General features: G+C 33.0%; 4 protein-coding genes and 3 long non-coding RNA genes across 21 annotated transcripts; 3 read left to right on the top strand and 4 right to left on the bottom strand.

Moving 5' to 3' along the window:
- Positions 1-12,850: 12,850 nt before the first annotated feature.
- On the top strand, positions 12,851-61,042 carry Atx-1 (Ataxin 1). 2 transcript variants are annotated; one of them, XM_070650236.1, is made up of 5 exons: positions 12,851-13,626; positions 55,776-56,285; positions 56,351-56,845; positions 56,934-57,159; positions 57,229-61,042. In XM_070650236.1, the coding sequence occupies exons 2-5, from the start codon at positions 55,858-55,860 to the stop codon at positions 57,883-57,885; spliced, it is 1,806 nt and encodes a 601-aa protein (XP_070506337.1). In that variant the 5' UTR covers positions 12,851-13,626; positions 55,776-55,857; the 3' UTR covers positions 57,886-61,042. The 2 variants fall into 2 exon arrangements, with proteins under 2 accessions (XP_070506337.1, XP_070506338.1); XM_070650237.1 differs by lacking the exon at positions 12,851-13,626 and adding an exon at positions 44,178-44,559.
- A 4,427-nt stretch (positions 61,043-65,469) lies between these two features.
- On the bottom strand, positions 65,470-68,035 carry LOC139098218 (uncharacterized). Its single transcript, XM_070650348.1, has 4 exons — positions 68,014-68,035; positions 67,881-67,942; positions 66,657-67,822; positions 65,470-65,807 (listed from the first exon to the last, which is right to left on the bottom strand). The coding sequence occupies exons 1-4, from the start codon at positions 68,026-68,028 to the stop codon at positions 65,707-65,709; spliced, it is 1,344 nt and encodes a 447-aa protein (XP_070506449.1). The 5' UTR covers positions 68,029-68,035; the 3' UTR covers positions 65,470-65,706.
- Positions 68,036-68,201: 166 nt separating this feature from the next.
- Positions 68,202-69,468, bottom strand: LOC139098252 (uncharacterized). The gene is made up of 2 exons (XM_070650384.1): positions 69,327-69,468; positions 68,202-69,242 (listed from the first exon to the last, which is right to left on the bottom strand). The coding sequence occupies exons 1-2, from the start codon at positions 69,339-69,341 to the stop codon at positions 68,322-68,324; spliced, it is 936 nt and encodes a 311-aa protein (XP_070506485.1). The 5' UTR covers positions 69,342-69,468; the 3' UTR covers positions 68,202-68,321.
- A 5,793-nt stretch (positions 69,469-75,261) lies between these two features.
- On the bottom strand, positions 75,262-75,955 carry LOC139098391 (uncharacterized). The gene is made up of 3 exons (XR_011545186.1): positions 75,852-75,955; positions 75,560-75,785; positions 75,262-75,493 (listed from the first exon to the last, which is right to left on the bottom strand). It is a non-coding gene; the product is annotated as an uncharacterized lncRNA (long non-coding RNA).
- A 1,449-nt stretch (positions 75,956-77,404) lies between these two features.
- On the top strand, positions 77,405-128,312 carry LOC139098021 (uncharacterized). The gene is made up of 3 exons (XR_011545139.1): positions 77,405-78,202; positions 126,439-126,455; positions 128,014-128,312. It is a non-coding gene; the product is annotated as an uncharacterized lncRNA (long non-coding RNA).
- An 8,511-nt stretch (positions 128,313-136,823) lies between these two features.
- LOC139098019 (uncharacterized) lies at positions 136,824-147,719 on the bottom strand. 8 transcript variants are annotated; one of them, XR_011545132.1, is made up of 6 exons: positions 146,727-147,719; positions 142,598-144,960; positions 142,305-142,391; positions 140,533-142,226; positions 137,714-139,089; positions 136,824-136,934 (listed from the first exon to the last, which is right to left on the bottom strand). It is a non-coding gene; the product is annotated as an uncharacterized lncRNA (long non-coding RNA). The 8 variants fall into 8 exon arrangements; XR_011545137.1 differs by having other exon boundaries at positions 142,598-142,680; XR_011545138.1 differs by having other exon boundaries at positions 142,598-142,680; positions 146,731-147,719.
- Positions 147,720-149,586: 1,867 nt separating this feature from the next.
- Positions 149,587-240,934, top strand: LOC139098018 (3',5'-cyclic-AMP phosphodiesterase-like). Of its 7 annotated transcripts, none has more exons than XM_070650124.1 (12): positions 149,587-149,897; positions 161,544-162,581; positions 219,489-219,665; positions 219,804-219,959; positions 221,747-221,930; positions 222,158-222,251; positions 222,429-222,727; positions 230,720-230,984; positions 232,237-232,351; positions 232,413-232,531; positions 232,719-233,113; positions 235,164-240,934. In XM_070650124.1, exons 2-12 carry the CDS (start codon positions 161,734-161,736, stop codon positions 235,281-235,283), a joined length of 2,772 nt encoding a protein of 923 aa, XP_070506225.1. In that variant the 5' UTR covers positions 149,587-149,897; positions 161,544-161,733; the 3' UTR covers positions 235,284-240,934. The 7 variants fall into 7 exon arrangements, with proteins under 7 accessions (XP_070506225.1, XP_070506220.1, XP_070506224.1 ...); XM_070650119.1 differs by having other exon boundaries at positions 161,538-162,581; XM_070650123.1 differs by having other exon boundaries at positions 161,490-162,581.
- The last annotated feature ends 1,743 nt before the right edge of the window (positions 240,935-242,677 follow it).

The following is a 242,677-nucleotide window of genomic DNA, read 5'->3' as shown; positions in this document are numbered from 1 at the left end:
ATAATTTAAAACGCTATAACGGAGTCTTTAGATGCTATGTGAGGGAACCATTTTGATTTGTAGGGTTCGGAAAGCAACTTTGATTCACTTACAAATTTGCAATTTTAATTGCCATTATATCTTTCATTCTATCCAAAAATCCTCCGAATATCACAAGACGACTAATCGATCCAAAATCAAGCATTCGGTCGGGGTAACTTTGACATGGTGTCGGATTTGATTTAAATCCAAGTCAGAGTTCGACTGGACTTCAGTTTGTTTGAATTGTTGAATTTTGTATCCATTATCTGACTTATACCATTCGAGTTCATAAAATAATTATAAAATACAGCATAACAAATTACAACTTCACAGCTAGAACCCAAGATAAGATCAATCTTCTATGTGCTTCCTCACCTTCTCCATAAACAAACAACTACCAAAAAAATAAAGATGCGTTATCGATAACTACTGAGTCTACATACCTCATTGTTGTTGTACATTCTTGTGTATTAAATTTAAATAATCTTGTCATATCTTTAAATCCTCAAATAAATCATTAAGCAAATCAATCGACAATAAATTCAAATTAAACCAGCAAAATCTCAATGTTGCATACTTATTAGCACATGGGCTAAGTTAATTTTTTTTGCATTTAATTAGCAAATTGATTATATTACCAAGAATCAAAAATTAAGAAGAGATAACCGGACACTAAACAAACTGGAATTCCGATCGTTGTTTGCTCAAAGAACTTGTAGACTTTATTTTAAGAAAAAAAAATCGAAAAAGTTCGAAGTTCAAAGCACTTGGGGGGAACGGAGCGTAACAATCGATGGAATCATCCTCAAAATTCTACCTACCAATAATCAATTAAATTAGAAGAGCAAACAACAAAAGATGTACAAATTAATCCATTGCAATACACGCCACTGAAAAATATCTAGCATCTCTTATTTAAATTTTTTAAGCGCTTGAGGCGATAATTGAAAATGAGGTTCTTATTAATACATAGAGCTTTAAGACCAAAAAAAAAATGAAGAGCTAGAAAAGAAGGAAAAAAATAATTGCCCAATAATAAAAATGAAAATGAAAGAAGAAATGAGAAAAATTTGAAATAAGAAGGAACAAAGTGGTAAAAAAGATCATTGTGGGATGTTGGGTCAAAGCGTTTCTTGGCTAGCGGCTGCCAATCTATGCGTCCTACACGTCAAAATAAAAATTGGAAGGGTAAATGAGTCATGGATTGTGAGAAATGTGTTGCATTAGATTATATGTTGATTTTAGTGGATATTTGTATGCTTTTAACGGTTTTAATGAAATTTGTGCAATCCAGGTATTGAGCTAGCTTCAAGAGGTATCAAAGAGAATTTGGTGGGTTTACCGTTTTTTTAATGAAATTTGAAATGCTAACGCATTCTTGGCAGACGGAAGTCAGCTTTAGTAGGTGTCTAAGTAAGTTATGTATCGCAATTGATCTGTACGACCAGTGAAGTGAATAAGAAAGCAACGTATTCCTGGAATTTGAATTTTGAATTTTGAAATATTGAATTTATAAAGGCAGTAAACTAGACTGGCTTACTCGGAAGACACGCGACGTAAAAATGATAGGAAATTCGATCGGACACTGAATTTACTCTGTCTTGAGGCTCAGTCATCGACTCTGTCATCGAATATGGTCTGTATCCAGAGACACGTTGATCTAGGACCGAATTTTAAGCAATTTCTACGTCGTGTCGCGTAGGCTTTCAAAGTTAGTGGTCAGAGTGTCGATCAACTGACCATAACAAAACTGGTGCAATTCCAAAGAAACTCTAGACGGATTTTGGTGCTTTCTTGCTGCCAGAGTTCAAAAATTCGACTCGACTCCTCACAAAATTTGAGTCAAATTCGAACTCTGTTTGCTGCTTCTAGTCACATCTTAGAATAAGCAATAGTGTGCTCTCTAGAACTTGCCCATTCTAAATATACTAGGTGATTACTTCAAGAATGTTGCTTCCTGATTGCTATGATCTTAAGAGCATGCTCTTTACCTGCTGTGGACCAAGTCGGTATGTATTATTTTCGAATAAAACTGGAATTTTCCAATTAAATTGACCGTTGACCATCAATTTTGCAAAATTTTCATTTTCATCTGAAGAAGCCAAGACATAAATTGACACAAAACCAACCAACCATCATGTCAAATCATCAGTCAATTCCTAGAATCAATTCTTCAACATATGATTCTTTATAATCACACTTAAAAAATGTTAATGAAATTTAATTTGATTCAGAATGGAATTTTGATTTATTTTAAAAACGAGCAACATCAAGTGAATGGGAAATAACAACAAAAGTAAAAAAAGTGAGATGTGAGTGCAATCAAAGTCAAGTTAAGTACATAATATTGTTGATTGAATGAGTAAATGAACGACGAGAATGCATTGAAGAAAAAAAGGGAATAGTAAGAGACTAGAAAACGCAATCGTAATGAGACTCACTAGCATTAACTACAACTGTGATATTCGTAAGCAGTCACACCAAGGTCGTTCTTCTCTTTATCCATTCTTGGGTGTTGAATTGAATCTTTCATGTATATTATTTTTTTCTTTCTTTTTTTTTGTGTACATTTCTGGTTTTTACTTCATTGTTAGCCTTTTTTTCTTGTTTTCTTTTCATAACCAGCAATAACAACAACAAGCAATATAGTCGACGGCACTGATATGAGTACGAATGATGTGATTTTTTTTCTGTTCGTTCTTATTGTGTGGAATTAAATGACTCAAAAGATGGGTCGATGAAGATATTTCTTCTTAGTTTTCATAACTTTTATTTTTTTCCTCCTTCGTTCCTTCTTGTTATACTTTATATTATTTTTTTCGGATAATGCTCAAGTTTGCCGCACATTATAAACAAAAAAACTATGCAGTCATTCGTAATACATGTGTGCGTATTATATATCATCATTTTCATTGAAATTCTTTCGAATCACAATCATTTCCGACGAAAAAAGGGCAATTCTTGAGAAAACATTTTTTTTTTTGCTGGTGTAGAACAAAAGATGTGCACTTTTTTTATACTTTTTTACGATGCCGTTGTGAATTCTTGTTCTTCTTACTTCTTTCTTGTGCCATCTCTTTTACTCACTCCTTCACTCATCGTTTCTTTGAGAAATATAAGATTCTTTAAGATTCTTTAATGATGATAGCGCGACGACGGTCTCCGTTAAATGAAAAGGAGACAAAACTTAAAGAAAAAAAAAACGAATAAACGAAAAATTATGGACGTAATAATTATTTATTGTGTGATTAAGGCGCATTTTTTAGGAATGAGAAGATTGGGTGAGGTGAAATTAGTCAATTAGAAAACAATTTTAATTGAGATTTTGTAAGCAAAAATACTATTAAATCGATTCTACTCCAAAACATATCCTCCAAACCGAGAAGGCCAGTTATAGCTAGTTGATGGCTAGTTAATGACAAGTTGTTGACTAGTTTTAACGTATTTTTGACCACTCGGGCAATAGTGCAGGTCAGAAATTGAAATCGACATGGATTTATTATTGAAAATTCGAATCAAGTCGATTTAACTCGATGCAAATCGACTGATTGATCAAAATTCCAGGACTAGGCCTACATGATCCTGACAATACTTCCTGAATGCATATTCAGGAAAAGAGGATACTTGAAGATCTCTCCTCATTGAACAAATTCTTCAGTCTGCTAGGGTTTTTCCAGAAAAAAATCCCAAAATCTCCTAAATTTTTGTGATCTATAGTTCAAAATGCAAATCTCACCTCCCCTCGATACCGCATTACTGACTTACTTCCTTGGCTAAAACGCATGTAGGATCACTGTCACCCAGAAGTAACGTCTAAAATAGTCCCTTTCCTTGAAGAAGTTCTACCAATTCGGAATATAAATCCTAACACCCTCATCCCCCTTAAAACACCTTCTAGAAACACCCCTGGACTCTGACTTGATGTCAAAATAATTTTAAATCCACCTTCTGCCCTTGTCACTCAGACCAGGAGCCAGGTTATGAATCAATTAATAACCGAATAATTTTATCCGGGTCCATAAGTCGTTAGCATCCATAAAACTGCCAAAACAAAAATTCCCCAATCCAAAAACTTTATGAATGCCAAGCTAGTTCTATAAAACTTTAAAAGAAAATCTAGAAAAAGCCATAAAATCTCATTGAACCCCCCTGTTGTGCACCTTATTATCAATGGCCACATGAAATATGTAAATGAATGGAAATTTTTGATTTATTCATTAGATCTTTAAAAAAAAACAGTCAAAAAATATTCTAATTAGCTTAAATATCATAAAAACAATCTCAACTCGAGCAAAAAGCAGTCCACATTCATTGAGCAAAATGTTGCGCTCAACAACAAATGCCAATGAAATACAAGAAGCATGAAATGAAAGAGTCCATTCTGCCGAAAGTAAACTGTCAATTAATTGTTTTACTCAGAAGCACACAAAAGAAGAATTCCATCGTGAATCAACCGTATAGTAAATGTAAAGGCCTATATGTGTATGAAAGTGAAGAAGAACCGAACCGTGAGTGAGAGAATGAAGAAGATTTTTGCCAGGTAAGTAAGTAAGGAAGCACATAACATTAACATATTCGCCGAAAGTTTTATCAAAACTCAATATAAATACACATTCTTTTGTTTACTTTAATACACACATTCATTTACTTTATCGTTCCTTTTCCATACCTAAATACCTGAAAAAAAAGAGAATGAAGAGAATGAAATCATTCAATTCATCTGCTTACTTGTTCCAATAGCTATATAATCGTGATTTTGTAATTTTCAAAGATTATAAGCCATTCAAAGCATGTTGCCTTTATTCTATGTGAATTTGAAGACAATAAGAAGCTAATTTACTATAGTTATAACGTCATTCATGAAATAATCCTTTTTGATTATTCAAATTTTTTTTTATATGTCGATTATACAATGTGGAGATTTGTCGTGTATCGTCTATGGATCTTTGAATTCTTCTTTTGATGCTATTTTTAAACCGAAAAAAAAAGAATTTTTTTTTTGTTCTTTTGATAAACAATTACCTGCTTTTTTGGAGCCACATTTTTGAGGATGTTTGACTTTATAAATATTTTTTTTTTATCTTATATTATCGATAAATTTATTATTGGAATCGACTGGGATAAAGCAAGTAATCATGGGATTATATAATGATATTCAGAATCAGTCGATGGGGTTGATTGTAAATCATGTCAATTGGAATATTAGATCCTGAATTTTAGGACTTACTTCCTATAAGCAGTACAACACTACTCTTTGTCTGTCATGCTCTTTGTCTGTTAGAGAATCGATACACTAACGTGTTGACGGGATAATATTGAACAACTAGTGTCGTTAGTCACCGATAGGGTTTTTAACTCCGGTATTGTGTTACATGCAATTGCGAAATTCAGTAGATTTTAATTCCTGTATTGAAATCCCTAGATGCCATCCAACACCGGCTATTGTTCTTGTGTTGTTCCCTTGTTGATGACGGTGACTCACCGATCACCAGGGACAAAAAACGACGTTGAACGCCTTCACAAGCAACAGAAGATGGAAATGGTTGGATTAAGGAACGGTTAATGTAGCTGCAAGTGTAACGAAAGACAATGGAAGCAGAGTTACTAGTCCGAAAAACACACTGAGCATAAATGATCGAAAATCCTGCTGACCTGAGACTGGATTCCAAAAAATTTGACCTAGGACCAGAGTCACGCTGTTCTATAGATGGATTAAAGGCCAATATTGCTTAAAAGGCGTCCTAAAATCATTGAAGCAGCAAAAATTGTCAAAAAGGTAGTTTTTAAAAAGAATTAAGCATGCCTAGTTTTAGGTTTATCTAAATTCAGATAGCACGACTCTTAAATCGACTATTTTTGATCATTTTTGACGGCATAAAATGAAATATCTCTTAATGAGTCATACTGATCCTATGCCTAGTGAACAAAGGTATGCTATAAAGACTCAATGTCCAGTTCAAACTTATTTTGTCCACTCTGTTGTATTGCATAATTTTGCCTAAAAATACGGTTTCCTATTACACCAAATTAATTATTCCAGACATCACCAATGAACGATCCATCGCTTCTCATTTTGAATTTTAAATTAGTAAAGTATGAAACTTTTTAATGAGATCATAATTATAACGATTGAGAGAATTTATAAAAAAAAAAAAAACATTATTTTTTCATTTATTTTCACTTTCCGTAATTGAACAAAAGCTTTATTCTTAGTATAATGTCTTGGCGACACCATACGACTGCTACAATCTTACGACAGCTTTTGATTGTTGGCAATATTATATATAAAATGCTTGCATATGCTCGCGAAATTTTGTTTCCTAGTTACCTGAGGCTTGATATGAGGGCGGGTGAAAATTACCATAGATTTTTTTTGCTGTAGTCTTATTCATTTATTTATGCTTGTGTGTTTAGGCAAAATAATATCTAAAAGTAAGGCAATTTTTGTAGTCTTATGACATGACAACATTAAGTCAATGTCGCACTATGGGGCAAAATTAAAAAAAAAGGGACATTCACTTTGATTTTTGGACTTTTTGGAATCAGGACTTGAGGGTATTTTTTTCTTATAGTACACATAGCAATAGACTTGCATGCCAAATTTCAGCTCAATTGGTGCTGTTTGGTCGGTTCTGGAGGTGTTTGAAGTTGAAAAATGGTAAAAAGCGGATTTTTTCATGTCTTGTTTGACTTGAAAAGATTCTTATTTAATTAAAAGATATTAAAAAACGGTTTTCGGTTCCTAATTATACTATATAAGAGCTTTAATTTGCAATGGTACAAAGTTTATATATACTGGGTTTTAGTGGCAGGACTTGAGAAAATGTATGAAAATATCAGGAAAAAAAGCTTCAAGCGTCCGGAAAATATGCTAGTTCTCAAAAGTTTCTCATATAGACCTATTTTTTCGTAAAGTACTTACTTTCTACTTTCCAAAACTGAAAAAATATCCAAAATCGGTTGGTACGAACAAAAGTTATTGCATTTTTAGTTTTGGACGAATTTTTTCTCAAAACTAATATTTCTGAGATGAATTTGGAAGTTATCATTTGGAAAAAGTTTTTAATGTTTTTTAATGTATTTAGTCATTTTAAGAAGACTTGTGAAGAAATTTTTTGAAAAAGTTCAAAATTCTCCGAGTTAGAGGTACATATGCTATTTGACGACTTGACCCTTTTTCTCATCACTCAAACTGCTATAACTTTTAAATGACTAAATATTTTTCAGTTCTGTTTCTTGTTTAGTGTAGCTTGTTATAATACCTTTCCAACGATATATAATACTTAATAGTTGGAAGTAGTCTTGATCGTGAAAACGGACCCTGTTTGTGACTGACCCTTTTCAAAGAAATTTTCAAAATAGTCATTTCTAAAACTACCACTTAGAAATTAAATAATATAATGATTTTGTGTTTTTTAGATCAAAATATGATAGTTATGAATCTCAAAACACAAAAAATCTCATTTTGTAAATTTTCTGTAACTTTAGGGGCCTTCATAGGTAAGACTCAGGTAGTCTCTCAATTCTCAGATATAGTAGTTTGTTATTGACTTTTTTTGATTGATATTAAATATTTACATTTATTTTGTGCAGAATATATCAATTTTAAAAAGTTTGGGTCGAAAAAAAGTGGTTTTTGACTATTTTGTTAAAAACAGGCTTAGGTAGGCCACATTTAAGGCACTCCAGTAGCCACTATGATTAAGTTCTATACATGTTTTATACATATTAATAAAGGTAATAGTAGTAACTAGCAATAACAGAAAACAGAATGCAAAAATATTGGTTTTAAAAAAACTTATAGTCAATTGAGTGGCCAAAAAAGAGTCGAGGAGGGCAACCAGCATAGGCAAAAAGACAAAAATTTAAAATTTTAACGAAATTCTTGCAGTTTTTTGAATAAAAACTATTTTTGTGTCGTAATAATTCAAATTATTGCGTTTTTTGTCAAAATAAATGTAAAATTTTAAATTTTTGTCTTTTTGCCTATGCTGGTTGCCCTCCTCGACTCTTTTTTGGCCACTCAATTGACTATAACTTTTTTTAAAACCAATATTTTTGCATTCTGTTTTCTGTTATTGCTAGTTACTACTATTACCTTTATTAATATGTATAAAACATGTATAGAACTTAATCATAGTGGCTACTGGAGTGCCTTAAATGTGGCCTACCTAAGCCTGTTTTTAACAAAATAGTCAAAAACCACTTTTTTTCGACCCAAACTTTTTAAAATTGATATATTCTGCACAAAATAAATGTAAATATATAATATCAATCAAAAAAAGTCAATAACAAACTACTATATCTGAGAATTGAGAGACTACCTGAGTCTTACCTATGAAGGCCCCTAAAGTTGCAGAAAGTTTACAAAATGAGATTTTTTGAGTTTTGAGATTCAAAACTATCATAATTTGACCTAAAAAACACAAAAACATTATATTATTTAATTTCTAAGTGGTAGTTTTAGAAATGACTATTTTGAAAATTTCTTTGAAAAGGGTCAGTCACAAACAGGGTCCGTTTTCACGATCAAGACTACTTCCAACTATTAAGTATTATATATCGTTGGAAAGGTATTATAACAAGCTACACTAAACAAGAAACAGAACTGAAAAATATTTAGTCATTTAAAAGTTATAGCAGTTTGAGTGATGAGAAAAAGGGTCAAGTCGTCAAATAGCATATGTACCTCTAACTCGGAGAATTTTGAACTTTTTCAAAAAATTTCTTCACAAGTCTTCTTAAAATGACTAAATACATTAAAAAACATTAAAAAACTTTTTCCAAATGATAACTTCCAAATTCATCTCAGAAATATTAGTTTTGAGAAAAAATTCGTCCAAAACTAAAAATGCAATAACTTTTGTTCGTACCAACCGATTTTGGATATTTTTTCAGTTTTGGAAAGTAGAAAGTAAGTACTTTACGAAAAAATAGGTCTATATGAGAAACTTTTGAGAACTAGCATATTTTCCGGACGCTTGAAGCTTTTTTTCCTGATATTTTCATACATTTTCTCAAGTCCTGCCACTAAAACCCAGTATATATAAACTTTGTACCATTGCAAATTAAAGCTCTTATATAGTATAATTAGGAACCGAAAACCGTTTTTCAATATCTTTTAATTAAATAAGAATCTTTTCAAGTCAAACAAGACATGAAAAAAATCCGCTTTTTACCATTTTTCAACTTCAAACACCTCCAGAACCGACCAAACAGCACCAATTGAGCTGAAATTTGGCATGCAAGTCTATTGCTATGTGTACTATAAGAAAAAAATACCCTCAAGTCCTGATTCCAAAAAGTCCAAAAATCAAAGTGAATGTCCCTTTTTTTTTAATTTTGCCCCATAGTGTATGTCGTTTGGTATCTTTTTGGATTAAATAAGCACATGTGTTTACATAGAAGATTTGTTGGTGATTCCATACAGTTTTGCATCTAGAATGGATTAATTTCAACAGGTAAGACACTCTGGATGGTGGGAAGGTCATGTATGCAGAAGACCAAGTGACGACACAGTCCTTAAGGTTACTATTTCAGACTTTCTGAGTGGCAAACTACTTTGTGGATTGAATATGTTGAAAAAGACACTAGAGTCCTTAATATACCGAACTGGCAGCAGGTTTCGGAGGATAGAGCTGTCTTTAGACATTCCCTACACGCTGCAATGGTCCCTCGTGCACCCCAGCCAAGGAAGTAAGTATGACACTCAAAAAAGTCATGCACATCTCGGGCAACTTCCATATTTTCATGCTTTATTAATATTTTTTATCAACAAAAAAAGAATTTCAAGCATTTTTGCGAATCTCAAAGGACACAAAAAAGTATGAAGAATAAGAAATATGAAAAACGATGTGAGTCAATATAAAATAAGAAGAAATTTGAAAGAGCTTTTTAATATCTGCTACATACAAACATATTGCCAAAAAGGAAATGTTAGGCATGAGCATTCATAACATGAGCTTCGTTGAAGCCTTTTTTGCCTCCCATTCGCATATCATCACTCGTGTGTGTTTTTCTGTATTTTTATGTCTTTCTTATCAAAGAATTCGAGTTTATTGAATGATTTCTCCGAGTGAGTTTAAAATTATTATTTTTTTATGCTGAATGTCAGGCACAGCTACTGTGCATTTGGATGTTTTTTTGAGTGATTTAATGGCATGCTGAATAATTAGGAGACACAATTTAATTTTGCTGATTTTGAAGAGATCAGGTCAAATTGAATTATTTTGGATATCTCAGTCAGGAGGTAGGATAAGCAGGTAGAATTAGAGATTAATAATTTTTTAATTAATGTAAATATTTGATTTAAATTTTTTAATGAGTCCACCTGATGCAAAATGTACCTATTTAATGAAATATTTGATTACAAAGTTAATAAGCCGATGTCGGCAAAAGTACATAAGTTATTGCCTCCCTAAACAGACAAGGATCATACTCATGAGTATGTTCATAAAATTCAGTATACTTACTTACTTACTTACTTACTTACTGTAACTCGCGACTATGTGGATCTCTGGTTACAGAAAAAAAAAAACTTTTCATCTGACTCTGTTGCTGGGTCTGTCATCTAGATTATACATAGTATTGGCAAGTTGAGCTGACATCCTTTCAAAATTGAGCATGCTCAGTTATATTACGCTAATTTAAGTGAGTATCCTTAATGCCTGTTAAGGCAATTGTTTGTAAGTGACATTCAGTGACACTTATTCCTGGCTCTCAGCCTATTATGAATAGCTGTCAATGTCAAAAGTCAACTACAAAGCGGAAGACCACTTCTGTTTGGTTATTGAGATGAATCAGCAAGATTGACTATTGACTTGATACAAACCCAAAATAAACCAATTTTTTAAGTCATTCTAAATCACAGAATTTTTCAAAAACATTTAAAGACATCCCAATTTAAAACCTCTTTTGTAAACATTCCTTTTGAGTACTTAAGTCTCTTAAGCATTTATACCATTTCAATCAATTCACAAAATGTCTTTCAAGAGACAATTCACCCTAGACAATTGCTTTGATCTTTGAAAATGAATGAAATCAAAAATATATTGTTAAATGCGTCGTGGAAGAGATCATTGAAATTTAGAGCATTATGTTAATTTTTGAAAAAGTAGCGTTTTAAAGGGTTTTGAAATCTGTGATTTATTTTTCAAAATTGTGTCTTTTTTATTTAAGGATTAAATTGGATGTGTTATTAGGAGGTCTGTTGAAGCTGTAATCAAAGAGAATTTGGCTGATGCACCTGTTGACAAAGACAGAAAAATCCAGTAATACTGATCATTAACTAGACATTGACTTGCATTTAACTTCGTATTTGTGTCCACTCCTTGTCTGCAGTACGGATTTGAAATACGAAATACGAAACTCCGATACGTAATAGGAAAGCGGTAGCTAGCAATCAACCCAGCTACAAGAGCCATTTAAGTGAAACCATGGACCACAATTGACTCTTAAAGAATAGGACGCTAAAATTGTCAAAAATTCGGTTTCAGACCAACTTTATTTTATCCCAAGGCCAAATTAAATCAAATTTAACCTGGATTGAGCCTGGGATGACACTCGAATGAATTTGGGTCTGCATTTCGATCATTTCTATGCTGTGTGACTTTAAAGTGATCTGTTTAGTTAGGACAATCACGGTTCTAGTTGCCCCTCTCTTAGTACACTCTTGAATTTACAAAAAAACATCATAACTAGTTATTGGTCTTTTCGGGACTTCTTTATATATTTTTACACAAATAAAGCTTCAGAACTCTCAAAATTATCCAACATTAAAAACCAAAAATCCCACAAATATTCAAAAAAAATCTAAAAACTTCCTAATTGCAACTCCAGTCACTCCGGCACCAAAATCATAAACATTTGACCCGACAAAACACTTTACCTCATTTTTTGTTATGTTTGGATTATCAAGTAACACCTGAGACCATAACTATACATCAAAAAAAAAATCTTGAAGACCACTCCTTTAACATCTATTTCTCTATTTCTATATTTGACTTGACCAAATGGAAGCTCTATGCATGCCATATAATCTCCATATCATCACGACCCGAGGTTACTATACTGAAAACAAGATTAAGTCCCCAATGAGCCCCCCAAAGATACTTAACCAACATCAAATGACATGAAATGTTTTCTTGTCCATAATGTTAGGGATTCTTGACAGTAAAAAGCATAATCATAACCGAACGTCCAAAAAAACAAGTTGTAGAGATTTTTTGTGTATTTTTTTTCGGCTACACGTTCAAGAAGTGTGTGTAAATGAGACAGAATGAGAGAATTAATTCTATTGACTTCTTCTTATTATTCACGTTTTTTTTTTATTAATTAAGAAATTTTTCTTGCTGTTCCTTAAAGGAGGAAGAGGAAAGAATTCATTCGTTTGCCTCCTCCTGGCCTAAGTGGCATAACAACAATTGTAACGATTCACAAGACGAAATAAGAGAGAGAGTGAGAGAGTGAGAGAGAGAGACAAGTTCATTAATTATTAATAATTCGCAAAAAAAAAAAGTATAAAGTATGAGGAGGCATTCACGGCAGAATAAATAATTTGAACACATCAAAAATGTTGTTTTTTTTTTATGCCGACAATGAGAGAATAAATAAAATAAAAAATTATATATACTGTGATCAACATTTTGTTACCTAAAAGCTAGTAAGCGAGTAAGTAAGTATGTACCTAAGATGATGACTGTATTGGTGATGGTGTGTGGAGCAAATAGTCGAGTTGTGTGTAGAATGAACATTTTTTTTTTTTCATGATTTTTTTTTTCTCTCGCTTCGTATTTTTTTTTTCTTCTCCATTCTCAAATGTCGAGTCAAGCTTGCCGAATGCTGATTCAGTCGAGAAAGAACATTCTGTTAGTAAAGAATAATCTCGCGGACGTTCTTGCTTAATAACGACATAGAGCGACGGTTTTATATAGTATATATTATTATTTTTTTACAAATATTAGTGATATTTAACTATTATTATTTGTGCATATACAAATTATTTTGGAAGTGATTACTTTTTTATCAAAAAAATAAGAAGAAGTGATTACTGCATCATTATAAATATAAATAATAATCATTTGCTGTTGCTATAGTGAAATTTCCTATCATAAAATATATAAATGTATATGTTATTTTGTGATTCAATAAGAAAATAATAACAAAGGAAAGTGATTCACATCTTGTGCGGAGTAAAGGAGTGAAATAGAGAGAGAAAGAGAGTGTATGTGAGAGAAATAATATGGATACATATGCGAATATATTTTAATACGATAATTAAGATGAAGAGTGCTTTACGAGTGACATAATTATTTCTTTTTTTAGTGGATTAGAGTCTATCCATATTATCATTTTATACTCATTTTGTTGTTGTGTTTTACGAAAGAGAATTAAATATTATTTTTTTATAAATCGTATTCGTTACATTTGGAAGAACAGACAGTTGAAGAGGAGGAGTGAATAAAAAAAAATTGCGAATTTGTAAAAAAAGAAGAAGATAAAAAAAATCAAATAAATTAAATAAACAACAACAACAATCAAGCGAGGCATCTTCGCGGGAAACTTCTGAATTTGTGTATATTTATTCATTTCCACTATAAAAAAAACGTAAGTAAAAAATGAGATTTATTAAATATTTATATATATTTTTGTGCATCGGTCGGTCGGGTCGGTCTCGCCGGTTGAGCAAAGAAAAGAAAAATAAAAAAATCAGAGACAGAAAAGCATATCCGTATGGAATGGAATAAGGCTCAAGATTACGGAGAATTTCTAACTTTAGAGGTCACTGTGAAGAGGTTTACGGGGTGTGGGTATACGGAGAACATCAAGCGTGCACAATATATATATAAAATCCTACGATAAATGATTGTTCAAATATTTCATGAAGCTTGCGAGACGATGAGAAGAACAAAAGAATCCCATAATTATGCTTTAAAGAACCTCATTATGTTAATCATATAATAACATCTCTCGGCTGCCATCAAGATATATAGACATATTTTTTTTTTTACACTTTCACATTCTATTGCGTTGCTGCTGCTGCTTGATGCTCATTATTATTATTATTTACTTGCGTTCTCGAATAGAATCTACGCTCAGTCATAAAATGAAAAGAAAAATTTTTGTGTAAAGAAGAAGTTAACGATTCCACGAAAAAGAAAGAAACTAAAGGCTTCTTAATTGCTATTGATCCCTTTATAGCTTTATGAATAGCTGATGTAAATCTCTTTACCAGTTGATATCGACATTCGAACGTAAACGTCACTTTTTTTACTATAGTAATTTTTGTGTGTTGATTAGGGGGAAGCTTTTTTGTATTTACTGACTTTGATTTGATGATAATTTGCGATATTAAATGATTTGATTGTTTTCAATTGCTTTAAAATACTTGTGCCATATTTGTTGTGGGATCGTAATACATTCTGGATAACAAATTGGCTTAAATTAAGCAGAAATTGCAAAAAACTTTTTGAAGTGATGAAAAAATGGTGGAAAAAATTTTGGGTTGAAAATTTGAAATTTTGAAAAGTCGTTAGAATCAAAATGTGGAAGTCAAAATTGAAATTTCAAAATTTCGTTTCAAATAAAAAATAATTGATAATTTTGGAGTCAAAACTCAAATCTCAAATTATCGTTAAATATTCAAACAATTGATAATTGTCAGTCAAAATTCAAATCTCAAAATATCGTTAAATATTCAAATCTAAATAGGAATCTAAAAACTTAATTTGAATGAATTGTAATTTCAGTTTCAATTTCAAAACACAGAAATCTTTGAATAAATCAGCAAATTCATTCAATTCTCACAAATTATAACATCACGATCCATATTTTAAGCAAAAATTCTCAATCATCAACAATTAAGCAAATTACTCAAAAGTTTTAAATAATTAAATTAATTGATGAGACGTAATGAAATTTTAATCAACTTTTTTTTAAATGGAAGCGATTCATATTCTAATAATTTCAAAAAAATATAATATTAATGAGATCATAATATGTAATCATCTTATGGAAATTTTTATTCAAATTATTCCATTGTTTGACGTATTTTGTCTGATTATAGCTCAAAAAAATTAGAAATAAAAATTCTAAATTATTCATTCAGAAATTGAGAACTTTTTTTCGACTTAATCGATAATGTAGGATTGACGTTATTAAAGAACGTTTAAAAATTTTTGTTTCATTCAAGAATTTTTGCATTATTTATTGCCACTCCCTAAAATGGATACTAAAACCCACTAATTAACGTCAAAAATATAATTTTTACACTTACTAAAAATTTTATATATGTTTTTTTTTGATTTACACAGAACTAATTTTCAGCGGAACTCATAAAGTTCAATTCGACCATTTGTTTGTTTATAGTCATTATTATAGTATCTGTCTGCGATGATTATGTAATAAAATTTTTGTATGAGAACCAGAAATTCATTCAATTAGTTTGATTATCCATTCATATATAATTGTTATATATTTTGGAAATTGAATTGTATATGTTGTTTTGTATTTCCCCATTTTTATATCAATTAGCGTGGCTTTTTGAATTTAGTTTGGATGGCATTATTGGTGGTCAGTTTGGGAGTTGTGATTGTATGACCTTAGTGGTCATGGAGTTGAATTTGACTCCAATTTTATACGAAATTGAATCGATACAAGTCAACTTTCCCAAACTTACTTACTTATTGGAACCATGCTCCGATTTGGAGGCTGGTTTACCATAAAAAGCTTTCAATTTGACTCTATTGCTGACCTAATCACAATATTTGTTTAAGTTATCCGTTTTTAGTCACAATTTTGACGAATTTCCATCATCGAGACTGAAAAAGTCTTGGTCTTGGTCTTCAGAACACTTAGCTCTGGTATCACACCATAAGGTCTGATTTAAGAGCTATTTTAATAAGAAGGGTGCCTTTAACTTCAATTTTTGACACATGTATGGAAAGTACATGACGAAAAACAGAACCCATGATGACAAAAGTCTTGCTTGGGGCTTTATATCACTTAATCTGACCTAAAACTATTGTCAAGTCAGCTCTGTGACAGATTTTTAGGTATTTTTACACCATGTGCTTTCACTGAACGGATGTTTTTGTGAAGGAATCTCAGAGCATTCACCTGAGTGGTATAATGGTCGGAATCAACCATTACCCTACATCAGGGCAACTTCGCTGTTGTTTGAGCCAGCAACCAAAACTAACTAGTTACTATGAAAAAACTAACCCTAATAGACAAAGAGCATGAGAATTTGATATCTTTTAAGAGCTTGCTGACCTGAATAATACTAGTTAAGCACGCTCGTGAGCGTTCTTTTCAGCATACTCTAATCTTGAGTACACGCTCTTTGGCTGCTATGGTAATTGACTTTTTTTGAACAATTCTCACTCGAGTACCCAAAAATGTTAAAGAAGTAAGTTAAAGCTAGTTGAAAGTTAACCAAAGCTAGCTTCTAGCAACCAAATAGAAATTCTTGATAACTAGAGTTAGCTTCTGGGCTTTACACTAGAAAATGCGCTATCACACTAAACAGTATATCCATATTTTTGCTAGCTATTTCCATCGAGACAAAAACTGATGACTAAGTTAAAAAATATATATACCATGAATTTAAATCGATCGTGCATGTAAAGAATTATGATTCATAATTAAAATGTAATCACTCGTACCAAAAAAAGTTAAATTAAATGATGAGAGAAAAAAGAAACGCCAGACATAAGATGATTCGTAATAGAACGCAACAGGATTATTATCGTAAGGTAGAAGAGAAAAAAAAACTAATTCTTTAAGCACCTCTGGGCATACTCATTCTATTCCAATAGACAAAATTAATAATAGCTCGAGAGAAATACATAAAAAAAAATTACTATAGTATGATACACTCTTAATCCGCCTTCATTCTAACCAGCACCAAAAATGAGATTCATTTAATTTTTTTTTTATGGCTCCACACTCCACACACTATTCTTGTATATAAAGGAGAGAAGAAACAAAAAAAAAATTAAATAAGAAGCTGGACGTTGTGGAATTTTACTACGTACGAAACATGCACTGTACAAGAATTTTAAAATACGAAACACAAAATCAACAAAAAAAAAACTGGTTTTGAATTCTCAAAAAGTAGTTTTTTTTGAATGTGATATTCGGTACGAATTGTGCTTGTTTGTTTGAATAGGATGAGATTAAAATAATGGGGTAAGTTTTCGTGGATCTCAAAACATTTTTTGGATGTTATAATTCATTTACGACACCTAGCAACTGAACTTTTTTTTCTATTAATTTTCTTATCATATTATCAATATTGATATCTACTATGGCTTGTTTATTTTGATCACACGAGAAACTATTACGAGTGCTAGAAATATGAGAACTTATTTTTGTGTATATTTCTCGGTATTTGACAGTGTTTGGATATAAAATTCTATATGTTAAGTGATAAATTAGATCGACATTTACTGTAAAAGAACTTTATGTGGGACATCCAACGTTATGACTTTTCATCACAACTATATTACACAATTACTTGCTTTATTAATTGAATTTTGACTTAGTCTGCAAATGTGTTGAACTTTTGATTATTTGCTGATTTTACTGAATTGGTAATTGATCGATTATAACTTGATTTTTATGCTTAATCAGCTGAATTTTTTTATTTTGATCAACTGAACATTCATTTGATCAGCAGAACAGAATGGAATCAGAATGATTTGTATAATTTGACGATATTGTTGGAATTTTGATTCATAAGCTGATTTATTTTTAATCGTGAAATTCGCTTAAATGTGGTGAATTTTGTTCAATTTGTTTGTTAGTTTGGGGTTTTGCTGGGTACCCGAGCGACACAAATGAAGAAAACTCCGTCTTGAAGCTTTTAAGGCTTCATTAAACCTCTGTTATTGACATTAAATGGAATCGAAATTTAGCTGAATTCCTTTGAAAATCAAATAGCCCAAATGGACAATTTGATCAAAAATCCAGCTCCATATCGTCATGCATCTGAATGGCTGACATGCATAGCTACATTTGTGTCAAGTCTGATAAAGTTAATAAATGTAGCAATATCAGTCAAAATTCAGCTAAATTCCTATAAAACCCGAATAACTCAAATTGGTTAATTGATCACAAAATCCGGCTCCAGATCGTCGTTCCTCTGAATTTGACTCGATATTAATACAACGCCATGCCAGAGTCACGCTAGCTTGTTGATAGATTTAGGATCGATTACCCGACTTGTCCTATTCAGGAAAATAAGCTTAAAATTCACTGACACTTTAGAATATTCTAAATTCTACTCCAATTGTCAAGCAATGCCCTCCATGTGAGTCATGAAGTCATTCCAATCTTGCATATCCATTTAAAATCCCACTGCACCAACTTAACCCAGCTTAATACTCCCGTTATATGAGCTAAACACGCCAAACTAAAATAAATAATTGATGATGCCAACCTTCAACTATTAAACTAAATTACATTGTAATACCTAAATTGTACACATCAAATTTCATCCAAATTGCTAATAACTTAAAGAATTTAATTCCCATCACACAAACAATTTGTCACATGAAGAGACATGTTTTGTCTTGATTAGCCATAGCAACGAAAATCCATTATTTCAATTTTCTTATCAATACACGACCGAAACAAAAGAAGAGAAAAAAAAAATTTTTGACTATAATTACCGAAATAATACGACAATCAATTGTCTTTCAATGGTAATTTTAATCCTATTACATTATTTATCAGTATAAACTTTATATCACGTTTTGATTTCGGTTAAACCAAAACATTCTTTAGTATTTTGTTGTTTTTTTCTTCTTTCTTACTTCTCTCGTGTATATTGATGTACGTTTTTTTACGTCGTCACTCTTCCTTCTCTGTTTCGTCTCTCTTAAGATTATTTTGAATAATATTAGTTATATAGTAAGCGATGTAGGTCTGTTTTGGATGTCTGGCAGCTTGGATGTATTGAGGAAGGCAAAAATACGTTAGAACTAGTCATTAACTGGACATTAACTTGCTTTTAACCAGTTATAATGCATGATTGTCCATTCAGAGTAGCTTTTTTTGGCTACAATATTTGTGACTTTCTCTAAGATGCCATTAACCAGTTTTAGCGTATTTTTGTGCATTCTGGGTAGTTAAGTTTAGCTTCACAACGTGTATTTGCTTGTAGAATGTGTATAGACCTGCAAGAAGTATGTCAGACTATCTCGGCAAGTTGTATCAACTCAAAAAAGCTCTAATTTGTGCCTATGTTTGACTACACGATGTGTGTCTGTCAGTTAAATGTGTATTAACCTGCAAAAATTATGTCTGCTTATCCCGGCGAACAGCATTAACTCAAAAAAGCTTCAATTTGTACTTATGCCTAGCTATAAGATGTGCAACTGCTTATAGGATGTGTATAAACCTATAATAAGTATGTCGGACCATCTTGGCAAACTATTTCTACTCAAAAAAGCACCAATTTGTTCCTATGTTTGACTAAAAGTTGGGTGTCTGTCTGCAGGATGTCAAGCAAGTGTGTGCTTGAACTATGTTGGACAATCTAAGCAATATGTACCTACTCAATAAAGTCCCAATAAATCCCCAATAAATCCCCAATAGAAACCCAACCAACATAACATCACTAAATAACCATCCATAACGAATCACCTTCCTAGTTCATGTATATACACTAAGAAAGAATTTTTTTAAGACAGTGAAAAAAGCGAATCGAATGAAGCGAGTGTGTACCATTCACACTCGATGATAATATAATGGATTTGATGGAATGGAATGGATTATTGTGTACAAATATACACAGAAAGGCGTTTAAAAAAAAACTCTTTTTTTTTTCTCGTATATATACTCACTTTTATTATTCCTCCGTATGTTTGCCACGATGTCAATGTGTGTGCTGTTCAGTTCTGGAGACTGAATAATAATAACAATCTCGGGACATAAAGTATTATATATTTCAAATATGTATGTTTATATTCCAAATGTGCGAAATGTGATAAAAAAATTCCACTACAGGAAAGAATAAACGGCAAAAATGAAGAAAGAGTTCCAATACACATTTTTTTATTCTTCTTAATTCCGTTTTGTGTATATATATTTAAATGTTTATTTATCCAAAGAAATATGGCAAACAACTGATGACATAAGGACATAATTCTTAAACAGTTCCTTCTCTCTTTAAAATTATATAAAAGAATTCCGAATAAAATGATTAAGATAACAAAATTTATAATGTATAACAATAATGACTGTTTACTGTAAAACCTCATTTCTCGGTATGATGTGCGATGATGATTAATTGATTCAATTTAGATCAAATTTTATATATTTTATCTTTTTTGAAATATCTATAGCATTTATTTATTTTATTTTATGACATTTGACACTTCCATACATACACTGTGTGTGAATATGCAATGCATAAAAAAGGAACGTGTTTTGTTTGGTTTTATTTTGTAAATTAATTGGAGCTTCTTTAATAAGTAACTGACAGAATGGAGAATTTTTTATTGAGATCGAATGAGAAAATATGTGTGAGCAATTATATGAGTGAATAGATGAGTTTAGTTATATTTAAAGGCAGAATCAAGTCAGAATGTTGGAAATATTATAGAATGTAGCTTGCGATTCGTGATTCTACATTATTTCATACTGTCGCTATTGCTGGGAATCACAAAAGAAGAGCTTTAAAATTTGACGATTTTTTTAAATATTTTAAAGCTAGTCCTTTAATTTAGGATGGCAATATCCAGCATAGAGACAATGCTTTACAAGATTTTGTGTCATTTTCACATTAAGCCCCATCCTGCTTTAGGCCGATTGTGACCTTGTCCGAGATTTTGTATTTGTGCTTTCTAGGAAGGTGTCTAATATGAATAATCTGGGGTGCTTGACAATAGATAAGCAATAAGTTAGTAAAGTTTTTGGGTAAGAACAATTTAATTAATTATTACAATCTGAGTTAACAAAATTACGTTGGGACAAATGATTAAATGGACATTAACATGCCTTTAACGAGTTATTACGTACTTTTGTCTTCGCGGGATGAGTTTGTGATTGGATATAGGATTATTTTGACAAATATACAACTTCTTTTGTGTCTAAAATTAAAAAACAGGAACTTATGACTTTTAGAATTCTGAATTCTTCTCATTGACAAATCAATATCAAATGCATGATTGTGAAGACATAGGAATTCTTAATTATTCGTCCTAACTGGCCATGAAAGCACATTTCACTTAAAATCCAGCCACAGACCAACTTGTCACTGACCTAAGGTCGGATTCCATCGAATCTGGCTTGAGGTCAGAGGAACATTGACCTGGGAACGGATTTTCAGCCATTTCTCCACCCTATGCTTTCCAGTTGCATCAATTTAACAAAAATTCAAGTAAGTTCTTAATTGTTCTATAGAAAGTAACATTATATCTCCAACATACAAAGTAACAACTCAGTTAATTAAAACAATCCAATACACATTTATATAATAAAAACCACAATACAGCAGATAAAAAGCTCAATTTATCATTTGACCATGACTAAATCCATAAGACATGATAATGAAATCGATAGGTAAATTCTTCAAGTAACAACTCAGTTAATTAAAACAATCCAATACACATTTATATAATAAAAACCACAATACAGCAGATAAAAAGCTCAATTTATCATTTGACCATGACTAAATCCATAAGACATGATAATGAAATCGATAGGTAAATTCCTTCATTTCATACGTCATGTGTCACGTTGATAAAGCTTAATATATCGCCTGATTTTATGGTATTCAACATTATAATTTTGGATAAAAGAAAGTGTCGCCAATGGAAGTTATTTGAATAACCCGTTGAACTAGTTTTTTTATATCCAAAAACAAAAATCCGTGTCTCATTAACAAGTCTTCTCATTGCCTGTTGTGAGCGCGACGCTGCCTACAGGAACTCTATACTAATAATCATCTCGGTAGAGAAAAATATCGCTTAATCTCTTTTGACTTTGTGATTTGACACAAGACTTTCGGTATGGCAGGCACGATGTAAGAAGAAGTAAAGAATCCTTAATGATATGGCATTTAAAATTCATCGAACTCAATAATTTTCATATTTTCAATCTTACGATTAAGTGATGCAAATAATTTAATGATTCTTCTTTTGTTTTGTGCGGTGCCTGTGCTCTGTGAATTGTCAAAATCAGAAAAAAAAAATTGAAATTCAAATTTTTTGCCTTTTTTTCTTCTGAATACGAATAAAAAACATGCAAAAAAAATTTACAAATGAGCAATTGTAAGCAATTTTCATTTATGTCACAGTCATATATATGAATTTCATTATAATATCGTATGTAACAGAGTCAGTCTAATTTTAAACAAGCACTTTTATTAATTATGTTTCAACTTTTTTTGTTGTTGTTGTTGCTGTATTTCAAAAGAAAATAGAATTGTAATGCAATGAGCAGTTTGCGCATTTTTTTTATTGCCAACGAGCGAAAAATGTGAATTTATATGAAAAATTTATAAATTTATACTTTAATGTCTCAAATGCACTTTATGCCGCTTCTTGTTCATTGCCCTTTTGTCAGTTTTAGGTCTGATGTACTGTCTGAGTCATCTACTATTTTATTATGTCGAGTCGATGGATAAATTTTTTTTATTTTTTATTTTGTTGCCGCTGCTGTTGTTTTGTTGTGTGTTGTGCACATAAAAATAATTAAAGGAATTTTTACGCTATTAAAAAAAAAATGATTTCACTTAGTCATTTACTCAGTCATGAATAGAAAGAGTTTCAGGAACTGCGAACAAATGCAATGACTTTAAATTCTGTTAATGTTAAAAGAAGAATTAAGTTCACACTGTAGTCTGTGTCTACGTATGTTTTTCGATTGACTGATACATGTGCTACATAATTTATAACTTTCGATGGTGATGATGATGATGCAGCCGCTGATGTTGCGGTAATATGTGTATAAATATGTCTAAATATTTCGTATTTTTTTTTTTGCGCGACCGGCTCGACGTAGTGAGAGTAAAAATAAGAAGCATTTACTATAAAGCAACTGCCATCACGAGATCACAAATTGGATATGCCATGCAAATTGATGCGGGACGCTAAAAAAAATTTGTCTCATTTTTATACAATTTTACTAGAATTAAATCGCGTCAATTGTGTGAAATGGAAATTTCATCGCTAATAAGTTGAGTAAATACCGTTGGTAAATAAGTATATTGATACGTAGAGTCACGCGTCTCCAATGGAACAAATCGTAGACAGAAAGTGACACTAAATAAAGAAACTATCGATCATAAGTTGACAGATCGACAGGTTAATCGTTTGGACTGTTGTAGTATTAGCAAAGATGTAGACACATAGATCAATGAACAGATTTTTTTTTTTTGATGACAGGATTTTTATAGCATTGAATATACATTGCCATGCAAACAAACGCCATACGTATGTACAGCCATGTTGACAGACATATTATCACATAAGATATTCATATGAATGTTTGAATTAACAAATTGATGGACAAATGGAATGAATGATGATATTAATATTATTTATAATTCAATGACTATGTACTTAAGCTTTATATTTTTGGAATATTAGTTTTGTCTGTCTGGGTCATAGTTAGAGACAGTAAATGTTAAGTTCTGTTTACTAACTTAATACTCAGGTCAAAGAGATCAATTGTGATCTATGAACTTTCGTAGATATTCTGGATATAGATTTTCTAAATATTCTGATCTTTCACTGTCTACCGTTTGCCAATTTCTAATATTGTTCCTTTTTAGAGCTTCTTAGCTTAAGTTCTTCAACCAACAATGTGATCTCTAGGCATCGCACTAGTCACACTTAGAAAATGATAAATAATCCTTTTGTCAAACATGCGAGATTCCCCGAAAGGAACACATAGTGATATGATCGATAAATATTATCCCTAAACCAGCGTGACTCTAACGTGGACCAAAATTATCCAAATCTAACTCTAAAACAGAGCTACACCGACCTGGGGACACTATACTTGAACTTATTTGAGACACTATACTTGACTTGTAGAGAATTTGGGATTGTGCAACAAGTCATTAATCGCAGTGCCGTTGCTATAAGCAAATCCAACATTATATTCTATTCTATACTTGGACTTTTTCAAGTCTTGGGCCTTTGAGCTGACTATCTAGCTTCAGTTATATCCGAATAACTCAAATGGAGCTAGCATCAGCACAAAAATTGACATTGAGCTGGATTTTGCTTAAATTCGTCACCATTTCTTGCTGGTCTGACTGGTGTCAAATCGGAAAACTCGGAAATTAACTTGAAGCTGGATTTAGCTTAAATTCTCCACCATTTCATGCCGGTCTGACGTATCAAGTCGGAAATTGACTTGGAGCTGGGTTCGGCTTAAAACCGGTACCATCTCAGAGTCACACCGGTCAGACGTGTTAAGGCGTAAATTCGGCATGTGTGATTTGGGTTTGATATACACAATTTCACCATCTCATGCAATTTTAAATGCCTAAATTAATTTGCATATAAATTTTGTATTCTTAATATGCACGCTGATATTCAACCCCTAGATAATTCTATTTTTAAAACCAAACAAGGTCTACAATCACTTTTTCCATAAGTTATCTAATCATCCAGTCATACAATTAACTGAAAAATAATATCACCCACTTCCATGCAACAGTAATAACAGCTAGACGATCAAACAAACAAACAATGAAAATTATACAAACATGAAAAACGATAGAAAAAAAATTTTATTTCACAAATATAGAAAAATATTTTTTTTTTCTTTCTGAATATTTCATGATGATGTTGGCAGTAATTCAAAATGACGATTGTTGATGAAGGAAGAGATTTTAAGAGTTATGGGCAAAGTTATTTTCAAATGCAATAATTTTTTTGGCAATTAATCTTGCCTGTGTTTATGAAAATTGCAAATTAATTTTCTACGAGAATGAAGCCAATACGCGAATTGTGTTTATATATTGTGTGCCCGTAAATAACGTCATTCTTCATTAGACATCGTTGAATGAAACGCGTGTGGATAAAAAGAAACTTTCACACATGATATATAACATTAAAGAGAAAAACTTGGCATTCGCAAATACTGTGGGGGTAAAGCTAAAGAAGAGTCTTATGAACAGAACAAAAAATCCCTTTCGATTCCAACTCGATGAAGAAGAACTGAAAAAAAGTTTTTTTTTTCTTTCTCATGTTTCCACTTTTCTTCGTACACGTGTCTGCCGGAGCAAAAATCCTTGAGCTTTTTCGTTTGCTCGTTTTGTGGGGTGTAGATGCGTAGTATGAATGAAAATTTTTTTCTTTATTCTTCTTACTCCTTTTTTGCGCTCTTCCTCATCCTCCCCCTTCATACACAACTTCGTGATCCGATATGGTCCTTTTATTATTTTTATTATTCATTTCGTGCCCGCGTCGTCATCATCATCATACTTTTTTTTTATTTTACATAGTTGGTTCTCCTTCATGCTTTCATATCACTCAATTCATCTCCATTAACTGCTCATACTTCTCTCTCTCATCCCATCCAAAAAACATCCTCAAACGCCTACGTTACTTTACCCATGAAATGAACATCTCTGAGAATGGAATCGACTGCTTTTTTTTGGATGAGAGAAAATTGAGAGAAAAGCTTTAAGGACGCAGCTTTAAATCCAACACATGATGTTATGGTCACGTAAATTATTTACTCTCCTACAACGAGCTTTACTAAGAAAATCGAGAATAAGTTTTTTTCGTTTATATTTTTTTTTTGTGTGCCTTACTTCCCCTTCAGGCTGCAAAGTAATTATTCAATTTTAATTGAGACATAACATTTTACTTGTTTACTCACTTATAAACTTTCTATTGAGAGTAAATGTTGTATTAATCTCATTAATTAGGTACTTTAATGATGACTGGAGATGGGGATGGAAGTTTGAGCTTTAAATTCTGGAGTTATTTGGAATTTTGAGAATTCTAATTTGTGATTTTTTGTGTTTTTTAGAGTTTAGTAGACAAAAAATGTTAGAACTAGCCATTAACTAGACTTTAAATTGCTGTAACGTATTTATGTCCACTTGGAAAAGTAAAGGATCTCAAATTAATAAATTAAGCTTGCAATTTGACAGTTGATTAAGGAAATTGAAGTTTTTCATGTCCAGATACCCAAGCAACATCAAATTATGGTTTTACAAGCTCCAAACCCTAACAGACAATGAGGATACTCACTTAAATGAGCTTTCTGGATCAATATAACTGAGCAAACTCCATGTCTGTTCAGGAAATGACAACCAATACTTTACTGTAGCCAAGCGATCACCAACGATCTGATTCACCATGGTTGCTTTTACTAATTCCAGATGTTAATCTCCTTAGTATCCATGCCTTACAACCACACAACAATTTCTCTTTAGCAACAGACCCTTTTTCCATCTGTATCCCTAGGGATCCTGCTCTATATAACTTCCAAGAATTAACAACATAATCATAAAATTAATTCGAATATTCCAGGAAGAAAATCTCATAAAAATTTAATTCCATCCTTAAAAAACCTTCGAAAACTCTTCTAAAAGTTAAAGTAAACAGCCTGCGATTACGAAATTTTGATCCTTCATACGTAATATATGTACGAAAATCCTTTACGTAAGCAGAAAAAATTTTCTTTTTTAACATTTTTTTTTTCAAACACAATGGAAGTACTTTTCAAGGATACCCGTACCATTACGGTGCTTTTATGTGTGCAAATTGATACAGATTTAGGACGTTTATCCAATTTGTGGTGATTGGCGTGTTATTCAATGTGAATAAAAGAGTCTTTCGTGATTTTTTTGGAAAAATATAATTTTAAGGTATTTTTCTCAGGAAAGGCATGAATCCAGAGGACATTATAAATAGGTAGGGGACAGTGTAATGAATTTTGTATCAATTTTTGATGCCTGTTCGTAATATTTTGAGTAAATTTCTTGATTTTTCTACAATTAAAAGCCATTTCCGTCCTGACTCCCTCACAAAACCGTCCAAAATCCATTTCAACCTACTGCAACTATAATAATGTCACTCACATCCACAATAGTCACAAATTAATTCACAACAAAACAACTACGATTAAAATTGACAAAAAATTCCAATGAAAAAAGTCGTATGAGCTTTTTTCAGAACATCCTGCCGGATATCCTATTCATCAATACAATGCTTTCGTTTACTGTTATTTTTATAAAGAATGTTTTCATCAGAATTCAATTTTTTTTCATAAATAAAATGCTGATGCACATCCTACTTATAGATATGAAATCCTCTTACCAGAAATCAAACAATCAGAACCGGCTTATGTAAGAATGAAAGTAAACAAATACATTATGATTCTATTTTTGGTCGATTTTATACCTTAGAAGTGGACGTAAAACGGAAAGCTCATGGTCACGTCGATTTGGAGCTTGAAACGTAATGAATGGATTTTGAGTTCTTTAGAATCTGGCATCGTAATATGAAAAGCTCATGGCGCAGAAATTACCGAAAATCTTACCTCAAGCTGACTTGACTCTGTACAGAGACTGAATTTCATTGAATCTAGCCTGAAGTCAGAAACACGCTTACTTACTTATTGGAACCATGCTCCGACTTGGAGCCTAGGTTGCTACAAAAGGCCTTCCATATGACTCTGCTGCTGACTGTATCAGAGTCACGATGTCCTGGGCATTTAATCCTAGGGCCGATCAACGTAACTGTGGCTTTAGCTCAGATTCGATGAAATCCAGTCTCTGGCTAGAGTCAAGTAAGACATGGATCGCATTTATGGTAATTTCTAAGTCGTGTGCCTTCCTGGTTACGTTGCCAAAATCAATAGAATTTTATTAAATCATTCTATATGTTCCAGAATTCCAAATAAACTTGGATTTTGTATGAAAAAGTCGACTCGACTCGGAAAATAGTGTCCTCAGGCCGGTATGACTCTGGTTTTGAGTCAGATTTGACAAAATTCAACTACACAGAGTCAAGTCGTGCTTGGGATTTTTATTTTGTAATTACTTTATAAAAGTGTGCATTTCGCCCAAAACGACCAGAAGCATGCTCAATTAGATTGATTCATAAGAACACTCATTTAAGTGACACTGTTCATTGTCTGTTAGGGTTGGTTCCACTTAAGCTTATTTCCTTAGCATTTCCATGTTGAAAATCTCTTTCACCAAATTTCCATTCTCTTCCTCATATCGCAAAAAAGTAGGTAAAATAATCACTTTTGTATTCAAATACAAGATTCTGATAATGTGATGTAAAGTAAAGGTAAATGCTTGTTTTCCTAAGGATTTAGGAGCAGAAATGTTTACACATTTTTTTCTAAAATCTTTTCACGAAATAAAAAATGCAAAAAAAAGGTAGAAAAAAAAATCTTTTTATGATGAATGATTACATTATGATTGAAAATAGAAACGTGGGCACATAAACTGAATTATAGCATGAAAGATACTGAAATGAAAATTGTATTGAAGGTAGGCTAAATGTGCTGTATTTTTTTTTCATATAGCAACCGAAAATTACCTTCTAAGTGACTCTAAGCCATTTTTCATCTTATTCATTTTCGTGTACGCATTGCAGAGAAGAACGCCTTGTTTGTGTGTTGAATAACATTTTTTTTTCCATAACCTTCGATAGACGATGAGTGAGGACTTTTTTTTCCATATTTTATTATTCCTCATCGAAAGGCAAGGCAAAGGTAGAGAGAATGAGTAAAAGAGAGTAGAAATAAGATCGCATTGAACATAAGTAAATAAGTAAGAAAACAGAAACGAAAAAAAGCTCATAGGCAAAAGTGAAAATTTTTTGCGTGGGTTATGGTTTGCTTCATCAAACAAACATTGAGCATCTCTCTCTTCTTTCCAAGTCGAACAAATGTAAAAAAGAAAAATTTTTTTGTTATCATCATTTTCGTTCCTTACTTTATTTTTCAATAAAGAAATGCCGATAATGGTTAGCAACGCAATGTGCCAAGGCCGTCTTGTTTTAAGTAGATGCTTCACATAAAATAAAAAGGTATCTTGCTTACACAATATCAATGATGAAAAACAAGACAGGTGGGTAAGAGATGAACATCCTTAATTCAATTATTTTCGCATTATAAAAAAAAAATGGAAGCGAAATCACAAGAGGAATTTACTCTTAGCTAATGTCAAAAATGAGAGATTTCTCATTTTACTTAAATAGAAGATTTACTTCCAAGTATCATCGAGGGGTTGAAAGTTCAGTTTATGTTCAACTACACTTAATTATTCGATTGAGTAGTTGTTATGAAGTGAAGCTTGAGTCGTCGATTTTGTATCTCTGTTGGGGTAGAAGTTAATTTAATTGTCTTATGACTTGAACAGCTTTGGTGTCTCGTACCCGAATAGCTAGTACAAGTCGGTTGATGGATTCAAAATTTGGAATTAGGCTCCCTTGACTCGTGAAAATTCAAGTCTTAAATCTTCTCATTTAGACTGAAAAACGATCCTGGTTGAAATTTGCAGCCATTTAGTCTATTTTCATGCAACTAAGAGTCAAGCTTGACACAATTTCCTCAAAATTCATTTCAAATTGTCGATATCCACAACATAATTTCCCAAAGGACCACTAGCGAGCTACTTAAAAATGTATTTATTAAGTCTTCCTTAATTGCTCTTTATCACGATAATTCCTTTCAAATTTCATTCACGCCAGATCAATTACCTTAATTACTAACAAATTCACATACTTTTTATGTCCCCGTGTAAGATTTTTTTTTATCCCACACACAAGTCAAGCAGAAGTATCATCAAGAGTCAATTGATTGCTCACTCGTAATATTTAATTAAAATCACTTGTAGAGTACAAAGCTCCTCTCTTTTACAGGAATTAAAAAAATTTTAATTGCTTTATTTTGCAATTAGCCATAAGTGGCTTGTAGAATATCCTCATTAGTAATACAAAAAAATTATTTACATAAAGCAAGCTAATTCATGTAAAAAAAATGTGCAACTGTAAAGTTTTGAATAAATTTAAATTTATAATTTTCCTGTTCTTTTGTTTCACTTCTTGTTTATGGTTTTTAAATTAATTCCGATATAATGATTACTGAGCAATCACTTAAAATTCCTAGAAATTTTAATTTTAATTTTTCAATTGAAATTGAGATCAAAAATATTTTTAATTTTAAGCAATACGATCGTAATTATTTCTGAAAAGTTTTTCGTGTCATCCTTTTTCATAAAGGAGAAAGTTTCTAAAGTACTCGACCTTATAGAGTGACTTCAGCGCATTTTTTTGTCATAGCAATCAGTAATTGATTAATGAATGATTAAAACAAGATCCAGTAAGGTTAAAATCACTTAACAGTCCTTAAAACAAGATCTAGTAAGGTATAAGGCACTCCTTTGGCCTTAATACAAGATTCAATAAAGTCCAGGTCACTTACTCAACCTAAAAAACCAGATTCAGTAGAATCCAAGTCACAATACAAGAAATTGACAAATTTTATCATTTAACGAATTTTTATAATTCAAACCATTTAACGATAAATTAAAACGTTGTTTAGGAAACATTGTAAAAACATTGAAAAACACTGTAAAAGACTGAACACAATTCAAACTTTGTTCAGGAAACATTGTAAACATTAAAAAACACTGTAAAAGACTAAACACAATTCAAACTTTGTTCAAAAAACATTGTAAAAACATTAAAAAACACCATAAAACATTTAAAAAACATGTTTTTGTTTATCAAAATGAAAAATCGTTAATTGTAGTATTTATGAGTAGATTTGAATCTTTTAAGTGACCGTCACCGCAATAACTCGATGACACAGAGCTAATCCTTCAAACTAGACCTTTCTACAATGTCTAAATATCGAGATCTCAGCCCTTAACTACCCAGCCACACGAATAAAGTGTAAAATTAAGCGCTTTTCTTTCCAAAAATACCCTAAAAACCTTTTTAATGAAATCAAAAGTTTCCTTATGAACGGAATTGCAAAGGTTCTTATTATTTTATTTTTTGTGTACAAAATGAGCAAGAATTTAATAAATTAACAAGCAGAAATCAAGAAAAATTCATGAATAAGAAATTAATTAGCACTTAAAAAATTATCAGCTGAGTTTTTTTTTTTCAAAAATTGAAAAGTTACTAAGCACCAGCAGCATCTCATTCTCGCCCACATACTCGTGTACTTTCGCTTTTAATCTCCTAACAAATTTCATTTCTTTTTTTCTCAAAGACTCATGGAGCTTTTTATATACTTGAGAAATGTTTATCTGATGTTTTTGTTTTGTGCTTGTTCTCATTCCATGGCATGGCAGCTTTCAATAAGAAGAAATAATATATAAAGTTTCAAAAATACACATATTGACATGCGCTGGTTATCAAACCGAATCAAAGTACGAAATATATATTAAAGACAATCTAGATAGAAAGTAAATGAACATGTTCAATAGACACAATGATTATCAATTTTTGATGATTATTCATTCATCCATTTTCTATAGAAAAGTAAGTTAAATATATCGGGTGACATTGGTTAAAATTACTAGTGTCTGCCGGTGTTTTTACGGGTGATTTTTAGTGATTGATGACTGAATAATTAGCAATTTATAATTCAAATTGTCACGTGGGACTGCTTTGTTGGTGACTTAGTTCATGTCTAAGGTGTAGCCTATGGTTTGTCTTATGACTTATGCATTATGAAGACGCCATAATGAGATATGTATGAGATTTGAATTCTTGATGTTCTAAATGTTCCTATTAAATGTCCTTAATTGAGGGAACTGAGAATTGTCGAGACTGAGACTTCGGAGACTCCTTTGGAGTCTCGGTTTGGGTCCCGATCTCGATCTACGTCTTGAAAATTCGTCGAAATTGTTATCTGAATTTGAAGAAATTTTTTAAATTAATCAAAATTCAAACACAGTTCTAGCCCGAAAGCTTAGTGCTTTGAGCAGTTAGCTGATAATCGATTCTTAACTAAGTTCTTGTCTCTTTTTACGTCATCATCTCCTTCAGTCTTTATTCAAACATTATACCCGAACAGCAGAAACCCTAACAGGCTTTATCATGTACTTTTAGGTACCGCAATTGAATTTATATGGAAACATGCTCATTGGATGTTAAGGAAATTGATTAATCATTCAAAAATCCGATTCTGATTCGACTTGACTCTGACTTGCCATATTTAATTTGAATGTGGTCCTCTGCCAGAGCTACGCCGACCTAGAGCCAGATTTTGGACCGATTAACCGACTTTTGCTATTCGGGATATTCCAGTATCAAGCATCGATATCAATTATAATGCGCAATAATTAGAATTAAATTTGAATTTTCAATAAAGTTCCTCAGTAACAACAAATACAGTCAAAATATCCTCGAGCAAAATTACAAGATTGTAACCCACAATCTACTTCTAATATTTTAAACCAAAATACCAACAAATCGGAAGTTTCCAACCTCAACGTGTAGCTTACGTGCAAACAAAAATTAATTCTACAAAATGGAATACAAATTGCAATATTATTCTATAGAATTTCATGGGATTTTCCATATTAATTCATCAACATAGCTATTTTCACTTTCTCATGCCGTCAGAACTAACTCAAATCCATTGTTATGGTAGACTTGAATAAAAAAAGGAAGCTTTAATTCCAATTTTTCTTAAGAAATCTTTTAATCTTGATGATATGGGTTAGAGTTGAATGCGATATCCAAAAGTTTTATTGCTTTTATTTGTTCACAAACAGTTCAATGGTCTTAAGTGACTCGATTGGATACTATAGTACATCTGATGACATACGATGATGTTACATGATACAACTTTACTCCTACAATCGTTGACTCAATTTTCATTTTCATTTCTGATGATAATTATTTGTGAAATAAAAGTTTGCCATAAGATAATTATGAGAAACATGGCAACGCGTGGAGATGATGAGCATAAAAATATAAAGGCATAAATGAAAATTAATCATGTTATATGATTATTAAAAGTGTTTTTTTGTGTTTTAGTTCACAACAGAATTACTCAATAATTATAATAATTTGTCAGATGTCATGTCATACTTCAGAATCAATAAAATTTAATACAGTCAGGCATGGATTCAGGTTAATGCTGGTTCTTACTGACTACAGTCAGATGGAATATCTTCTGTTGTAACCTAAGCTCCACTTAGGAACGTGGTTCGGTAAGTAAGTAAGTAAGCCCGTACTTACTTGCTTAACTGAACGTACGGATCAATTGTGGTCCATGACCTTCCTTAGGACGCGCCTAATGCTGGTTCTATTGCTGGTTTCTTTCAGTTAGTTTCCAATACTATGGTCAATACTGTCTCTAACGACAGATCCCTTCTAACGCAGCTAAAAGTCCTCCGAGGTTGATTTACAGCTCTTTCGTAGCTTTCCCATTGAATTACATTGCTTATGGCCAGTTCTTAGATCTCATCTCGCCTTGGTCTTGAGTTCTTGGCTTCCCTATTTAAATTGCTACTTTTAGGAAGTCAAACCTGGACAGGAAGATGCAAAATTGTCTTAGTGCCACCTTGATAGGTGATATTTATCCATTTTCGTATTTCGTTACTTGTGGAAGTATCTCAGCTTCCGAAAAATCACTAAGCAGATGTCTCGGTAAACACACGGCGTACAAGTTGCCAAAAATCCGGCTTAAGGACAGCGATACTCTGGCTTCAGAGTCAGATTCGATAAAATCCAGTCAGTCAGAGTCAACTTACTTCCTTGGCTAGGGCGTACGGGGGCCAATTGCCGCGATTAAAGAACGTCTGTAGACAGCTCTATCTTTCGATAACTTCTGCCAATTTTGGAAATTGAGAACTCTAGCGTCCTTATCAACACAACCAATCTAGAACATTTTCTGTCTTCATCTTGAGTCAAAGCATTCAGACTCAAATCCGACCCGCTTCTACGCTGTGTGCTTTCCTAAGTTGGGATTCGAACCCTTACTTCTTTCTTCCATGGGCTTATTGCCAAGTAGATATAATGGGATTTGAACCCTTGAGTTAATCCTCAACACCAACGTTTCTTAACCCGCACCTGCCTAATTGAGCTCTCATGACACTTTTACATGAGCTTACAATAATTGATATAAATAAGAAAAATTTCTTCATATTTAACGATTTCCATCAAGGCACATCATGTCTCATCAAAGTAAATCCTACTTAGTATAATAACTTTCTTTGGAATTTCCATTTCTCTCTTTCTTTTTTTGCGTGTATCCTCATATGTATTTTTATTTATTATGATAAATGTAACATTGAACGAGCAGGAACAGAAGGCATTCATTGTGACACGTTTTATTATATTGTCGAAAGTGTGCCTGTCTCGATGTATAAAAATAAATAACTTTAAAATTAAAATCCATACACATAAAAATTTATGATAATGAAAAAGCTCTTCTGTGTGTCTCTTTTTTTATTATGTCGATTCAATGTGACCTTGACAGCCATGACTTTATATTCGTGTGTGTATATTTTGGTACACATTTATTTTGTGGTGGTATCGGTCGATTGCTTGGACGAAATGAATAAAAGGATGGTATGGATGGTAAATTTATGTATTGTGAGGTTTTTTGACAATGAAAATTTTGAACATGTGCAAACAAATGAGAGAGTGAGAGAGAGAGAGATCAAATTTCTCTAAACGTGCTATTCGTTTTCTATCAAATCAACACTCCACCCCAACCCCAATCCATACACACACGTACAGCACAAAACCTACCGCATTTCACAGTACGTTGTAGTTTTTTTTTTCATGCTTCCTTCACTTGCTACTATGAAGCATTCGAACAAAAAAAAAAAGAAAATACCTTTTTTCCATTTATAAAATTTTTCTGTATTGTCGACCGACCCCAATGCCATCCGTACCACCTCGTCTCATCCTCTCACGTCACGGCTCTCTTTCTCTGTCGTATGGATGGCAAAAAAGCCCCATTGTTCATAGTATTGGGGAAAATGTGTTTTTCCTGAAAATTTCTGGTGAATGAAGTCATTCTGTCTCGTTTCAGCATACGAATCGTATGCTTGTGTCTCACTCTAATCTTCATACTGCAACTTTTTTTTTACAATATTCATTTACACTCGGGTTTGTTATGCTTTTTGTTCTCTTCCTTTACAAATGCTCCGAGAACTTTCATTTTTGTATGTGATTCGTAAGTAAGTCTTTGGATGGTAATTCTACCGTAAAAGCGATTCCTTTATGACCTTCGTCCTAAAATAATATAAAAACATGAACATTTTGTCTTGAACTTGCTGTACATTTTGTGCCTCATCTGAATATTCTTGAACCTTTTTTTCATCGTTGCTCAGCTGCCTTACTGCTGTTGACGAGAGAGAATATTTTTCCATACTAAAATGTGAAAGTATGTAAAAGATAATATAACAAAAATTTTTTTTGTGCCGGTCTAAAAATAATCCATCCAAAATTCATCTCGTCACCTTGAAAACGGTTTAGGAATTGTAAGCTCTTGATCGAGCAAGAGAGAGATTGAGTTCTGCGATATTATTGAAATTTGATTATGATGAGCATTTTTCTTGTTTATATCCAAGAGGTAGAAGAAATGCTTATTGTTTGGAAATTAATATGCTTATTTGAGCATTAATAAGGACATGATGTATATATTTTATATAATACGCACGCATGTGTAGTATTTCAAGAGATATTTTTGTATTTCACCTTCTTGGGAACATTTGTGACAAAATAAAGGAAGTTCTTCTTAATCTTCAGACATCGTTTTATTCCATTATGCTATTAAAAAATGATTATGTGAATGACAATCCGTAATTGTACACAAAATTATTAAGTTCCCATCTTTTGTACAGATTTATTTACGGATTTGTAAGTTTATGATTGCATAATTCTCTGACTTTATCGCATGTAATCAGTTGTACTCATTTAGTTATGGAATTTGTTTATAAAATTGATATTGTAGCAGTTCTTTGGCTTGTTCTTACCTTTGTGAAGCTTGTCCTGTTTATTTGAGTTGTGCTAGATGTACAGCTTGTGATGATTTAATCCTTTGTTTTGATTCTTTTGTGATTTAAAGCTTTTGTTGACTAATTTGCTCAAATCTTAGCAATTATGCAAAAGAACTGAGCACACTGAGCAACTAAAAACAATTTTGAATCTCAAAAAACCGTTCAAATTTCAATTCAAATAAAAATCCAAAATTCAATCATTTCCTGCATCGTAATTGAATTAGATACATTTCAAATGATAATCCATACTTGTTATTCAATTCCCATAACAGAATTAAACAGACATTTTTTACTATTTAAATACTTATCACTCAGCCATCTGGCAAAAATTTGTAAAACTGATACGCGCTGATAACGCACATACTATACGGTTCATAAAATATTATTTACACAACTTTGTTGTACTTATAGTTTAAAATACAGCATGAATATTGTATAAACTTTTATGAATAAATGTCGACTCATGAAGTTTCAAATTTTTTCACGTATTGATGAATTTAGTCATTCCTGTTGTCATTTAAACATTTTAGAATTTAATTGAATTTCAAATAATCCGTACTCGTAGCACAGTTTTTCAACAGCTGTTTTGATATAAAGTTGTAACAATTGTGTCTAGGTTACTATGATCGACCTGTATTTGTTTTACATATAAAAATAGAATTAATGTTGTGGTTTAGGTGAACAATTTAATTGGAAGCTTTAGGGGATAATTGAAATGATGAGTTAATTTATTGAGTAAGCCGAGCGACACGAATGAATAAGGCTCTGTCAAGGAGCTTTTAAGACTCTATTAAGGAGCTTTTAAAGCTCTGTTAAGAAGCTTTTAAGATTCTGCCATAGAGCTTTTAATGCTCCACTAAACCTCTTTTATTAACACCAAATGGAAGCCGCTTTTGACACCCTTATGGATGCCTAACATGAGTGGGTCCAGTTGTACTCTGGCTTGGCCATGGAGCTTTTTGAGCTCCACTAAACCTTTTCATTTACACCAAATGAAAATAGCTTATTTCTGGCTGCCAACGGGCGACGGGGTCCAGATAGACTCTAGTTTGAGACAAGCTTAACTTCACCTTGGATACTCGAACTCCATTGAATGTATATCTGCAATTAAGTCCTACTAGCTCTGGTTTGAGTAACACTAGTCTACACTGAGGAGATAGGGGGAATATCCAAAGAGGATGGAAAAAGGAGAATTGACCCCAAACCAAAGTTAGAAAACAGGCACCTGTCACAGGCAAAAACCGTACAATTTCTTGATTATTTGTATGGTTTTGTAAGAAAAACGTGCAAATTATCTAGAAATTGTAAGGTTTATGCCTGTGCTAGGCCTGTTTTGTAACTCTTCCCCAAACCTTCCTTCACACCCCCGTAAAAGAAAGTCCTACAACTTATTCTAATCAACAACACAACCTTCATTTCCTTCCTTTTTGCATAATAACATTTTGTCCAATTTACATTGCCTTATTTATTCTTACGATTTGTAATTCTCACTTCCAATATTGAAATTCGCACTTATTTAATTTTCCATAGAATTTTTTTTGTGTTGTTTGTAAAGATTCTAGTAAGAATCAGAAGAAAAATGGAATTACATCATTCGTGAAGCAACCGCAAAATACACATTCACTTCATCAAATCGATCTGAATGAATAATTTAAATCAATTAAAAGGAAAAGAAAACAATTGAAATGATGAGTTGTAGATTCTTTTTTATGAGTAAATGCTGATGCACCTCAATTTATTGAGATCGAGGAAAATAAGTAATTTCTAGATTCTGGATTGTTTAAATTAATTTATTGGAATTGATAGTCGGAATGCTTTCTCAAAATACTGCAAAATGTATTAATTTCATGTGTATCTATGGACAATTGGGAGTCATTTTATGTTGGTAACAGAATGGATATTATTCAGGTTGTTGAAGAGCTGATGCAGCAGATTTGATGGTGAAATTAATTGCTTGTGTTAGGTATTATTAGTGATTGCAGTATCCAGGGGACGATTTCTCGGTAAACATGCACCCCTACATCCCCTACGCCTAAGCCAATAGTCAAGGAATCCATCTACTTTAAGTATTCCCTAGAGTATGCACATAGGAGGAGATGCATACCTAGAAACTGGTCCTAGACTATTAAAGACTTAGTTAAGCGTATTTCCATGTAATTTTAATGTTTTGATGCCAATAAGGCGACATACGGGTACCCTTACGTCTTTGCTGTACCATTCCAACTAGAGTTAGCTCAAAACTTAACTTGTACAGCACAACCTGTTCTCTAGAGCACCGCTAACTCACCCTATAAACGGTAAGACACGAAGAAACTCTGACGGTACCATAAAGTTGATTTAGACTCATTTTTAAGGCGAAAAATGCAACAATTTTCAATAATTTAGTAACTAAGAGGAACTGTCCTGTAACTGCGTATAGAGCAATACTAATGACCAAAAGCAATAGAATAAATTCGACGAAACTGACCTTTGATGCTTAAAAGTTTGTTACGTACACAGTAACTGGCATTTAATGATGCTAATGTAAAAGCCATAGAAAGTATGCAACAGTTCCTTAAACAAAAATAAATGAATTTTTAATCGTCAATATTTTTGGTTCTATAGTTCGAATCATATTTGTAATTGACAACTCAAAAGCTTTTATTGATTTTTCAGAATAATAATGTTGAGGCTCAAAGCCATTTTAAAATGAAAAACCCTTTTTGCTTACAATGTATTTTATGGACACAATCCTTTGATAGTAAAATTGTAAAATTTATTTCCAATGAAATATTTTTTATTCCTTTATGTGCAATGGTAATAAATAATTTTCAGAAAAAAAGCTTTTTTCATGTACTGTAAAAGATTTTGTGTAAAATCATATTGAAATGAGATATTTATAAAAATGTTTCTGGGAAAAAAGTGTCAAAGCATTAAAATTGTGGGGAAATTTATCGGAGAATTCAGTTGGAATTGAATTTTAATACAATCAAAATATTGCTACTTTAAGCTGACATTTTAATCATATTAGAGGTTGTTTGGGGTTTTGTGATGATATTTTGGGCATAACAACTAGCTTCAATAATTGAACGGATCAATTGTGAACCATTGCCAGCTTAGATGTCATCTGAAGCTGGTTCCAAGTTTCCAATTCAAAATACTCTATGAAAAGCTTGTTTCTTTAAGTTCTTTGCTCTTAATCTTTTACTTTAACAAGTTTACTTGAAAAAAACAAAATTTTGCTGAAAAACTATACAATTTGCCTAAAAACAACCAAATTTGCTTGAAAACAATCAAATTTCCTACAAAACAACCAGATTCACCAAGCGTTTATTGAAAAACAACCAAATTTTGCTGAAAAACAACCAAACTTAATGGAAAACAACCAAAATTCTACGAAAACAATCAAATTTGTATTAAATCAACTAGTTTCCTGGAAAACAATCAAATTTTTCCAAGAGTTTCTTGAAAAACCTCAAAATTATGTTAAAAAACAATCAAGTTTCTTAGAAAACAACCAAATTTTGAGTAAAAACAATCAAATTCGCTGGAAAACATTCAATATTGTTGAAAAACAACCAAAATTCTAAGAAAACAATCAAATTTTGTGAAAAACAACAAAATTTACTGAAAAACTGCCAAATTGGCCTAGAAACTGTCACTTGATTCTAAGTACACTGCCGCTTCATCCTGTTAGCGACAAAATTTCAATAATTGTCATCCTGAGTATACAAACAATAATGCACAATAATACTTTATAGACATCAAAATGTAAGCAGAATCTCATAGTAAGATCAAAAAGTCAATTATGTCGAATGCAAAGTCACTAAATGATATTCCGATAGATTCATATGTTAATTTACAAAGGTCATAAATCTACCAAAAACTATTGCAACAGCTTCCAGCGTATTCTAGGTCATGTCAAAACAATTTTTTTGTCATTTCCATTTTCTTCTATTTTGAACCAAAAATTCCGAGAGTGAATTTGACCAATAAAGTCCCAAAGGAATGTATAATATGATTCCATAGTAAAAGCTTACTATTGCCATAGATAATATTATCATTTCTTAGTAAATCAGATAGAAATTCAATAACATACTGAAATGCATAGTATCGGATGGAATTTTTTGTGTATTTTGTGTAAACATCATAAAAACATAAAGTATGAGCGATTTGAGTATGGTACAAAGTACCATAAAGCTTATAACAAAATCGTTTACAAAAATAAGCTCAGAATTCCAAAGTGAATATTTTTTTTTTTTTCTTCGAAGCATTCCGACCCGAAATCTTTATTAAGAATTCCGATTAAATAGGCAACAAGAAATGTCCGGGCCTTTTCTTCGGCCTCCCCAACAAGCAGCTTTCAAAAAATGTCATTGGAATATTCTTTAAAATATCACAAAAATAATTTCTTAGAGATAAATTATGAAGGTCTCAGAGGACACACACAGTAGTGCCTTTTGTTGAATACTGATGTTATCAGAGTTCTCATTTGGAATTCAGTAAAGGCGATAATTGGAAATAAAATGCTAAAAACTTTGAAAACCGAAACATTTTCATTTCATTATCGCCTTTTTTTGTTCTCTTTCTTTCTCACTCACTCGAATATTCAAACAAATAAAATTCTTGTTTTTTGTGCCTGTTATTAGGGTTGATTGGTAATGATGGCTATTGGGGAATGAGATCAATTGATGTTTTGTCAATTTTGAACTTAATTTGAATTTTTGATCAATTTTGAATGATTTGACTAATTTTTGAGCAGTTTTTGATCAAATTTGACTCATTTTTGAACAATTTTTGATCAAATTTGGCTCATTTTTGATCAATTTTGATTCAATTTTGACTCATTTTTGAACAATTTTTGATCAAAGTTGGCTTATTTTTGAACAATTTTTGATCAAATTTGACTCATTTTTGAACAATTTTTGATCAAATTAGTCAAATTTTTGATCAAAGTTGGCTCATTTTTGAACAGTTTTTGATCAAATTTGACTCATTTTTGAACAATTTTTGATCAAATTAGTCAAATTTTTGATCAAAGTTGGCTCATTTTTGAACAGTTTTTGATCAAATTTGACTCAGTTTTCCCTCCTAAAAATCAAACATCACCACCGCACAAACCCCATTCATGCCAATAGATGTTTTATCAGCAAACCATTAATATATATAATTGCATTATGTTAGTTTTTCCTCGATAATTTCAGAACGATATGAAGCAACAAAAACAACAAAAAAATTACACTTTATCAGCATCAAAAGTTGATTTCTCATGAAATTCAATTCTATGTATTCATTAGGTACTTTAATATTACAATATTTATTTTTGCTGCGTACGTTTCGAGAAATCAATATCGTATATCAAAATGATTTTTTGCAAGCAAATATAAATTCCACGAAAAAAATCGCTTTTATGCAAACAAAGTATGAAAAAAGTTGTTGTTTCATGGTTGATTAAAATCGAGATTTTTTTTATTTTATTTTAACGAATATTCTTTCTGGAATGATGAGCTGCAATGTTTGCTTTTACTGGATGGATTTCTTTTTTTTTTTGGAATTTTATTTGTTCTTGAGCTTTAAATGAATTAAAGATTTAGAATTGAAAACGTGATGATTATGAGATCAAAAAGATTTGTGGATTACCAGACAGGTGTTACTCTAAAATGGTACCGGATTTAAACAGGATCAGCCATCAAGCTAGGGCCATACTGACTTGGTGATTGATTTTTGATCAATTAACTGATTCATGCTATTTGGACCATTTTACGAAGTGCTTAATTGTTTGATAGCTAGTGATAGTTTCCAGCTGGTGACTATAAGCAACCTGACAGTCTGAATCCGACCTCCTTAAGGCGGGGTGATTGTGGTTTCTAGTCGAATCCGATGAAATCATGCCAAGTGCTTTGAAGACGTCTTTTGACTTGCCAATGAATTTAACTTAATGACAGGAAACTGAATTTCAGGAGATTAGTTGGTTTTAAGTCCATGGAGGTAGCCGCTCCAAGAACATGAAGCATGCACAAGCACTGCTAGCTACAACCAATCCAAATGGAGTTCTAACTGATTCAGAACTTTAATTGACTTTAAAATGGCAGCCAAATAGAGCCATGTGTCTCTCGGGATATGATGTTAGCTATTGAAAATCTTATAAATCTGGATGGAAATTAACTTGTCATCTGTAGTTTTGTCTTCTCGGGATTTAGATGCTGTTGATGAGTTCTTATAGATCAACTGAATTTGCATGTCTTCATAGATCTAAACCGAGCGACACAAACCTCCATTTGGAAGTTTAATGGTGTTTGGAATCCATTTGGACTAAGAATGCATTACATTACTCATTATGTATCATTCAGATCAACAATTCAATTCAACCACCAGTACTCAATCTACTATCCACACACGACAAAAATGCGCCCCATCCACCCCCTTACCCAGAAGTCATTCATGCTAATTTCAAACATTTTATCGTAGAATATTTTTTCTCTTCCTCTCTCTCACATTCTTCTCTTACTGCTTCAATTGAGTCATTTTGCATAATTTTGTTTAAAGCCGGCAAATGTGAAAAATATAAATTAATATCCAATACATGTGTGTATGCGTGCATAATATTCATCATGTTGCTTATGACATAGAACTGACATTTTTTTCCATATTTAAATTTTCTCGTCCTCATCCAACTCATTCTCCATCACTTTTTGCCTCCATTTCACGTCAATTGATATGGAATGTTGTGTATTTTTTTGTGCTGTATGTCAATGCAGTGAATGAAAATTTTGTGTACACGAATTGTTCTCGCTATGACATAACACGTAGCATACGTTCCATGAAGCTTTAAAAAATGCGAATATATATATAGATGTAGATATATAGGAGAAAAATAGAAATGGGAGAGCTGCTATGGAAGTCAATGTCGAATGCCGAACATACATTTGAGAGTAAAAGTCTTTTTTTTTTCTTTTTTTTTGTTCCTTTCCGTTGTATATAGTATGTGTTTACTCGCTCATAAAACACGAAAACAGATTTTTTTTCCATGTTGTTTTTCTTTTTTTTTTTGGAGAATTTTCTTTTCCACACACATTTTTCCTTCCTTTCCGTTCGTTCTATCGTTCATTCGTAAAGCTCAGGTCACTTGAGCCGGGAGTAAATTTTTCATTCTCAAAAATCAACGAATTTAGTTCAAATTTGAATTTAATTACAGAGAATTGAAAAATAATACACAAAAAAAAAGTGTTTCAATAATTCACAGATAAAGGAATAAAGTTTGAAAATTTATAGAACGGCATTTGAGAAAAGACACACTCAACGATAATTGAGCTTAAATTTATAATGAAAATATCAACACGGATGTGTTTATTTAAGTGAAAATTAATTGATTCATCGATAATTTCGCACGAATAGACCAAACACGAACGGAATAGCTGAAAAAGAGATTCTTAGTTTTTTTTTTTTGTGTATTTTAGTGGAAATGAAAATTAATGATGGTGATCGATGAGTGATCAAAACGCATTAATAGTGGATAATAAATAAATTGTGATTTAAAATTGACTTTTTTAACGGCCATTTGAAATTTGAATTAGTTTTTGTGAATTTCGATAATACAGGAATATACTAAGAACTTACCGGTTTTGTAGAATTTAAATTAGAATTAAAAAACGAGGTAAAATGTGATTTCAAAATTTAACGATTTTGTAAAATTCGAATTTAAACTGAAAATTTATCGGTTTTGTAAAATTCGAATTTAAACTGAAAATTTAACGAGTATTAAAAATTCTAATTTTGTTCCTGAACTCAACGATTTTGTGAGATTCAAATTGAAACCTGAAAATTCAACCTTGAAATTTAACAATTTTGTGAAATTCAAATCGAAAACTGAAAAATTCAACTTTAAAGTCCAACGGATTTGTAAATTCGAATTTAAACTGACAATTTGGTTCCAAAAATTCAACGGTTTTGTGAAATTTAAATGTAAAACTGAAAAAATCGACTTTAAAATTCAACGGATTTGTAAAATTTAAATTTGAAAGAACAATTTAATTACAAAATTCAACGGTTATTGTAAAATTCAAATTCAAAATGACAGTTGAGTTCCAAAAATCAACGAATTTGTAGAATTTAAACTTAAGCTGAAAATTTAATGGCTTTACAAATGAAAACTAGATTATAAAATTCAACGATCTTGTAAAAATTCAAATAAATTCCAATCAACTGTAAATACCCAAAAATACATCCAGACTCCATTCATATCCACACCAATCCAGTGATTCTCGCAAAAATATTTACCATTTTGCAAACTCCATAAATAAAAATCTATATAAGAAGCCATACAACATACTCAAAGTTCCACAAACCTTTCAATACACATCAACATCACCCCATAAAGCAGAGCAAAGTGAACATTAAAATAAAAAATCCAAGCTTATTTTTGCATAACAACGCTAATCTTTGTGTATATACAATGTGGATGCTCAAATTTTAATTATTATTATTAACACACAACGTAAGCAAAAAAAAAGAAAAGAACGTAAATATTAAAAAAAGAAGGAACAGTTGAAACAAGAAATGTGAAGGTTCACAATTGTTACTCAGTAAGTTATGAATATAAAAATTTATATATTTTTCCTCATTCATTCAAAAGAAAATGAAATAAAAGAGAAAAAAAAGTGAATAGAAATGAAAATGAAGTTCAAGGTCAGTGAAAACCGATACTTTTTTTTCTTTCATTCTTTCATGTATATTTGCGGTCTATAAATAGAGAAAATATAGAAGAAGAGAGCACAAGTGAGTGAGTGAGAGAGAGGAAAGATATTGTGTACATTATAATAGCAAAATAAAACACAAAAAAATGAGTCTATATTCTATGTAAATGAGCTTTTGGGGTACATTTTCTTGCTGGCGTATGCGAGACCGAGTAGCATAAAATGAAACTGGCTTTACTACGGAACTTTAGAGGTTCTGCCATAGAACTTGAAAAGCTCCACAAACCCCCTTTTAATAACACTAAATTCCATATGGACGCCTAGTGGGTCGAGGTGGCTCAGTGGCAGAATGGTTTCGTACTTGGGTACATAAAAATTGTGATACACCGACCTAGTGGTCATAGGTTCGAGACTCGTCATGAGAATCTTTTTCTTCTGTCATGTTTTGAATCATTATGCAGTGTAAAAGTAGCTTTGTAACCTCCCTTTGTAGCCAAAAGACAATACGCTAATAATATCCAAACATTCAAACAATATGCTATCGAGAGCTTACAGATTAATATTGATCCCATGACTTTTCTCAGATGTCGCCTAAAATCAGCTCTATTTCTGGCTACCATTTGCCAATTTCCGATTCCAAATGCGATACTTTATCGATCGACAGCTTTTTTCCATGAGTTCTTTGGCCGACCACTTTCGAGAACTACACTTACTAACTTACTTCGCTGGACGTACAGGTAAAGTGTGATCCATGGCCTCCCTCAGTTAGCGCGAAGCCAGCTCTAGCGCTTGCCAATTACCAATTCCAAGTGTGACACTATCTGTATCAATAGCTTCTTTAATTCAGTCGAGAGCTTGCTCACCTCAAATGTACTAGATGAGCATGCTCGTTAGCGTTGCTCTCTACTCTTGAGAGTAAGCTCTTTATCTGCTAGGGATAGCGTTATCAATGGAGTGATTCCCAAGCAGTAGGCAAAAAAATGTCCTCTCAAGAGCATAGTAAACTAAGAGCAACGCTCATGATCATGCTCACCTAGTAAATTCAAGGTGAGCAAACTCTCGAGATCATGCTCTTTGCTTGATAGGGGTTCCTGATCTCACTCTTAACTGTAGGCCTACTGATTGCTTCGGTCTTGATTCACCCTCACTCGTTAGACCGTCGCAATTCGCCTATTTCATAGTCAAAAAGCCGGTGCTACAGCGTGAAACCCCTTAGAGCAGCTCTGAATCTCAATGATTTTGAACGACTTTAGTTTTCATTTTTTATATGAACACAAAACAGAAATCAACTTCCATTTCGTGTGTCACTCGGGAGATTTAGACATAGATTATGGTTAGTTAACACTGACGTTATTCCTTTATATTCTAAAAAAAAAAAAATACTAAAAAACAATCAGAGATTGTGTAGATTGTCTATTCTCCGTAGACTTTACTATATACATACATATATATAGTTGCTAACCACGGAACAAGAATATAAGAAGTCACAATAAATATAAATATATTCATCATATTCCAATTTGTATTGCCAATGTTGTTTTTGTTGTTTGCTTCTATAGACACTATATACAGTACATTAAATGAGAGAAAGAATTATGTATAAAAATAGAATTTATTTTGTATGTATCATACTCATACTTACAAATACCTGTCCATTCCGAATCGTTTATCATTTTTTTTATTCATACATATTCGCTAACTCTCGGTAACCGCGTGTGCTTGTTCTTTTTTTTTCTTCTCCTCTGCTCTGTTCTCTGTCCGTCTTTTCACACACAAAATAATAAAAAAAAAAACAGCAACAACAACAATTTCATTTATACACAGAATTTCTTGTTGTTGCTCTTATTATATATGAGTCTTGTTGTTGCCATGTGTACTATAATGTAGTTTTTCGTTATGATTTGATTCTCATTCTCTTTTTTTTATTGCTAATCCAATTTCATTTGGATTAACGTGATTATTAAGTATTAAAGAATCAATTTTTTGAACTTGATGTGCTTGTGAGTCAGAGGTAAGGTAAGAGCGGTTTTAAAACATGAGTCGAATGAATGTCTGCTTCTTGTTTATGTGCTTGTGATTCACTCAAGCATTGGATTGCGAAATTGGAGAGAAATTGTTATGGTCGATTGAGAAATTATGGAATTTGATGGGTCAGTGAAGTAGGAGTGGAATGAAGTTGGGTTTATGGACTAAATACTTGCTAAATTGTTCAAAATTTTGAGGTATATTAAACCTATTCAAACTATTTGTCTGGTAAGAATAGCGCAAATCAGTTACTTGATACAAAATTGGGCACTAGACCGTTGAGACATTTGCTTTAAGACAGAATTACGTCATCCTGGACTTAATTCAAAATTAGGTACAGTGCAGATCGCTGAGAAATGAAATTCGTTTTAAGTCAGAGTCACGTCGGCTTGGGCTTGACTTGCACCCAATTTCTGATCGACTAAGGCTCTTAAGGCTCCGCTGAAGCTCTTTTAATAGCTTCAAATGGAATCCGTCTTCATTCGGCGTCCACATGGCTACCAATTAGCTACAAAACATAAAATGTATCTCATCCGCACCTTCAGGCAAGTTTAAGCGACGCTTGTAACGTAACTTACTATTTTTCAACTGAAATATGTCTCAGCAATGCAGTTCAAAGCCCTATGATTCACTGTAGATTTATAGGAACTCATTGTCGTCATATGAGTTACGATAAGAGTCACTAGAGTGCGGTTATGTGATTTTACAATTTTTTATCCAATTTACCATGAAATTTAGTGAAAAATATTTATGTTGGTCTTTAATGGAATTAAAGATACGCAGACTTATGTCAAAAAAAATTATTCGACAAATTTTTCTTAAGAAAAATAAATTACAAATTTGAAGAACCCTTCATAACCACGGTTTTTGAGGCTTTGATGATTAATATTAAATTATTTTTCTTAAGAAAAACTAAGAAAATTTCAAAAATGTTGATAAGTTTCGGAAAGCTACGTGAACTGTTTCAGATTAAATTAATTTTTTTAAAGCAGATGTTCATCAAAAATGTCAGCAAATACCGCAAAAATTGGGCAAAATCGTTTTTCAGACACCCTAACCGGGAAGCATATGGCGTAGAAATTGACAAAAATTCGATTCAAGGTCAGTGTCGGCATGGCTCTTGCCTGAGACTCGATTTCAACGACTCTGGGCTGAGCATTGAGTCATGCCGAACTGAGGTTGGATTTTCGGTCAATTCTACACAGTAAGCCTCCCTTGCTAGGTAACTGCAAGCTTAGGTACCTAAAAGAACTGATGTTTTCGGTCAAAACCATGAAATTCTTAAACTATACAGGTTTTTCCACCTGTTCATTGAGTCATACCAAAAAATTAGTCAAAACTTAGTAATAATCCACAACAAACTCATAAAATCGCAACATTTGCTCAAGTCCATTAAAAATACTCAAAATCACACAACTCATTCACAAAAGCTGAAACATTTCCATCCAGAGACATTGACATTGATCTCAACTACATGCTCTTCTTATATCCACAATATACATACATTCATTTGCCTTTTTATTTATAATCAGTAAAGATAAACTTTACTTTTTTTTTTGAGGGTAAGTTATGATGTATGATGTTGTATATCGTAAATAAATAAGATATAAATCCAATCCGTATGTATGAGTGATAAAAAAGCGTAAGAAGAAATATGAAATACGTCGGAGATTACAAGGCAAATGGCAAAAAGGAAAGAAATAAAATAAATAAAAATGTGAAAATGTCCATCAGATGTGAAGAACAAAAAAAAAAAAAGAAAATTATCAATGGGCCATCGCACGCATTCCATCATCATATTCAATCCTACAATCTATGTATATACATAAGGGGGATGTTTGGAAATGACTTGAGGGTTAAAGCAGGGGCTTTAAACTCGCATAGTAGGTACTTACTTATTGGAATCATGTGTCGAAGGTCAGATTGAGTCTAGTTTACTATGAAAGGCTTTCCATCTGTCTCTTTTGATCGCCTTATTACAAAATTTGTGCAAATTATCCATTTTTGGATCAAACTGACGTTCTTTTGTGTTTATAAGGCTTATGGTTATACGTCCTACGTCATGAGGCTTTAGGAGCTCTCCAATACGTCTTTTCCCTTGAGAATTCCATCCTATGGTGGCAATATTGACCCCTACCACATCAAAATTTTGATTTTTTTAAGGTGTGTTACTTATGTTCTTCTTACAGACCCGCATAGTATTCCTTTGGAACAAAATCATGAACCAAGTTGAAGAATACTCCTCACCCCCCTCCCATAAGAGTGCGTCACTTAACGCTCTTAGGCTGAATAAAGAGGATTCCAAATCTCAAACCTAAGAGCATTAAGTGACGTCCCCTTAGCGGAGCGGGAGGGGGTGTTCTTGAACTTGGTTCATGATTTTGTTTCAAAGAAATATTTTGCGGGTCTGTACGAAGAACTTAAGTAACACGCTTTAAAAAATAAACATTTTTAGGGGGTAGGGGGTCAAAAAGCAGGTTTTTTTTTAATTCCGTAATATAATATAATCTAGGAGTAGCTTAGAGCAATAACGGCACTGCAATCGATGTTCTGTCATACCATGAGTTACGTAATAACTAAACAACCCCCAACCATACAGTCGACTCGAGCAGCAGCAGAAAAAAAATAAATAAATAAATATTTTTGCGGGAAGCTAAACAACATTCTTTTGTGAAGCTTAAAAATATCTATCGTATGTCTCTATGGGTATATACGTAAAATAACGACACGAAATGAAAAAAAAAAGGTTTTTTTTTCTACATTTTCTTACTCACTCACTCATGTCATTAATGAATGTTCCATAAGTAAATTGAGTGGCGAGCTATTTATAGCCATCGGGAAAAATAAATAAATATATATAAGTATAGAATTAAAGCCAAGAAGCCAAACATGAGTGAAGATAATATATATTTACGAATGAAAATTGTGAGAGACACAGTAGCGACATACACAACATATGACACGAATAGAGGTCAGTCCTTGAAAAAATATCTCATTACTTTCCTTTTTTTTTTTTTTCATCTCATCCGCTATCAGTTTTAAATATACTTTATGGGGTCAAAACCTTTTCGTCTTTATGAACGTACGGTTGGAAGTGGAATGAAAAAAAAAAAAATCTATGCAATTTCTGGTATTTTTTGCCTCGTTTAGATTATGATTAAATCGTGCATAGACTTGGGACTCGGGTTGTCGGGTGACTTACGGAGAGTAAGCACAAAATAGCATTTTTTTCGGAGTTTGTTTTCAAAAAATTTTTTATTGATAAGAAAATTGAGTTTTTAAAAACTTTTATTTGAGATTCGAACCTGAAAAAAAAAATTGAATTGTAAATTTATTTTTTCACAATTAATCAGTAGACTGTGAGTCGAGTCGGAGATACTTGACGTTTTTAGTGTCGGAATTAATAAAAATTATTTAAATTTAGTAAATTTCAGGTAAATAGAAATTAAAAAACTTTAATTATGTTTAATGATACCTGATGTTATTTGATACATCATTGGCGCCATGAAGATATGGCATAGTAAAAAAATAATTTCGGCAATTTGAGATTTTTAAGGCGGAATTTACATATTTGTATGTAATAAAATTTAAGTTTTATAACTTAGCGTTTTGTGAAAGATTTGTGACAATATTTTGACGTTTGAGAGAATTTATGGATCTTGTATTTTTGTTCATTTAAGAGTGAATAATTCAAGTGGATTAAAAAGCAATGACAGGATTACCGAACCGTCGGTAATGGGTTGTTTACTTCTTATGGTCTGTAAAAATAATTATCGGATGTCTTTTCTTTTGATCAAGCTGTGACAAAATCATTGAACTACTCCTCCTACTTTAGAGTCACGTAATTTCTAATCATCTCCTAATGACGTCCATAGTAATAATTATGAAAGTGAGCATTAGTAATAAGATGAGATTAAGTGTCTTATTTGCATTTGTAGATGATCTTGGAAGATTTGAAATCTTTCCTACTTAGCAACAAGCTTCCTAGAATAGTTTGACAAGTCGGTTACCTGTCGAGGAAACTAACCAAAGTCACTCAGGCTTGGTACCTAATTTTTGTTCAATTAATCGATTTGTACTATTCGGGTACATATGGTAGTTTTTTAAGGTTCTGTTGAATTTCATATAAATTTATTGTGACTGGCTCTTCTTCGCTTGGTTTTGAACCATCCTGAAGTAGAAAAGGCTGAAATTAGTCGACTTTATGTCTAGTAAAAAACTTGACGTTTGTGTAATTTTCCATACAATGTCAAGTATTTAACTAGTTATACGTTTGACTAATCTCCATTTTCCACTCGGGACTATAGCAAAATTGATAGACATACTATGATATGAGATAGAAGCCCGAAAAGCACAAGTCGGTTAATAAATCCAAAATCCGGAAACTAGATAACGTGACTCTGGTATGGTGCCCGATTTAAATCGAGTTTAGCACTAAATCAGAGTCACGTCGGCCTTAGGCCGGATTATTGGATGGATTAACCGATTAGTGTAATTTTATAAAAGAAGATGACTCATGTGTTGACATTAGGGTTTTGAATCCCGGGATTGATTTGTTGAATCCCCACCATAGTGCTTAAAAATTATATTTGTCACTAACATCACCCGTCAATGAATCCTTTACTATAAAATTAAAAATAAATAACACAAATTCATCAAATTAATCCTCAGTAATTATTCACACTTCTCAAAATTTCGAGGGTAATCTCCAAATGATGTTACTAATAATGTCCAAAATTCAGTCTATTTCACAATTTCCTTAAAAAATTGTCAACTAATTGCTCATAAATTTCAAATCACTCGTAAAACAGATGACAATCTCCATCTGAATTTCCTGAACAAAAAAAATATTCCACAACTTGATAACCAGAAATAAAATTTATTAAATCATGAAAATATAAAGTTCCAGACTATTTACAATATTTTTATTTTCACGCGAGATAATCAATCTACTCGAAATTCTGTTTTGTTCCCCAATTCCAAAAGTTCAATAATTATTTTCGTGAGAATTTTAATTCCTCTCCGTACTCTTCTTCCATCTAATCATTTATAAATAAATTATTTTGATCAGCACTTAGTAAAAACTAGAAAAGAAGTGGTCACTCGTGACCGAGGGAAGCGCATTTTAAGCTTTCCGGTGCACCATTCAATTTGGGTTTTTGGCTGTCATCTGTCTAGGCTAAAGCACAAACAATAAGCAAAAAGGCTTAAAATGATGGGGGTAGTTAAGCGACAGACGGATAGATAGACCGACGGACAGACAGACCGACGGACAGACAGGCCGACAAATAGACAGACCGACGGACAGTCAGATCGACGGACAGTCAGATCGACGGACAGTCAGATCGACGGACAGACAGACCGACGGAGAGACAGACCGACGGACAGACAGACCGACGGACAAACAGACCGACGGACAGTCGGACCGACGGACACACCGACAGACGGACAAACTGCGGACAATACTGTCTTTTTCTGCAAGAAAAATGCTTTAAAAAATGAACAAATTAAATTCTCTATTTTTTGTACGATTGAATAGAATGAGTAGGAGATATCATTAGTGTGTACGAGAATGTATATGGCATGCATGTATATTTATATAGAGTACAATATTTTTTTTATTTATTTCTTCTTTTTCCACAACAATTCGTGAATGATTCATGCATGTGACAAGTCACAACATGCCGCCGTTAAACGGAAACTCCATTCATATTTGGTCAACGATAAAATTTTAGTTGGAAACAGCAAGGGCAATGTGAGAGACAGAAATAAGTGAAAAGAGATGGAATGACTTTGGGAAGGCGATAAAAAAAAAATAATAAAATAAATGTGTAGAAATGAGAAAATATTTGATATTTACTAAAGTCAATGAAAATTCATTGATAATGAATATTCGTCTCTTTAACTAGTCTAGATAGACTGTTCCTTCTGTCACTGATAATGATGATAAGATAACGGCCGACAATAATCATTCATAGGAGTTGTTTTGACATGATGTAACGTAATTTTTGACATTCTGTGTTGGATTTTTTTTTTGTGTTTTGGGAAAATACAATAATAAGAGCTGTGCAATGAGTGCTGTACTTACTTGCTTGCTATAACCATGCTTCTATCCCGAGTGGACAAAATACATTAGAGGCTGTGTTGTTAAAATTTGATCATGAGTTACTCAATCAACATAATTGGGCATGCTCCTTGTCTGCTCGAGTAAGTCGATGTTGCATGACATCGCATACATCGAGCTAGATTACCAATCCTAAAATCAATCCTATAATAATTAAGATTCAGACAGCCATATTGGTTAAGGACTCAAAATACTACAAAACATTCACTCAACCCCTCCACAAAATGTGACATTTTTGTTCCTTTATAAAAAAATATAAAAATTTCACTAATCAAGTCAAAGAGAAATGGAACAGATAAAAAACGAAACGATATTTAATGAATTTTTTTACTGATAAAGAGACACAAATACATCCATTGTAGATAGCCCCCGTAAATTAATGAATGAAAATAAAAATAATAAAAAAAAAACTAGAATGAAATTTCATAATACGTCTATGTCTCATACATCTCCTACTGAAAATGAAAATGACAGAAACCTTTTGTCGTCTATATTCATAAACAAAAAGGCGATAAATGCAAATAAATGCTTTACCAAACATGGTTGACTATAAGAAGTAGGAGAAAAAAATGTAAATAAAAATTCTATTGTCGCTGCTTACGATTAAAGTAAATTGTAAATGATATACATAGGCAGTTATAGGCTTTAGTTGTTGTACAGAACAAATATATTTGCATTCATCACAAGAGAATTTACAAGTCAGAAGAGAAATTGGAATTGATTTCAATTTTCAATAAGAACTTTCTTATGTCGTTAATGTATATTAAGCACAAAAGTTCGAAATTGTTCATGTTTGTGGTCAATATTGAAATTATATCTGTTGAAATAGGAACGGATATTTTAAGCAGCACATCAAATCTGAATTTCAGATTTTTTGATGTCAAGACAAATTGGAACGGATGCATCCTTTAGTGGCGTTTGTGATTTTTAAAATGCATCCACGTTTTTCAAATCTATTTTGCCTTTCCTCACTTCTTCTCAAAAAGATATTATAATGAACAGCATCGTTTGGCAGGAGTAAAAAAGCTTTTGATAATTAATAGCTTGCAGTTTGTAAACACATATGATGTTTACAGTTTCTCTTTTTATAAGTATGTGCTGCAATAGATTGCATTGGGGAGGAATAATTAATATTTATGGCCATTTTGGATTAGTCAGTTGAAGACAGACTTATTTCTGTTGAATAAATTTAATATTCGTTGTAGCCAGGAACAGAAGTCTGTTCTGCTGTATTCAAGGCTTAGACAAGCCTATGACTCATGGTAATGACTTTATTCGAACTTGTTGGCTTTAAACATCAGAATTGAATTTGATAGCATCTAAATGTAAGGAAATAAAGGTAATCTTACAGTAACAAAGACGAATAATACCGGCATGTCCTCAAATTTGGCACAAACTTATACAAAAATCAGTATCAAAGCAAGTTCACGACACTCTATGGCTCAAGGCCAAATTTTCTTAAATCCGTCCTATTGTTAGACTCACGCTGGTCTAAAATCAGAATCTCCTCCTTTTTCTACACCATGTCTCATCAGTGAAATCTAGGCATGTCTTCTACAACATAAGAGATTCCTAAAATAAACACAAAATGTCAAAATACTATAGACACTGTTCAATTCCATTAAATAATCACAATTCCATTTAATCTGTTGAATTTTGATGAATGACTAAACTGATATCAACCCTCCCCAAAAATAGATTTAAATTATTCATGAATTTTTCATTATTTATTTTTGATTCAGTCAACTTTACGCTGAATGATATCAAAGATATATTACACAAAAAAAATGTAATTCTGATGGGCTTCCATGAAATTCATCAGAATTGTTCTAAATTCATCCTGAGCAAAATACCAAGAATTTGGTTTTACTCGAACACGCACAATAGCCATCGACACAAATGTTGGCCATACAAAAGAAAATTCTCGGTAATTTTGGATTGAGTTTTCCGAGCGACACAGATGAGGAAGGGTCCACCAGAGTTGGCAGAATTCCAATGTGTAGTCCTGGACTCCAAAAAAAAAATGGAGTCCGGACTTTTTGGATTTTTGGAGTCAGGACTTTAAATTCCTGCCAATTCTGGGCTCCACCATGGAACTTTGAATGCCCCGCTAGTCCTTACTTACTTCGCTGGCTGTACAAATCAATTGTAATCCATGATAAATCACAGTTGTCGCCTTAAGTTGCTCTATAGCTGGGTTCCATATGCCAATTTCCAATATCAAGCGCAAGACTATCTTTATCGTCAGCTCCCTTCCAAGAGTTCATTGGTCGTCCATGAGCTCATTTACCGTTCAGAGAGTCAGAGATCTTCTTATAGTAACACCAAATGGAAGCTGCCTCCGTTTGCCGTCCATATGGCTGATATTCCAAGCTTAGGCATGACTGCTTGACCATCAGCTGTATCACTCGGACTCAGACCGTATGATACATCCATAAAGCTTTTTTAAAACATTTCAGCAACACAAAAAAAGATTAAAGTGAAATTTAAGTTGATGACATTAGACTGTTACACAATTTCATACGTTGTGTGCCAGAAGCAAATTATACACATGTTTCGGTTAGAAACTGAGAGAAATGTTGTCGGGTATGGAAAAAAAAAACTTTTATAAACAAAAAATTTTTCTCTCATTTACATTTAACGTGGTAACGTAAAAAGCCACAATACTCTTTTTTTTAGTTCTATTTAGGCCAACGACGACCTTGGCAATGACATTGAGTTGGATTTACACAGAAAAATAAACTATTTTGTAAGCACTTAAAAGAATCAATGCGGTGCCATGTTTTTCCATTCTAAATTTAAATTTATTGAGGATTTGTTTTTTTTTGGTAGCGACCGAGAATCACGAAAACACTTTCGTGCTTACAGCATTAGAATATTTTATACCGACTGCATACACAAATGACGATGAATTAATTCTAATTCGTACCTTTTATTCTTGTTCCTTTATTTACAGTTTTTGTAACATTATCGTGAAAAATAAATTATAGAATTTAGTTTCCGAACAACTTGTTAGTGCATTTGTGCACTGACTTTAAATGCTTTCAGCAGTTGAGCTTCATTCCGGTGGAGGATCCGGTTTTTATCCATCATTTATTCGTCCACCAGTGTCAAGTGACGTTCAATTTGTACCACCGATGTCGGGATCAACAGAATTTGCCAGACCAAAGCCTAAATTAATGAATGGTCTATCACCATCGGCGACGTCACCACCACATAAATACTCACATCATCATGAACAAAATGGACCTGTTAATTTGGCTGTTAATCATCAAAATTCACGTCAAAATATGACGTCAGAGAAAGAGTCTTTAGAGAAAGAAATTGATGTTGTTGGATTGGGTACGACAAGTTCATCATTTGCCACAACAAGCAGTCCCAGAATATCAACATCATCATATCCAACTGGTCTTGGAAGTAATGCTTATCAGGCACTCAATTACAGTTTCTATGGAAATCGCTATAGGTATGATATTGCTATTGCTATGTCCAATAAAACAAAACTTAATAAATTTTCATAAAAATTTCTAGTGCTCCAATTTTTCCACATCGTTCTGCCTACTCACAACATCATCCAAGTCGTCCAACATATTTACCATCACAGTTGGAAGCATATCCATCATATTTGTCTGCTGCAGCAGCAGCAGCAGCAGCCTCTTATGGCTCAAGTTCTTATACAACATCATCTCTAACACAATCCAGTGCTGATACATTATCACAACAAAATATCCCACACAAATCAACAAATGAAAGATCTCACTCAATGTCATCATTGTCAAATGGACATCATCAACATCATCCATATCCAATGAAAGAAAAGGAATTAAAATCATCGGGTCAACGTTTAATTGGAAATGATGATACGAGAAATGTTAATAGTAACAATAATAATGGCAGCAGTAACAATAATAATTTTAAAGTGCCTTCCGGCAAAGAAGGTTCTCTAAAGCATCGTATTTTGACAACAACACGTCCACATGAAAACAATAACAATAAACATGGTACAATAAATCATCCAGCTAATCGGTATGTAATTTAAGGAAAATGGAACTTGAACATCTGTTGCTAATTTTTAATCACTTTTTTTTACCATCCCACGACAAAAAATATACAGTTCACCGATAAGCAGTAATTCGTACTTGAATTTTACACGTGGATCACTTATTGAACTTAGTAATGGTTCACTGAGACGCGTTGAGGATTTAAGAACCGAAGATTTTGTTATGTCAGCAGAAAAATCACAAGATCTTCAACTTGCTGACTCAACGGTTGTTAAAATCTTACCAGCAATCAATAATTATGTAATGATTACATTCAGTTACGATAATAATCGATCAAAGGTGAGTAATTGGATGAAATCTTCTGTACTGGAACTAAATTTACTAAATCATGTTCACAATTTTTTTTAGATTGATATTGAAGCAAAAATGGAACATCCATTTTTCGTTTATGGACAGGGATGGGCATCATGTGATCCAGATGGATCAATGCAAGCATTTGGATTAAAATGTCAACGCTTACAAGTCGGCGATGTTTGTATTTCATTGAAACCAAGAGAACAAAAGTCACCGCCATTAAGTCCAATGGCACAAAAACGACCACGAGAGATTTTCCAGCCACCAACAAAAGAGCATCAACAACACCAGCATCAGCATCAGCATCAACATCAACACCAGCCAGACTTGATGCCACAAAATCTCTCACGGCGTCCATCAACGATTCCAACGACTGCAACCGAAACAACAATAACAAGCAGTCAAATCGGTCCATATTCACCATCGCTTTATAATCTCCAAATGTCACTCTTTGCTGCCGCAAGTCAAGGTCGAATACCATCATATGCACCATTCTTAAATCAGGATGATGTATCAGCACATCTTCAATCGCATGATATAAATACCTCATTGAACAATAATAATAATTCACCTGACAAACTGCCTATGCTCATGTCAAAGAATGCATCAATTGCTGATGATTACGATGATCTTCAATCGCGAAAGCGACGCTGGTCTGCACCAGATATTGATTCCGATGAACAACAGACACCGCGCAAAATTTCGAATTAAATTTTCCTTTTTTTTTATTACAATTTTTTTTTATACTTTATAACATTTTTGAATACTTAGTTCATTTTTTATTATAATTTTTGGAATTTCTAAGAAAAAAATTGGAACGATGTTGATGATTAGACAAAAAATGATGATAATTGAAAACGTACTAACGCACCAGAAGGAAGATATGTACATAAAATGTAACCTCAGCATAAAAATTTATAAATATTGTATGTATAATATACACAAAGTGATCTCGCGCCAAGTTGAAATTTCTTTTCTTTATTATGTTCTTTTATCTTACGAAGAACCCAAAAACCATCCATTTACTGAGTGATGATGTTGGGTAAGTTTTGTCAAATTGGAGGTTTAGTGTTGATTTGCTAGAATGATTTAGGGCTCTTAATTGATGCAAAATATACAAAAGTTGGTGGTAACCTATTAGTTAAGGCATTTATCAAGCCTAAACTATTAAAATCGTTAAAAGATAGCTAAAACCTAAGTGGACCCCTACGTGGAACCCGAACTGAAAAGGAGCATGCTCTTGAGTATCTTACAAAATTGACTATACTACATTATAATGATTGAGTTTACTGATAAACATATTTCTTACCCATTTGGGTCGGCTTGATAAAAAATTCTAATAAAATTCGAGTTTTACAGTTCAGTAGAAATTTGAGTAACAAGTTCCAAATTGAGAAGGTTGCTATCTTTCTGTGAGACTGAACACTAGTATATCGTGGAGTTTAGCTTAGGCAGAGTTTAATGCAGGCTCAAGGTTCCTATGAAGGCTACTTTTCCTACAAAATCCAACTCAACTTGAAGCTCTAAACTATAAATATTGAATATCTATTGTTAAAGATATCTTAACGTCTCTAACGAATGCCCTAATTGACAAAAAGCATTGGAACTAGCATTTAATTAACTTGTCTTCAACTAGTAACCAGTCGGGTTGCAAAGAGCTCGATTGGACCAAATAAATAATTTTGACAAATCAACATCAAGGCTCTATAACGGCCAAGGGTTAGATATTATTGAAAAAAATTATAAAACTTGCGATATTTGATTTTAAAAATTGTAAAAATCGAGAAATACTACAAAATTAACAATTTTGCCTGACCCTAGCCCACGACAACCTACATACCTGACAATGTCACTCAGGTCTTAACATTTGTTCTACATATATTTTACTACGAGGGATGCAAAGTGATTGGGCATTTTTATAGACAAAAAAGATTAAAAAATAAATAAATATATTTGTTATGGACAGTAAAAGTAATTATTTTGATACATAAAAAGTGATGATCAAAAACACAAAAAAAAATTATTGGAAATGAAACGAAAGAGTTTCAAAGAAATTTTTGTAATTAATGTAATTAGTCGGGGAACAAAGAAAAAAAAATTGGATTTGAAAGGTGTCAAGTACTCGTGAAATAAAAAATTAAATGTCAAAAAGATGAAACGTGTACTTTTGGTCTTATTTGGGATATTGTGTACAAAAAAATAAATAATTAAACTATAAATTCTTCTCTTTTTGTAGAATCTGAAAAAAAAAGAATGAAAACGAAGAAAATAAATTTTAGTAAATTAATTAATGAATAGCCATACACAAAGATGAAAAAAAGAAATAAAGATTTTCACCACAAATAGTATGATGAAATAAATATAAAAAATTAATTAATTAAAATTAAAAAATGAAATAATAAATTAAATGCTACCTCCTTTCTTAACGACATTTTTAGATAAATGAAGAATAATTACACAGTCAACGTCCAATGTACGTAAAATTAAAAATTTGAAATGATTATTGGAATATGAAAAATAATAATAAAATCGTTATATATTAAATATATGTCCTGATGAATCTTTGTAAAAAGAATTTTTTTAAATTGAAAATTTTTGTGCACTGGGACGGGGAAGTCTCGATGGTGATTTTGTTGGTCGTCTAGTTTGGAACCTTAATTCTAGAATTCTTGGAATTTATTAAATTTTTAAATTATGAACAATTTTTTTGGATAAATTTTTATTGTCACTTAATTGGACGGAATTGGACTGAATGTCAGAGACTTGGATAGAGTTTGAAGTTGACTCAGACTTTAAACTCTGGATTTTGCAGCTGTTAATTATTGTTGACTTTTTCTAAATTATTTTTATAAAATTTAAAAAATTTTCTCAAAATTTCGATAAAAAACGAGGAAATTTTGCAATATTTTTGGAATTTTTTGGATACAATTTTCGAATAAAAACTTATTATTTTTAAAAATTAGATAAACTAGTCTGCATTTTTAGTTAAATTTTGATTGCGGCAATAATTGCCTAAATTTTGAAAGGGAACGGCTTCCATTTGGTGTTAGGAATCGAGCATTGTCCTTAAAAGCTCCCTAAAAGAGCCTCTAGCGGATTTCTGTCCGATTTGGTTAATTTTTAAGAAGAAAATTCAAAATTTTCAATATTTTTGATCAAAAATTGAAGAAAATTCTACAAAATTACCCAAAATGAAAAAGACAGACCTCAAAACTAATCAGACTAGGTTAAAATCCTCACTTCTGATGTCTTTTACAGCTGCTATTATTATTTCACTTTTAAAACTACTTTATTGCATCCTGATTGCTCAGGGATTTATGGATCTCTAAACTATATTCAATCTTTCAAAGATCTCATCCCCAAACTTCCTTAATTAATTCAACAAAACTCACCATCTCAGCGATTTCCATCCCAGAAATTGGATAAACTACAAATAAGTGAAAGATTCTGACAGATTTTAAATGTTGAAAGATCTCAAATGAAAAAACGAATAAAATAAAAACAGAAGAAATTTGTGTTTATTTTTTCAAAAAAAATCATAACTTTATTGGACAAATTTAAAGATAAAATTAAATTAAATGTTGAATATTGAAGGAGCAAAATAAAAACAAAAAAAAAATTGAATTATTTTCATAAGAAATTATTTAATAATAAAAAAAATACAAAGAAGAAAAAATAAATTGAAAAATGATGAAAAATTGGTGTCTTAAACAAATGAATAGATATATATTTCATTATAATAAATAAAAAAATTTATTGTAAGCAGGGATTGATGAATTTTTAAGGGTGAAATGATTCGCTATGTGAAGATGTTTTGGAAATTTTATGGTATTGCAGAAGTTTAACAAGAATTTAAGAATGAATTTTAATCTAGTTTATGAGAATTATTTCAGTTATTTAAATGTCAATTTGAATTTGAAATCAAATTTCACTTTTAATTCAAATTTCTTAAATTTGCAAATCAAAATTTTTAATTCAAAATTGAAATTCAAGTTTTTTTAAATTTTGAATTCAAAGTTTTATAAATTTTTTATAAATTTTCGATTCAAATTTTTCTTGAATTTCAATTTCAAAATTTTCTTAAATTTTAATTTCAAAATTTTCTTAAATTTTCATTTCAAAATTTTCTTGAAATTTAATTTCAAAATTTCGCTCAAATTTTTTTGAATTTTGATCTCAAAAATTCTTTAAATTTTAAATTTTTAATTTAAGATTCTTGAATTTCCATTCAGATTTTCCTAAATTTTAAATTAATTCTAAATTGCTTAAAATTTTTCAAATACTTCGTCAATTACAGTCGACACTGCCCACGAATAAGCTTTAATCTAACTTAAATTGAATTTTAAGTTCTGAGAATAAAATCTCATTTTGTTAGTTCATGCAATCGTATTTTTACATTTTCAAAAAAAGTCAATAATATTGATTGAAAAGACTTTGGATAAGCTTGCATTCTAAAGCTTATAATTTAAACCTGCTGAACCTCCTAGTTGGAAATTTCATGAAAAATTTGTGGATAAATTGAAATTTTGTAAATTTTGATAAAAAATAAAATATTTTCAAAATTATTAAAGCCTCGACTTTAAAAAAGACTTCTTAAAATATGTATAAAAAAGCTCTTCCAAAACTCAATTTAGTGGATTACTTCACTCGTACAAATTTGTCATTTCAATTTCCCAAATGTGTCTGTTAATATCGAATTTGTAATGGAAATTTTTGTTATGAAAAAATACTTTTTCTTTACATGTTACACGTGTTAAATTTTAATTTCCTTTCTCGTGATGTAAACTTTTATTCAAGGATATGGATACACGAGCGGTATATAAAGAAGTTTTTTGAGGAAAAACCCACAGATTCTTTTTAAGTTTGAAGATTTTAAAAATCTTTAAGATTTTTTGAGTCAAACTAAATTTGAATAAGCATTTAGAATTGCTCGTTCTTTATGCATCCCCTTCTGCACACCTGTTGCATGTTTATGTTGAATTCTAAATTTAATCCTTTTCTAAACCAATTTACTAAATTGGATGTATTGAGAGCCATGATTCAATTTTTCCGGTACTGTTATTATACGAGTTGGTACAACCACATCATCACATTGTAGTTGTGCATGGTACGATACATTAAGGTCAAGTGGTATTCTTTAAAGGCTCTCGAGACCTAGACCAAGATTTCCGAGTCACAGTCTTGTGATTTATCGAAGCTGAGACCTCGAGGAATTTTCTCGGACTTCAGTCACAATGTAAATCTCAATATTGGTCATGGTCTCAGTCTTAGAATCTAGAATTCATCAAAATCGAGTTTCTCAATGATTTAAGAAACCATGGTACACTGTTTCTTGTCATATCAGTTGAATCGGTTCTAATTCTAGACATTTTCAAAATGACTAATGACCAATAGCTAACATGCGCTTCTCTCAAGGATATACAACCCTCTAAATCCTTCCACTTCCTCTAATTTTTAAGAAAAAGTCCAATTTTTCACCCAAAAAATTTCCATGACTTAAACGATATTATCCAAAAAAAAAAATTTAGAAAACAAAAAAGAAAAACAAAATAGAGAGAAAAAATTATTAATATTATTAAGGGAACTAGCGACAGGGTTGTCACAAACACAAAAAAAAAAAATTAAAAATAATGCTAAAATGTATTTTCCTAAAATGTTAATTTTTATATGAATGCTAAATAGCAAAATAAAAAAAATGTTGTCAAAAAAAAAGATGAATTATGTACTTGGCACAACTGCTCGTAAATGTACTCAAAAAAAAAACAAAAATTATTAAAAAATGTAAGATTTGTGTCTGCATTAATCGTTTTTAGGAGAAAAATTTACTTGGTTATGATCGAATTTCTTTTCTACAGATGATATAAAGAAATACCTTCCGTGTTCCACGCGGAAGTTTAAAAAAAATTGTATGGAACGTAAGGCTTTTTTTTTTAAAAAAAAATGGACTGATTTTTGATGAAATTAAAAAAAAAAATGTTTAAATTGTGACACGATGATGGCCATGTGACGTGCTGATTGTTCCTTGATGTTTTGATTTTGAATTTGTTTTAGTTTTTTTGAAAAAACAAGTAATTGGATAATAATCACTACCAACGATTTTTCATACAAAAAAAAAAACTTTATTGCCATCCTGAATAATTACTAATTAATTAGAGATGAGGAAAATTGAGAAAAAAAATTTTAAATTTATATAGATATATATTGACAATTGTTTGTGAAAATGTGATGATGCAAATTGGCAGATGATAATCTTCTTCTTGGCTGTTGCTTTAGATTGGTTAATTTTGTTCTTCCATGAAAATAATAAATAAACTCTCTTTTATCCTTCTTAATTATTATTACTATTATTATTATTATTATTACTATTATAATTACAATTTATTATAACTATTATTATATTTTTAAAAACATGAAAATAAGAAAGAACAGTTAAATAAAAATGAAGGAAAATCCTTATCATAAGTTCAAAGAAAATTTTACCTTTTTTAATTTGTTGTATCTTTTCCTGCAAGTCTAGTTTGTTTTGTTATTATTTTGTTTTCAAAGTTAACATAAGTTTTGTCTTATTTGTAGTATTGGAATGGGTTTCCTGCAATGACTTATCAACAGTAGATCGTTAGGAGTGCAGTATTGTCTAATAATATGTATGGTTGGGCGAATACGATTTTGTCCAACGGTAATAATATCAAACTTTGACATATAGTTGGGTAGCCCCCCATAGATCAATGGTGGCAGCATGAAATCTGAAAATGTAAGATGTGGATTCTAGTCCGACTTGGACTCAGTTATTCGGTTTGGTTGGAGCCTAGGTTTATTCAAAGCGTAGTTTTCAAAATAAAAGAGTGTTCAATTAAAGAATGATCAATCGTATGTTTTATCTAGTCTACGTAGATAATGTCTACATCAGATATCATAATATTATGATTTTTGAACGCATGTACATATTATCTAGCTTAGACATTCATATAGTTCCAGAAGGGAAAAGTTTTTATTTGATAAGATTTTTCGATAATACCTGGATCTATTACTAATTAGCCTGATGTATTTAAAATAACCTAGGTTGGTTCAAATTTTTAAGAATTTTTAGCCAAAAAGATGTAGCAAACAATAAAATATATCCAATGTTGCTATACTGCAGACAAAATACGCAAACCTGCAGCAATGACGAACTATAAAGTCCAACCGAAAACTGTATGACCCAACTCATCTAAAATGAAGGAACTGGAGGCTTGCGAACTGCAGGTCAAACCTTAATAACTACTATGTTTTGAAAATAAATCCAAAAAATTGCAGGAATCTAGAAAACTTAAACGATGTGAGGGTAGCTTACTTATCAAATTCACTTTTACGAGAGAAGAGTCAGTGATTTTGTAGCTAAATCATTTTTTGCAAGTAAAGAAGGTCGTTACGTGAGAATTCGTTATTCATAGCATAGATTGTTAGCATAAATGTCAATGAAAGCTTGCTTTTATGAATTTTCCACTTACTTAAATTATGAATAATTGGGTTGCGGTTTTTACGGATAATTTTAGTTTTTTGTTGAACAATTGTTGAACAAAGATTGTTGACATTATCCTATGATTCTTAGAGATTTCATTCATATGAAATCTAGAATGTTGATTTTGATTTCTTAGTTTTTGCGTCTTAAGCAGAGTTCAAAGTCGATTCGGATTTTGTCAAAGTTTTGTATGAAAAAGTCGACTAAAGTCGATTTGACCGCAGTTAAAATTTGAGTCGACTTCAAGCTCTGATTTTAAGTAATTTAAAATGATATTAAATATAATTTCCATTATTATTTTAACTCAATATTGATGAAATTGCATCATAACTCAGGTGAAAAGACTTGCATCAAAAGATACATCCATCAATGCATCGTGAAAAAAACTCCTTCAAATTCTAATTAAATCTATTTTTTGTTGCAATTAAAAAGAAAACTAATTTGATGAAAATTGAAGAAAATATTTGATATATTATTGTACGATAAATGAGGAAAAAATAAGGAAAAAGTAGAAACTTGTTGCAAATAAAAAGAATGAAAAATGAAAATAAAAACAAGGAAAATAAATAGATAATGATGAAAGATGAAAATATTTTATTGAACTGAGTAAATGTGAAATAAATGAAAAAAAAAAATGATAATTTTTGTTAAGCTAAACAAAAAAAAAAGAATTATTGTTTTGTGGAAAACTTTTTGCACATCTAAATTGTTTAACTGATCAAGTTCCTATTGTATTGATTGCTTAAGCAATTTAAATTTTTAAAAAAGTTTTTCAAATCCAAAAAAAAAAGATTAAATTATGTCATTAAAATAAATGGAAAATATTAAAATTTTTTTATTTGCTATGAATTTTTTTCTTATTCATTTAGATCATCATATTACATTGAATACAATCAATAGATGAGTAAGACACCTTTGCATGTCAACTGATGTTAAGCGTCTTACTCCGCTGGATATCCTTTTTTTATCGCATCAGCTATGTGTTTCTATTATAGAAATATGTTAAATATTTGGAAGCTTAAAATTAATTAACTTTAACCACGACCAAAAATGTCAACCTCGGGTATCAGCTCGACTGAGGCTGACCGACTTCTTGATCTGTTTGATGATTGGGATTGTGATGCTGAGTCGTCCACTAAAAATGGTTTAAAAAAATTCTTATTAGAAATGATTGAACTTATTAAATTTAGTAATGTAGTAAGGATAGTGTGACTAGGTCAGTGCTTCATATACTGTGCTTCATGATTCTCTATTGTGAAGACCAAACCTTGAAGTGTGTCATGAAAATTATGACAGTGCGTCGCCAAATTCACACTTAATCAAAAGTTATCAATGTTAAACTCGGAAAAGTTTAAGAAACACTTGGGAAACTTGAAAGGCACATGACGTAGAAATGGCAAATAATTCGTCACCATGTCATTATGACTCAGCCCCAGGCCGGTCTAAGGCTAGAGTCAAGTTGATCTAGGACCGGATTAATGGTCATTTATACGTTATATGCTTTCCGGGTAGCCTTTAGTTTTCTACTCAAATTGGAGTAAATTGGTTTCGAATTGGATCACCAACAACTGATTTTGAAACGACGTCAAGGTGCTTCAAGTCTCCCCAAATTAGTAAAACCGCACTTTTGGCAATTGTGGCTACAAGACAGAACAGCTGACAGAGCATATGGTGCTGTTAAGGCTCTTTATCAATTGACTCAAAGAATCTCAACTGACAGTCTTCAATTCTTTACTCTGATCCTCAATATGCAACATATAGCATTGTCACGCTAGCGGTGTCCTAGCAGCTAAAAATACAACAATATTCTGCCACTACGCTGTCGCAATAGCAAAAAGAACGGTTTACCACATTTGCGGTAACTTAAAATCAGTTGTTGCTGTTGGCGCTATTCGGACATTACAATCCAGAGTCAATAAAGTGAGACTCTAAGAGCTTCTACTTGTCAACAATCCTCATAAAACATCCCAACTCGACAACTTACCATAACTAGATGAATTATCTTTTTTAGGTTTTTTCAGCATTTTTGTAATATCAACTTCACTAAATCCTTCAATCATCACCTTCTCTGTGGTTTTTGCTTTTAGTCGGGTCTTTGATAACGGTCCAGGTCGCTTCGGTGGTGGCTCATCCTCGTCCACCTCTTTTGTACTCTTTGCTGGAAATCTAACTCGTCGTTTCTCTAGTGGCGGAGTCTCAAGATCAGGTATAATTGCTTCAGGTGTTGCCACCACCGATGCCGGTCCTGGCTTTTTTAATATTGATGGTTTAGTCGTTCGCGTTTTACGATAATTTGGATTATAATCTCTATCGTCGTCGTCTACTTTATCCTTTTTAGACTGCCTACCTCTTGGTCGATGATTTGATGTGCCGGCTTGTTGCTCCACCTCCTCATCACCATTTAACAAATGTCTTGAAGTCTGTAACATAAATTCACCAAAATCAGGTGAGGAATCACGAGTTGTGTGAAGCGCAACGGATTCTTTTTCATAAGGTGCTGGTGAATTATAAGGTGATAATGAGTCATATTTAGCTTGCGGCTCTGATCGTCTTGATAATGTTTTAACAATCTTTAAAGGTGCTGACTTTGGTGCTGGTAATGTTTGTCCACTCGCTTGTGCCATCAGCAGCTTCTTTCTTTTATAATATGAGATTTTCTTAGGAGTTGATTTGTGTAATTTCAAATGATTTTTATATGGCTTAACGTATTTGAAGTATTTATTGCAGATGCGGCAATGGAACTCGCCGTGTCGTTGACCTTTCTTTAATTCTAGACCATTTTCAACCGCATTACTAATTTGTTCAGTATAATCAAAATCCATTGGTTCCATAGGGGTAAGCAATGAGTTTTCATCATCTTCATCTTCCTCCTCATCATCAGCTTGCTCAAAAAGGCTGTTATTAAGTTCAGGCGGATTATAAGGTGTGATATCAGGCTCTTCCGGTGGCACAAGACCACTGTGACTTAATATTTGCTTCAAATATTTATCCGATTCATGAGATTTCCATTTAAACTCATGAACAAGCTGAAGCTTATCCAAACATCCTTGACATACATTTTTTGGTGATATATCTCCATCCAGTAAGTTACAATTCAAGTCAACGCAGTATTTAATTAATTCAGGAATGGATTTCGTTGAGAAATGTAGCCTGCAATCAAAATTAAAGTTTATCGATCAACATTTATTATCAATAATTCAGCACTTACGTTGTATCGAATGGAATCAATGTTGTCGATGAGTCCAAACATAGTCGACACAGTTCCGAAAGCTAAAAAGAATCAATTAAATTATCATTTTCCTTCAAAAAAGTCAAAAATATTTTAAAATTTTATGTCTTACATCTTCTATTTCCATTTTCGAATGCGATAGATGCAGAACAATTTTTTTTAAACTTTATTGTTTGACGCGAAAACTTTTTCGCATCATCAAAATATAAACAACAGCATAGACAGAAATATTTAGTTTCTGAAAATATTAATCTGGATTGTTTATGCTTGAAACACATTCTGTTGCTATACAATCTCAATGAAATTTTTATTTACTCAAAAATAATGAAATTTGTCAATGAATTAAACTCAAAAAAATACAATTTTAGGGACAATTTAGTAAATTAAAACATATCAACATTAAATCTAATAATTTGTAGCTCATTTTCTCTGCCTTTTTGGTCGCTTTTCTTTCTCAAAGTCTTCATCATCCTCAAAAATTGGCTCATCATCCCTCCTCTCTTTCCTTGACTCATCAATAGCTGCCTCAAGCATCTCTGTCTCATTTTCACCACTGTTACTTTTATTTAAATTATTTTCATCACACAATGGCTCCTTCTTCTTTATATGGCGGTCATATTTTGGTGGCTTTGGCTTTTCACCAACGGCAATGTCCTCAATTATAACATGCTTGGATTTACGTTTATTGGAATGCTTTTGATCGGGTGATGCTTTTTCGGGCGTCACAACGACTTTACGAACATATATAGCAGTATCTACTTGACTATCATCAGCAATTATTATGTTTTTATCAGGAACTCGACGCTTTTGTCGTGGCTTTCCTGGTTCACTTGGATCGCGTGGCTTTCGTGGTCGTCTTGTCTTATTGACGTCTTTTTTAAGAACCAATTTGTCAGGTAAATTGTCAAGATTGTTAAGATCAATGTCCAATTCTTGAGCGATAGCTTGGCGCGCAGCTTTTTCTTCTGCCAAACGTGCTTCTGCAAGTTCTTTTATATATCCTTTTAAATATTCACGATTCTCAAGTACACGATATTTAAACTCATAAATAGACTGTAGTTTATCCAAACACTCCTGACATAATGATTTTGGCAAATCAGGATGATCTGGCTCGTCTTCATTTGCTTTTTCATTTGACTCATCTTCTGTATCATCAGCCTCTGATTGTTCTGACTTTGGTTCCTTTGTCTCATTACTTGGAATCATAACATCCATTTCAATGTATTTAAGAGCATCACCAATTGTGACTTTTGTGCCACTTCCCATTTCTAAGATTGACATTTCTAAGTCTAGGGGATAAAATGTTTTATCTTCCGTCGAGTCAAGGCAAAAACGACACATCTATAAAAAATTATTAATTTTACACATTAATTTCAGCACAAAACAGATTAAAAATTGGTATAATAAATCATAAATACTACTTACATCATTATTAACCATCTTGATTTAATTTCTGATCTTGTTTGAATGAATAATTTTAAATTTTTAATAAAGCAAAACAGCAATTTATTTTTTGGAAATAGTTTCTTTTGAGATTGACGCAGGTAGTTGAAGTCCCCTCAAAATTTAAAATTTTCGTTAAATTTATGAGCGTCACTTTTTGAGCAAGACATGTGGATGTTTGAATTTAACGGAAAATTTATGTGTTTGGAAATTTAATTTTGGGATTTTTTTGGGGTTTTGCTAATTTTGAGATTTTATTAAAAATTTGAAGCATGAAAATAATTAACGAATTTCCAGTCGTTTATAATTGATGTATCAAATTTCAAGGGAAGATGGTTTTGAGCTGTATGACATCTTATTAAATTATTTACTCTCCTGGTGATATAGATCAATTGTGATGAATGGCCTTCCTAATTTGTATTCAGGGGTAGAAACTAGGGGTTTCATCCCGGGACAAAATCTCAATCCCTGGATTGCGGGACCGGAAAAACGTCCGGGATCCTCCTACTAGGAACCTAAAAATCCGAAAACATTCCCTTGACTACGCTTCTAACCTGCCGTACATGGCGTCTGAGCTGACCCTATCTTATGCTATTATCTTCGACATAAATTAGAAGTCATACATCACAATTGATTTGTCCGACCAGCAAAGCAAGTAAGTAAGCTCAAGTGACTCAATGATGTAATACCGTCACAGTGATTATAAACACTTGGCATGACTTACTTACTATACTTACTTCGCTGGTCGAATAGATCAATTGTGATCCATGACCTCCCACAGAAGTCGCCTGAAGCTGGCTCTATCGCTGGCTTCCACTTGCCAATTTCCGATACCAAGTGCAATACTATCTATCACTTGGCATAGCAGAGTAAGTACACAATCGTGTATCAAATTCAATATTTCTTCTTTTTGTTTTATTCGCTGCTAATGGGAATTGAACCCAGATTTTCACATACAAAGAAAGTTTTAGATTTCCAGTCGATTTTCTAGCCAATCGGCCACCAATCGGTTATAACAGCCTAACATTTACACTGACAAGTTTGGTCACATATGGCTTAATGCCTCAGTTACAATTTTTTATCCGACATTTTATCATAATTTAACTAACGGCTTGAAGTTCGTAAACTATCTTTCCATTCACTGAAAACAAGCAAAGTCAAAATGAAGGAAGAACTTGTGACCAAAAATCAGTACTTTAGAGACTTTGTTTCTTCTACATATTCTCTATCCAAAGCCAATAATTTCCGCAATTTGGAAGTTCAGTTTAAATTGATGATCAAGTTTTAAGTGAAGTCTGGCAATTATTCACTTGTTGAACTCCCTGTAGCTATTACTTGTACTTTACCGCATCTACAGACTCTTGAATTTTCCCAATAGTAAGCAAATTTGTGCCAACAAGATTGTTTTAGTCCAAAAAAGAGAATCTAATCAGATTATTTATAAATAACCTCCATCATCTCCATGACATTATGAATGTTGTTATGTGATAAATATCCACTTATTCACTTTCTCTCAATTATCCTTTCATAACATGAACCATTATTATTATTTTCTCTCCATATGAACGTACAGATAGCATGTAGATTCTATAATGAGGTATATGTATTAAAGTGCACAGTACTGCGTGCATAAAGAATTAAATAAAGAGTCAGTTGAAGTCGTATTATGCAGGCAAGCGAGGTTGAGCAAAACTATAGAAAAAAATTGCTCCACTTAATTGTCTGGAAGTAGATAATTTAGCAGATGAAAATGAAAATAGAGTGTAAAAGATTTACATGCTTGAAATATTTTTCATTTCATTTCTATAAATTATATTTTGAATGTGGCACTCATAAAATGAAGAGCTTGTTGTGGCATTAATATTATTTTTAGATAAATTACTGAAAAAAAAAATTCTTTTTAAAAATTGTCATGCTTACCTCTCGTACTCGGTGTCTCTATCTAGCCGTATGTTTTCGGTTTTTGTGGATTCATAAAAATATTGTTGAACATTCTCGTGTTATTAAGCAAGGGAATTAAGCGCATTTTTGGCCAGCGATCAGATGACTTTCCAAACAAACAATAAACTCAGTCAAGCTTCTGTGCCTACTATGTATGCTACTATAAGATCTATTTTTGTATTTTAACGGTTTTTTGCAATTCAAATCCCATAACGGTTATTAAATTTAAGCTCTTAACCATGTCTAGTTGATGAGATCTCGCGCTCGTAGCCTGGCAATTAGCCTACTCAGCTAGCCTATCACTTACTCAGCTAGCCTGCCACTTAACCAGTTAGCCTATCACTTACCCAGCTAGTCTGCCATCTACCCAGCTAGCCTGTCACCTTCCCAGCTAGCCTGTCACCTTCCCAGTTACACTGCCATCTACAAAGCTAGCCTGTCACCTCTTCATCTAGACTGCGACCTCCCTAGTTAGCCTGCCACCTACCCAGTTAGCCTGTCACCTTTCCAGCTAGCCTGTCACCTTCCCAGTTACACTGCCATCTACAAATCTAGCCTGTCACCTCCTCATCTAGACTACGACCTCCCTAGCTAGTCTGCCACCTATCCAGCTACCCTGTCACCTACTCAGCTAGTCTGCCACCTATCCACCAAGCGAACCAATCAAAATGAATTAAAATTCATAATTTTTCTCAAAAATTCGCTTAAAAATTATTAAGAATATCCGACAGAATTGACAAATTTTAACATTCAACCCGTCCAATGATATGCTGACACACTCATACGACAAAGGCTCGACAGGTTGACTTACAGTCGATTAACTGTGAATGACATAATTTTAACCAAGTGCTCCATTGTCAACTCTAATTCATTCTGAATGATTTTCACATGAATAATTTCTAATTTGTTCTCTTGTTCTCATCTCAATAAAAGGCATTTTATTGATGAGTTTATGTCTCTTGTTTATTATTCAGGCATGAATGTATTCTTTTTGAGTGTTTGTAATTAAGAGAGTTTTTCATGTCGCTTTCATTTTGGAGCCCTTCTTGGAAATTTGTTTGGTCTTTGTTGTTAGAAAAAAATGTTGCGATTGTTTTAGTTTGACGTATGGAGGGATTAATGTCCTCTAAATGTTATTGCTGAAACATATTGTGCTTGTCTTGTTTAGATATATTTGATGATTGATTCATTTAAAAGCTTTAATCTGCTGGCTTTTGATGAATTGGTTATGGATAAATAATGGATTGAGGATTTGCTGGAACTTAATCAGATGCGTAGATAGAAGTGACACTAGAATTGGATATTTGGCGCCAAATTGGAAAGTTCGAAGCTACTTTCGGAATTTTGACACAAAATTGTAGTTTTTGAACTTTAATTTGGATTTTTGGCATTAAATTGGAAACTTTGAAGCTGATTTTGGATTTTTTAGGGTCAAATTAGAAAGTTTGAAGCTACTTTTGGATTTTTGACACCTAATTGTTAATATTAAACAGTAATTTGAATTTTTGGCACCGAATTGGAAACATAGGAACAAATTTTGGATATTTTAGCGTTAAATTAGAAATTTTGAAGATATTTTTGGATCTTTTGGAGACAAATTGTCATCAAATTGAACAAATTTCTTCTTCCACATCTTCAATCCTAATTACTTAATTTTACATATATCTGCTCAAAATCCATTAAGTTTGCCTTGACATATAGTTCAAGAGTCATTGATCTAAACTAACAACTAAATTATAACATCAGAAAATCCAATCAATCAAAACATTTGACAAATATTGAAGATGATTACAAACATAAATTGAAATTACCCATAAATTATTAATTGAATACTCGAGATATAACATGCAAATTGTTTTAGTGTGTTTTTCATAAAATCGATAAACATCCATGAAGGTATGCTTCGTTATGAATATCAGTTTTTTGTGAAAATTTTCCACTTCTTATGAAAAAAATATTAAAACATTTTTCTCAGCTATGTTTTATTTAAAAATGTCTTTCATAAGAAAATCTTCCGTAAATATTATAGTTGATGATGTTTCTAGAAGGCCGATTGTTTGGGATTAAGATGGAATTATGGTTGGTTAGGGTCAATTTTGAAATAATGTGTAAATTTTCTCAAATAATATTGTAAAATTTAATCATTTGAAAGGGATTTGAGGAAGAAAGGACGCCAATTGTGTCATCAGCCTTAAGTGACTTCTGGTCGGATCCTACGTCACGTCAAAGTCTTATGACTTCAACATCAAGTCTCAAAATCAGCAAATTTTATAATTTTCCTGATAATTTTCAATTATAAAATTACAAAATCATTAAACTTTTAAGCTTCTTTAGCTCAAAATCCAAAGTTCATTGCCATAATCCCAACTCAAACCAAAACAATCAATTTTTCCCACCTAACACCACCTCCTATATTCGCTATAATCCCAACTACAAAGAAAAATCAATTAATTGTGTAAAGATTTTTTTTAAAAAATACAATAAATATTTATTTTACATTCTTTTCGATTTTCTCATGCTTATAATAAGTAGGAACATATGGAAAATATAAATTTTCATTAGAATAATTTAAATTAATTTGATACAGTCTTTTTGAATGTCCCATTTTACGATCATGCTGCATAGTATTTACTTATTTTTTTGCCTATCCACCTTCATTTCCATCCACGAAATATATAAATAGCAATTTTCATTTTAAATAGATTTATTAATAAAGAAGATGAAGTGAAAATATAAAAAAATGTAAAAATATCTGCGACAGATCAAAATATGAAAAATTATAAAAGTCCTCGTGTTACTGATCGAGTGACTTAAGCGCATTTTTGTTCCAGTGAACAGTAATTGATTAATAAGTCAGTTTCTGACCTACAAAACGAGATCCAGTAGGATCCAGGTCACTTTCAGACCCACAAAACAAGATCCAGTACGATCCAGGTGACTTGCAGACCTACAAAACAAGCTCCAGTAAGATCCAGGCCACTTTCACGCCTAAAAAACAAGATCCAGTCAGATCCAGGCCACTTTCAGACCCAAAACACAAGATCCAGTAAGATCCAGGTCACTTTAACACCTAAAAAAGTTCCATAATCCAATAATTCGATAGAACTTAGCTATTAAAGCATAACAGAGCTATCTACGATGTCTAGTTTTCGAGATTTCGCGTTCCAGCCGACCGAACGAACAAAGTGCATTATTAAGCTACATTTTCTTCAAAAATGCGGTAAAAATTAACGAGGCTGAGTAAAAAAGTTTAATTTATAAATCATTAAGCATTTAATATCACTTTTAATTGAAAGTTTGAGTTTCAACCGTTTTATACTGAGTCTATTATTAATTGACGTCACTAAATTACCCTCTTTTTTTGTTGCTCTTACTCCACACAAAATACCCATACATTTATAATTCCCCAATTGAGAGTTTTTTGTTGTTTTTATAGGTATATTAAAAAAATGAGAATAAAGAGATAAATGTATTGGGTATGAGAGGTATGAGGAGAAATATATGAAATATAGGTGAGTACAAGGTGGAGAGACTATGACGACTTTTTGTTTCTTATCAATTCGGGGGATTTGTCCTTGTTCGCTATTATTTCTCGTCAATTTTTCCACATTTTACGCAATTTTTAAACCTTTTTTTTGATAAGATGCTTTGAAAACCTCATGATTAATTGTTTTTAAACCTATTTTTAATTAGACATTAAATTTGTAATTTTTTTGCAGATTAGATAAAGCTTGGCAAAAAATACTTTTTGTTTTTGTTTTGGAAATTCTGAAGATAGTTTTATCAAAAAATTGATTACAATAAACACTTTAAAGTTAAGAGAATGGAATTACAAGTTGAAATACAGCAAAATACTTCAACTAGTTTTAGGTCTTTTATTGACGTTTCTGTTTTGGAATAATACAATAACAAGCTTTTTTGGTCGACTCAAAATTAAAAAGGACCAAATGGAAGCAGTTGACTAATTGGCACATATTGAAATGTTAACACCACGGTGAGAAAACGACAGCATTCCAACCCTTTTGGCCACTTGAAGAAAACAATCAAATTTACAAATTGTCTGTTTTTTGATTGTATATAAATTTCCGCCTCGTCGCCATGAGGTCAGCATTTCAATAGGTGCTGATCCAATTGGCCTTAATAAATGTGTCCACGAAACTGATTTAAGTCAGACCTTTCAATTTTTGTCGCTCGGATTTGTGTATTTTCTAAAACGACATGAAAATTGTACAATTATTAAGATTTTTGATGATAAGTGTCTGACCCTTACTTACTTACTTACTGGAACCATGCTCCAACTTAAACGATACTCAGGGATGGTACAACATCGTAGATCACAATCGTAGATCGCAGTGCCTTTTCGTCATCGACGGACCCTAATCTTTATTCTATCTTCTATGCTCCAACTTGCAGCCTAGGTTATTACAAAAGGCCTTCCATCTGACTAATGTTAGTAGTAGTGTCTGACCCTTGGTTGTCATAAATCTTTTCTAAATGCAGCTTTAAATTGCAGTAATTAAGGATCTATAAATAGAGCTTACCTTAAGAGAAAATGAGCATACTCACCTGATTGAGTATGCTTATGAGCATATTCCATATCTGTCCCTAATTAAGGTTGATTAAAGTAACTTTTAAAAAGTTTGATATGTTTTTGAAAGCCTAAAGTCACCCGATCGGCACATATTGAAATATTGCCACCACGATGACGAGGTGGCAGTATACTTAGAACCAAACCTGGCTAGAGCCCGGCCTAGAATGTCGTCGTGGTGGCAACATTTCAATATGTGCCGATCGGGTGATTAATCGAAAATTAGGGAAAATCCTTGATTTTAAGATTCAGAAATTTTGAAATAAGTATCGATTTATTCCAGATTCATTACAAAAGCGCAGAACGTATGCAGGTTAAAAGGCAAAATTCTTCAATTTGCTAAAGTGTTTCGTGACAAAATCCCAAATATCCTCCAAATTTGTATGACTTCCTTTCTTTTTTGGCTGGCCGTACAGATCAACTAAAATTTGTACGCAATCTTTACAAAAAAAGTTCAAAACCCTGCCTATTGACACAAATATCTCTTTATTCCCCTACATATTCATCTACAAATAATTTGCCATACAAAAATTGCTACTGAATCAATTTACAAGCCGGCATTTACACTTTAAACAATTAAAAAACCACTTAATAATTTTAAATTGATAATAACTGGATATAATCAACTCTAACGTATAGTTAACGATTAATAAGTTGATACTTGCTCATTAATATTGATCAATTTAACACATTTTTCTAACAATCATATAATTATATACCTGAAGCTTTAACAAAATATTTTCTCTTATTCTAATGTGACTAATTCTCATTTCATTCCTTAACACAATAGTGTAAATTGACACAATAAATCTCTCTCAATATATATATGCTTAAAAGCTTTCATTGTACTAATTTTCATTAGAAAATCATCAAGTTCACACTTATCACAAAAAACAGACATGACAAGATAAAATCTGGAACAAAAAAAGTGCGTATAATAAGACTAAGCGTCTCCACCTTCGTCATAAATAATTACATAAAGTCACCAAAAAAAAATTCTCGATAATTGATAAAGCAAAACACAATGTTAATGACTTGATACAGCGAGCATGTTCGAAAAAGAAGGAAATTCCGTTACTGACAATGATGATGATGATGATGACCATGAAGTAAATATGAAAAACTGGAAAATTCCAATACACAACTAAAATCATGTTTCCATGCTGATTTCAATGACAATCTCAGTCCGCAATGTTGCCAGATTTTACATCGACTTTAAATCATTAATATCAATCACCTCAGTTCGATATTAATTTAATTATCAATAAATTACCGACGACATAAAATTTCTCGTATAAAGTCACGAAGTCTCATCAACAATTTGGAAGTCTTCCTTCCTTTCCAAAAAAGAAAAAAAGCGAAAAAAAATTGTAAAAAAAAAAATTATTCTCAAAAATCTCACCGTTCGGTGAGCATAAGCTACTCATAATTCTCATTTCGAGAGAGAAAAAAGCAATGTAAAAATACGAAAAAACAACACACAACATTTATAAAACCTCATCTCTAGCTCTTATTTTGCAATGTATTTGAACATTCGACGGGAAAGAAATTTATATATTTTTTTTTGTGTGTTTCCCTCAATATAGCCGAAGTTCACTTTAAGTTAAGGATGCACATCGAAAGGATATCATTTTCACTACGCTGATATAAAAAGAAAAATTTAAAATAAAAAATTAAAAAATGATAATTTTTTGATAAAAATTAAAAAAAGTTGAAAAATTGAAAAAAAAAAATTCAAAAATTAATTGTGCTGTGCAGAATCAAGAATTATTGGAAATAAAAAAAATAAATCGAAACATGAACTAAAATAATTGATGATGAAAACATCAACTAGTTGTGTGTTGAGTGAATATAATGTGAAAATGTATATCTATAATATGTAGTAACACAGATTAAATTTGATATGACATGAAATTGTAGTAAATTGTAAAGTTAAATCAAGTCATATGTGCACAAATCAAACAATAAATTGTCTAGATCGCGGTTATTTCGGGTTTGTGTATTGCATTATTATTATTATTTTATTCGCAGCAGTTCTCGCGCTGATTTTAGACATAAACAATAAAAAAAAAACTATATAGTCGATCAATATTGAGTATAGTCGTTGGAACTACGTAAGACCGTATTTATTTATTTTTCATTTATTTATTTGTGCTGTGTATAATTTTTTGAGATTAATCTGTGAATGAAAAATACGCGCAAATTTATATAATATCGTGTGTTGTGGATATGGAGATTCTTAAAATATAATAAATAATAAGTTTTAGTGAAAAAAAAAAGAGTCAAAGCCGCAAAGGAGAATTTTTATTAATTTTCAACGTGAAAAATTGTAAGCAAAAGTGATTATATCAAGCAGATATACAGCTCTGGTAAATTGTGAATGTTTTACAGCAGTAAAAGTGATGAAAAACAACAAAATTTTTCCTCAAAAAATGTAAATGGAAAAAAGAGAAAGAAAAATTTTTTATTCTTCAAGTTTACGCAACTGGATATAAAGCTGTATGTTGTTGCTGTGTGAAGCATCTTGAATTAGCTTATGAATTGTGGTTTTTTTTACGATTTATCTTATTGTGTGTAGGAGCAAGAAACACAAAATATTTCCCTCAAAAATTTTTATGCTCAAGTCTCCAAAAAAATCGAGTCCAAGGAAAAAGCGAAAGTGCCTTGGTGCCTCTGCCTTACAACATACAATGTGTGTGTATGCTGCTTTTTTTTTGTAATATCGATTTTTATTTTAGTCGCTTTTGTACCGAGAACGAGAAGCAAAAGCAAAAAGAGGAGAAAGGAGAACACTGCCATGAACATTTTTATGTTGATTTTTTTTTTGTGTGTTCTCTGTTGTTGCTGCCGTTTTTTTTGGGGGAAAGAAAAGTCTCGTCCCGAAATTTTCGATTGAACTGCTATGAATATATATACTTACACAAGAATAAAAAAAAGAAATGTTTTTGTGTCCTTCGATCGAATAAAATAAAATATGTTCATTCGTGCTTGCTTGGGGGTTGTTTGGGGATGATGGTTGTGTTATCAGAGTGGGTCCTCTCCAACCAAATCAAAGCGGGAAGAGGGAAGTGAACGATGAAGCCAAGATCCCATGAATTTCTTGCAGGAGTGTAGCTAGTGAGAGGTTTTGGTGGTCTAAACGATCCTAGACTCCTTTAATTTGCTAGGGTTTTTGGAGAATAAATTCAAGAACGACCTAATATTAAGGATTCCTAACGCCGAGACTGAGACCGAGGCCTTTCCCGGGTAATCTTAGTATCCATTTCGGTCTCGAGAATTTTTCGAGATCGAAAAAACTTCTCTAAAATGTTAGAAAACTAATTCTTTACTTCTACATAGCTGATTTTACAATTAGCTGTTGATTACCTGTGATTAGGGAACGTTCAAAAATTTCTATATGCTTAGGTACGAAGGAGTCTTCAAATTTACCTACATCATTCACTTACAAAGCGTTATGCTAAAGAATAAAGCTCCTTAAATTCTATTTTAAAGGTTACGTAACTTCCATACAATATCAAATAGAAATTTTAATTCCGGGAATTAGTACAATTTATTGCATTGAATGAAGTAACAACCATAATTGTAAATTTTTGTTCCCCTTTTTCGATAGCATTTGAAATTGACTCTATTGCTGTTAAGACATAGAAACTCCTAATTATCCCAAAACATCCCTAAAATTCAATCATTTTCTGACATGACTTTTAAAATCCCTTTGTACATCTATAAGCTAATCAACAGTTGAAGCAGAGATATCAAAAGGATTTCAAAAATTATGCCAAGAAGAGTTTGGGATTATTTTGGAATCATGGAATCACTTACTTACTTACTGGAACCATGCTCCGACTTGGAGCCTAGGTTATTAAAAAGGCCATTGAGTGTTTCCATTACTGGTTTTCATTATCTTACTTTTAACTAATTATAAAATAAATAACCATTAGATGTTCAAACCTTAAGTTCCATAGCTGTGCGTTTCTATGCAATAGCCATGAAGGTTATTGATAGTTTAACTAGTCAGGATTCGTCAGATCTCCAACTCAAACCTAGATCTACAGTTTATAGTGGGATCCGAACTACTTTTACATAACTATTTATCAGAGATCAAAGTCACTAAGATCGGCGGCTAAATGTTCGCTTATTTTAGCGAAATATTTAGCGGACTAAAAAATTCGCTTATTTATTTCAACATTTTAGCCGCCGGCGGCTAAATTATCAGTGGCTTAGATCTCTGCTATTTATAACTTATTAAAATCTACTTGGCCACTAAACTTGAGTGGAACTAAATCTGATTTATCGACCGTGTAATGAGTGAATAGGTTTTTATTTAACTAGACTGAATCTCGTGTACATTAATTAGTCATCCTTAGAACTTGACTTACAATTATTCATATAAAAGTATGTCTACTCGGGTATGTATAGTGATAAACTGTTTCACTCGGGATATAAGTGTATATTGTGTTAATATTTATTTCGGTCAGGTTAGGTCTAATGAAACTTAAAATTTGTGTAATCCATAGCCATATTAAAATCGATAATTTATTAAATTCCATGAATATTCTATAAAAATTATTAAGGTCTATCAATATTACATTTTCCAGTTCACATCATCCACAAACAATCCCTTGCTTATCCATCTGTAAATTAAATCATTTTCACCATCCCCCATCCTCGTACCTTTGGATACCCTCTCACATAATTCACTAATATTTTTTGGTTCTCTCAAAAAAATATAAAAATCTCTAATTAGATGCGCGGAGATGTCCGAGATGATGTATATTAATGACACAAAACAAAAAAAAGCAGTAAAAATATCAATATTTATATTTTGATGTTAGTATCTATAGATATCTACATGTATAATCCTCAAAAATATATTATATATATAAAAATTTTCTCCGCTCACTCTATCGATTGCCAATTAAATCAGAAAGAAAATGAGAAACTCAAAGTGGTCTATTTTTGGTTTATTAAAGCAGAAAAAAAAGGAAAAAAGATATATTGTGTGAGAGAAAAAGAAGATTTTTCCGAGATATAAATATATATAGATATATAGATAGAAAAATATAAATGAGAAACACATTTGTGCCTTATGTGAACTGCACTTTTTTTTATATTATTTATTGGATGGGAAAAAAGGTGAAAAGCATGATGGAAAAGAGCCAAGTTTTATGGAATAAACGTATTTATCATTTTAAAAAAGTCCATTATCGCTCGTTTTGTTGTGGACGAATTATGGAAACTTTTATTTATTTGATAAGTTTTAATTTAACTAATTGCCATTTTGCTGTAAATTGACTTGAGTTACTTTATGAAAAAAGTTTTGAAATTAGTGTGGTTTATAATTTATTTCTGTGGACTTTTAATTGTTGACTCGATAAATTTCAGCTTTTTGAGACGTTAATTCGAATTGTTATGAGCTTTTTAAACTTTCAATAATTATGGTCAAACTTTAAATGAGCAGAAAGGCACGAGGCATAGAAAATACAGAATACATAGTCTCTAAGTCGACATAGATCGGGTGTGGGTATAATTTAGCTGAATTCAACTTAAAGCCAGAATCATCTCAGACTAAGGACATTACAAATTTATGTTCCCGGAAAGCATAAGACTAAAAAACTCAGTTATCGGCCGACTTTACTCTAATCTGATTCTATTGAATCCGACCTAAAGACAGAGTCTCTTTGGCATCAGATTTTCTTCCATTTCGACGCCTTTACGTTTCAGGGCTACATCATATATTACGTCCTTTAACAGTGATGGGCAGCATTTTTTGTCTCTTGGCAAGCCAGTGTGTAGCAGCACATTGTTTGTCCACCACGACCCTAGAAACTGTGTTATGCTACTCGGAAAATGATGTATTGGCACCCTAAAAGTACTTTAACTCGAATTCTTTAATTTGGGAGCTGTACTTATTTTAGAGTCCGTAAGGAACATGCAGTTCTATAGATCAATCGGGTTCAAAGGCGTTTTCAGCTCAGGTTTAAGAGTCAAAACTACTCTCTATTTGGACAAAATCCTTCAATTTTCCAAATTTTTCAGAAAATAAATCCTTGAAAATCCATAAAAACAATCTGACAACGCATTTGCTCGAGTTAGTATAGGGTTATCCAACCTATGCTCCGCTTCACACTAGTATGTCGTAGAACAAGCTCAAATGTGCCGCAGAGCATTCTTTGAGATCAAAACCCGGGATAAACTCTCCAAAAGTCCAATACTTCACTCGTAGTTCATATCGTATTTGTATGAAAAGTACCGTACTACATTTGCTTTGAAACGTCTGACTCTAGATCGAAATAATTACCAGTAAATAACCCAAATGAACTAGTTTCTCCAAAACTCCAGCATTATAGAACAAAAATTTAAAACTTTCACAAAAGCTCTTTATAAACTTTTTTTAATTCATCAAAATGCATCCAGCACAAAATTCCAATAAAGTAGCAAAAATTGCTTAAAAAACTTATTACAAAAACTGTTTACAAAGCTCTAAAAAATGTTTTTATATTGAAAAACTTGTTGTCAAAACTTTAATATCCAATTTACCACCCAGTGAACATAAAACTTATTGCTTTAAATTTGCATCTTTAATAAAAAATCTGTTCCTCCATTCAGTCCTGATAAACGTCATTGAATGATTTCGATATTAAAGCATTTCTATTCAGGAAATTTTTTATCGATTCACAAGATTCAAGTACATGATAAAATGTCATTCATGAAAATCAACATTGGAGTTGGAGAGGCCGCATGACAATATCAATCCCTTCCATTGTCAATCCATTCATGTAAAAATCTGTAGAACTGAAGCTCCTTTGATGATCAACAAATTGACTAAATATAGAAGAACAAAATTTTTATAATGGAGTGTATTGTTGAGGAAAAAGACGAGACACCTTTCAAGTTACTGAATGACTCGATTTACGGATAAGTAAAATACAAAGGAAATAACATAAAAAAAATTGATTTATTGCAGTTCAGTTAAATCCAATTGTGGAAATCATAAACAACAGTCTCGAGTGTATTTAAATGGCATTTTTCAATTCAGCTGTTGGATTTCCTTAAGATATTTCCAATTTCTGTTCATAATGAAAATTCCCGAGCGATATTAATGAAGAAGGCTACGCCACAGAGCTCTTAAAGGTACGAAGCAAAGCTTTTAAGGATACGCTAAAGCGCTTACATTAACACCAAATGGAAACTGTCTCTATATGGAATCCAAATAGCTCCCATGGAGTATCCACATGGAAGCAGCTGAAGCAACTTCTATTTAGTGTTAATAAAAGTGGTGTACCGGATCGTTTAAAGTTCTGAGGCAGAACCATCTTCATTCGTGTCAATCAGAATACCAAATTAAAGCCGTTGGTGTCAATTTGGGTACCAAATTTAGGCAACTTCCATTTGGTGCTTTTAAAGAAGCTATAATGAAGCCTTATAAGCTCCGGAGTGAAGCCTTCTTCATTTGTATCAATCAGGACACCAAATTGAAGCCGTTACTGTCAATTTTGGTACCAGACTTAGGCGGCTTCCATCCGGTGTTATTAAGAGAGCTTTAGTTGAGTCTTAAAAGCTCCAGAGTGTAGTATTCTTCAATTGTGTCAATCAAGACACCAAATAAAAGCCGGTTTAGGTTGAAGTCCATCTGGGTGCCATTTAATGTCCATTTGGGTACCAGACTAGTGTACCTTTCCTTTGTTGTGAATAAAGGAGCCTTACAGGGGTCTTTAATGCTCTTGTTTCTCTTGTGTCCCTCTAATTTGTTTACAAGACAATCTTACATCCCAAAAGTCTTAACAAAATGCTCCAATTAATCACTTCATCTAGCTGCTTAAATGACCAATAAATAATTTTATTACCAATAAATGTTTGATTTAAGGAATAAAACTCTCGAAAATTGAAATAAATACGTAACAGTAATAATTTCGAGTTTTATTGGAATCCCCGATGTGCATCAATGATTTAATTTCAACATAATCGGGGGTTTTCTGATTGTAAAAATGAATGGAAATTTTTGATTTAATTAAAATTTGGGGAAATTACGTTCAACAGAAATTCCAAGACTAATAAAATAATCATTTTTATCCAATAAAATTTATTTGATTATGTTCAGATCATTTCTATAGACACATTACTGCATAATTGTACTTCATAAATTTAATTGATTTACGATTATTAAATATTGAGGGAAGGTGTGTCTGTCTTCGTAATTTGTGATAAAAAAAGTAGATATAAGTTGTGAGTAGTCAAGGGTCAGGGAAGGAGAGATTTTGGGGAAGTTCTCAAACTGTTCCAAGTTATTTTTTTGTTTTGCTGTCTGTACAGATCGATTGTGATCCATGGCGTTAATCGGGATTTAACGATAACGGATAATTACCGGTAACGGATGGTACGGATATCCATCATTCGGAGCCTTCATGGCGTCCTTCAGATGACTCCTATTGCTGACTTTTGTCTGCTATTTGCCTATACCAAGTACAATACTGTCTCATTCAACAGCCACATTCAAAGAGTTCTTTGGTTCTTCATCTGAATGTTCTTTGTTTAACCACTCATCTGAAAGCAATCTGAAACAATTTTTCAAAGCTTGAAGTCGGGGCTCATAATCGAAATTCTGAGCTCGAATTGGGCTTTTATATGGAAAAGTCGGCTAAACTCCATTTAAATTCCTGTAATGGCTTATTAACGATATGTGATCGGAAGTGTAGTAGTATTAAAGGACATATAGAAAATGTATGATTTTAAATATGGGACATTATCATATAGTCGAGTAGCTCGGACAGCTCAATAGTAGGAGCATGTGACCTGAAATTACACCATATCTACGGTACATTAGATTATGGTGGTCATCTGCTATATTTTTGCCGGGACGCTGCTGTACTTTTCAGCCTTACTGCTGTGTCCCGACAAAGCCTCTAAATATCCCGATTTTTTGCGAAAATCCTCTGACCACCCTACATTAGATCAACAGCTATAGATGTTCACACTGCCATTTCATCATCATGATCTATTCCCTCAATCCCCAACCAAAAATTCCATTCCGTATCCAAGAATTTATTTATTAGAAACGTTACTAAGTCACACAAATGCTATGGACACTATACAGTATGTTACTACACACATATTTAATATGAAAATTTTCCACACAAATTACAAAAACATAGCATCAAGCATTGATCCAAGGATACTAAATCTAAGCAAAAAAGTAGCAACAAAAATTCAATAAACATTCCTGTGGTTTTAGCATTGTTGTAGCAATGAAAATGAAGAAAAAGGAGCTAAAATCACATATTTGAATTTGCTTTCCATAAAATACAAAATAATGTGTGGCAACATGTGCTGATAGAATGTTAATGTGACCGATTTTTATGGTATATATTCTCTTTTTTATCAATATAATTGTGTGTAATATTTGTTATCAACATTCTTCAATGTTCATGTCGCGCGCGTATTTTTGTGACGTCGATGATGAGGGATTTTTTGATAAATCGAGTGTCTTTCCTATACTCTTGTTTTTATTGACATATTCGGCTGTTCTGTTTGTAGATAAACATAGAGAAAAAACAATTTGAGCGAGAAAGAGAAAGAGGACAGAAAATTTCCAAGTGGATTGTCGGGGCAATAATAAAAACCCCATTAAGTGTACCTTTAATTCGAAATTGAATCGATAAGAGGAACTGATACCGAGAAAGTTTTATTTTTATACACGATTTTTTTTACTTCTTCTTTTTTAACTTGGATACTGGCTTGGACTTATTTCATCTTTGGCAAATGTCACGTAGTTGAGAATAAGGGAAAATGAATTATTGATGCTGTGCAACTCACAACTACTGATTGCGATGCGAGGAAGAGGAGTGTAACATTGAGGGATTGGTTGGTTCAAGGGTGGGGAACTTAATTTTAACCATGGACAGCATATGTCATAGAAATGACTAAAAACCTGGCTTCAGGTTATCGTGAATCTCTAGCAGTTAAAGTGGATGCTCTCTAGAGCTGAGTAAGCTGAGAGCATGCTCATGAAGCTGAACTCAAGCTGAACTAGTATATTTGAGTATTACAAGCTCTTCAAAGCATACTCTTTGTCTGTTAGGGACTTTGGTTGTTATTCTGATCAGAACCGACGAAATACGTCCTCATACGAGAGTCTAGTCGACCTGGAGCTGGATTTTTACCAATTCTACACTGTCTGCTTTACTTACTTACTTCGATGGTCGTGCAGATCAGTTGTGATCCATGACCTCCCACAAGAGTCGCCTGAAGCTTACTCTACCGCTGGCTTTCATTTGCCAATTTCCGATACCAAGCGCAATACTATCTCTATCGAAATCTTCCTTCCTTTGGACGACTGCTTTACTAAAACTGATTTCTCAGATTTTCATAATTTCGATAATTCTGATTTCAGTTCCACACCCTTGGCTTGCTTATAATGTCGCAGTGAATTAAACAACGAGATTGATAATAAAAAATAACTAAGGACGGAGCTTATGAGTTTTGCACGTAAGAATAGCACTCCTTCTAGATTGCACTCGGGACATAAAAGATAAAAATGTGGCTTGGAGACAGTGTCGTGTTGGCTTGATGTAGTGCCGGCTTACTGCCCGAGTGACAAGAATAAAGAGGACTCTAGCAAGGAGCTTTAGAGACTCTGCTAAACCTCTTGCACTTACACAAAATGGAAGCCGACAATTTTGGAACCCTATGGACGCTGTGGTTCCGTGTCGGAGTCTACTTCATTTGTGCAGCTCGGGCTGCAAGATCCATGCCAAATCTGACTTTACATCGAACTTTTACTTGACTTTCTTCATTTGTACCCCCGTCAGCCATTCCTAGCTCCGCTCACAGCTTGTACATCTTAACGAATGTATGTACGTGTTTACACATCCGTAATCTGTGATGACTGTTCAAGTCGCCGACCGAAATCAACAAAATTTTCGAAAATGTTTCACACAAAATAAATGTGTTAAATTATTCTGTAATCACATGTATTAAAGAGCAGCTTCAGTTTGTTGTCTACATTCCGAACGCATTTTTCTTAAAATTTTCCTCACTGCCTGTCGAAAATGAAAAAAAAAAAAAAATATCACGAGGAAAACTGTCTAAAATTAGAGAAATGTTTTGTTTACATTTTCTGATAAAATTTTCATTCATAATATTTTTTTCGTATTTCTTATGATCATCTACTCTACCTTCAATGTTGATATTGAAGGTATTTTAATAGAGAAAAAATGAGAATAATTTGGTATTCAAACCATAAATCTTGACTTTTTCTTATCTTACAGCTGGTACATAAGACACACTTCCAAAAAAAAGTTTTCTATTAAAGAAAAACATTTGCTCTATCTGTGAAGTTAAATTACGACCTGGGGGTTGGCTGAAAAAAAGAGGATTAATTATTCGAATTGTGATAATTATTAACTGTAAATAAGAATCAGGCTTCATAACTTTCAATTAGTATACTCATCTAAATGATCGCGCTATTGATTGACGAGCAAACCCTAACAAGCAAAGGGCATGTTTTTAAAAGCAAAGTAATCTGCGAGTAACGCTTTCGTGCATACTTACTTACTTACTGCAACCATGTTCTTATGTGGAGCTTAGTTTACAACAGAAGGCTTTCTTCTGACTCTGTTGCTGGTTCTGTCATTAAATTTTTGCGCTAAGTAGCTTTTGGAACTTCTGGTAGCAATTTCCCCTTTTTGACTCCATCCCTACGAGCATGCTCATCTAATATAATTACGGTCAGCATACTCTCTAGAGCAGGATCGATTCATGTTAGGGAAAGTTTGAAGAAGACTTAAATTTTGTCGACTTTTTCATAAAATAAATTATTCTCGATTTTGAGCTTTACTATCGTGGTGAAGGACTTAAGGTTCCGAGTAGTATTGAATCAACTTTAATTGCGCAACGGGATTCCTGATTTGTCAATTTTTCTAGCACTGAGGTGTGTTGTAATTCCAAAAATATTGTCCACTACAGTTTTAAGTACCTCAAAACAGAGCGTACTTCGGAAGGAGGAAAGAGGAGTGTCAAGTGTTGGGGTGAAAACCAAAAAGAGAAATCTTTGCTGTCCCTGCATTCAAATATTGCAACATATTTCCTAAATTGTTGCCAGTTACTGCTTCGACAAGACAATAATTGAATACATGGAAAGTCAACCAAATATTAGACACTTTATTGGAACAAATCTCTAATTTAATTAACTGTAATGAACGAACGTCAACTCAAGAATATCAAAATTCCATCGACTCCCATCCATCTGTAAATTTGCTTAAAATTTTTCTGCAACCAAAAACTTTCTCTTCAGTTCAGTTCAGATATCTCTTAAAATATAATTAAATTTAATAGGGATAGAATAAATCAATTAAGAAATTCAAATATTGATGAAATGATCGATTTGGTGATTAATAATTAAATAATAATTAATACATAATTGGCTGAAGATAATTAATCACAGTGGAATAAATTATTTAATTAATTTGCCAACTTCACAAAACTTGCAAAAAAGAACTTGATGAATGAGTTACCATGATGGAAAAGTAGTTTAGTTTATTTTAGTTCCCTTATCGCCATAGCGTTCATTTACACTTACACACGTGATTGTCACAGCATATACTGCTATATTCTTTATCGCATATTACTCGAGATTGTTATACGAGCAAAAGATGAAAGATTTATCATCGTACACATATTATTTATTTTTATGTAACGAGCATCCATTCCATTGATTTATATTTCAAGGCCTTTAGAGACTTTGCTCTGTACAAGAATCATGTCAATCATTCTCATTCTTTTTTTGCTTATATCCATTTGTAAATTGTAAAGATACAACATTATAATAATATAATATCTTCATGTGTGAATGGATACACGTATCCAAAAAAAAAAAGGCACCATGTTATGAGGTATTATGACTAGTTTTATGAACTCTCATTGATCTTTTCGAAAACTTGCCAATATTTGTACAGCAATTGAATATTTCTATATGGTCGCAATCGCTCTATATCAATATATATAGCTATTGGGTATTGAATAAATATTTGTTTAGGCTTCTTCTTATAACTAACGTAAAGCTTCATTCATTCAATTTAATGTTGGTTTTATATACACACTTTTCCCGAGCGGCACAATGCGGTGGGTCATCATAATCAGCTACCACTGGACCATCAGGACAATTGCACGTCATGCCGTCAACACGGTGACTAAGCTCTACCTTAGCTACTAGATTGTGCTTCCCGGGTTTAAAGCTAACTGCAATAAATTCCATGAATGGCAAAAAGCTCACATTTTACTATAAAAATTGAGAAATTCAGCCATTCTTTTCCATGTCTTATTTTATCAATGAGAATTATATGAGTAAGGAGTTGTCATATTCAGATATCTGTCAAATTGAACAATACAGTTCAATGCGTATGTATCCCCAAGAGATAGGAAATTTAAAATGGAATTTCCTTTTTCATTTTCAGAAGTTAGATTTTGTTATCAATGACAATAAATGTACCTTGAAAGCACATTTGGCAAAAAAATTGGCATGAGAACGGAAATGAACGGAATTTGGTTGGAAATTAGTATGAAGCCGGACTTTTGGGCAGTTTGGCAACAAAGTTGGTTTTTCCTTGAATTTTGTCACTTGATACGCGGAATGGAGATGTGGCTTTCGAAAATGTTTACAATAAAGTCGGATTCTTTATGAAAACATCCTCTGAACTATAATCAACAATATGTCAATTATCTAAATGAATTATGCCTTTGATGCCAAGTTTTGAATTCATGATCACAGGAACGGTAATGAAATTATTAAGTACAGAAACACTAGGATTTTCCAAAACCTTAATTTCAACGAATTTTTGAGATCAAGAGCGATATTACTCGACAAAAAGGACTGAGAGGTCTTTGTCCAGATCTCAAGAACCCTTAAAAAGTACTAAGTCATTCCGCTACTGTGACTAACTTATTTTAAGATCTAATTATGTAGAAAAATTCAGCCAGAATAGCACAAATTGGGATATTGGTCAAAGATTTGGTCTCAGACCGGTGTGAGTCTAATTTGAATTCTTTTTTTAAAATGGTTATACCAATACAATGTGCCTAGTCACAATTTGTGTGTCGCCAATAAACAAACCTGGTTGGTGTGACTTGAAACAGCGATAATGCATCCGAAACCGACTAGACTTTCTCAGGGATCGAGCCTAGGTCGCTAGGGTCGGTTGTCCGACGTTCCAGAGCTCAAAGTCGAGTCGAGTCGAATGGAAATCGGCTACATTTGAGACGTTCTAACCACTTTGCTACTGTTTCTTTTTCGCTGTCTTAAGATTTGGATCCTGATTTGATTTAAATTCTACACCAATTCAGATTCACGCAGACTTGGAGCCTGATCGATTAACCAACCTGTATGATTCGAAAAACCTATCTAGATTCTGAATTTCAGACAATGACCTTTTCTACGACACAAAATAAATTCCCCATTGTAATTAAATAATCATCACAGCTTAAACTTCCAAAATAACATTTAAAAATTTCGCCAATTCATCGTCGTATATAAAAAAATTCTTACCAGTCACGAATTCATTGATTTACAAAATCCACGATACGTACGTCATGAATTTTTGGAATTTTTTTACAAACACAGCATTCAGCTCTGCACCAAGAACCTGTTCAATATTTATAAAAAATTCTCTACTGTACACTACGTGCAAGACTGCAAATACCATCAAAATACATTTTTTTCTGCATCTTAAAAATATAAAAATAAAAAATCAAAGAAAGAAATTTATTTAATGCGAATTACGATAGCGATCGGAGTTCCAAAAGTGTCATAAAAACTCAAGTTACACTTTAATTGCTGTATAATAAAACGAACTGCTCGTAACGATCGAAACGAAAACGTTTTGGAATAGTTTTTTGGAGATGTAGTAAAGTTGCATCGATTCTATAGCATTTTTTATGCATTATGATTCTCTCGTGACAGAGATCCACTGACCTTCATCTGATTCTTTTTTTATATTTTTGTTGTCGTTTTTTCTTTCTTATTCACATTGGAAGTGACTCACTGTACATATGTATTTATAAAAAGTGAATATATTGTGTGTATTCAAATCTGTTATTGTAGCTGCTCATTCATTCTCCTCCGCAAATGTTTATTGAACTGGTACAAAAGTCATCGTAACTTTGGTTTGAGTGGGTTAGTGTAGCGCATTATAAATGTGAGTTCAATTAACTTTCGATTAAATATTTTATTAGAAAGTGAATTTAGAATATTAATATTATAAGTGGGTTTTGGATGGAATTTATAGTGGCTTTTATGTCTGTTTTTGATTTTTATGGATGAATGAATGCGAATGCGAAATTGTGAATTTTTATAGAGTTGTCTGTGGCATGTCAGGAGCTGTTTTTGCAAAATTTTAACTTTGAGCACTGAATTCCTTAGTTTTTCGGGATTGTAGTCACGGTTTGGGGCTATAGGGGTCCTTCTCGCTCTCTCCCTTTTGGCTCTGGTCTGGGTCAAACCACCAAGCCTCCCTCTCTCTGTCATTTTCGAAAAAAAAGATCAATTTATTAGCCTTTTTGGTAAAAAAGTCAAAAACTTGCCAAAAACTTCCAAAAAAAACATTTAGCTATTCAGATCTTTAAGATCCAAGTCTGCGCTAGGGCGATTTGCGGTTAATGATTGTTTAACCAGTGAGGGTCCTTAAAACTCCCCAAAACCCCCCTTAAAAATTCCTGACTACGTTCCTGCTCACAATTCCCACTGACTTGAAACTGACTCATCAAAATTTTTTTGATCTCATTGCTTCCTGTCGCTCTGCAATTTAAGAAAAAATTATGAGTATGTCCATTAATTTTTTACATCCTATAAAAAAAATTTTAAACTGTTTTTGACAGTTTTGATTGAAATTTGTTTTAAATAAATTAAAAGTTTATGCATTATTAACTTTTTTTTATGTGTGTACCGTTGTGTAAATCGTTAATGCTTACCATTAACATGTCGTCATAAAAAATTTCTATTTATTCTATGTGTTTGACAAAAATTGCTGTTAATTTTTTTATTGATGTGATTAACATTAATTTTGTGGAATCATTAGAAATCATATTCGGAGCTGTTCACATGTCTCTAATTGATGAAATTTGAGATTTATATTCAATCAGATGACGTCAAACTTACGGTACAAGATGACACATGATTTGTAATATATCGATGACAATTTCAACTTGTTGACAGCACATAAAACGGATTGGTGTTTATAGTAAAATTCTTTTGTTTTTTTTAAATAATCTGCAAATAAAATTGGATAAAAAAAAAGTCAAGGTCGAGGTCAATGTCATGAATATTATTAGTTATATTGTCAAGTAAAGTTGCTTAACGAGTCATTCTTCTATGGCAGGTTCAATAGGTTCTTCTATGATATTCTAGGAATCCATTGTCGAGGCATATCGAGCTCCATGTCACATGACAGCTTCCGGCTGTCATTTTCCAATACCAAGTTCAATGAGCGGTTTCATGACAAATGTAAATTTTGGTGTATCACTATTCTTTTCGTGACATACCTGAAGAATTTGGTGACACTCTAGCATGTTTCAGAACACACCTGAGATCAGGGACGTATCCAGTTGGCTAAGTTTCTAACTGAGATTGTCCTTAGCACACAAGCTCCGTACAATTAGACAAGACAAGACCAAAAGCTAGAATGATACAATTAGCACCAGCCTTAAGTCAGCCAATAATCTCAATCAAAGTGCATCCTCAAATTTCATAATGTTTCAACTGAGAAGTTGCACCAGATTGATCTTTTGTACAGCTACTGAAAAGACAGAGCACTAATGATATATTTATGGAAGCATTTGATGAATTTAATAAATCTCTAAACTCAAATGACACGTAAACAAACATCAACTGCTCTCATATTCATGTCATATTAACACTTTTTTAACACGAGCCAACAATATTCACTTTTTTGATTTTTTTGATTGATGATTAATGCCTCATTATTGCGTAGATTTTTAATGACGCACGCAGTGTAATTGCCATAAATTGCTTTTTAATTTCTTTCTCAATAACATGAAGGAAAAAGTTATTTGCCGAAAAAAATAAAAGTTTTTCCATCACTATGCACCTTTTTTTCACACCCATGCCTCATAAGGATGAAAATGAAACGTTTTTGGGCTTCATCTCTTCTGTTGATTATTTAATGACATGATTCAAAGGAATTTTTGTGCTTTTTTTTTGTAATCAAATCTCGAGTGAAGGAATTTCAATTAAATGTTCGATACAGATTTGGTTAATGGATGTACTTTGTATACAAAAAAGGGTCATTGTAAGCAATTGACATTGACGGATTTTTCCGTTTATTTCATTGAGAAACTAAGCAGGGACAAATAAAAATTGAAAAAAAATTGTCAAAATAAATTGAAAATTTTACCCGAACAGCACAAGCTGGTTCTCGAACCCATTGAAGCAAATATGAGAAAATCGATCTAAAATCCGACACCACGACGTCGTTATTCTGGTAGAACGCTGTGGCTCTGGTAGGCCGTCGTGACTTTAACAGGCTGCCGTGACTTTGGCAGTCTGCCGTGGCTCTGACAGAGCATTACTCTTACATGGTCCTAGATTCATACCGAATCCAAAGCTATTCAGGTAAATCAGAGTGTAATTTGTTAGTCGGGGAATTTTTCCCCACAAAATCCCAAATTCCCACCTTCTTTTGATGTGGTTTATTGATTAAAATTTAGTGGAACGACATGTTTATTTAATTATTAAGAACATATTTTTGAATCGAAAATAATGTTCATGAATTAAATATTTCACATAAAAGTTTGATTTTAAGCTTAAAAGCTCTCTAGCGATCGAATTATTCATCAATTTTCACGGTTGGTCAACTCGTGGTATTTCAATATTTTATACGAAAATTTGACATGAATGTGCGGAGAGGAATTTGAAGCTTGGTGGGTGGATAGTTTTGGGAATAATGATGGAAAATTGCGATAGTTTGGGAAATATTTATGTCAAATAATATTTGCGTAAAATCTTAATTTGAATATTTTTTGACAGTAAGTTGCAAAAATGTGTTTTTAAATTTAGAAGCAGGGGCTTTTAAAAAGCAAAAGCTTGCTTCCAGGGTATAGCCAGAAATTTTCAAGGAAGGGGACTCAAAATTTTTGATTTAATTGTTCTTCAGGTTTCTAAAGAATGAATGATGAAACAATAAGGGGGCTTGAGTCCCCGAAAACTATATCATGAACCCCTCTCCTGGTACAGCTCCCTCTTGGTACTCTGTATCTTTTGAGGTACAGATATGTGACTACGGTACCTAAAAGCATTCTCTTTGTCTGTTAGTGAGCGTAGCCAGATCGAAATCAACAATTTATGGGGGCTTGAATTAAAACCCTAACAAATTTTGCATAAATGGTTTGAACCCCAAATTTTTGCCTCTATCTTCTCCTCCATCTGCTTCTGAATACTACCTTAAGATTAGGGTTTCTGAGGCCATTAACGAAAACGGAAAACCGTTTTTTTGAAAAATTTAAAACGGAAAACGGCCGCTTTTTTATTAAAAATGTCGTTTTTCAGAAACTCAACTTAAGATCTCCTTAATACTAACTTAATACTCCCCTGTTAAGAAGCAGATGCTCTCACCAGGAAAGCAAATTCATTGAAGTAGATATGAGAAAATAAAAATCTGTTTTTAATTATGAGGGTACAATTAACAATTACTTAAGCGTAATCATAGACAATTGAATATAATTTTAATTACATCGTAGTCAATAGCTTTAATTGTTAAAATTTGTTATTGATTGTCTCTAAGGATGGTGAAATCGCGTTCCTTCTAGAACTTATTTTGTCGTTTTTAGAAGTTATATTTCCATGATCTAAAGTGCCGTCCTTAGTCCTTAGAACTTGAGATGCATATAGACCAGTGATGGGCAACTTGTATACCACGACACGCCAATACCGATCAAGTCTGCATAAGCTTGTTTACTCAAGAATATATTAGTCGTCCTTAGAAATAATGCATCCATTATCTAATGTGCCATCCTTAGAACTAGCCATGCGTCTAGTCGTGTGATGGGCAACTCGTGTGCCACGGCACACCAATATTGAACTAATCCACTTAAGCAAGTGTCTGAAATTTTAAATTATTAAATCCATTTAATACAATTTTTGCAATCTCATTCCAATCCACAATCTGAAACAAAAACTCATTCAATAAATAGCATGCAAAAAACACTTTAAAGAGCAAAAAAAGAACTGCTGACTATAATAATTTAAATCAATTTTTAACTCAAATTCGACAGTCAGATAAAAAAAAGCCATGAAAATTCATAGCTTAACAATTCAATTTAAAAAAATTACCATCACAGCTATGATAATTTATAATTTATGATATTCTATCATAGAATTCAATAGTAAGCGATTCCAACGTGACTATGAATACTCGTGAATAATTAATTTTTTCGACAAAACTTGCTTTGCTGGAAAATTTTCCGTGACTTCTTCCTTATTATTTATTAAGTCAAAGATTTGTTCAAAAGATTATTTTAAACAGAGCGAATAAAAAGAGAATTTAGCGAGGAAAAGCGGAAAATTATAGAAAATGGAAAATTAAAGGAAAATTATATGAAAAATCTTTATGCCAACAATTTTCATTTTGAGTTGGTTTGGAAGAGAAAACCATTCTTTACTATTTAATTAAATATTCGTTCTGTTCATACTGAAACTGATTTTTTTTTTTGCTTGGGTTTTTCCAATTTAAATGGAACTGAGGTTAGGGGGTGGTTGTATTGTAAATGATGTGTATTTTAAGGGTCAGACATTATGGTGAAAATTACGATTTTTACAATTTTTTCAAGGGGCTGTTCACTTATTACGTAACGCAAATATCGACTTTTTGATTTTTTTCTCTCGTGTTCTCCGTAACAACTCTCTATGGAAACAATTTTCGATTTTTGAAGCGTAACAAAATTTCAGCTAGACTCTCCCTTCTTCCTAAGTACGCTACATAATAAGTTAATGACCTTTAAGAGAGTTGCGTAATGATTTAATGGCCTCTAAGTCAAAAATCGTAAAAATAACGATAGTGTCTGACCTTGAGTCTATCTAGAAATGTTTGTTTATAGCTTAAGATTGTTGATTGATAGCTTGAGACTGTAAGGGACAAATGAAAGATTTAGGGAATATTGGAACCGAAAATACTAGATTAAATAGCTGTCATTAAAGGCAAACCTCGTAAAATCCGCCAAATATTACAAAATGCCTATCTTTGGTCTATATTTCTTTATATTCGAATCGGGAAATGACGAATTGGGGAAGCGGGAATTAAAAGAAGCTCCCTAACAGATAATGAGCAAATTAACTTAAATTATCATGCTCAAATCCATATAATTAAGCACGCTCACTTTTGTCATCATACGTATGAGCATGCTTCTTGTCTTTTCGGGTCAGCTGTAGCCATCAATTGAGCAGTTTTAATCGACATCTATTGGAAGTCATTTACTACAATTGATCTGAATGGTCGATGAAGAATACATAAATCCTTCCTATTTGCTTCCAAAATCCACACTCACTAAGTCCCAAACTCCCCTTAACCCTCCAGCATTACACAGCACTTAACCATCCCCATTCAGAAGCACAAACGAATCAAACGAAAAAGTATTTTTTTACAACTCAAATATTTGAGTTCCAAGAATTTTTGTTGAATATTTTTGGAAATAAATATTTTAAAAGTTTAACAATTTCCATCGTTGTTGTTGCCCGAATCTCGTTATAACCAGCATTTCAAAATCGATACGAAGAGAAAGAAAGTCAAGCATGTCTTACAAGACATTAAATAATGCTGTCATTATATTTTTTATCGGAATGTTTCTTGTCTACCCGGACGACACAAAAAGAAAAAAGAATGAAATGTAAATAATGAGGTCGAGGCACTGTGAAATTTATTTTTTTGGCACAATATGGTTGTATTGATTCCAATTAATTGAAATTAGTAAAAAAATGTGATTGGATTTTATTTAATTGGTTTTATTGAATTTTTGTGAATTTAATTGATACTGGAGGATTTGATGATTTTTGGGGTAATTGTCCTAAATTTAATGAGCCTAGTTGATATGACTTAACTGAGCTGAATGAGGTGGATTGACGGAAATGACTGAATTTTACAGGTATGGCTGAATTCAGCAAATATGGCTGAAATTAACTGACTCGGACATCCTTGATGGAATCATTTCATGTCAGCAAAATTGTCCAAAAATCAGCTGAACATGCTGCATTCAGATAAGATTTCTGGATCACATAGAACTGCCTCATATTCTATATGAAGTCGGGTCGACTTTCCACTAAAAATTCGAGTCAACTTCGAGCTCTCACTTAGATTACTTACTTATTTACTTACTTCCTTGGCTGGGGCACACGAGGGCCCATTGCCGCGCATAGGGAATGTCTGAAGACAGCTCTATCCTTCGAAACCTTCTGCCAGTCTTCACTTAGATTAATTGCCTTAATTTACAAATTTCTGCAAAATTCTCTGAACAGCCAGTTACCAGCCAAATTAATTTAATTTGATAAATTTTGTGGAATTCAGCATGACAAAATCAAAAAATGCTGAATTCATCAAAAATCTCCTAAACATCAACATAATTTACAGAATACATCATGAGATTGCTGAATTACGTATCCATAACATTATTTGCTGATCTCACTAAAAATTCTACTTTCTGAATAGCAAAGCCCCCATTACACCTAATAAATAACTCTGAGCATTCTCAAAAAAAATCCCTAAAGATATTCATAATCTCAACTCATTCAAAAATCACCACTTCAAGCAGATACGACAATAATTTTCTGCTTTATAACCACAAAATACAGAATTAGAAATCTCTGAATATTTCGAGAATTTCCATAATTTATGTTTGGTACAGTAAATCTGCGAATTGAGTATATCTCGATGATATGGCTTGTTAAGAATTTTCCATTTATCAAGTCAATGACTAAAAGCCCTTCTTGTATTCACAATTTATTCATATGCTTGGTTTTTGTGTGTTGAGTTATCTACAATTAAATTTAATTCCATGAACCAGAGTTGGTCAACCTTTTTTGTGGCACTGGACACGTTGGTGGTGAGGTGGATCGAAACATCACATGGGAACCGAGCAACACAAATGAGGAAGGCTCCGCAACGGAGCCTATAAAGCACAGCTAAACCTCTTTTACTAATATTTAACGGAAACCGGAATTGAATCTGGAAATGGGACCAAATGGCATCCATATAGTCGCAAAACGGAAGCGGCTTCCAATTCGGACCCTTTTTCATTTGTGTCACTCAGAGCATGCTGTTCATGACCCTTTCACACTAATGTGCCCCAGCTGGGGCGGCCATCTGCTGTATTTTTGCTTGGACGCTGCTGTACTTTTCTTCTTTTCTGCTGTGTCCCGACAGTGCCTCAAAATGTCCCAATTTTTTCCAAGGTGTCGCGATATTTTGCGTAAATCCTCTGGCTTCCCTAGCCCCAGCACACTTACTTACTTACTTTGCTGGTCCTACAGATCAGTTGTGATACATTGCCTCCCCCAGGAGTCGTCTGAAGCTGGCTATATCGCTGGATCACAGCACACAGCAGTTTACACAACACTGCCATAAACAATAATTCCACATCCAATCATAAATAAAAACAAAAAAAAAGGCCCATAAAGCATTCAACAATGCAAATGAGATAATAACAAGTTTAATGGAATGAAATAACAGAATAAACACTAGCGGTAGATGAATTGTTATTGTTATTGTTTCTATCTAGAATAAACAGAATTAATTTGTGCGTTGGCGAGATAGCAATACCGTTTTGGAAAAAAGTTATGATCAGCGTTCACGACATTGAGGCATTTATCTATTTGATTTTATAATTTTCAGCAGTTGTTCGCAGTCTTTTATTGATTTTTCAATTATAATCATATTTTTTCAAATTTGATTCAAAATTTGGCACTTTTTTGCACTACAAACTAGTTTAAATGTCAATAAATTTTATGAATTGCCAATTAATGTGAATATGAGATTTTTTACAGTCAATATAGAGATTCTATTGAATTAGGAATGACGCAAATATGCCCTATATGGAATTTTAGAATCTAATTTTTTGATTCAACTAGCATTCCTAATTGAGAGTCCGATCATGTATTATTGCTAACAGTTGAAATTGTTGCATGTTCAATCATCGTGTCGAAAATGATTTTGAAATTAGATTTAAATTAATTAATTGTTCTATCATAAGCTGGAGGGACTGTGATTTATTAATTTATTGTAGCGCATCTGATCAAAAGGTTGTTTATAGTTTGTAGTGGAATCTGAGCAACTTGCGAGCTCTGGACATTAATAAATCATAAGATCAGAACTACCCTGCCAGCGGACTTACTTAATTCCTTCGCTAGCCATGCAGATCAGCTGTAATCCATGACCTCTACCAATTGGTGACTAGAACTACTTCTACCGCTGTCTGCCCTTTGTCTATTGCTAATATCAAGTACACCCCTGTACAGTGTATCTAGTTACAATTCGTGAAAGTAAGATTCTGCCCAGAAGATCACCTAGATATTAGTATATCCTCATTGATGCATTGGTGACACATAATGTGCCTAACTGCCACATAACTGCACCAAACACATGAACAATGCTTCGTTACCTGAACGACAAAATCAAAAGCGAGAAAGCTTTGAAAATCAGACATGACTTGGACATGACCTTTGGCACGGAAGGTCTATGCTCTACCATTTGGGCCATTGATACCATTTCACGGCTTTAGAAAATTCAGGATATTACTGATAAATACTTTAGTTTCATTAATCTACGTCATAACTGAATTGCTCAGTACATGTCAGTCAATGTAAAAAAATCTCAAAATATCTAAACAAAACCTATCAAAACTGCCATCAGTCGCAGTCTTAAAAATAGATCACTCTAGTATTAAAATTCACTCTAGCATTAAAATATTTCATCAATCTAGTAATTATACAGAAAGAAAATTTCCATCAAGGAAATTAAGCTTTTTTTTGCGCTAAAGGAATTAATCAATTTTAAACCGATTTGACACTGATAACTAAATTATAATTTATTATTATCGGTCTCAAGATATGCCTATTTTTCATCGTAGAATGAGATTTTGAGATGAAAATTAGTTAGGGAGAGACACTTGTGATTATGGTGAAGAGACTTGTTGCTTAAAGGGAAGGGGTTGCTTTAATGGAGTGGTTTCAATCTCAAATCCGTCCAATCAACACAATTTAGTCACTAGGACAAATATCGAAGATAAAAATATCGCATAATGACATCGTGATGGCGCATATTTATGGCGGAAATTGACATTTTCTGCATCCTACTGTTTGTGCGACATTGTTGCATCTCTAATGAGGGAGATCAATGTTGTGAAAATTATGTGCAATGACACACTGGTGTGAAATTTTTTGAAAAGGGCATGAACCTAAGCCATGGTCATGGCTTATCCGGAAAGCAGACGGCTTCAAAATGACGAAAAATCCGACTACAATCTGACTTGACTCTGATTTCATGGGATCTGGTCTTTTGCAAGGGTCTTGCTGATCTGAGTTCGGATTTTCGGTTATTTCTAATCATTGTGCCTTCCGGGTAACCATCAAAGTGTCAATTGACACTAAAAAGTTCAGACAGCACTAAAAAAACGTTTAAATATTTATTTCTTTAAGATCCAGAGCTGCGCAAGGTCGATTCGCGGATAATGATTGTTTAACGAGTGAGAGTACGCAAGACCGCTGCACTTAATAGACCTTCAGTTTATAGTGGGATCAGAACCACTCATTTTGACAGCACTAAGTTAAATAAGTTGGTGATTCGAACTAGCTTAAGTCTTCATGAAAATTTTAGGAACAATCATAGTCAAACCGGCTATGTTGAACTGTGTCGCTTTTTGTTAGTTTCAAAAGCTTCATCAACAGCATTAACAATTCCTAAACTTCTTAACCCTAAATAGCTTAGTCATTACTGTAACAAAACTTTATAAACCTCCTTTTGATGATTAACAAAAACCGCAAAAAACATTTTTTTTTCTTATTTAATACTTCACAAAAGGACACAAAATAAAAAAGAGTTATGAATGAGGAATAGAAAAGGATCAAAGAGTGCCTACGCATCGAATAAAAATACCAAAATGAGCATCAAAAAAAGAAAGTCTTTCCGCATTCTTCTTTTTCTCATTAAACTCTTAAAGTCTCGAAGACAAAATAATGTCGAGATGGTGTGGAAGGAAGGGTAGGAGATGAACAAAAAAAAAATAAGAAATCATTATATTATTGAATGATAAGAATGGAGAATGAGAGCTGGCAATTTTGCTGTTAATTTAATTTTTGATAGCAAAAGCGCTTCGTTGTAAAATTTATTAAAATTTTGTCGCCCCAAAAATATAAGGCAAAAAGGAACTTACTCACACATTTTACAGTTGACTTGATTGTAAATTAGGGTCGATCAGTTGTTACGTAACATGAAAATTGAATTTTTGACACCCTTACCCTCCTCATGTTCATTGTTCAATGATCGACGTGCAGCAAAATCTCAAATCCCAACCCTTCTCCTTTTCCCCTCTCCTCTAAGAGCAATATGTAATAAGTTAATGGCCCCAAAGATCGCCCCCATCGAATTTTGAATGCAAAAGACGAATCAAGTCATCTGGCTTCCATAAAAAATCCGAGTTGACTTCGAAAATCATCTATCAACACGCCGTTCCCCTCCTCTTCTAAGAGCGTTACATTATAAGTGAACGACCCTTAATATATCCAAGAATAAGTGAACGGGGCAACTAATTAGAGAGCAACACCCTTCTGGTGTTCAAAAGTCGATTTTTCACTTTACGTAATAAGTGAACGACCGTTAATATAGCCGCATTAACAGAGATATTTAAGGGGTAACCCCTCTCAGGGGTAAAAACTCAAGCTTTTACACTGCATAATAAGTGAGCGGCTCTTAAGTTCATCCTTAAATGAACAATGAGACTAATAAAGGAGCAACCCCTCTCTAGGGATCAAACTTAATTTTTCACGTCACATAAAAACTGAACAACCCCCCATTAAAAGCCCACATTTTCACAAAAAACCCACATTTTCATGATTGTGCCTCATAAATTTTCATCTTTTAATTTTCCTTTTCTTAATATTGAATTATTAAGCATGATGATAGAGCAACAAGAAGAAAATGTTCATACATGTATGCCTCAAAAACCCATTCAACTACGTATGTTGGTGTATGCAAATGTGTGTGCTGAATATCTTAACATTTCCGTTTTTTTCCAAAAAATATTTCATATTACTCAGCTTGCTGTTGAATTAAATATTGATTGAGATGCTTATTCACTCCGTGGATTCTGTTTCAATTTTTGTTTTATTTGAGCAACGTTTTTATATTAAATAATTTTAATAATCACTGAAACATTTCGTATCCATAAAACAACGGGGAATTGCGAAATAAATAAAAAATTCAATTTCTCGCGAACAAAAAAAATTTATTGAATGAGATTAAAAATTGAAAATGTGGTTAAAAACTATAGACTGCATGCCTTGAAGCGCAATTTTAACCGCAAAATGTTTTATCGGAATTGTTTTATCAATTTTTTGTAGACGAAAAAAAAATTGTTTTGTATTTTTGCGGCATGTCATGGAGGCCTTGGGGGGAAGGGGCTTAATGGGAATTTTAATATTGACTATTTGTATCGGGTAGTCAGCATGAACTACCCGCGAATATCAAAAAATTCCACTAATTCTTGAAATTCATTAATATTGTGCTTTAAGGAACTGAAAATAATTGTATACCAAGTCATGCTTATCATTATTTCATTTACAAACGAAAGTTTAAGCCATTCCTTCTCTCTATGCTTTCTCGCAATCGGGATCGGGATCAATATTTCTATTGAAATTCCAGAAATTTCAATACCATCAGGCTTTTTATCAGAAATACTTAGCAAATTGAAGACTTTTGTCCAAATAAGAGGAGTGGGGTTGGACACAACTTCAAATGGAAATGCCTCTCAAGCCATGCGTTATCTGCATAAGCTCCATGCTCATTATGGAATATTCAGCATTGCTTACTTACTTATTTACTTCGCTGACCGTACAGATCAATCATAGTCCACGATCTCTCTCAGATGTCGCCTAAAGCCAGCTCTATCGCCGGGTACCACTTGCCAATTTCCGGTAGCTAAAAGTTAGCAATTTTTGGATACGGCTTTTTGATTTTTAAGTGGATGAAACGCAAAAATTTAAAAACTTTGAAATTTTTGTCTTGAAACCCCAAATAAGTTACTAAAATTTGCCAAAAAAGAGTTTTTTGATTCCAGAAATCAAGCGTGACTTCAATTTGAATTGAGTCAACTTGAAATTAGTGGAAAATCCAACTCGACACAACTCAAAACCTAGCCAAGACCCAGACACTCAAAAATAAAATTGTGGAAATTGTTCAATTTTTGTAGAGTCTGAATCTGGAACCAAACTCTGCCTTTAAGTCCATCGATCGCAATTCTCGACACAAACTTTTTTTAATCCTTACTTTCAAAAGTTCATGTTTGAAGTAACTTTACTCAATAATCCTCAAAGTTTTTGCATCCAACTACGACAGAAGATTAAACAACATCAAAACTACTGATATACATCACAAATATATCCTCAAAAAATAAACAAAAAAACTGCACCCATCCGATCATTTCCAACAGAACTAAATGAACATTTTTGAGTACACAGAATATTCAAAATGAACATTTTTTTGTCCAGAATTAATTCAGTCTCGAGGGTAAATACATGAATGCATAAAAAATATGAGCATGTGAGTGATCCAAGTTAAAGAAAATATTGGCAAAAGAATCACGAGTTGATGACAAATCGGAAATACTTTTTTTTTATGGCAATTAAATTGATTGACAAGAAGGAAAGGAAAATTTGATGATCTGCCATCAGCTACTAAATTTATGATTCTTTTTTGTGAAGTATCATGATTTAATTGATTCAGAAAATTTTGAGTGGGGAAATGTCAATGATATGGGATGTTTGATTCGTATGAATGCCAAAGTCATATAATCAAGATTTTCATTTTGTATTCGAATTTTTGCAGCAATCGAGAATATGTAGATTTTCAAGGATGTAGGATGAATTTTCAATTTTTTTATGATGTTTGTTTTGCTTTTTTGAGTTCGTTATGACAGAATGAAGGCATTGTGTGATTAATTCTGTTGAGAATTCATTGTATCACGGCAATTACACGTACAGTTCCATGATGAAATTCTAATCATTTGCGTGCTTTGCATATTAATAAGATATGAGGACGTAATAATGAGCTGATGTAATTTGCAATTCAACTAGCCTGGAACTCAACTAGTTTTTAAGTTAATATATGGATATACGGTTAAGCTAGTTTAAATCAGATTTTTGAAGTCATTCGGTTCTGTGTCTAACACTAGATAGGAGTTTTATAGCAAGATATACATAACTAGTCTATGGTCTGTCTTATGATCTGTCTCATGGACTGTTCCAGGATCTGCCTCATGGTCTGTTACATTGTCTGTCTCACGATCTTTTCCATGGTGTGTCAATCTTAAAATATGTACAATCAATAATGGATATGGTTAATTAGGGAAAAGCCAAGAACTTAAGGATTGCATCGGCTGCATTTTACATACGCATGCCTGAATTTTTCGACTGTGCTTTATTGTTCGTCAAAGGATGTAGACCTGAACAAACAAAGACGTTTTTGGACGATCCCTGTAGACAACTAATGCTATTTTACCAATTAATATCGAGTTTTTTAAAGAAAGATTCCCGAGAGAAACAGTCTGCGAATAAATAGCCTGGCATTACTACTTTCGCTTATGCAACTACGGTGCAGCTACTAGAAATTGAGAAATCTAACTTTTTTTCATATAAAAATATCAATTTTAGGTCTAAAAATCCAGAATAATTCATTCTTACTTTCTTAAATACTTCTCTTGCCATCGCTTGCCTAGAATCGTGATTCGTGATCCAGGACCTCCCATAAATGTCACCTAAAACTAACTTCATACTTCCAGAACTTATTCTTCCTCATTTCCATCAAAGTTCCAACAAAATCGACATAAAAAATTCCCATAAAAATCTGAATCAACTTTAAATTACAAAATAGTCTACCTTAAATGACAGGAAAAAAGAAACTTTAAGCTATTCTAAAATACCAATAGCAACAGTATGAACTTAATGACTCATAAAGTACCAGGTGTAGTTTATTGATCTAACATTGTTCGCAAACATAATAAAAAATTCCTTGAAAGAAAAAAAAATCTATAGAATTTACTTTGTAAATCGCTACTTCCACAAAAGCATCTTCATGTTTGACTTTACATTGTGCTACAACTTGCAAGTTCTTCTCGAAAACACCTCCAGGGATAATAACATAAATTGAATATGAAAAGAATATTAAATGGAAAGATTAAAAAAAAAATGTCATGAAAACTTTTGCAGTTCAGGAAAGTAGAAAATTACATTTTAAGCGACTCAGTTGACAATTTTGCATTTTTAATCCAATATTGTTGATACCCGTAATACATCATATTAAATGAGAATATTTTCATATGGCAAAATATATTTTCTTTTGATTTATTGAAAGAAAATCTATTTTTTCAAATTAGACAACGAAAATTTATCGTCTAGCTTCAAAAAGCTTAAAAGCGTTCATTCATTTATAATGATTTTCATGAGACTTTAATGTTCCTTTTTTTATGAATAATATGAAATGGAATTTTTTATTAAGAGGCATTGTTGCGAGAACATTTGCGCATTTTCTTGTTCACTTTGAAAATTTACTGGATCGCTGGTTGATTGAGATTGCTGAGAGCTTGGAGATTATTAAAAAATATTGAAATTGATGTTGCTAGGAATACTGTAGATTCTTGTTAGATCGACATGGGGCAACACTGCATTCTGATGTTCTTAATTTACTTAATAGTCGCTTAGGAAATCTTACTTATTGCTAGATTAAAGCCTCGATGAATTCATAAAGAAAATTTGAAAATTGTCTTTTTAATGATCTAGCTACAACTAAAGCTTGGTTAAAGCGGATGTGAGCTCATTGGTAAACTGAGAAAACGTTTAAAGTCGGCTCTATACTTCTAGAAATTCTGCCAGTTCGTAATGATATGAAATTTACTGTCCTTTTCTTCATATTCAATCCAGGTTGTTTCCTTCTAGCTCTTTTACCATCCACAGAGTCTTATACCATTACCTTATTTATCAGGTCATCTTGACAGCATCTCTAAGCATGTCTAAATACATTGAAATAAAGTTCATCTAAATTAGTGTTCTCATAAATATACTTCATCATTTTATGAGCATACTCATGAGTATTCTCCTTTCTGTTCAGATGTTTGGCACTAAAAGTCGTTAAAACTGATTTAAAATCCAACTCTGAACCGACATATCCCTGAGTGGACAAAAATACGCTACAACTGGTCATCAACTAGTTACAAAATACAATATTTTTGTCCACTCAGAATCGCTAGCTTGTATTGCCAGATCTATTTTCACATGTGCATTAAAAATGTCAATCACAATTTATCTACATTCTTCTAAATCATTGCATATAAAGCGCATTTTATTCACATAAATCTCAATACTGTGCTACATTATTACATAACTTACGATCACACTGAAGCAATGCCAATCTGATATCTTCATACAATATTAAAATCCTCAAGACACATTCATTTCATTCCATTGCCATAGATTTAAAATTTATGTCACTACATCTCGAATCTATCAATCTCGTCTTACGTTCCATCCATCTCTCTACACGTCTTTTTTCTAGTGATGAGTTGGTGAGACATTGTACTTTATATATATGCGAATGGCATAATGCAAATGAGGGAAAATTTAATTTTCAATTTTCCCTTTCCTTCCCATTACGATGAATGACTTTCCGTATTTTTTTTTTCTCATATCAATTTCTCAATGCCTGCTAGTGCTTTATGGGCCCTTTTTCTATCTCTATCTCTTTCTTGTCATTGCTATTATTTCTTGAATTTTTGTGCTGTATTGTTAAGGATAAATTTTCTATGCTTGCCTTACTCTCGTTTGTGAATAACAGTGAAATATTTCAAATCATGAATGATTCAGCGGTTGAATATAAAAGAGTAAGTGCTGTAGCAAGGAAGCTGAATTTTGAGGAATAATTCAGATTTTCTTATTATTGTTACAATCTGTTCCATTTCTCAAGCATTAAATTCATGCTTTAAAGTAAATAAATTCCTTCTTGTGAAAGTCATTAAGTCACGATAATTTTGGAATCAGTTGACCTGTTGCTGTCTTCAATTTAAGACATAAGAAGGTATAATGCTTGTCAGAACCGCCCCGTCGTAACCCCATGTCATAATTGATGAGACCTTCATGACTTCTTGCGTACTCGAACATTTTTCACTCAAGACTTACTCAATGTGATGAAAAAAATGTCAATTTTTTAAGTCACGGTCATAAAAAATGGTAATTTTGCTATGTTCATGTACACATGCTTCGATACTCAGATGTATATACAATTTTTTGAGTGTATATATATTGGAAGTATCTGCTTAGACAAGATAAAAGCCCTTAGAAAAATATATTCGAATTGAGAATGAAAATAAATTTCATTTTTTTATATATATATTAAATTCTGATTCGCTTTACTGAGTTTGTTTAAAGAAAAGAATCGATCGGAATTTATTTGTCTATGTATATAACGCTTACAGCGCTTTGTATCCAACAAGTGGAAAATTTGATGGAATTTTCAATAAAATAAAATATTGAATGAATGAATTTTGGAGGATTTTTATTAAATTTAATCAATATTAATGAATATGGGGTTGTTGGAGGGTAGAATACAGTGAATTTAGGTCTGTAACTAGAGAGGCTGGGAGGTTAAGAGTAATGTTGTTCAAAGTTTGTACCGAGGCACTTCATTGTTCTAGCTAAGGTGTTGTTCAAACCGGATGGCACGGCACTCTATTTTGGACAGAACTAGTTTAGTAGTTAAACTTCCTTTTTAGACACATTTATCCAATTTACTAAGGTATTTCGAGACAAAACTCCTAAAACCCTCATAAAATTTTTGCATTTCATGTATGATGATGTATATATGATATGAACCCCTCAGGTTCATCCTTTCAATCCATCCTATGAAGGTAACAAGGGTCTTTGGCTCTCTGCTTCTTCAAATTGTCTATCAAAGGCGCTGACCAGAGTTGTCAGATAGGTGCCTGTGGGTAGGTGCCTAGCTATATCATGGTAGCTTTTGACTTTGTCTAGGCATTACCTATTAAAAGGCAAACAAATTTGCCTACTTGTAGGCTTACCTAGCCAAAGGCAAAATCTAGACAAAGGCACTGCCTAGCCAAAGGCAATAGGTTTTGCCTTTGCCTAGGCACTGCCTATAATAGGCATGCCTGTGGGTAGGCAAACCTAGTGTAGATTCAGGTAGGTGCCTATTATTTATTGTAAAAATGAGAAAAAATCAAGCACCTACTCAAATCTATGCTAGGTTTGCCTAGCCATAGGTATGCCTATTTATAGACAGTGCCTAGGCAAAGGCAAAAGCTATTGCCTTTGGCTAGGCAGTGCCTTTGTCTAGATTTTGCCTTTGGCTAGGTAAGCCTACAAATAGGCAAATTTGTTTGGCTTTCAATAGGCAATGTCTGTGATAAATTTTTGCCTTTTATAGCAAATCGATAGGTGACAACTCTGGCGCTGACAAAGGAAAAACATATTTTTTTGCTATAATCGAGCCAATAAGCTATAATTGCCAATCAACTAGACCTCGACTATGCATAGACAATGGATAGACAGACATGTTTGCTGATGGTTAAGGATCTTGAAGATCTGGGTCTAGGTGATAGCTAGAAAAGGGTAAAATCTACCCTTATCTACCCGTATACAACCAATTGCCTATCTAAAATCACATATTTTTAAAATTATAGGACTCAAATCAGCTAATGACAACATGGAAAATCTCGATTGATTCACACTAAAATCGATAATTCAAAATTCATTAATAAAACCACTTTAGGGAAACCACTCATGCTTGTTCGCTCTACAGAGTGTAGATGTACTCTAGACACCCAGCCAAAATTCCAGCAATAAAACCCATTTCTCTTTCTCAATTTTCTCAGAAATCTTCTTTCAATGCTTACAGAAAAAAATCATTCAGTTCATCTACAAATTGATGAAACTTTATATGCTCATTCTTACCTAGCAACTGTATACTTATCATTTATGTATATATTTACAAATACATATTCAATACTACGTTGTATACTTGAAGCCATTCTTAATATTTTAACGTCATCGTCACATCCACTTCGATTATCACTTATCATTAGTATTACTTTTTTTTTGTGTATACATACATCCATAATGATAGATACTACAAATTATCATACTGATATTCATACATAAATTTTTTATTTTTCTATATGCATATCGATGGGTATTGAAATGAAATAAATTGATGAAAAGCTGTAATGTGCGAACAGTTGATGCGGACGTTGATTCGAACAAATTTGAATCATATTTCGAATGTTTTTTCAGAAAAAAATCCGCCATCTTGAAAAACATCAAAACTTTTAAAATTTTTAGTTTTTCATGATTTTTAGCTTGAATGTTTCATTTAAATCAAGATAATCAATTTAATTATGTTCATTGAAGCTTTTTTAATCATTTAATCGAAGTTTAAAGCTAAACTTATCAGCCTAAAGTTAGTTTTTTCAAAAATTATTCCAAATTTTTGGTTTTGTTTTCATTGTTTGTTTACAAACATTCTGAGAAAACAATGAAAAACTTAAATGTCTTTAATTCACTTTTCTTCATTATTTTAGACTTTTTCTTAAATTTTTTACAATTATTTAGTTTAGTTTAAGCAAAATCTTGCTTTAAAATTAATAATTAAATGCTAATCTAGAGCTTTTTTCGTTTAGATTAATAACGTTCATTTGAAATTTAAATTTGTTTCCGAAAATAAGAACCATTCGAAATTAAAATTCCGAAAATAAGAACTCGTTCGCACATTACAGATGAAAAGCTTTAAAATATTTAATCGTCTAATGATTCAGCATTTGAAAGTATATACGTACGTACGGTTCGTACATAAACTCACATGTTATATTATAATACGGAAAAATATAGAGCATATTATACACATTATGGATCTCTATAAATTCATTTATGTGGAATGGCAATGGTACATTGTAAATTGGGCGGAGGATGAATTAAGGGGGGGTTAGCCGGAAAATTTGGGGACTTTTTTTTCATGAAAATCAATTGCAGATTGAAGAGCTTTTTTAAAAAAAGGAAGGTAGAGAGATGATTGGGGGAGTATTGCTGCCCCATGTCCCGTTTTTCTCGTTCCTGTTCTATTTTGCAATGAATTCAACCCAGTATTTTGGGATCGAGCACCCCCTTAATACACCTCTGGGCCAAATTCATTGTAAAATGGAATGAGAAGGACGACACAAGAAGGTGGAAGGGGGGATGTCGGAGACTGAAGCCCTCTCCTAATTACATCCCTGGATTGAATTCATTGTATAATGGAACAATTAAAATGACACATGAAGGTGGAGGTTTAGGGTCCTCCCCCTGAATACACCTTCGTGCTTAGTCCATTGTAAAATGTATCCATAAGAACGGAACCAGAAGGAGCGAGTGTGGAGGAGTCGTGGTCTTCGCCTAGATTCGTTCCTGGTTTGAATTCATTGTATAATGGAACAATAAGAACGATACAATAAAGTGGGGGTTGAAGGTCCTCCCCTAAATACACCCCTGTGCTCAATCCATTGTATAATGAATCGAGAAGAACGGCACATGGAACAAGAGACAACAACAAAAATAAAAGCATTTTGCACATATTGATTTTATATTCGAGGAAACACTTCTTTGTATCCACATTATATGAGGAACTAGATGGAATTCCATTAGAATTATTAAAGAGCAAGCCTGAAGCGCATAATATGTAAAATAGAATAATGCTTTATGTATGTAAATATTTTCAAATGAGAGATTATTGATAAAAAATTTTGTTTTTGTTCCTTAATACACAGCATGGCAACTAATTCCTCTCATGTTGTTGTCATTCCAAATGAAAATCTTCGTATGTAGTCGGTATACAGCAGTAAAAATACATTTTTATCTCCCACATCCAACTCAACGGAAATGTGCTGCTGAATCGCTTGCACAAGAGCATCTTTTCGCTCAGATTCTGAATTTCAGAATGGAAAAACCCTTTTTGAAACATTTGAGTGCTCTTGATAGATATACACAAAAAAAAATCGAAAGCTGCTTGAGTGTCTGTAAATGTACATAAAAATATGCTTGCAATGTACTTTTTTTGTCGTGATAATTCCGGTTGCATCACATACTACGTACTTTGAGAATTTTTTGTAAACATCATTGATTTGTTATGGGAAGGTTCGAAGGATAGATGAATGATGGATTGGAAAGTTTCAAATGTAATAAATGTTAAAGGATGGAATTCCACTTCATTCATCATTCATTTCTTCGATTTTACAATTACTTTTTTTCACGTTCTGTCTAACCGGAACTAAAGCTTTTGTTTTTCGTAGTCATTGCTACTTAAAGCTGTTAGACTCTGTAAAGGTTTTTGTTGCTGTGGAGATGAATGAGAGCTTTGTATACAAACAAAAGAGATTTAATGTAATATTCCTGTTGATAAGAATTACGGAAGTTAGTTCGTAAATAGAAATCAACTTAATAGAATTACCATAAAACAATTTGATTGAATTTTGTTGAAATCACTGCTATAACTTGTAAATGAAGGAACTTAAAAGTCTCTTTAAGGTCCTTAAAGGATAACTGGATGAAAATGTAAGTAAATAAGATCCAGAATAAGATTTCAATTGTTTGAAAATCGAAAACAGACTGAATATTTACATGAAAGGGGTCATCAACTGTAAAAGGGGAAAATCAACTTCAATTGGAAATACAATTTGAATTTTAAACGACAGTTTATGTATTTTCAACAAATTTACTCTATTACAATATTTACGCTGAACTTAGCTCTAGTCAACGTAGAAACCTAGGAGGGGCATATTCAGGGATCTTTGGAGGACAATCACTCTCCCCTTCCATTTCTGATAGTACAATTCAACCTAGATATCCCTAGAAGATGAATACCTTGCTTTCAAAAGCAGAGTAAGCTGAGAGCAACGTTCAGAAACATGTTAATCAAGCACATGTTTTTTATGTAGCAACACTGACCATAAATGTCCTAATCATTCCAAATGGAACAATCCACAAAATTTCAATTTTCTAAAGTTTGCAAAAATCTCATGAATTTATCCAACAGTAAAAAGCAGTCACAACTGCTCTATTATCATGTTACCCAATTCAATTGAATCTATGATGGACATGTGCTTCGTGTTTTGTATTAGAAATTGTCAATTTTATCATTGTCATGAAAATGACTACAATTTCCTTAGAATGTTACAATGTCATTTATATAATGTCTATTACAAAAATTTCATCATGCATAAATCTTTTATTTAAATTTCTAGTTCTTTAGCTCATAAATATTTTTCGTTTGTCCATAAATTGTATCATCAGCAACAGCATATTCGATTGTTAATTTCCTTTATTTTGAAAATTCGAAACGGAATTGAAATTTTGGAGCTTAGACTTGATAGTTACATATGAATAAATCTATGAAGCATATGTGTGAAGTTTCTAGATAGTGAATAAGAGGATTTGAATGACTTTATTGTTGACTTTTGAGTAATGGTGGATATTTTTGACTGTAAAAGATAGATTGTATAAAGTTTGATTGAAATATGTTTACTTACTTAACGAGGATGGATGTGAATCCTTTGCTGTGTTCATGATTATTCGAAAATTGAATCAAGTTCCAAAAGACATGGCTTAATGAGAATAGTATCCTCAGCCAAGCCAACGTTGCCCAGAGCTACAAGTTTGTCCTGACTTTTAAATTAAGCAGCTAACTTATTTCGCTGGTCGTACAGATCATTTGTGATCCATGACCTCCCACCAGAGTCGCCTGAACCTGGCTCTATCGCTGGCTTCCATTAGCCAATTTCCGATACCAAGAGCAAAAGTATCTATATAGATATATATATATATCGACAGCTTCCTACCAAGAGCTCTTTGGACGTCCACGAGCTCTTTTACCATCCAGAAAGTCAGTTTTGAAGACCTAAATTAAAATTAAGCAGCTAAAGAGTCTAAATGTCTGGAAAAGTCAAATCTTGAGCATGTATGATTCGAACCGACCACTTTTCAGTTGCCAGACCAATTTAGAGCTGTGTGCCTTTTCGAACAATCTATAGAGGCACTAAACTGCTTTAAACTAGCTTGCTTAAATAGCATATAAAGTTCATAATTCTATAAATCATTATAAATCAAGATAATGCAAGGAAAAGTCATTATGTCAAAAATATATATGTATATAATGGTTGAAGGGCCCTTTTGAGCTGGAGGCACTGCGAATTAAATCTGTTGTGTCACACCGTTTAGGCCTACAGTTTGAAGTGGGATCCGAACCACTTGCAAGCCCTGCACATTGCAAAGATACGAGATGACACAAAACCAAGTCATGACACCACATAATTAAGACAAAATCATTTCAATATGACCCAGATATCCAGATGTACATTGCTCCGAGTTTAGGTACATTGCACCCAAAAAAAAGATCTTACAAACCAAATCATGCGCTCATTTTCTTCAAAGAATTTCCTCAAACAAAAGTTTTCAATACGCGAAAAACAAGCAAAAAAGTTTACAATTAAGTTTTGTATGTGAAAGCAGAACAATAACAATAAAAGACGAAAGTAAAATGTCTGCATGTTTGTATAGAACTTTGACAAGATAAAAATACAATATACTTCATGGAAAGATTGAGCTTAATAATGTGTTTTTCACTCACATCCATACACACACACATGCAAAAAAAAGAAAATTTATTCAACAAGAAATGTTTTGCTTATTCGAGCAATATTTTATCCTCATTTCAAAATAATTGAAGCTGAACATAAGGTAGAAAAGGTTTTTTGAAGCCTCTTAAAAGCTTTTCATATTAAAATTTTTTTTTTCTTCTCTTATTCCATCTCTTTTGTGCTTTTGAACTTGAGTGGTACACACAGCAAAAATATTATTTTTATGTGCCAGATTTATGAAAAAAAAAAAAAAAATATTATTTCGAGTCGGCATGAAAGGTGTCAGTAGCAATTAAATTTTTTATTATTTTGTTGAGAATGGGATCGTAAAAATCAATTTTTTCGGTTTTGTTCTGTGGGTTACGATAATGAAATAGTATTAAAGGCGGGGACGGAAAAAATCAAAATTAATGTCTCGCATAACGATATCAATAAATTGTTAAAAATGGCACAACATTAAAAATTAATGAGCTTACTGAAGTGTTTGTTCCTTCTTGGAAAGGGAACATGCGGATATTATGTAATGTTCGAAATTGGACCCTTCTCTACCCATCATTATGCTTTGTAACTTAATCATGAATTAACATTTTGAGCTCTGTACCTTCCCATGCATCCTGCTTCTCTTCACCGTTCCTTCTACTCTTTCCCCTTGATCCTTCTCTCTCCTCTTCTCTCCTCTTCTCTCCTCTTCTCTCCTCTTCTCTCCTCTTCTCTCCTTTTCTCTCCTCTTCCTCTTCACCCTTCTCACCCTTTCTCTCCCTTGTGTCCTTTATTCACTAATCACTCCAGTCGTCACTTTTCCCTCCTCTCTTTCCGCTTCCATTCTCGTCACCCATACCTCCCCTCTTTATTCTTGTCGTCCCTCTTCCCTCTTATCCCTTCTTTCCCCTTCTCAACCTTATCTCCCCTATTCACTCTTCTGTCCCCTCCCCAATTCACCCTTCCCTCTCCTTTTCACCCTTTCTTGTCCTCTTCCCCCTTCAATCTTGTCTTTCCCACCCCAAAGCGTTACCTAATTTTCGAACATTTCCCCCATCCGTAACATAAAAATTATTATTGTGCATGAAGAAAAATAAGAAAAATGAACATAAAAATTTATACAAAAGAGATTCTTTGGCAATTTATCATCATGCTACACCTCTCAAAAGATATTATGTGCAAAGAGATTTTTTCCATTCGATTCTGTGCTGTACAAGAAGCAAGCTTATGCTACAAAATAGAAATAAATGATAATATAAATATATTAAGAATTTTATTGAGCTGGAGTTTAATGAATATTTAACAAATTCTTCCAGGAAATTTTCCTTTTGTGAAATTATTATGCTTTTGATTATGGAATGTTATGTGTTTTATACTAGATTTTTGTGCTCTTTATGAATAGAGAGTATGTAAGAGAATCCCTAAAGAGTGTAATTCCCAAATGAGATTTGGATTCAAAACTTGTGCTTTAGCGATCTAATTAATTAAAGCTACAATAATGCAAATTGATACCTTATATTCGAAGAACCCAGCCTTATAAGCTGTAAGTGCAATATACACTGCTATACAGTAATATATTGTACGACAGCCTTTAGATCCTCAGTTTGGAGTGAGATCCTAAGTACACCGAAGTACACGAGTACGCCATACGACTTGACATACCCCAAAATATGCCTAATTACTTAAAATGAGCAAGATACTGCCTAGAATCATCCAGAAACTAGTCTTGAATAGCACACAACGTTTAATCGATCCAAATTCTGATCCCAGATTGATGTGATGCCAACTAAGTAACAGATTCGGTATAAATCCAGCATTTGTTCAATTTGGAAGTGCATCAATGTGTATGTACCCAGCTTTAAACTCATATTATGTGTCATACTTACTTACTTCCTTGGCGAATTTAGAATTGTATGAATTGTATAGAAGTATGTGTCATAAACCTGTTAAATACATCCAACGCACAAATTGAGCTTCGTAACTAGAATATTGTTACCGCCTTGACATTTCTATTCCTTATTATCTGACTTCTCACAACATCCAGTTGCATAATCAAAATCACTCTCAAAGGAAGCTTATCTACATTTTGCAAGCATCTTCGTTTCCCAGTAGAAATGCAAACAAAGTCTCAATTATTATATTATATCCTCCCACAGTACATAACACAACGATGATAAATTGCAAAATATTCTCATCAAAGGAAAAAGTCATAAATATGCAATAATATGAAATAATTGGTGTGGAAGTTTCCTCATTAAGTTCATAATGAAGTAATCAACTTCCTTTTTTACCTTTACGACGATTTAATAAGCATCTCTAATTTTCCGTAATGTCCACTTAGTTTATTTATGTATTTATTTTTGGAACTAAGCAGAATAATCCTTAAATGCTATTAATATAACTTTTGTAAGTTTAATTATATTGATGAAATGGCAACAACCACGCAATCCATAAATTGCAAATATTTTTCGTTCTCTTTGTTTTATGTGTTATGAACTATCGTAAAGTCATGCACGTATCAATTTTTCTTTATGTTCTCTTATTCTCGTCTACAATTCTTGTAGACACATCCTGAGACACATGTGACAGTCGGGGTTAAGTATTTTGTCATAAATTCATCGTGTATAGTTTGAGGAAAAAATAATTTTTCTTGTGGCAAAGACAGCAGCCAAAAGATATTAATTTTTATTTGGGGAACGTTCGTTGATGCTGTCTGAGTTTTAAGGGATCTGGAGGAGGAACCTATCCAGAGGTCAAAATTTTATCATTTCTTGAGTAGAAATCTTCAATTTGCTGAGAGTTTTTCGAAATAAAAATTCTAAAAAATGCTGAATTCCGGCAATTTCAAAAATTTCAAAAACTTCAAAAATTTCAAAATCTTTAAAAATCCCAAAAATTTCAAAAATCTCGAAAATTCTAAATTCTCAAAAATCCTTAAAATCTTCAAAATTCTACAAATCCTTGATTTTCATACAAAAAAAATCTAATCCCACCTCCCTCCTTCTGCAAAAATTGGATGTCAGATGCTTTGTCACCTTTAGCTGAACCCAACATGAGCCTTATACGATGCTTATCAGACCATCCCAAATAACACACATTGACTAATCTGTCAAAAAATTGACTTAAGGGCAACTTGATCATGACTTATTGACAGATTCAATTGAAATTCGGTTCAAATCCGACACCATGCCAGAACCACGTCAACCTGATATTGAATTTTAGATTGATTATCCGACCTGTGCTATTCAGACATGCCAAATATCTGTAGAATAAGCAAAAAGATCCAAAATTTAATAGACATCACTTAAGAACAACTTCCAAAATGTGGAAGTGGATTTTTAAAAATATCTCAAATTATAATTACCCGCTATTCAAGTTGATTTATTGGACTAAATTTATCATTCAATTCCTGATTTAATTTTAATCCTTTGAAAAAATTTTGTTGCAAAAATGAAAAAAATCAAAAAAAAAAAATGTTGAAAACATTTCAAAAAACTCTTCAAAAGAATTCTATTAATAATTAAATACTTTCTTCCATTAAGAGCTTCAAGCGATGCTGAAACATTTTGTTTAATTTATTCATGACTGAATTCTCAGGAATTTGTTAAAAAATTTACTGTCTGAATATTTAAATTTCAATAGAGTTTTTGAAAATTATTCTGTTGATTTTTCAACGTCAATGATAGTTTTTGGATCTAATTTAGTTTATTTAACATTTCGGTTGAAATTCCAATTAGTCAGTAATGTTTACTGGTTTGAGTGGATAGCTACATGCCATTGGCAATTCCGCTCATAAATACAAAGTCACTCAACTGAATAAATTAACAAAACTATTCAAAAGGAATTGACTAAAAAAGCTTGAAAAAGCCATAAATAAAGCTTTTATCAGAAAATTCAATGAATGAGTTTCGTGGAATTAAATTTCAAAATGAATTAAGCTTTTCTATTTGAATTAGAAAATTCTGAGTAGACATAAATTGGTGTAAATGATATTTTTTTTGAAAGGATGAATTGACTTTTTTTTCTATGGAAGTGGATTAAACTCGGATAAATTGAGTTTGTAAATGTAATGTTGAAGTAATGCGAGAACAACATTGTAATTTAATAAATAAGAGATTGGAATTCTCGTGGGAATCGAACCCACATACATACAAGAGAGAGATATGGAGCTATATATAAACATCCGGGCTGATGCTTAACCTCTCGGTTACTGAGGCCTAACTTTTGCACTGGTATATTCGCTTATATATGATTCGATACCCCAGATTCTACTCTATTCCGTCACCATAGTAATCTACAGTTAACATTTTCGAAGCAGATTATATAGCTAGTGCAATATTTTAAAAAAATAATTCCCAGAGTGTGGCTTATTATTATTATTATTTATTTTATTATATGGCTTCCTCAAAAACGATTTGAAACGGCCACACTTTGATTCCATTTTTAGACTAATTGTTCCTCATGTTCCCAATTTGTAATTCCTTTATGGTCACTATATTGGTTTCTGGGATCGAAACCTAAACATCCGACACAAATGAAAAAGGCTTCGCTTTGGAGCTTTAAAGTCTCGACTAAACCTCTTTGTTTAACATCAAATGAAAGTCGCTCCCATTCGGCGTCCATATGGCTTTCAAATTTATTTAACTGTGTAGAACCCTTCTTCATTTGTGTCGCTCGAGACAGTCAAATTAAAACTAACTTTTTAACATAAATTCACGTCCATCAACCCAAATTAGCTATCTCATAAAGTGCATATTGATTAATCGATCCAAAATCCGATACCAAGTCGGTGTGATTCTAACTTTATGACAGATTTAGTCCAAATTCGATACCATGACGGGGATATACTGGCCTGGTTTCGAATTTTGGATCAGTTAACCGTCTTGTGCTATTCGTATATTTCTAGAGTATTTCTTCCAATAATCTCAACTGATCAAATTTCCGATTATGTAGCTCTTAAATCTCTAAAATTCTAGAATCTAAAATCTGTTTTAAGGTAAATCAATGAAAAATTCATGAAATTTGATTTCAACTCATACATCCAAAACTACCCCATATCTATCATTTATTCAATTTATCCTCAAACCCTTTTATCTCCTCACAAATTCGACCTGCAATGTCAATAAACCATGCATCTTAAATTATTTTTTCACATCACAAATTTACTTTGAAATCACAACTTGACATCATGTCAATGAAATACAGCAAAAAAGTGATGTCCAGTCTACTAATGATTTTTTTCTCATTTTTATCTCAGTGCTCAATGTGCTTCCTCCAATTTATTACTCAATTTTCTTTTCTTTCTTCGGTTCCACTGAAGCGATTTCAATTCTGATGTCTACGTAGACCCACCCGCTGCTTTGATCATATCCCTTTCAGAATGTAATAAAAAAAAAGATTCATTTCGTCGTGTCTTTTTTTTGGCCTTAAAAGTACAAATGGAACTGAGAAGGAAAGACAGTTGGAGATAAAATACTCAACAAACGAGCACTCTTAGGGCATAAACACATAAATGTGACGACAACAGTATCAGTTCGGATTTTTTGTGTGTGAATGTGTATGTGTTGTTGTTGTTGCTATTGCTGGTAAACTGCTTAAAAGTACAAAGCACGAAATCGTAGAAATGGAGATGAAAACAGTTTACTGGCACTAAATCATGACTATCCATTTACTTTGTTTTCTCTTTAATCGTTTGCAAAAATGAAACTTTTATTCTTGTCCCATGCATGATGGTTCAGATGAATAGAAAGCTTAATACAAGCTTAATATATGGTATGGATGTATCCAGGGGGCTGAGCATTAACTTGCCAATAAATTGTCAATGACCAGTTTTAACGTATTTTTGTCCACTCGGAGCTTTGGTCCATAGACTAGAGTGTATATGGTAGATGTAGGTTAGGTGTAGGTTAGGTGTAGGTTAGGTGTAGGTTAGGTGTAGGTTAGGTGTAGGTTAGGTGTAGGTTAGGTGTAGGTTAGGTGTAGGTTAGGTGTAGGTTAGGTGTAGGTTAGGTGTAGGTTAGGTGTAGGTTAGGTGTAGGTTAGGTGTAGGTTAGGTGTAGGTTAGGTGTAGGTTAGGTGTAGGTTAGGTGTAGGTTAGGTGTAGGTTAGGTGTAGGTTAGGTGTAGGTTAGGTGTAGGTTAGGTGTAGGTTAGGTGTAGGTTAGGTGTAGGTTAGGTGTAGGTTAGGTGTAGGTTAGGTGTAGGTTAGGTGTAGGTTAGGTGTAGGTTAGGTGTAGGTTAGGTGTAGGTTAGGTGTAGGTTAGGTGTAGGTTAGGTGTAGGTTAGGTGTAGGTTAGGTGTAGGTTAGGTGTAGGTTAGGTGTAGGTTAGGTGTAGGTTAGGTGTAGGTTAGGTAGGTCAACATAAGAGTATAATCAACCCTTGATCACTTTTCGCTAGAAAAACAAACTCCTTATGGATGCAGCTAACAAATGGACATTGCAAACAAAGCATAATACTTACCAACTTCAGGCTACACCCCTAATACTCATCCATGCTCATTCACAGAAGTGAAAAGTTTTCTTTTCCCATCCTTTAATCTCTTTTGTAACTATGTACTGTATAGTATATAGTTACTGTTGGCTTACGTGAGGATATGACACTGGATGATGCTTTAAGAATGCTCAAATTGCTTTTTCATTGAACATTACTTTTGATTTTATGATTCAAACAAACAATTACAAATAAGAGCGGATGAAATACAATATTAAAGCTTAATCTTTTAATATTTAAGATCCACTTCGAAGATTTTTCTTCAAGAATTTTTTCTGTGGCATTTTGTTTACAGACTCATTTATCTTTAAATCCATACTTGAAATTCCACTCCTAAATTCCTCAAATTTCATGTCCAACAAAAATGTTGTTTTGAATTTTCATAAAAATTATTATTCAAATAAAATTCTATTGCTTAATGCTTGGCACTTCATTCTATTCGCTTCATCGGAATTAAATTTAATCGCATATTTTATTCCTTTTTGGGATGAGAGAAAATTACTTTTCCACTTTTGGGAAATGATAAAATGTGCCTCAATGGTTCACACCCAAGCCTTTTGAATATATTTTTTTGTTATGGTCTGGAGTTTTGGAAGTTTGTTTGGCATTGTTTGTTAGGAATTTAAATGAAAGTTGTGCTTTTTTGGAGTTATTAGAAGGGTAATTTGGGTAAATTGGCAAATTCTCGTTCAAATTGAATAAAATTTTGTTAATTTTAGCTTTAAAAAGTCTGCATTAAGCTGAATATTGTCTAGTTCTGTAAAATCTAGTCAAAAACATTAGAATCTAGTCTAATTCAGTATAATCTAGCCTAATTCAGTAAAATCTAGCCGAATTCAGTAGAATCTTGTCTAATTTAGCAGAATCTAGTCTAATTCAGTAGAATCTAGTCTAATTCAGAAGAATCTAGTCCAATTCAGTAGAATCGACTCTAATTAAGTAGAATCTAGTCTAATCCAGTAGAATCTACCCTAATTCTACTGAATCTAGTCTAATTTTGTAGATTCTAGTCTAAATTATTAAAATCTAGTCTAATTCAGTAAAATCTAGTCAAATTCAAAAGAATCTACTCTAATTTAGTAGAACTTAGTCTAATTCAACTCAAACTCAACAAAAATAAACTCAAATTTTATAAAATCTACTCGAATTTCAATAGATTTAATTCAAAATACACAAAACCCAGTTCAATTGAGCATAAAATTCCCCAAACCAGCATTTTCAATAACAAATCAACATTTCAAATTGAGCACACCCCCATATTAGAATATTTTGCCAATTCCATATCACTATCATATCATTTTTTAAGTATAAGGAAAATAGCCATAATAACAATAATAACTTCCAACTTAAAATTCTATTTTTTATCATTCAGTTTTCAAAAATTTATGAAGATTATGGAGTAAAATCACAATGCGTACATATTCTGTTCCTTCATCCTTACCCATCATGAGAATACTTGTGCTTGTATATTTACGCATTATTAACTTACCAATGGTGTTTACATATGCATGCGATGATGTTGATAATGATGTCTTCACATTTTATTTGAATATGAAAAAAATGGAAAAAAATGGAAGAAAATTTTGCAAAAAAAAGAAGAAAATGAATTTTATGGCTGGATATGTGAATAATTCAGCATATGAGAGAGAGAAAATTATTTGCGTAAATAATCAATTATTATGAATGAAACTTGATCAACTGTATAAATTGAATTAATTAAAATTGATATGAGACTGTTGGCATTCCAGGCCTGTGATGTTTGGGTAGCAAGTTATAATTTATTGAGCATTCATTAATATTTGATGTCTGCCTTGAATAATTTGTATAAGATGAAGCTTAAATTTACTGTATCATTAAAATTTCATGGAATATGCTGGAAAAAGGTCAGCGGAAGTGGATGTCTTTAATGTAAATTTTCCGCAATGGGGAAATAAATATTTTTTTGGATAAGATTCTCTCAGTTTTTATGACTTGATTACATGAAATTGTTTGATGACCGCCTATGGGTGGAACTTTCCCTTGAATTGTCTTCATTTTCATTTGATGGATGGAAAAAATTCAGGTCGGAATATTATGAAAAATTAATGAATTCAATCTGAATTCATGTTTCGTATTTGGAATTTTTTTTTTTTGGGGAATTTCCAACATTATTGATATAAAGCAGAAGGCTAGTCAAATAAATGAAAATAAATGGAAAATTATTTTCATTTTTGCTTTATATATTTTGAGGGGTCTTTAGTAGATGATGTTTAATGAACAATCAGATTTCTCTTTCCTGTCTTAAAATTTACATAGAGCTTGACTAGTGACGTATTCAGGGGTTGGGAGTTTGGTAGCCAAATTCTCGACTTAGTCAAGTTTGAGTCTCCTCTTTTTGGAAAAACTTCTTTAATTTGCCTGGGTTTTTTCCTGAAAAAAATCCTAAATCCCCCGCTAAATGTTTGCGATCTACACAATAAAATCCTGGCCCCTACTCCTAAATAGTAGACTGCATACTTAGCTGTTTTATGAAGCAAATAACTTTGACTCTACTTGATTGTGCAGAATATCAATAATTGTGCAGAATATCAAAGCTAAAAATACAGAACAGTTTTTGATCCCTCAATTGTAATGCATATAACTCCGGTATTAATCCCAAAATTCAGTACATTTTGATTGTAAGGTTAGCGAAAAGGTGATTATAGGTTGCAATACACCTTATCAACATATGTTAAAAGAGTGTATAAGCTTAGCGAAAAAAAAGCTCGTTAGTAGATATTACAGAAATTTGTACTAAGTCACGACTAGCTTTACAGCTGTGTGAACAAAATGTTAATGTGAATTCCGAGCGACACAAATGAAGAGAGTCTTGGACTCTTGGAGCATCGAAAGATTCCGCTAGGGCTCCAAAATAGGGAGCAACCTCAGTGTGGCATTTAGGTCGCTTGTGCATCATTCTGAACAGCTTTTGGACCGTTAAATAATCAATATCATATTTTCGCAGCGTTGACTTCGAATCGATTTACTTGGGCTTGATTTTTATCGAACTCCATTGACTCAATACAATTCAAAATGTTTCGATATTGAGTTCTGGCCAACAATCAACACAGGATCAGACGCTATCGTTAAAATTGTGTTTCTTTACTGTTGTCATGTTATGACCCAGAGTTGAAAGGGCTTATTGCCGCATTTGCACTTCGCCTGGGTGCGGAGCATCTGGTAGACCTAATATTCTGCAGATTTCATTCAATATTCGGTCTACCAGAAGCACCTGAATCAATTCGTCTGGATCTGTCTTTAGGTAACTTCTGCCAGATTCTAATTTCCAGAACTTATGCATCGTTGCAACTGAATTGTGAACTCCAACGGATACATTTTTGAAGCACGGACTCTCAAATATCTGCCAACTCTTACCATTAAATTGCTATAACCTGAAATTAATTCTAATTAAACCAAAAAATTCAATATAAAATTTTTAACCAACATTATTTATGAATAACCCATAAGGTCACTTTCCTATTCTAAATTTTCCATACCAAAAATAATCGATAAATGCCATATCACTCTGTCAATTATGTATTTTATGTATGTTTGCCATAAACAAAGTTTTTTTTATATTACAAAAAATGAGAACATCAAATCAGCAATAAAAGTAGCATAGGTCAGTTAACGCTAAACGAATAAAAAAAAGTTCTCGCTAATAAAAATCTACATTTATAGAGAATTAGAGTCAATTACCACATCACATGTAAAAACACGTTAATGAGGTTTATTACCCAAAATTAGGTTCTTTTGCTTTTGTTTGCTCTAAATTGATTTAATTCACGATAGAAGCAGCAGCATTTGAGTCACTTCGCACTTAATTGAAACTCTAGAACTCTCATTTATATCGAATATCACAACAAACAGTTCCACCAGTCAGTGTCAATTCCTTGAAAAATTTCTCTTAGCATTAATAGGGGAAGTAAATCTTCAAGATACTTTAGGTTATTAAAACGGAAAGAATTTTTCCATTTATTTCCTCTTTTTTTTCATTCCATTTTACATTCAAGTCGACGATAAGGCAATACACAAGACTTTCGTATGAGTCATGCTTGGGGAGGGGATGAGAACAAACAAGTATGAAGTATGTTTATGTATTAAATGGATGTTTTGATGAATGAACATGAGAAACGAGACAGATAATTTAATTGAATGTCATACATATAGGACAGACCGACACACAGATGTGGAACAGCACAGATTAATTAAAATGGAATGAAGATAGCTAAAAATGAGTAATTGAAAAAAGAAGAAGAGGCAAAAAGGAATTAAATAGACATAAAAGTAAATGAAAATGTGGAAAGAATGTTACGTAAAATTAAAAAATGTTTGAGAAGTCCTTCAAAAGGAACTGAGGACGAAAAAAGCAAATAAAATGATTCATGTGCTGTAGTTAAAGTAAACTAAAAACTAAAGATGATGAACCTTTTGGTTGATGCTTTGAATAATTAAATGCTGCAGTGCTGTCACTAACAGAAAATACCTCAATAGAGCTTCTGTCTGTAAAGAGCTGTATAGAGCTTCATTGTTGAAATTAAGTAATTTAATCTAAATATAAAATTGAATTATTCTGTTCTTTTCTACTAACACATTTGTATTTGAAAAGAGCTTTTGGATATAAATAGCTGAAACAAGAATTTTTACAGTTCACAGTCCAGATTCTGGCATTTTATCAATAACTTCACAAGTCAAAGTCGATTTGATTTCACTAAAGTTCGCTGAGAACCGATTAAAATTTGCATGAAACTATTTTCTGCTGACACTTGTGAAGTATAAGATTTTGAAAAAATTTCAATCGATTCTTAGACAACTATGGATCAATTTGGCATTGATCTATGGTTGATTTTGAGTAAAAATTTTGATTTCAGATCTAAACTTTTAGTTTACTCTCATTTCTAAGTTTTATCAATAATCCTCCCACTACATGCTGCCTTGAACAAGCATCCGACACAATTTTAAGAAATCTCAATCTCTATAATAGTGTCCATCCCTGAATCATGACAACATTATCCGTCAAATGATGTTTATCTGGCTTAAGATGATTCGTATTGAAATAAAAGCAATTTGTTCTGTAAACTAAATCCAGATACAGCGCAATGTGTTGTTTGGATTAAATAAATATCAATTTACATTGGCATCTGCTATTTCTACAATGGAATCAAATATGCTGCAGAATTTGAATCAATAACTAAGGGTTTTTTAAAACGGGATCGAGATGTTCCTTGAGTGGAATATCTATGATTAATTGACCTTATGGCTGGTAATAGAATTGACATTTTAAGGCTAGGTACACAAATGTTGAGTTTAGGATTAGACTTGCAGTCTTCTAATTGCAGCATGGTTCTTTTGCCAAAGATTTTACAGTTTTTTTAAGACATCCAACTGATAATTTTGATGACAGTCAACATGAAGCCACTTGAAAACGACATGGCAGCGACTTGCCTGTCATAAATGATTTATAGTGATCGGGAAGGATCCGCAATTGTCTGGATCTCAAGAATTTATTAAAATCAGGACCAAATTTGTTAAAAATTGTAAAAATTGCAAAAATTGACGAAAATTCAATTAATTACACTTTTTTTAGCAAAGAGTCAGAGTCTTGGACATTTCTTTGCTTGTCATCAATTCCATCCAAATCTCGGAAAATTGTCAAACTTTAAAAATCGAGAACCTAGTCAAAAACTTAATTTTAAAGCATATTTTTGTCAATTTTTTTACTGCTTAGCAACTTAGCAACACATAAATTTAGCTACAAGCATTGAAAGTAATCACAATGAAAGCAACAAAGAAGAAATTTTGATCCAAAATGTCAAAAATATCAAGTAACACAACATGACATTTTTGAGACTGAAAATCAAATCCAAAATTGTTGAAAATTTACATTTTAAAAATTCAACAATTTAAAATCTAAGAAAGCTTTTGCATCAAAAATTCACAAAACTTTACATTAAACTTTCCACATTTCAATTAACAAAAAAAGCAGCAAAATGAGCAAAAAAAAAAACATTCACAATTTACCAGCAGCAATAGAATAAACTCTATTTAACAATCCACAGCCAATGGGTACAAAAAAAGTCCCATAGCAAATGCAACTTTAAAGTGATTAAAAGTTTAATATTTTTTCTTCTTTTTTCTTTTCTCATCCACAGGCGCTATGTGAAAAAAAGTAAGGAAAACGTGGGTACGAAGGAAGTGGAATAATTTACCATAACGGGAGATAAAAAAGTGCATGTGCATTAAAAAAATATGTGTCATAAAATGAGATAGAGAATAAAAAAATTATGCAGTTATTTCCAATTAATCGAGAGAAAGAAACTTTGTAAAAAAAGAAGGAACTAGAAGCGATGAAAATAAACTTTATCGATAACCGATAGTTGAGGGAAAAATGTCATAATTTAGAATGGATAATAATTTTTTCTGAAGTTCAAGTGAACAGTTTTAATGAGTATAGAGAGAGTAGTTCAGATGATTGGATATAAATTATTCATAGATTCGATCAACTTGCATATGATTTAGGGATTTGTTTACAAATTACGTGCTTGGATAATGATTTTTAAATGCAAAGAGAGTCAATTTATTACGCTGATGGATGTCGTAGAGCATGAGTTAGTTGATGGATCCAAACTCCGGCACCAGATCGTTGTGGATCTAGCATGATGTCAGACTTAAACCAAATCAGACATCAAGCAAGTCACGTTAGACTGGAGCTGGATTTTTGATCGATAAGCTGATTTGTTCAGTTCAGGGACCAAGCATGTTGATTTAAGCAAAATTTTTAATGATTATTGCCTATTCAGATATGTAGGATAAATTTATTTGAAGCATTTTGTATATTACTTCCATATATTTACTTAAAATTCCCATTTATTTAAATTGACATCAATATTGTACTATCCCTGAGGGCGTTTCGGGTTTACATACTGTAACTGAATATTAGGTCAATTTCAATCGATAATACCGAGCTGCACAATACTATGAATTGGATTTTTAGCGCATTTTTGAAACTTGTTTTCCCGAGCTTAAAAAATCACTTTGTTCATGCGTTCGGCTGACATATGAGATTTTTACAACCAGACATCGTTGAGAGCTCTTGATATTTTGCATTAATTAAGAACCTCAACGCTAAAATAGGGCAAAATTAGTTTTCGTGGTCAGGGCAACTTTTCTAAATAAGCAAATAAGCTCTTGAAAGGTTGCTCTTTCTATATTTACTAGTTCAGCATGATCCCAAGCGTTACTCTCACTATACTCTACTCTTTGCCTGCTAGGGCTTAATCCCGGATGGCATACGGCGTAGAAATTGCCAAAAAATTGGAGCAAGGCTGACTTGACTCTGACCTAAAGTCGGATTTCTTCGAATTTGGCCAGGAGCCAAGGTCTCGCTGACATGATGTCGGATTTTTGGACATTTTTACACAGTGTGCTTGCCGAGATGTCTTATCATCAGTATCTTCTTACTTACCGACAAAAAGACGTATCGATGCCCTAAATAACACATTATGCTGTTCGGGCATACATACTTTTTTATCAATGTTTACATGAAAGCAAGAAATTAACATTAAGTAAACAAAGGCAAGGTTTCCGTACATACATACATCAGAAGAAACTAGAACTAAGTTTTAGTATTCAAAATGCACAGTCACAATTGGCACGGCCATCAAAGTGAAAACTGATTTTTATTTTCTTCTTTTTCTACAAATGTTTCTTTCTCTCAAAATATTAAGGAACGAAATACATCCATAAATTTTATATCTCTAAAAGAAAAGTATTTCCTTTATTTGTGTGTTTGTGTCCAAAAACGCGTGTGAAATAAAAAAAAAATAGAAAAAAAAGAAAATAATTTGAAAAAAATTTATAAAATAGAGTATATCCAATAAATTAGAAGTAATCGTGGAATCGCGTAACAATATTTCGTTCAACGCTGTTTCGTTGTTGCTTGCCTTGTCGCGGGGGTCCGTCGGCCCCCGGTGAAAGCAACAGCAAATTGGATAAAAAATTATCGACGGGAGGAGGAACCGTAACACCAACGACAGCGCCAACGCAGACACCAACATATACGACATTAACAGCACTATCATCACCACTTATTGACACGATTGTAACGACAACATTAATTGGAATTACAACATCATCTGTCACTACATCAGCATCATCACCTACTTTAACAACACCACTATTGTCTGATAGCATATGTCCATCAAATCCACTCGAATCATCATTTGTGGCACTAACTAACGCTTTAAATCAATTGCCAACTGCCGGTGCTTCCTTATCCTCCTCCTCAACTTTTAATACTTCTTCTATTATTGTCACCACCGTTAGCTCATCAACATCAACATCATCAACAACATCCACAAATAATAATTTACATCAACAGAATCTTATAACAACAGCATCAACTGGATTATTAGTTGCACCATCAACAAGCAACATTAATCAATCGACATCTAGTCCTCTGCAACAACAACAACAACAACAACAGCAGCAATCGTCACCATCAAATTTATCAACAGCATCACGCACATCACAAAGTCATTTTCCATCAACATTACCCCATATTGATGAGGATGATGAGGATGAAAATGGTCAAGGTATTACATATTTACCATTTAATAAACAATATTCATCGATTCGTGTAGTCGAAAATAAAGTACAAAACGACAATCTTATAAATTTAAATGCGAATTGTAACAATAATGTTAAGAGCTTCTCATCAAACGATTGTACGTCGACATCATCATCGGGTAATTCTGTATTGACACCATCGCCAAAGATAAAAGTATCTAGAGTTAAATTTAATCAAAATCAGACACAACAGCAATCACAGCCACAACTTCCATTGTCACTCTCGTCAAGTGATTCGGAATCATCTGTTACAACCATACAACAGCGTGATTGTGGTGGTGATAATAGTGATAATATATCGCCAAACAAAATGCAAGCTGAAAGTGGAACAATTGCAGAATTACAAAAATATCAGAATAAATATTTAAGGAATCGACGACATACGCTAGCAAATACAGCAATTAATGTTCGGTGAGTTTATATACATTTTAACTTATTTTTTGTACTGTATCGTATAACGGATCCATATTGACTGTACAGTTTAATATACAATATCTATGGTTATTACTTCCTCAATATCGTACCGGAGGAAATGTGTGTGGACTTAAGCAGGGTTGGAAATAGAGAATTTCTTGTGGAAATACTAATTTAAGCTTGCTAGCTTAATACTGTAACTACAGTCTGTAAGGATGTGCTTTACAAACTTTGTTAAAAGCGACACAGGAAATAGTATACCATAACTGACAAAGAGCATGCTTTCCTGGTGTAGAAAGACCTTTTCGATACCAAAAAGTGGCCTATTTGTCTGTTAGGGATACTTAATTACTTACTTCCAACTTACTTCGCTGACCGTATATATCAATTGGGATTCATGACCTTCCATAGCTGTTGAATGAAGCTGGCTCTATATATCCGATTGTCAATAGCTGACTTCCGATTGTCAATTCTCAATGCCAATGGCAATACTGTCTCTATCAAGAGCCTCCTTCCAAGAGTTCTTTGGTCGCTCTCGTTTTCTTTTGCCATCTAAAATTTCCATCAATCAATCACACAATTAGGGCAAATTTGGTGCAAAGTTATTCATTTTCTGACATACATGAAGGCATTGATGAGAATAGTGTGTCACAGAGGATGGTTTGAGCAGCACTGTTCTGGATATTCTCTGCATGTAAAGATACATTTCCCAAAGAAGCTCTCAATAGAGACAGCATTGCATTTGGTATTAAGAATTGGAAGGAGGAAGCCGGCGATAGAACCTGTTATTAGCGACATCTGATGGAAGCCATGGATCACAGTTGATCTGTACGGCCAGCGAAGTAAGTAAGTTTCCCAAAGTCTTGATTTCGGTGTATTTTCCGATATTGCAAAGTAATTCATCGATATTTATTCTTTACTGGGAAGTTCGTTACAAATTTTTGTGGAAATTGTAGGATTTTTCAAGTAAATTTTCATTAAATTTCTCAAAATTCTCTGCAATTTTTACATATTTTTAAGACTTTTTCTTGGACTTTTCTTACAAATCCGCGTGTAAATTGTCCATTTTCCAAATAATATTCGCTACAACTATTTCCAACCCTGCATCGCTCCACTCACTGAGTAACATTGACGATATTGTATAACACATTAGATATTTCATATTGTTCGCTTCTCTTTATATAGTTTCTATATCATAAAATATAGAAAAAAAAAAAAAAATATGAAAAAGTGTCACATTCTATTTAATGGTAGAAAATCTGTATCTCATGGATGGGAAGTATATTTAGACTTAATGGGAAAAATATCAGAGGGTGTTAGTGAATATGTAATATGATTTTGATAAAAAAAAGAAACTTTTTTTTGATTTATTACTTTCTCTTTTTAACAAGAATATATATATCAAAAAATATGAATATACATGAGCCGTACGGACCAAAAAACTTCATCATCAAGGAGAATGAAAGCTTCAAAGTTTCAAAGCAGATTAGATTACACTGTCATGGTACAGTCATTTTATTCGACTCAATAGTTCAATTACTTGTGGAAATTTTCGACAAAAAAGCTTTAAAACTTTATGAAAATATTTCTATACGGGACACATAAATGTAGCTACATATCTAGTTCTTTGGGATAATTGATAGCTTTTATAAGGTTGAAAAATGAAAGGAAAAAGTTTAAAGATCCAAAAAAAAAAAAACTTTGTGAAATCACAACTCAACTCATTTATCATGGATATAGTGAATATCTATAAAATAATCTTGTTTAAAACCATTATAGAAAGTTTCTATAGATTGAAAGTTTTATTATTTTAGTACAGAAAGGAGGGATTGTTTAGAATTGTAGAATTTTTTTCTTGATTGTGAAATGTGAAATGGATTTTTATTGAGTTTATCATGGCGTTTCTATTGAAATGTGGAGGCTTTGTTTGAAGCTTATTTGAATGGATATCTAATATAGTCTACTTTTAGGGTCAAAAATTGCGATTTTTCAGAACTTTTCACACATTTTTCCTGAAATCAAAAATTAAGAAAATTGAAATTTGATCAAATTTTATGTGGAAAATCTGTTAAAATTGCTCTTTTTGAATTGCAAAATTTTGGATTCATTTCTGGAAATTTTGAAGAAATTCAGCATCATATCCGAGTCTTACTGACTTATTACCAAATTTTGGACCAATAATCCAGAAGTACAGTTAAAAATTGTAAAATTAGTGATTTATATGATTTTTAAGTTTGAAAAATTGTAAAAAATCTTCAAAATTCCTTTAACCCGAAATTTCAACTCATTTCTCAATAACCAAAGCTCATACTCAGCTCTTTTGACTCAGCACTTTCCTTACATTCCATAAAAAAATATATCAATACTTTAGAAATCTCGTTTGCATAAAAACTTGTTATTTTTCCTGACCTCATAAAAATTTCATGCTGTTCATTTTTGGATCAATATTTCTCGTGTTAAAATTTTCATTCCATAAATTACTCAACTTAAAAAATTCAATTCAAAGCTCGAAATTGCATGAAAAAATCCGTCACTCAATAGCTCAATAGCTTCCATTCAACAATCTTTTGTTCCTTGTCATTCAACAGATTAACAGAAAGCTTTCAATTAAAAATGAAAAATTTGTATTCGGATAAAATAAGAAAAAATAAACTTTTCAGCAAGTCAGGGGTAAAAATTAACATTTTATCATTTTGGTAATTGTAATTGATATTTCGAATTAAAGGTTGATTGACGTTCTGACAGTTCTGAGTGTTGCCATCGAACAACAGAACATTACTGGGGGTGGAGAACTTAGGTAGCATAGTTTGTCGCGTTTATCACATTTTTCTCAAGCAGCACAAATAAAGAAGGCTCTGTCAAGGTACTCTATAGGTTCCTGTAAACCAGACAGCAGCCGAAAGCTTTGTCAAGATACTCTTTAGGCCCCAGTAAACCGGACAGCAGCCGAAAGCTTTGCCAAGGGACTTTATAGGCTCCGTTAAACCGGACAGCAATTAAGGGCTCCACCACATTACTCTTTAGGCTCCGGTATACCGGACAGTACTCGAAACCTTTAAAATTCCGTGACAGAGTCTTCTTCATTTGTGTAGCTCGGGATTGTCACTTTTTCTACATTTTTGTAGGATTCAGTCTACCGTTAACCTCCATTTACTGCATCTTAGATGCGCAAGTCCGCAGCTTTCGACTGTACCTTATAGTTCGTCTATGGTTACAGACCTTCATCTCTAAGTTATCCACCCCCTGATCACATCATTAAAGATTAATTCATTTCAATTACTCACAGTAAAATATCATAATTTATGAGCTGAAAACAAGAGTCAAAGAAGCCAAAAAAGCGCATTTTTTCGTCTGTCAAAAAATATTTGTTTGTATAAATTGCGCCTCAAGACAAAATACTGAGAATCAAAAGAAGACTGAGTGAATGAAAAATGAAATAAAGGAGGTAAATGTTGATGATACGAAAAAAAGAAAATTTTCTTCTTTCCTCCCTCAAAGAAATCGCATCTCTTGTGAAAGGCATTTACAGTGACTGTGAAAGCAGAAAGAAAAAGTTTAGGTCGTTAAACTCAAAAATATGGAGACTACACAATGATCTAGAATCGAAAAAAGTGTTCACAAATTAAAATTGCGTTATTTACTTTTGGAAGCGTGAAATTTTTAAAAACAAAATAACCGTTGTTTTTGTATTTAGAAAATTTGCGTTTTTCTTGGTGTTTTAATTGTTTTAACTTAATTTCTATTAAAGATCATAAACAGATTAGCAAAATGTGAGCATTTAATGAAAAAAGTATTGGTTAACGACGTTAATTAACGCAAATAAATTTGCCTAAAAATTTTTTGTAAAGGAGATTTCATGAAAATTTTGAGACTCAAATTCTCTTTAATGGGCGAATTTGGCATCTTAGTATTAAGATCACATCAATATCAAAGCTCAAACTATGTCTTTTTCCTGTTTTCGTTTGTCTCCCGTTGTATCATAATAAGTTATTTAAGTTTTTAAAATGCATATTTTACGAATTTTCTGAGACAATTTTTAAGCATTTCTACTATTTTATACTTTAGTTTTTTCGTTTAATTGTAAACTATTGATGATTTGAAAGATGAAAATTGATAAAACATAGGTAAAACATGTCTAATTCATAGAAAAATTTGCGATTTTAAATTTCTCTGAAATTGTAAACAAAAAATTTATGAAATTCAAAATTAATTTACACAAGTTAGACAGTGATTTGAAGCTTTATAGTTCTACAGGATATAGCTACCAATAGCATCTTTAGTAATGCCTAACGAAGGTCTAGTTTATTTTCCATGAAAAAAATCAATTTGTGAACATTTTTTTCGATTCTAGATCATTGTGGACTATAAAAATTTTTTTTTGCTTTCTTTTGGGACAGTAATTTTGTTTATTTTAAGAGCTGTATGAGATGGAAAATTTCAGATACGAAAGTTGGAGTCGGGGCTTAATATTGGTTTTTCAAAAAACTTTAATCATGAAACCACAGAGCGTAAAAAATGCGAAAATCCGGTCAAAGGCCATCGTGAGTCTGTCCTAAGGCTACACTTCACCAAATGTGACCTTAATTCACAGTCAAATCGTCCTGGAACCGGATTTTAATGTCATTTTCAAGCCGTGTGCTTTGCCGGGCAATTCATCATCTATAGCTGATTAAAATGGAAGTTCAAGACAGGATCCAGATTGATTCCAAGGGTATTAGAGACCGAGACCAGGATCCAGTCTTGGTCTCTTAAATTCGTTGAAAACTAGACTTCCGGAAACCCTAATTATCGTCACCAAATTTAACAATATTCCCTACATCAACTTCCTTAGTAAATATAATCAAACTTCCTTATCACCACCAATCAAACCCCCCTCACTACATCCCCCACTAAGCCACACAAAAAAACGTCTCATCTTCTTCCAATTTTTTGTCAGTTTTCTTCACGCTTTGCTGTTTTTTTTTCGATTAGAAAACATAAACATATGAGAAAGCCATAAAGATGAAGGCATACGAAGGCTCGAATTTTGATATTAAGGTTAATTAAATCTGTTAGTCAACGCATCTGTGCCTGGAGATGTGTATGCTTTCAGAAGTTGATTTAGATATTATGTATGTATGAATCTTTTTTTGGTGGTTTTATGTATTGGGGCTGTTCATTTGTTAGGTGACTTATTTACTTACTTACTGGAACCATACTCCGAATTTGAGCCTAGGTTATTACACAAGGGCTTCCACCTGACTTTGTTGCTGGCCACATCACAATATTGTACAAATTCTCTATTTTGTCACTTACTACTTAACAGTCTTAAGAAAAGGAGTGAACGGTCAATGATGAACAAAGCAAAGAAGGAATATCGAGCCAAAAATGTCGCGAGCGAATAGCAACAGGCAGACTTGATCCTATTTCGACTGAAATCATTTTTATGCATGCTTTCCTGACGCCAAATTAAAATCTGACTTTTTTTTCAATTGTACATTCCATGATAGGATTCAGAACACTTGCATTCAAGGAGATTAAAAAAACCAGGATTAAAATGGAATTGATGCGTGTAGATCAATACCGGTATTGAAAGTCAGAACGAACTATATGCAATGCAATTGTTTACATAACCTAAGATCTACACTGTGATTAGCAACCTGTATGCCGCGGCAGACAAGTTAGCTTATCTCAAATGCAGGATACCCTCACTTAGACGACAGTGTTAAAGGTCAAGTGACCAAACTTTCATTGTCTTTTCTATTGCTTAATAGCACAGCAGTATTAATATATCATAATATTAATATATCAAAGCACAAAACCAATACACTTCCGGACAATTCCAATTCATAAATGTTCAGCTACAGTAAGAAAAATATTACGTCATATGCAAACAGCCCCCAAACTAATCAACTTATTACATTTACATGTACCAAGAAGAAGCTGCACATGTTCTAATGTAAACATTTGAGGATTTACGTCATTCACATCATCCATCGGAATTGGAATGTTGAATTACATTATGTCTTAGTCATTTTCTATTAGAGCAGGTGCATCAAATCTCTACAGCATGCATGTGACTGTGACAAATGATGAAGGAATGTTGAGAATTTTTTTTTGTAGAAAATGGCAAAGTTTAGCGTCTTACTATAAGGCGAACTATTCAGAAAAATCATCTCTTTAATTACGCTCTAGTTATTCCTTTCATCGGAAATGAACATTTTCCTATCTTTTCAATTTCACTTCACACTTGCCATTTTAGCGAAGATTTTTTTTTTCTTATTTTCTTCGTTCAAGAATTCAAGGTACAATCATCCTACACATTTGTGTATTTTATTACTTGTAAAGTTTGTTTTTATCAGCATTCAAAGTAATTTTTTTTAACTTGTTTGTTTACAGATTTATTTGCTACACTAAAAAAGAACTAATTCACTTTAATTTGAATGTGAAACTCGTGATTCTTTTTTTTCCGCATTTGACGTAAATTCTGAAATGTAAAAAATAAAGCTTTGATGAGTTCGAAGATTGATATGATTAAGGTTAGAGGCGATTACTGAATTTTTTGAATGATTTGAAGGAATTTCTACTATATAGTACAATTTAGAGCGATAAAACATAAACTTTAGGTACAATGTTAATAAAGACTTTGAGGTCAACTAACAAATTCGTGACGACTGGGGCTTTCAATCCCTTTAGGGACTTACTTATCATGTTACGAAATAACAAACATTATCCAAAACATGAAACACAATTCTATTGTTTTATTGAAATTTAACTCCATTTCTCTCATGTAAAGTAATAAAGGAACAAGCATTTATTGATATACATTGAATTTTATGATCAATCCTAACTGGGGTACCGGCGGCGTATCAAGGGTGGAGAGTAGGGTTTCCAAAATTCTCGTTCCCGTAAAATTTCCGGAATTGGGAGCGGGAACGGGAATGACCTTCGGGAACAGGAATATTTCCGGTTTAATCCCTAGTTGGGAGTCAAAAATCTGCGCTTTTGACAAAATACTTCAATTTCCTAGTAGTTGTTGACTTATTACGTATCGCTCTTAAGGCCTTAAAGCCTCTTTACACCTCAAACAATAAATTTAACTAATCATGAATTATGAGTCTGAATAACCAATTTTTTTAAATGTCGAAAAAAATTTAAATGACCAGAAATGTGTGGCCAACTTGGTGCTAGATCAGTTTTGAGCAGCCTATATGTCGTAGCATAATAGCCGTAAAATCATTTGAAAATGTCTTGAGTCGTATGAAATTTGCGATTTTGTTCAAGACTTACCACTTAGATGTACCCCGAAAAATACAAATCTGCCCACCAATGTGCTTGATAGACGCCTAGTCTGGGTCAAAACCAATATATTGTTGACCAAGTTTTGATTTATTTTCCATATCTGCTTTTAAAACATTAATCAGTACTTCAGTATTCAAAAGTTTTAATGCGATATATAAAATCTTAAGTATAATATTAGATAAAGTAGCTCTTAGAGCTATTTTTAATCATTTTCCAAGATACGAAGCTCACGTGCTGCATTTTAGTCAACAAAACATTAAATTCATTAACAAAGTATTACAATTTCCGTCATTTCCGTCAACATCAGTAAATTCAGAAATTTGATCTAAAAAATAAATTGAGAGTTATTTGAGAAATTTATTTTGTTATTTATTGAAAAATAGCACAAAAATGTTAAAATTGTCATGCATTGAATTCCATCTACATTTTCAACTAAGCTCAAATGTCAAAATACAAATAACATTAACCGAACAACCCATAAACATATTAAACGGAAAAAAAATCAATAGAATGACAATATGCAGAGGCACAATGAATATATTTATATATTTTTCAATTAATTTCAAATCAATTTGAAAGCTAATTTTTATTCCAATTCCACATTCGAGTTGTACATGCATGTTTTCCCATAAAAAAAAAAAAAAAAAAAAAAATAAACGTTTAATAAATTGATATTGTGCGCACATATTTGGCATCAAACAACTCATAAATCATATTTGTAGTCAAACATAATTTTGGGCATCATCTCTAATGGGTGCTCGAAGCAAATAAATGCTTGCAGACATGTATTTCAATAAAAAAAATTTATATTTGTTGAATAAATATGAGGGAAGTGCATTGAAGAGATTTTATTAGCTTTTTTGACAAAAAGATGAGCTTAATGATCCACTTTGGTCGGTTCTTGGGCTGCAAAGAGAAGCTTTTGAACCAGACATCGTTGAGAGCTCAAATGTGTTGCATTGATTCATTTTCATCGATTTACTCGGACAGACACGGATCATACTCATGCATACACTCATTTAGGTGAGTTTTCCCCTTGTCTGTTAGAGTTATTGACCCTCCAGACGTTTAAAGTCATGAAACAATCTATTAGTCGTTACTTACTTACTTACTGGAACCATGCTTCGGCCTGGAGCCTAGGTTATTACAAAAGACCTTCCATCTGCCTCTTTTACTGGCCATATCACAAAGGTTGTACAGATTCTCTGTTTTGACATTCTAGCATGACTGTCCTACGTTATGTTGCTTTTGGAGCACCATGGCGTCTTTTTCCTTGTGGATTCCATCCAAGCGAGGTGGAACAGGTTTGTGTTTCCATCCTATTTACGACACTTTCTCTAGTGTTACGTTTTCGAAGCGTGTGCTAAGAGTAGTTAATAAGCACAAAAATTAATGAATTTAAATCTTATTTTGTATATTAGAGAGGTGAATTGAATCCTCTTGGATCTTGTATAGTGCTTTTTGAAGTGAAATAAATCTCCTGAATTCGATTTACAGTTGTTTGTTGATTGAACAGCCGAATGTAGTCACTAGGACATTGCTACGTCACCATTAAGTCACCGTATTACCGGTGAGATAGGAAGTTGCTCTGACGGGTGATTTGGACTCATTTTTATAGCGAATATGCAGCTTTTGATGCTCGTGTTAGCTAAATAATGATGAAATATGCGCTTAGGACGATAAGATCGACTCCATTTCTAACTTCTCTGACTTTTATTATTTACATAACAATTTAAGGATAAATGATTATTTTAATGGTAGAGCTTTTTCTGCAAGCTTTTTACTTCTTACATTCTTTACAAAACTTTTATCATGATGTAGTCAAAAAATCTACAATTTGTAACAACTAAATTAGATACTTCTGTTTATGGTGTTTGTTTGTCTCTTGTTTTCTTTGCCTTTTTTTAACCTTTATCAATCTCAAGGCTACTCAAAAAAATACGAAAACATTTAACTTGTATCAAAAAAAAAAGAGAATCTCGGCGATATTTTTAGCGACAGATTTTTGTGATAGATTTTTTTTTGTGTATTTCCTTCTGTAAATATCTACAGCTTTTTTTATGTTTATCATGAGCTATTTTTGGTGGTTCAAAATTAATCTATATGAATTCTCCAATATTTTTGTTTGCAATGTGCGAGAAAAAAAATGTGTATTTTTAGGTTGACAGGTGAGGCATTTTAGAAAAGCGTCAATGAACCAAACCTTTAAATTTATTAATAATTCTACATTAATGCAGGTATTCTGAGTAGTAACATTCGGCGAATCGCATTATTTGTCACAAAAAATGGGTCGAAATCAGCTGTCACGTTGCTGTCAAGTCAACTTCACGTCTTGTCGTCTATGCGGTTACGTAGCGGCTTCCTAGTGACTTTAATGTGTCTTTTGGGCTAACTGAGTTGTTGTGCTGGTCGGGTTAAATATTTTGTACTGCTCAGGTTACCCATTTTGTACAGCTCAGGTTCCTTTCGTCCTCCAAAACCTAAAAATAATAAATATCCAAAATTAACTACAAATTCTTCAAAAATAAATTATTAAATTCCAAAAAAATTAAGGAATTTGCTAGAAAAATTTCAAAAAACAAAGAAAACATCCACCACTCCCATCCTGAATCGTCACGAACATTCCAAAGTCTTAATCTCATGATCAAGTATAAAATAAAATATTTTTTGCATAATTTATTAGCTTCCACGAGTTTTACTGAATGTTTATCTTTGTTTTTAAAAACAAAGAATCCCAAAAACAAATAAACGCAATAAATTCTTGCGGTATCTTCAGGTATTTTGAGTATTTCTTTTGCTTGTTGATATCAATAAAAAAATAAAAACAATGTCTATGAAAATATTGGGATCATCGCTGGTATGAGGAATTCAGTGGAAAAGTCAATCTTTTTTATTAGTGGGTTAGCTCAGGGGTTTGGCATTCGTATAAAAATTGAAGGATTTGTAATTTTCTGATGAGGATCTGAGTCAAGAATTGAAGCCGAGGCCAAAATGAGCAATATCTTAACAGGCTCGTAAATATTTTAGATGAGCATGCTCGTGAGCGTTGCTTTCAGCTTTGTCTACTCTTAAGAACATGCTCATTGCCTGTAAGATTGTTCTTAAGAGTCTGTCAAGTTATTAAAAAAATTATGAATTCCATGATTTTGAAATTGGCTAAAATTGTGAAAACGCACCAAGCATAAAACTAATGTACACTGTAGTCAATAGATTCCATCTACATTTTAGTGCTGATGCCATGATGCAAAGTTGGCTCAATGGCACTATATTGACTATTTTGGGACCATTTATACACTTTAAAATTTCCTGTTTTTACTTCATTTTTACAATTTTTACGACAAGTTCTGACCCTTCTTTTACTGACGTTAAGTAACTTGAGTTTACAGCATCAAACATGAGTTCATCATACGATCTTAATTAATTATTAGTTACTCGTGTAATGAGCATTAATAAAATATCAATTTCTGATCTGAGCCTTTGGGAATCTAGATAATTTAAGGGATTACAGATTAAATTTCAAATATTAGAATACTTTTGGGTTTTGTTAGACAAAATGTATATTAATTAAGACATTATAGAGCTTGCTAATCAAATTTTCCTACGCAAAATGCACCGTGAGAAACCAAACCCACTCTATATTGCGATGAGTATAAGGAAGATCACAAAAAGTATAGCGTCACACTAAACGTGCCAAATTTATACCCAAATATCTTCAAATAAGGCTATTGCAAGTAAAATAAAGTCTATTTAGTGGTCTGCAATAGTTTTGGAAATTTACTGTGCATTGCAAACTCAAAAGCTTGTAAATTACTCTTAAAAACCCTTCAAAATTCTGTACATGCATAAAAATCAATTAAAAACTGAAACATCAAAGAATACCAAAGGACAGTCGTTAATAAACACCAAACAACTGGTTTGCCTACCTATTAAAATAATGTCATTGAGTTACCCCCAACCAGCGATAAATTTGTTGACACATCCAATGAAGTCAACTTTAATACGCACATTTATAAACATAAAGCGCGATCCATAAAAAGGGCGTAGGAAAAGAATTAAATAATAATAATCATCAAAAAAAAAAATACAATTTGTGGTGCTGGAATGAGAATGGCGAACAAGGAGTCAATAAACACAATTCCGTGTCACGATCATCAATCGAAAGCAATTTCATAAATTACTTTATCATTTTGAGAATGAGCGAGGAAAATGGGAAGAGAAAATATATTGGAAAATGGATAGACGATTCACGCTTCCCTGTCCCATAACGGAAGAATAAAAATGAAAAGGAATTGTCATTGTCCTCCATATTAGGTATACTTGTTGATCTTCATCTATATGTATCCTTCTTTTTTTGTTCATTCTCACAGTCAATTTCATAGAATAAATTTCATATTTATTACTTTTTTTTCCCTTCCATTTCGGAACGTGTTGTGCGTTCATTTTTTTCCTTCTTGTTACTTTTTTATTTTCATTTTTTTATATATTTCGGTATGTACAGTAGAAATTTTTGTGACTTGAAATATGTCGAGAAAGAAAAAAAATTACACTTTAAATATCCAATTTTTATGCTCTCTTTGACACTCGGCTGAGTGTCATCTCAGCTCGAAGCAAGATTTTAATGATGATATGTTGGATAAAGTCGTCGGTTTGGGGAGGTTTGTGAAGTAAGCGGGTCTAGGTTTGAATTTTAAGCTGATACTGTCGAGTAAGCTGTCGGACTGCTTATTTTGGAATGTTTTAAAGATGGTTTTGACTTTACAATCATGTCAATTGACAATATGAGTGACTTATTTACTTATTTCGCTGACCATACGGATTAATTATGATCCAAAGTCTTCCTCAGATAACGCGTTAATCACGCTCTTCTTATATCCGTCTCTGTGAACAGTCTCCTTCCAAGAGTTCTTAGGAATCAGGTTCAGAATCTTGCTTATAAATACAAAATTAAAACTTCAATTTTTGGATATTATTAGCTTGATTTGCTGATTATTTGGTCAAAAATTTAAATTTAAGCACTACCAGAAGTACACGCTTCAAATGCTAAGACACCTCTCGGTTACTGTGTCTTTCGGTATTCTTCTACGCTCTATATCGGTAAAATTATATTAAGAACCCCAGCGTCCAGCTCTTTTCACGTCAAATCCAGTAATTTATCAGTCTTTTTCCTCAAAATTTCAATCTTAAAGCGCTGACCAAGTTGTTAAGTTCAGAAACATATTTATTAACGATACTCGCCACAAAAGATATGTAGAAGAATGAGAAATTAGCCTCTTGTGGGAATCGAACTAACGACCTCTCAAAACAGAGTATTACAGATGTTCCCACACCATTCGTCCACAGATACCTTACTCTCTCATCCTAGCAGATTCGCCTGCATATGGCTCGTTAACCCAGATTCCACTCTCCATCGACACCACATCTCTATAAATCACCAGAAGCTTCCAACACAAAATGAAAAATATTTTTTTTCATCATCTGCCAGCGAAAAACTGCGCTGTACATTTTCATTTTCACAGACAATTCTCTATTCTCTTTACAAATTTTTATAGCATAGCTCTCACTCTCAAGAGGGTCATTTTATTTATACAATATAAATACTGATGAGTGATGATGATTTCTATATAAAATAAAAAAAGTGAAAAACGTAAAATTAAATTTTTTTTCTTCATTTTAATTTTTGCTGTATAAATCTCACATTCAGTTCCAGAACTTATTTTTCGAGCTACTTTTTTTCACTCTGTTATTTAAACTGACATCAAGAGATGCAGGAAATTGCTCCTGACTATAGTTAATGATATAAAAAAATGGGAAAGATGGAAAAAGTTTTGCTTTCAGAGCAAATAAATTAATTTCTTGAAAAAAAATGGGGTAAAATATGAATTATTTCATCTGTAAATGTCATTTTAAATCTACAACAATAATATGTTTATGAAAAGAAAAGAATAAAATGTTTTGAGAAATTAGAACAATAGAAATAATTATGCTTACCATATATGGGTTGTGGATCTTTCATTGAACTTGTTGTTGGTACAATTTGCCATCTAGATGCTTGTTGAGAGCAGGTATGAATGCTAATTGAAGTTAAATTTTAGCAAAGTTTTAACAATTATGGTTATTATGGAATTAATTTAGAAGAGGTTAGAAGTAGTTTAAGACATGATTACTCGAGCACAATGACTTCATGGTGCATCTTGAGAGTTGCTTCTGACAGGGCAATATACAAAGCACACGACACAATATCAAATATTGAAAAAATTCAGATTTACTGGGGAGTGTATACCCTAGATGTACCATGTACATCGTAAAACAATAGATGTAAAGGTTTACGATAGGCTCAGAGTTGTTTTGGCTGATGTCGGCGACCGAGAGAATCGGCCAGTCGTTTATTGATTTTATCGGCCATTGTTTTTTATAGCTCGCCGTTTTTTATCGGCCAACGTTTTTGGGCAACCGATAAAATCAGGCCGTTTCACAACGGTGGATAGGCTTTAGATTTTTTCCAATTTCAATTACTATATTGATTGGGAAAAACCAAACACGAAACCAAAACATTCCATACGCATTACATTGATAAGCAACGTTATTAAAATATAAATTTAGCACTTTAGCTACATGTGAAGCCAAATTAGGACTCAAAATAGGCTCCAATTTTATATAAGTTAAGTTGACTTAAGTCGACATTTTCATACATAATCAGAGTCAACTACGAGCTCTGAGAATACCAAATAAAATGTCATTGCTAAGACAGAAAAGCAAATTTAATTCACCTCTAATGGCTGAAACCCGCAAGGGAAAAGATCTACTGAAGCTCCAAAAGCAACTTGACATAGAGCAATGAAAAGAATGTCAGCTTAACATTCAGACAGAGAATTTGTACAAACAAAGTGTCAGAGTCAGCAACAGAGTCAAATAGAATGAATTTTGTTTTAACTAGAGCTCGAAGTCGACTCGAATTTTGTATGGAGTTGAAATGACAAAATCCGAGTCGACATTGAGCTCTGATATTAACCTAAGTTCCTCATACTTAGGATGGTTACAATAAACACACAGTTCGGATTCTAGATTAGATCCTCAATTCCCATTTTCCATTTAGACATAATTTACAAATCGACCCCATAAACGACGAAAATTAAATTTCCATAAACGAATCACACATCAATCAAATTAAATTGAATATTTGTGGTTATACAAAATATTAATTGGATGTAAATTATTTCTCAAATTCTCAAATATGAACAACTAATTGCGTTTTACAATCTATTGAATATTGAATTTTTTTTGTGAATTCAATGATGTGAAATAACTCGAAAATGTTTAATGGAATGGCACAATTTGTTAAATTCGATTTGTGATTCTTTTGAACTGCGGAGAATCTTGTGAAAGTAAAAAGCAATTCAGCACAAATTGAAATATAATTCCAATTGGAAAAATTAAAGTTCGTGATACCAGCTCGAGAATGAAAAATGAGACTCCAATTTATTAAAGTTCACAGAAAAAGTCTTTAATGCAAGACGTACAACGATTTGGCATCTAATATAAAAATAATTGTGCTTGTTTATTCTATTTCTCATCCTACATTGACTCTTCTTAAATGTAATTAATTCAGATGAATTTCATTCAATTATCTTGTTTTCTTAACTTTAAGAGATGCTGAGGAAGATCTTTCTTGAATAGCATAATGGCTAGATTGTCTAGTTAAACATATTTTTGGGGGAAAATATCAATTTATTAGGACGTTGAGTCTATGGCAGTGAAGTAAGTAAGTAAGCCTAGTACAAGCTTACGTCGGGCACTTATTTAATTTATCAGTTCAATAGCTAATGTCTCAATACTTTTTAAGGACCTTATTACCAAACAAATAGCTAGTTCAGTGCTAAAGCAACAATCCTTAATGTACAAATCAGGGAATTAGCTAGATCACCAAAATTTAAAGCGGCTTTTGGAATTTTGAACAAAAAATCATAATTGTCCAGCTAAAGCTAACCCAATCTACCACTCTCGTTCTTTTGAACACACTCCTGGTACAACAAGCTTGCTCATAGTCAATTAATGTGCTAACGAGAGTGATTTGTTAGGACAGTTGAGTGAAATCCCAAGAGTAAGCATGATTAATGTCTGTTAAGAGATACAAAGTAAGAATTGTTTATTTTTGTTCACTTTAACATTCATTAAACTATTGAAAATATTGAAGAATTTTTGAATTTTCTAACCGAATCCAAGTTGCACAATGCGATGAATTTCAAAAATTGGCTCAAATCAGCAGTTAATATGTCAGGATACCTTCACGTCTTGCCGTATACACGGTGACGTAGTGGAACGCTAAAGATTACGGCTTGATGACTGAATGAAGCCTGATTGATATAAAGAAATTCAGATAACCTTACCTCAATTCTTAGTAGATGTCAGAGCTCAGAGTCGAATCGGATTTTAAAAAGAGTCGAGTTGACTCAAGTCGACTTTTCCATACAAAATCTGAGTCGACTTTGAGCTCTGGTGGACATTTATTTCGATTGCATTACCAGATCAACCACCCCATGCGCTTCTGTTCCAAAATTTCTTATTCCAATCTCAATTCCATCACTTACCTCCCTTTAATACCATTTAATATCACCAAAATAAATCTAATAAAAAAGGACCTCATTTCCACCATGAGCCCCAAAAGAAAAATGATAAAATCAATTTAAAGAACACCCCAATATTTTGTAGATTAAAAATATAATGTCATCATCGCCTCCATCATCATCGTTTTCAAATGAAATTCACAAAGCATAAAGAAGTGGGCCAAATGTAAACGAGAATTCAAAAGTCAAGAATCGTAAAAATCAAGTCATAAAATTTAATATCGACGACTTTAAGATAAAGCCAAAAAAAAAGTCCTGTGCTTCTTTTATGGAATCAACTTGAAGCAAAAAAAAGCGAATAAAAGTCAGAGGAGAAATTAGACAATATCATTATAATTACTGCTTCATTATTATCTTTCTCATTAATCTATCCGACGACTGCACGTGCTAACAATCTATTAAAGACATTCTTCTATGTAGCTAGAACGATAAACAGTCACACTTTTTTGTTTTGTGGCTTTAAGAATACTCATTAAGTTATGCTAGATATTTTAATATCTTAATTTCCGATGAATACAGTCAGATAGGAATCGAGTGTTGTGCTTGATATAGCCCCTTATAATCATTATGTACTACTCGGTATAAAAATGTCAGGCATGAAAATTTAAAGTTCGTAAACATTCATAAATTGTATAAAATTTAAAAATCGTACTGATTTATAGTTCTTTGAGGTTTCATTGCTTTTGGGAATGTATGGAAGTTAGGTAATGGTTAGGAGGGGTAGGAGGAGTTTATAATTGTGTTACTATTTACTTCCTTCGATGGTTGTACAGATTAATTGTGGCTCGTGACTTCCCATTTGGTTTCTTAGCTTATAGCTGCGAATTACGGTTTACCAATCCTATTCCCGAGTGATAGAAATAAAGAAGGTAGTGCATACAGAGCTTTTAAGGCTCCTTTAATTCTCTTCTACTAATACCAAATGGATGCCGCTTCCATTTGACAGTCATTTGGATGCCATTCGGCCTGGCCTAGTGAAGCCTTAATAGCTCGGGATTAACAAGAGCCCCGTTCGATGCCGGTGTGTAGAGGAGGTCTAAAAGAGCTACCTAACTTCCAATCATACCCATTTATATCATTTCACCTACAAATGAGAACTACAAATAGAACCGACACACATAGAATAGACGATTTATGAGGTTTTTATGGTTTTTTTTACTTCTCTTTATTATTCCACGAATTTTCAACTAAAAACCAACATTCTGTGAAAGTAGAAATAGTAATAAAATGCATTGCAATATTCGACTGTAAAAATTTGTTTCCAGTACAACCGACAGTTATGTAGATGTATGCATTTTAAAATATAAATGTTTTTGCATTGCATAAAACAATTCCATTTGTGTATATTTATAGTTTTTACTAGAAATGCTCACTTTATAGCATTTAGATTTGGAGTGTGGGGTTTTTGTGGATGGTCAGATTGTCCATATGGTAGTTTATGGACATCAGATGCATTAACAACCTACATCATTCTTAAGTAGCATTTATTCACTTACTTACTTCTCTGACCGTATATTTCAAGTGCTATCCTTGGCCTCCCTCAGTCCGTGCCTAAAAGTGGCTCTATCGCTGGCTGCCGCTTGAGTAGCATTTACGATATTATTAAATTACATAAAAAATCACTGATAATGCCTTTAAATTCCTCATCGTCCTCTTAATATGTTCTCAAAAATGAAGGCATACTTAATGGTTCGCTTGCTTTCGATTTCCGCTTCCTGTGCTGAGGAAGTCTTTTCCTAAATTATTTTCCGTCCTTTTATCCAAAAATGTCGTAAGCACTTTTGTAACTTTTGAGAACTGTAACAAATGTTCAGTTCCATCATTGAGCCTTATGTCTGCAGATTTGCTATAAATTCCACTACTTACTTACCTGACAGTCCAAAAAAAAATTTCACGAAAATTCTTCATAAACTCAACTGATCTACTGAACTTAATTCCGCAAAAGAATGAGGGTATGACAAGCATTTTATATTTTCGCATGATGAAGTCACTTTACTAATTTTAGACATGCGGAGATTTCAAATCTCTCAAGGTCAGCAAATGATAACAAAATTAGTTTAGCCGTATTCGGCCTATGATTTCATTGTGATTTAATCAAGAAGAGAACTGAGTTTAGAAAATAATGGCTAAAATTTTGTGGCTGGAGATTTATTTGGGGGTGGATTCTTAGTCTACTCGAGATAATCGGGCAACTAGGCAGAAAAGATAGGGTTTGAAAGGGTTTCCAGGTTGATTTAAGAAACCGGCCCCTGTTGTTGAATTGTAGATCAGCTGAGATGCATGATGCTCCTTAGATGGCATCTGAAACTGACTGTTTCGCTGGCCATCGATTGTCGCTTAAGGATTCTCATGTTCGAGATCAAGATTATCCAATTTCGTGGTTTGTCGAGATCGAGACTTCGGAGAATTCCCTTGTAGTCTCATTTTTGGTCTCGGTCACTAAAATTCGGCATAACCAAGACTTTTCTGTTGATACCTAATACCAAGGGCACTACCCTTAATAACACAAGTTGGTTAATCGATCCAAAATACAGTAACAATCCTGCGTGACTTTAGCATAGTAAAAATGAAAATAATAATAAGCATTAGCAGTTCAGGCCTTAAGGTCCATAACTGTGCGTTTATATGCGCTTTATGCGACTTTAGCATAGTTCCTGATTTAAACCAAAGCTATCCCATCCATAAAAGTCTGAATCATACCGGCGTGTAGCTTGATTTTTGATTAATTAGCCTCTATGCGCTATTCAGGATATAAATGCATCATATAGACAAATATTTAGGTTTGCCAGATAATTTCTCATTAAAATTAGTCATCAAATTGCTAATGGATTTTTCAGATCACATGCTGATGACTTTTTGGCACATGATACTTAAAAATATTTTATTCCTGTGAATTTCTAATGAATAACGGAACTACATTTTGACTCTTAATTCACTACCTACATGTAAAACTTTTAGCAGATCCATTAATGCGCTTAATTCCCCATTCGCATCTCCTCAGTGACTTCGATAAATATTTTTTTTTTTATAAATATATATTCGATCTCTTCCTAAATTTTTATTTCCGAACATTTTTTTCCTCCTTGCTTGTCTTTATTGAAAATTATTTCTCAATTTTTTTTTACTTCTTTTCTTGTGAAAAATAGAAATTTATTTTCTTCATTTTCCCATAATGTATTACCTGATGCTATCCGAACGAAAAAAAAAAGAGACTCGAGTGGCTCTTCTATAGAGCTTGTTTATGTTTTTTAATACAACATGGCAACATCTCATTATATTCGTTTTTATTTCACAGTTGGTCAGTGTTGTTACATTGAATGCTTGTGTAAAGTAGATAGATTATTGACTATTTTAGAGATTTTGGGTCTGTTAGACTACATAGAGTCAAGTCTTATTTATGAAGTTTGGGTATGGCTATAAAAAAACACTAATCTCCTCAGTTCTAGATCTCAGGTTGATGCATGAGTGATTTTCAAGTACCGATCTAGGTTCTTGTCGATTAAGGCAAATCTTCTCTCGAAGCTGTCTAAATTGAGACGTTTAACACCAGATATTGACTAGTTTCAGACTATTAAGACATTAGAGAGCTCAAAAAGGTAGAATTGCGTTTGATTTTGATAAATGACATGCGGTAGTAAACGATAGAGTCAAATTTAAGTGTCATCAAACTGAAAATTGATCTGCCCGACTTCAGTACGGGAATATTCGCATACAACGTCTAATTAGAGCTACTTAACCCGGAATGACTCTGATGCCAAGTCGTTTTCGACAAAATTCAAGCCAAAGCGACAATTCCGACCATTATAATGGTCTTGGTATTTAACCAAATTATCATCAATTTTTTATTGACAAATCTATGTTAGAGGCAGGTCCACCCCTAGTGGATAATTTTCTATTTGACAGACAAAACTGTTTTTTCCAAGAACCACTTATTCCTCTTAGAACTAGACATACAACTAGCCGGCAATTAACCTGAACGAAATTAGTCAGCTTCTGCCAAAGAATTTAGCAGAAGTAGCCGTTATAGCCCGGAACAGAGACCTGTTCAATCGCTTTATTATTGCCCTACGATTCACAGTGGATCAATAGGAACCAATCATAATCATCAAATTAGCCATCATAGTGTCACCAGAGCAACTTTGTGTATTACCGTTTAATACAGTTCATGTAAAATTTGATCCCAACCAACCCATTACCTAGACAACAACACTGCATCTAGTGGCGAAATTTTAAAATAAAAGAAAAATTTTCATATTTTTCTCATTTTTTAGCTTGACTTGTGAAAAAAAAAAACTTTTTTTTCTCCTACTGGCTGTGTGCGACTTTTTTTTTATATTCTCAGTCCCATGAAATTCGAAGTGCTTGTCGCGTATCGCGTATCGAAAATAATAAAAAAAAATAACGCTGAGAATATTTTTTTTTTCGTCTTTCTTCTTAGTAGCTAATGCGTATTGTGTCATTCGAGTATTTCCAAAAAAAAAAAATCTAATTTGAAATGTTTAGAATAATGCATAAAAGACATTGAACAAGTGGATTTATGTTGTCATAAGTTACATGGCGGTGGAATTTTCTTTCATTTCACCATAAATTATTATTTATAATTTTTGTATGTCTTAAAGCATAAAGGCATTAAAGTGAAGTGAAGTGAAGTTAAATGTAAAGCTATTGTAAGTGCTATGTAAAGGCAAGCGAGAGAAAGAAGAATTGAGTGAAAAAAGAAGGAAATGAAGGAAGAAAGAAAATTACTTTCTTGTGTTGCACAAGTTAAAGAAAATGAAATTGTGCTTTTACTTACTTGAATCAAATAATAATACAATTTAATGTTATGTACCTTACCTTACCTATGTATATATGTATTCTTTTATTGAAGATATGACAATGAAATCTGAAGCATACTTGCTCACTTATTACATAAAAAATATAATAATAAATATATACGTAGAAAAAAAGATAAATGAACATAAGGCAACAAAAAAAAAGGAACGGAAAAAGCGAGAGATGAGATAGTTCTATTGTTATAATTTAATCATATTCTGTACAAATTGCTATAAAAAAAAATTGAATGAGTGAATAAGTCGAGTAAAATAGAAGAATGAATCAAAATTAGTGTGTTTCACTCTCTACTTTTAATTTTTGAGCGAATCAAATTAAGAAGGCAGAAGAGAATCGAGGGACAAATATTAAATGAAACATTGTTGACTTCATGGAACGATGTCTTACTCGAATAGGGCAGTGTATCCACTAAAGCATCGCTAAGTCACCTTATTAACGTTAAAACACGAAGTTGCCCTATCGGCATCGTGACGGTGGCTGATTTAGACCCAATTATGGATCATTATGGAACATGTAATTGAGTTTAACTTCTATCCGACAGCGTGTCCACTTAGGCAGCGTTACATCGTCATACTAACGCTAAAATGCGAAGTTGCTATCAGCATATTAAGACAGATAAATATTTTTGCGTCACTTTCGCTAATAACAGCTACACGAGACCGGTTTTGCAAGATCTCGTTCTCGAACCTATTCCTACACTTTATTCAAACTCACTTACTTACTTCACTGGCTTTACAGATCAGTTGTGATTCATAACCTCAGTTGTGATTCATAACCTCTTTTAAATTGAGCCCAAAGCTGACTCTATTGCTGGTTTGCCTATCTACAAGAGTATGTTATTGACGGTACATGACAGAATTTAATTCAATTCAAATCCACAATTTCGACAGAAAACCTCAAATTTTCACTGTTCCTACACTTAGTTACTTTGCTGGCTCTACAAATCACTTGTAATCCATAGCCTCTCTTAGCTTGCATTTGAAAATGGCTCTATAGCTTCCAAGCGCTTGCCAATTACCAATTATTAGTGCATTATCATCTCTATCGACAGCATCTTAACCCTTCTTACCCTTACTTACTTAATCGCTGGTACAACAGATTATCGATCGCATTGCTGTTGCTATAAGCAAACCCTACAATACTTAATTCGCTGCTCATACAGATCAACTGTGATACATGGTCTTCTTCAGATGACGCCTTAATCAGGCTCTTTCACTGACTTCCGTCTGGCAATTACCAATACCAAATAAACATTTCTGCACATCCAGATCAACATACTCCATCTCTTCCTTCAACAAACCTAAATACATCCCAGGAAACCAAACAAAAATATTCATAAGAATTTGAATCCGAGGATTTACAAAAAAGCGAACGAATTTTCTTATTATGTTTCTATTTATGCTTCTTCATACTTTTCATCTGTTTCCATTCGTATGTGTGCTTCTCTCATTCATTGTATGAGAAACGAAAAAAAAAGAAAAATAAATAATTATGAAAATTTTTTTCGTACAAAATGAGAAGATTTTAGCGCATTTGTCTCATCACTAAATCACAATTTTAAGAGAGAAACACAAAATCTCATAAAGACTCAATTTGTTAGACTCAAAAAAATATTTTAAAACGTAGTAAATATTTCGAAATGTAGCAGAGATTCGTGCAACTCTAATTCACACAATAAATAATATTCTGAGAAATTTTAATGCTGACGAAAGTGCTGATGAGCTGCCAGCAGTATTAAACATTTATTGATTGCTCGTTGATGATGATGTGATTGGAACTAATGGATATGATTTCATAGTGGTGTAAGGTTACGTTTGCGGACTAATCGTTTGAATTTAGAACATATCGATTTTCATTTGGATTTGAAGTGATTTTAGTTGAATTTTGCTATGGTATACCTTACAATCTATTTGTTGATTTATAGCAGTGTTGGTCAAACTATTTGCCGTGGTACTCTAGTGTGGAATTGTCATGAACTTCTTACTGGAGGTGCATGCATCCTTGATACCAATGTGGCTTCATGGGATGTGGCTTACCACCAATTTGAGCTGTGGTACAATAAAGTTCGGACAACGCTGCTTTATCGGAATACAAAATGGTTATTCAAGAGAATCCTATTAGAGACTTGCATCATAAATGAACAATGAGATTCTAGGAATTTCTATTGTATAAATTGCATTAACCCTTCTCGAGCATAATAAATGAACTGCTCATCCCTAAAGCAACATTCTATTTGTCGGTTGTAGACAAAAGATTGGTTTAAAATGAGATAATGCAGCATAATTAAAATCATGCGACTTCCAGTAAGCTATGATGGTCTGTAAATAGTCATTTTGGAGCTACTTAGAAGCTATTGTCACTTGTTTCTAATTGTAATGCTAGTTTGGCCACTATGTGAGCAATATATGCAATACTTATCATGTAGGTATGACAGGTTCGATAGTTTTCCTGGTGGAACAGGCTACGACTAGTCAAGTGTCTAATTATAAACATGACATTCGTTAATCGATCAAATATCCGACCCAAGGCCGACGTTACTATGACTCGATGGTTATTTTAGCTTAGATCTGACACCATGCCAATGTCATGTTAGCCTGATGACAGATTTTTGATCGATTAACTGACTTGTGCTATTCGGATGAGTTCATAATGATACATTTTACTAATATATAACTGTCTGTTCAACTGAGAGTTGCAAAACAGTCACCTGTAACAGTCAAAAACCGGTTCGTATTTTTGACGATGAACTGTACGTACTTTGCCGATGAAGGGTTTTTGCCTGTCACAGGTGTCTGTAACACAACTCTGATTCTACTCTGATTATATAAACATAGAACTCAAGTGAGAATTCAACTCACATTCCCTCCAATGTAAATCCTTCAGTTTTCCGGTCTGTTCCTAAAACACTCGATCACAGCTGTAACTTACAGCAACCTTACTTCCCCACCCTTACAACTTACAACTTATCCTACACAAATATAGCCTCAAGAAATTTCACAAAACAACAAGATCAATAAACTTTACAAACGAAATTAAATTACGCGGCTGTCAGACATGCGGATTAAATAATGAATAATATCGCATTAACAATCCTAAAGTATTTAGGCTAAATACTCATAGTATAAGAAGAACGTAAGACATTGAGTGACGAAATAATTTCATAAGGTTGAATGAAAATGGATTAAAACATTTTATTGTAGTCACTCGAATACTTTGCAAGCCAATCAATAAAGTTAATGAAGTTAATACAGTCAAAATCAATTTATATCCCATCAATTTTCCATAATTAATTTGTTTTTATTATTTGAATGTCAATTACATATGAGAATTTGTAAGGAACTCTTCAACATACTTTCAAACTGTTGAAGTGGAACTGCTTACAAAAGCACAATACAGTATGTTCCCTAAGCGACGCAAATCATTTCATGAAGACATGGGGTAGGAGCTAAACATCAACCCAATAAATGTTATTTTGATAGCAAGTATCAAGTCTCATAGAAGATTTTTTTGGAATCAATAACAATTTTTTTAGATCAAAAAGACTCAAATCATTTGATGAATGATATGAATTTTAAATCATGTCATAGTCAGGAGGGGGGATTTTAAAATTTTTATATACCCGACATAATTATCAAGTACACATTACGTGACATTTAAACGTTCACAAGCGAATGATGAAATTACATGTAAATAAATGCAGGAATGAGAACGCACAAAACATTAAATTCTGAATGAAAATTTAAGCCCAGCAAGGATGAAAAAGGTTATTCATGTGAGTCAGAGTTGTTGCTGGGGGGAACTTGATCGACAAGCATGAAGGAGGGTTGGGTTGGGAATGTTGAGTGCTATGTCGCAGATTTTCTGATTATTTACATCAAAATAGCTCTATAGTTGCGAAAAAAGGTGTCTGAGACAGGCATAAGCGAAAGGTCTGTTCAGATCTGTCTACAGGCAACTCTGGATTAACTCAGAAAATCTCCAAGTTTGTCCGTCTACAATCCGTTCCTTAAACTCTGATCAAATGTCTTCCAAATTGTCAAATCGACAAAAATCTATGAAATGGTTGAGGAATCGAACTCACTTCTTCTCAAAAGACGCATACCGATATCTGTCCTATTGCCTAACCCCTTGACCACAGACCCCTTACTCTTACATTGACAGAATCGCCTTTATAAGACTAGATCCCCGAAAATTCCACTCAGCTCATACACAACCCCAATCAACCCCTCAATTCTCATCTCTGCCTGTAACTTTAAGGCTGCAAACATTAAATATTTACAAACGTGAAGCATGTTTAAATCTGCTTTTTGCTTTTTACCTCGTTTTTATTATGATTCTGACGAGAAATTCCACAGAAATTAATGTTTCAATGCTGTAGCTTTCTCAGCCATAAACCCAATTAAATGAAATTGTAAATTATTTTCAACATTATATATGTCGTCGTATCCATTTATTCACAAGCGCTACATTTTTCAATATGAACTCAGCGGAATTAATTTTTAATTAGGTGTAATGTAAAAATACTTTTTTTTTGTGATGCAGTAGCATGCGAGTTCATTGAGACTTCTTGCTGAAATGTTGATGAAATTTACATTGTATATACATACTTGAATTTTTAAAGTTGTTTAAAGACTGAATCTGTTGAGAATGGCCTATAAAAGTCAGCATTTTTTAGTAGCTTGTGTTGCAAAATGTTTCAATTGTTTGATCAGCTTGAAGGAGGTATGATGGATTTTTGATGTGTAAGCATTGATGGCAGATAAAAGTAAAAATGTTTAAAATTGATTTGCTTGAAAAGTCAGGTTTTGAACTGAAAGTCGACTTGGACCAATTTTGTATCCGAAATTCGACACGACTCAACTCGACTTCGCATGAAATTCGAGTCGACTTCGAGCTCTGAAAGCAAGTCAGAACAACTTTATATTCATTAAATATTCAGGAATAGTTGCATGTCTAGTTCAAGGATGACCATGACCATGACCATGACAGTTTTGAGGGTCATTAAATCCACTAAACTCAAAATTGAGTTTCTAGACGTCATTAACAAACAACCCCCAAAACAAAAATATCTACAGTCAAATTTCATAATAAAAAGCCTCACAGGCACCAGAATCCAAACAAAAGCTAAAAATCATCTTCAACAGTTTAACTTAACAAAAAAGTTTTTTTTTGACAAAATAAAGCCTGCAAAATGTCTTAAATGAGCGTTTGCGTGCTCTTGAAGCCATTTAATGCTGATTTCTGACAATAACTTTTCCGGTCAAATCCATTTGTTCATTTCCCCAATAGACAATTAAGACATATTGATAGAAATTTTATTTTTTTATTCTGTGAACATGAATGAATGGAAATAGGAAAGTGATGATATCTGCTAATTTTTTTGTGTTTCAAAGGGAATGTTTTTGAATGGTCTGGGGATAGGAATGCTCGGGAGATGTTCAATTGTGATCAATTGTCAGTTGTGGATTGGAAACAATCGAAAATTTAGAGTTTTGAATGTCCACATAGGAAATAGATTTAATAAGTTTGACTAAAAATAGAAGGATGGATGTTGGGATTAAACTATCTGAATACGGCCTCGTCAATTAGCTATCACAATGTCTTCTGGATACTTGCACGTCATTTTGACGTTTTGACTTCAAAACAGCGTGATCATGTAGCAATGATCTATCAACTAAGATGTGCTGTTCGAAATTCAAAGTGACTTAAAATTGACAAAGTTACTTAAAATTCCTGAAATATTCCAAAAAGTTCATAATAAAATCGCATATTACCGTTACTACGACAACATAGCGGTGCCCTAGCCAATATATTACCCTGTTCAGGATTTACTTTTAAATAGCACAGAGCACAGAGATTTTGCATTGAAAATTCGACTCAAGTCTACTCGACTCCATGTGAAATTGCGTCGACTTCAAGTTCTGTGATAAGACCTTCAACTCATTAAAGCTTAACCAAAGAAGTTTCCAAACCCTGAAATTCCTCCAACTCCCACCAAAATTCACTCAATCAGAAATCACATAAATAAATCTCATCAAATCAATTTCAAACATTTTCTTCCAGATTTGCATACAAAATCTTAAACTGTATTTGCGTCAAAATCTGTCAATCATCTGAACATTCGTGCATCAGCACTAAATTCCTTATTTCAATTCTATTTACAAATTTTGTGCTAAATTCAATTCCAATGATGAATTTTAAAGTCAAAAAACATATAAAGCGATTAAAGTATAACAAAATATAAATGATAAATTTTATCAATGACTCCCTGAGGTATAAGGGCAGCAAAAGCGTCAAAGAATATCATCTCGGAGGCAGAATTTATTATCATATATTTATTCCATTCCATATTCGTTGAATATTGTGGCTGTATACATTTTCCTACAAGAGATATAAAATCAAATTTTCCCCGCAAGTCTCGAGTCAAGACTTTGCAAGAAAGTTAAATTTCTTGCTGTTTCTAAGGAACAAAATAAGTAGCAAAAAGTTGAATGAAAAGCAGTGGTGGACAACCTTTTTTGTGCCTCGGCACTTAATGTCGGTACGCTTCAACCAAATTCGCACATGTCATACGGTTCATCGTCGATTTTTTAAGAAACACTCCAGAGGTGGACAATCTGTGTTCCGCGACACGTTAGTGTGCTTTTTGGAAATGTCATGAGCCTGATGCCACGTTTCCATTTCGGACGAGTCTTATCACCAAATTGTACCGCGGCACACAGGTTGTCCACCACTGATGTAAAGCATTCTCAAGACTAGCAAGTTCTACGAATCATTACCTAAATCTGGGATCAGACATTTTAAGAAACAAAAGTTTTTAGCAAAGTACATAAAAATGCTATTATAATCTCTAATTTATATTACACGTAATTTAGCGGCTTATGCTTATAAAAATATTCAGATCATAAAAACGAAGTCTATACAAAGATTTATAAATAATATAAAAATTGGCTGTAAAATTTTTGGCCCCGCCACACAAATAAACAAAAAATTGGGTAAATATTGAAGGCAATTTTATGGATAAATTTACGACATTTTCACCCCCTTAGTTAATGCCGTGCATAAATTAGTCGCTCATATAGCTGAATAACATTGAAAGAGCTTAAAGGAAATCAGAAACAAAGAAAGTTTGTTGAGAATTGTTTTGTGAATTTTTGTCGCAATAATTTGTTGCCATTTTTATTGTTGTGTTGTTGACAGCAGCTCCCGGAGCTCATGTGTATGGTAAATTGGAGAGTTAAATTTTATTTTTTGGGCTTTTTTGGAAAGCAAAAGCAATTGTCGAATTGCTAAATATGTCCTGAAATGGACGCATTGGTTACCAGGACTGGTGTTGGTTTAGAAACTGAAATGGAATCCGTTTCATTGATGTTAAGGATCAGTTTTTCATTTAAAAAGAACTTAAAATATTCAGATCATTGAGATTCGGAGCTGCGCTAGTGTGTTTCGTGGCTAATGATTGTTTAATGAGTCAGAATGCAGTATACTAGCGCCTTCAGTAGACCTACAGTTTATAGTGGAATCAAAGTTACTTCTTAGATGATATTACTGCTTGTAGCGTACAAAGGAAGGGTGTGAGCAGTGTTTCCACTAAATATGATTCGAAAAGAACAAGAAAATGACTTCTGTCGGGTCTTAAATCCATGATCGCTGGGTGTGTGTTTCAGAGTTGACAGGACTTTGGAGTCCGGACTCAATTGAAGGCGCCTCCACATTAGAGTCCTAACCAGCTCTAGTGTATTTCATCTATTTAATGCAGATTTGAGAGATGTGTCTGGGGCGCACCCCGAGCCACTTCAACTCACATGTTGTCATTTAGCAGACATGAAAATGAGTGTGACTAGAAATTACTCATTTATACATTGAACTCGTCCTTATTCGTGTCAAAAACATCACTTTGTGTTGAGAACATCCTAAACTGGCTCTATAATTTAATACCTTTTGACAGTTCGGGATATTGAGGACTTAAACGTCCTTTTCCAAATCACCCAATCCACCTTATTGAATAACCCATCCCTCCAACATTTAATCCAACCAATTTGACTCCCTCTAATTTTAAGGAATCCTTCCTAGAACAATTTTCTTCCAATTCCCCAATTTTTCCAAGACTTTTCCTCAAAAATTCCTTAGACTTGTCGGAATCAAACTTTCTGTTTTAAACCAGCAATTCATTTTTTGTTATCGGCCCACTCATCAAAAGCAATTCCAATCTCAGCATGTAAAAATATACCCATGAATTCAATAATGAGAATCAAGAACAAACTGTCGGTTCAATGGATAAATAGCCAGCAGGCAGAAAATGTCGTTTCATTCTTTCCAAAAAAGAATGTTCTCTAAAAATAGTCAAAAAATCAGTTTGACAACAACAACAACAATGGGAAAGAAAAAGGCATAAAATAAATTCCTCGATGTTCCTTTTCATGAGGAATGTTTATTTGATGCAAACTTAATTTTCGACATTTAAACTTTTTCTTTTTCCATCCTTCACATGCTCAATGTCACTTTATCTAAGTACGTCTTCTTCGTTCCTTTTGATGATTTTTCCTCCTGTTGTATTTTTTTCTTTTGTCATTTTTTGGGTCTAGCCTCGGGTGACCAATATTTTTTCTTTTCTTTTATATAAATATTTAATCAAGCCGTAACAGATCTAGAGTGGAAATATGACGACAATGGATGCACATGGGGACTTTTTCAACAGTTATTCGATGTAATGAAGAATTGAAGTCGATCGGAGGGAAAAAATTGGAAAATCTATGGGGATGGAATTTTGAACTTTTTAAATGGCATTTGTTTTTACTGACATGGGGTTGGGTACAGTGGTGGATGAACTGTGCTTTGAGGCACTCTAAAACGGTCTAAAGCTTGTATTAGGTTGAGTTTTTTAATCCATTTCATGACCGCACTTGATTATAATATCCCAGATAGCACAAGTCGGTTAATCGATGCAAAATCTAGCACCAGGTCAGGGGATATCTAGCATAATCCCGAATTTGAACCGAATCCTACATCAAATAAGAGTCATGTCGACTTGGAACCGAGTTTTTGATCAATTAAACAATTTATGGTATTCAAAATGTAGTCGGCTGTAATTAGCTATTAAATTCAATTGCAAATAGTCAAAAGTAGCAACATGAAATCCTTCCAAAGCTTTATATGGCATCAAATGGAGCCATCAAGTCACTTTGGAAGAGATTTATCAATAAATAAGCAAAAATTTAGACTAGTCGCTGAGTTTTCTGAAATTTCTCATTATTTCCCCAATTAGACAAGGTTAATTACTGTGTTCCCAAATTTGAGCTCACCTGAACAGCAAAAAGTGTTCGCTAGGGCACTGATATGTCCCCGTTTTAAGAGAAAGTTGGAAGTTTTTCTATAGTCATCGTGTTGGCTGATTTCGACTTATTTTAATGGCCGTATTGTGTCATTTGGGGTAACTATATTGATTGAGCATATTCAGGCGACCGCTCATTTACGAAACCAAACTCTTTGTCAGCAGAGGATCCTCTTCTCCAAAAAAGCTTGAGAACACCTGATCCCTTCAAACACTTCATCTAAAACTTCCTTTAACTTTAATTGAAATTGAAAATTTTTCTTTTTAAAACATTTTAAAGGGTTTAATCGAAAACTTCATATTTTACCTCAATTTCATTTATTTTCCTTAGGCAGCCTAAGTTCACAAAATTTTTTGCGCTCCATTTGCACGCCCCCAGACTCCCACAAAATAAAACTTTTTTTTTACCGAAACTTTTTTCATGTTTTCTTTGACAAATTCAACTGTGAAATTTGAACTTTATTTTTTCTTCATTTCGTTCTTCAACATTGTTTGGTCACCCATAGAAACGAACCCCATCCCTTTTTGCGAGCTCATTTCTATTAGCAATAATGAGCGATTTGAATCAGTAAAGGAAAAGAAATCCTTTGATTTAATCTCGTATTTCCTTTCGATTGATCTTGAACGAGAAGCAAAAAAAAGTTTTATTTTATTTTATTTCGCGACTTTTGATCGCTGTAGGAATAACAATGTTACATAAGTATTGATTATAGTTCTCATGGGGAGTTGAGCGTTTAGTGGGTTGGGGAAAATTTACTACTGAGTTTTCTGAACAGCACTATGCGACAAATGACGTCATAAAATTGGGACAAAATCAGTCGTTACAGCTGAGCTAATTTGGTGCCTTACTGTTAACATGACGACGTAGCAATGAACTAACGAACGCATTGAGTTGCTCGGGTTTACAGTAGATTGGAACTTTGTATGTAGACGAGTTCGAACAGCCCAATTTAGGCGCTAGGACATCGCCACGTCACAGTGTTAATTGTAAGACACAATAATGCTTTAAAAGCAGTGTGGTTGCGGATTTTGGTCCATAATTGGGTCGAAAATTGGAATTCGCAGCATTTTGCCTCTCAGGGGTTCAAGCTGGGGCCTTCCTGGTTAGAAACTCAACATAAAACTCATTACAAAATTCCAATATTCTTGCCTATAAATTCAAATTCTAATCAATAAAATTAAAGCAATTCTTTCTCTCATTCCTCAACATCCTTCAAAATGCCTTAAACTTACTGACTTTGATTGACAAATGTTTTACATAATTGAGTATTTTTCATCACATCATATTGAATACCTGAACAAAAAAAAAAAAAAATTACGTAGAATTTTATAATACAGCTTTATCAATAAGAATTTAAGAAAATAATGAACATCGATTCTTAGAAATTGATTTCAATTTGAAGATAGCAACGGAATAAGTACAGAAAAAATGTTATGTAATTATTAGAGGTGAAAGTTGATTTGAATTTTTGGATAGGAATGTCGAATTGATTTGATTTGATAGTCCTGATGTAAAAGTTGAGTTGACTTCGAGGTCTTGTAAGAACTGATATTAATGAATCTGACTTCATGCCTGATCCGAGCGACATCAATAAAGAAGGTTCCGTCACAGAGCTTTTGATGGCCTTTTACTGACACCAAATGAAAACCGCCTCTATTTTTCATGCTTTTAGAAACTTTGTGGTCTCTAATTGGTATCCTAAAGAAAATTGCTCCTATTTAGCATTCATATAGTGGACTAGCGGACCTTCTTTATTTGTGTTACTCGTGAGAGTCACTCTTATATATATTATGCTTGAAGGGCCTAGCTTAATGGGCTGGAAGCACTGAAATTCAAATCTGTTGTACCACATCCTTTAGACCTACAGTTTATAGTGGAATCTGAACCATGTGCAGTCACTCATACTTAAGAACATTATCTCTTGCCTTTTCTACGCTGTATGCCTTTCCGAAAAGTAACATATAAAGCACAAAAATATCAAATTTAACGAAATAGTTAACTAGTAATCGTACATTTCCTTTATTCACTCCAATTCTTTTTATTCACAATTTCTCTCCTCTGAAGAAGCCTTTTCCTGGTACAGCTTTTGTGTAGCATATACTAAGAAAAAAAATTGTATCTTTCCATTCTTCAAACTTCGAGAGTTAGTTAGTAAGTTGAAAAAAGGAGCAGAAAAGAGTATAAGAAAGTAAAGAAGGATCATCATATGAAAAGTTGAAGAATCATTTGAGATAAGGAAAGACACAAAAAAAAGAAACAAGTGAAAAGAAATAAGAAGTAACAAAAAAAGGGAAGCACAGTTGTGAGTGAAGGAGAAAAAAAAGGCAGCATTAAAATAATGAAAAAGGTTCATTATACAATGGATGTGGAGAAGAATGAGAGTGATAATGAAACGCAAGACGAACAGCAGCATAAATTACCAATTCATCATCATCATCATCATCAGCTTCAACATAGACATGAGCATTTTATGAAGGAAGAAGCAACGAAAGAAAATCTCTCAAAAGTCTTACGTAATATATCCACAATCCGGAGACAGCAGCATGAGACATCAGTAAAATCAGTACAGGGCGAAAGCTTTACATCATCCTTAATGTCATCGGCACAAAAAATGGTTACAACCATGCAAACAATCGAAACATCGTTATCAAAAAAGGAAACAACAGGTGGCAATGAATTATTTGATGATGTCGAAAATCCGAATGATATAAAATCAATGATTGATATGAGCGCATGTCCGATTGGAAGAACAATGTTTGCACAACAAAAGCAACAGCAGCAACAAAGCATTGCGTCATCATCATTAACATCATTATCAACATTGTCGGGTGGTGAAGCAATAAAACGTACAAAAACATTAAGTTTCTTACATAATGAAGACATATTGAGTACTTTAGGGACACTTGCTTCCTCAATGCAGCTACCATCTCAGATTGAAATGGAAAAGTCACCGACGCAAACATCACTGTTCCGCTCAATGTCCTTTCAAGAGCGTCGTCAATATCAACATCAAGTAAGTCTTAAGCGTGTTGGATCGGGAAAGGAATTGAAAACGATTAGCGGTGCTGATAATTTCAATAATATGCGAAAGGTCACAATTTTAAGTCCTAAACACTCACTTCATGAACTTAATGAGCGTATTAAACATCTACAGCAACAAATGTATGGATCGTCGGAATCATCACTGTAAGTAAAATGATAAAAAACATAAATACATACATAGCAGAAATAAGTTTAGGAATTAATTTTTGAAGAAGAGAAATTGAAATACGAGACACAAAAAATGTCTTCCTTCTTTTTTTCTCTTCGTCAACATCTCATTCCCTTCTTTTTTATATTTGCCCTTTTTATATTCGCATTTCGTTTCACTCTTGTTGCTTGCCTCTTTCAACAGTACGAGATATATACTGAAAAAAAAAAGTTACTCTTATTATTATTTCCCTTAACTCATCCCTTTCGGAAAATGAAATTTTTTTTTCTTGCGAACCCGAAAAGCACATCTTGGAATAAATGCCAGCTTTAGAGGAGGCTAGAACTGATTGAATAATGTCGGTTGTAGGATTGACATTAGGGTTTATGCATGTCTAGTTCAAATTAAATCTTGCTTAATGATACTTGTACTTTTAGTTAATAATTATTTAGGTCTAGTCCAAATCTTACTAACTTACCTTCTTACTTCGCTAGCCTTATATATCAACTCTGATCCATGTCCTCCCTCAAATGAAACTAAAAGCCGGGTATATCAATGGCTTTCGTCTGTCAATTACAAATTCTAGACGAAACGCTATATCTAGCGATAGCTTCCTTCTTAATCAAGTCATCATTTTTTTCATTAATTCTCTTTACATTTAGGTTTTGAGCCTAGATTATGCTCAATACAGGAATTTCGAGTGAACAGGTTATTTAATTTGTTATTTGTTATTTAATTTGTTATATGCCCTGTTCTAAGAGTCATCGTAATGAAATTTCGAAAATTTCAAACTAGATAAACAATTGACAACAAAAACAATCTTCTCAGACATTTAGCAATCTCTGGTGAAGCTAGAAGCAAGCTCAAAATCGGGTCAACTTTTCAATACAAAATCCGAGTCGACTTGGAGCTCTGGTTTCTAGTCTGTTTTTGTGTCCGATCTACTATTAATTACATGTGTTTTGCATTGATTTATCAACTGCGGCCTCGGATCTCTCTTAAGTGGAATCTGAAGCTGACTCTATTGTTAGCTGTCCTTGTCCATTTATCAACGCTAAGTACTACAATGTCTCTATCAACAGCCTCTATCTAAGAGTTATCTGCCCACATTTAGATGCAGATTAAGACTCTAGTCAGTAAACAAACAACCTAAGAACTGCTTTTCTACATATTTCAGTCAATACATAGGAAAAGATTGTGAAAAGTTCAAATAAAAAGTCGGCCAACTCTATTTGGCTTAATGTCTGACAAAATAAGAAATTTGAACATAATCTTGACTTAATCAGCACAATGATATCACTGGGGACATTTGGTGAAATTCACAATCCATAAATTATGTTAATTCATTCAAAACTCGCTTAATTCAAGACCAGCAGCTAATAAATTAGACTAAATAATACCTCCAGAACTATATCAAGCCACAGTACGCATGAACTGCTCGGTCACAAAAAATATTTCACATTTCATTTCGTTATTTTTCCTCCTTATTGTCAATAGCGCGCTGATTTCCAACGACGATAATAATTCTTACTCATTCGCTATATATGGAATGGAATTCCGAAATATTTCACTTCTTATTATGCTGTAGATGAAAATAAAATATTTTTTGTTTACCTCGAAGATTAGATCGAGAATTTCTTTACATTACTTGAGATATTGCCATAATTCAGTTGCCACGAACATTTTACTTTACTTTTCCTTTCTACTCCATTAAATTTCATGTTTGCAATAACATCAACAATCCTTTATTTTATAAGCATTAAAGCAATGCGATTAAATTTCATATTAAAGTTTGCTCTTTCTTTGTCGTTAGCTGAGTTTTTCGCAAAAACAGGTGCAAAAGTTTGCTTCTTTTTCCTGCATCTATTATGTCATGCTCATGACAACTTGCAAAGTGGAAAGTGGAAAGTTTTTTCAAGTTTAAGACGATTATGAAATAATTTTTTTTGTTCTGTTCTGTCGTCGTTAGTGATGCTTGAGAACTAGTAAAAGGTGTGAATTGCGTATTTATGAAGGATGATTTGAATAAAATTGGGGTTCATTTTAATTGGATTTTCTAGTATGGTGAATGGGTAGGGATATGCATCCTGACGAGCACAGAGCTCGCTCAAGAGCTTTACTTACTTACTTACTGGAACTCAAGATCTGAACATGATCTGACTTGGAGTCTAGGTTACTACAAAAGGCTTTCCATCTGACTTTATTGCTGGTCGAATCACAAAATTTACACAAATTCTCAGTTTTGAAATTTAACTGGAATTACCTTCATTACCGTTCTAAGTCATGTTGTTCTCAAGAGCTTATACTACTTAAACATACTAGTTGACCATGCTCCCGAAACTACTCTTACCTTACTCTGTTCTTGAAAACATGGTCTTTACCTGCTTGGCGTATACAAGCCTAATCCATAAACTATTAGATGGGTTAAATGCTTCTGTGGAGTAATTGTCAAGTTATTTGGATCAAATTTAGTATAGCAACCAGAAGGTCGTCAGTTCGAATCCTTATCATTTCCAAATTTGTGCTTTTTCAGAAGTAGAAATTCAAATTATGGAAAATGAATTCAGGCACTCAATGTTTTTTGCATACCCGGAAAGCATACGGTATGAAAATGATGAAGCATTTGGAGCAAGGGCAACGTATCTCTGGCTTCAAGCAAGATTCGATAAAATATGACATCAGGATAGATTCAAGACGGCCAAATTTTCGGCCATTCGCCTGTCAGAAATTGAAATCCGAATTATGAAGAATGAGTCAGGAGCCAAAAATCGGGCTCAAGACCAGCAAGTCTCTTGTAGAGTTTTCAATCTCGGGAGGGATCAGGTCACAATCAAGTCGATCTTAAACCAGATTTTTTTTTCATTTCTACGTCGTTTTCCTTCCGAAATAAGTCACTATACTGCAAATTGCGCCCCAAACATCCACATTTCAATATTCCTTCAATCCACAATTACTTTTTTTTTGTTTCATTTCGCATGCAAAGAAGTTTTATATTTCTAACGTCATACTGCGACATTAAGCTTTTCATTCTCCGTACAAAACTTACTCCATAAGCTTTGCTACCAATGCGAAATGAATTGATAAAGCTCTGGGGATAACTTTTTTGTTTTTTAAAAATGAAGAATAATGTTGTTGCGTGACATTACGTAATTTATGCATGCTTTCTATCTGTATCTGTGCCTGTGGAAAAATTAGTAAAACAAATGAGTTGCAATAAAAAGGTAGAATTTGAGAAAAATAAGAATGGAAAGAATTGAGAGAAATGAGACCTAAAAAATAAGGTCATATGTAAGCCTTTAAATTGTAAAAAAAGTCTTTTTACTTGGCATGTTGTCGGGTGTGTAGCTAGGGATATGAGGGGATGGAGAGAGGAGAGAGGGTCAAAGTTGGAATTTTGCTGGATTTTTAGGAATTAGTCTCGAAAAACCTTAGAAAATTGAGGAATTTTGTCTAAAAATTGGAGTGATGTTGACCCCTCACACCCCTCCTTCTCCCCCCTGACTACACCTCAGCACATTATGGTTTATCTTTCTATATACCTGCGCCTATATGTTCTCATAATGAAAAGCAGGGATTACACATTTTTTTATTCATTTCCCACAAGATTCTTCAATTTCTTTATGCTGTATTTTTTTACATTTACTGTTTTTTTTGTGTTACATCTCATCCTAGTTACAAAACTTTGCAAACTGTAAATTTACCCTCAATTTTTTCTCATTTAAATGTTGTCTTTGTAAACATTTTGTCGACTTTATTTACATTAAAATCCATTTATTATTCTGTGTGAAATAGGTATGAAAATTCAATGGACTTTCAATGTTCTACGGATATTTATGGTTGAGAGTAAAGAGGAAGTAGTTCAGTTTAGGGATGGATTATTGGGATTTAGGGGTCGTTCGTTGGTTTTGTTACGCAAAGCGAGGACTAGAGCTGAATTTACCATATTTCATATTAAAATTCTCGCTTTTCTGAACAGTTTACATAGAGCTGGTTGCATAATTGAGTCAATGACCTTTGGGGACTGGCACAAACTAGTCCTAGTCCTAATCTGGTAGCTTGCATGCTAATAATATTGACCGTTCTACCTTTTTTGTGAAGCCAAGTCAGTCTGGAATCGAATTTTTAGCCATTCCTACTCCATGTCCTTTCCCGAATAGTCCAACACAATAGAATATTTACCAAAAACATTACAAAAATTGATAAAAACAGTAATTTAAAATCTATACAGACTCTATTCATTGTTCATATGTATATTCATCAAATTTAACACTGTATGTATTGTCAAATAGCTGCGAATGCATGACAATAAACACCTTATAAAAAGCTTCACACTCCAATTTTCGTGAGAAATTTAAAATGAAATCATAAATCGTAATGTTTGTGGGTCGTAATCTGAAATTCAAGCTCATCAACTTTAAACGAGGCACATGTTCGAATGTTGGATGTAAGAAGGATGAAGGCTTTTGTGGATCGGTTGTTAAAGTACAGACATGAATGGCAGAAGTCGGTTAATATATCCAAAATTTGGCATCAGGCCAGTGGGACTCTGTCAAGGTACTGGATTTAGTTCAAACTTAAGTCAGCTTCTTGTCTAAAGCAAATCCAGCACCAAGTCAAAGTTTCATCAACCTGTGACTGGATTTTAGGTCAATTAGACCTAACTGATGCTTCTCAAGAGCCTACAACACGATACTTAATTTTTGCAATTTTTTCTAACCTCGAATAAGTTGTTTATTTACAAGAATCTTCTAGGAAAATATGTCTGATGATTAGAATTGCAAATTACTTATCAAATTACTTTTTCTGTTGCCAACGGTGAGGTACTAAGAAATTTATTTTTATTACGCCTACACACCAATGTCATGCACAGTTATGTTTTGATTACTGTTATGATTGTAAAACCGGCAAAAGGACGGTTACATTGTTTTCTTGGTGAATAACAATATTTTTGAATGGATATGCTTGTGCTGGGTGGTTGGAGTGTATTAATAGATGTTTTGGTTAATATTAGGAGCAATTTTTAGAAATGCCTACTTTTTTGAATCTTAAATGACCGTTTAGATTCGAATTTTTCGAAATTGTTCATTTTGAATTCTTCACAACCGTTAAAACTTGAATTTTCTTAATCGCCAAATTCAGTTTTCCCAAAATTGTTAAAACTTGAATTTCTCAAAACTCAAATCTCTCAAATGGTTAAAAATTCAAATTTCTCAAAACCGGTAAAATTTTAAATTTTAAAAAGGTCAAATTTTCATAAGAGTTAAAATTTGAATTTCTGAAAACCGTTAAAATTTGAATTTCTAAAATTTCAAATTTCAAATTTTTCAAAACCGTTAAGTTTAGAATTTCTCAAAACTATCAATGTTCAAATTTTTTAAAACCGTTAAAATTCAAATTTCTCAAAAATAAAACTTTATAAAATCTACAATAACATGAAATTCAATCCTTAATTATTTTCAAACCCCATATTTGCATTGAAAAGTAAAACACACAATCAAAATTATGACGAAGATGTCTACATACATCAACTTCCTCAATCAAAACGTGCTTCAATATTCACATCAAACCCACAATATTCTATAAATAATAGAAAACCGCAACACAAAATGCGCTCCTATCAACTTTTGAGATTATTAACATCGTCAACCCAATAACATGCAAAAAATTGTAATCCACAAGAAAATAAGCAGCATATAGTACAAAAAAATATTATGAACCTTATTTAATGAAAGCTATACAAACATGTAAATAAACTTAGCGATGTATCTTTCACACCCAAGTTCATCATTTCCATACTCATGCAACCCCAACCACCCGTATGACTCGCTTACAATGTTGTTAATTAAAAATGAATAATTTGTGCGAAGATTTTAGGAATTTAATTTATAATGTGCTTATATATGTGTAGCTGACATCTCGTTTATATTAATTTGATGCTCCTTAAACTTTATTCCTTCCTCTGTTGTTGTTGTTGTTGTTGATCAACCTCACCATCTCATTAGCATCATATTTCCTTCCCAACCAAAACTTTATCATGAAAAATATTTTTTTTTAAAGTACTTCCTTTGCCTTTTTTTTTATTATTATTCCCCTTTAGGGGAAGTGAAATAAAAGTTTTGTTGCCTCTTTTTTGTATTTTATGGATTTAATTAGTAATTCAATTTTCAAAAATTATTAATTTTGGGTCGTTTTGGAAGTGATGTTGAGAATTTGAATTTTTAGGGTGTTTTGAACCAAAGTAGTAATGAAGCATTAGCAGAGCTCGAAGTCGACACGGTTTTTTCTGGTCAACAGGAGTCGGCTCGACTTGATTTCGGGCTCTGCTTCTTAGTAATGCTTACTACTTTGCTACTATCACCATATGGATAATACCTGGATATGCATAATTCCTAAAATTGTTGTCAATTAAACCTGAAAAGCACAGGACGTAGAAAAAACATAAAATCCAGTTCCAATCAAAGGAGTCTGACAAATCCTCGCAATTTCTCCGAATTCCGGACCAAGTAAGTACCACACTGATTTACCGCTGGATTTATCGACCCTCATTTGTCATGTGCCTTCTGGGAAAGTTGACAGACTCTGAACTCCACACAATTAGTTGACTCAGGATGCATAAATCCATTTTGTGTCGACACATTTTTCATATTCCCTAGGTTCAAAATTAGTTCATTAGCGTTGTTGATTACAGCTTTGTTGCTATTGCCCTCTAATATGTGTTACTCAAAATGACGTAAAAATCTTCAAAATTCTGTCAGTTTAATGCTGTTAAGAGTAAAGTTCAGGCTGTTTTGATTGCTAATTCGAAAAGTACATGGCGCAGAAATGAATTAAAATCCAATCCCAAATAAACTTGACTCAGTCATGAAACCAGATTTCATCAAATCTGACTTGGAGCTTCTTGTCATACGCCAGATTTTCGGTCATTTCTAGGGTATGTGCTTTCCAGAATTAGAAATAGACGGCGGATTTGATATTTAGTTGCCTTTAATTACTTTTACGTAGTTTTGTTCTCTAAAGCTTGCTAAATGCATTGCCAATTCCCACAAAATAAGAATCAAAGCATCTTCAAACCCTTGCACTTTCATTTCATGAATTCCTTGAATAGTTCTCCTTACCATCAATAAATGAACATCACTTATGATCAATCTCATTCATTTCAATCGTAAAATCTGTGACCTGAGGCTGCATTACCTACAAAATCAAGAACAAAACCCAGAAAAATATGAAAATAAAACTGTTTTTCCTCCTTTCCATCCATACGATATGCTTTCTTTTGAAAAGTTTTATGTCTCACACCTTTCAATTTTCATTACGGCATTCATTCACAACATCATATCATCATTTTAATGGCAATACTGTTACTTTGAGTCTCAAGCAACCATCATCATTAATTGAAAATTTTCTTTCCTTCCTCAACTTTTCTTATTCATATTTTTTTCACATAAATTATTAAAACCCGTGTTGCTCAAGGCTTATAAGGTGGAGCAAAAACATCAACTTTGCTCTTTCTCGTTCCTTTAATATGTATTTTATTCTCAGAATAAAAGCTTCATGTTGATAGACAAAAAGGATTCGTTAAGACATTTTTTTTTGTCTTCTTGACTATTGAGCGTGATTAATTCTACTCATTCAGCTACTTATGGATTCAATTTATATTATAAAATGCACATACACGTTTGTGAATTATGTGTTGTTGGTGTCAACAGGAGCTGTATGGATTGTATGAACTGGATAGCATTTGAGATGGCTGATTTGAATGTCTTTAAATTGAGAGATGCTGAAAGCTTGCTTTATGTGCTGAAGGATGAGATTGGTGAGCCACGATACTTGCTATTCCCTGTTAACCTCGAGTATCCATCAAGTGATCTCGTTGGCTATCCCCCCAGCTCTTCACCCTCAATTACCTCACAATTTGAATGTCTTTAAATTTAGAGATGCTTAAAGCTTGCTTTCTGTGGAGATGAGGACGGAAATAGCGAGCCACTCTTGATCCGAGACTAGCTTCTCATTTTTAACTTATAAGCAGCCATCAACTGACCCCATATGACTCAACTATCCCCCAACCCTCACCCCTTAATTACCCCACAAATTCACAATCAACCCCCCATTCACAAATGTCATACTTATCATGACCGAACAGAAATACGATAAAAATCCAATCATCAAGAGTATAAAATGATACGTCAGCAAAGTTGATAGCTAGGAATAGCTCGTATGTCAAATAATTTGATTGTCATGTAATTTTTTTATGCTTTTTTTTATAAAGCAGCTATTACTGTAAGATAACAGGACATGTCTGATTGTCATACCTGTCGAAATAAATTCTAGGTTAAAGGATGTTATACATTATAGTTTTGCAAGTGTATGACTGTAACTGGTCAAGCATACATTGTCATATGAATTGAATTAAATGAGTTAGTGAGTTATGAATGGAAATTTCTGGAATATTTATGCTGATGCTCAAAGGACAACAATGTTTTATGGATGTTTGAATGTCTTTGAGTGAACTTGAGCTTGGGATGCTTTGTGAAACATATCTGAGTGGATCTATGTGACACAAGGGAGCTTAAAGCATTTAGTAACCTGTCGAAGCTCACTGGACCTTCGAGCTTCCTGTGACTCACAAATGGCTGTTACATTGAGTCTTAAATTGCTTCCAAATGCTTAATGGAAATCACAAATTGTCAATAAATCGTTATTGCTGATACTTATCGATATCCTTCCACTGATGCGCTTCCAACTTCTCAAAACGATGGCAATTTAAAGCTGAAAGTAAGTTTCCTGAATGAAAGATATTTCTTGTTCATTTCTTTATTTTATAAGCAAGAAAAAAGAAAGAATTTTTTTCAATTACTTTTGAAGTGTATCTTGTCGACAGCAGCTAGAGATGGAAAGCAATGCTGTTTTTGTGTGTATATAAAAATACGTATCGTAAATTTTTTTGCTTCTGTTTGTTTGCTTTTATAGAGAGAAAAATAATAATATAAAGTAGGGGTCATTCACATGTGATGTATGTTCAGTTGAGTGGGGATGAATTGTTGAATAAAGAGATTGTGGGTAACAGGGATTTTGTATTAAGTTGGGTTCAAGCTCGAGTGGAAAAAGATTTTATTTGACTTGATGTAAATCTAATATTAAGGACAACTCAAGGAAGGGCAATATGACCAAAATTGTCATTTTTGTCACTGATGTCTTAGTTGTCAATTTTGTCAATTTTTCACTTTTTTGAAATTTTTTTGTGACCTGTCACTTGAATTGTCTGTCTCTCGAAACAACTCTTGCTGTGATGATGCAATTTCTTGTCTTCAGAACTAGAAAAGTAATTTGTTATACAAATACCTGTTGATTTGAGAATTGGTGAAGTGAAACTGATTAGAACATAAAGTAAAATGATATTAATTTGATCAAAATTAATAAAAGTCAGTTCAAAACTAATCAAAAATGTTCAAAATTTGAAAATTTGAACAAAAATTTCAAAAATAATCAAAACCCGACGAATTAGTTCAAACTTGATCAAAAATGGACAAAAAAATATTCAAAAAATTCACAAATTGATTAAAACGGCTCAAAAATCAATCAAAAATGTTCAAAATGTTCAAAAGATACTTCAAAATTTAATAAAAACGTTCAAAATGATTCACATATTGTCAAAAATCTGTCAAAACGGCTCAAAAATTTACTAAAATTGTTCAGTAATTATCAAAAAAGTTCAAATTTGATCAAAAATGCCCAAAAACTACTTAAAGGTTCAAAAATTCATAAAAAACTTCATAAAATTTGATCAAAAAGTTCAAAAAGTGACGAAAAAGCTCAAAAATGAATTATAAAATAAGAATAGTTCAAAATTCGAGCAAAAAGGTTCAAAAACTCCTAAAAATTATCAAAAATCGATTAAAAGTTGATTGATCAGTTCCACAACTTTAGCTTTTTTTGGATAAAATCCAAGAAGACTAGTTGAAGGACAGCATTAAATCCATTTATTTCTGGGCAACTCCATTGATTCCACCTTGAATACACCCCAACATCTTCCAAAATGCACACAAATAGAAAGGAAAAGATGAAAAAATTCTTGCTGATGGGCATGAAATTCATTTTATGAAATTTGTAGAAAATTTCCTTTCCTTTTTCCTGTTTTGACTATGTACGACAAATGTTTTTCGTCTTTTATGTAAGATGAAATATCTATTATTTGTGCTATGAGCATAAAACTGTGAAAATATTTCAATAAATGATATACAGCTACAGTGAAATGTGAAAAGGAACTGAAACATATCAAAGAAAATTGCTCCTTTTTTGTGCTCGTATAACACATTCCATTTCCACTTCGTACTCATCTCCCTACAATGGGATGGCGTTGAAAGACGAAATATTTGCATTTTACACTTGAACAAATTTTTTTTTTTATTCTTCAGCATCAACATCACTTACCATTTCGATGCCATGTATGTGAAAATGTGTAATTCTTTCTTGTGTACCTTGCGGCGCTCTTTTATCTTGAGAATGGATATGTGATGCCTCTCGTCTCACATGTCATTCAGCATTTTTTTCTTATGACGCTTTTCACATCCGACATTTCCTTTAACGACTTTTGTTGTCTTCTTCGTTGTCACTTTATACTCTAAATGATAGCACACACAAAATAAATGAAAAAAAAGCTTGAATGTGGAAATTGTTTGTGTTTAATATTTTCTATCTTAGTGTCATTTTCTTCCTACTTCTTTTGTCTGTGACAGTTTTTGTGTCTCACATAGACACAGCTTTGATGAACAAACAATATTGTGAGAAAAATCAATTTTATTGTTATTTGAGATCGGAAGCTTGAGCAGTAATTATTGATGATATTTAATTTTTATAGTCTATGATTACTTCTGGTGATTATAAATGAAAGAGAGGCTACCAGAAGAGAGAATGGTGGGAGTCAGTTGTCCTATGCATATGAAAGGATGTAAAATGACATGTTTAAATTACAAAGGGAATTCCCTTCTCACTTGGGCTTAAAAAGTGCTCTCAAAAATCTTCTCCATCAGACTTGAACCTTATGCAGAGGCGTTCCTAAGTGAATACCTAGATTAAATATTCATAAAGTTGGAACTCTACTCTAATTTTAGATGATGTCAAGTCGACTTTGTTATACAAAATCCGAGTCGACCTAGTGCTATGGCTATTCATTATTCCAAATTTAGTCCAAAAATTTATGAGATGAATATAGAGACACTTTCTTTCTTTACTTCGCTGATCGTACATATTAACTGTGTTTCATGACCTCTCTTAGTTGGCACCTCAACCTGACTCTATCGCTAGATGACCTTTTCCAATTACTAATGCCGAATTCTACAATGTCTGTGTCTAGAGCCTTTTCAAAAGTTCTTTTGTTGCCCTCACGCTCTTTTGTCATCTACAAAATCAGACACCTCATTTTTAATTGAGTTTTGTGTAACTAATGACTCAATTGAACGAGAAGGGCTATAGAATATCATAGCCGAATTTCATTTCCCGCATAGGATAATTAAGTTGCTGAAAGCAGTGCTAGAAAAAGCCATGTGCTGTGTGAAAGTTCAAGGAGAAACATCAAACATGTTTGAATGCTGAATCGGTCTGAGACAAATAGATGAATTGACAACAAAGTTCCTTAGAGTCGCGCTTGAAAAGATATTGCTTGAAGGATTCACTAAGCATACTGATTGATTGTGATCCTTTGCTTCAGGACGGCATCCAATTTATAATCTCCAAAAATAGAATTTACCCAAAAAATAATGTCAATTGATTCTAGAAAAATAAGCAACAGGTTTACAGAAGGCATACCGAATGTTGACACTGGCACAATGCATTCTTGCATGAACCTTATGAATAGTAAACACAAAAGCAACTAACTCAAAAGTGTACTCTAGTTAACACTTGTTTATCATGTCGCATACACTTGTTCACATTTATCATGTACACCTACATAGAATAGGTAGGAGTTTGTGAATCAAATGTGCCGTCTTTTCACTTTTTATAAATTTTATACAAACATAAATTTGAAAAAACATAAAAAAGCATGAATGTGCTAAACATTTCAATTTACCTCCGGCTAAGAATCCTTTTTGAGCACGTACTTAACGTAAAATCTCGTATGTCTTCGTCAAGCTTTTATTCCATACCTATGGATAGGAAGTTAATGCATTATCATCATTTTAAGAGGTGAGGATAATGAAAAAACCGAAAAAAATCACATGCCAAGATTAAATTTAATTTTATGCTGGATAAAAAACACGAAAAATTCAATTTTTTCGGTAATATTGTTGCTTGTTGTTTTCCTGTCTTCATTTTAAATCCTTGAAGCTATAAATGATATAACTTGAAGCTAAAATAAAAATAAATTTTTATCATTTCAACAGGTGTCATCTTCACGTTCTTTTCTCCATCATTTGTTTATGCTCATTCACGTTTATTGAGAAAAATTGTTTTTTGATGTGGCTTACTCGATGTGCATAGCATCAACTTTTGATGGTTGGCAGTAAAAAACAGCAAAAAAAAAAGGAACGTAGATTGCATAAAAAAAATTTTCAGTTATTCATCTCATAAAAGATATTATTGTGTTGTGAAACACTTGATATGCATCTTTATGAAGACATGCTTCTGGCCACGTGATGGCAATGATGATGAGGATGACGTCCTGATAGGGATGTGGGAGGATTGGGGATGTTAATTTAATTTAAAATAATTTTAAGGATATTTTTTTTATTCAGCCTTCGCTGAAGCTGCTAATTTATTGAAATCTGAGATTATTGCTTACAGTTTTTGATACTTTTCTGTCTAAAGAAGTGGTGAGGCTGCCCACACTAGTGCAAATCGAAAGCTGCACTAGTATGTTTCACGATTTATAATTGTTTAACAAGTGAGGGGACCCAAGACCACCGCAATCAGTAGAACCACAATTTATACTGGGATCAAGCTCTTTTCATGACATTATTGCTCTATGCCAACAAAGGAAGACTGCTAATCGCGTTTTAACTGTATAAAAAATGTCGAGACCAAGACCGGAATATCATAGTTTCTGTATTAAGAACCGACATGGTATTGCAGTAATTAAGTACCGACATATTGAATTATGGCTCAAAGGATGTCAACGAGGAAGCTATAGCTACCTTTGTGCAGGCATTTCCTTCAAATTTAGAGTGACATGAGCATTTATAGAATGACTAGAAATCATGAGATTACACAATTAATGGTCTAGTTGGAATATTCCAAACTGGCTGAGGATGTTGAAGGATAAGGTCGGTTTTAGACGTTCCTTTATTACAGCAGTAGATTTATAAGTACCTAGTTCAAGCTAGTCACCAAATAAGCTACTCATGTTAATGTCCTTCCCTCCATTCATCCGTCTATAACTCACTAAATGGCCTCCTCACCCTACAATATCAACTGTCTCAAAAACAGGAAATTCCAAGGCTTCCTCCACCACCAACTAATTTTAAGTTATAGCTTCATTATTCGTGTTGACAATAATGACTACAAAAACAGAAATTTTAATGATTTTATGTCATGATATCCTTAATGCCCCATCACTCTGTTGCATTAATCCGGCATATTTCTACGCCTATTAAGAATGTTGTTGCCACGGTTCCAAGTTAATTGAAATTGATCTAAGAATTTTATTACATTATTCACAATTGATTATGTAAAAGAAGATCCAAGTCATTTCCGTAAAAATCCCAAAAGTACTTAATTGTTAATTTAATGACAGATAACGAAGATACAAGCCTCATGGGATAAATTTTCTCGGAAGTAACACAAATGAAGAAGAAAAGAATCCATAATAAAAAAAATACGTAATGTTGCCCATATGGGATGAATTAAGCATTCATGAGCGCCATTTTTTGGTTGTCAAGACGACAAAAAATAGAAAGAAGAAATTTTATTAATTAATAAAAATTTATTCATGAAAGTAAGACTTGAATATTACGGTCATGTGAATTGACGACAACGATGGAATATTAATGTTGTACAACAAAAATTTGTTCAAGTTCCGAGTGGCACAAGGCGAGGAGCCACATTTATTGCAGCAAATATAGATCGAGTTGATAGACCAACTGACAGTCACGGTGACAGACCAACGAGACAGTCACGGTGACAGACCAACGAGACAGTCACGGTGACAGACCAACGAGACAGTCACGGTGACAGACCAACGAGACAGACCAACGAGACAGTCACGGTGACAGACCAACGAGACAGTCACGGTGACAGACCAACGAGACAGTCACGGTGACAGACCAACGAGACAGTCACGGTGACAGACCAACGAGACAGTCACGGTGACAGACCAACGAGACAGTCACGGTGACAGACCAACGAGACAGTCATGGTGACAGACCAACGAGACAGTCACGGTGACAGATTAATGGACAGTCATAGTGACAGACCAACGAGACAGTCACGGTGACAGACCAACGAGACAGTCACGGTGATAGACCAACAAGACAGTCACGGTGACAGATCAACGAGACAGTCACAGTGACAGGCCAACGAGAAGTCACGGTGACAGACCAACGAGACAGTCACAGTGACAGATCAACGATACAGTCACGGTGACAGACCAACGAGACAGTTACGGTGACAGACCAACGAGACAGTCACGGTGACAGATCAACGAGACAGTCAAGGATCAGGACAACTTCACGTCCGACCGTTAATACGGCAACGTAGTCTGTGTCCTTGCCAACAAGCTGTGCTGTTCGGGCTAGTGTCAAACAAAAAATTGATATTTTAATTAAATGAACGATGAAAGTCTTGTTTTGTGACTGTGGAAAGTTTTCTGTATTTCGTGACATTTTGACGCATGATTTAAATTCAAATCTTAAGTCATTTTGAAGCTGGGTGTGATAATTTGCATCGAAAATTCCAAAATACTCTACAAAACAGCAACAAAATTAAACTTCCTTACCTCAAATTCCTATTACAATTTTCAATCGACTCCCTCATCTCATTATTCATAATCCTATAGACAAATGTAATGTTAATGAAGATTATGTACTTCATACTACTGGGAATTTGAAGATAGTAAGATAGGTAGGATTCAGTGTGACTTCCAAAAAGGCAATATTATTAGGAGAAAATGGTAATAAAGATAAGGAAATGTAATTTAAGGATAACAATGTGACTCATTGCCCACATATTGAAACATTCATGATGATGTGAAAGCTTTTAAAAATAGAATATAGTCCCGAGCAGCACAAGGTGTTGGGTATGGGCACTATACGTTGCTGTATTCACGATAAGACACTTAATTGCCCTGATGACACCATGACGGCTGATTTTGACTAGTTCATGTCCAGTTCTGACGTTTTAATGTCCACTCAAAACTATACCGCTCGGGATTGTTGGACTAAAGTTTCTCATCTAGAAAATTAAGATTTGTACATGTAACTGCAAATAAATGGACATTGTATTAGATATGGGAATTTGGGACCGGCATTTTTGATGACAATTTATATTGTATGTCTTTGAATGGACGTCATCAGAAGTTAAACATATGAAGTTGTTGTATTTAATCGATTGGTTTAGTTTGGTCAATTCTTAATTGGATTTTCTGAAGGTATGAAATTACTAGCTCGAGCGGCATAATGTGGTGAATGCCATTTTCGGTCTTACTTGCTTACTTACTTCGCTTGTCGTACAGATCAGTTGTGATCCATGACCTCCCAATTTTTGGTCTTATGGGCTTGAAATGTGTCGAAATCAGCCGGTAAGTTGTCGTCAGGGCAAATTTACGTCTTATTGTTTCTGCAGCGACATAGTGGTACCTTAGTGGACATGTTGTGCTGGATATATTCAGGTATCATAGCCTTTGTGACATGAAGCATCAATTAAGAGACATAAGGAAGTCACTGCTCATAGGTTTTGCATATAAATTCCATATTATGACCATTTACTGCTTATTGACGCTCAAGCATCCAAAAATAGTCAAAATTATTCTAATATGGGCTGCACATGAATCTATTTTGCAGCTATTTAAACGCTATAGAGTTTGAAGTTCATTTGACAGCCATATGGACTCGTCTACCTTATTTTTATCAAACAGATTTTATCTAAAACCGCCTTAATCAGTGGTAGGCAATATTTTTTGTGCAGTGACGCATTTTGATCCTTTAAAAAATCTTGAAAGCTTACTTGAGCATCCACTAGTACGTCACATCACACAGACCACTAACCACTACCCCAAAGGAAGCTCAAAAAAACATCAAAATAACATTATTTAATCACGATAAAAACACATATCCAATGCTGGTATTTATAGCATATTACACCATGCTTAAGGATAACCAATATTCTTTACCGTTATTGCGACGAAGAACAAACTTTCTATAAAGTTTAATTACAGTACAAGTTAATGTTCCAGTGAATGTTTCAAGAGATATATATAAAAAAATTGTTTATGATATATCCAACACATAATTATAGAAGAGATAATAATATTGATAATAAAAATAAATCCCCTTCAGATGGAGAAAATTTTCATCTCTTTCAAAACATTCCATTCAGTGTCTTAAATTATATACATCAATTTGATTACATGGAAAATTGTACTGATTTTGCAGACATGTCGACATGTAAAATAAATACGTAAAAAATGAGGATATGTTGGGAAATAAAATGAAAAATTTGCTGTTTTCAAGGATATGGATGAGTATTTTTGAGGTTATGTTAGGGTTAGGGTGGGTGTTCTGATTTGTCATTGAGTGTAATGAAGTTCATGGACTGTTACTGGTAATTATCTGAAAAAATGAGAAGAAGAGAGACTAAAAACACTGCCTTTTAACATTATGTCCCGAGCGACACAAATGTAATGAACACCAAATGGAAGCCGTCAATTTTTTGGCGGCCATATGGTCGGAGCCTTCAAAATCCATGGCGGAGCCTTGTTCATTTGTATTACACGAAAGCATATCTCTAAATTGTCCTAAAATACAATGTAAGACAGATTCTTATGACCGAGATTAGGTCCCCAACCTCGACCTCCTAGCTTCCCAGTCTAGGTCCTTGTCTTGGTCTTGAAACTTCACCAAAACCGAGATTTCAGGACACCCTCTCATTTAGGGGTTATATTAAGATGAATGTGTCTATACCCAGCTAGTCAATCCTCATCAGCATACAGAAGTTCATTCTCCTATACACATTCAAAGAAACTAATCCAAACTGACACTAAATGTACTCGAAAACCACAAAAACAGTTCCAATTTTCCTTTATTTGCTTTACTTTAAACAATTTTTCCGCTTTATTATTCTTCCCTTCTATATCCTTCTATCACTCAATTTCACGGTACATGCATACCATGCAATTCATATGAGTCGTATAAAAAAAGTATTTTTCCTCCCTCAAAGTCAGGGGAAAAAAAGGAAAATCAACGTAAAAAGCGTGAAGTTTCCAATTAAATGCAGTTGTGGGAAACCTGTGTGGTGCGGAACCTAAGTGTTTTGGGGAAATTGTCAGGAATGTCATAGGACACTCGCTATGAGCCACTTGGCCCTTACTTCAACAATGTGGGTCAAAGCACAAAAAAGGTTGCCCACCCCTGAACCACTCCTTTCCTTGATTTCAAAAGTTCTTTAATCACACTTTGTGGGAAACTTTTCAGAAATCATTCCTGCAATTTTCCAACAATTTAAAGACTGTCGATTCAAAAACGAAGTAGAAAGAAGAAAAGGATTAAGCACATACAGATGTAGAAGCCGTGAACCATGCACCATATGTTCAAATTAATTACACCTTTACCGTGTCTAATTAAATTTCCCACCTACTTATTCATCCTAAAAGCATTCAAATGGAATTATATTAGCAGCAAAAAAAAAAAAGGAACAATATTGCAATTAGCACAATATTTCAGTTCAGGTATTAAAATAATAACAATAGAATTGTACATGCATGCTATATTGAGTCTACAAAGAGAAGGGAAGCAGCTCAAAAGTATAAATGGTGTTATTAATTCATCGTAAAATGATTTAATGATGGCATTGCTTTAATACAGACGCAATAAATGTTAACAGTAATTGCGACGACATGAAACAGAGTTAAAGCATAGAAAAAAAGGCTTCGTGCTTAACAAACTATTGTATTTTATGAACATAAAAGGTAAAAATTATGTACTTAATTAGTATTCCATCCTTAAAATTTAGTTGGAATTGCTGTTGCGATGAATTAAATTTTGTTGGATTTTGTGCTGTGGTTTAATCCAGTTTAATACAGTAATGTGCGCTGTACAACAGAGAATTGGATACAGAAGAAGGTTTAAGTGAGCTTGGTGCCATTTTTTTTAACATTCCTTGGTAGCTCAGTAGGTAGGAGCACTTGACATGCACTTATGTAATCGAGAAGGTCATGAGTTCGAATCCCATTTGAGCTATGTTGTGGGCAGAGCTGAAAGTCCACTCGTATTTTGTATTGAATCGAGTCAACTTGAGGTGACTTTTCCATGCCAAATTCAAGGCGACTTCGAGCTCTGATTGTGGGGAAGTGTTCCTTTTTCTCTAGAAGAGTGTTGGTGTAGGTGCATTGCTAGACAGTACCTGGAAGGTTGAAAGTTCTCAAAAAATTGTTGGTCTTAAAAGACGGTAAAGCCTTAAAATACTCAAATTGATTTTCTGTTTAGTACCGAACTACTTAAATTTGAATCTCTTAGTAGCTATAAAATTTCAAAATTCTAATATCCGTTAAATTAGGTACTAAAGAATTCCTTTTTCAATTTAATTTCTCATTAAAAATATCATCAACAACCCTCGATTCTTAATGGACAAATAATCGTAAATTCCATTACTTCCAATATCAATGCACTTGTGCCAACTACCCTTACACAATATCACTTCCACCACACACTTTTTCGTCCTTTAATGAATTGTCATCAATTCATTTTTATGGAAAGACATTATTAAATTTTCTACAAAAGGAAATATCATTAAATATCGACGCCAATATACACTCAGTGCTACATACCATTCAGCACAGTAAAAGAGTTCATAAGAGAGAGACGAGAGGATGTAGCATGAAGGAACAAAAAAAGAAATTACAGAAAATTGTATTATTTTTAACAAAAAATCGATAATAAATCTGTTGAATCTAAATGGGTGCACATACAACGACCCTTACCAATAAATGAGGTTGAATGTACAACACGATACATAAAAAATAAACATCTACGATCTATACAAACATTTATTGGATCTCTAAAGCATTCAAACTTTCTTTTTTCGACAATTTTTATATTGCTTTTTTGTGGCTTTGGGAAGGAATCATATTCAAATGCTGTTTGGAAATTCTTGACAGCGACACTTGGAGAAGAAGTAAAATTTTAGGTTTTCATAAATCATGTCCTTCAAAATATTCTTGAGATACTCCGAACGATAGTAACGAAATAGGTTCCGTCATGATTTTGAGATGGCTCCTGAGCCAAAAATCAAAGGTATTAGACTACGTGGTATAGAGGGTTCTAAACTATGGAGTGTCTAGGGGAACAGGCTACTTAGTGTTGAAGGTACTTGACTATATAGTGTCGGGAATACAAGACTACGCAGTGTCGAGGCTACTAGACTTCGTATTGTCAAGGGTACTAAACTAAGTAGAGTCGGGGGTACTAGACTACATAGTGTCAAGGGTACTAGACTCCGTGGTGTCAAGGGTACTAGACGAAGTTTTATCGAGGTTAATAGACTACGTGGTGTCTAGGGAAGTAAGGTAGAGCGAGACGTGAATGTGACTAACCTAACGGCTGATTTTGACTGGATTAGCACCAAATGGCAGTTTTGTCTATATAGTAGCCATATGACTTCCAAGTAGGGACGATCTCAATATGATGGTAACATATTCAACCAAAACGAAGCTTTGAGTCACTTGGTTCTTTCACGAGCAACACAAATGTTGAAGGCTCCGCATAAACTTACCAACCCTATCGATGCTTACCAAATCGTCCATATCCGACTATCCATTCCGATGTTAAAGAATCCCCAACATTTTTTTTAAAGAACGAAGGAAAGGCAAAAAAGCAATTTGAATAGGTCAGATATGAAAGTAAAATACTCGTATGGAATTTTTGATAGAGGTCAAAATCTTATTGAATACATTTTTATTTGATGTTGATAGACATGGTGAGAAATTGATCTTCGACACTCAACTATTGCTTCATTTTATTAAATTATTTAATGAAATATTTTGAAAAATGGAACGCGCTATTTTGTTGTTCTTGGTGTGTGACAGGGGTGGAGAACCTTTTTTTGTGGTGAGGCACACTGAAAATCTAGAAAATTTTGCTCACTGCAGACCATACAAATCAAAAACTCATATGCAATAGAGTGCCGCACCACACAGGCTGCCCACCACTGCCCATAACATGTATATACATCATTGTCATGTAACGGAATACATTCGCATTAGTTGGCGATGTAAGACATGCGAATGGAATTCTGGGAAAGGTTCAAATACCTGTAAGTACATAAAAATGAGAAAACAAGTTGAGAATATGAATTATTTGAGATATTGGGTTGAACGTATGTTCGATTAAATTTATTATTGTACTGGATATCTGTTTTATTCTTGGAATTGGGGTTGTAGTTGTCATAATTTAATAAAAACAACATTAATGTTGGCTATGTTTTGAGATTTATTTCCATGAATCACATTTCTAATAATAAGATACTCATGCCTTTATGTCTTTAATAATGTTTCTCTTGGGATTAATTTGAGTTTACTAAGCTTTTTGTACACTTTTGTGATATCCCTGAGGCATTTGTTGAATTATGAAATAAGGGACACATCTGGATGAATTAGACAAAGTTGAGATAAGATTGGATGTAAAAGGTAGACGCAAATGTGTCCATTTAATTATTGTGTTGCTAGGAAACTTTTAAATTTTTGATTGATGGGGTAATTTAGAAAAGATCCTGAAGAAATAAGGGGATGTAAGGAAACAGAGGTGGAGACAGAGGTGGGGATAGAGGTGGAGGAGGATTAGCTACTCACACTAAGTGGAATATAGCAATATCAAACCAAATTTAGACCTTTTGTGTCTCTTTATTATGCTGATATTTGAAGTTTCAAGTGAACTAAATGTCAGGGGATTTTAGGGGCATTCACAAGGAAGGTAGTTTAGGGTCAAACCCGAAAGACTCCAGTTTCTGGAACAAAATTCACCAATTTGCCAGTTTTTTGTGACATAATCCTTAAACACCTCTAACTTATTGTGACTTATCCAGACAATTTCCCTTGTAGTCTCAGATTGACAAGTCTCGGGGCTTGTTCTAGGTATCGGTCTAGATCTTATGAATTCGTCAAGATGGAGACCTCAATAAACTCTAGTTCAATCCTCTCTTAATCAATTCTAGCTTCAATCCTGAATTCCTTCCCCTCAAAAAGCATTCTGGATACGCCCATGCCTTACACCTAAATATGGAATTTATTTCGCATCAAAAACCATAATTCACCAACATCATAGCCATCAAAACTTACAAAAAAATAACAAAATCAAAAAGTAATTCATAGTTGCATAGCAATAATGTCGGAAACACCTGAAGCGCCGGAAATACTCAAACTATTTAAATAAATTTTACATGACTGACAAACTTGTTACAAAAAAGCTGTAATAAAATTATTCATAATGAACGGAATTGTATGAAAAAAGATACATTTTTTCCTTTTTGACACATGTTTGTTCGTGCATGAATATAAAAAAAGTATCGATTCCCTGGAGGATGTCAGAATGTAAAATATTTTTTTTTTCGACAGCATAGAAACATCAAAAAAAAACTCAAAAATTCTCTATTCAGCTTTCAATCTACCTCCATCAAAATTATGATTCCAACATCACATCATGAAGCTCATTAACAAAAAATTTTAAATTCTCATAAAATTAACATAAATTTTCATAAATCAAGAATTTTTTTGGGGCTTTTATGCACCTTCTTAATTTTAATATTTTTGCATTCTCCTTAATTTTCATCAATTTATCATCACGGCTGATGATTAAGTAGCTCATCCAATTGTAATTAGTAATTTTTTTGTTGAAATTGTTTAAAGGAAGGGTGAGTGAGCAGCTCAGAGACGGAGGTAGAATTGGTTGAGAGAGGATGGAACTAGGTCTTCCTGAAGTTCCAGTCTCGATGAATTCTGGAGACAAGATCGATACGCAGACCAAGCATTTGACCGAGACTAAACTCGGGATCTAGTCTATGAGAGAATATCCCAAAATCAGGAAGTCATGGTCTCGGCATTGGGAATCTTATGATGGAACCAAACATTCAGCAGATGAAGGTTTGAGGTTTTTAATTTGGCAAAACCTAGCAAATTGAAGAATTTTAGTCAAAAATCTAGATTGACTCCAATTTATCTTGGATTTGATCAATAAACAAGCATTTGTAGCTATAATAGAGCATTAAAGGTCCATCAATTAGTAAGATAAGCTTCTTGATATGTTTGGTCGATTTGATCAGTTGACATTCTTCCGGGAGGTTGTTCCTTTTGGTATGACTCTTAGAAAGCAATTCGCTTATCACATACCTCAAATACATACGTGAGGAGGGTCTCTGTACAACATACCAGTTAGGTCTCATAACAGTTGAGGTACTCAGTATCATTAGCTTTCCCAAACATACGTTGCAAGCTCCCGATAGCATGCTCTACACGAATATTCTAGTTAAGAATCCTCGCGACCGATACTCTCAGTTTAATCTGCTATTAAAAGGAAGCTCTATGCTTGCTAGAGCTCATTATGAATTTTAAATTTTCTCTAAGATTCTTTAAATAAATTATGTTAAGAAGAAGGAAGATGAGTGCCAAAAAATCCCAATTTTCCACGTTACATAACAACCGAACCACCCCTAACTAAGCGCATTATCTCCTCAAACATAAACAAATCGGGCATCTTCTTTAAATGTATAATACGTACTTTTGTTTGTTTGTCTTATGCGATATCATAATCAAGAAAATTAATTCAATTAAGAGTTTATAAATTTTCTCATTTTTATTTCGGAATGAAAAGAAGACTGAAACAAACAAAGAAAAGAAATGTGTTAGTTCCAAAATGTTATTCACGTGCCATTCAAGAGAAAAAAAAATCTTTTGTAATGAAATTCGGAATGAAATTTTTTTTTCTCGATATTTTCTCCAACACACGTGCTTGATCCTATTTGTACATTCAATTTCTATATCTGGAAAGACAAATTGGCTATTGAAAAAGGTATTTGAGGATCATGATATGGAATTATGTAAGATATATCAAGATATGGCCTGAAGTAATGGCAATTAGATAGTCTCCGAATTTAGAGTATTTCCCGGAAAGCACACGATGTGGAAATGTCCAAATATCCAGCATCAGACCAGATTGACTCTTGGCTCAGGCAAGATTCGATGAAATCCGGTATAAGGCCATAGTCAAGGCAGCCTGAGGCTAATGTCAAGTTGACTTAAAGCCAGATATCCGACCATTTCCATGCTGCATACCTTTCGGGATGCTTCCTAATCCTAGAAAATTGTTTATCATCGTTTCTTTGCCTCTTTAGCTAGTTGTATGATGGACATTCTATCATATTTCATGAAAAGTTGAGATAAACTTTCTCACATTAGATTATAATCAAGTGGAAGTTTTGTAGTAAAAAATAAATTTCTTTTTACCGAATTGCTTACGACTACTATTACCTCAATATGGATTGGTATGTGATAATGGGTTATAAATATTGTTGATTTGCTGGATTTTGTGGATCAGTGGATTGCCTTAGTATTTGCTAGGTTTGAAACAAGTCCATATCCGCAAGAATAGAACTTCTAAAGCAGTGTTGTCTGGAATTTTTTGGAAATGACACGAATAGCCATGATTTCAATCTTGTGTGATTTCAGTCATGGCTTACCACTATGGACGTGAGTTTTTAAACGAACTATGCTAAAAACTGCAGGTCTACGCATCTAAAACGCAAGAAATGATGGCCTGTACTTTCCTCTAAGTGTTTCGTGCCACAAGATAGTATGGACATTATTGGTCGTCTTGTTTAGTTTAAACAACACTAAAGCCTACCGAAATATGAATTAAACAAATTAAACTGTCCAAAAGCTTGTCCATAAATGAAAATTCAATTAATTAGATATTAAAATTCATCTTTTCCTTATATTCCTCAATTGCCTGAATGTATCTTGAAAATTAAAGTTGCTTAGCAAACAATTCCATTCAATTTGGGTATAATTTGAGAAACATAATGTTCTTAAGTCTTTTGTAGCATCTCTAATTATGCTTATAATAATTGAAAATGCTTAAAAGTACTCTCAAGTGACCTGAAGAAGAGAGCTTAATTAAAGTAGTTAGCCTTTGTTGAGAAGATGACTTTTGTATGTGCTGAATGGGGATTTTGAGAATTTGAGAGGAAATTTTGAGGGCTGCTAGAGTGAGGCTGGCTTTAAGCAGACTAGTTGCATGTCTAGTTGTAAGGAGACATATTCTCAGAACTTCGTGGACCGTCCTTACTTCGCTGGCGGTACAGATCAAGTGTGATTCATGACCTCTCTCAGTTGGCACCTGAAGCTGGCTCTATCGCTGGCTACCGCTTGCCAATTACCAATTCCAAGTGAGATAAAGCCTCAAAACTAGTCAAATACAAACCTATCAATTCAGGCTACTTTGTGAATACAAAAGGGATCAAGTCACTCCAAATAGAAGTCATTGAGCCTTTAAATCTCTCCAACAAGTCAAAAAGTATTCAAACTATTCAAAAAAAGACTTCCAAAAAAATTAAAAATTCAAATTTATTCCCAAAAATATTTCTTATTTTCCTGGTATTTATTACAATTTATTCATAGTACCCCACTCTATTATGAATACATTATAAGCTTCTCATTCTCATAAATTACACCTCAACTAAAAGACCAATATTTTCACTCATTCAAGCTTCAAGTCATTCATACTTTTAAAATAAAGAAGATTGTAATGAAATACTCTGGATCTCATCAACGGAAATTTGACTTTTATAAGCATTATTTGACATTATCTTGATTTCTTTTAAACAAATATCAAATGTACATACTTATGAGAAGATGAAGTGATTTTGACAGACAAATACTTGAGTTAATTGTATATCAAATTGCAAATGGAAAGCAGAACAACTGTCAGTGCTTTATTTCCTGGAATTTTTAATAGTTTTAAGTAGGAGAAAATTCTTTCAAAATTTGACAGACTTCTTGTGTTTGAGTGAAATGCGAGGGTAGTTATTTAAGAGTACCAGAGCTTGAAGTCGAGTTGGATTTTGGATGGAAAAGTTGAATCCAGTCAACTTGACTATACTGTACATCAGAGACTTCGTTAGAAAGTTGAAACTATATTCAAACTTCATCATTTGCTGTTCTAATTCAATAAATCTAAGAATATTCAAAATTTAAATCCTAAGAAACTAAATCCAAAAGTAAGGATACACTTTGAATCCTTAAAGCTATAAAATAAATCTAAATAATAATAAAACTAAACTTTAAATAAAGAGCAAAGTGAGACACAGATAAAAAGCTATAGTTTACCACATTAGATGTAGTTGTGAAGTTAAACAATAAGGATATATGTGCAATTACTTTACTCTTTATAGTCTTTAACAGCATTATACTTACTCGTATTTAAACTAGTATTAAGTAGAGTTGATACAAAGGAAATTCTTTTGACCAGATTGTGTCTATGATCTAGACACTCTAACAAAGTTTGAGTTTGTCAAAGGCACAACAAATGTAGATGCAACAAAACTTCCCTCTGTAAAGGCCACATGCCTTTCACTTTGTTTCATTTGTCTGTCGCGAATGCGCAAACTGCTTTGGTGTGACTTGAAATAGCAAAAAAAACTACTCAGAATCCGACTATTCCTTTCTTGTGATCGAACACGACCCGTGATAGGATTGGTAGGACGACACTGTAACAATCGAGCCACTGCTGCTTTTTCGCTGTTTATTGTCTTTAAATAAATATTCAGTGCCTTATTAAGATACTAGAGGAAAAAGTAAACTTCCATGCAATATAGCTCGAGTGGGACACTAACCCACGCATTCATAATAACATGTTAGGTGCTCTTATGTACTGAGCTATCTGGGGCGTGAATGAGCGTGATATAAAGCACACGTAAAGCTTCTTTTCAATCCAGTTCCCATTTCACTGCTCTTATCGTAGTATTGGACCAAGTCGCACTTGTCTAACACTCGATTTACTTACTTACTTCGCTGGTCGAACAGATCAGTTGTGATCCATGACTTCCCTCCTAACACTCGATTTATATTATTAAAATCCGAATTCAAAGCTGAATTATTAATTTTATATCAAAATTCACACAATTAATCCTACTTAATCCCACATCATAATCTGAAATTCCACAACTACATAAACTGCGGTAAACAGCACTTTAGAGGCAAGTTTATATTGTGTGAATTTACGCATAAAAATTGTCAATGCATTTGAAATTTCCTAGGATTATTATCAGCATTAATTCTATTTATTGATTAAATATTTCTCATAATTCCTTAGTCATAATATTCTGTAATATTTCTAGTCTGTCTAGAGCTTTAAAAGCTCTTTTTTATGGAAAAAATACAAAATTAAAAATCGATCAGCGAGAAATTTTTCGAGGGGAGATCTTCCGCGAATAACGGATAAGTAAATAAGAATTGATTAACTTGCTATCGGATATTGGCATTTTCAAATTTTTATTCATTTACTCAGAATGATTTCTGCATGAACAAGTCATTTAATATTCATTGAAATTTTGATTAAGCTTTATAGAATTTTGAAAAAAAAAAGGCAATTAAATATTCATTAATGTCGGGGCGGGTGAAATTTGTTTTTGGTTGAAATAATAAACAAAAGGGATGCATTGTCCAGTTGATTAAATTTGTGGATATTCATCAATAATGGACGGAATGTTATTCATTTATGTGATCAATTGTTGATAATATTATTATGACATTTTATAGAATCATTTGCATTTAAATGGGGGATTTATTATTTTTTATACTACTTTGTCCTACCTGAGCGACAGAATGCAGATTGATATGCCGTTCAAGCGGTTCTAAATCTGCCAAAATGGTACAGTTGAGATCTTCCTTCTGAAAAGCTCCTTCTGTTATTTAGTTATTTCAAAAATCTATTAAAGGAAGCATCTATGAGCAATATTTTAACATCTAAAGACTCAAAACTATCAATAAAAACTCAAATAATGATTTAAAATCAAATAAATGCCAAAACATCAAATAACGGTCAAAAATAATTCAAAATTAATCAAAGCATTCAGTGAAAAAATTCAAAACATCATTCAGTAACAAATTGTGCAGTGAAAATTTAATAATTTTAATCAAACAAATCTAAAAACCTCAAAACTACTTAAAATATTAGTTTCTACATCACAACATCAACAGTTTGCTGTCCAGTTACTCAATTATTAAACCTGTAAGCACAACAATTAAGAACTTTCATTATTTTAATTGAAATAATTCATTTCAATCACATTTCATCAAGTTTAGAATGAGTGCCTATTGAAATAACGAATTTCAATAATTCGAAACTTCATTTTTACGAATGCTTCATTTTTCCGAACATATCATTTTCCCGAATAATTCTTCATACAAATCTCTATAATTTTTAAATTTTAAAAAACCGTTGATGAAATCAAGCATTTTAATTTCGTTTATAATATATGTTACAATTAAATTATCTACTTCTACACCTTAAAAACGATTAAATTAGCTTAGTTCTTCAAAATAAGAAGATAATTTAAATGTAAAATATATTTTTGACCAAAATAAAATGCTTGATTTCATCAACGGTTTTTTAAAATTTAAAAATTATAGAGATTTGTATGAAGAATTATTCGGAAAAATGATATGGTCGAACAAATGAAGCTTCGCAAAAATGAAGTTTCGAATTATTGAAATTCGTTATTTTAATAGGCACTCGTTTAGAATGAATTACTTAAATTAAGTCATTCAAAATAAGTTTATTACATTAATAAAGATGGAAATTCACAGTTTTGACATAAAGGACAACTTACAGTAAGAACAATACTGAATTTCAATCATATTCTCAACATTGATAACAATCCAGTCCAAATCATCATGAAATCGAGTATGATGGAATCAAGTGTGAAGTGGAATTGGAGAAAATTTACACATGCACAAGCTTTCTCACTTTCCATCTCTTTCATGCTTTCATTGCCGGAATTCTTGTTTATATTTTCTTTTCTGATTCCACTGGAACGTCTTCAGTCGCCGATGGATGAGATGGACTGGAATTGTAGAGAAATAAAATATAAAAATTCAATGCTTTTAAACTTCCAAAGTCATGCGCATTAAGTTGCACATCGTCTCTCACTCTCTTGTGCTTAATTTGTGAACGATAACAGATGTGGACTCGGCAGATGAGATTCAAATGACGTAAAAATCCAATTTTTTTGTTTCACATCATTAAAAATTCAACATAAACAATGAAATTTGTTGAGTAACAGAATTACGATGAGTAGAAATCAATTATCGTTCCTATAAACTAATTGTCATGATCATTTTATTCATCAATGATAAGTTGTTGGATATTACGTAGTTAGAATATTACATATTATGCATGCATACAGACACTATGTGTATATAACACAAATAAATTGTATACAGAGAATTCACGTGCGATTGTATATGTGCGGCGCACAATATTGGAATAAAATGAGCGAGAAACTAGAAAAGAAGGAACAAGCAGAACATAGAATCAGATTAAATAAGGCAGAAAAAGGGAAAAAAATTGAGAGAATTGTGTGCTGGAAAATCAAAGCCATGAATCGCATTCATAAAAAAAAAATTTTTGTCGATATTTTTCATGTGTGCGAGGCTTTCTTTTTTTTGTCAATCGCTCTGTGTCCTTTTTGCCTCAGGCTTCGAGTAAATCATAACTCTATACTTCCAAGGCAGTTTATAAGCGTGGAAATATAATAAAAAAAATCGTTTGTGTAATATTTGATTCTATTCCAATCTTTCTACGTGCTTAAAACTAGGTTGTCGTTTATGTGAAAAAAAATTAAGCAGCTTCTTGTGAAAAAAAGGCATAAATTCTGTGTATTTCTAGTGCCAATGTACAAAACAGTCGAAAGGAAATGAAAAAAATAATTTTTCACTATTGGTGAAATTTGAAAGTGGATTAAAGTCAGGAATTAAAGTCAAAACAGTCACTGTTGAGTTATATCCAACAAAATAGAAGTGTGTGTATATATGTGTGTGCTGTGTGTACTCACAACAGCCAAAAGAAAGAAAAAATAAATAATAAAAATTGAATAAAAAAAAAGAAGCAGCAAAAAAAAATATTAATTGAGGAATTCTTTTCTTACGTCATTCGCCGTGTGATTGTTGGGGCAAAAGGCAAAAGGAATAAAAAAAGAGAACGGAAAAAGATAGAAAAAGCGAGTAGAAAGGACAATAAAAAATTTATGAATCGAATCATACGGTGCGAACCTTATAAAAAATATATATCTATTAATATCTATAGCAAGAAGCTTTCTCTTATTTTGCGTAGATTTTCAATTATCTTATACTATTTTTTTGTTTTTTCGTGCAGTTTCCGTAAAGGCGTCGACACTGGTTTTTGTGGAATAAATTAAATTTTAATGTTTTTCTTATTAGTGAAGAGCTTTTGATGCTTAAATTGCTGTTAATGACCTGTTTGGCACACATTAAAATGTTATCCTAGAGGTGACCATGCAGACCGTATAGTTAGAGCTAAACTAATGACCATTTGACAACCTAAGAACCATTTGACAGTCGCATCTTAATGACAGTCACTGCCAAGTCGACCCAGTTAGGTTCTAACGTGTGGTTTTGACGTGTGCCAATCGAGAACTTCTAGATTTTTATACTGAAATAAATTTTGCTTAGAATGTTCGAAAAGCTTGTTAGAATTATTATTTGACAGCTGAATATGTTATTGCGTTGTATCATGAGCCCATTTGAATCGAAATTTATATTGGGTCATTTAGAAAAGATATCAATCGAAACAACGGTAAATGCTCTAAATTTGTCAAGGAAATAACAAGACTCACGAAGATTAGGTAGAGATGAAAGATCCCTATATACCAAGAGTTGTTGTTAGAGTACTGTGGATTCTGAGTTATCAAACAATTTAAGAAGAGTCTTCCACTGCTAGAATAAAACCTCTGTTTTAGGAAGAGACCAAATACAAATATATTTGAAAATCACATAGAGTAGCAGTGACCGAAAACCAGGCCGACTTGACCTTGGCTGGAGTCCAGATTTCTTAAGATCTAGCCTGAATCCAGAGTTAGGACTTTCCAAAGTCTCGACTATGTCGAATTTTGGGATCGAATTCTCGACAAATCTTGAGACTGATACTAGAAAGTTTAGGTTTCGGTCTACAGAACCAATAGACAGAGTCACTTTAGTTTGCAGCAGGATTTTCCACTCAATGTGCCTTCCGAGGTCATTCTTTATTGTGATCATCATTCATTTTCCACCAAATGTCAATATCTCAATCTTTAGATAGAGTACTGTCAACATATGTGGCTCTAACTCTGTCCTTAGGCTGGTTTTGATTAAAACTCAAACAATCCTCACTATATTTCAAGATAATAAGCATTGTAGAACCTTGCAAACTCTTCATTAATAGCACAAAAGTTCCTCAGAGCATCTATTTAGCTCCTGACCTTCATCCATTATTATCTTCAAATTTAATACATCATAAAGCTCCAATTTAGACAATAAATTGTCACCGAAACAGTTTGACCGAACATTTGACAATTGATCCACATCAAAATCACAGCTGTCAACTTATTCTGCAATCAATTTGAAGCTTTCATGATAGCCGGTAAATCACTAGACATAACATTCTTAAGTCCATTCACAAAACAGTGTCAGCGCCCAGCGTTTCCGTTTCTTTTTTATGGATTTACATTTTTTCTTTAGCTCATTTCCGTTTGACTTCACACAAAAAAACTTTAATATAAACATTTTTGGATCCTTCGATGTAGATACGGACGAAGGAATAGGAAATCTTCTTCTTTTTGCTATTTTTATTGATATTTTTCTCTTTATTTCGTACATAACATAAAGATTTTTTGCTTCTATGCTTTCATGCTACGTTAAAATTTAATGAAATATCCTTTTTTGACATAAAAACTTTAAGAAGAAGTTCCAAAAACGTTTATAATTTTTTGAGACATACATTGATGCTTAAAATTAAATTTCAAATATATATATTTCATATATCAAGTAGTTGGTTGCAAGTTGGTTGTTATTTTAAATGCTTCACAAAAAAAAGTTCAAAGTTTTTCATTTTGCTCCATAAATTTGCCTATTTTCTATCTTCTTTTTTGGTCTATGTCTATCTCATTCACATCCATAGAGTTTAAATATACACAAAAATACACTTTGATTTTGATACTTTTCCTCTATTATATACACATTTCACAGAGACACAGTTATGGAGAGAAAAAAAAGTTTTTTTTTTCTTTTGTTTTATTTCTTTTCTCAGTTTTTATGGATTTTTTTTTTCTTGTGTTATGTGTTACTGCTACCACTGAGAAAAATTCATTTGCTTACCCACAAAAAAAAGGGATCATTTAATTTAAAAAATCTACCTTTTTCACTTGCATACTTATTTTACATACCTAGTGGACATATCGTGTTTCGTAGGATAAAAAGAGTGAGATTTTGTGGGCATTTGAGAGTTGACATTCACTGAGGGCTTAAAGAAGGATGTATTGTAATGGAAAGCTTTTATTTATCGACTAGAATGTCCGTCTGCACCAAAGTCTGCACATTTTACATGGAGACTTATGAAAAAATACTGAAGAATACAAAATGTTGGTCTTTGATGCTTAGTCTCAGGTGCGTGACTAGGATTGATGTTTTGAGCTACAACTCTACAATATAAAAATGTTTGGCTACGCTCCTGCTTAGACCAGAACTAGCAAATCGTTACTTCACAGTTGTATCTAAAACAATTTAAATTAATAGCACACTTCCGGCACTTGACTAGTTTAATTGCTGTATCCATGCTCCTTTGTGGAGTTTAGATTACAACAAAAATACTTTCATTATACTCTGTTGCTGTCAAGTTCCGTCATGGAGCCGTAGATTGTCAAGTTCCGTCATGGAGCCGTAGATTGTCAAGTTCCGTCACGGAGCTTTTAAAGCTCTTAGGAAGCGCTCTTATCAATACCAAATGGAAGCTACAACTATTTGGTAACCAAATGGATGCTACATTTAGGCGGCTTTCATTTGGTGAATTTTGACGGAGTCTTATAAGCTCACTGACGAAGCTTTTCTCATTTATATCTCTCTGTTCAAAGTCATTGAGCTTTCAAGGCTTTGTAATCCTCTTTCACCTAAGAAATCTGTCTAAGTACTACTAAGTGGTCTAAGTGCTAAGTAGCAAATTATCTGCTGTATTTTTGCCGGGACGCTGCTGTACTTTTCTACCTTGCTACTGTGTCTTGACAAAGCCTCAAAATGTCACGATTTTTCCCAAAGTGTCACAATATTTTGCATAAATCCTCCTGGCCACCCTACAAATTAGTTAACTAGCAAGCTTTAGCACTCTTAATGTAATGACATATTAAAAAACCAGGATATGACGTGACACAGTATGAAACAAACTTCCCTAATCTCCAACTTTACTCAAAAATCATTCAATCATTCCATAATAAATCATGGCTTTTCTAATGCGTGAGAATTATTATCGCATCAAATGCTACAATCCTGAAAATAAGTTAATCTTTAAGCTAAATCTTTCCAGAGGTTGACCTAAAAAACCTCTCAATCTACATCTAGAACCTCCATTAAAAATCTTTTATTTCAATCTAACTTTCTCAGAACTTAATAAATAAATGGAAGCAAAAAAAAGAAAAAAGCATTTTCCATTTCACATGTAAACTCACAAACAGCATATTCAGTATGTATGAAAATAAAGAAAAAAATTCTATTCAAATTTTCTTTAATAGAAAAAAAAAATCAACATCAAAGCAACAATTCTCAGTAAAAATATCTTTTAAGTGCCAATATACAATTTACATACGACTTTGTGTGCATTTTTTTGTGTTCTCGTGTGGTGTCTGAAAGGTTCTTTTAATCTTTGTGATAAAAGCATTTTAAGTAGAATTTTAATATTAGATTGCAAATTTGGAGGAGACAAAGAATGGGTTGGGGAATTTTTAGAAGAATTGATACTTAAGTGGGTATTTTTGACTAGGAATTCTAAAAAGGAACCCAAACAAAGTCTTAAGCAAAACTCGAAATCGACTCTAATTGTATCCCCCCTTTTGATGCTCTGGATTTGAACCAGACATTCAAATAAATATCAAATTACATTTCTTCATAATTAGGAATCTAAAGAACTATGCATTAAAGAGTAGATTAGAGTAGACTTCCAAATCAGCTATGGACACTACATATAACTGAGCCAGTACCTCTCCTCAAAAGAAAACCATTAAAACTTGCCAAAATTGAGAAAATCTCTCCAAAAACTCTATCCAAAACTCCCAATTTCCTCCTGAATAAACATCAATTTCAAGGGACAACGGTCAATGTTTGCACAAATTTAATACATAAAAGATATACCAAGATATGAAATTTACATTACTTACTCATGCATATAGCATAAATTAAATTCAACATGCAGGAAGACTTTTTCATTAAAAAAAAAAGTTAATTGAAATAATAATTTTCATGAAGTTTGACGTGCAAAATTTCAGGATAAAATCAGCATGTGACTTACCTAATGTGTGATATCCATGATGAGAAAATCTTGCTAAAATCCTGAGAGTTATGAAAGAAGTTCCATTAACTTCCATTAGCTTTCAAGTTTTGCTGAAATTTATCTTAGCTGTATATCAGTGGTTAGCAACCTGTGGGATGCCAAAAATGATTGGAAATGCCATGAACCGTACACCGTGTCCAGTTTTTACTTACTTACTTACTTCCTTGGCTGGGACACACGAGGGCTCATGGCCGCGCGTAGAGAATGTCTGAAGACAGCTCTATCCTTTGAAACCTTCTGCCAGTTCGGGATATTAAAGAATCAAGCGTCCTTTTCAAGACCGAAGGTATTTCTCACGATCTTTTGCCATCCACTGGCAAAACAAGACTGGAGCGTCACTGGGCCTTCTGTATACAAGACCAGCCCATCTCAAGCGATTGGCACCGCCAAGGTGTGTCGCGAAAAATAAGAAGGTTGCCCATCACTGCTGCACATAATGATAATCTATGAATATCCATTAACGCTTTCGACTACTAATCTACACCCCGTGCCGAATTTCTCACATCATTGAGCATTTGAATATTTTGCCTTAAAAAAATTTCAATATCCCTTCATCACTGTGTTAATATTTATCGGACGATGATGAAAATGTCTGAGTTATGTGTACGAAAAAAAAAAAATCAATGTCAGCACTGATGATATCGAGATAATTCTGTATTGAACTATTGACTCTCTTTTTTTATGCTGCGTTGAGTTAATTTCTATGAAAAAATTAATAATAATCTTTTGTGTGAGTTAATGTCTTATTAATCATGATCCATCTTGTGAGAGTGCAATTTAATTAGTTGTTTTTGATAATGGAGAATTAAATCTTCATCATTTCCTTATCGATTCTTCTCAATCTGAATTGTTTTGAAAGGATGGTTATAAAGTTGGAGGCGAATTGTTTGCATGAATGACTCAAGGGATTAAAGGGATCGGGACTGGATTTGATAGATATGGTAATTTGACTTTTGGGGTTATCCAGATGTCTAGGAGTAGGGTGAGCATTTGCGCGTGTTTCTAAAGAAGGATCTTGAATTGTTCAATGTGGTCCTGAATATTTTTGAGGACTTTCATTTCAATTTTGCTTCAATTTTCAAATTATCCATTTCTGGAAGATTCTCAGGTTGACGTGACTCTGACGTAGAATCAGATTCTGATTGAGACTCGAACCTGTGCATTCTCAATTTTATGTCAAGTGCTCTTATCTACAGAGCTGTTGGGAGTTATTAGGGAGCGGGGCAAAAAGCACACTTAAACCTTTTTCTCCATCATATACCAATGCACAGAGGTGTATTCAGGAGAAGAGGGACAACCCCAACTTACTCATGGCTCAATACCACAAAATATGCCTAGACTTATTGAATAAATGACCTAGACAAGCTATTTAACTCGATAAATGACCTAGATTCTCCAAAATGTTGTTGCATGCCTCAGTATACCTTAACATTGAGTCGTCTAGAGTCGAATTACATGACAAAAATATCTTTTTTATTTTAACAGATACTAAAATTAAAACTCTTAGTATCCAACTTTGAAATCTATTCAATACTCAATCAATACAAAGAGTTTTCTTCATACTTCTTGGATCCAATTACCATCACATCAATTTAGAGATTAAAGTTGTGCTGTATTCCCAAGCGATGTGAATGAAGACGGATTTGGTATGAAGGTTTTAAAGCTCTGTTGAAGCTTTTTTGTTAACATTATGTGGAAGCTGCGTCCATGTGGCATCTAAATGGCTGCCATAAGGCATCTACGTCTTCAAATGACTCCAATATGGAGACGACTTCCATTTGGTGTTGATAAAAGAGCTTTGGCGGATCTATAAAAGCTCACTGACGGGAGCTTAAAAGCTCACTGACGGGGCCTTAAATCCTCCTTAACGGAGCCTTAAATCCTCCTTAACGGAGCCTTAAATGCTCCTAAACAGAGCCTTAAATCCTCCTTAACGGAGCCTTAAATGCTCCTAAACAGAGCCTTAAATTCTCCTTAACGGAACTTCAAAAGCTCCTTGGCAGAACCTCAAAAGCTCCTTGGCACAAACTCAAAAACCCCATTGCGGACCCTTCTTCATGTATGTCACTCGGGATCCATTAAGTAATGACGCAAGTCCCTGTGTCAATTCTATTAAATTCAATTTTAAACCTCTTTTAATATAATTAACAAAAAAAAAAAATAAAAAGTTCAACCTCGTTCACACATTCAATCTAATTGATTTCATATCCAATTGAAAAATTTAATTAAAATGAATTTTTATGAATCATTTTGGCAAAAACACAACATCTGAACTTGTTCATTTGTATTGGAAATCATATGATGAAATTGCTTACTATTTATTTTGACGTCATGGGAATATTTTATTTAGTTAAGTATATGTATGTGATATTTGGGTAATATTTAATTTGAATTATAGGTTTTGTGCAAATGTCATATGTAAGCTTAGCTATAATAGCTTTAACTTATAAAATGTCCAACAGCCCGGAAAATTTGTGGCATTTGTAAGGGTGCCAAGTGATTAATTTATGAATGTAATTTTAGGTGTATCGGCAATGAGGATTTATTTTTGGAATATTGTGTTGGCTTTATATTAAAAATATTATTAGGGATTGTTTGAGTGATAAATGTCTATAAATACACAGAAATTGTGTTGGTTTGGTACAAGGTTAAAGACCTTGTAGGATGGAAGCAGATAAGAGGATATCAAGAGATTGTTTTATTGACTAGGATGCATGCGTATCCTTACTTTACTTTCTTTGTGCATTGCCTCCCACAGATGGCGCTTTAAGCTGATTGTATATCTGGCTTCTGTTTGCTAATTTTCAATACCAAGTACAATACTGTCTCTATTGTCAGCTTCCTTCAAAGTTTACTTTAGTCATCCACAGGATTAGTTCCAGTTCGGCTCTGTTATTGAGTTTCTTAGCTTCAATTTAATGATGACGGCTTGCTAGGCCAATGCATCTTTTATTAACCAGAGACTCGCTTGACTTCATTCTGCTATGTGCCTTTGATTGCCGGTCTGCACCAAGATGAGGTTACTTGGTGCGGTTATACTAAGTCTAGTTTGGCTAAGGAACGAAAACGGAATAGTGTTGAAACTGGGGGAGACACAAAAAAAAAAAGATCCAGAGCTGCGCTAGGGCGATTCGCGGCTAATAATTGTTTAACGAGTGAGGGTGCGCCAGACCACTGCACTCAATAGACCTACAGTTTATCAGCTTATTGGGGAGAGACACAAGCTTGACGATAATGAAGGAATACCAGTTAGATGTCAAAACTGAGAATTTTTACAAGCTTTGTGATACATCCAGCAACAGGTCAGATGGAAAGAATTTTGTAGCAACCTAGGCTCGGAGCATGCTTCCAGTAAGTAAGTTAGGCTAAGGCTGAAAATCCAAGGGGGTCAATGAGTAGACCAAAAATGCCTGAAAACTGCTCGAGCCATCGAAACTCGTCCGTTTGGGATTTTAAAAGATTCGAACTCAGATATTCGTGAATTTTTACTTCTCAGAAGGGCAAAGAAGCTTAGGATTTGATCCTAAACATCATCAGGTCTCTACTAGATCTTAAATAAATCAGCCTTGAGTCCATCACCTCAAAATCCACATCCAACCAATACCCTGCCTTAAATTCTATCTCTTTGAGTTATTCACAGACACAAATTTAACTTCATAAAAGTCACTCAACATTCAGTTTCATAATCAAAATAACTGTCTGACATTGCATCTTCCACTCGAATCCTCGTCAGCTCATGAACATAATAAAGAAGAAATTAAATTTAAGAAGAAGTAAAAATGAACACTAAAGTGCCTGAATTGATCCTTATTAAATTTTATTTTGGATACGAAATGAAAATTAAAAAACTTTTCATTTCATTATTTGCGGATGCTCTGAACGATGTAATCTTATTGAAGTTTTTTTTCACATCCTTTTTGGGCTTATTTTTCTTTTTTTCCTCTTCCGTGAACAGACAGAGACGAAACTTTCAGACTGTCAGAATTAGACGAAAAACTCCCACGCTTATCGAGACATAAAAAATTTTCCTAATCGGAATTAATGTCAATCAACTTAAACTTCATGATGTCTATAAATACATCAAAATATAAATTCAGTTCCTCTTTACCTATTTAGTTCCTCCCGTGTTGATCATAAAGTTCGAAATCATGTTTTATTAAGGCTTGTTAAATATTTAATGTGAATAAATAAAAAAAGTTATTATTTTTGACCCATCTAGCTACATATTATGTTGAATGAGTGAGAAACTAATGGAAAATGTGACATGTTGTCAGTAATGAACATGTTATAAGAAGCAGGTCTGAACAGTGTGAATGTGCTGTTTATGATAAAAGCTTATATCAGTTATTTGTGTAAATTTAATTCAATAATTTACATCATAATGCACTTTGATATCAGTATGCTGTCTAAAGAGGAAGGAGATCAGGTTACTAGGGTAAAGTGATCGATTTTAAAGTCGTGATGCTTGCTTTATGTAGAGCAGTGTTAACCAATGTGAATCAATACAAGTCTTTCCGAGCAGAACAATATGGAAAAATGCATTTTTAGCCATAAGTATAGATCTAAATCAGCCGTCACGGTGTCTTCAGGGCATCTTCGCACCTTACCGTTATTACGGCGACAGATCGGTTCCCTAGTGAACATATCGTGCTGTTCGGGTCTCAGAATACAACTCTAGCAGATAAAGAACGTATTCTCATGAACAGAGAATGCATTTAAGCTCTCAAAACATGCTTTATGCCTGTTAGAGCAAGGAACTCACAAACAAAGTTTGAAGTCGGCCCGAATTGTATATGAAGTCATGTTGACTTAACTATTTGAAATTCGAGTCAGCTATCGAACTCTGCTCAGAAGGGCATTAGTTTGCTATATAAACCACTGTTTTATAACAAGCTATTTGCATTTCAATGCCTTTTAAGTATCTTTAAATAGTCAAAATTCCAAATTTGGAATATTCCACACCAGACTACTTCTATATCCACCCAATTCTAACTAGGTTAATCCTAACCATATCATTAATCAAAACCATCCACAAACCTTTTTCATATCGCAATTTAATAGTTAATTTAGCAACAGTTTGCTGCATTTGTATTCCCAAATACAACTAGGTAAATGCCATTGTATGACAATTTATTGCTAGCATGCATTTATACTTATGCAAATAAGCCCCATGAAGGAATTCAAGTGCATGCATTCCATACATTTGCTTATAGTACATCATTATGATTCATAAGTGAATTCAAGCTGCTTTTTAATCCACAAAAATGCTTGATAAATGGCAACGGAAATTAAGAATTTGAATTTTTTAAGTTTTTAAGTCAAAATTTTGGATTCAATCTGAAACTTTTACTTAAATCTATTTCCACGTGTAGCATACATTAATAGTCAATTAAATCCATAGAAATCACTTTTAGAGGATTCTAATTGTCTTCTAGGAATGATAACTTTGGTGAAAGACACGCGCTGATTTCTCAAATATACGAAAAATCTTTTGAATTCATGATGTAGTTAAGACGACACATATATGAAACTTGTACAGATTCTGTATTCGAATTTCAACTATGGAGCTTTACATTGTAGCTATGAGATATTTCTTGTTGCTAAGTCAAGAGGTTAGAGTTCATAATTATTAGTGAATTTTGAAACTGTTAAGGAGTCTTGTAGATGATATTCGCTTTTATGTTTGTAATTATTGAGTTAGATGGCTTCTGGAGATTGGAATTGAATGATTTTTGGTATGAAAATTGTTGAGGATTAGAAATCCTTGACTGTAATCGCTTGGAGCGTACAATGATGGGAATCATGATTGTCATTACTCAAGCTTGTGATGCTGTACTAATTTTGAGCAACTGCACTACTTTACCTTTATGATGGCCATCATTGTATGCTTGTAAACTGAAGCAAACTTGTGAAACTGCTCATAAAATTGAGCATCCTCAATTATACTCAAAATCACTTTCATTTACCCAACTACACTCATTGTCTTTTAGGCTTTGAGGCTATACTCCTGAAATTGAGCTACTCTCAAACCACACAATTAATTCCTCCCAAAGTCTTGTTTAATTTAATGGAATATTTATTGGGATAATCGAAATTTGAATATCCAAATTGAGATTATTTTTTCAACTGAATGAAACCAACATGCTAGCTGCAGATATTTTAATTTTCCATAATGTATTCAGATATCGTTGATTAAAATTAATTTTTTTAATAAAGTTCTCAATTTTGGTTTGCTTTGTGATGATGAGGGTTGGGTTTTATAAAGTATTGGTTCTGAGAATTGGACTGGAATCGAGAATTTGATTGAAAACTGTTGGTATTGAGAATCGTTAGGTTCGAGACGGATTACTTACTTTAATTTAGTTGATTCGCTAGATGTATAGGCTGATTATGATCCATGACTTCTCTTAGGCAGCATCTGAAGCTTACTATAGCTTGATATTCATCAATATCAAGTCTAGAGTGGACAAAGCTTTATTTAACTAGTCTTTTTCCGAGGAAGGATAGTTTCTCTTGTCGTTTCGTTGTCTTTTGAACTTGACAAACGGTTGGCCAGATCTGAAACTGTCCGTCTGCAGCTCAATACTGTCTGGAATCAAAAGCATCCTTCCATGAATTCTTTGTTCACTCAAATGATCCTTCTTCAATAAGTCAACTCAAGAAAATCATCAAAATTCGATATAAATCCACAATATTAATTCATCCTCAATACTAACGAGCCCAATTCCTAGTCAATCTCATTTTGCCTGCGAAAATTTCAATGATGAAACCCTCAAGCTGAATTTTTAATTATCTCATACATCAAAGGCCTGCAATTTGTGAATGAAAATCATTCTCAGTATTCCTTAAACAATGAGAAATCTTGAAGGTTTCTTGTAGAAAACTTTCCAATCATTTCAAACAAAGTGAAGGAAGAAGTCGAAAGAATTATAAAAATTTACCACGTAGAAACATGATTCAATTATGTCATCAACATTCCTAATTCATTTATTTATTTATTTTCTTTAAATCTTGACAATAAGTTTCATGTGGCTTGTCTTGTGTGCATGAGAAAATATGATAAAAAAATAAAGTTTGGAGCTTATTGCTATTTGCATTGCTTCCATTAAAATAAAATACATCATTTCCTCAATATTTACTATTTATAGTCTATAGACAAGCATTGTGGCAATCTCAAGGGGGCTGAAAAGGGAAATTTAATTTCAGTTGAAGAAAATTCTGTAGACCTTCAATATAAATTACCCCATTAAAAATGCCCGAGCGATAGAAAAGAAAGAGAGTTTGGCAAGGAGGTGTTAAGGGAAAGAGTCAGACACTGTAAAAGGAGAGTGGTGTACTTATTGGACTTACCTCACTTACTGTAATTATTGAAATTAGTGTACTTACAGGTACAATATGTTCAGATGAACATTGGGGTGTCTGACCCTTGTTTGAGACTCAGTTGCAATAAATACAGTGAATATAGTAGGAATAGTACTGCACAATGGAGTTTCTAACTCTTCAAGCAAGTAGCATAAGTGCAGAATTGTTCATTAGAGTGTCTGACCCATGTTTAAGGCTCAATTACAATAAGTACAATACTGAACATTGGAGTGTCTGACCCTTCATCCAGGTACAGTAAGTACATTAAGTACTGTTCATCGGAATGCCAGACCCTTGTTTAAAGCCCAATTACAGTAAGTACAGTACACTTATTGAAGCGTCTAACTATTCAGACAAGTACAGTAAGGACAGTATTGTATATTGGAGTGTCTGACCCTTGTTTAAGGCTCCGCTGAACCTCTTCTATTAACACCAAATGAAAGACAATTTCAACTATTTGGATCTTGAATTTGATGTTAATAGAAGAGGATCCTAACAGATCAGGAGTGTGCCTTCAAGAGTAGAGTAATCTCAGAGTAAAGCTCATGAACATGTTCATCTAATGTCCACATTTAAGATGACCAAACTCTCGAAAGCAAGCATTTTTCCTATTATAGAGTTTAGCAAAGCCATCTTAATTTGTGCTACTCGGTCTACATCCCAATATTGAACCTAAGAAATTTTCCCAGTGGGAGCAATAATTTTATTTTATTTTTTTCATCTCTACTTTGTTGTATTTTTAATGTCGATGCGAAGAGCTTTTTGCATTTAATTATTTTCTTCCTCTTTTTTGCTGCTGGCTGCTGTTTATTCATAGACGTCAGGAGGAGGGAAATAATTGAGAAAGTTCATAATTTTCCATGATTTTATTCTCTCTCTCTCTCATCTCTTGTTACTCATTTTAATGCATTGACTCTCTTTAGTTCCACAAAACGACACCAGCACACACACAAACTCACACTCATTTGAACATCTTTTTTTTTTGTTGTATCCACTTTTATGCCATTTACTCACCGATACAAATACACAAGGGCAAAAAATTATTCAATTGATGGGGAGAACTCATCATCGACAGCAAGAAAAAAAAAGCTTGAAATTCTCACAGCAAAAAAAAAATGTGAAGGAAAAAAAAAAGTACACAAAAGGCACACAAACAACAACAAGTCTTTATTCTCCGTACTCATATTATTGAGTATATACATAAAATTCGCATATTTTTGCCAAAAGGAAAGGAAGGAAAAAAAAAGTTTTTATTATGCTCTCTCTCAATTTTTTTCACTTTTTTTTTTATTCTCTATACACATTCCGGTCGGAAAAATTTTTAATGCAAAAGAAGCTTTCTGTATGTTCTGATAGAATAGGAAAATTTCTCTGTTGCGACGAAAAGGACATAAGCGGATAGAAAAAATATTAATTAAAATTAGTTTTCAGTGTTAAATAAAGTTTAAAAAAATTGTTTTTTTTTTTATTTATTTTACACTCGGAAAAATTATTTAAAAATAAAATATTCAACAGTATTGTGGATAAGTTTTTCGGCTGGGATAATTGTTGCTACACTAAATTTGGATATTTGCATGTATTGCTCATAAAAAAAAAATTAAATACATAAAAAAATATAAAAAAGTGTCTCAAAATTTGTTATGTCGGCACATGAAAGGAGGTCAAAAAGGAAAAATCGAAATCGTGTAAAAAAGAAAGGTAGAAGGAGCCTTTGTATTGTAATAGGAACACATTACACAGTGCGTACGTAGGCAGAAAAATAGAAAAAAAAAATAAAAAGTGAACTAAATAAAAATATAAAAATTTATATATATATTTTTTGGACGGTGGCACAAGACAGGATAGCTCTCGTGTAATGTTACTTACTATTATTGTATTTTACTCGTTCATTGTACGTTGCCTAAAGCGTGAAAATAAATTAATTGCATCGAATCGTTCATATAAAACTGATTCATCATCAAATTCAATATCATCAAGCTCAACGACAACAAATTCAACAACATCAAGTCTTGCTAATTCAATTGCATATAATCATTTAAGTAAAAATCATCATAAAGAATCGATAGGAGCAATAAATCGTGATAAAGACGATCATAATAACGAGGAAGTGGAAGGTGATAAAATTAAAGATAAAGATCCAAATGATAGTGGTAAAGAGGCATATTCTGATGATGAAGTTGCTGATGATAATCAGTTTGATGAAGAGGAATTTTATAATATAATTGCAACAAAAGCAGCTGCCTTTCAATCAAAGCGTAATAGTAGCACGTCTACCGTCTCAAGTGGATCAATGTATGATGACACATATCGGACGAAACGTCATAGCTTACGATCGCAATCGTCAACATGCTCTGATATTATGGAAACATCCGTGATGAGTAGTACACGTCGTAGCTCCGAGGAAAGTTGTCGATTACAAAATCGTAAATTAAATTATAAAAGCAGACGACATGGCTTCACGACACTTAGCAAAAGGCGGAGAACAACTGGAAGGTATTTTATATGCTCTAAACATCAAAAAAAAACAAAAAATCGAATTCCTCTCTCTCTCTCTCTTTGTTGTGTTATACCTTTTATACATACATAAAAATATCAAATTGATATAAATATATTGACGTATTTTCAAATTAGAAAGGAAAAAGGAAGTGATGTAATAAATTTAGCGCAATTTTTACCAAAACACGTGAATTTTTTGTCAAGATTATCACAGCTATTCAAAGTGTTTATCAGATTGTTGTAAAAGCTTCAGGTTTTCTGATTTTATGGGGAAAATCTTTAGAATTGAAGCAATAAATGCTGATTTAGTGACAAATTATCCTGATTTTGTTGCTAAAACATAGTCTGAGTAGCTTATTCTTACTAAGGATAAGATTCGGCTCAGACCGGCTTAGTCCTTAACTCATCCTTTAAGGAGTCTTTAAGGACTACTTTTAGGCTTATAAAGGCCAAATTGAGTGTACTTTCATATAGAAGCATTTTAACAGCCATTTATGAGTTCTTTGGTCGCTATTTGGATGCAATTTAGCATTCATTTAGAACTCGAGAGCATGTTCTCGATCGTAGAAGCAACATGAAGGTCGATACCCCTAAAGAGCAGAGCAAGCTGAGAGCAACGCTCACACCCATGCTGATCCAGTATATTTCAAGTTACAAAACTCTCGAGAACATGCTATTTAGCTGTTAGGGTTCCATTTGGCGTTAATAGGGCCTTAAAGACAGATCCGAAGTCCAATCTACTTTTGTATGGAGTCTTGTCAACTCTCCATACAAAATTCGAATCAACTTCGAGAACTGCTTAAAGCAGTCGTGACAAAGTCTTTTCCATTACAAAGTCACTAAATCATTTTCAGTCACTAAAGTCCAGTCAGCTTCAAAAGCCATGAAAATTTCCTTCAAAAACCTCAATTTCAGACTTAAACTCCCAATTAGTTCAATCAAAAACCCCTAAAACGGAGATAAGTCGACTTTTCCATATGAAGTCTAAGTCAATGTCGAGCTCTGCTTAAAAAATTCAAGATAGAGTCTTCTCCATTTGTGTCACTAAAGTTTTCTGCTCCAAAAACTTATAAAATTTGCCATTCAATTCACTTAAATCCCCAAAAAATCCTCAAAACCTTTCAATTAACCTTTACTAACAATTCCCCAAAATTCATGTGAAGTCATAAAATATTTAATAAGTGCGCTCAAGTCATCGATTTCCGATTGACATTTAAACATCTTTCCAAAAAAAAAAAATTCCTTCTTTTTATTCCCCTCATTGAGTTATGTTTCACATTTCCATTTAACTTCAATTGTCTACCTGTTTTTTTTTTTATTTTACTTCCTTGCGGGTGGATTTTACCCTGTTTGTGATTGCCTACTCATACCTAAATTTTATATGTTCCTATTTACCTGCCTACCAGCAAATAAATATAAATATAAACGTGCCAGTAGAGAGAATGTGTTCATATCGTCTTAGCTACCGAGTGTCGTACTGTATACTTTTGTTCTGTTATGATTGTAACTATGTTTAGAATACGATAAAAAAATAAAAGTAAGAATTTATAAAGATATTTTTACTTTTATCACACTTACCGTTGCCTTATTTTCTCATATGTACGACTGTGCATTACATACTTACCGACCTGAATTATATTATTAAAAACATTTAATCAACTTGTGCTTTTTTAACATTTTTTTCCACTTTGAAATCCTTTCATTTGTTGTTCCTGCCCTTTTCATTTATATAGTTCATTTATTTCATGCCATACACACGTTAGACTATATTGTACACGAATAGCTTCTTACTTATAACTATAACTTATGGTGCTAGACTGAATAAAAAAGATGAGACGTAAATTATTTTAAGTTGAAATTTAATTGGGTCATTCGTTCAATTAACGAGGAAAAGCTTTCGACCTGACTGCTGACTGTGTGAACTATTATGGATTTTTATACGAGCTTTTGGGTGGTTTGGTAGACTTTTTTAGCCGGAATTGAGTTCGGTGGTGCAAAATTCCGAACAACGCATGGTATTTGCTGTGACTCTAGCGAACGAAAAGACGTTGGGTTGCCTAAAAGATACCATGATGGTTAATGTCCAACCATGTTAAAAATGTGGTTCGTGCCGCTCGAAATTGAAAGCTTTCAATTACTTAACTTGAACACTTTTATGAGTCGCAATGGCTCAGTAACGTAGTGGCTTCGTTCTTTGGAACTTAATTATTATATTACTTAATTAATTCGCTAGCCGTACAGATCAAGTGATCCAAGGCCTCTCTCAGATGGCTCCTGAAGAAGGCTCTATCGCTGGCTACCGCTTGTTAAATATAATTAACCAATTCAATTATAATTATTATACACCGACTCAAAAATCATGAATTCGAGATCGGCATGGGGAAATTTTTATTTGTCCTTATTCGAATCATATGTACTAAAAATGCAGCTCACATCCTACTTTTATAGGCTATAAGCTAAAATGCCATTAATGTAGTGATTTGGATCCCATTATAATTTAAGGCATATACTTGAGTGGAAGGCTCTAGCAGACAAAGAGAGTAACGTGAGAGCAACGCTCTCGAAAGCATACTCTTTGCTTGTTAGGGAGGTCAGTCGAACCCTCACTCGATAAATTGTCAGTTGCCCTGTAAAGCATCAGTTATGAGTCTAAGTCAGTAATGTTAGTCGCAATTTATTCAAAAACCTAGGCTAATTAACGATTAATTGGGCTATTTTCGAAGGGACTCAACATTAACATTCAGCATACTGTACATCCGATACACAATGGACATCCGAAAATCTGAGTTTTTCAATTTTTTAAACAATACATTTTCACAAAAAGCAAAGAATTCTCAAACAATTGAGAGTAATTGTCCATTCTTTACAATCAGTGTGCTTAAAAAATCGTCCATTGCCATACCACAGAACGTCAGTGCACCACTGAATTACACCATAACTTTATAGAGCAATTATAATTTCACGATTGTTCTTTTTCATGATTTTTAAAGCTCAGACACACATTTAAAAGTCCTTTTCATACTCTCACTATCCCCATTGTATGCACTTTACAGTGCAATAATTAACAATTCACTTCTCGTCGCCAACCGAAAGAGGTTTAAAAGTTTCACTTTAGCTGCTCAAACAATAAATTGCATTCATGCTTATTTTTTTATATATAAAAAAATGAAATATGCATTGTGTGTGCTTTTATTTTGTGCATGTACAGCACAGACTTTATATGATGAATACTTATCGAATCATTTCATTGAATATAATCCATCAATGTGCATGTGTCTTGATGATGTATTGGAAATGTGGTGAATTGATTAATTTTTTTTAAGATTATCTCTAAACCTTGAAACTTATCTGAGGTGTAAATAGATTTTCTTGGGAAATGTCTTTTGAGGAATTACAGATGATGGATATGATATTGATTTAGGTTTGGGAATTTTTTTATGAAAAAGGAAATAAAGCACAAAATTTATGAGAAATTCCGTAGACAGCTTCAAAATCACTCTACAAGATTGCGATCAAATTAAATGAACGATCCGAAACTTTAATGGTTGAATTTCATTAAACATCTACCTGAGGGGGAGTTTTGAAGTTATGTGACGGTGAAAGTTGGGGTTTTAGGGCTCTAGATCGTAGCACTTTGTAACAAAGTCATGAACTAGAATCATCGGAGCTCAGAAGTCTACTGGAATTTCGTATGAAGTCGAGACAACTTTTCCGAGCCGACTTTGAGCTCTGACAACCTACACTCCTCCTCTTTCCCGCTCTTCTCACCCTCCTAAGCATCACATAATTCACAACCTTTCCCTAGCCTGACATAATCTCAACAAATTAAAATGATCAAACCCACACACCCCTCTTCCTAGCTCCTGTCCCCATAATAACCATCACATAATTCACAAACCGTCCCTAACCTGACATAACCTCAAATAAAATCTACATAAAGCAAATACATATAAAACCCTTAAAATTTCCATGACAAAATAGAATTTGATCGTTTCTCGATATGCTTGCTTAGTCCGTCGACCAACTCACATAACAAAATTCGACAACTGTCAAAATAAAATAGAAAAACAATTCTATTCATCCCGAATGGTATAACGTGTTCGATAGGGCACAACTAGGTAGATACCGATAGCCGTGATAACGGCAAGACGCGATGTTGCCCTTACGGCATGGTGAAGACAAGTAGACTCGGATTTTGTATGCTCAGAGCTCGAAATTGGTTTAGATTTTGTATGGAAAAGTTGACTCGATTCCATACAATATTTGAGACGACATCGAGCATTGTATGGAGTCGAGTATTGTATGGACAAGATCAAAGACGAATCCATACAATACTCGACTCCATACAATGCTCGAAGTTGTCTCAAATTTTGTATGGAGTCGAGTCAACTTGAGACGACTTTTCCATCCAAAATCCGAGTCGATTTCGAATTCTGGTTTCGATGAAAAATGCCGGTCCTCCACATTACACAGCTCGGGTTCAAACATTTCATTGACAAATCCAAACACGAAAAGCTTTTGACGACCTGAAATTAAATTTGTGAAAGATTTGAGGACTTTTTATTTCTGTTGAGGAAAACAGCAATAAAGCCAAAAAAAGTATAATTTGTCGGTCAATGTACATTAAGAATAATTTATTATTGAAAAGTGTAAGTTTGAGGCAACAAAGGGATGCGACTTGACATAATAAATTATTAGGACGCTTGAGGATTCATTTTATGTGTGTGAAAAGTGTCCAACGTATATGTTTTTAAAGAATTGTCAATGACTCACGTCTCGTTCCATAAATAGATGTATACATTTCCAAAAATTTTATGTCTGTTCCATAAATTTGTTATATTATTGATAAGCATTGATTTTCAGTACGTGCAATTCTCTTTTATTATTTTCAAAATCCTTAAAAATTTTATTATTTTGCACAATTTTCATGTAGATAATGAACTTATACGACAAATGACTTCCTTGTGTCTCTCAAGTGTATACTCAGGTGACATTGATAGAAAATATGTCACAAAATTTGATTGAAATTCACATAAAAAACATCAATCAAAGGAGAAAGAAGGAGGAAGTCCTTAAAGCATAAGAAGAGCCTCAAACTTTTTTTTTATGACACTCCTCGTTCTTCTTGGAAATCTATGTTTAGTGAATGGTTCTATTCGTTTATATTGTTAGTGGGAAGTTAAGGACATAGATAGTAAGGGTTTTGTGATGTGGAGATTGATATCAAGTTTGCTCAGGACAGTGGCATATTGTCGCATATTGTCGCATATTGTGAAATATTACCGCTATGGCTTCTAGTTGGGGATATCCTAAGAACCAAGTGGCAAGACGTATGGTACAAAGCAAACTTAATGCCTCAAATATCGTAATTTAAGGAAATTAATAGATTTAATACAAATACTAAGACAATTAGCCTTTGGTTCAGACTACAAAGTTATTAGCTAAACCAAGATCCTTACTAACTTACTTACTTATTGCAACCATGTTCCAATGTGGAGCTTAAGTTACAACAGAAGGCTGTCCATCTGTCTGCACGTTAAGCTGACATTATTTCAAAGATCCTTGCTAAGTCATTGAGTAAACTGTGGCTTTCTTCTTTTATTCATTTCCATCCCACTTGTTGGTAGTGTCTTGATCAATGAGCCAACATAACTCAACATCGACATAACTGTATATAATGATTAAAAGTTCGGTATCTGATGAGAATCGAACCCACATCCTCACAAAGCATTAATTTAGATTTCCGTTCAATTGCCTTACCACTCGACCACAGAGGCTTACTCTCTCGCACTGACAGATTCTTCTATATATGACTCAATATCCCAGATTCCTTCTCAATCCTCATTCCACCCTTAAAATTCCTTTGAGAATGCAAAGAATTCAAGCATTAACATCACAAATTCTTACTATTCTTGACAATCTAAGATGCTATACCCCACAAAAGATATACTTTTTTCCGCAATATATATCCTTCCTTTTCGTGTGCGTCTCATTGTGCACAAGACAAAAAAAAAAGAGACTCAAGATAAAAGTTCTTCATATCACAAGCCAAAAGGAAGACAGCATAAATGATACTAGACATGATGAGAGGATGAAGGAAAAAAAAACTTTCATTTTGTCATCTCTTCTTCCTTTCTCATACTTAATAACAATGAGATTCAGAAAGAAACAATGAATATTCACTGCATAATATATTAATGTATATGATATTCAGTTCTATGTCATAAACTAGACTAGATAATAGCAAAAAAGTGACTAATCAAGATGAGTACAAGACGAAAATGTCCTCTTCCTTATGTATAGTCGTTCCTTTCCGCCTTTTTTATGTTATTGATATTTTTAGAATTTTCTATCGTTTATCAAGAGTCGTTGCTCAGTGTACATAATATCCTTTATTTCCATCCTACACATTCATTTAAAAATCACTTTAATTCTCGTATCTATCCTGTTTCCTACTTTTTATGTATTCATTATACTTATTTTTGGCTGATACACTTTTAAACATTATCATCATCATCATATGTAGCTACCGTCTGATAGTTATAGCAACAGTACATGATGCAAGTATATACAAAAGCATAAAACTATTGAGCCAACTGCATGCAGTTTGTGTTGAAAGTTTTTTTTTTAATGATAGAGTATCAGGGGCTTGGTATCTGAATGTATATCACTGCTTTAAAGAGGTTGATGAATATTCAGCAGTAATTGTACTTTAATTGAGCAATACAAATGATGATTGACTTGGGAGTAGAAGTTTAGTTATGATTGATGTAATTGATATAGGGTTGGATGTAATACACAGATGCAATTGACAGGTGTAAATGAGCATAGCTGGAATTTCCTTAGAAGCAAGGAGATTTTTTGAGTTTTGGGAGTTTAGGAATCGTAACTACAACAAATAACGTAAAATAGGCAAATATGACATGCTAGATATTTAGAGCACTTAAAAATCTAAAACCCGAATGGAACAGGCTGTCATTAGTTGATCGTAAATCTAGTTCAGTGTTGTCTTTACCAGAGTTCGAAGTATGCTCGGATTTGATTTGGAGTCGAGACGACTTGAATCGAACAAAATTCGAGTCGACCGTATGTACCAGTAAGTGTCATATGTATCAGTAAGGTGCATCACATGATTCAGAGCTTCAAGCTCTGATCCAAATCATGTGATGCACCTTACTGACACATATGACACTTACTGGTACATGTGGTCAACTTGTTGCAGTATTTTCATTCTGGATATTTACTTACAATACCATAAAGCTTAATCTTGCAGATTAAGAAGTGTCACTTTCCCAAGTGGACAACTTGTGATAATGTCTAGTGGATAATTAGACCTACGGTTAACTAATGACAGATTTTACGGAACGTTTTGGAGAGGAGTTAGTCAACTGTAGGTCTAGTTTTTAACTAGACATAATTTCAAGATGTCCATTAGGGTTGACTCGTTTAATCACGGTCTTAACAGCAATAAGTAAAGTCTGTTGATCAACTTGACTTGTTGTTCAACAGAAGTCTGCTTATTTGGCTAATTTATACTTATTTGAGCTCGAATTCGACCTAGATTCTGCATGGAATTGATAAAGATTCAGATTAAAATAGATACTAACCATAGCTTTACTTGAAACTCTTCCTAATGCTGAACATCACAAAAATCACTTCGGATACCAAAGCCCTCTTCAAAATCATACACACTATAACACAAAGATTATAAGTTGTACAATTTAATCGAACATCAATGTATATTCATTTGTTGAATGTTTATTAGTTTCTTATGTATGTAGACTATAACTGTGTATATATAAATCAATATTTCGTAACAGAAAATTAAAAGAAAACAAAGATTTTCTTATAATGCAAGAAACTAGCTAGCCGTTTATGTTGTTGTTGTTTACCTTTCTCCTTCCGAATGTTTGTTTACTCTTAAGCTTCACATACATATGTTGTGGGACATGAATTGGGATTTCACCATAGCTAATATCAATCGATAATTTTGGAAATTGGGGCAAATAGACAGATTAATTTAGTAAATAAATATTGTGAAATGCTACAAAATTTCATTTCCAATGCTCGTTAAGGATGTGGAACTGATCAATCAGCATTTAATTAGTTTTGTTGATTTTTCAGTATTTTTTGATGAATTTTTCATTTTTTTGACAATTTTGATCAGTTCCACAGCCTTAATTCACGTCATCTCTCCTTCTCGTACTCCCTTACACTCAGCATAATGAATGATAATTTTTTCATGTCTGCGGTGAGGATTTTTTTTTTAACTGATTGCGATATTATAGCAAGAGATTAAAGCAGACATGGGAGTCATGACAGCAAATTTTTCACTCTCTTATTCACAACATTATTCATTTAAACTTGAATAAATTGTTTTTATTATTTTATGATTCTTCTTTCTTGAAAAAGACAATCTATGGCTGGGTAAGATCGAATGTTTTGTAATCAACTTAACTGGAAGGCGCATGAAAGGGCACATGGTGAAGAAAAGACAAAAAGAGGGGCTTCAGGACGGAATGACTCTGTCGTGGGACTTGAATTGGGAAAATTAAGCTACAAGCCAGAGTAACGACTGCCGAAAGGCACATTTTTAACCGTTTACACTGTCGAGTGTCTTCCGGCATAGTCTTGAGCTCGTGTGACACAAATGATGAAGTCACAGAGCTTTTGAAGCTCAGCTAAAGCTATTGACACACTGTACATGTCATATAGCAGCCATTTTGATGCCACATAAAAGAGACTTCCATTTTCTGTCAATAATAAAGCTTTAGAGGAGCCTTAGAAGCACCATCGCTAGGTTAGGACACTGTTGAGTCGCCGTGTTTATAGAAAAAAGTCAAATTGACCCATTTTGATGACTAAAAATAGCATTAGTCGCGATATGACGCTCATAATTAACATTTTATAAAAATCCTTAAATTAGTTTAGTTAATAGACGTGACAAAACCTACAACCAACCCCTCCTTACAACCATCACAAAACCCCCAAATCATCCCCTCAAAACCATTTGAATTAAAATTAAATTATTTACGCTCAATTCACAATTTTTTTTTCTTCTCATTCAATTATTATTAACCATAAGGCGATGGTTGTCAGGACGTTTAATACATCAAAGCGTGTGAATCAAGCTAGCAAGAACAAAAAAAATGCGCATTAATTTACTGATCTATTATAATGATTTTTGACGCTCAATACATCAGAGTCGCCACGATTTGATAAGCTTAATTTAATTTAATTTGAAATGTCAGCGGCGAGATTTATAATTTTTTTTTATATTCTGACATTAAATATGTTAAATAGGAGCTGTATTTTTGGATATGATTAACCTTAATAATAAATGAAATCAGTTTCGTGTGAATATCATGCACAATTATGCATAAAATTGTATATTCCCTTTATTATTTTGTGGCTCAGAGGTGATTTTGATTAAAATTTAATTCTATCCAGTTCAGTAAAGTTTCAATCAGCATTCAAAGTTAAAGCTGCAATAAAAAACTTTGTACAAATCAATTTAAATTGCAATAAAACTTCTGTGATGCAAAAACGTCATATGTAATGTAATGTAATGCAATATTATGAAGTCATGAATGTTATAACTAAATAAGCACTTGTATTACATCAATATTACGACAATTATGAATAAGTAACTCATAGCTGCCGGGTTAAAAATCGATATAGACATCAACAATGTCTGGGACTTATGTATGTAGCAATTAAATCGATAATTAAGAAATTGGCTTTAATTATTTTTTTTATATTGATGAACCTTTAAGGGTTGAAGAGGTTGATAGAGATCATTTGATGCTGGGAAGGAGGAAGGGTCAGAATTTTGGTATGGGAAGTAAGGTAGTGACATAGGTGAATCCTGAGGGTTCCCAATTTCATTGACATCATTTTTCAATATTCTGGTATTTTCCGAGACACACATCCGGTTAAGCTACAGGGTTATCTACCCAAAAAAGGACCTTTGGATGGATTTTACGTGACCTGACTCAATTTTTATCAAAATAGTTCAGTTAGTGTTCGAAATCAACTTGAAATTTGTATGAAGTCGAGTCGAGCGATACAATGCGACAAATTTCGTTTCTCGGCATTAAAATCGACCAAAAGTAACTGTTACGGACTCTTCCGTCAATGTGGCAATGCTTCAGTTCCTTATCAACTGCATTGCACTCAACAAAATACATTTCACATCCCTTAGTTCTCTTAGCAATAAATTAACTATCACATCAATAAAACTTATTCAATTTGTAACAACATTTCACATCTAAAGTCATCATTTTAAAAAGTTCAATGCCGTAAATCAATAAATTTTCCCATAAAATTCTTCTAAACTTGACACATTTTATCAAGTCATAAAACATTTTACATTCAAATAATGCCATGAAATCGAACCCTTCCGGAATTGTAATCGAAAAAATGTAAAAAAAAAAAAAATATTTCAATATTTCATGAGACACAAAATTTTATTATTCATACCAGATAATGTTTGAGTCTGCTTTTTGCTGTCGGGAATTTTTCGGCACATTTGACATTTCAATTTCTATAAAAACATTCATTAATGATTTTCATAAAATGTGTTATAACCTCCAATATTTCAATTTCAAGATCATCTTTAATTTACGTGCTCATCAGCAAAAGCATCATCTCCAATTATTTATTTACATATTTGTGTTTGGATAGGTTAGGGGACGTTTGGAAGTTATGTATCATTTAAAGGTCTGTTCGCTTATTACGTAACATTAAGGAGTCCATTCGCTTAGTGCGTTAGGTGGAAAATTTACTTTTTGACTCTGACCACAACTACCGTGTCAAAATGTCAATATAGAATCTCAACGTACCTGCCACCGAGGGGTGTCTTCCCACTTCGCTCCATTAAAGTATTAGAAATAACGTAATGCTTAAGAGGTAGTTAGTACAGAGCATTATGCTGGAATCAGCGAAAAAGCGGCAATGGTCTAATTGGGATGGAATACGGGTAATTGACTCAAAAGTCCCAATTTCGTTCCCAGAAATCGGAAAGTACCGAGTTTAATCCCAGGGATAGTGTAGTTGAATTCGGGTGCTTTTTCCCTGTTCTAGTCACACCTACACGGTTTGTGCATTCGTGATACACTCGGTATTTGTGACTAGATAATTGTGGCCAGGTACGTTAAATTGATATATCCTGGGTCATGTAGCATGCAGAGACATAAGTGTCTTGAACGAACCCTACAAAAAAAAAAAAAAAAAAACAATTTTTACCGTCACCTCATTTACGAACATTCCCTCACATGAAAATGTGATCCAAACTCGACATACATTTTTGCAAAAAAAAAAATAATAATAATCACATGAAGTGCGGCCAAAAACAATTTTCATTTTACAGTAGCAAATTTCGTCAACTAGTCATAAGACATGATTCTGATTTATTGAGTGGCACTTACAGCATTTTTAAGCATCCTACGCCATGCAAATAAAAAAAATAATAATAATTTTCCTCTCATTTCAAACTCAGATCAAAGTGAAGTGATTGTCGCTTCCGAACAGGGCCTATTAATAGATCCGAAAAGATATTTTTAATAATAAGATCTTCCTTATGCTGTACAAAAAATATTTCAGTTAAAAATAAGAAAAAAAATCTTGAAAATTCTGAGGAATGAAGGTAAAAATGAGATTAAAGATTCTCCACTAAATACGGGTATTTTGGGGCTTCGTTACAAGACCGACTCTCAATGACATAATAATAAATTATAATTTTTACCTCATGACAATGTCACTTGCTTTACACATGATGAAATATTAGCTTTTTTTTTAGCACAAATTTCACTTTAGTCGGTTGGGGCTTTTTTTTTTTTTTGTTTATGAATTTTTCATTCTGTCCGTGATGTGTTGATAAATTGAATGAATGTTTTGCTCTAATTTCTAAAGGTTATATGAAGTTCTTGGGTTCAATTTTCTGTTTATGATACGTACAATATGTCTGTTGGAGATTTTTATATAGCGAAAACAATCGTGTTTACTATTGGAGATTTAAATGGGCTAATTTATAATTACATAGTCATTTTACCTCTAAATTGTCCAATCTTTAAGATGTACTTGCTTGTTTGCTTGTCTGGGATGTAGTGGGTCCATTCTCGCACAACATAAGGGGCTTAAAAATTACTTTTTTTTAACATTATCTAATATTTTTTAAATATTAATTTAAAAGTTTGATTACAAAGAAAAACGATGCGTTTAAACTGTTTTTCTACAGTACTAAGAGGCTTTGCTGCTTCACTGAATAATGCATTATGTTATTTAAAGCTTTATAAAGTTTATATGATCAAATTAATCTTCTATCATTGGGTGTTCTCTAGCGAAAAATCGGAAAAATTGTGGTTTTTAAATTATAGTAGGGTTCATCCAAAATTAAAGACATATTGCCTTAGACGAACCTTAAGGTGCAGTCGAAAACTGCAGGCCTGAACATCTAAAATGCAGATATTGCAAGCCTGAATCCAAGATTACCCTAGCATACAAAGACCATGCTCACAAAAGTGGGTATACTCAGAATATGCTCTTTGTCTGTTAGGGCTTTAGTAAAATTAAATCCCATTTTTAAAAACTTTGGCCCTTAATGAGCAAACTCATCTAAATGAGCTTAATCAAGAGTGTACTCAATCAATTTAGCTGATCAAGCTCGTGGTTTGTTTGACTATGATAATGTATTACCCTCATCTTACACGAAATCACAGTCATCAAATTGAGAATTTATAAAAACCTAACCTCAAAAAATCTCTTAAAATTGATTCACAAAAACAATAAAAGCTTTTTCCTGGAAATATTTTTCAATAAAAAATTTTTCATTCACAAGATAAATATCAGTGAAGAGGAGATGTAAGGGAGTAACGATCTAGAAGAATATCAAGGAGATGAGATAAAGTATCAAAAAAATATATATATATATATATATATATTTCACATTATCTGTCACACTCAATCTGTAAAGAGAATAAAAATCACTTAAAGTGGATTGGAGGGAGGAGAACTGCTGCTTTTTTTTTTTGTTTTGTTTATATATAAACACATAATAATCTAGAGGAAGATGAAATAATGTAATGTAAGCACACGTCAAGCATCATCCTCCTTTTGATCACGCGGAATTGAATGGATATTTAATGACACTTAAAGAGAAGCGTGCAAGCGAAATAAATTTTAGTCTTTTTATTCCCACACCCACTCATGTATCATCTGCCATACCAAAAAAATCTAATTCCTAACAAATTTTCTTATTTTATTCAGCTTTGATGTTGAAAATGGACAGGGTTCGCGGTCACCGCTTGAAGGTGGCTCGCCAGCAGCCGGCCTCATACTACAAAATATGCCCCAGAGGCGTGAATCGTTTCTTTATCGATCTGATTCGGATTTTGAGATGTCACCAAAATCGATGTCACGAAACTCGAGCATTGCAAGCGAAAGGTAAATAAAAAAAATAAGGGATTGAGACAAGACATAAAAAATAAACTTTTTAAAGCCTTTTTTATCACATCTTCTTAATATTCAATTTTTTTCTTCTTTCCTTCTTTTTTTCATGATGCTGTCAAATTTTGGAAATAGGATTAAGGAAGCTGAATCGTCACAAACACCAGCTGTTAGTGGTGAACGAGCTCATACGGAAGATTTAATCGTCACTCCGTTTGCACAAATTTTAGCGAGCTTACGCTCAGTTAGAAGTAATTTGTACAATCTCACCAATGTTACACCATCATCAACGTAAGTAGAGTGAATATATAAATTTGGTTATTTGGTTGAATTGGAAAGGGGAAAGGGCTATGAAATGTGGACTTTATGCATTATTGGTGTCTGTACCTATAACTAGAGCATACTCTACTCGAGTAGAGTTACTATTTTGGTTTACTTTGAACAAGGGTCATACTCAAAACAGATTGACAATTGTTGGCTCTGAAATTGTCATTTCAAATTTTAATTTATTAAGCATACTTGGTGCCTTAAGCACCTTTTATAGCTGCATACATTATTCAAATTACATCAAATGATGCATTCCTGCGTTAAGGATTCTGAAAGATTCAGATAGTGCATCAGAAGAACTCACGAGCAGCATACCGTGTGCTTCAGGGCACCGCTTAATGGCAGTATAAACAGTAGAACGCGAGGTTGCCCTGACGATAACCGTGACTACTGATCTCGACCTATTTTTGCTTCGAAAAGTACGATTCAGTCAATCGGGACTTAATAAATCTCCTAATAGAATCCTGTTTAATTATTACAGCTGCTATGAAGCTGATTCTTGATTTTACCAAGCATTATATAGCATCTTAGAATGTTGTGAGGATTGTGTCATATCATTGTGACATCTACATCGTTCTATATAATGATTGAAAGACCAGTCTCTGGTTGGAATCGAATTCACATCTTCACAAAAGAGTAATCCAGATATCTGGTCTGTGACCTGGCCACTAGATCACAGTAGGACCACAGAGGCCTTACTCTCGCACTGACAGATTTGCCTATATATGACTCCATACCCCAGATTCAACTCTGCTAAGACACCACATATGTATCATTTTATCTCAAAATTCAAAGTAACTCCTTTAGAAACCTTAAAAATATTAACCAAAACTCTCAAAGACTTACTTTCAAATTTCAAAGAAGCCACTCAATTGTCGAGAAAATCGAGAACCACAAAAAGCTTTCAAAAAATAAAATTTATCGATTTTTTTTCTCTCAGTGAATATCACATCTGATAAATAATCCTATAAGACTTCCTCAAGTTAGCAATTTGGCAAAATTCGATTGCTTTTCAAAAATTTTCACAAATATCAGAAATTGAGATATGATAAATTTAATCAAAATATAAAATATTGAATGTAAAGCCTTCCTCGTGCCTATAAAAACAATGAAAGCTTATTTTCAACCCCCTTGTTCTCTAAATCGAATTGTAAACTCTCTTGAACTGAGATAAAATCGATAGAAAATTTTCCAATTTCTTCTTACATATATATTGTCAAAATAGAGAGAAATAAGATTTATCTGGGTCAATTGTTTATGTCAATAAGTACCTGTCATTTGAACATAAATCTTAAGCTATATCATGTTTATGCTTGGTAATTTAATCGATTTACAGAATCAATGGGAAAATTTTTTGTTTTGGAATCTTGTTCAATATTGAATTGTTATTGGATCTTATGATTTTGATTGAGTGCAGAGTTGGTAGCTTCTTGGGGGACACAGATGAATTAGGCTCGACCTCGGTTGTCTGAATATGACTGCAATATGGATGGTCCAATGACATAATTAGTCAACTTCCATTTGGTGTTGATATAAGAGGTTTAAAAGCTCCGTGACCGAGTCTTCTTCATTAGTGTCACTCATGTAGCTTAGCTAATGCATTTTGAGAATGTCCCATACACTTGGGCTCCAATGATAAGGGCCACAGGGTGATTAACCGCATCAATTCAACCAAAGGTTCAGAAAACCCAAGAAAACTCTTTAAATTAAAGCCTTAAAATTATCTAACAATATATCATTGAAATCTGCAGAAGACCTCGTAAAACACAGCCATCAGCATCGTCTCAGCAGCTGCCAATATCAAGAAGCGTTGCGCCTGGCGAAGATGGCTACGTTCGCTTAGCAATGGATACAATTGATGAACTTGAATGGTGCTTGGAACAACTGGAAACTGTACAAACGCATCGTAGCGTTTCAGATATGGCTTCCCTTAAAGTGAGTATAGCAATTTGATAATATGTATCATGTATCATATTCCATGTCTGATACAATTGAATTTATCGGAATTCATTTATTTTTGAAATTAATTTTGTGCTTTTTTTCTTTTATTTTTCCTTCAATCTGCGACCTTTTTTCACCTTCTCCATCATAATCATCGATGTCGTCGTCAATCTTCATATTATTATTGCCTGTCTTACTTGATATATCCATTCAATATCTAGTTCAAACGTATGCTGAATAAAGAGCTATCACATTTGAGTGAATCGAGTAAATCGGGCAACCAAATATCAGAATTTATTTGCTCTACATTTTTGGGTGAGTATCCATACAGCATAGAATAAAAAATGCCATTTGGTATGTTTCGCATTGGAACGCAACAGGCATTTTTCTTCATGTAATCAAATAGATTGGAAGATGACACAAAACTGAATTCAATTTTCTCTTTTTCTGCTTCTTCTTTTTCATTTCTTAACCGGAACTACACACATACAGAAAAGCAACAAGAGGTTGATGTACAAACATTTGATAATCAACCCGCACCACCATCATCGAATGCCCAAAGAACTCGTTCACCACGCACAATGTCACAAATATCGGGATTTAAACGTCCATTGATGCATACAAACTCATTCACAAGTGATCGCTTACCGTTATATGGTGTTGAGACACCACATGAAGCCACATTGGGTGCAATGTTAAATGATGTAAATACATGGGGCATAGATATCTTTAAAATTGGAACATTGAGCTGTAATAGACCGTTGACATGCGTTGCCTATCAAATATTTCAGGTATGAGATGTAAAAGATTCGATATTATTGAGTATCTAACAAGGAGCAATGATAATCGTCCAAAAATATTGATTAAATTTACAAATAGCCTAAAACTTGCATCAGTTTGCCCGGAAGGCACATTTTGTACCAAATTCAGTGAAATTTAGTCTCAGATTAAAGCTATTTTGATCCGGGATAGGGTTTTTGGTCATTTCTACGACATGTGCTTTTCTTGCTGGTTGTACACATGTCATAAAGGTCATTCATCTATAAAGCTTATACAATAAATTTTGAGATCGTCATTCGTCACTTGTGAACAGTCACATATGTTAATCTTCCTCAAATCCATCAGTTTTGAAGCTTAGTAACAATATTCATAAAGGATAGCTGTCCATGCTTGAAATTCATCATAAATCAAGCTATCAAGCTTCAAATTCATTCATTCAGTGATTCAAATCTAACAAGAAAAATTCATTACGTCCAACATAAGCATCCAGCCAAAACGAATTATGATAATTGAAAAAATGGCGCAAAAAAAATCAATTTAAGTCTTTATAGACTTAAAAATAAATTTTTTATATCAAGAAAATTTATGAAGTTTTGATGCTAAAAATAACAAGAATGAACAAGAGAGAGGGGATGAAAATGATGAAAAATTCATCACTTTGGCAATAACCTTTTTACAATTTCTTGTGTCTACAGAACAACACAAAAATATTCTCACTTCTATTTCGTTCCTTTTGTACTGTTCCTCTTAATAACGAAACAATAAGACTAAGGTTTTAAAGAAGGCTTTCTTTTTTTATGTGCCATGTCTTCATCTTTCATAGACAAAACAATAGTCATTCACTTGACGTTAAAAGCTTTATGTTGTTAGCACACAGTGTGCTTTCATGTTTGCATTATGTATGTACATGTACATTATTATATGCGCATAAATACATATATCCAGCACAACAATGCTTTGTATGAAAACTTTATATTGGCATCATATCTTTCATGGCACTTGCCATCTTCTTTTTTTAAAATAGAAATGTACAAGGAATAAATTCTGTTTTTGAAGCTTATCTTTCGAAATAGCATATAATGGTAACAATACTAAGAATGATAGAGATTGGTTCGGTTGTGACGTAATGCAGATTGGGGAATTGGAGACTAGATTTGAGTGAGTGGTGTTTCTTGCTATCTGAACAGATATTGAGTATAGTTATCTAAAGAAGCTAGAGCTTGCTAGTTCTTGGTGTAACTCAAGGAATAGCAATTGCTTGCTTTACCACAATATACTAGTTGAGCATGCTCGCTAGCCTGCACTCTGTTTGTTTAGAGCATGATGATCTTTGCCTGCTAGGTCTAGATATTCGAAAATCAGACAAGTTATGTTCTAAATCACTTAAATAGGACCTCCAAATTTGCGAGACATCAATAAACTTTTTGGATAGTCTTACAAGATTATTTGGAATGGGATTGAATAGGTTTAGTTGGTTGACTCAACTGCAATGACGCTGTGACTCAACCAGAGTTGTTAAATAGGTGCCTGTGAAAGGCAAAACCGTAAAAATTCTTGATAATTTGAATGGTTTTCGCCTGTCATAGGCACCTGTTTTGTAACTTTGGACTCAACAGTTCATTATTAAAAATAGCTTGAGTAGCACACCACCCCATACCAAATGATCCTATTGATCTAACAGAAAAACAGGATAATTCCAAATGCCTGATCCCGAATGGGATTTGAACTCAGGTTCTATGATTTCTCACGAACCCAAGATACATGCTTCTATCACTGAGCTATCGAGGGTCAATCGACTATATTGCAAAGCTCCCCATATAAATTATACATTTTTTTATCCCCTTAATACTGCACAGATCATTGAGATCTACCGTTGATAGCCCATTCCATGAATCTTATTCCAACAATTCCCAATTCCACATCATTTACAAACGACCCCATTTAATGTTGATGTAAACAGTCTGAGATGAAATAATGATTTTTCCTCGACTTACGTTTACTTTATTTTTTAAAACACTGAATAAATAGAAAACAAGAAAAGGAACGAATGAAAGAGAGAGAAAAGGAGATTTTAATCAGGGTCGAAAGTTTTTACAATGGCCGAGTTGAATCCAGATGGTGATTTTCTTTTAATGGCATTTTTTTAGCGCGATTTTATGCTTTTGAAGGAAGTTCTTTTCAAGAATTTGCAGTTAATTTAGGTTGAATTGTCGCGGACAAAATAAAACTTTTTTAATTCCCGTTAAATTACTTTTGAAAGTTGTGATTATTGCGCTATTCAGTTGAATTCAACTCCATTCAGCTTTTTTAATTGAGATTTATTTGGTGCAATTATTCGAGATCATTAAATGCTTGCTATCTTCATTCAACTGAATGCAATGTCATTGATCCTAATAGAATAAAAAGTTGTAGTTTTAAGAGCAAAATCAATTTCATCAAAACTAATTAATTCCGGGTGGAATAAATGGAAGTAAGCTTTGTTACAGAGCTTTTAAAGGGCTCCAGCAAAGCTCTTTTATTAGCATCAAATGGAAGCTACCACATTATAAGCGACAGTTCAAATAAATGCAGGCTTACCTTGCGTGAGTCGAAGTGGCTTAGTGTCGGAATGATTTCGTACTTCGGGACATAATTATTGCATCACCGATTTAGCGATTATGGGTTCGAGACTCGGCATGGGAAATTTTTCACATGTCCTTTTTCGAATAATATGTAGTGGAAACGCGATTCACAGACTCCCTTTGTAGGCTAGAGATAATAAGCTGATAATAGTGTCATCAAAGGAATGGTTCTGATCCAACTATAAGCTGTAGGTCAATTGAGTGCATGGGGTTTGGCGCAACCTCGCTCGTTAAACAATTATTAGCCACGAATCGCCCTATTGCAGCACTGGATCTCAAAGATCTGAATAGCTTAAGGTCTTTTTTAACCTTGCATCAAGTATTCATTAAGCATATTAAGGTCCTCTAGTGAGAATAGAAACCATGCTTTCCCAACTACATATCAAGTACACTTGTCGGTAGCTGAGCTACCGGGGGTTGCTTGTAAGCATTGCACAAAGCAAATTTACCTTCTTTTCTATCCAGTGCTCATACTTACTTACTTACTTTCTTACTTACAACATGGTTGCTTCTATGTGGAACTGCTCTGTGCCAAGTAGCCTTTGGAGCACTTGTTTCCCTTTTCCCTTGTGGATTCAATCCAAGGGTTGTGTAACAAATTTGTGTTTCTGCCCCAGCATTTACATTTATGCTCATAGCATAGCTCTTATCGATGTCTTGAATTCCAGCACAAATCCGACAGATTTAACTTATTATATGTTACAATTTCTGTTATTGTACTCGACACTTACCAGCCATTCCAAAAACAAATACAACTTCAATTTAACTATTTAAATATTCCAGCACGTTCAAGCCATATACATATTTCAATTAATTATGATATTCCTATATCAAAGCACGTAAAAATCCAGTTATTGCTCTCTTATAAGATAAATTACAAATTAACTTGTAGACAGGCCGACAAATGGCTGATTCAACAGAAAAAGAATTTCCCACGCAATAACCATTATTGTTGAGAACTGAGTGCTTTACGCAGAAGTAAAAAATTAAGGGGATGTAAAATTTATGTTTCTACGTGAACTTCCTTTAACATCACAACGAACAGCACAAACACACACACACAGCCTTTTTGAATCAATTAATTAATTCTCAATTTGTTATGTAACATGGAAAGACGAACTCGAAAAAGAGTAAAAAATTCAAAGAGTTCCGAGCTACATGTAAAATATCCACAATTCTGTGGTAAATGTGATAAGAATGTAAAAGGAAGGTGAACATAAAAAAAAGTCGAGGTGAAAGCAGAGTGGCTTAAAATTAATTTCAATAAGATGCTTAACATCGTTTGAGGTATTCTTATTAAATTATTGGAATAATTACATTCTTGGCATGGCTTTATCAAAAAAAGAATCTTAAAATGTAAAAGGTGAGAATCTCTTGATATTTGAAGGTCTTCGCTGAATATAGAAGATGAGTCAAAATAGATAAATTAAGGAAGAAGAAGTTAGGGTTTCATCTTACAGTGCTGCAGACAGCGTTTCAAGTTGTCTATTAAAGCTGGCAATTTAAATAGACGTGGATCAATTTCTATCACGAAAAAGTCTATTTTGGAGTCAAATGTACATCTGATCTTGACAGGAAGTCTATGGTGCTTTAAATTTGCATGAATTTATATTCAATTTTAATTTGGGAAAAATTGAGTTTTGGATGGAAAATCAGTATATTCAGCATACTTTGTAAAGCACAGGATTTTGTGCATGATCTATATAGAGACAATATGGCTACATTAAGACAGTAATGCATTTGGTACTTGAAATTGGGTAGCAATAGCCAGTAATTGAGTTCCTGAATAACATAAATCGATTATTCGACCCAAAATCCGGCATCAAAGAGGCGTGACTCTGGCATGGTGTCTGTTTTAGACCGAATCCAGCATCAAGACAAAGTCATGCTTATCAGGTGCTGAATTTTTGGACAATTAACCGATTTGAGCAATTTGAGGTTAGTTTCAATCGACATCTATAGGAAGTCATGATTCTCGATTAATTTTTCCGGCCAGCAACGCTAAGAGGCTGAATTAAAGTCGAGAATACAAAGCATCACTCGAGCAACATCGCCACGAAGCTTTTAAGGCTCCGCCAAAGCTCTTTTACAACACCAAATTGAATCCACCCCCATGTTGCATCCATAAGGCTACCATTTATCTTTCATGTGGATCAAGTACCTCCACTTTGATCAGCATCCATTCCAACCAAAAAAATCTCCAAAAAACAACACCTACATCCTTAATTCACCCCAAAAAAAAAAGTCAACAAAACACTTAAAATCAAAGCCATAATGTCTGTCTGGAGTCAAACCAACCATCAGACAGCACTCAACCATAACTTATCCACCTACGCTTTTAACTCTGTGTATAATAAAAAGCTACAAGGCATTATTCTTTCAAGCGACATACAATAATTATGGCCGGATGAGCAATTAAATCTGTTGGTATGGTTAGTCATATGGTTGTCAGGTGTTTAACGCCCAATTGAGCTCTACAATTTTTTTTTGTTATTGTTGAAGCTTTAATGAAAATTTTTTTGTTTTTTATTTTCTTGAGATAATTTGAAAAGTTCATGACAGATCCGTTCAAGTTGTCAGATTTTGTTAAATCTTGAATTATTTTTTAAAACTTTGAAATGCAATTTGTCATATTTAGTTATGGATTTAATTATTTGAAATGTTTATAAATTCGTATGACATTTGTGAGATTCTTGTGCTGTTAATTAACTTAGATTAATGATGCGAGGAATGTCGGTGAGAATTTGAAGCTCTGAAGGATGAATTAGAGTTGATTCCTTTATACAAACTTTACTTTACTTCCTTGGCGAAAGCGCACGCGGGCTTATTGCTGCATTTAGAATTCGTCAAAAGCTGGATCTGTCTTTAGATAGCTTCTACCTGTTTCTAATTCCCGGAACTTTTGCTTCTTTGCTCACAGCAATCCTATGAGCTCTTTGGTCTACCCCGAGATACATTTCTAAATACACTCAAAGCAATCATAAACAATTCAGAACCAGAGCTGCGATAGGGCGTTTCGGGATTCCCCGGGATTTTCCGATCCCGAAAAATCCCGGAAAATCCCGAAAATTTCAATCCCGATTTCGAGAAAGCATAGTAAAGGCACGCCAGGCCACTGCTCTCTGCAGAGCTATAGTTCATAGTGGGATCAGATTTATTCCTTTGATGATGACATCTCTAACAGATATAGTACAGAATGACCATTATGGTACCTAAAATAGGTCTTTCTTGTTAGGGGTGTTGTCAGTTTACTGTCTTTAGACTACAAAGGGAGCCTGTGAGTGACGCATTTCCACAGCATACGATTCGAGAAAGGAAAGCTGAAAATGCTTCCCCTGCCGAGTCTCGAACCCATGACCGCTTAGTCGATATCACAATAATTAGGTACAGAAGTACGAATCCATTCCGTCACCAAGTCACTTCAAATCACTACTTAAGGCTCACATTGTTACACTTAATACACTTAGTTTCACCTCGGCTAATACACTTACTTCCACAAAATTCATCAACTTACCTTCCTCATTAAAACAAATTGAAAAGTTTTTCAATCCACAAAAAACCTCAAACGATTGACATTCATTATACACAAAAAGCTTAAACTCAACTTCAACCACATGAATTCATTAAAAATTATCATAAATATAAAAAATAAGTTTTTTTTGCTTTCTTTCTTGTGGGGATTCAAAAGAAGAAAAATAATTAACAACAAATTCTAATGAATTATTAAAATTACACCCAACCAGGCATATTAAACATTGCTGTTTTACAAAAGGAAACTTTTTTAGTCTGTAATACTCTCACATCTCAATTCTCAAAAGCATCAATGAAAATTTAATCAGCGAAAATTTTTCGTTGACGTAGTTACGAAAAAAAATATATAAATTATGGAAAATTTATGAATTGATTGTATGGAATTTATGCGCATTTTTTTGGTTTCATGATGAGTTTATTGACTTGTTCGTGGAAGATGTAGGACTTGTCTATAGAAAATATTCTCTATTTAGGGATATTCAATGACTTAACAATTATTGCCTAACCTTGGTTCTAAGGTGTAAATAGAATTTATATTGAAGACTTCAAATCAGGGTATTGCTTTGATACTGCTTAATACCAAGAACAGGTTGGATACTTTGTGTAGTAAATTAGGGGTTTCAATCCCGGGATCAGTTTTTCAAATCCCGTAATCCCGGGATTGAGATTTTGTCCCAGGATTGAAATCCCTACAAGTAATGTTTCCGGATTTTTTATTAGGAACCTACCCTAACAGACACAGAATATTCTTTCATGACACAGAAATAGCGATACGGTACCCAAAAGCTGCCTCTTTAACTATTAGCGATGCTTTAGCTTGGAAAGAATGGGACTTGTCACGCATATAGAACGTCTAAAATCGACACAAAGCTTGGATAATATCTGCCTTTTAAAGATGATAATGCCTTTTACGTCCTTATATGCATATTTAATCTTGACTATAACTTTAAATGCTGAGTCATCTTGTGTACATCTTCAGACATGTCCATCAGCAATTAAAACTAAGTTCAAGGAACTGTAATTTTATTTAGAATTCTGGAGTAGCTGGCAAAGTTTCTGTCATTATGACAAGTTGCTCGTAGTGCAAGTCTTTAGAAGATAGTGCTTCTTCGTATCTTTAGATCGATTTCCATGTTTCCGAGTTATGTATATAATAATCAAGGATTGCTGGAATGCTGTTTTCGAATGTACCTTTTAGCATAGATGGCACGACTTTGGAGTCCGGACTCCAAAAGTTCAAAAAGTCCAGAATCTATGGAGTTCGACTCCATTTTTTTTTTTGAGTCTGGATTCCAATGAACTCCACTTTTTTCATGGAGGCGCCTCCACATTGGAGTCCTGCCAACTCTGCCTTATAGTTGGTCCAAGACTGGAGGCCAGAAGTTTTTAACGAACCGTAGAAATTTGTGTCTTATAAAAAAGTACAAAAACCACTCAAACAGTCCGACAAACCAAAAACAAAAACCTTCCAAACCAGACAATCCAGAGAACATACTAGAACACTGAAAATGAGTGGAATGAATACCAAAAAAACTTTTTCATTTTCACTTTCCATCCACTTGTTTGTCATCTTGTTAAGAGAAAAAATATATATGTACATGCTTATTAATTTCTTTCAAAAATAAAATCTCATGAGACCTTGATATTTTATTATTCGAATGAGTGAGATGAGAACGAAAAAAAAAAGAAAAATGTATAAAAGTGCTATAAATTTTCATGCTCGCCATGATTATCATTGCTCAAAATATATGAGGTGGAAAATTTTTTTTGGATATACTTCAAGAAATAGAAACGTCTCGCTGTTTAATTTGACATATTTCATAATTTTTTTAATTTTTGATCTTTTTTCAGGAGCGTGAACTACTCAATACGCTTATGGTGCCGGCCAAAGTTTTTCTCGCATTTATGAGTACATTGGAGGATCATTATGTCAAAGACAATCCATTTCATAATTCATTACATGCTGCTGATGTGACGCAAAGTTGCAATGTTCTTCTCAATACGCCAGCATTAGAAAATGTCTTTACACCATTGGAGATTTGTGCTGCATTGTTTGCTGCTTGTATTCATGATGTTGATCATCCTGGTCTAACAAATCAATTTCTTATCAATTCGAGTAAGCTTCTTACGTTTTTATATGATGAACATTTTTTTAGGGGGGAGATTTTGATGTAAGCGGAAAATTCAGTCAAAATGTTAAGGCTTTGGCTAATCTTTCTGGAATTTGTGAGGTGGAGCAGAGTTGGCAATGCAGATAGAAATAATCGGCTAAAGCTCACCGAATCACGGCTTCCGCAGGTGTCCCCTTATGCAAGTTGCTACTTTCAGCCAATGATTCTTTTCGTAGATTGCCGCCTTCTGCATATAGTCTGTGTGCAGTTTTCTACCTTCCTCTTTCCGCAGGCTGAAGAACACTGCACAGGTTGCTACTTTCTATCGATGCCCCTTTGTCAAGTTTCGTCCTTCTCCAGATGTCAACTCTGTGCTGTAGTAATAAATTGTCATAAATGTGGATTTTTGTAAGCACAAATTCTTCTTATCCTGCAAAAATATGCTTATTATTACTGGTATTATGACAAGTTTGTGTATTGTGAATCTTTTGCTGAAAATGCAACAATTTTGAAACGTCTGATTAACCGTAGCTTTGTAAAATCTGTAAAGGCCAATAACCCCGACAGTTATTCCCTGTTGCTTTTAAGTTGCTTAAAACTTGACCTAAATGAAGAAGATTCATTCCAAATTTTTGATATTGATACTCCTTAAAGTATAAATTAAGTTTTTGATGAATTCTGGGTGAGCCAATACACGTAGCAACTAGCCCAATGGTGGGCAACCTGTGTGTCGAGGCTTATCGGATGTGCTGTGAAAAATAAAAGATTGCATATCACTAACAGGCAAAGATTATGCTTTCATGTTGCAGAAACACCACTACGATACCTAAAAGCGGTCTTTGCCTGTAAGGGCTAGTTATTGGCAAGTTTATATCCTGTTGATATTTACATAGTTCTAAAACATTCTTGTCCATTCAGTCGTTTAAATTTCAAATTTTGCAACAATCCCTCATCTAAGTACATTAAATTGTACTACAATCTTAAAGCCATCCTGCACACATTAAGCAATTTAATTCAAGTGTCATTCGGTTAGCCACAATATCAGCTCCATATGCTGTAAATTCACAATTTTATTCTCTGTGAATTCGCTTGAAAAATTGAAAAAAAAAATATATAAATTTTATGTCCCCATTCCGACATGACCAATTTCCAATAGCCAAATTGTATTAATTTTCCATTATCTTTGTTACCATTTCCTTCTCATTTCATGAAACACAACCAACATCATAAATAAATAAATAAAACATCATAAAAAAGGCTCTGAGCTGGCAATAATGTATAATGATGAGTCTGTGCTCGAAAATCATCACTTAGCCGTTGCCTTTAAATTACTGCAAAATGAGGAATGTGATATCTTTCAGAATCTTCAAAAGTAAGTCCATTTATAAGATGTCATTGACTTTAATACTTACTTCCTTTTTTTTTCAAAACAGAAAACAACGTCAGACGTTGCGTAAAATGGTAATCGATATGGTTTTGTCAACTGACATGTCAAAGCATATGTCATTGCTAGCAGATTTAAAGACAATGGTTGAAACGAAAAAAGTTGCTGGTAAGACATTTGCTGCTGCTGATTAAATCTTTCAATTTAAAATTGAATGAGTTTCAAGTGAAATAAGTCATAACTTATTCAGCTGGTGACATTTGATATTTTATTGTTGATTTATGTAATGACTTGTGACATAAAATGACTCATGAATTTTTCTATTTCTTTTATTGTTGGACATCCAAAAAATCAGGATCTGGTGTACTCTTATTGGATAATTATACTGATCGCATTCAGGTGCTGGAAAACTTGGTGCATTGTGCTGATTTAAGCAATCCAACAAAGCCGTTACCATTGTATCGACGCTGGGTGTCATTACTGATGGAAGAGTTCTTTTTGCAGGGCGATAAGGAACGTGCGGCTGGTATGGATATAAGTCCAATGTGTGATCGACATAATTCAACTGTTGAAAAATCACAAGTTGGATTTATTGATTATATTGTACATCCATTGTGGGAGACATGGGCTGATCTTGTACATCCGGATGCACAAGATATACTCGATATGCTCGAAGAGAATCGTGATTATTATCAAAGTCTGATACCACCATCACCAACCGAAATGGATGATGATAAAATACGCTTTCAAGTAAGTAATAATGGAAAATAGATGAAGAGACACGACACGGACAGTTGGTGACAACCTTAATTCTTTTTCTAGCGCATTTTTGTATAAAAAACAAATTTATGTAGAAATTGTGTTCAGTTTTGGTTAGTTGTATATTTATGCTAGTAGTTTTAATTAAATAAAAGCTTAGCTTAATAATAAACAGTAGATGTTGGCTTTCGCATTACCATTATTACCATTAACTTTAGTGTTGGTCCTTTCCAGGAATACGGTACCTATACTCTATCTTATGACATAATTCATCAATATCCTCAATTACAGTGATATACATGATAAATCCTGTTTGAAGTTTGATCCAATGACTTTTTTCTTTGTCAAGAATTGTTGCAGTATCCAGAATTACTTTGGTTTGACTGTTTTACGTGTTGCTGTTTTTTGTTATTCCAGAATTAAGGCTCGCTGAATTTATCCTCTTGTGAAAAAGAGAAAGAATATTGATTTCAGTGATAAAATCGAAACTTTAACTTACTATACGCAAATGAAAATACTTGCTAAATATGTCTTATGCTTTAGCTTTTACAAAATCGCGGACCTTTCTGGTTAAATAGACTTCAAAACTAAAAAGCGAACGGCTCGTTATAGCATTTAACAATCAAATTAGAGGAGTTATTTGATCAGGGGCATAGTCAATAAGGGTTTTTGGGGTCTACAATGGGAAATTTGAGGAATTTCTTCATTTCGCTAGGGATTGAAACAGGACAATCATTTGTACAGGACATTCAAAAAATCTCTGTAGAAAATTGCAAAACCCTAACATGTAAAATTTCTGGCTATGGGCTTAAATATAAAACTCAATAGAATTTTTTAAGGGCAAGAATATTGAGACTTTTGTGTTCATCAATGTCAAATTTTGATGTTCTGCAATTTTGAATGACTCTAAATCTGTAGAATCAAATATCAACAATTAGATTCATGATGCTCAACAGAAAGAGCAGTGCTTTTTAAAGTATGCTACACGACATGCACATCTGTCGCCATAGCATTCAATTGTTATGTAAAATATGTATTAACACATCAAAATTGCACAAGATTTGTGGTTTACTGTACTTACTTACTTACTGGAACCATGCTCCGACTTGAAGCCTAGGTTATTACAAAAGGCCTTCCATCTGACTCTGTTAAGGGCCACAACACAAAGCTTGTACAGATTCTTAGTTTTGTTTGTGGTTTACTGTATTGTGTTCCAAAAAGCTTCAGAAACATTGTATTAGAGGATTGAGAAATCTATACATTTTGAAATTTGGAAGCATTGAAGTTTTGCAATTTTCATGTTTTTATGACATGTAGCTATTGACTTATTTAGGGGTTGAATAGGAGTAAATGATGTTCAAACAATAAAATTTCAATACGTTTAATTTGTACAATAAAGATTTGATTGATTTTTTAACTTCTGGGTGGAACTAGGAAGGTCCTTTTTGTAAAATTCCCAATTTGAATATTTGTGTGATATCTGCCGACCTAATTACGAATTTCAAGCTTTTTATCGACACAGCAACTTCAAATTGCCAAATAAGACATGAATACGTTATTTATAAAGATTCTCAACATTACCATATTTTACCTTACTCAGTTCCCTTAACAATCTACAAAAAAAAAACAAGAATAATTTTGGATTCAAAAATTGTACGGAAATCATCAATTTCCCGAACCATTTTCCGCAGTTTTTTTCGACATCAAAACTGAACAGATTTCATTGATTTTTTTTTGTTCAACAAGCCTTAATACCTGGAAAAATTACAGATTATCTATGATTATTTTGTAGATTTAACAATTTGATGAAAACAGACATGAAAATCTTGTCCAAAATGCCACAAAGAACTTAGTAAACTTGCTGTAGCATTTAAATTCTATCCGCTTATCACTTAAACTTTTGTTGACACAAAAAATCAGCTTACATAGAATTAATTTAAAGCTTGTTTAGAATTTTTTTTACAAAAATGCGCTTTATACACCAAATGACATTTCCTACTTGTTGACTTTATTACAATGTTATATTTTTTTTAATATCTAGGTAACTTTAGAAGAAGAAAGTAACTCAGATAACGACGATGGGAACGATGAGAATGACGATGAAGCTCACGCTAGTTCGTCCCATCCCGAAGATATAGCAGAGGAAGCTGATGATGAGTAAAATGTCCACTTGTGGCAATGCTTTATACTTTTTTTTTATATCATATCTCTTTCTCTCTCTCTCTTTTTCTTTAATCACCATTTTTTGCACAAGAGATAAAAAAAAATCATTTGAAAATAAGATTTATATTCAGTCTACATAAAGATGGAGATTATAATATCTATATACACACATATATTTTTTTTTTGTTCATTTAATATCTAACCATAAAGCAGCCAGCTTTTGTACTGGTTGTTATGTTGAAAATGTAATAAATCCTGGTGGTTTATTACACACGCAACACACGAAAATGAATTAAATATTATACATAATATACATACAAGAAAAATTATTAAAGCTTTTTTTGTCTGTTTCTCTTATATTTACGTTTCCTGGTGAAGCATCATTATGTATTATTATTATATTTATTATATGGTTATGCCATTGCACAAAACGTAACATATTATATTGTATATCAAATATAGAAGCAAAAGAAATGAAATTTATGTAATGAATATTTTGTGCACTATTTTTTTATTTATTTATTCATCATTTTGTTCCTGATTTGGGGGTCGTTTACATGTTACGTAACGCGAGGAAATCGATTCACCTTTTCTGCCCAACCTTTCCTGACCCACCTCTTCTTCCCAAAGGTTCTGGAGATTTTCAGTTCTCGACAATTTCCCAAGAACGAGATTGAGACCAGGACCGAGATCAAGGCTGGGATCAGGACAGATACAGAGAACCAGGCAGAAACCAAAACCGGAACAGATACCTAGACCGAGACAAAGACCGAGACAGAGAACCTAGACAGAGAATCTAGACAGAGAACCTAGACAGAGAACCTAGACAGAGAACCAAGACAGAGAACCTAGACAGAAAATCTAGACAGAGAACCAAGACAGAGAACTGAGACGGAGAACCTAGACAGAGAATCTAGACAGAGAACCTAGACAGAGAACCTAGACAGAGAACCTAGACAGAGAACCTAGACAGAGAACCAAGACAGAGAACTGAGACGGAGAACCTAGACAGAGAATCTAGACAGAGAACCTAGACAGAGAACCTAGACAGAGAACCTAGACAGAGAACCTAGACAGAGAACCAAGACAGAGAACTGAGACGGAGAACCTAGACAGAGAACCTAGACAAAGAATCGAGACATAGAACCGAGACAAAGAACCCAGATCGAGTCTGAGTCTGAGACTGAGTCTTAGTCTGAGACTGAGTCTGAGTCTGAGTCCGAGTCTGAGTCTGAGTCTGAGTCTGAGTCTTGAACTGAGACTAAAACTGAGACTGAGACTGAGACTGAGACTGAGACCGACACCGACACCAATACCAAGAAAGTGAATTAGCCCGGGCTGAGACCTGGACCTAGTTCGGCATAGGGAACCCCTCTCCCCTATTACAATTAACAGCATTACATAACAAGCAAACGATTCCCCTAAATCTACCTATCGACTTAGTACAGAATTATCAAATATTGTTGATATTTTCAGAATTTATTGTGTAGTAAATTCAACATATTTAAATTTGATGAGATTTATTTTCATTACATTTTTTGAAGGCCATTTTACAACATAAATGCCACTTAATAATATTTCTCTGCCTGAAAAAACAAATGAGAGCATGAATGAATTAAGGAAAGTTGATAGTAAAAATGTGGAGGGGGAAAAAAACTGTGAATTTAAATTACAAATTTCGATGTGCTTAGCACAGTTGGATAGAAAATAAAATTGGTATCATGAGGAAATGTTTATGTTGACATCATCTTTATGATATTTTTTACGTTTTGTCAAGTTGACGAAGGATTACAAGCTTTCGTAATATCGCTATGATTAATTTTACATAAATCATAAAAATAGCGACAAAATTCAAATTTATGTTATATGATATGTTTTTAGAATTTGGAATGAAAATTGAGCTATTTGATTAATCATCCTTTACTTACTTACTTACTGGAGCCATGCTCAATTGAGGAGTCTAGATTTCTATACAAGAGGCTGTTCATTAGGCTCTATTGCTGGCCTTATCTGCATCTAACTGACATTTTCTCAGAACCGTCTTATAAGATCCGTTAAGTAACGCGAAAAATCGACTTTTTGACTAAGGTTTCTCGATGTCGGAACCGGGATCCACAAGACTAATTGAAAACCTTTCAGAACCCTGATTTTGGGGAAGCATACCCTTGATCCATCCCCTCTCTGCGTTTCATATCAAATGAATAATCCCATCAGACACTGTCTATAAAGCCGAATAGAACATCAAGCCTTTTCATCAACTAGCCATAACGCATTTCAGTCCATTCAGGCATAATTTTCACGAATACTCTAGCCATAAGCCGACATTATTAACATCAATAAATGAGCCACTTTCCGTTAATTGATCCTCAAAAAATCTCTCTGTGATTTTTTTTTCTCTTTGAAAAGGCAGTGATTTACTCTTAAATGCTGTTTCATGCTGCTTTTAAAAAAATATTCTTTGATGTTTAAATACCGAAAACGATTTGTTTAATATTTAATGCAAGCACTTATGGAGGAAGCTGGACATTAATGTGTTGATTCTGAGTTTAATGATTAAAGAGTGGAAGAGGATGAGTTTTTGGGAAATGTGGACTATTTGAAAGTGACACCAGGAGGGCAAAGAGTGTAGGCAGAGTAAGGATCTTGCATATTCTTATCTTGTATATTCAAGGTGAACGATCTTTGCATATATGGGGGTGTATCCCTAACAGGCAAAGATATCACTTTTTAGTTTCCTAGTGGTCATGACCATCATCATCAGAATGACCGGGCATTCTGTAATATGAAAGTATATTCTTTGTGCCTGTTAAAGTATGAGGCAATATTGGGAGTAAACACATTATTTTACGTTAAAGAGTATAGTTGCTCTAACAATTAACAGTAAATGTTAGGGGTTGGTTACTTATTTCCTTCGTTTTATGGAAGAGTGATGGGAGGCAGCTATCTACGATTGTAACGCAATAAGGATGCAAAGAAGTATTCTGAATAATCTTAAGAATTGTCAATGTAGATGATATTGCATTATATCGCGTGCATCGTGATAATCCATGTCATATCGTCAACTATATATCAGTAGTGGGCAACCTGTGTACCACGGCATACTAGTTTGTCTCCAAAAGTTATTGAAAATGTCATGATCCTTATATCGTGTGCTTATGTCGTTTTGGTCGAGATTAATCACTACTTTATGGTAATAATTGAGATGAGCCTCTAATGAGAATCGAACCCACATTCTCATAGAAGAGAGTGTTTCAGATTTCCGTTCTGTTTCCATTCTAACCATTCGGCCACAAAGAACTTATCCTCGCACTGACAGATTCAGCTACATTAAGCTCGACATCCTAATATCCATTCTAATCTGAATCATGATATAAATGAACAACATGACCTAAAACTTACCAATTTTATTATCTAAACTCAACTTTGCTATTCACACTTGAATGTGCACTTTAACTTCCACAAGACCCCCTCCCGACATACATGAAAGGACAGTAAAAATTTATTTATGATAATGATAATGATAATAATGAATAATGATGATAATGATATGAAAAAAAAGTACTTGAATCTTATTTTTAAAACAAACTTTTAGATGAAAATCGGTGCATTAATTGTGAAAATGAAAATCTGTTTAACTTTTTTTTTTTGTTATTTCATATTTCAATACATAAATCATCATATATAATAATAATAAAAAAGTGAATCGTCGTAGCTAGTCTCTATTCTAATTGAAATTTAAACCATAATGAAAATGATGGAAAGTTTTAACATAAATTTAAATGTTTAAGAGGAGGAGAAAAATAAGAAAAAAAAAATAAATAAAAATATTGTAATACAAAAAAAATATCGCGCAAGCTCTTTTTTTAGAGGAAATCGGGGCAGAATAAAATAAAAAAAAAGAATTTCTTTTGAATTTATGAAGAATATAAAAATTGACATAATAAATTATATTTAAAAATAATGAAAAAGTTTTTCCTCGCGGGGGAGAATTAGAGAATACATATGAGAAATAACTTAAATATCTCTTGAACTTGAAGTGGAATTAAGATTTTGTTTACAGGGCTTTCCGTTACTTTAGTAACTTTTTTATTTTCATTCATTTTAAAATGAAAATTTATTTATTTTATTACAATAAAATTTTTTTTGTGGTTTTTACTTTAGCGTCTCAGTCTCAAAAAATGGTTCAAATGTTTTCGATGAATTGAATGTTTTTTCGTTAGACAAGGGATGAATGCTCTTTAAGATGTCATCAATGAAAGTGGGGAAAATTCAAATCCAAATATAATATTAAGGATCAAAATGTACTGAATTTTGGGATTGAAAATTCTAGTAGAAAACCGCTTAATTCACTACAAAACTGAAAATTTCTGTTTTACGAAATCAACCTTCAAGTAGCCGTAAGAGCACTCACACGTCTTGTTGTAAACACGACGATGTAGTGATGAATTGGCTGCTATATTGAGCTACTCGAAACTTTGCTTTTTGCCGTTAATAAGGCTATACAGCGGTGCTCTAGCTAACATGGTGTGCTGTTCGTAGCCTTTGATATCTATTTAATCGATAGTCAGTCACAGCTGTAGTGACTCGAAGAAGTAATTATCTAGTGTTCTGTTAATCGACAACTTTTAATGACACCATCATAAGAATTCTCAATTAGACAACCAGTTGATCATTCGAATAGCACAACGTGTTTGTTAGGTCACCGCAAAAAATCGTATTAAGATACAAAGTTGACATGATGGCTGATTTCGATCCATTTCTGCAATTACCCCCATTGTACTGCTCAGGAAATATCCAAAATTGATCAAATTCTGACTTATTAGTCTCACAAACTTGATCGCAACCTTGTATTCTAAATGGTAGGACTTAATATTGAGAAAAAGACATCAACTGATAACATTGCAATATCAAAAAGATTTAATCTGAATTTGGTCATTAAAATTTAAGTTCAATTAAATCTGAATGTTTCATATCCCTATCAGACAATGTCTATTCTCACCTAAATGAGCCTTCTCATGGGTAAACTCAATTAAAAGAATTGGATATGCTCAAATTTTGTGAGTATGCTTGTTGTATGTTCGGGTATAATCAGTAAAAATGCCAAAAAAAGCAGCAAACCACAAAACAATCACCCCTTGTGTCTAACGAAAAAACATCAAGGATTATGCAAAATTCACGAACTTGTACAGCTTTCAAGACAATATTTCATAAAACAGATTTTTAATGAGCAATTTAAAGGCACTTCAACAACAGTAGATTCATAAAAAGTCATTAAAGAAAATTCAAATTGATTTATGTTAAAATCTCGAAAAGCTTGTTTACATTAATGAGCTTATATAACAACTTAAGTTGCCTTTATAATTTTAATTTTAATAAAAAAAAAACGCACTTTAGCTATAATAGCGACGTAAATAGATATCAGATTGAGTTGATTTTATTATATTTATGTAGATAAGTAGGAATGAAGTTGTTTACATTTTCGAGTTCCTTTTTCGTTATCATTCAGCGTCTATAAAAACTCTTCAAAATTCTATGAAAAGAGAGAAGCTTTATCTAGCCATTAAAAATCTCATTTCATTTATTCTTTGTTAGAAAAAAAAAGCTTAAATCACGATTGGGTTGCCGCTGGAAATGGAAGGGAAAAATTTTTAATATACAAAAATAAAAAAAAAATTGTTGTTTAAATTCAAAAGACCCTTCAAAGCCCTGATTTGTAGGAATTAATGGAATGTAAAATACAAAAAATGCGAACAAAACAGCATAAAAAATTTGAAAAAAAAAGATTTTTAGATGAAAATATAAATAATAAAATTTATTAAATTTGATGGAAGAATTTGAGAGCTTTAGATACAAAAAAACAAAAAAAAATTGAAAATATAAAAAAAAAATTGGTAAATAAACATAAAAATATTAGACATATTTCACGCCTTTCATAAGAAATACATAAGAAACATGAGGAAAAAAAAAAGAATTAGAATTACGTACACATAAATACATTAAAATAACGCTAAACAAAAATATTCTTCTTCATATTTATATTTTACATGGAAATGCCAGAATAACATTTGATTGCATCTTTGGGAAATGATTTCTTAATGGTAAATCTGTTGATTGGCTTGAAGGCTGGCAAACTAAATTACTGTCAAGTGATGAAAAATTGTTAAAATCACTAATCTCTTTGATAATATGATGACCATTAAATACCAAGATTTTAATCGATTAACTCTTCTTATAATGGCTTGAAACAGGCTCCCTATGCAAAAAAGACTATTCCTATGTATCGAAAAGTTGACTGAAGAACACTAAAATGTCCATATGGAAGCTTATTGGTCAGAATCTCGAGTGGACGAAAAACCTTTAGAACTAGCCATACGATTGCCTATTTGGTATTAATTAGAACAAAGTCCGCACAGATGTGGCTTTTATGATGCTACCAGATGGCTTCTAGTGTCAAGTATTAGCTTTATTCTAATCATATGTACTGTCCGATTGTGAACTTATGGTATACATACACATTAGGTCCATTTAGAGCTCGAATTGAATCTATCTGAATGGCCAGGCCAGTTCCAGTGAAATCCAGCCTCAGGTGAGAGGTAAATCTGATTTAAACAATAGATATTCCAAAAAAGTATTGTTCATTTTTGGTAAATTGTATAATACTAAGACAACAAGCACTAGAACATGCAACACTCTAAGTTTGTCCCTAGATACAAATAGCAAAATTACCATTAAGAACCAAATTCCCTAATCTACAAAAAAAAAAAACATAACTAAAAAACTAATAAAAATAAATGAGAAAAAAAAAACATATTAAAAGATTTTAGAAATTTAGTGATATTAATGAAATAATCAGCAATTAGGATACAGGATAAGTGTTTTAACAGTCAAGAAAAAAAAATAAAAAAAAAAAATTGCATTTTGTTGTCAAAATTCTTCCATTTTTAATTTTTCATCAACAAGTAACATTTAAAGGATTAAGGATTGATTGATTGATGAGGTGCTTCACTTAAAAAATGAAAAAAAAAAAATAAATTAATTAATGAAAAATATTATAAGTAAAAAAAAATCTATGTGACTTGAAAAATGCTTCTATATTAAAAAACTGCAAAATGTTGTAGATGAATTAAAATGAAAAACTTAGAATTTTCCTTATTTTTGGTTTTTTGAAAATAAATTAATAATTTTCTTAGACAAACTTTTTGGCTTAACCAACATCATCGGATCATCGATGATGCTTAATATGCGTGATGTATAATTTTGATTCTTATTTCATTTTTCCTTCTTTTTTAGATGAAAAGTAAAAAAAAGTAAAATTAAAAAATAAATAAAAAAAACTTTTAGACAGTCAGGCTAGATGTTATGAAAAAAGTTGATGCCAATTTACTATTAATT

The sequence above is a fragment of the Chironomus tepperi genome, unplaced genomic scaffold, assembly GCF_022539635.2.
Source record: "Chironomus tepperi strain 1889 unplaced genomic scaffold, CSIRO-AGI_Ctep_v1 contig_445, whole genome shotgun sequence".
Classification (NCBI taxonomy): Eukaryota; Metazoa; Arthropoda; class Insecta; order Diptera; family Chironomidae; genus Chironomus; species Chironomus tepperi.
The sequence above is the reverse complement of the archived record's forward strand: the minus strand, read 5'-3'. Positions and strand labels throughout refer to the sequence as shown.

Excerpts from the sequence above, each read along its gene's own strand:
- LOC139098018 (XM_070650124.1), top strand. The coding sequence starts at position 161,734 with ATGAAAAAGGTTCATTATACAATGGATGTGGAGAAGAATGAGAGTGAT. Across the intron at positions 219,960-221,746 it reads AATGTTACACCATCATCAAC|AAGACCTCGTAAAACACAGC; the intron begins GTAAGTAGAGTG and ends TGAAATCTGCAG. Across the intron at positions 232,532-232,718 it reads TGAAACGAAAAAAGTTGCTG|GATCTGGTGTACTCTTATTG; the intron begins GTAAGACATTTG and ends CCAAAAAATCAG.
- LOC139098218 (XM_070650348.1), bottom strand. Across the intron at positions 67,823-67,880 it reads TTGATTCCATTCGATACAAC|GCTACATTTCTCAACGAAAT; the intron begins GTAAGTGCTGAA and ends TTTTGATTGCAG. Across the intron at positions 65,808-66,656 it reads AGATAATTCATCTAGTTATG|TGGACGACTCAGCATCACAA; the intron begins GTAAGTTGTCGA and ends AACCATTTTTAG.
- Atx-1 (XM_070650236.1), top strand. The coding sequence starts at position 55,858 with ATGCTTTCAGCAGTTGAGCTTCATTCCGGTGGAGGATCCGGTTTTTAT. Across the intron at positions 56,286-56,350 it reads TTCTATGGAAATCGCTATAG|TGCTCCAATTTTTCCACATC; the intron begins GTATGATATTGC and ends AAAAATTTCTAG. Across the intron at positions 57,160-57,228 it reads ACGATAATAATCGATCAAAG|ATTGATATTGAAGCAAAAAT; the intron begins GTGAGTAATTGG and ends AATTTTTTTTAG.